This window comes from Emydura macquarii, unplaced genomic scaffold (assembly GCF_026122565.2).
Source record: "Emydura macquarii macquarii isolate MOO-44397 ecotype Brisbane River unplaced genomic scaffold, CSIRO-AGI_Emac_v2 contig_2205, whole genome shotgun sequence".
In the NCBI taxonomy this organism is placed as follows: domain Eukaryota; kingdom Metazoa; phylum Chordata; order Testudines; family Chelidae; genus Emydura; species Emydura macquarii.
The window spans coordinates 27,337,384-27,591,899 of record NW_027132342.1 but is presented as its reverse complement, the minus strand read 5'-3'; the positions used below and the strand labels follow the sequence as shown (position 1 = coordinate 27,591,899).

General features: G+C 41.8%; 1 protein-coding gene across 4 annotated transcripts; it reads right to left on the bottom strand.

Annotated features, from left to right (window-relative positions):
* Window positions 1–12,583: 12,583 nt before the first annotated feature.
* Window positions 12,584–152,443, bottom strand: EEA1 (early endosome antigen 1). 4 transcript variants are annotated; one of them, XM_067559831.1, is made up of 30 exons: window positions 151,660–152,443; window positions 137,237–137,329; window positions 133,362–133,487; window positions 116,584–116,711; window positions 108,930–108,984; window positions 108,765–108,824; window positions 107,782–107,821; window positions 106,791–106,898; window positions 106,581–106,702; window positions 99,371–99,526; window positions 92,003–92,119; window positions 74,557–74,895; window positions 67,775–67,924; window positions 66,237–66,356; window positions 65,772–65,975; window positions 63,307–63,507; window positions 61,464–61,577; window positions 59,973–60,128; window positions 51,476–51,615; window positions 49,952–50,282; window positions 47,604–47,705; window positions 46,675–46,869; window positions 45,505–45,687; window positions 36,301–36,486; window positions 35,720–35,851; window positions 33,047–33,232; window positions 32,204–32,442; window positions 22,921–23,041; window positions 22,455–22,553; window positions 12,584–20,690 (listed from the first exon to the last, which is right to left on the bottom strand). In XM_067559831.1, exons 1-30 carry the CDS (start codon window positions 151,681–151,683, stop codon window positions 20,568–20,570), a joined length of 4,350 nt encoding a protein of 1,449 aa, XP_067415932.1. In that variant the 5' UTR covers window positions 151,684–152,443; the 3' UTR covers window positions 12,584–20,567. The 4 variants fall into 4 exon arrangements, 3 of the variants coding, with proteins under 3 accessions (XP_067415932.1, XP_067415930.1, XP_067415931.1); XM_067559829.1 differs by lacking the exon at window positions 133,362–133,487; XM_067559830.1 differs by lacking the exons at window positions 108,765–108,824; window positions 133,362–133,487.
* Between the last annotated feature and the right edge of the window lie 102,073 nt (window positions 152,444–254,516).

Genomic DNA, 254,516 nt, shown 5'->3' with positions numbered 1-254,516 from the left:
AACAGAGTCCGTAGGGGGTGTACCCCAACTCTGCAATCCAAGGATCCAGGATGGCCAGAACAAGCAGCAACAATAAAGATGTGTTGGAGCGTGAACTTATTGATCTTGCCAAGGGACCGAATGTGTGGGAAGGTGAAACTTTTGGGGAGAAGCCATTAGATGAGTTTAGATCTCTGTGGGAAGCCTTTAGTGGGTCAAAATCTAGAAGATCTAAAAAAAGGGCGATGTTATATGGGTTGTATACTGTTGCACGGGAACTAGAGAGTAACAATCGAAGACTAGCTGCCCAAATGTGCACGGGAGCCACAGCCCTACAGGCTTGTGAGGCCCGAGTGCGGGAAATGGTGGTCGAGCGGGAAAATGTGGCTGCAGAACGTCGCAGAATAGAGGAAAACAACGCGGTGCGAGATATGGTGCAGGTAAAACAAATTGAAAGATTAGAGGGAAAAGTTGCAGAGATTAAAACTGCATTGAAGGAAAAAGACCGTAAGGTTCTTAAGGTGACTCAAGAACTAGAAGACTCCACAGCAGCAGTAAAAAAATTGGTTCGGGAGTTAAAGGAGGGAAAGAAAGGGGCAGATCATACAGGGTGCGAAAAAAAGCTTGCCCAGGTTCAGTTAGAGTTGCAGGAAGCCAGGGGGCTACTGCAGGGTAAAGCCAAAAGTAAATCACAAAATAGACGTAGCATTAGTAGGCCAAAGCGCGTCTATTTTAGCGAGGGAGAGGGGGTAAGCTCTGATGAATCAGATTTCGGGATGCCCGAATTGTGGGAGACAAAACCCGCAACTTATCCGTCGGCTCCAGGGGAGGAAAGCCCTTTACTCGCGGGGGGGGGGAGTTAGATCCTCGACCCCAATGAATCCTGATTGTATATGGATGCAGGAGGGGAATTGTAACTCTTTAAGTCCTGTATGTGCAGGGGAAGGTAGTGAAAAGTTTTCAAATAACTTAGGGTCTGTGGGGGGTGTACCCCAACCCTATGGGAACGAAATGGTAAATGTAAATGAAAATGTTAATGTTAATGTGAATGCAATGCAGGGTTCAATGTATCAACCCTCGGTTCCTGTAAATCCGGTAACAACAACTATTATAAGAAGACCTAATGTACCTAATGAAATAAGACAGGAGGTTAAAAGTTACACAACTGAACAGGCCAGGGCAATGGGGAAAACAATTGGCCCATTGAGCCGGGGTACTGTAATTGATTGGATTGCACGGGTGGGAGAAACAGCGTATCTTAAGGTGGATGATGTGGTGGCCCTGATTCGCGAGTGCATGTCAGCTGAGGAATTTTCAAGTTTGCCCAGTGACATCCAACTCGGTACTATTAGAGATCTAGAAGAAATGTTAAAAAGAGTCCTGCAATTTTATAGACCGGGTCAAAGTATAGTGGGGTTATATTACGGTGAAAAACAGCGTCCCCATGAGCGCCCTGAACCATATATGTTAAGAAAGAAAATATTATATAAAATGTCAGGGGCAAATATAGTGGACACACCTGGGTACAGGGAAGAAGTTATAAGGGGATTAACACCATTGTTAAAAATTGCTTTGGGACCAATTGACCCCCTAGATTACACCCTACCTGAAATAGAGGAGAAAATCAGGAATGTGTATGAGTTACATGCGGAGGCATATGGCTGTGCACGTACACAACCAGCAGGCCGTAATTGGCATACAGAGACATATGGCTCGGCAAGAACACAGCCAGCAGGCCGTAATTATGGTAGGGAGGAGCAGGATAAAAATAAGGAGGGGTTAGGAAAAAGAGCTTATGGTACTGATAGGAGACTAGACGACCCCTATCGTAGAAAGCCTGCGCGAGTATCAGTGATGCAAGAAGAGAGAGAGAGAGTAGAAAGGCCCTGCCAAAACTAGAATGGGTAGATGAGGAAGCACGCATGTTTAGAAATTCTATATGGAATAGATTGGTGCGCTATGAGAAAAGGGAAGATATTGATGGGTTACCAACTGAGGAGTTGCTTAGGCTGCTGACCAAACACCAAGGCTGGGATAGAATGGGGAAGGATTTGTATAATCGACCTAAACCACAATGATGGTGCCCAGTCCCCCTGGCGTCCCTAAAAGAAATAGCACCACTAAAACCCGACCAGTGGGGGCGCCCAGTCGTAATAGCTAGACTGGAGGGGCGATTTGGGGTATATACAAGTAAAATGCTGGTCGATACGGGGGCGGCTGTCTCAATAGTTAGTGATACGTATAAAGTGAAGCAAAAACTATGGCCTGTAAAAAGATGGGGAGAATTAGAAGCATTTACAAGGGATAAATGTTTAGTTCCTTTTACAAAAGATTTAAAGTGCCAAATAGGAGTTATAAATGTTGTGGCTTCATTTGGATTATTGCCTTTAGATGATGAAATAGGAATAATAGGAATGGATATACTAGGGAAACTGGGAGCAGTAGTGGATTTTGCCAATGCACAATTATGGGGACAAGAAGAAGAAGGAGCATTGCCTGTCAGTGTGCCTGCCTCACACCGGGTAGCTGCAATAAAAGCCCCAGATGATTTGCAAATTCCAAATTGGGAGCCTGCAGTAAAACAAGTCACCGAAAAACATCTTGCAGTCTTTGCCACTAACAAAGCGCAATGTGGTAAGACCCACACTGAAGTGGAGATTAAGGGACCTGATCCTAGGCCTCAGAGGCAATATAAATATCCCATACAAGCGGAGGAAAATTTACAGAAGACAATCACTGCACTTATGGACCAAGGGGTGTTAGTTGAAACACAAAGTCCGTGTAATGCACCCATATGGCCCGTTAAAAAGGCAGATGGAACCACCTGGAGGTTAACAGTGGACTATAGAGAATTGAACAGAGTCACCCCAAGAATGGCCCCAATTGTAGCAAAATACCCAGAAGTAATGGCCAAAATTGCAGGAGGAGCTAAGTGGTTTTCTGTATTAGATTTAAGTAATGCCTTTTTCAGTATACCTGTGAAAAAGGAAAGCTGGTATAAGTTAGCATTTACCTTTAACAACAGACAGCTAACTTTCTCAAGATTACCACAAGGTTATCATAATAGCCCAAGTATCTGCCATCAAGAGGTAGCTAAAATATGGAAGGAATCACCACATCAGGATAAAGTCATCTCTTATGTTGATGACATTTTACTGGCCACAGAAACAAAAGAACAAAACCTAAATATACTAGGACATGTACTGGAAAAGATTAAAGAGGCAGGATTTCTGATTAACCCTGTAAAGGCACAGCTATGCAAACAGGAGGTTGTATACCTGGGAGTGACATTGGGAACAGAGGGCAGGAGTCCCAATCAGCAAAGAATAGACTTAATATGCAAGCTTCCAGCACCACAGGATTTAAATGCGTTAAGATCCTTCTTGGGACTTACAGGCTTTTCAAGGGAGTTCATAGAAAGATATGCAGCACTGGCAAAACCTCTGTATAAATTGTTAAAGAAGGAAGAGTGGCAATGGGGAAGTGAGCAACAAGAAGCGTTTGTAGCTGTAAAGACTGCGTTAATGAAAGCTCCTGCTTTAGCATATCCACAGGAGGATAAACCATACCTACTTCAATTGGCTGCCACCAAAACAGATATTAGTGCCATATTGTCACAAAATCATGGCACAGGGGAAAAGATCATCGCCTATGGATCTAAAAGTTTGTCAGAGGTAGAGAAACAGTTTACATCCTGTGAAAAAGAGGTATTGGCTTTGGTTTGGGCTTTGAATCACTGGGAGTATCTAATTGGACTATCTCCTGTAATGCTAAGAACAAAGCATACACCAACTAAATATGTGCTTACAGGCAAGATTAATCAGGGACGAATATCTAACCCTCGTTTAGCAGGCTGGACGTTGGCATTAGTTAACAGAGACATTCATACAGAGCAGCCAACACAAAATGGTCTTGCACCCTATGCTTTAACCATTAAAGGACAAGATCACGAATGTCCCTTGCCTGAAGAACCCATATGTGAAATTAAGTCCCCATTTACCGTAGTGAAGGAAAAGGATGCGCCTTTGGAAAATGTTATAGTATGGGCAACAGATGGAAGCAGCTATTATAAAGAGGGAAAACCGGTAGCAGGGTATGCAGCAGCTAAAATGGGATCAGAGGATTGTATCCAAGGAATTGTAAGGCCAGCATCGGCGCAAGCAGCAGAAGTAATCGCTATAGCTGCTGTGTTGGAACAAACAGATAAGGATTTCCCTGTCATTATAATAACAGACTCTGGATGGACATTACAGGCTTTAATTGATTGGATGCCAGTATGGTTACAGCGTAACATGAGAACGGGAGATGGAAAGCTCGTTGCCCACCATCAACACTTAAAATATGCATGGGACTTAGCTATACAACGACAAGCTAAAACATGGTTATGTAAAGTAAAGGCACATACAAAATCAAAAACTCCTTTTTCCAGCCTCAATGAAAAAGCTGATAAATTGGCAAAAGAAGCTGCCCTTTTAGGAAATGAACATTTGTGGAAAAGGAAAATTCCTATTAATCCAGTTAAAACTAGAAATCAATGCAAAAGTGACATAGACTTACCTGATATACTCACTTTGCAGGAAAAGGATCCACAGGTACAAGAATTATTGCAGAAACAAAGTTGCAAAGAATGGACTATCTATACATCTCCAGAAGGTTTGATTATGGCAAAATCCTCTAAGCAAGAAATACCAGTGGTAGTTTTACCTCAGGGTCTTAGAAAAGAACTTGTACAGTTGGCACATAACCAAGGACATTTTGGGCCAGACAAGGTATTAGCTAGAGTTAGGGAAATAGCATGGTGGCCAGGGATGACTAAAGATATACAACAGGTTTCTGATAATTGTTTACAGTGCGTAGTGAATAATCCAGATCCCAAGGTACTGAAGGGTCCTCTAAAACACCAACCAATAGTAGGACCCTGGTATCGTATTCAAATAGATTATATTGGGCCATTACCAACTACCGGACGAGGTATGAAATATGCACTTGTGGTAATAGACAGCTTTAGTAAATGGATAGAGGTTTACCCCACTCGCAATAATACTGCTATAACCACAGCCAAAAAGTTATTAAATGAAGCATTCTCACGTTACGGGCTACCACACCAAATTGACTCTGATCAGGGCCCCCATTTTATCGGGGAAACCATTAAACACCTAAGTGCAGCACTGGGTATTAATTGGAAGTTGCATATTGCAGGCCATCCCCAATCCTCTGGGTTGGTCGAAAGAACCAATAGAACCCTGAAAGCCTCTTTAAGAAAGGTGGTGTGTAACTCAGGTAAAAATTGGGATGTTCAACTACCCTTGATATTAATGGCTTTTCGTTCCACTGTGGGAGCTCATGGGTTTACGTCCCACGAGGTCTTTACCGGACGGAAAATGCGAACTCCTGAGTTATGGTGGGTACAAGGAGGGGTACCACCTGATGAGTTTCAACCACATATAAAAATGAGTGATTGGGTCCAAAAGGTATTAAATAAAATTTATGAGGTACAACAAAGGGTTGCGCACCAATTGGGTAAGAATATTCAGGCAATGGATGGTAGATTGGGTTCCAAGTTAAAATGTATTGAATGGCAAGTTGGGGATAAAGTGGTGTATAGATGGTTCTCTGAGTTAGGTCATGGATTAAGCCCTAGGTGGGTTGGGCCAGTAAAAATCATTAACAAAGCTAGTCCTACGGTATATCAATTAAGAATCACAGATCACAAGGGAAGGTTATGGGACAAATGGTTTCACTCTAGTCAACTAAAAGAATGGAAAGGAAATATAGAAGACAAAACAGAAGGGGAAAAGTAATTGTATGTTTATTTTCAGACCCCATTCTGAAGGCTTATGGTTAACTCCACATCTAACCCATGGATCAAGCCAGAAAATTATTACGATTTAAACGTGATTCAAGGACAACTCCTCTATTGTTTAGGAGTACTTTTGGTTTTCATCTTAATAACATTATGGCGGCCAAAATTATAATAGGGATGTTATTACTGATTATACATAAGGCAGATGGATTCCAACTTGGAGTTGGAGAAGTGGCAGCATGTTACAATACAAGTGGGGACAGTAGTGCAGAGGCCATAGCGGCCAGAACCATTGAACTTTCGGTTACATATAATACAAATTGGCAATGCAGGTTATTTTGGACTTCCACAACAGGAACTCCACCGGCGGGCAATGCCACTGGGTTGACACAGGTGTTGGGACAAAAGATGGATTTAAGAAAAGACCAGCCATGCGTTTGGTATGCCTTAGAAATAATTAAATTCCATCTTCATGTTACGTGTAAGCTACTTAATCCACAACGGAATAAGTGTGGAAAAATAAGAGCTATTATTCCTAATGCAATCCCAGAAGGGCCCCTTAAAATTCCGGTGTCAGTATCCTTGACAGCTAGTAATGATCCCATATTAGTAACGTTATATACATATAAACAAACAATAAGAAAAGTTCTTTCATGTACACAAAGTTCTAATGCAGGCATGGAGACAGGAATGAAAAACGGTTACTGTCAGGGAGAGGAGGAAGCGTACAGGTGGAAGTGTGAAGGGATTATACAGGTAAATGCAACCGCAGCAGAAACTGGTGTATGGTCAGTGTATGGTTTGCTGGGACTTCGGTGGTATAAGGATGTAGAAGTTATGGGAAAACCTTGTGTTCATGATATAGGCCCTCTAACTTTAGGGCGCCAGCTAAGAAGAAAATTATTAATTAAGCCCAGGTATTCTTTAATACATTTGGATATGGACTTTCATATTCTGGTTCATCGAATGGTACCAATATGTACACCTTATACGAAAACCCTTGTTTTTGGATGGGGAGCTTGGATAAAATCAATAATGGGAGAAAATAGATCAAAAAGAAGCGTTATTGGAGAAGTATTAGGAGGGGTCGGTACGGGATTAGGAGTGCTTAACTCCATTGATCAAGAAATTGTAGGAGGAAAGATAGGACGGTTGGGAAGTGAATTAAGTAATCTCAATCATCCCTTAGGACAATCCCTAAACAAAATGTCACTTTTACAACATCGGGTAACTAATTTCCTCCCCAAATGGTGGGATACGACACACAAAGATTTTCAAACCCTACTAAAAGCTATGGGATCTCTCCAGGGTAATGTATCTATGGCCATGGCATGCCAACAAGCCCAAATATGGTCTCAAACCACAGCTCATTCCATAATTCAACTGGGTCTTAGTGGTGTAATAGCCCCAGAAATAAGAGAAATTTTAATACAAAAAGGGAGGAGTGCCTTTGAAATAGCCCATCAGGAATGGTGGAAGCTGGTTCACTTTAAAATACATCCCTTTGGGACCCAATTAGAAATGTTTATCTTAACTGTTAAAGAAGCCACTGAAGGGTGGATCTATCCGGTTATTCCTATGGGACTTCTAATAAATGATTCACTCATATGGCCTGTAGACATACCACGTTGGGTAACGTTTCACGAAAAGAAATGGCAAGCCGTTAATCTTCAGGCTTGTACTGGTGAAAAGGGATTAGGTTATACTTGTGAGGGAGAGTATAAAGATCCAGAATACTTGTGTTTTAATCCACAAATGGGAAAATGTCATCACAAAATTATGAAAGCACCCAATGTATCCCTGATTGTGTCTGTAAATGCTTCATGTCTTTGTATTCGAACACATTGTACCTCTCTTATTGTAAATAGTTTAACTACTGTGAATGTAAAAAAGGGTCACAATTTATGTATTTGTAATGTACACATGATTAAGGGATGTGATATTGATTATAAGGTGTCACGTGTAGAACGGGTCCACATCCATGCACACTATAAGCTATACTCAGAACGAAAACCAGTACAGTTGGGATTAAATGTGACTTTATTAGAGCAACTGGTATTCCATCCTGAATTAAGAGCCCACTTAGAAGTCTTAAAGAATGAAGGAAAAGAAGTAGATATAGCTGTACACCATTCTACAGCTCAAATCGAGCAAATTTTAAATAGAGTAAAAACAATTACGTCACATTCCTGGTGGACCAAGTTCCTTGCCCCCAATGCAGAAAATTTATCTATCTGGCAAATGATATTCCATCCTGTTATTATTTTGTGTCTTGTGCAAATTATAGTTATGGTGTTTTTGTTTAATTTGTATGTTAAGGTAAGAAAGTTAAAAGGTTTTGTATGGACTCATGCTCCCCGTATGCTAAGTGCAAAGTATAGAAGCAGAGGTGATGGGGAAGTGTCCCTTTGGGCCTCTCCCCATCAAGGAGGGGAACTGTAGGCCTATAACCACCCTAAGGTACATGTATGGTTGTGTATATAGTTTGGTATAGTTGATAGAGATCATTTAACAAAATGGAGTTTTACAAGGTTTTGTCCCCTGCTGTGCTAACTGTCACAAACTGTCACTTGGCACAAAGCCAAGTTCTCTATTCTGCCTAGTGACAGTTGGAAAAGAGCGGGAAACCCCTTTCTTAGTAGGTCCCTGTCCATCAAGGGGACCTAGGTGAAAAGGTCAGCTAAGACAGTTGGTCTAGTCTGCCCAGTAACATCTTTCTAGCCAACCGGAGGCCAGGGCTGGCTATGAAGTGCCGTGTGCATAAGCCTAAGATGCCGTGTGCACAAGCTTATGGTGCTGAGTGCAAAGGATAGTGCCGTGTGCACACCCTTTCAGAGCGGGAAAATCCCAGCCCTATGATTGGATCTCTAACCATCGGCCAAAAACTATATAGGTCTACAGCACCTAGTAACGGGTGCTGTCCATTCTAGTGACAGTCTGTGTGGGGATACTCGTTGTGGTTACTGTGGGTAGGCCTCTTCGGACCTGGAATCGAAGCAGACGACATCGGACCTGGGACTGAAGCAGACGTGACCAGATCGTACCATCAACGCCAGGAGGGGCGAAGAAATACCGTGAGCGTGTAACATCAAGCCACAAAAAGACTCTTGGGGCGGGGTTAAGTTGCCTTCGGGTTGTGTTTGGGTACTTGGGTCCGGGGTTCAACCCCTCTGTCTAGACCCTCGTGCTTTTGTTAAGTTGTCATTCGATAAATTACCCCATTTGTTTTGGAAGGACTATCTGCGTCTGTCGTTCATACGTATGCCGTTGATAGATGCGTCCAGAACAAAGATCCCTCACCCTAAATAACTGTTCACAGGGTTAACAACGGTGCAGATAATACTTAGTCCTGCCTAAGTGCAGGGGACTGGACTAGATGACCTGCCAAGGTCCCTTCCAATCCTACATTTCAATTATTTCTATGATCTCGACACCCCTGTGAATTTCAAATGTGAAAAACAATACAGGATCCGACAAGGAATTATGGCATCTGAGAGCCCTTCAGGATACACAGCATTTTGGAGCAAGCCCCCCAGCCCAGGTCAATAGACTCACACTAGCTGCTAAAACTAGCTGCGTAGTCAGCACTTTGAAGTTGCGGCTCGGGCTGGAGCTTGGATGCTGAATCCTAGGGCAGGGCTGGGCTTCAGAGCCTGAGCTTCAGCCCAGCCCAAGCCACAACTTCAAGACCTGTCTACACAGCCAATTTTAGAGCACTAGCATGAGCCCCGCTAACCCAAGTCTGTTGACCTGGGCTGGGGGGCTCGCTCCAAAATGCTGTATAGATAAACCCTTAGTAACTGTATAGTGGCGTTGCCTGGAACACCACAGGTTTACTCTAACACCAACCATTAAAACCATTCCATTTTGATTTTCCTTTTTAAAAGGTCTAGTTATTTTCTTATTTCAATTATAATCGATTCCACTCTGTTTTGATGAAAAATCATAAGAAACATATGAAAACATAAAATGATTTCTTTTAACAATCTTTGTTAGTTGCTGGTAACAATGGAACTTGACTGGTTGGGAGCTGGGCATGGTGCATCTTGGCAAAAGCGGAGCTAGAAATGAGAGAGACAAGGCAGAGGAATGGTGAGCTCAGTGGAACAACTGAATCACTCTTGGGTGCATTCTAGCTTCTCTCAGAGGAAGGCTCTGGCCACAGGGTTGTGCTGCTGTTATTCCACTGAGAGCAGGAGAGGGAAAATTATCTTGGAAATTATATGTCGAGCGGGGGAAAAGCAAGGACAATTATTTTCTGAGTTCACTCACTGTCCTAATAAATTCCAGTAGCACTGGGGCTTTAGGGAATCTTTTGACAAAGATCCTCATTTCTGGTTGGGTGACAGAAGATGGGTTTCCTTATCTAATACCTAGTCCACCAGAAAAAAAGAATGTTACGTGTGCTAATATTGTACTTGTAAGGGAAATTTTCAAAGGCGCAAATGGTGCCCAATTCCCACTGCGCCTTTGAAAGTCAAACCCGTAAATCTCACATTGACTGAGTGAACTGATAATGTTACAATACACATAGTCAGAATGAAATCACATTGCACGAAAGATCTTTTATATAAAGAAGGAATAAATATCAAGGTGTATCACTTTGACTAAATTGGTCAACAGACCTCACATGGATGATTATCCCAAAGGTAATATATTATTATTCCATAGTTGCCAGAGCTCTCATTCTACAATACTGGATCTCAGTCACGACTAGATTTTGAGGTTTGAATGGCTACTGCTTACCTTTCTTGGACAGCTCCATTTCACTTCAGACAGAAAGTATTTACTTTGGATTGAGACAGTTCAATGTGATTTAATACTTCAGTGGTCAAACCAAGCACTAAGGATATAACCAACATATCCACAGGTTACACAGGATCAGTTTCTTAAGATAAATGATTTGTTAGTCTTTAAAGTGCTACAGAACTCTCGTTGTTTTTGCTGTATACAGACTAACACGGCTACCCCTCTGGAACTAAGGTACATATAGGGTTTACATATATTCTGCAGCTGTTTGAAAGAGTGTATTTTAGTTTTACTCAGCACCAGATTACGAGACTCAGCATGAGCATGAGTAATGATTACAGGGCGAATCATACTAAAATTACAGCCCCGTGTTATTTTGTGTTTTACAAATGCAAAAGAACACAAAATAAAACATAAAACAACAACTAACAAAATCAAATGTCACTCACTCAAATTTGGCCTGATCGCCCCTCTGTCATCATGACGCCCGGGCAGCCGGGCCAAATATGAGTGCTGCTGCAACTGCAAGCACCCGGCTGCAACACCTGGAGCAGGAGCTAGGCCCAGCCTCGCGGGACAGGTGTGGGGAGAGTGCAGGGTAGGGGCCCCAGGAAGTGTGAGGGGAGAATGGATCAAACAAAGCAAGACAAAATTCCCCCAAAATAAAATAAAATTATACCAAGTAAAAAATAAATTCAAAGGGATCTCTTGATGACTCAGCATTCCATGATGACTGGGAGTGGGTTGAAGTATTTGAATATTCGACAACAGGATACAAATTTTTAAGTAGAAACCTTCATAGCGTTAGTGCTTGTCTTCACTGCAGTTAACTCAGGTGTTGCCCCTAACTGAGCTCCTGTCCACACACAAAACCCTCTCAACCAATGGGTGCTGGCTCTACACCTGGGCTAGCTGGCCTGTCTTGGATTACATGCTGACGTCCGAGTGCTGCTTACACCTGGGCTGGTAACCCATCCACTTTCCAATGAGGACTCAGGCTAGATCACTTGAGCGCTGATAGTCCTCCAGTGCATTCCCACAATTCCCCCCCTATGTCCCGGAAAGACAGATAAGTTCTCCCACAACTTGCTGGGAAAGACTCAGAGCTGCTCAGCTTAGTGCAGTACAAAGAACTAGAGGATATGATCCCAGAAGTCCTAGCACCTGACGTGGGTTTGTGCATTACCAATGAAGACATAGTAATTTGAGTTAGGCTTTGCAATGTGGCTGCTCACATCCAAAGTCAGATAACCCAGGTGTTTAGACCTGAGTGCCAATCACTCAGTTAACACTACAGTGAAGACAGACCCACAGAAGAGTGTTCAGGTGCTAAGTAAAATACCATTGTTAGACTGGGAAGCAGTCTCTGAGCCTCTCTCACTCATGCCAGAGCAATACAAACTAAATTGGACATAATATAAAGGTAACACTGTCAATGACAGAAGGGACTGACTGCTATACATTACTCTGCCAATGTCCAATATACACAATAGACTTCTCTAGTAACTGAGTGTGGAGACAGATTTTGGGACAGAGGGAAAAAACAAATCACTCTGAATGAAACTGATGAGGCTGAAATTGATTAAATAATGGCCCACAACACCTCCTTGCGACAATGAAAACTTTCTTGGCAGTTCCTCTAGGACAGTGTTTCTCAATTATATTTCACCGCGGCACCCTTGCGCGGCCATGCGATACCCTCCGCCGACAAGTCCAGGAAATCTTCCCCCTTTTCGGCAGCGCGCTCTGTAAGCAGTTTTCGGCGGCGCCATCAGCTGTTTGACGGCACGCTGCCAGCTGTTCGGCGGCGCGCGATTTGTGTTGATTTTGGCGGCGCAGTTCCACTTTTCCGCGGAAACTTTCAACTCAGCCCGCGGAGTTCTGCGGAACACTATTTGAGAAACACTGCTCTAGGAGCAAGAAAATGGAAAGTCAAGCCTGCAGTCCAGTTTCTGCTTCCTGACAATCAGTTTCTAAACTAATATAACACACAGTTCAAAATAATGTTGTTTAAAATGGGACAAGATAATTTGAAAAATCACAAAACTGGTCTATTAGAAAGATCTAATTTTATTATCATTCCTTTAACAGATTAGAAAACAAAAGTAACATTTCAACAAGCATCTATTCATCATACTTTATACAGAATTAAGTGATGCATGGTATCATTTTCTTGTCCACAACTAGTCACCATCCAATCGCAGAGTTTAGGAATTGCAGTGCATACTGGACTAAACTCTTTCACAATGTAAGGCACAACTACATGATCACAATTAGTAAACACAACACTGAAAGTAAGACTTAAAAATCAAACTGATGAAAAAATTTTCATGCAAAGTCTATCTACACTTACATAATCTTCGTATTATGCCCATTCTGAGTGTATGATCCAGGTTAAAAGAAATGCAGTGTTCTGTAGATAAAACTGCATCATAAGGCAAATGTCATACATTATCTCTAAATAGTGGGTTAGAAATGTAAAACTTTTCAATTCTATTTTGTACAACACGGAAAATCAGTAAATTTTATGCCCAATATTCACATCTGCAACGATAATAAACTGATCATTAAAATTCAGAAAAGAGGCAAACAAGGCAATATAATTTGTAGCACGCATCCATTACACAAATCCATTCATCAAGTTTATGTCTAGAGTACTGGGAAAAAAGGCTAAATTAACAGTGGATTAATTAGTGGATGATGCAATGGCAAAGGTCCCTATACAAACGTTGTAGCCCAACAGACCATAACTATGAAAGCTTGTGGTAGTGATTTATTTCCTGTTCAACAGCTAGAGTTTGTAGGATTAAAACTACAGAGGCAGAAAAGAAGAACTGAGTCTACAATAATTATAATCTACGGGATACTGTTTAAACACATAGTAAAAGACTAACTTTTTTTGGTGACAGACACTTGCAAATTTGGCAGTCACTATAACTGTTATGTAACACTACAATGAGGAAACCCTATTAAACTGGACTACTTGGTTGAATTATACACAGAGAGGTAGTTTAAATAAAATCTTATATATGGCATTGAGTGATGGGCTGGGTTTTTTTTATTTTATTTTATTTTCTTACAAAAGTGATAAATCCTATACAAGCAGCATTTTGGACACATTTCTATAAAAAGTTCCAGTATTTGCTAACCCAGTGAGACAGTCTTTTAATATCCCTTTGGTGCCAGGAGTTGGGATTTAACAAGGTGATACAATAAAGTACTTTGCAATAGAGCCAACAGCAGGAGCTCTGGACCGGCCAGCATTAGCCTGTTGACATATAAACAATGAACATACTCTCCACAAGCCACTCTCTTCACCCCTTTACCTCCCCCAAAAAAACAGGCAATAAAACCTGAGTTTTTATTTTTAATTTGGGAGAGGAGGGAGTAGGAAAGGAATCTTCACCAAATGTTTTGCTTCTAAAACAATACTGTTCTGACAGGGTTAATGTCAGAGAGTTTTCCCATTTAATATCTTCAAATGTGCTCTATTTAATCCAGTGAAAAGAAACTCATGAACCTGCTATATGATGAGTGCATAGTATAATATGGTGTGTTGTGGACAAAGACAGAAATGGTTAATGTTAACTACTAACAGTGTCTTTGTTTTCTTAAAACCTTAATTGAAGTGGTGTGTTACGCTTTCTCTCGCTAAAAATGCAGATTGCTTTATTTAGAGCCCCTGTGGGGGAGGGAGGGAATTGACAAAGGTGCATGTTTCTGTAGAAGAATTTTACTTTTCTGTTATTACTATTTCTGAAAAGCAGACCATTCAGTGACTTCTTGTGTAACTGTGTGCATATGTGTTATTTCAAACTTACCCTATAAGCTAAGATGAGTACAAGGGTTGTTACCTGGAGAATGAAAACTGATTGATTGGCATGGTTTTTTTAAATATGGAAAATTCATATATCATTTTAAATCTTAAGATACAGCTTTATAAACACAGCAGTGCTTTTTAAAGACCATGTGAATTCCTTTGTTATGTGTGTCCTTAGGTTATGCTCCACTAAGGTGCAGAGGAATTATGAGTGCAACTCCCCTTAACAACAAAGGGGAGTTATTTATATAATTCAGTGAGCAATCCAGCTAAGAATACTGTGGATTGGTTACTACATCTATGCATACAAAACTGCCATTCCATTTATTGTATATTATATTCAGTTATGCAAGAAAGAAAAAAGTGCATAGTGCAAGTGACAATGCTATTTCCTACTCCAGAGGTTCCAATGAAGTAATTCATCAGTTCTCAACCTCTTCAAACCATAGTGTCATTACAGAGCTTTCACTCGTCACTCTAGACAATGTTTATTTTTCTTCTGGTCTTAAACTCCAGCATTTTCCTTTCTAACTCCAGGTATTTGTCATCAATTTCAAATGTTGTAAGAAGCATTTATTCCCATATTGCATTAACAAACTAGAAAGTACTTGAGTTTCCTGGGGCCACTACTGCTCTTTGGAGAATATTCTGCTTTATGTGTCATTTCCTTTACAACAAGCAACAGTTGGGTCAATGGCAATCAATTGTTTTTGCAAGGATCTGAAAACATAACAAGGCTACTTCACATTTTTGTTCCCAAAAACCTTTTCCTGCTTCACTAAGAAAAGATTTTCCAATGAGATGATCTCAATAGTTTAAGTCACTCAAAGAGAGACAAAACATTACTCCCCCAATGAGCACCTGGTACTACAGGATACAATGCAACTGGGTTAGTCCTCATCTTCCAAGAACAGAGGGGCCTCTTTAAAACAAAAACAAAAAAACCTCCACCTCTCTTTAGCTTCACACACCAGTACCCACAGGTAGAGCTACTCAGAAAAGTGACTGCCTCTCTAACTCCTCCGTGTCTCAGATCAGCTCACAGAAGCAGACGAAGCTTCCTCCAAGGCTTTCTATCTCCAGGTTGGAGCTTTTTCTATTATAATTTTTTTTTCTCTCTCTCTTTGGGGTCCCATAGTAGACAGAGGATTTTTGAACAGGAGTCTGCAGGAAACCAGCACTGGTGGAGAAACATAGCAGCATAGCAGCTAAGATCAAAGGAGCTCCTGCTCATGACCCAGCTACACAATACTGTATTGCCCTCCACCCTGTACAATAATGTGGCATGCAATATATTAGCAGTTTGAGGCAGAACTGCAGCAACAGAAGCTGGCTCTGTAGGATCTCCAAGCCCGTGGTCCTGGGCTACTCATAACTCCAGGCCAAGATGCAACATACCAGCAAGGGCTGACTCCAACAGCAGAAATATGGCAGGCAAGTCTTAAACTATGTGGGGCAGAAATTCACCAGCAGGACCTGGCATTTGAAAGCTACAAATCGGAAGTTCTTGGCCATTCTTCTGCTCTAACTGGGGTGAAACATGGTGTTAAGGACCCTCTCCAGCCAGTAAGTCAGAGGGTTAGGAAAATCCCACAGAGTAGGACCTCCCACCACTTTCAGACTGCTTCGCCCAGTTGTTCCACAAAAGGCATTAGCCAGTTCTTGTTGTGTTTGGCATCCTGAACCTTTATCCCTCAACAGCTCTGTCAGCCCCCTCTCTCGGAGTGCCATTCTGATTCCTACAGATTCTGAAACCAAAAGCACAGTTAAAAAAAATCCCCATTCCAATGGCTCAGATTCACCATATTTATTACTAGTCACCACCATATCAGGTCAGCCTGGGGGTGCTGAGCATTGATTGCATTCCCCCTCTCAGCTCCTTCCCAGATGGTTTGTGCAGCATGGCCTCATCCACCATTTTCCCACTCTAGCCTATTCTGCTAACCTACCAGTGCCAGCAGACCTTCTCTTCCCGTCTGTCCTCCTTTTTTACCTTGCCTGCCTTTTTACTATACCAGCCAATTGCTTGGCTTACCACTGACAGCTGGAATCTACAGGTAGAGGTGTGATTAAAACTTTTCTCCTTCCATTTCCCTTCATGCGAGCCATATTGGCCTAGCCTAGCCTAGCAGCTTTCATCCAACCAACACTACTGAGAGCGTCCAGTTGCTCATACTACCAGCCTACCAGCTCAAACAAACATTTAAATGGCTGTGATCTTGCACTAAAATATCAGCATTAAGGGAGCAGAGTACACCATTTTGTTGTAAAACCACTTTAAACAAGTTTCAAAGCTCACAGAATATTACTGCATGAGCAAGGGGTTTCATGCATGAGTACGCATGCCCAACTCTACTCTTTCCCCCCTTAATACATGCCTCTATAAATATGCAGGTAGAGAGTTTCTTTGTTTGTTTTAAAATCATTCCCACGTCTTCAAGGGGCAGGTCACATAGATTGGGGCAGCTGCAAAAGCTGTTGCTGCAGAAGCAGAAGTAGCAGGGTCTTCACAACCATGAGGCTGGATAGCATAAACTGAGGGTTACTCTACCATTGCTGAGGTTGTTAATTCATGCCCTTGATAAAACGCCCTTAGGTAATATGACCAAATTTTAAAAAGCATCCCAAAAGGGTAAGGGGGAGAATAAAGGGAAAAGAATAAAGAGAAACAAAAAATACCCATAACCTTGGGCCTCCACCATTTTTCTTTTAGAACAGAGCTTTATCCAAAGTTTTCCACTATTCCAAATCCAATTAAAAAATCCACATCAGACAGATCTCTACTCTGAAGAGTTTACTACATAAAGCATCCAGTGATTAAAACCACTTATATTTGAGTAAGAGAGCAGATGCCAATTTGACTCATGACAGTGAGAACTAAAGTGAATACTTAATTCATAATCAAATTCCTACATATGCCAGGTCAGCATCCTTGAACGTGCAAGGCCAGGGGAAACTTCTATTCCAGGATCCTCTCCAATTTCCAGGCCTACAGCACCTGAGGTTTTCCATTCTAGAGCATAAGTATTCAGAAGAGCTTCCTACTCAAATCTAGAAACTCCAAAATCTGAGCGTTTCAAGAAATTAAGAGTCCCAGTCCATCTCACAACCAGGGATATATTGGAATTTCTTCTAGATGGGCTCTTGACTGAGCCTGAGTCATGGCTTTCTGAAGGTCTAAGTCTCAGTGTTAAGGAGCATTAGAAGATATTCCTTCCACTTTTAGCTCTTGTTTGTAGCACCCTCTCCTTTCCCGATTCGTTAAAGCCATGTATCTGTAGGGACACCAGCAGGAACTAGTACAATGATTCGATGCTTCAGGTAATCTCTGAACTTTCTTCTTTCAATATGTGGAGGAGTCTTTCCCATTCTTCCTATTAGAATGCTTTTCCTGTTAGCAGTTCCATTGGACAGGAGAATAAGTAATTTGGTGGCCTTATCTGGAATCCTTATGTGAAATTATTTCCTAGAAGAGGTAATTTTCAAGCCAGTACCAGAATTTTTTGTCCCCCAAAATTATGATTCTCTCTTGAACCAACCAATTTATTGGCTTTTGTATTCTAAACCATTCCACAACTAGGTGGAATCAGTGCACACATCAGATGGGGATGGCATATTCAAATTTTGTTTAGCCAAAACTACTCCTTGAAGAAAACGAGATGCAATTTCAGGATTAGAGGAGTAATTTAAGACAGAGTGCCGAGCATTCATATCACTATTGCCAGATAATGAAATTCAGGAGTTTGTCAGGCTTACAAACTCTTGATAAAAGACTCTCCCTGTTTCTGTGCGGGCTCATTCCACCAGGCGTATGCCATTTCCTGTACAGGTCAGCAGCGTGCATCATTCAAGTAATTCTGCTGTCTGGCTTTCTAGTCTTCAGTGCATTTCTTTATCTATCACACTTCAAAATAGATGGGTTGTCTTCATCTGATAGAACTTCCAGACAAAAGTTTTTTTTTCTTGGTTTTCTGTCGTTAAAACTCTTCATATGATGGGGGAAGGAAGAAGAAGAAAAGCAAGCAAGCAAACAAAAATATCCACCCTCACATAAGAGCTGGTTTTCCGCTTGATGTAATTTTGTTGTTGTTTTAAGTTTCCCTTTTGGAGAGATTGATTTTGCTGTTGGCTGCTTCCCAGTAGTAATATTCATAGAGCACCAGATGCCCACGTGGGAGAAAGGTAAAATTCCCTTACCTACACACAACTTTTTCTCCTCTGAAGTGAGCACCTGTGCTCCATGAGACCCCACTCATGGTATCACTTAATTCCCATTAAATTCCAGTTTTCCTTTTCCCCCAATACAGCATTCCTACAAAGAGAGGGAGAAATTATGGAATTTCCTCACATTGGGATATTACTGTGCTGTAAGTCTTCATTTTCATTTGTTTTGTACCACAAATGAATAAGTAGTCAAAAGTAAACTACACTGCCTGGAGATGGCTAATCTTCCATAATGTTTATGCATTAGGACTTACAGTTAGTCTTTTTACCTTCGGTAGTTACTGAGGGAGTTAAAGAGGCAATGAGTTATCTGAACAGTTTCACCTTCTGGCATTATGTTGTGAAACTGGAGGTGGGGGGGATTTTTTAAAAAGCCTCTGTCTGGAAGATGAGGAGGAATAACCCAGTTGTCATGGATCACCGAGGAGCAGGAGCCCACTTCAGAGAAGGAAAAATTACAGGTAAGTACATTTTCCTTTTTCTGCCAACACAAGGAAGAGAGGTATACGTATGCATCGCTTTTAAAAATTTCTCAAGCACAAGTAGAGAAGAAAATATGACAGTAACAGAGTCTAAAACTGTATCCTCCCCTCTTAATGAAGTCTGACTGTTTTGTATATAAATAAAACAGCAGGAGTCTCAACCACCATTCTGAGCAGGGCAAATCACGAAACTACTATTTCAAGAAAGACCCATGATTAAGAAAAACGCAAACATCACAGGTTCAGGAGAAGCAGTGGAAAGACCAATTCTGTTAAGGATATAATGATCTCAACCTTTTCCAGTTAATGTGGGGGACAAGAAGAAGAGATCATATAAAATGCTGGAGTCTCAGAAGATAGGTCATCAGTAGGAAACCTAGCTTAGGACAGTTGATGGGTGGTCCTCAAAGACCAACCAAGGACCTTCAAGGGCTTCCATTGTTACTGGGGAAAGAAAAAGAATAGAACTGAGGATAATTTTTTTATATGTGCACAGATAGGAAAAGCTATAAATCAATATGGGAGAGCTTTACGCAACATTCCTGAAACAGAAGCCAGACTTGCAATCCTGATTCTTACTTGTCTGTACAAATGCTAGTACCTTACAGTACATGTAAAGATATGTCAATATCCAAATGGTGTAGCTGGGCAATGACTTAGGCACTGATAAGAACATAAGAACAGCCATACTGGGTCAGACCAATGGTCCATCCAGCCCAGTATCCTGTCTTCCAACAGAGTCCAATGCCAGGTGCTTCAGAGGGAATGAACAGAACAAGTAATCATCAAGTGATCCATACCCCATCACCCATTCCCAGCTTGTGGCAAACAGGCTAGGGACACTTCAGAGCATGGTTTTGCATTGCAATAAGCTCTGTGTGGACACACCACTGTGCCCACAGAGATCCCCATACAGGTCAACAGGGTTCCATGTGGGTACAGGTGTTTGCCCCCTTTGCTGGATTGGACCTTTAGAAAGAAAAATTCAAGAGCAAGAGAAGAGAAAAACAACTCCTAAAGAAAGTACTAGAGGGTTATAAAGAATGTTAGTTATTCAATCAAATGCAACAATAAAAACGTGATTTTGCCACTGAAGCAGCAACAGTTGATACATAAATCCTTGCAAATTTTTCCAACTTACTGTTTTGAAAGAAACAAGATAAACTGCAATATCACATAAATGTTTCTTTTAAACACAAAAATTAAAGATTAAAAAAATACATTGTTACTTCTCTGTTTAAACTTTATTTACAAATAACTGGGTATTTCTAATCTAGACATAAAAGCTCTTTTTTGGGTAAATGGCAATAAGCTGAGGATGATCTGAGCTCATGTCTCACAAAAAATACAATAGTATTACTCGGTATCAATAAAACAGTTTAAAATATACTAAATTTTGCAAGTGTTACAATCATTGTCCAAACTGAACAGTAGTCTGAGTGCTGTACGAAGTGCATCAACAGAAATTCTAATTCTAGTGTAACGTTTAGGTGTCATTTGATATAACCAGTTATCCTTGTAAGTCGTTAAAACAAGTATCACAAACACGGACAGGCTTCTTAGAAGAAGGAGTTAAGGCATTCTTTGCTGAGCACTCAGCGCAAAAGATATTTCCACACTGTCTACAGTGATGCTGCGAAAGATGAAAACAACAAATAATGAATGTCAAATACAGTATAGTGGGCACAGTACATTAAAAGAAATGAATACATAAAGTATCAGATAAATTACATTTTTTAATTTCAGATGTGCATTTGAATTTTTAATACTGGGGGGCTAAGTGGCACTTTGGGTTTATACACAATTCCACTTCTAGAGGGCATAAAGGTAAAATTTTCAAAAGTGTTTAAGTGGCTAAGGAGCCTAAGCCCCATTGACTTTCAAGGAACCAGAGGCTCCCAAGTTACTTTTAATGGGACTTAGAGTTACTTGAAAGTTTTACCCTCAATCTTCTTGAGGTGCATGAGATACATGTTTCATGGACTTCACCAAATCCCTTCAAATGACTGAAAGCATCCTATAATTCAATACAATTGATAATTGTGACAGAAGGACAACAGCCTGTAACATACTGAACAAATCTTCTAGAATTAAGTTTACTGTTGTTGTGGCATGGTATGCACCTTCTCTAGTGGAGGGTGGGGGATGCTAATGAACTTTCTCCATTACGAGCCTTTGAAACCACCCTTCTGGGAGAAATGCATATACTAGTTCAAACTGGATTCTCCAGGGATCACAGAAAAGACTTTTGGACAAAAGCCTCGGTTTTAAATTGGCTTAGGGCCTTCTTCCTGATCCAGTCAAAAGACAGGATCCCTGGTCCACAGAGGGCCCCAATCATTGGAAGGACTTTGCCTGCTGAGACCTCAAGACTGGGTGCCTTTTCTGCGCTGAAGCTCTGATGAACTTGTATCCACAAAGATGCCCCTAAGATGGGGTATTATGCACTTGCCAGAGCCCATGTGAGAGCTGGGATGAATTCTGGCATGCTTATTAGCATGCATGTAGGTTCTTTTATTGTTATTAGTATGTTTTCTCTGTAACGTTTTTTACTTAAGAATAAAATGGACTTGCTTAGAAAGAACTGTGTGGTAACCTATATCTGTAGCAATTACACTGTTCTCTGTCTCTGAAGAGAAAGCAAGCTGGCATCTTAGTCTGGGAATAACACACTGAAGGCAGGGAACTGGCCAGCCTGAGAATGCTCCAGTTAGAAGGGAGAGTGATGAGTGTATTCACCCAAGAAAGACTGGGGAGCTGGAAACCAAGAGTGGATGCCCATGCTGAACCACTAAGCAGAAATACAGCTGCAGTTTCCCTGAACTGTGACTTAGGAAACACCAAAGGACTGTAAATAGTCAGGGTGGGGGGAGCGGAAGGGGAGGATTCAGGACAGGATTACATTAATGGAGCTGTGTGTGCATCTTGTATTTCTGTATCTAGTCAGTGCTTAAAAAGTAATTCAAAACCAAAATATCAGACCAAAGTCATGCCTGTTGTAAGCAAATATAACTACTGATTTCAACAGACTTACATTCACTTACATCAGACCTGAATTTAAATTTACAGAAATAAGCCATACTGATGTAAGTATCTTTATATTGGTAAAACTTGTGTCCACACTAGAGAGTTGTACCACTTTAACTATATCTAGTTCTACACAGATATAGTTAAAGCAGCATAAAACCTGTGTGTAAACAAAGCCTTAAGTAGTTTATTTATAATATCTGAAGTAATACAAACCATCTATGTTTCTGAGATGTAAGTTGTTTCTGAGATGTTTCTGAGATGTACAGAGGTTAGGAGAATTTTTCAAAGATATTCTAACATTGCTTCAACTACAAAACAGTTCAGAAAGAAAACAAGTTCTAAAGAAACCCCACAAAGGCACACATACCTTTCTGACTGTCACTGAGAAGACTTTCCCACAGGCCATACAGTTCTGTACGTCATTGTCTTCTGCCCACTTTCTGTTTAGGGCTTGTGTGTGTTTGATCTAGATGAATAAAACAAATACAGATTTTTTTAAATGCAAGTCCATTTCTTATTGAGGTCCTCTACTACATCACACATGCTGTACGCATCAAGATAAGGCACTGAGGATTATTCATGGTGATTCAGTAGTTACAATGCCAGCTCCGTTATTAAATGAAAAATAAATTGAAAAAAGCAGCTTTCTGAAGTCCAATCTATGGGCTAAATTCTGAATTTACATGAAGCTCCCACTAATATCAACTGCATCCTGAGGTGCACTGAGCAACATTTTAACCACTCTGGAGTGACAATACACAATTCAAGTCAAAATAGTTTTCATCACTACATACTGGTATTGGAATGCTTAGTCATCGCAACGTGATTTATACCTGTAGTGACTGGTTTTCTCGGCCTAGCTCCTGCATTGCTGCAGTTGTATTGTCCAGCTTTTTTTTCATTTCCAGGAGTTTGGCTTGAAGCTTTTCAATTTCTCCCTCACTTTTAATACACCTGAAGATGGATAGCAAGTAGTAAATTAAATGTATACAATGCAATTTCTATGCTATTTGGCAAAATGTCACAACTAAAAGGTTTGGCCATGCAGCCATAACAAATAAATGTATCGCTGTAATTGATCATTGTATTTCTTTGCTGGGAAATTGACATATTTTTTCTACAATTCATCTAAGAACACATGAGTGTCACTCTCACAGCCAGTACCAAATGGAAAAAATGGGGCCCAGGTTTCAGAGGGGGCTCCAGGACTGAATGCACTCCCGCCAGCTGGAGCGTGCTGTTCTGCAGAAGTGCAAAACAGAACAGTCTCAGTAAGCGGTAGCAGCAGTTCTGAATGGCCACTTTGCAGCAAATCAAACAGAAAGGAGGTGAGAGGAAAAAAATGAAGATTACTTGCCTGTAACCAAGATTTTTCAAGATGGACTCTACATATTCACAAATCTTGGGATGTGCACTGACCAGTACCATTGAATGATGCAACTTTCTACTAGCACTGCCTATCTGAATGTTCACACCCCCTCCATAACCTATGCTCACAGCATTTGAATATGTTCTGAGGACAGGGCTATAAAAGGCGGCATGGCAGAGGTTACTGCCTCAGTCATTTCCACTGCTAATGCAGAGCCAGAATAGTTAGGACTTTGCAGATGAAGGAAAGGAGGGCAGGGAGTGTGACTATATAGAGCCCATCTTGAAGAACCTCACTTACAGGCAACTAACCTTCATTTTTTCGAGTGTCCTCTGCACACTTCCACTCTTGGAACAGTTTAGCCAGCCGTATTAAAGGAATTTGGATGTTGGGTAAGAAAGGAGTACTAGCTAAACAAGGACTGAGGAACCGATCTACCAAACAAGCATCCAACTTAGTTGCAATATCTAATGCAGAATGATTAGCAAAGGTATACACTGAACTCCACGCGGTGTCTCTACAAATTTCAATTATTGGGACCTTTCTTAGACACACCATACACACCGCCATCGATCTAGTAGAGTGTGCTCTCAACATAGTTGTGAGGCACTCTTATAAGTTTCTATTATATAGAGTTTGACCCATCTAGACAACAATTGTGATGAAATGGGATTTCCTTCACAGTTACCTGTATATGAAATAAACAATTGGTGTGACAACCTGAGAAACAAGGTTACTTACCAGTAACTGATGTTCTTCGAGATGTCCATTCCATGCTCATGTCCATTCCACTATAGGTGAGTGCACGCCACCGTGCATGGTTCCCGGAACTTTTTTCCCCTTAGCAGACCCCATAGGGCCGGCTCTGGTGCCCCCTGGAGTCCCACGCACATGCCGCGGTATATGAGGTACTGCCAGCCCTACGCCCCTCAGTCCCTTCTTTCTGCCAACTCTGGCAGCGGGGACGGGGGGTGGGTTGTGGAATGGACATGAGCTACACATCTTGAAGAACATCAGTTACTGGTAAGTAACCTTGTTTTCTTCTTCGACTGATTGCTCATGTCCATTCCACTATAGGTGACTAACAAGCAATACCCTGGAGGTGGGTAGGAGTTACCAGTGAGCTGCCCTCAGCACTGCTCTGCCGAATCCCATGTCCTCTCTCACCTGCTGGACGATGGCGTAGTGGGACATGAAGGTGTGCACCGACGACCAGGTGGCAGCTCTGCAGATGTCCTGCAGGGGCACTCTCTCCAGAAAGGCTGTAGATGAGGCTTGAACTCTGGTTAAGTGCGCTGTGATGGTTCCCGGAAGTGGCACCCTCGCCTGCTCGTAGCAGAACCTCGTGCATGATGTAATCCCCGAGGAGATGCGTTGGGTGGAGACAGGTGAGCCTTCCATCCGGTCAGCCACTGCGACGAAGAGCTGCGTCGATTTCCGGAACAGCTTTGCACGCTTGAATTAGAAAGCCAGGGCTCGTCTCATGTCCAGCAAATGCCATCTCCTCTCCTCCTCTGAACCATGCGGTTTGGGAAAAAACACAGGGAGAAAAATATCTTGCTTACAATGAAATTGGGAAACTACCTTGGGCAGGAAGGCTGGATGCGGTCTTAACTGCACCTTATCTTTATAAAATACTGTATAAGGGGGCTCCAAGGTCAAGGCCCTAATCTTGGAGACCCTCCTAGCTGAGGTAATGGCCACCAGGAAGGCTACCTTCCATGAAAGCATGAGCAGAGGGCATGAAGTCATGAGTTCAAAGGGGGGCCCCATGAGTCTCGAGAGGACCAGGTTGAGATCCCAGGGAGGCACCGGGTCATGGACCCGCGGATAGAGCCTCTCCACATCCTTGTGGAGCGGCGCGGGGGCAGAGGTGGTGTAGGCAGGCCAACAAGCTCTTGCTGCCTGAAAAGTCTCTGGTGTTGACGGTGTCGGCAGGGGCACTCTCCCAGGACTCAGGGGAGGCTCCCTGCGTGGAGATGAAGGCACCGGAGAAGATTCGACGGGCCGAATTCGATGCATCTCCGCACTCGACCCCGCCCATACTGACAGTGCTGGGGAGTGTCCGCGCTCCGCATGCTGTCTCTTCTTCTTCAGCACCAGGGACGTTGCTCGGTGCCAAGTCGAGCCCGGTGCCAGCAGTGCACTCTGCACCGAGGTTACACTCAGTGCCGAGGTGGAGCGGGACACCAGGCGGAGCACTGCCTCCATGAGCAGGGCTTTTAACTGGATCTCTGGGTCCTTCGGAGTCTGCGGTTTAAAAGCTCTGCAGATCTTGCACTTATCTTTTCTGTGCTCTTCCCCCAAGCACTTAAGGCACTGATTGTGTGGGTCACTGAGCACACGGCTTAAATCCCAGCGACCGGGCATAGCCCGGCTACTCTAAGTCCCCGCAGAGACTTACTTATCTAACTACCTTTAATAACTACTTAAAGCTAACTAAACTACTTCAAATAACAAACAGTTCAAAGAAGGGGAAGAGAACTTGCAGAGAGCAAGGCTAGTTCCAGCAACCGTCTCGGGCGGAAAGAAGAAACTGAGGGGGTGTAGAGCCGGCAGTGCCTCATATACTGCGGCATGTGCGCGGGACTCCAGGGGGCACCAGAGTCAGCCCTACGGGATCTGCTAAGAGGAAAAAGGTTCCGGGAACCGTGCACAGTGGCGTGCACTCACCTATAGTGGAACGGACATAAGCAATCACTCGAAGAAGAACTCTTGGTTCCTTCTAAATAGAACACTCTTTGCATTCAAACAATGTAACGACTTTTCCCCTTTATTTGAATGTGATTTGGGAAAAAAACACTGGTAGAGTAATGGATTGTTTAACACTGGGTGAGGACAAAGAACTACTTCATCTTTATGAAAAACTGTAAATGGAGCCATGATGTTCATTAATCTGCCTAACTGATGTTATTGCTATAATAAAAGTAGCCTTAATTGAAAGAGGAAATAGAAAACAAGCAGATAATGGTTTGAAAGGCAGTGACATAAGCTGTGAAAGCACTACGTTTAAATTCCAAGCAGGAACAGGCTTTCTTGTAGGAGGAGAAAAAGTTAGTAAACTGTTTAGAAACCTTTTATCATATCATAAGCAAATACTGATTTTCCATTTATCGGTATATGAAACACTGCGATTGCAGCTGAATGTACCCTAAGTGAAACAACAAATAAACCTTTGTTCTTTAGAAACAACAATTAAACAAAAACTCTAAGATGGATTGTACAGGAGCAGTACCCTTATTAACAACCCATAATGAAAATCTTTTCCGTTTCAACACACAAAATTTTCTAGCTGAACATTTTCTCACATTTAGTAACACATGATGTACATCTACAGAGAAAGATTTATTTAATGCTGTCAAATGCCTATTGCCCATGCTGTCAGATTTAACGACAGTGGATATGGATGATACGCATTCCCTTGACTGTGACTGAAGGTCCAGTGACAAGGGTAGTTGTTTAAGGTTTCTTTTGAAAGAAAGAGTAAGTTCGTGTACCACAGCTGTCTCGGCTATACTGGGGTGATAAGTATCATCCTGTCTGAGTCCTGTCTGATCTTCTTCACAACTGTCAACATTAAAAGGAATTCTGGAAAAGCATACATCTAATGTATACCCCAACTGAGGAGGAAAGCATCAGTTAGACAGTGTGGGTCTGCTGCTGCACTTGAACTAAACAGACAACATTTGGTGCTGAACCTTGTGGCAAACAGATCTATATTTGGAGTAACCCCAGAGCAAAACTATCCCTAATTACAGTACTCTTTAAGGCCCATTTGTGCCTGTGGGAGGATTCTCTGTTCAGTTGGTCTACCAACTGCTACATGCAGAGCTACTGGATACACCTCATGAAGAATACACCACTTCCAAAACTTTATTACTTCCTTGCAAAGCTGTGAAGAGCGGACTTCTCCCTGTTTGTTTATATAATACATTGCTGTCATATTTTCTGTGGCTAGCTGAACAACACATCCTTTCATCTGAGGGAGGAAAAGTCTGAATGCCAACTGAAGTGCTTTTTACTCCAGAACACTGATATGAAGGTAAGACTTGTACTGCTTCCAGAGCCCTCTAGTTACACGGTTATTGAGATGTGCACCCCATCCTGTTTTCGAGGCATCTGTTGTAATTATCATGGAAGCTGAGGGAGATTTTAACCTCACTTCCTTCATTACATGATCCCGATCCATCCACCACAAGAGTTTTTTGGATTTTGTTTGGAACAGAAATTATTAGCTTCATGTCATCTACTCCAGATTTGAAGTTTCCTGCCGCCCAATGCTGAAGAGGTCTCATCTTTAGTTTCACATAAGATGTGATACATGTGATTCATGAGACCTAGTAGGAAGAGGAAGAACTTCACTTCCGAAAATGGATTCTGAAGTACAAACTGAATTGTACATTACATCTTCAGTAACTTGTCCTCCGGAAAGTAAAGCCCTCACTAGTCTGGAGTCTGGAATTGTTCCTATGAAAGGGATACTCTGTGAAGGCATTAGCAGTGATATCTTTTCATTGGAAGCTGCTTTTAGGAGACGATCATCTAGACACAGAAACACGAAAATCCCTTGTCTTCTCAGAAAAGCTGCCATTACTGACAGGCATTTTGTAAAGACTCTAAAAGGAAGGACCTTTATTGGAAATGGTTCTGTTCTTTGGTGAAAGGCAGGTACTTCCTGTGTGATGATCTTATTGATATATTAAAGGAAGCATCTTTTAGGCAAAAAGCAGCAAAATCCAGATAGCAAAGGGACACAATAAAGGAGCCCAAAATTAACATTCTTAAGTGAAACCTTCAAATATACCTGATTAGCTTCCCCAGATGCAGAACTGGGCAAAAACCTCCATTCTCCTTTGGATTAGGAAATAATGGGAGTAGAAACCCCGATTTCTGAAATTTACCGGAACCTCTTCTATCAGTCCCTCTGTGAATAGAAAGTTGATTTCTGATCTTAACACTGACTCATCAGAGGGGTCTCTGAATAGGGAGGAAGGGGGGAGGTTGGTTTGGAGGAAAGATTTTCCCCTTTACAGTGTCTAAAAACTACTTATCCATAGTGAACTTTTGCCACTCACTGTAAAGTTGGCATAAACACTCTCCAAATAACATGGGACGGAATTCAAAGTTGGTTTGCTGCTCTCTAATCCCATATCAAACTGAAGATCTATCTGTCAGTAAAGAAGTAGTGGAGGATGAATTCTTTTGTCTCAGCTTAGACTTAAATGGACATCTTCTGTACTGGTGTTTTAAAGATGACGACTGCTGTTATTGTTGTTGCTACTGGTAGTATTATCTATCTTTGTTGAAATAGGAAGACGAAAAACAATGAACATAATACTGTCTTTGATATCTGAAGGCAGGTGTAGGAACTCCTCTCTTAAAAAACTGTAAGAGACCTGGCTGCTATCCTAGTCTCTTTCATTTCTCCAACAACTCATCCATTTTTTAACTAAACAGATCATCCCTCTCGAAAGGAAGGTCTTCAATCTTCAACCCAGTTTCTTGGGGGCAGAGAAGAGGTGTATAGCCATGCATGCCTGTGGATAGTTACTGGTGCAGCTGATATCATCCTGTTTTTAGTGAGGCATGCAAAACATTAAAAAAAATCTCAATGCATGTTTAGCAACATTTTGACCCTCATAGTCTGCAGTGTTCCTCACAAAGATTCTTTGTAAAAAGAGAGATCTTGTCCCAGAGCTGAAATAGGTATCTAGCCATGACAGCTAGGTACTTAGCTATCAGCATGTTTAGAGAAGCTGAAGAAAATACCTTTCATTCCAAAGAACATAATTATTTCCCTTCTCTGTCATTGGAGTAGAATGTAAATGTCCTGTTCTTAAACGTTGCATTGTTGCAACTACCACAAGGGAGTTAGAGGGAAGATGCACATACAAGCAAGAAAACCTGTCATATGGGATTTCACACAACCAATCAGCTTTCTTAGCAATCAGCTGAAAAAAAGATGACATATTCCATGCTGATTTTGCTGGCTAGCAGAGACCTTCCCAAAGAGGCAGAGTCACTTTCTCAGTAGATGTATTCCCCAGTATCAAGAACAGGATGCAAAGTTTCCTAATGTGAAACCAAGGTAATTTTAATGTAAACACATTTCTGCTTACTGACTCTCAGAGTTCTATACCATCCTCAGATCGTGAGGGAGCTGAGGTTATTCTAACATTTTCCTCAGGGGAGGATTTGCCTGTGAGTTCTAGGTCTTGATGCACAATATCAGCTTGTGAAGACACGTCAACTTCTTCCTCATCACAGAAAATATCCTGAATTTTTTTAGGGGACCTATCTCTTGGTCTCAGATCCACAGGTGTAGGATCTGAAAGTCTTGGATCCAACACATTAGGATCTGCTGAAGTTTCCTTGCCTCACTGTGGAACCAAGGTCATCACAACTGAATGAGGTTGAAATGGAAACCCTGGAATTGGCCAGTATGGCCAATGTATCCAGGAAGATACTTGCCCCTCATGCCAATTTGTCCAGTTCTGTATCATCTCATAGTCATGAGGAAACATCAACATGCAATAATCTTTGCCACAAAAACAGCCGTGAGGTCAAGACTTCAGGCAGACTGATGTATCCACCTCCTCTTTTGAAAGTGATCCAAACCCAGATCTGACAAGGAACCAATACAACAGAGGAAGGGATCCATAATAGCAATACGGGTAAGAGAGTTTTTCTAGGTGAACCTGTAGGTGTTCGGGAAGGAGGTGGTAGCATCACAGAAGATCCATGTGTCAAGGAATCCACCCTGTGTTTTTTGTGAGAGGGAGAGCATTTTGTCGGATCCTTATCCAAATCTCACCCTTCTCCTGGAGAAGCATGAAATGGATCTGATAAATGCAGTTTCACAAGTACCTTAGTGGAAACCACCACTAAAAGGATCAGTGCTGATACAATAGAGAGATCTATAGATTTTTTAGGCCCTGACCGAATAGAGTGATCTCGGTGTCTGGTCTGTCTCACACCTGCACGTTTGCTATCTGAAGGAGCCAATGAGTTCCCTGAATAGAAGACAAAGCAAGACCCAGAAAGGTGTTTGGCCTTGAGCTTTCTTCTTCTTCTTCAGAACCCAAGGTCCTGGTTCCAAAGAGGCCTCAGGTGTGGAATGCATATTGTCTAAAGCCATTTCTATTACTATGTTCCTTTTTTGTAAGCAGGTCTGAGGTTTTTGTTGCTGATTGGTCAGTCTTCTTCGATTTTGTATGCTGAAGAAGGCTCACATCTGTCTGTGGTAGCGGTTGGAAGGATTTGAGGCTTCCATGCCCCATTCTATAGCCCCACCCTCAGAATATGCTCAAACACTGATGGATGGGCGATGCATGGAGGGGGCATGTGAATGTTCAGAATAGACACTGCTAGTAGATGTCTGCACCATTCAACGGCACCGGTCAGCAGATATCCCAAGAGTAGCAATATGCAGAGGGCATTCAAAAAAAGAACTTGGTTTACTGGGGACCCTCCCTAGCCCCGATTATTGCCCAAGTGCAAAATTTAGTTGGTTAAAGCCTAATTTCAAAACATTTTCATTTCTGGGTCTGTAATATTGCTGCAGAAAACTGGCTCTGATGAGTTTAGCACAGCACAATAAGGGATAGCTGGAGATTTAAGCAGCTATTAAAAAGAGTCTCTAGCCCTTTTTCCTTGCAGAGATAGAGCTCAGAACATAACCTGTTTGTTAAGGAAGTTTCATAATCAGAAAAAGAGTTTCTTCACAGAGAGCCTCATAAAGGGTTTCCTTCATCTCACAAGGGGAGGGGGGGGTTCCCCCTCATGAAGACATAAGGATGTCCTCCTATCTTGCAACCCCATTGCTCTCACTCAGTCCTCTCCTTATCTGCAGGCCTCCTGCAATCAGGAGAAAAGCCGCTCTGCTTCTGCAGCGTTTAGGAGATTTGTAGTAGGGGTAGCAGGAGGATCTTAAGAGGTCAGAAGCCTAGAATTGGAAACCAAGAGGTCTGAAGGAGAGGGGGATGTCTAGTGAGTCTGAGAGGAAGCACAGCTATCCCCTTCATGAGCTTTAGGAGGCTTGTATGGGGCCCAACCAGATGCTGAGTCACAGAAGGGTCACTGGTGGCCACATTCGAAAGCCCAGAAGCCTCTTTTGTATTATTGGGGGCTGACAAGTCTGTTCTAGATCACTGGGAAGTTGGTAAGCCTATTCTGACTCAGAGACAGAGGATCTTCAGAGGCAGGAGCCCTAAGGAACCTACTCAGACTATGGAAGCCTCCTCTGCCAGGCCTTCTAAGACTCATGGAAGCCACTGACCATCCCTCCTATAGCTTGCACGTGTGCAAGATGGATTTTGAGAGGCTCCAAAAGAGATTAATTAAGGACTTGCAGGGGGTGGACACAAGCCTCTTAAAGTCAACGTGGGCTGGAGCCCTAATAAGCATCTTGAGGAGACAACTCATGTATCTCCCAAGGTTTGCACCTCCCGGGATGCACCTCCTGAGGTTTGTAGGAGGTGGGCGCCCCATCAAGAAGACCACAGAGTATGGGACTCTTGGTTGGTTAGTTGGTTCACTGGTTGAACAGCCTACTAAGACTTGCTGGGGGCAAGGAGGGGAGCCTTCATTCTCTAGAAACCCCTATTTGGAGCATCAGGGGCAGTATAATACATACAAAAAGTACCTAGAATACTAGGAAAATTGAAACACTATTTTTCAAATTTTAATTTATCCCGTTCCTAATAAGCAACCAAAACCACACTCCCACATCACACTCACTAACTTACCTCTCCAGCAATGCTCTCCTCTCATCCTGATTATTTTGCACTGTTGCTTCTAATACTGCAATCTCCCCACGCAAATCATCCGTCTGTTTCTCTAGCTCACTGACCCTCCTTTGACTGCTCTGCCACTCTTTCTTCATTGTAGCCAAGTTTTCATTCAGAGCTGTGATCTGCATGGAGAGATTGGCCTCCATTTCCTCGTGTTTTCTATTTTCTTCTTCTTTCTCTTTTATCTCTGTGCGCTGAAAAAAAAAGGAAACACTGAACAATGAGCTATCAAATAACTCTGAGAAAGACAGAGTGCTGGGCAGAGTTTGTACCCAGGTTAGTGTGTTACCAATTGTAACATTAGAATTAAAATGATGGTAACACTTCTCTCTGGTACATCTTTTTGATATTTTACAGTTAGCAGGCAGTTATTCAGGCATCTGTTTCCAAAGAGTCACTTTTTCTAATGGAATAATGTTCCTTATAAGTGAAAGAAAACTAAATTCTGCCCTTCTGGTATTGTTCAACTAAGGCAAGGAAATGAAAAACTGTGTATTTACATTTTCAAAACTGAAGTTATTTTTAATCCATAAATGGCTATCATACAAAACAGAATGCCTTCTTATGATCCCACTTCGGGTTCATATCTATTTGTCAAAACACTACTTAGCCTACTGCACCTGAGTTTTCCTGCAATATAATCTGCCTCACACTGAAGGTTTATGGAAATATTTACAAATCATTGATTAAAAATGTAAAGAATATGAGATCAAAATTAACTCTGCCTCCCATCATCTTTGAAAAGATCCAGAGACGTGCTAAAGGCACGTAAATGCTATACATTCTGTACATGCTCACCAGTTTAGCTTCAATCTCAATACATTGCTTCTTCAGTTCTTCCTCTTTCTTTTTCAACTGATCTTTGATAACTTGCTGATTCTTCTTCTCCTGTTCAACAGCTAAATTCATGTTATCTACTTTGCCCTGCAGCTCTATTTTCTGTTGAATCAACAGGTGTTTGGCATCCTTTAAATTAGTCACTTCCTGTTAAAATACAAGTTTAAACTATCACACAGGGTCAAAAATAAAGTAGTAAAACTTCCCTGTGAACCAACTTCAGACCTACTATAACTATTTCCAGGGATATGAGAGCAAATACCTTTACCACACAAAACTTCAACTGATCATGACACTATCACATTTTTTAAAAACATTTTTAAGTTCCTTACCTAGGTTACAAATTACATCTTATATTATTACAAACAGAAACAAATAAATTTCTAATTTACTTTTCCACCAAAATAGTGGAAATTATGTTTCCTTACTTTCTGCATTTCTGTCAAGTTGTAAGTTTGTCAATTTCACTTTTCTTTAAGTTGGATTCTAATCATTTCACTGTCAGGTTTTCTGCACTAGGGAAGTATACAAGGTGCGAGTTACAAACCCTGTGGTGGCAAGGAGGGAATGTTTATTTATTTATTTTTAAATCCAGTGGAAACAATTATTGCATGGGAGTACTTTTACAGTCTTAAGTTCATAAATATTTACCTGTATATTGTACTGGAAATAGCTTAAAAATAGAGGGAATAACTTAACTTGACAGGAATCTTTCTTTCTTAAATCCACAGCCCAATATGCACGTATACTCTGGTGAATAAGGGGTGATAGTTTTTCATGGCTACATTTCACTGCAAGTCAAGACAAAACGTATCACAAGGATACAGCTCTTTTTCTCCTTTCAAACCATTGGATGGATGATATGGCCATACTTGATTTCGTAAGTGGAGATATTTTTGGTTTCAGTCTGGCTGCGACCACAGAGAACAAAAGATGAATATTAAGATGACATCCCAGTTTATGTGTGTTTTCAAATTCTCTGCAGCTCTATAAATTCCTTCTTTTTTTAGGATAGAGGTTTGAGGAAGTGTATGTCAATTGTAGTTAGCATTCTCAAAATCAAAAAGCATTGGGCACTGAATTCTCTGGAAGTAATGATCATTTTTAGACACTGGATCACAAAAGAACATCTGAAAGCCATAATTTTTTTGCATTTTCATAGAACTTATAAATATCTAGGCTATTTTAAAATTTATTTATTTTTTAGTCTAAGTTTTTTATGGGAGGAACTGTGTCTTCATTTATACTCACAAAACCACCAACAACATTGAGGAGGCCAGCAGAGGCAAATAAATTATTATTAATAAATATTATATGTAATACAATGTAGCCAGACTGCTTTTTAAAAGTATCAATTTTTAATAGAGACAGAAAAGATTTAGAGATGTAAAATGTAATGAGCACTTATAATACAAAGACTAAACAAAATTCCATTCAACACCCAATCCTCCAAATCTTTCTTTCAAAGTGAAGTATCCTTAACAAGTTTTCTAACATTTAGTCTTGTCTCAAGAGTGATTCTTAAAGAAGTTTCAACAAAATTGGTTTAGCTAATATTGGTTTGGTATTTTAATGTTATAAATAAATTACATGCACTTAAGAGTGACAGACAGGCATACTTTTATTTTTAATGAATGTACATATATTTTAATTAGGAGTGTTGCTTTTAAAAATTAGACTTCCGGTTGGATACAATTAAAAAAACAGCATACAATCCCCCCCCAAAACTTCACATTTTCGATGGCTTTCCTTATCAGTGAGAACATATACCTTAATAAACCTAAGATGTTGGTTTTGCTTTGGTTTTGGGTTTTTTTGTGTTTGTTTTTGTTGTTGTTGTTGTGTGGCTGGGAGAGGTTTTTTAATTTCTTCACTTCTCAGAATTTGGGGACACAAATTGAGAATTTTTCCTCTTGTCCATGTTTATTAAAACCTTGGGAGAAAGCCTAGATAGTTAATTGCTTAGGGTCATTTATATAAAAGGAGACAGCATGGTCTAGAGTTAGAGTACAGAACCTGAAGTCAGGAGGTCTGGATCATAACCAACTGAACCAGTTTTGCTGCATGAGCATGGGGAAATCACTTAAGCCAAATCCACAAAAGGATTTAGGGGTTGCAACTCCTAACTTTTAGGCACTTTGTCACCTCAGTGGAATCTACAAACCCTGAGTAAGATGCTTAGGCTTCCTACAGAATGCATGGCTAGAGATAGGCACCTCGGAATGGGATCCACAGAAGCTAGCATGCTAGGGACGGAGCCGCCTAAAATAGCCAAGATGCTGAGGAGAAAGGTGGGTCCTAGCCCTGCCCCTCTCAGGGGGTATGAAACTTTGGCAACTAGGGGACTTTTACAGCAAAAATGTAGGCACCTCCAGAGTTAGGTGGGAACTGACCAGGGGTTTTGAAGATCTCAGTGGTGCCTAAATTTTGGCTCGGGTGTCTGAAGTGGGAGTTAGGCTCCTAAATCCTTTTGCAGATATGGGCCTTAATCCCTCTGCGCCTCAGTTCCATATGTGTAAAATAGAGATAGTAATACCCATCATTGCAAAGCAATTTGAGATTCTCTGACTGAATGCGTTACATACATGAATATTCTTATTGCTACCTGGAGTTCCAATTTGTGTCTCAACATACCTTCTCAAATTCTTGCTTGCAGGTCCTAAGCTCTTCACTCAATTTATTACTGTCTTTTTCCAGCCTACTCTTTATTTCCTGGAGCTCTGTTGTTTTAGATTTTTCATTAGCCAAGTCTTTTTCTTTCAAAACCTTGGGGGGAAAAAAAAACAAAGAAAAAAATATATGCTCGAGGGACCTCAACCACACATAAGGTTACTAAAAACCTCTTGATTACAAAGATGGCTGATGAGAGAATGATTGTATCAGATGACCATCCGCAATTATGTCCTCTAATCTGAGAGAAAAGCTTATCATTTAGTTTTATCTTTAAAATCAATAATCTTTTTCTTTTCACATGAATTTTGTTCAGTATATGGCCCCATCGGGGATAATTAATTTATGATTAAATTGTTTTAAATTATTCCATCATTTCAACTATTTATTTAAAAATGTTTTATGCATCAGTGGTCCAATAAACTGCTGTAAGTGCAGATACAAACTGCATTAGCACAACACATTGAGAAATCCTGGCACATTTCTACATATGTGTAAATTAAACAAGAGGGAAGAAGAGAAAAGTAATAGGAAATGTAAGTTACCTTGTCTTTCTGGATTTCCTGTAAAATTTTGTCCTGTTCTTTCAGCTGCTGTTCTTTCTTTGACACATCCTGCTCCAGAGTAGACTTTATTGTCTTAAGTTCTTGCATCAACTGATTAAGGCTACCAATTTGATTTCTACTTGAAACTAATTCCTCCTGAGCCAGGGTAAGTTTCTCCTCTGTGGACTAATTACAAAAACAATTCTGAAAATCGTCTGTCGATGTCATTGCAACATCAGAGCTCCACGTTAGCCACAATAATTTAAACACTTATTATGCATGTGTATGGAAAGATCAGCATCTGGGGCATAGTACTTAGTTTTTAAATTTCAGTAGAACACAGTTGGGAGACTAACCTCTGGGGGGGGAAAAGCTTCTCCAATAATGGTTCCAATAACAGGAGTTGGAATTTATGCATTTCAAATGCATCAAGTAGTAAAGAAAGAAAGTACAACAGTAAAACAAACAAACAAAAACAAATTAACTTATTCTCTAGGCATTTGAATTGCCCTATGGTTACAGGTAGTTGTACCCATTAGAAATAGAGACAGCAGCCAGGTGAGATTTTTCAGAAGCATTCAGTGCTGTCTTAACTCTGTTCCTGTTGTGTTTTCCCATAGACTTCAATGGAAGCAGAGTTAGGCTGATCCTGAGTGCTTTTAAAAATCCCACCTGTCTTGTAGCATGTGAAATGCTAAAATCTAATTTAAATTTTGAGAATGAAAAGTTTCATGGTCTCAATCACATCAGGCATTTTAAAAACAGCACTTGAACTGTCATTCTATTTTACTGTTCTAATCTTAATTTAACTGACATCCAGCCATCCCTGTTATTCAACAAAAGAGCTCAGAGGAATCCCTATAAAGTGGATTTCAAAGCCTCCTGTAACATTCTGCACCTTGCCACCCAAGATCAATTATATCTGCATATAGTGAGTTCAAACCTCAGGTTTCACCAGGTATCTGACTTCATAAGAGATTTTTTTTTTTTGAACAATTAACCTGAAGCAGGGGCTGGTTCCATTTGTATAGCTGAAAGGCATTCTTTCAAGAAGCACTGAAGAAAAACACACTAAAGAGTTTTTATGTGAATCCTCAATGATCAAGCACAGTTAGAGGAACTGGGGCAAGGAAACCTGTTATTAAATGCATAGTATTCTTGAAAACATTGCAATAGGAAAAGAACAGGAATTTAGAAGGCACAAGAAGGCAGGGCCAGCTTAAAATTTTTTGGGGTCCTGTGCACTCTAGATAGAATTAATTGGCAACAATCATAGATGTGTAGGACTGGAAGGGACCTTGAGAAATCATCTAGTTCAGTTCCTGCACTCAAGGTAGGACTAGACCATCCCTGACAGGTGTTTGTCTTACCTGTTCTTAAAAACCTCCAATGACAAAGATTCCACAACCTCCCTCGGCAATTTCTTCCAGTGCTTAACTACCCTGACAGGAAGTTTTTCCTAATGTCCAACCTAAACTACCATTGCTACAATTTAAGCCCATTGTTTCTTGTCCTATCCTCAGAGGTTAACAAGAACAATTTTTCTCACTCCTCCTTGTAACAACCTTTTATGTACTTGAATATTGTTATCATGTCCCCCGTCAGTCTTTCCTTCTCCAGACTAAACAAACCCACTTTTTCAATCTTTCCTCATAGGTCATTTTTCTAGACCTTTAATCATTTTTGTTGCTTTCCTCTGGACTTTCTCCAATTTGTCCACATCTTTTGGCACCCAGAATTGGACACAATACTCCAGTTGAGGCCTTATCAGCACGGAGTATAGCGGAAGAATTACTTCCTGTGTCTTGCTTACAGTACTCCTGCTAATACATCCCATGTTTGCTTTTTTTGCCACAGTGTTACACTGGTGACTCATATTTAGCTTGTGATCCACTATAACCCCTAGATCCCTTTCTGCAGTATTCTTTCCTAGGCAGTCATTTCCCATTTTGTATGTGCGCAATTGACTGTTCTTTCTCAAATGGAGAACTTTGCATTTGTCCTTATTGAATTTCATCCTATATACTTCAGATAATTTCTCTAGTTTTTCCAGATCATTTTGAATAAGAGCACATGGTTGACTGTACTTTAACTTCCAAACTCCATATAATACAAGTAATTATGTCAAATTTATTGAATTACATTATTCAAAAATATTTACACAGCACAGCATAGGCTGACTCCTTCATTTTCTCTCACCAATGTTCAGAACTTCCTGGTCTGTGTATATGCACAATTAAAATTTAAATCATTGCAACCATCAATGGTAAATTTAAAGGAAAAATGTCTGATGCAGACAAGGCTTAATTAGAGTTCCAAAAAGGTTTTGCTCAGCACCAGTGATAACCACTTAATTTATGCCAGATAAGTTTCTTGTAGTGTCTTAAATTAAGTGTTACAAATAAAACTAAAGATTTTATTCCCCCATATGGATTTTTTGTTTTGATTTTGTAGTTTTTGTTAAATACTTCTCCTCACCTCTCACTCAAAGTAAAAGATGGTTACTATTATAGTATTCCAAACTCTTGTGATATTTTCAGAAGTCTCACAATATTTGGTGTTCTTATTAAAGCCCCAGTTTGCTGGAATCATGAGATTGCACGAGTATCTCAATTTTCATTAATAAAAAACCCTAGCTCTGATGGTTGTGGGAAAAAAAGCTTGAAAAATGGGAAGCAATGAACCCTAACAGCCCAGAAATCAGAAAGCAAATAAAAAGCCTCAATTTCTTTAGAGTTCATGATTTGTAAGCCAAGCTCATAAATTTTGAGCCCTTATGGTTGGTAATACTACTTTTGTAATAGCGGCATTTCAGCAGTGGTGTCTGAAAGCAGGGTTGGCTTCATCAATGGAAGGAACAAATGGTGACTCAAGACACTAGAATTAAGGAGTATCAGAAGAAAGACCTGTTTTTCAGTAAATTAATACATAAATAACTGAACAAGGCTGAAGATCAGATTATTGTTACCTCTTTGAACCACAAAGTTTTAGTAAAAGGATTATGTTGGGATTCAAGCACAGGGTGATAGTACCTTATAAAAAAGCATATTATCTTTATGAGACAAGCAGTAAGCATATCCCAAACCATATTCAAAGACAAGTAAAAAGGAAAAGCATGTAAGTCATTAAAACCTGTTTCAATATCTGGTAAGAAATAAAACAGAACAGAGCCCAACAGGAGAGCTATGTAAATATCTCCCAAGATATTTAAAGTGGACACAAAACCCTCTTCAAAACATGCAGTGCAAATCATGACCCCACTGATGTCAATGGGAAATGTACCCATTGGCAAAGGCCTCTATGAAGTGGGAGACTGCCAGAACCCAACAACAGGGACAGTAATCGGATTATGACATTTTAATATTGGATAAAAAACTGCCCAACTGAAATCAATGGGAGTTTTGCCCATTATGATTTCACCCATTACTTTTAACAGGCTAGTTTTAACATGCACATTACAATGTCTTCTCCTAACTAGTATCCTCTTCAATAGCAGTAATATTCTTTAAGTGAGCAGATAATCACTCCAATGTATAACACTGTGTGACTGTCTTTCTGTTTGAGTAGTACTATAGGACCCTCTACTAGATGGAATGTCAGACCGTCTTAAGTATTAGTGGTTCTCAACCTATTTATCATTGTGGGCCACATATGCAGCTCTCTATATGTTATGTGGGCCACATCCACACAATATATATACTACCTGCATGGCCCTGAGGATGTCACATGGGCCACAGCTGTGTGCTGACTGGGCCGCAATCAGGCTGTGGGTTGAGAACCACTGGTCCACACTGACATCTTAGATCCAATCTAGTTTACAGCTATAATACTGCCACACAAAATACGAATGCTTAACAGGTTAATACTAGTTTAATTTTAAATTCTTAAATAAGGAAAACAAAGTACAAATTAGGCAAGTTATGAGATCAATGGGATATTTATTAGAATGTTTTTAAACAGGGGAGGGGGAAAAGAGAGGAGGCAGCAGATAATAAAAAATATTTTAAGGACATAGTAGATACCAGGTGACAGTGGCTTAGGTGTACTAGCCTGTCCCATTCCTCCTGTTTTATTGCATGTGTAGTTTGAATTTGAGAGGGCTGAAGGGGAGGGGAGTTACTAGCAAATACATAGAGACGAAAGGTCCAATGACGAAATACCAGTCAGGAAGGCTATGCTATGAAGCAAGGTAATTCCCCCAAATACATCCTATTGCTGGCATTGTTTATGTAAGAGACCAGGACTAGATTAAAAAAGCTTCCAGGCCTAGAATGAGGTGCACAGTATCTATTTGCTTAATTCAATCAACTGATAACAGTTCCTCATTTCCATGAGCACTACACATTCACTTACAGAAAATGTAATTTTTAGGAAAAAAAGGCAATTTTTGTAAACAATACAAAGTCCCCCCAATATATATACATTAAGAGAATATAATTTATTTGAATTTGTAGGCTCAACCTCATCCATCCATTCTCCCCACCCCATCAATACAGTTAAAGAATTGCAGATTGGTTAACATCAACATCCTTATTTTTAAAAAGGAACATATTTCTAGAACTTTAACTTTAGCCAAAGTGAAATGGTTTGGTTCAATTTTTATGGTGGAGGCACAAGTAAATGTGTGTTAAATTGTATATGTATAGAGATATGTGTATTTTATATACAGACACACATATTTGTCATATTTTCTTTTTAATCTACATTAATGCAAATTTGACTTTTAAAATTTATTGTGTGTCTCTGTCCCACCGTCAGATTACACCAAACCTTTTCACCTTGGCTAAAGTGACGTAACATATGTTCCCTTATTGAAATAAAGGCTTTGATGTTAACCAGCCCTTCATTTCTTTAACTGTACTGATAGGTGGATAGGTTGAGGAGGAATTGAGCTCACCAGAGCAGTCGTCTGATCTAAGGTTAGCCCTCATGGAACACTGTCACCTAAATATCTCAGGCTACAAGATTTCCCTTAAACTCCCATGATCTGCTTTGCATCTGCTTCCACAGCAGACTGATTCCATTAGCAAGGAAGGTCAGAAAATAGCTCAGCAGTCTAACAATGATATTGCATTCTCATGCCAGCAGATGGTGCTATCAGTACAGCTCAACTCATGCCCTCCAATCCTACCCAGCTACTATACATGCCACCTCAGTTCATATCAACCATATGGCTCGAGGCCATCTATCTTCATATCTGTCTGAAACCTTGGTCTCCCAGAGTCTGTGTGCCAAGTTGTGTTAAACCATTTAGCCATTCCAAAGATATTTTTATTTAGCTGAAGTGAAGACTAGCAGTGAGGGTATCTCACTCTCAGACCTAATCAAATTTATTTAAACTTCTCTTTAACAAAACTGGTTTTGACACCATGTGGACTCATCACTGCTGTGCAGTGACTCCTTCCATGCTTCTTCAGTTCAAAGACCTGAAGTGACAAGAAAAGCATTCAAGATCATCTAGTTTGTATGTTTCAAAGATTTCTGTTCTACAAAACCACTCCAGATGTTTCAACATACTATGAATGAGATACTTCATTGTAGAGATGGGGCCAAACCAAAACCCTGAATCTGAATCCCCACACAAAATTAGGATACAGATGTGATCCAAACTTTGTGGTTCTGATCTAATTATTATTAATATTAAGCAAGGCTCATAGTTTAATGTCGTCTAGAAGTGGAAGATTTAGCATTTAAGATGATGAAATTCCTGACTAGTGATTCTATTACTTTCACATCTGAATATCAAAATATTACTTTTGTGTTACCTGTTTGTTTTAGATCACTGCCCCTGGAGAACACAAATTTTGTATTCGCTTTCTTAATCTAAAACACATGCTCTCTGACTATGCTGCAATAAAAGCTAAACAGCATGTCCAGGATTGAGGAGAGTATGCACATTTTTGTCCAATTTTTTTTTTTTAGCAAAAATAAGACACATTGATAATATTAATTAAAAATAGTTCTAAGATCAAACAGTCCTGCAGTACCAGCTTTGTTCCTCCTCTACTCTCATTTTCTAGCTTTGCTTTCAGCCCAAAAAGGGAACTTGCCCAAACTAAGGAAGAGCTACAGCTAGGCACCCTATTTCAAAGCTGATTATACTGAGTCAATACAGGGAAGTCTGGTAATAAAAATATGCGCTTTTTCTTCGCATTTCACCTTTATCAGATGATAAAACAAAACAAAAAGTGGTTAGAAACAGAATATGTATTGAGATTGTAACTATACAGTGTCATATGAAATTTGTGAAAATAACTAGCTTCTGGGATTTACCCTAAAATCTGAGCAATGGGTCACAGCTTTTCCCCTTTTTGTGGTGTCACAAATTCGATAAAACATTCAAGATTCTCTGCAACTTGAAGTCTTTAAGTCATGATTTAAGGACTTCAGTAGCTCAGACAAAGGTCATGGGTCTATTACAGGAGTGGTAGGCAAGGTTTTGTGGCCTGCAATGTGCAGGAGGTCAGACTAGATGATCATGATGGTCCCTTCTGACCTTAAAGCGTATAAGTCTATGAGCTTCCGAGCTGGAGTTTGGTCAGGACACAAGGGCTAACAGACATTTCTTTCCAAAAAGGGCCATAGAACCTTTAATGACTACATATAATCAGGGCCAACTGTTTTGCATGTCATCCGAAAGAGGACTCCTCTGGCACCACGATATTTCTGAACACTTGCTGGGGCACTGCTTCAATCCTTGGACACTGGTGCACCTCCATCACTCGTGTTATCTGCCTGCGGCACATAATGGTCTGATTTCCTGTGGGCTGTAATGCTTAGGTCTAGTTTTGGGTTTAAGTGTGTGGGAGCTGGATGGTGTTGGTGGCCTGTGATGTCAGATGTGATGTGATGTCAGATGAGATGAATTGGTGATCCCTGCTGGTCTTACCTCGATAACTCTGTGACTGTGAGTACTGACAAAGAGATAGAAGTACTAGCTACTGTCTCTCCAACACCACTTCCAGCAGCTCTTGGGCTTTATTGGAAGTCTCCCATCCAAGCACTGACAATGTCAGGCTCTGCTTAGATTTGACATCTGAGTCAAGATTGTATGGCTTCATTACTTTATATGTAAAATAGGTCCCACTGAGGGAGAAAGTCCTTTAAAATATATCTTGAATGGAAACAATATGTACATTGGCCAAAAGAATTGCATCACCTGTAGAATAATACAGACTGAATATGTCTGCTGCAGGAATGCAAGCTGAGGAGCACTGTCAAAGCCTGTCAAGTCCATACAAAGAAGCCAAAAAGTCACTAAACTGGGGGAGAGGGGGAGGTAACACCCTTGCGGCTACTCCCTTGTATGCGGGCAAAAATGGTTGCCAACGTCCCAAGCATGGGCGACCTGTGTGACATCGCGGTCATCACCCAGGCCTTCCGCCTGCTGACCTGCCCTGACGCCACCGTGAGCACCATCGCGTTGAAGGCCCTGGCAGAGGCGGTCAAGAAACGGATCCGCCGAGCGCCCTCCAGTGACGACATCGCCACCCACCTCAGCGGCTCCCTGGAAGGTGAGTTCGCACGGGATGGAGGCGACATCTCGTCCCTCTGGACCCGTGCTCGCAACGCCACGCATCGCCTGGGTAAGCGCATCAGCTGCCGCTGGACATGGTGCAAGGAGCGCCAGGAGCTGTCGGTCCTGGTGCCAAGGATCAGAGCCCCCGACCACACCATTGTCACCTCCTGCGCCCGGGGCATGCTGGAGAGGTGCCTGAAGGCGTCCGTCCACGCGCTGTATGTCGAGAGCCTGAAGAAGAAACCTGACCAGGGAAAGGCGTTCGAGGTGACCAGCAAGTGGGACTCCAGCAACCACTTCCTGGCGGGCAGCGGCTACATCTGATTTGTGGACTGGCGGTTCATCCACCGAGCCCGTCTCAACTGCCTCCCGCTGAACGGGGCCGTCCGCCATGGGAACCAGGACAAGCGCTGCAGGAGGTGCAGGTACGTCAACGAGACCCTGCCCCACGTCCTCTGCGGCTGCAAGCCCCACTCCCGAGCCTGGCAGCTGAGGCACAACGCCATCCAGGACCGTTTGGTGAAGGCCATCCCGGCCCACCGAGGCACGGTGACTGTCAACTCCGCCATCCACGGGACCGACAGCCAACTGAGACCCGACGTCGTCATCACCGACGAGGACCACAGGAAGATCGTCATAGTGGACGTCACGGTCCCCTTCGAGAACCGCAGCCCGGCCTTCCACGCCGCCCGAGCCCGCAAGGAGGAGAAATACTCCCCCTTGGCCGACACCCTGAGGGCTCAGGGCTACGAGGTCCAGATCCACGCCTTGATCGTTGGGGCCCGTGCTCTGGGCCTGTGATGTGGGTCGGCGCTACGCCAAGCTCATGCGTCACCTCATGGTCTCGGACTCCATCCGGTGGTCTCGAGACATCTACATCAAGCACATCACCGGCCACCGGCAGTACCACAAGGAGAGGGCCGGAGCGTCTCCACAGGACTCTTCTTCCGGACCTACGGACTCAACCCACCACCACCACGACGGACGCGACGAGGGACACACCAATGGACGAGGCAGGGGACACACCAACGGATTTAATGAGGGACACACCACTTTGTATGGACTTATTTACTCTCTTTGTTAAACACCCCCAAAAGTAACCCACAGACATACTTAGTAACGTTCCCCCATTCCCATATATCCCCTTGTATCCCTTAGCGCCCACACAATCACCCCCCATCCAGGATCCCACAGCTTATCCCTTGTTGTTCTCCCCTGACTTCCAATCACACCCCGTGCCCCTGATTACCTGCATATTGTCCCTGGATGTTTTATAACCTTGCCCCTTTAACTTTATGGGTTACCTGTTTGTTATTTTTTGAAACATTCACTCAATAAAAAACTTTATTTCTGTTTCCACAGGTTGGGAACTATTCAAGGCTAAGACGGGACAAGATTTTCAAGAAAGAAGCCAGTACTCCTGAATTGTCACTTTGTTCCCAGAGCTTAAACAACAGCACTGCTACAAAATACTTGTGAACTGGAAGGGCAATCAAGGTCTGCCAGGCAAAAATAATTGGCATTTAAATTAATTCCAACATATACTTTGTTCTGAGGAAAAGAACATAATAAAATTCTATACATAGCAAAGACATATTTCTTCACATGGATCTCACTTTGCTTCTTTGTCTTCATCCTGATGACAAACATCTATTAAGTTACTTATGACTAAAAAGACACTATACCTTAAGATCTTGCCTTGTTGCCAACAGCTCAGATTCTTTACCATAAAGGTCCAGCTGAAGTTCTTTCATATTCTCCTGATCTTTTTCATGGATCTTCTGGAGCTCTGCTAGTTTTCCTTTCTCTGCGTTAAGCTCCTGTGCTGATAATGTCACTTGCTGTTGCAGTTTATTCTCTAGATCTGCCTAAAACACACATATGAGTCCTGGATTTATACTTTACAGTACAAAGTAAATAAACCATATTTTACATTTTATCTTGCATGCTTGCTATCTCAATTTTATGAAACTAATTTTAAAGAAATGATAATTAAACAAACAATTATTTCAATAAATCTTTTCTCTTGATTCACTCTGCAGTTCTTAGAGCTATTACGTATCTCGGTTACCAAATTTGAGCAAGGTCATAATATTAAATCATATTATTTCTTACATTAATACACTGTGATTTGCTTGCCGTATAATAAAGAAAATAAATGATTAACACCAAGAAAATAATTAAAACACGGGGAGCCCAGTTTTCAAACATCTAAACAGTATTTCTAACCCCTTGCAGTTTCCCTGGACAGAACAATAGAAAATGACTGCAATACTTCAGATGATAAATGAGAGACTTAGTTCGGACATCATTTAATTGTACAGTACATGACACCAACATTCCTAAAGCTATATGGAGCTTGAACTTTTTCATCATAGTTCACAAGTTTCATATCACCTTTAAGACTCTCTATTCTCTTCTTACAATACAAAATGAGTTTGTTTCAAGCCACTACTGATGCTCTCAAATGCTGAGGATTCTTGTCTAAATAACTCTCATGAAACTGCATACTGCTATGCGACAAGATGGCAGCGCTTGCCATATTGCATACAGATACAGTAGAATGAACACAGCAGGTCTAGCTATTTTTATCAATCTGATGACAGGTGTACTACTTGCATAATCCATAATTCACTATTTGGGCCTTACATTGAACATTTTTATAGCTTCGACCTTGAGCAATATCTGATGGGCTCAATTCTGCATCCTGACCTTACGATTCCCAGCAGTGCATTTCAGCTACAGTAAATAGCTATTTTATCACCCAAGTAATGACATAAAACAGGAGCATGCATCAGAGGAGTTAATACTAATTTCCTCTGTAAGTAAGAGGAATGAAGAGAAGCCAGCACTACCTTTTCTAAAAGGGCACCTTTTAATTCAGCTTGCTGTGTTTCAGTTTGCCTTTTCTTCTGATCCAAAGATTCCTTCAGTTCTTTCAGCTTTCCCTGGAGTTGCTGCTCATTCTTTTCCTTATCTTTTATGACACCTTGAATCTCCAGTATTTGGCCGCGTGCTGAATCAAGCTCTATTGTCAGTTGCTTAGAAATCTATATTTAACAATATAAAAAACTGCATATCTTTACCTTAATCATTATTAGTTTGTGTTGTCATGCATCAAATACATGGATTTACAGTTAAAATCTTCTAATAACACAGTATTTTTTTTCCATGCAGGGGCTAAACTGGGCCAATCCACAGCTACTTGGCAGCAGTTACTTTATCATTGACATGGCTACCCTGTGCTCTAGAATGTAAGTTTTCATTTTTTATAGACTAGTCCTTATAGTTACAAAGAACTTCCTATGGAGAGATTTTCAAAAACACCTAAATCTCTTAAGGGTTTCTGAAAACTTTCTCCCAAACTGCAAACAGCATATGTGTAAAATGATACGTACAATGATATAGAGATGTCTAACTAAGCTTGAAACAACAGATCTGAGAGGCCTGAACTGTCACAATTCATTTAAAATAGATGTTAACTGAATGCTGAAGACAAGTTACATGGTAACATAATTAACTATTTCATGGCTGATAAAAACATATAAAAAAGCAGAGGGATGATGAGCATCTGTTGTCACTGTATGTATTGTGCAAAGAGCACAGCAAAAAGAGGGATGATTCTATTAGAATATTCACAATCTTCCGTGACTGTCAGCTTGTTTGGGCTTGGGAGAATATCACTACTTTTTTTCTTTCTTCCAATCTAATCTCTGCATATGTGATTGAAAAAGCTGTCATTCACATATTTTCATTTTTTGTAACTGAGAATTAGTAATCTTACCCCTTCCTGTTTTTCCAGCGAGTTTTTCAACTCATTCCGTTCCTTAGCTACAGACTCTGTCTGTACTTGAAGCTGATGTTTAGTTTCTTGGCAAGATTTTTCCTAAAAACAGATTACCTAGTGAACATTTTTTGTGAACTTTATAGAATGCATTTCAGCTATTATTACAAAAACTACAAAGTACTAAGAAATAACACTTCCATTCTCTTAAATCAGAATCTGTTTCCAGCACAGAAGTATTCTTGTAATGTACTATAAAGGATAACTGTTAAAAACCCTCAGTCCTAGTCATCCTTCCCAGGTCACCAAGGCCCAGATTCAGGAAAGCACTTCAGCATGTTCTTAAGACCCAGGGACTTAAATGCTATTTAAGTACATGCTTAACATGAACCATGTGTTGAAGTGTTTTCCTGAATACGGATGCTTTTCTGAATTGAGGCCTAGGTGGTAGTTCAGAAGTGGAGCCACAAGGATGGTAGTTTTAAGGCAGGGAAAGGTGACTCCCCTTAGGGTACCAATAATTACTGGGGCTCTTCCCCTTGTCAGGAAACAGTATAGGCTCAAAACACCATCTTTATTAATTGTGGAGCAAGATATTACTCAAAGTAAGTAAGGATGGCAGAATCGGAACCGTTGCTAGTAATGTGATCTAAAAATCTGTAACTTAGAGACACTCTCTCTCTTGCGCGCGCGCACACACACACTCACTGAAATCAATGGCAAAACTCCCATCGACTTCACTTTAAGTAGGATATGGACCCTTATTTTTAATAATCCGAATCGAAGACTAAAGCCTTCCAGTTATTAGAATAAATGTATACAGTTAAGCAGAAATAGCTAAGGCCTGGTCTACACTATAAACTTACATCAGTATAACTATGTCACTCAGAAATGTGAAAAATCCAGAGCCCTGAGCAATGCAGTTATACCACTCTAACCCCCAGTGTAGACAGCACTATGTTGACAGGAGGACTTCACCCCTCAAACCTACCTGCTGCCTCTCACAAAGGTGGATTAGCTACTCTGACTGAAGAAGCTCTCCTGTCAGCATAGTAACATCTTCACTGAAGCATGGCAGTGGCACTGCTGCAACGTTTTAAGTGTAAACCTGCCCCAAGTAAAACATTGCAATCATAGACATTTGTTAAAGAAGAAACAAAAGGGCTTTTTGTAAAAGGGATAGAAGGTGGGGAGAAATGTTATTTTTAACTGTAAATACAGATTACTTTTGAGTGGCAATAAAAATAACAATCACACATGGGGACTAAGAGATGGTCTGATGCAAAATAGGAAACGAAATTGGGAAAAATACCCCTATAATAAATGTTAAACATAGAAAATCCACAAGATACATATTGTCACTGTACTGGGTGATGATGTTATAGGCAGCCAAAGTTTAAAAAAAAGAAAAACAGGAATTATCATTTTAAACACAGTAACAGTAAGGATCACTTTTATTACAATAACGGACTCCTGGCCAAGCATTTTGCTGCCGTACTGCCACTTCTTAGGTCACTGGAATCACTTGACTTTCAGACCGGTCTTGCAATATGTTCAGGTGTGATTAATTCCCAAAATGACAGTCACTATTATTGTAGGCAGTGTTGTTGGAACCGTGTCAGTCCCAGAATATTAAAAGACACAAGGTGGGTGAGGTAATATCTTTTATTGGACCAACTTTTGTTGGTGAGAGACACAAGTTTTTGAGCTTACAGAGCTCTTCTTCAGGTCTGCAGACCTATGTAAGCTCAAAAGCGTGCATCTCTCACCAACAGAAGTTGGTCCAATAAAAGATATTACCTCATCCACCTTGTCTCTCCAGACATCATTATGCTTATTAGAGACAGCAATCTTCCATCACGCCCATAAGTGCACCAACCTGTTCTGCATAAAACAGATTACAAAACCAAAACTGTAATAGGTTAAGAAAAACTGTGACTTCATTCTTCTCAAATGTGGGTTGCTTTTTGGCAAAGTTTCACAACCTTGTTTTTTTATAGGGCTATCCAGTGTTCTTTCCACATTTTACATGTAATTGTTTCAATGCTCATCCCTGTCTGTGGTTTTCCTTGCCATATTAAAAAGCAACTAAAGGGGTCTGGTTTGAACCAATGTTTACCAGTAAAAATGTCCAGCCACAATTTAATTCTGGACTTACAATTGTATATTAGGAACAAATAAAAGCTCAGTTTTGTTTTTCTTAAGGCAATCATAATTTCCACAGCTGGTGCCATCATCTTTGCAATAATATGAGTAGTTTTCATACTAAAGCAAAGCAAGTTGACAATCATGAATGAGCAAATTGAAAAATACCCAATATTGGATGCCTGATTAAATCCACAACTAACCATTTCTGCCACAGCTGCTTTTCCTTTCTGTTTCTCCTTTTCCAATTCATCCTTTGTATCCTTCAAGAATTCAGCGGTTTTTGATAGTTTGTCTTTGGTAACTGTAAGGTCTTTCAATAAAGTATCTTTCTCCAACTTTATTTTCTGCAGTTCTGATGTTGCTGCTTTAATCTTGCCATCTAGTTCCTTATGTTGCTTATTTGCCTCTTGATTTAATTTCTCCAGCTCCTGCTTAAGGCTTGTTTTTTCTTCCCCTTGCTTTGATATTTGCTGTTTTGCTTGTTCAAGGGCATCAGATTTCTTTTGCAAATCCAATTTAGTACTAGACATACTGTGCAAATACAAAAGAAAACAGTGAAATACAAAACTTTAAGAAATTATCCATACGTTGTTTTGTGTAATTAAATCTACTCTCTATAATTAAAATACATTAATTGTTCTATTAATTTAAAACGTGTTTTTTCAGATGATGTATGGATGTTTCATTTCTACATTTAAATGAATGACACACTCAGAAGTTCCATATTCAGGCTGGTTCTTACTCCTTGAACATTACACCTATAAACTACCCCTGGCGACCTAACATGCAAATTGTAAATCAAGAAGTAAAACATCCAGAATTAAGGTTTTTTACTCAGCAGATTTCTGAATAGATTAATCTATTCAGATCCATCAACAGAACCCTTTGGTTCTATGAAAGGCAGTCTCACACATACCATTCCCATTTAGAGTTAAAAGTTGAAAGACTGACCTGCAACACAACAACATTACCAGAGACGTTGTGTGGTACTTTTTGCTCGTGTTGACTGCTGCAGAAATTGCATTTGCAGTTAAGACTCGCACACCAGCTTTAATACTATCTTGTATCCCCAGCAACTTCCCACCTGTTGGTTGGAACTCTCTTATCCATTTCACACACAAAATTTAAGTATGCTTAGTCAAGCGAATGAATTCCAATATGCTCATTAGTTCTATGATAATATAACCTGCTATTACTAACCAATATTAGATATAAGTGGTGGTGATGAATGTCTCATTTATATACATATTAGAGATCTGAGTCTCATGCTGGGAAGGACCCCCTAATTTTTCAGAGGGTGATATAACAACACAGTGCTGTTTGCTGATGACCAGCTTTCTGCTGCTGGTACAACAAGCAGGACCTAGACAGAGCGTACAAAAGAGATGGAGGAAGTACATTGAGTGCATCTCAATCCATTCAGGGTAAGTTACGGTACTTGGTGACTCATCTGAATGGTGAAGACTGGTGCTGAAGAACAAGTCATACAAGGCAACGCTTCTCTCCCCTGTGGGGGAAAAGATGCAGAAGCTCCCATTGAGGCGTAGGATTTTAGGTGTTAAGTGTTTTAGGTGAGTTCTGGGGATCATGAAGATGAATGACTGTGAATTTCAATTCCAGTCTAAGAGTGTAAACATGCATTTTGTCTGTCCTTATAGTACAATTCAAATTTGAAACTAAGTCTCCAGATCTGAAAAGTAGTGCGTTAAACAGGGTTAGCGTACACTTCTCTTTCTGCTTCAAGCTGTTTAGTCAGTTCTGTTGTTCTGAGGTCTAGCTCTGTACACTGCTGACGTTGTTGTTGTAGCTCCTGAAGAGCTTGTTCTTTGCTCGCTTTTACCTCAAGATTGTCAGATTCAAGTTTCTGGAAAAGAAAAAGCTACAGTTACCATAACACAACCATCAGAGTAAAAAAATCACTCAGTTTTTCATAAGCGTCCCAACATCCACAAAATATACCAAACTGCCTATACAGCCTCCACCAATTATTCTTCAGTGTTGAGATTTTGCTTTCAGTTACAGATTTAAGCATAATTTCAAAACCTTTTCCCAAAAGATTTCACTTGTGGGGGAGGAAGGGTATTGAAGGACTTAAATACTTAAGAGCCATTTATTGTAGGTAACAGCTGAAATTCTGAATATATGGCACTTCAAATAAATTAAGCAGAATATCTATACAAAAGAAATACATAGTGCTTACACTTTGAGCCAGAGCCTCAGTTGGTATAAAATATGGAGTCAAAAAAAGGAGTTTTGCCTATTTACACCAGATGAGGATCTGGCCATTATATTTTATGTAATAGTGAGATGAACTACAGTGCAAGTAGCTCTGAGTCACGTGTACATCTACCTCAGGTACTTACAAAATTCACTGGATATAAAGAATGTTAAAGGTTTCAGAAATCTTCACTTCCCAGAACATTTGATACGTTGGCAGATAGTAGTAGGCACTTTTGCTTTAACACACAGAGGCCTCAAGTGGACACGGGACTGTAGTAATCTCATGGTTTTATGATTTTTTCCCCCCCCAAAATACCATGCACCCAAGTGGAAGAAGCTCATAAAATTATTACTAGACAGTGTGATGGTATCAATATTTCTATATGGTACTGCATTCCTGGTGACTTGTGCAAAAGCTGCATGCAACTGAAGAGAAGTTAACAAACCTACTTTGTTCCAAACTGCTTCTGCTGCCAGTGCTATCAGGAAAGCAATATCATGCAGGCAAACAGTACGCAGCCACAGACTGGTCATTTTCTTCTGTTATATGGGACACTCCAGCAGGACAGGAGGGAAAGTTACAGAAACAAAAAAAATAGTGGGCAGGAAAAAGAAACATGCAGAAAAGGTGGAAGGGGAAAAATAATGAAAAGGAAAAGAGGGTGACAAAAAGCAACAACTATGGTATTTCAAATGTTTTGGCTTTTTATAGACAACTTTGTTTGGATGAATACTGGGGGAAAAGAGGTTACTTATCTCTTACTTACTTGCTAACCCTAATTAATGTGTTGGAGAATTTTCTAGTCACCTGTATCTATTTGGGCAGTGCATGCGCCCTTCTTCTCCTCAGGCGATCACAAAGGTATACAGGATAAAGCCATCTACACTCATTTCCTTCGCTGCTGCAAGAGCCCATGACATCCAGACTCCAAAGTAGTGAGGATAGTAGGTGTAATGTGGACTATGTATATGTATACATATGTACACATCTCAAAGAACATCCGTTACTGTACAGGTAAGTAACCTTTCCTTCTTCAAGTTCTAGTGCATATCATATTCCACAGCTCCCAAGCAAGGACCCTTACTCAGGGCAGGTGTGTGGAGTTTCTCTGTATATGGATTGTAGCACTGATCTCCCAAACCTTGCATCATCCAAGGCTGCTTGCACCACCGCGTAGTGCTTATTAAATGCATGTACTGACCACCAGGTTGCTGTCTTGCAAATGTCTGAAATAGGCAGGCTTGCTAGGGAGGCCACAAAGAGAGATCCTCTGTGCAGACACCACCTGACCCTTGGTTCTCTCTGTAGAAACAATCTGGGACATTGCTTGAAAGGTCTTGTCCTGTCCAGGTAAAACAATATCCAACATATGTAGTCTTTGCTCAGCCCTACCACCATGGGGTTTAGGGAAGAACTCCAACAGGTGGACGACCTTGCTGATGTGGAATTCAGACACCACCTTAGGGAGAAATCTGGGGTGTAGTCTCATGGGCACCTTGTCCTTGGGAAAGGTTGTTTACAGTGGGTCCACCATCACAGTCTGCAACCTCCTAACCTTTTGAATAATGTGCTTGCAAGGAGGAAGGCTGCCTTCAAGATGAGGAAGGGCAAGAAGCATGTAGACATAAGCTCAAAAGTGGCATCCATCAATTTCAAAAGCACCAATTTAATATCCCACATAGGGGCAGGGTCCCTGGCTGGTTGGTAAAACCTAGTCATGCTCTTCAGGAATCTCTTAGTCATGGGGTGAGAAGACCGAGGACTGGCCAACCAATGGGTACATCACGGAGCTGGGTTTGCCCCAGTGGGCTGCCAAATGGCTCTGTAGTGAACATTCTAGATGCAACAACTATTCCAGAATTTCCTGTATTCCGCCTGCATGGGGGGTATCTTGTTTTGCTGCACCCAAATCTGGAACCTCATCCACTTCAAGAGGTAAGTGGTTGTAGTGGAGTCCCTTCTGCTATTGACAAGGACCCACCAGAAGTCCTGAAAGTAGGCTGTCTCTGCTGGTGTCAACCAGCAAATACCCATGCCATCAAGTGGAAGGAAGCTCAGTCCTGGGTGCTGAGCTGAGCCACTATCCCGCAACAGGTGGTCAGGAATCAAATGTAGTGTGTTTGGTGGTACTATGGACAGGTCACAGAGATCCATGAATCATGTTTACCTTGGAGCTATTAGGATTACCCTGGTGGTGTCCCTTCTGACATTCCAGAGCACCTTAGGGATCAGGGGAACCAGAGACAAAGTACAGAAAAGACCATCCATCTATGGCAGGAGAAGAGAATCTCCCCATCCCCAAGATCGGAAATAGTGACACTTGTTCTCCACTGTCACAAGGGGTCCACATGTGGTACCCTCCATAGTCAGAAGATGGCTTGGAATACCTGCTGGAGTAATGAGCACTTGTGGTTGTCACAGAAGTGCCTGTTCATGCGTTCACCTCAACATTGTGCACCCCAAGGAGTTGGATCACTAACAGGGGGATGTGCTGGATGGTGAAGTCCTATATCTGGATGACATCTCTTGCTCCTCCCTGCCTGTTTAGATAGAGGACTGCCACTGTATTGTTGGACATCATCATGACTGCCTGGCTGCGTATGGTGGACAGGAAGGACACACGCTCCTCACAGACTTGAAGGTGAGAAGGAACCATAATGATCATCTAGTTTCACCTCCTGCACGTTGTTGGCCACAAAACCTCACCCATCCCCTGTTATAATAGACCCCTAACCTCTGGTTGAGTTACTGAAGTTCTCAAATCAAGATTTAAAGATTTCAACTTAGAGAGAATCCATCATTTACTCTAGTTTAAGCTTGCAAGTGACCCATGGCCCTGCTGCAGAGAAAGGCTTCCACCTCGAATTAGGGATGTAAAAATTAGTTTAATTTAAAATCCATTTAAACGTGCTAAAAATAGAATGTTTAAATGGTTAAATGCTGGGGGGGAGCATGCTGGGCAGTTCTCACTCTCGGGGATCTCACTCAAGCCAAGCCCAGCTGCAGTTCACCCCGCCGCTCGCAGGGAGCCGAGCCCAGGTGCGGCTCGCCCTCCCCCCAGCGCAGCACTCCAGGCCTCCCCCCTGCGCTTGCTGGGAGCCGAGCCCAGCTGTGGCTACCCCCCACGCTGGCTGGCCTCCATGTTTCCCCACCCGCGAGAGCTGCCCAGCTGCTCTTGCTGGTGAGGAGCCAGTCCAGCTGCCGCTCCCCCACTCCCTCCCAAGTTTAAACAGTAATCAGCTGTTTAAAACATTTAAACAGCTAATTACTATTTAAATGCTTAACTTTTTAAATCCCTACCTCGGATGTGGCAATTTTTACTTCCATATCCTCATTTTCATTAGCCACTCTTCTATTATCCTTAAACTCCTCATTACCCTTATTAAAAACTGAGACAAAGTATTGGTCTAGATGTTGAGCCATGCCTAGATTATCTTTAATCTCCATCTCATCATCAGTGCTCACTTCTTTCCTTGTTTTCTTTTTATTTATATGGCTACAGAACCTTTTATTATTGGTTTTAATTTCCTTTGCAAGATCCAACTCTGCCTGGCTTTTGGCAGTTCTCACCCTGGCAGACCTACTACCCTGTCTAAATGATGCTTCGTTGGGTGGTAGACCAAGGCTAGCCATGCCTGGAGCTGACAAAAGTAGAATCTTGCATGTGGTTATGAGACATGAATCTTGTAGACAGGATCAGAGGTCTCGCCGTTTTTGAAACCTGTCAAGTGGCAAATAAGCTGTTGCTGCCGCTACACTGAGGATGGCCCCTATTAACTCTATCCACTGTGTAGGTATTAATGTGAATTTTCTTTTGTTCACTAGCAGACAGAGTCATGAAAAGAGCTGGAGGAAGGACATGATGTTTGTTCGGATCTGAGATTCTGAATGGCTCCTGCCCAGCCCAGTCATCCAAGTATGGGAACACCTAGATGCCCATCCTTCTCAGATAGGCACCCACAGCCATGGGACATTTTGTGAATACATGAGGTGTTGAAGAGAGCCCAAAGGGCAGAACCTAGTATTGCTAGTTGTTCTCGTCCAACATAAACCTCAGGAAGCACCTATGTGCTGCGTGAATTGAAATGTGGAAGTATGCATCCTTGAGTCAAGGGTAGCATACCACTGAGAAATCATCTTGAACCTGAGCTTCCTGACACAAATGTTCAGTCCTCTGAGGTCCAGTACTGGTCGAAGCCCTTTTGTTTTACTGATAAGGAAGTAACATTATTAGAAACTTCTTCCCCTTGGGAGGTCAATTTCTGGTGGCCCTGGCAGGTTCTCTCCATTGCCACCATCGCCACCAGGGACCCTGGTGCCAGGACCTGGTATCACCTATCTGCTTGTTTTGACTTGGTGCCACAGCTGCCAGTCTGCCTAAGGACACCTGAATGTTCCAAAAGGCTCTCACCGATTGGGATTGCAATGCACCCCAAAACCAAGTGTAAAATGTTCAGAAGTTTGTGTGGCATGTCCCACCTTTCCTTCATAGGTATCTCCAAGGCTGCTGCCACTAGCCTCAGGTCCTGGATAATCTTATAGTCCCCAAAGGTGATGGTTAACTGGTCCAGAGACAGGGTATCACCTGGGGATGATGAAGTCATTGCCAGAAGGTTGCTCTCTACCGGCCGTGTGCACAAGTGTGCAGTAGGAACAGGTTTGGTGCCTGGCACAGGGGTGACATTCTGTGCCTTGAGAGCATGGAGAGATTGGGCCAGGATAAAACTGCGGTCCCCATAGGGCCCACATGCTCCAAATGCCGTAATCACATGGTGCCGGGGTCTATTGCTATGGGAACCACTGGTCTTAGTACCAGGATGAACTGGTGCTGTGCTCCATCCTTGGTCATGGGTAGATGCTCTTAGAGTCCTTCAGAGACCCCAAGGATGCCGAGCCCCGGGACCTGACCAGGAATGGCTGACCTCTCTCCCAGAAATCTGATGATCGGAGGACATGATCCTCTGGAAGGGGTGGTGCTCGCACTGTAGGTATATGGGGACTTGACCAAATGGTGGTAAGAAGGAAGCCTCTGGTCCAGCCATCTGGATGGCACTGGGGGTGACTAAAGAGCTAATGGCCTACAGGGCACTGGTTATGGTGATATAACTCAGTGGTGGGGTCCATGCCAGCTGATGTTGCAGAGACTCTACAGGGTCTGAGAGATGAACACCAACATTTTTTTTAAAATTAATAAAAGTTCCAGATCCTAAAACAAAAGCAAATATATATAGACAGACTCGAAGCATCAGGTTTGAGCAGGCAAAACACCCAAAACCTCTGCAATCACAGGTTCAAATCCCAGCAAGGCAGATTCAGACCTCATTCTTCCAAGGTAAATTTAATCCTTTCTAATTCACTGTCTTGTCAAATTTTGGCCAATGTTTTAAAAACAAGATCCTGTCTGCTTTTAAAGGTTAAGTGTTATGTTGATGATTCTAGTTATATTCCCATTATAAACATAAGTATACATCTCTCAAATTAGTAATAGCTTACTTAACAGCTTTTAAGAGTGCCCATTGTACATACATGCATACACTTGCACGGTTTGTCAAGTGTTTTGGGATAATTCAGTCTAAAAGATGCTGTGTAAACGTAAGATGCTACATATGTGTAGAACTGAAAATTACAAAATTATTTGCAATCTTAAATAAAATATTTGAAACAGCCTTAACTCATGTGTTTGCAAGTTAAAAGTTTTGCAGTTCATTAGTATATTTATTCTATTACTGACTTGGGATGTACAGCTGAATTTTATTTACTTTACAGAAAAGTTCTGCATTTCCCTTTTAGGCTCTAGAGTCAGTTTCTGCGCAGTGCCTCTAAGACATAGTTTCTCAACCTGTGGTACAGATATCCCTGGGGGTATGCGAGACACAGGCAGGGGGTAACCAGGGAAAAACAGAGTGAAGGGGAGGGCAGGCAGCAGCTACCAACTTCTGGGGAAGCCAGGCGGCAGCAGCACACTTCCCACCCAGTCCCAGTTCCCAGATGGGAGGTGTGTGGCAGCCCGCAGCTTCTGGGGAGGGCGGACGGCAGCCCCCTGCTTCCCGCCCAGTCACAGCTCCCAGTTGGGAGGCATACGGTAGCCGCCACAGTCCCAGGAAGCCGGGCTGCAGCCGCCTGCTTTCCGCCCTGTCCCAGTTCCCTGCTGGGAGGCGGGAGGCAGCTGCTAGCTTCTGGGGGGAGGCAGGCAGCAGCCCCCGCTTCCCAGCTCCGAGGTGGGAGACCAGTGGCAACCTCCTGCCTCTCGTAAGCTGGCCTCGCAGCTGGGTGGCAGCCACCTGTGCCCTGGCTCCCAGCTGAGGGACAGCCTCCAGCACCCCGGCTTGAAGACAGGCAGCAGCCGCCTGCCCACATCCCTGGGTCCCAGCCAGCGCAGAAGCCTCTTCTGCCCCAGTTCGGATTGGGTGGCAGTCTCCCACTTCCCGGGCTGGCAGCCAGGTGACAGCCGCCTGCAACTTGCCCAGGTGGCAGCCCCCATCCCTGGCTCTCAGCCCAGTGCCCAGAAAACTTGTCAATCTCACTGCTCTAGCTGAGCAGTGAAATTGACAACTACGACAGCCCCAGATTTCACCAGTTACCCTCTTTTCCTGTCTGTCTCTCACCCCTTCCTCCTCTCAAATCTATGGCATAAAATTTGGCATGGCACTTTATATTCCCCAGCATTGGCATACCGCTAAAAGCCTCCTAGCTTTGGCCAACATCACCTCTAGCCCAGGTACATACTTGAGTTGCGCACCCCTGCTGTAAAGGTGGTAAACCTACCCGCACTAGATCTGACATCTGTCATATCACAGCCTTGTATACTCAGCCCTTCTTCCAACGTATGGCTCACATTAGTCTGTAAATATGAAATCCCATGGAAAATTGAGTGTTGGGGTACTTATTAAAATTTTCAGAATTTAGGGGGTAGTTGCTACTTAAAAGGTTGAGAAACACTGCTCTAAGAGACAGAACTTGCAACCCAGGGGCAGAAAAGACAAGGTGGATTTATCTTTCCAAAACCAGACTGTTCCACAGGCTGGAGAGATCCCTAATGTAACTTCGATAGCTATCCTGGCAAAAGGCCTACCCCACAGTCATGACACCAAAAATCACTTTTGCCAGTACAGCTTAAACCAGTTTACTGAGTGAAATAAACTATAGTAGAAAAAGCACTGTTATCTTGCAGGGTCCCAGAGCCCAGGCTCCAGCCTGAACCAGAATAGCTACCCTGCAATTAAACAGCCCCTTAGCCCAAACCCCGTAAGACTGAGTCAACAGAAAAGGGCCATCTGCGGGTTTTTAATTGCAGTGTAGACATACCGTCAGGGTTTTTAGGGTCCCTTTATGCTATTCCAGCCCTTTTTACCAAGCATAAAAGGGCTAAAGCAGGGGTGAGGATCTCACCCTTAGTTTCTTACATACATTTAAAATTAAACATACATATATATTTGAATGGACTCAAATATCCATACGATACTTAAAATACTGTAATCTAAAAATAACCCAGTAATTTATAAATGGAACATATCCACCTCTGCGCAATTATATACACTTCTCATGTTACTGTAATCTGTCTTTTGCTTCCTGCTTCAAATGCAATACATTGAAGATATGTGTAGGGCCTGATCCTGCAAACACTTATGCACTTGAGTAAAGTTACTTGAGGTACATATAACCAAAAATATGAGAGCTCTGAATTTAGGAAGTGGTCTATGTCTCATCTCTAAATATTCTCCATTAATTATATTCAGGGTTGGAATTAGCGGGGGTGGAGGCTGGCAGCGTGGAGGCGGCAGCATGAAGGCAGTTATGGTATAACCCCATTTTCTCACTCATCAGCTGAAAAAGGAAACACTGGGAAAAAAGAATACTGTCAACACCACTTATTAAGTGGCTTACCATCCTGCCCCTGCAATTTCAGCACTGTTGTTACCATGCATCATCAGACAATTTTGTTGCTATACATGGTGAAAGCTAGTTTTATAAACTCAAGTTCTTCATTTCTGAATACAAACCTTAAGATGTCCCTCTAGTTCCTCCGTTTTCTGTTCTAAATAAAGATGTTTCTCTTTATACTCTTTAAGACTGGCTTCCAGCTGAGTACAATATTCTTGCTTGTCATGCAGCTTAGCCATAACCTGATCCAACTGAGTATTGACCTTATTTAACTCCTATGAAGTAAAATATAATTGAAAATGGTTACTTTTATTAAGGGATGAACATTTTTAAAATTAGTACAGAGTTCTCTAAACACATGACTAAATATTTACTAAAATGTTCAGATTAAATGAAAAAAGTATATATTTCATACATATTCAATTGCTTATTCTTTGCAAATTGCTTTTAAGGCAGAACTTTTTCATGCTGTGAATCACATCTTAATAGAGAGATTGTCTTAAAGGACAAGTTCTTTCCCATTCATAATCACATAATATTCTTGTGACAACTACAGCAATTGCATGCATGGGAAGTAATATTAATGTATTTGTAGCAGTCAATTAAATTCAGCAGGCACAAGGAAAGACAATACCATGTGACCAGTCAACTCTCCACCGACACCAATGGTTTACGGATCACAGCTTGAAAACTGCTGGTTCAGTGCAGAACAATATAACAATGGAACACAAAATGCTGGCAGTCATTAGGGGCAACTGTGATAGTCAAAGACCCATGCATTTTTATGGAGAGCTGGACCTAACTTCTGCAACACTCTGATGCAAGAGACTGAAAAATTGTCAGCAGTTTCATTTAAAATAAAATATGGTGCATTTTTAATTAATTAAATATGAAAATGAAAAATGCAATCACTGCTGAAGGCAGTGCAATTTATATTGATATTCAGTTCCCCACCAGAGAGGGCATAGGAGGTGAGGTTAGTTGTGGAAATGGTTTGGAACTGTGGATGTTTCTGCTGAAATAATCAGCAACAAAACAATTAAACATATTGACATTTAATTTGTTACCCTTCATTTTCAGTATTAACACCCAACGAGACATGCTGATTTAGGGATGGAGTACACACAGACTGGCACCAAAATAACTAAATTGGTTTTAATCCCTTTTTTATTTTGATGCAAGTGTGTGTGTGGACACTTATTTTGGAATAAAAGTATGTTTCTTGATTTAGCGGAAGTTTGTTTTTCTATCCTGAGTCTGCAGACTCCAGAAAAACAACAGTGCTTTATTTTACACTGAGTACATTTTGTAAAGTCTCTCTTCGTAACCATACAGGTTAGAAACAATTCTATTAAATATTAAAGCTTAAATTCTAGAGTACATTTCTGCAGTAAGGGTGGATTCCACAGTAAACTCCACAGATTACACTACACAGGGCCCTTCTTATAGCAAACAGGACAAAATATGTCACCTATTCAAATACTCTGAGTATTGTCTCCAACACAAATGTGAATCCACAAGGATTCTGATTTTTTTCCCCAAACCACATTGTCTTTTTGGTTTTGTAAGGAGGTTATCTTAGATCAGCTAATAGCATTAATTTCTCCTACCTGTTGTTTATCTTGCAATGCATTCTGGGCTGTGTCTAAATGATTCTGAAGATCTGCTCTTTGAGCAGCTTTTGATGCTTCTGCTGAAAGCAGTAATTCAGTCTTCGCTTTTATCTGAAAAGAAGAGTGTTACAATGCTTGTAATGTAACTAGCACTTTAATACTATAGATATTTATTGCTTATTATTAGTAATTCTGACATGACAAAATGTGGGACACAGAAATCAAATAAAACACAATTTATCAACAAAGTTTAGACAGTAGAAGACAGAATGGAACAGAATAAAATAAAGTTACAAGTAATTGTTCTTCTCTGAGTTATGGGGTCCAATCCAGCTCTCCTTTTAGTCAAGGGAAATCTCTTCAATGACTACAAGTTGGATTGGACCCAAGTTACTTCCACACATCCATACTCTATTTGTTGTGTGCTTTGAGGACCCAGAAAGTATTATATGCAGCTATCTTAGAAAACAACCACATGCTCTGTGACTGAGACTTCACAGATAGGTAAAATGAAAGCTCTCTTTCTCAATTCTTACTTGCTTGCCTGAAAAAACAGACTCCAAAGGGCAGACATGAAGAGCGTGTCAATGTGGATCTGTATGGGCAATATTCAGAGACCTCCAGCTACTAGTAAGTTAGCTATATTTTCTCCCTGATTATGGGTCCCATCCTGCTCCTACGGAAAGCAATGGCAAAACTCCCATTTGATTAAATGGGAGCAACATCAAGGCCTAATTGTTTCCACAGATTCTCGCTCTTATGGAGATCACTAACCCACATACATCTGGAACTAACAGAAGCACTGAAGAGTAATCAGCTGAAAAGTGACTAAAACATCTTACATAAAGAAGTTATCAGACTAAGCAGTAACAATGAGTGAAACCCAAATACCATTAGTAGCTGCTCCCCAGATTTCAGAAATGGACAAATCAAGGCAAGTCTTAGAGTAGCTGCCAAACCTCTGGTCAAATGTACCTTATTCCTTCTGGTACCTGAATATGAGCCTCCTTGTAGTAGGCTTCAATGCACTCAGGCCTGGTACATGCTAGGAAATGAGGTGGGTATTACTATGTCACTCAAGGGTGTGAGCACACCCTGGAGCAATGCAGTTAAACCAATCAAACCTCCAGTGTGGACAGGAAAATATCGCCTCTAAGGGAGGTGCAGTACCTATGCTGATGAGAGAAGCCTTCCCATCGGCATAGATGGCATCTTCACCGATGTGCTACAGTGGCACCGCTGTAGCATTTTAGTGTAGACAAGCCCTTAGTCTCTTTCTTAATTGTGATTAAGTCCCTGTTGGAACTTTTACTTGTTTGGCTTGACTGCTTTGGACAAAAATCTCAAAAGCAGTAAAATATAAAACCACTTCAAAAATCAGTACTTTACTAAAATTCTGGGTAGCGTCAGGTTCTTCATGACCCTGCTTTGACAGATTCTCATGATGGCATGTGGATTGTAGAATCATTAAAACAGTTTTCAGGTAGGCTTCTTAACCTTGATGCACACAGCAAGCCTTAGTCTTTCAAGGAGACACAACTTCTCCTTCCTCAATTCCTTGGTGGCGGTTGTGGTTTTTTTGGTGTATTGTTTTTTGGCTGCAATCCTTGAACCACTGATGTCTTGCTGGATTGTATCTTGCTTATTGCACTTTGAACATTTATTGCTCACAGAACAAATAATTTTTAGTAGAAACTTAGCCTACTAGCTATATATATATATATATATAGAGAGAGAGAGAGAGAGAGAGAGAGCGTGCGTGCGTGCACACACGCACCTTTTTCAATGATGAAATGCAAGTGGATTTTTTTCATTAGCATATAGTACAAAGGCAAATTACCTGTAAATCAAGCTGGGATACTTTCTCTTTGCTTTCATTTAGCTGACTATTTAGTTCATCGATGCTTGTTTCTAGGGAGAGCACACGGTCTTCAGCAGCTCTTAGATGGGCCTTCTGCTCCTGCACCTGCTCATGCAAATTTTCTTGGGCTTGTTTATGGCTTTCCGACTGATTCTTCAGTTTTTCTGTTAGCTGAGTTACCTACAATATAAATAAGATGCCAATTAAAAGTCCAAAGGCAACATTAAAAAACCCTAAAACTCAAAAGATGTTGTCTTGGTTACAAGGCCTCAATACTAACAACTTTAACACTTATTGATTCTACAAAGTTTCTCTTTCTGGATTATAACAATGCATTTATTTTTTATGTGCAATACATACCTCACCCTAACTTTTAAAAGCTTAACTATTCTGACAAGAAATTCATAGCCGGCAAGCATGATCACTCTCATATAATACTGTGTGTATGCATCCTGCCAATCAGTGATGGCTAGGTTGAAAGGCAGATGAGGATGGTTGACTCTTGCTTTATTTAGAAGAAAATAATATAAACACATCATGGAGGCACAATTGTGGCTCAAAAGTTAAGCTGAGTTGAAGTTTGCATTGAAGGCAGGGATATAACCCTTTGGTTATGTATTATTGACCCTTTTCCTCCAGAGCGGACACTTAGTTTGGGGCCCTGCAAATGCTCCAGCTGGAAGGAGAATTTGATGGTATTTTCTTTGATGCAGTCTTGTTTATTTAGAAGGAATGTACAAGTGATGTGCCTCTGAATACAAAGGGAACCAAGAACAAAAGGAGCTGTTTCTTAGCTTACAGCCCCCAAGCCACTTTAGCCAACACCAACATCCACGTCCCCTCTCTCCCCCCCAACCCTAGATTCTGGGCAGACACTACTAGGCTTTATTTTGAGCTTGGACCGTTAACTGTCTCTTACAACTATCTTAAATGAAGGACTTAACCCATCAGTCTGAATAAGGTTTTAACTCAACTCAACAATTTTCACCCAGCTCATAACAGTATAAAAATACATCATACAGCACTTGCTCCTTGAATATAGAATGTATTCGCCAAGAATTTACAAGTAAATCTGTTAACAGAAAATTATATACATTTGATTGTATCTCTCCCCCTCCACCTTTCACATTTCACCTGTCTTCTTAAGGCCTGACCCTGCAAACACTTATGCCCATGCTTAACTTTACACAACATGAGTAGTCCCACTGCCATGTGTATAAGAGTTCATTTGATCAGCACCTTGGATTATAAAACTCTTCAGGATAAGAGTATAAGCTCATTACCATTAACACTAATGTAAGTTACATGTGGCCATCCAGAAAATAACATATGCCTATAAATTTAATCTTTGTTACTTTCAAAACTCTATTTGTCTGCAACAAACATGAACTGAACTTCATTTAATCCATATCAGTAGTTTATATATTGTGTATATTTTATTATAACTTTACAGCAAGTATGACAAAAAATCCATTAATTACTCTAAAAAAATTGGCATGTGTTTGCTACCAAAATATTTTTCAAGTAGCTCATAAAAAACATAGATGTTCCTTCCATTACAAACAGGTAACAGGTGGTATTGGAAGCTGGTACATTACTATAATATTTGTACCAGCAGCATACACTAAGGACTATATGCCAAAGAACTTACATTAAGCTCTAACAACTAGTAATAGGTTGCACATGTGCTAGGAAAGGAGAACACAGTGTTCTAATAACCTTTGTTAGTAAGCATGCACAATATTACCATACGGGTCTTTTACACAATATACTAAAAAAATTCCTCTAAGTACAAAAATAGTCATTAACATATCATCAAATTACCTTTTGCAAAAATATGAAGTAAAAACTGTACGCACAAGAAGTACTGACTCCTGCATACTTTTTAAAATAAATAAAAAATACATACATAAATATACACACACACAGCTAAAATTACTTTAAAAATATCTTAAAATATCTAATAATGTACCTTTCATATGCTATATTGGAATTTCCAAAGAAATTTTCATTGTATACACACACACACACACACATATCTATATACACACAAAAATATTTAATGTACACTATGATTGTTCAAATATTTTATCCATTAGATTTCCATAGAGGTAAGAAACAATAATAAATCATTTTGATTCTATGTATACACGCCATCCTTCATATCCAAGTGCACAACTTGTGCACTTGGATGTGAAGCACCAAAACGTATTGCTATCAGAACGGAGGGGGATGAGGGGGAGAAGGAAGGAAGGAATCACAGCAATCTTTTTAATTTTATAAACAGATGCTAAAGCAATACAGTATCCAAGAAAGAGCAAAATACAGAGTAGGCTGAAGCTGCAGACTGGGAGATAGAAAAAAAGGAGATTCATCTTACACAAAATCTAATAATCAGCAAAGAATACTTTTTAAAGAGAACTGGAAGTTTTTGAATGTCTTACCTGTTCTTGCAAAGTATGATTTTTCTCTTGCAGCTGGTTAAGAACTGCAGTTTCACCTTCACCTGCTTGAATTTTCGCATACAAGTCCTCTCTTTCCTTTTCTAACAGGGAGATGTTCTCTTTACTCTTTTGTAGCAAGGCCTCAAGATTTTGAATTTTTTGGTCCTTATCTCCAATCTGACGTAGTACTTGTTCCAAATCATTCTAAAAATACATAAAATAGCTTATTTAAGTATAGGGACCTTAAAAGTTATTCCTGATGCATAAAAATGTTAGATATCAAATTTCACAAATTCTTACTGCATATTCTATTTTGAAATTATAAATTTCTTCAATGTTATTTAATTAAAAAAAGAAAATTTTTTACATTAGGAAATCATGCAACTTGTTTCCATGTTGCAATGCACCAGCAATATTAACTGCTGCAGTACACTAGTTTGAAAAGAAAGTAGGGTTTTTTTTTACCTGGGCTTCTCGCAGTTTTGCTGTAGTGCTTTGCTGAAGAGTCTGTTGCTCCTGATGCTGCTGTTTTGCTTTATCTAACTGATGCTGCAATTCAGTGCAATTTGCTGCTTTTTCCTTTAGCTTAAAAAAATAGTCACGGACTGTTGACTGAAAACTGACAAGCACAATTCAGTAGTTCAATAACATTTATCATTTACTCTGATACTGTAAGACTGTACATTAAAGAGTTGAACATTTTAAACAGATTTAAAAGTACTGTAGTAATTTGTCATATCAATTCTATAGCAAAGAACCAACACAGCACTGAAGTATTTCTCAATATTGACAATAGGCAAATTCTAAATAACAAAAATTATCTCAAGTGTCAGACATGCATTATTTTACATCTGTTAAAGGAAATTTAGGGGGTTTTTTTACTTATGGATAAGGTAGATTTTAAGTCATTAATATTTATTAAGTGCTAAGTATCATTAGTCGTTTTAGTACCAACTTAGGTCTGGGTCTACACTACAGACATACATCAGTATAACTACATCACTCAGGGGTGTGAAAAATCCACACCCGAGTGATGTAGTTATACAGACCTAACCCCCATGGTAGACAGTGCTATGTTGGCGAGAGATGTTCTCCCGTCAATAGAGCTACTACTTCTTGGGGAGGTGGATTAACAGCGCTGACTGGGCAGCTCTCTCCCATCGGCGTAGAGCATCTTCATTAAAGCACTGCAGCTGTGCCAATGTAGCGTTTTAAGCGTAGACCTGCCCTTATGCTTTACTTACCTTAACAGGCTTTCTGGAGTCAACGCACTGCATCATGTTGGCTGTATGACTCTCATTAAAGTCTAAGAGTGGTAAATTTTCAAAGTTTTACACTGCAGTTTAGAGGTGTCTGCTAAATTGCAGTGTAAAACTTGGAAAATTTACCACTATTAGATGTTTGGCAAATCTACCTATTGTTAATATAAACAGCTCAACAACAAATATTTGTTACTAAGGTAGTACTCCTATTGCAAAGAACTTGTCTATTAATATCATAGTAAAATCACTGTTTTCTGACACTAATTCCCTCCACCCACAATTTATTCACTATAATCACGTGTTATGTCTGTTATTTCAATTGGAGCCTGATCCCATAAAAATATATGCACATACACAAACTCTGCTATGTGTGGCATCAGGTTCTGTGCATGTGGATCTCTTTACATGCTCAGACCCTGAGCCACGAAGTTCTCAAGTACAGGGGCCACATCCTTTATTTATCTGTAAAGCACCTTGCACCCTTAAGCACTAAGTAAAGAAATAATTCTTTAGCCTTCTAAAAACAAAAAAGCAACAGTCAGACTATTTTGCAAAAAGAAAAATAGCAGATTTTTTAATGAGGATTTTTAGAAAACGAAATTAAGTTTTAACAAACTTAATCAAAGCTCTCAGGTGAACACAAACTCTGTAAACACCAACAACATGAGAAGGATGTGGAAAGTAGAATATACAAAACACCACAGAACAAAGGTGAAATTTGATCATGTGTATCACTCCTACCTGCTCTTCAGCCCGAGAGAGTTTTAACTGCAGATCAGCCACCTGCTGTTCCTTGTCCATCAGTTTTTCACTAGAGAGTTGTCTCTGTTCTTTAAGTCGACCATGTGCTTCCCCTAGCAGGCGTTCCGTCTCCAAAAGCTTACTGTGCAACTGGAAAAAAAATACTGGTCTCAGTTTTCCAGCCACTACTCTCTATTTAAGATTCATTATCCACATAATATAGTAACTTTCATCATGCTTTTAATCATGCAAGATTGGTGCCACTAAAACATCTTGGGAATTATTCTCTTAAACCTGAGGAGCACAAGCTCAAAAGCGGTGGTACATTCAGAAGGTGGGAAGTGAGTCTATGCAGAAGCATCCTCATCCCTTTGCAGAATCCCCTCTATATGATCTACATGGCCTTAGATAGAGCAGAGCCAGGATTCAACTCCATCCCACACAAAAAATGCATAAAATATTTATCATGTAAAATAATGATGGCTGGATTGATATCTTACATAGAGCTCAGAGTGAATCAGCATTCCCATGCTCTCCAGTGGCCTGTGCTCTGTGTTTTTACAGGCTACACTGGTTCCAGTACCATCGTGTTCTGCATTACCTGGGCCAGTGGGACTTGTGTTTTCAGCTCACTATGACAGCATGGCATTCCTCCACTACAAGGGAGGCTGCTGTATGGACTCTCCCTATAAGATATGCTAGATCTTTAGGAGCATTCTGTGATCACATGTTCTTTTGTAGCTTACTCCCAACTCCTCCCACAGGACCTGTAACCCCCCTCTCCTGCATTATGGGAAACTTCCCAGGAGAGTACAAAGTAAGGACTCTGTCATCAGCTAAAGGAGCTGAGGGTTTCTTTTACAGTTATTTGCTATAAACAGACACCCATTCAAACAAGTTTTTCTTTTCTCTGAAACCTCTAGCTGTTATTTTAGGCTTTTTCGTTACCTCCTGCCCACCCCTACACACTACTGAATCCCAACCAACAGACGTACACGTATGAACTTTCATTTGGTGGATTCAGAAGGAGGAACAGGTAACTACAGAGTATTAGAGAAGTATTTCAGTGCAAAACATTGACTGGGTCAGACCTTATAGTAGAAAAACTGCTTCCACCTGACTGGAGCACTTACATCAGTGGATAAAAATATCTGGAGCTAAGTTATTTTCCTTTATAAGTCCACACTATTAACCACTGTAAATTAAAAATCATTCCACTTGTATGTTATGTACTATTGGTACTTGTGCCATAGTAACACTAGTAATCTGTGCATGTGATTGGAGGTGAGAAGTTGTGGTAAATTGTTAATGTAATTTCCTTCTAAAAATATGCACGAGTTGAGCAAACTTGTGAAAGGTAGCCGTAACAACATAACCATTGGATGTCATTACTACACTGATGCTGGGAGAAAACACCAAAGTATGAAGAACGCTCCAGAAAAAAAAAAAAAAAATCAAATCAGCAGAAATACAACATTTTACGTTACAGAAATAAAGGTCATACTTTCTGTTACACACATGTTTATAAACAATGTATAAAGGGTCAATAAGTAATTAATAGGTTTTATAAGTATGTTGAAAACATGAGTAGCATGTGTTGTAGCTGGTTATAAATATGATAGAAGAAGGGGGTATAGATGGTTACAAGCCGTGGTTATATGCAACTTATTGACCTATTGTACTCTAACCATTTATTTAAAAAACACTATTAACCATTTATAAATGTTCCTTTAATGTAAAATGTGATCAATATGCATTTTATTTTTTCTGTAATATATTATTAAGAACAATACCTATTTCTGGTTTAATATCACAAAAAATGAGTCTATAGAAGCAAGAGACAGAGTATAGGGCCAAGAGCTCTTAAACCATTGACTTCTGTGGGGAATGGTGGGGCACAGTGTGCATACACGATGAACTTTAAGCTAGTAGGGCTGTATAGTCCAAGACATTAACATAACTAGTACAATATAATTATTACTGATTTTACCTATAAAGAAAAAATCATCTCTGGAGTTAAAAAGGTATGACCAATAAGTAGGCTAACAGGCTCAAAACTACATGATAAAAACAATATTTATCAGCAGCTATCACACTCGCTAGGGAAAGAGGGTTATATTTTCCTTTCTTTTCTCCCCTCCCACTGCACCCGTCCAGCCCCCACCCCTCAATTACTGTCTTGGAGCCTTCCTCATGCTGACAGCTATGTATGGAACATTCTTCTAATCCCTGTTTGCCTAACCGAACCATCTCTCTCTCTTCATTCAAATAACTCAGTGAAACCTATTTCTGCCATGTCACCTCAAAAATGTGCATTGTACAGATACACATTTAAACAATCCACAGAGATGTGCACATACCAAGAACTGGAAAACTGGATCATCTTTTTAACAAAACCCTTTTTTTTCCTCCCCCATCTCTCAACTATTTGTTACTCTCACTCACCACATCACATAAAACATTAAGTCCTGATCCTGCAATGAGCTGCATGCAAACACACAGGTCCACCCAACTCATTACAAGATCAGAGCCAGGACCAAGTTATATGTTTTTATATTCTCTGTAAAGCACACTTTTGGGTGCTCCATAAACAAGTGCAACCATCAACTGAACTGATACAGTCCTTTTCTAGTCACCATCAAGCAAAATGGAAACAAAATAGAGAAACTGTACTTTTTTAAACTACTGTATCAGACGTCTTAACGTTACTTAAGACAGCAAGTTTGCGAGTGATAAGAATTTCCTGTTGAAGACTAAGGGACAACCCTGTAATGTTCTGAGGTCTCCAACTGCTGGCTAGAATGGCAGTTGAAGGGGCCCAGTACTTTGCAAAAGTGCATGGAACTCTCCAGGATGTGGGCCTACAACTGTATGAGACCATTTTTTTTTAATATGAGAGGGCACACGAACTCTCTCCACTAATGAGTGAGGTGGGTTACTGTCTGATCCATGTTTTGCCAAACAGCAAACGGCAATTCATTATGTCATCACGAACAATATCACGTGGTAACATGTTAGGAACAATGGAAATGGCCTTAAACAGATCACCCACAAATTTTCCTTCAGCCCCCAATAAATGATTAACCCTACTGAACTGTGTGAGCTGTATTCCGTTTCTTATAATAATTTCATTCAATACATGTAAAGATACCTTTCAAAAATTCAATACTTTAAATACTATTTATTATGTTACCTTACTTTAATTTCATTTTAAGTTAAAAGAAACACTTCTGACTTTAGAACCAATAGGATATTAAAGCTTTCAACACACCAGTCATCTCAACTTCAGCTTCATCTGAGGTAAAAGCTCACACTTGAAAAAAAAAATATTCTGAGACTTTGAATCTTAACTGTTATCTGCAGAAACCAATAACTTTTTCCCCCTTTTCTCAAATGTCCTTCTAGTAAAAATTGACTCCAACACAGTATTAGTGTTTTCACTAGAGAGCAACATCTATTTGTTTGTGCTGCCCATAACACCTTATAACGTCTATACAAGTTAGTTAGGGGAAAGACAGTCTTAATAACCTGTCTATATTTTGGAGGGTACTATGTTATTTGAATACAGGGACCTCTAAGGGTGTGTCTACACGGCAATTAAAAACCCACAGCTGACCCATGCCAGCTGACTCAGGTTCGCAGGGCTCAGGCTAAGGGGCTGTTTTTCTGCAATGTAGACATTCGGGCTCAGGCTGGAGCTCAGGGTCTAGGACAGTGTTTCCCAACTGGGGTGCGGAGGCACACTGGTGTGCAGTCAGGCCTAAGCAAGTGTGCCACGGAATTTTTTGAAAAACTACTTGAAGAGCTCTGGATTGGCTCATGAATATTCATGAGTTCATTTGGAGACTACATGGTGGTGTGCCTCAAAATAATTAAAGGTATCAATGTGTGCCACTGCAAAGAAAAGTTACCCTGTGAGGTGGGAGGGTCCCAGAGCTCAGGCTCCTGCCTGAGCCCAAACACCTATACTGCAGTTAAACAGTCTCTTATGTGACACGCTGTACCCCGTGTACACCCATATAGTGTGATTTGTGCATCTTTCATGTTCACCCTTGCAGTGTAACTGTGTATTGTCTGATGCAAAGTATGGCATGTAAGGTGTTTTTGGAATGCTCATGACATCCTGAACATTATTGTTATGGTAGCATGTTTCCTGCAATGTCATACATATGTATGGATATGAAACTCTGCTATGTCATGCCCTCAAATTTGTCTCCCACATGGCTTGAATAGATGCAGACGAACACAAAGCTGTGTTTCCACATCCAGCAGAGGCATGCATACAGGAACAATGGACTGGCTAAGCACCTTTGAGCACTTTGGCTCAAGTGGAAGAAATCATGCCCATTGCCGGACATGGCCGATCACCTGACGCCAGAGGGTCGAGGAAATCTTTTAAAAGAAAGAGGCATCTTTGTCTCGTGGCTCTCCTCTAGAATCCATCTTCTAAGTGACATCAAGGACTGGCAACTATCCAGGCGGGGGGGTGGTAGCCTGGCTGCAGATTGACCCAGGAGTAGGTCATTCACACAGCAAAGCGGAGTAAGTCAGGGCCCAGTAGTGAAGAATTGGGGTGACACAGCTACACACCAGTCCAGATTGCAGGGAGGGGAATGTCACACCTTAATCCAAGCGCTGAGAGCCCAGACAGCTGGCATGGGCCAGCTGCAGGTATCTAACTGCAGTGTAGATGTATCCTAGTAGGCTAAACCCTTGCAATGATAATCTCTAATCCCAGGTAAAAGGGAAACAAAAAGATAGCTATAAATCTATTTTCAATATTCAAAACTATGAGCCAAGACTGCTAAATGAACAATATGAAAGATATGGGAACTGTACCAAGAGATTAGAGAAGAAACAGGAAAAAATAAGACAAGTCTCTCTTTCTCTGAGTGACCAGTCACTATATCATGAATAGACACAGAATCTCTCACACCACCCTGAAGTCCTCCTTCCACTATGTCTAAATACACAATCTGGGAATCTCACTGATCTCTCTTCAGGCAGATTTTCTTGGCTGGACTGAATACCCTGCTGATAGTATCACTGGAGGATTTGTGTCATTTACACTTTCTTTCCTAGAAATGTACTAGGCAATCCAAGTTTTTTCCATGGAAAATCCTTTCACCAATCCTACTGAGCTGGAGCATGCCCTCTTAGTCAGAAACCAGTTTCCAGCTGAACGCTGCCAACTGGTTGTGCTTCCGGAACTTGCATTCTTTGTGGTCTGGAAAGATGGCTGCAATGTCACCGATCAGGATTCCTAAGCATATGGATGAAACTTCAAACTACCTCATATCTCCAAGCATCAGCTGCTTTTTTTTTTTTTTTTTTTTTTAATTAAACTTGGATTCTCGCCAAGCCACAGGAGATTCCAGTAGAAAGTATGCATGCATAGGTTAAGACGTAATTTATTACAGGCTTTTGGGTGGGCATCAAGCCAACACACTTATTTTAAATTACTTTATGAAAACGGGAAAGCTGTAGAAGCACAGGCCTAAAGTAAAGTAAATCAAGCTGGAATGAGCCACAGATTTTAGGTTGAAGGACTGAGCATGATTCTTGAAATACAAATATCTCTTTGATCTCATATACTACACTCACAGACACACCCAACAAAACAAAGATCAATCAAAACTGCACCTCAAAAGACAACTTTCATCTAACATTGAATAACAGTGGGTCAATCCCACAGTTCTGTATAAATAACTCTCATTATACTCCACAGGATTTAGCATGTGAAAGAACTACAGGACTGTTCACTATATGCATTCCAATATCAAATCTCAACAAGAATCAGAAATTAGAAATTGAAAAAACTATTAGGGGTTCATGCAGAGTTCTTCTCTATAATACATTCACTGCTTAGTACATTCTTAAAGGAATCAAACGACGTGGCTTTCAAAACTTCTTTTAAACAATCTAACAATCTTTACAACTAGGAAACTTTTCACGATATCCAACCAAAACTGTCTTTTGCACACCTTCATTCCATTACAACTTACTATATTCTACTGAGCCAGAAGAAATAATATTAATTGCTCGTTATTTACAGTCTTGCAAAACTTTTAGACGCTCGAGGAAGGATTGACCACTCTCTTATCTGGCAAGAAAACCCAACAATCTAAGTAGAATTTTCAGTTGTCAATACTCCACACGTAGAGTCAGGAAATGAATGTGACCATTACAAAAAAATGGGAGTGGGGTCCAAACACAATGCAATGGTTAATTAACTATGAACCCCTGAGAGGAGAGGAATATCACAGATATGCCTCAAGATCCCATGTTATTTATTCATGGGTAAAAGCATGATGAATTTGGAAACTATTGATTTCTCTGAATTTCATGGCTTGTCCAGTCAGTGCCTTAGTCTACATCAGCAGGGGTGTAAATTTTAACACTAATTGGCCCGTGTGGACCCTGCAGGCGCATACTAAAAGTTCCTTATTGGATGTTAATTTAGTACTGTTTGAAACGGGAATATATTAACATGCATTAGGGAACTGTGCGCTAGCAGGGTCCTCATGGCTTGGGGTAGTTCCTGACCCAACAGCCAGGAAATACACATTTAGCAGCATGTTTGCTTTTTTCCCCTCCATTAAAGAAAGACACACACACACACACCACACACACACAGTACTGTAGTAGCTGGAGATTTTAAATGTATATATTACAGGCACACACAGGAACTCTATATTACAAGTATATAAATATATGGAGAAAAGTGTGGTATTAAGAAGAATAAAATGATTGAAAAAGTAATGACGTGGAAGGAACCGCACCTGATTGAGCTCACTTTGCAGTTGTAGGCTATGCTGTTCTTTTTCCTCCCTCTGCTGTTGTAGCTGTTTAAACTCTGCCTTGAGATGCTGATACTTTGTCTCTATTTCCGACAATTCTTCCTTAAGTTTGTGGCTTGCTTCCCCTTTCTCACTCAGTTCTGTCTGTAACCTCTGCAGTGAGACTTCAGATGCAGATAGCCTTGCTCGAAGCTGCTCCAGGTCCAGATCTTTTTGGTGAAGGCTTGCCTGCATGTTTTTTTTACTCACTGATTCCTCATAATGCCTTTCTTCTAACTGGGTGTAATCAAGTTCTTTCTTCAGCAGCTTTTCTGTCAGACTCTGTAACAGAAATTAAATGGAAATTAAAATACAATTCTGCTTATATCTGATCAACTGTTATTACTCACATTTCCTCACAAGAGTCTATCTAGAACAGTGAACAATTCTCTCACAATAAGAATCTTCAAAATAGAGTTAAGGAGACATGAAATAGGTCTGTCAATAATTCTACATTTTAATTTCTATTTCATATTATACCCGTCTATGCCAGAGTCCATATATCATACCATTTCAATTATAAATCGTTTTCAGGCTCCCTCACTCTCTATAATTTAAACTACGCTTAGAAAGTTGCTTTCTCGACTGAAACTAACACTTTTCCTTTACTCTTACATAAGCCCTTTTTTCATGCTGTGGTAGCTGACTCAGTTGCCACTGTTTCTGCATCTTTGTTTTACTGAGGCAACTGAGCTGTTATGCTACTGCAAGACCATGCATGTGTTTGACAAACTGCTTTGTGAGAGCCAAAACATTATCTGTATGTCAGAGATACCTCAACCTTCCATGCACTTCTCTGTACACTTAAATTTGTGAGTCAATGTCTCACTGTATTTCTGTATAAGGCATCAGGCCCTCACTTTTCCAACAAGTTTCCTCTCTTTGCCCTATCACACCTCAAGAGAAGTTCAACATCCCCAGGTATTCATGTTATGCACCTCTCTTGAACAGAGACTGCCAAAATTAATATAGTTTGTGACAGTAAAAAATTGGTAACAGCATGAGACCACCAAACTCATAACAATTCAGAATTTAGCCTGTTTTAACAGGTTAGTGCTCTGATAGCATATGCCATCTGAGGCTATGTCTACACTCTCACTTTTGCCAGTATAACCTATGTCGCTCAGGGGTGTGAAACAACACATTCCTGAGCAACATAAGTTACACTGACAGAAGCACCAGCATGGAGAGCACTATGTCAGCAGGAGAGCATCTGCCGTCATAGCTACCGCCACTCATTGGGGATGATGTTAATGTTGATGGGAGGGCTCTCTGCCATTAGCATAGAGCAGCTACACGAGAGATGTGAGAGTGGCGCAGCTGCATTGGTACAGCTGTGCCACTGTAAGCTCTCTAGTGTAGATATGGCCCTACTTCTTGGAGCCAGACTTTTCTGTTGGAAAATAAAACTCTGCAGACAAGTCAGCTCAGGAGGGTTGTTTGTTTTTAATGTGAACATATTTAGATTGGCCTTTTAGTGAAGAAGAGCTCTAGAGTCTCAAATTTTTCTCACCACACTTCAGCAAAATTAATTTTGTAGGCAGCAAGGCTTTACTGTGGAATCCACAGATTAAGATGAAGTTTGAAAAATATTTACAGAGGATATGCAGTCTTTTTACATTGGTTTTAATTAGAATTTTGGATTATCAAGTCTTATGATATAAGCAGAACCAAGTTTTGGCAGGAATTGGATGGAACAATTCAAGTTGCTGAGTAAAGTGGTGTAAATAACGTTAATCATTCAAATCCATGGCACTCTTGCCTCTGAATCAGTATTGATCAATGCCTCAGCAACACAGGCCATTTTCCTGCTGGTGATGCCATCTTAACCATTGTCCTTAAATAGCCAATGGCACTTTTTAAAATTTATTGGCTGTCTTCCTCGGTATCATAATAAAATTCCAGCTCAGGAAATTCATTCTGCCTCACTAAAATCCCTACATAGATGTAACTGAATTCTTAACTTCCTGTCCCAGTGTAACATCTTTGTGTTCCTCTCTTAGCTACCAATGTTCTCCCCAGAGTTTAACTGGATACTCTGTTTTTCAGCTCCTCTTTAAATAAAACATTTCTAAGAATTCAGCTGGCTGGCGGCTTGAAAAATGATAGCACTCACAAGTTTATGTTGAAAACATCAGATGGTGGTTTATGTTCTGCAATTTCAGGAATATATAGGTTTAAGAGAAGACACAGAAAGAGCTGTAATTCTAGTTATGTTGGGCATTTTTAAAGCACACTTCCTTCATAGCATCCAAGCATCAATCTCAGATTTATTTTGCTTTGGTTAGTTTCACAGAAAATTAAAACACTATTCAAGACTAATTTTGAGGGCACAGAGTTTACCAGCTGTTAAATTTGATTAAATTTAAAAGGGTAAAAAAAATATTTGTACACTAGTTTACTTGCTTTTTAATAAGTTGCGGGGGGAGAGGAGTTATTCCTCAGTACACCAGTTTTTAAGTTATGTTGCAGTCTGGCAAATGGCACTTCAGTAACAACTCACATTAGAACAAATATAATTATAGTCCTCACTGAGTTTCCATTATAAAATATGCTTTTTAAGGCTTACAACTTGGCCAAGAAAATTTGCTCTAGGCTGAAGTTTGAATGTGAATTCTAGCTGGGCAATAACATTAGTTACTTTTCCCACAACATTTCTAGAAAAAAAGCATTTTAGTTACATGATTATATTATAATGCATTATATATACACAACATATAATAATAAACAAATAATACAGAATGTCTGTTTTGAAGGTTATACAACTAGAATCCTGGCTCCCAATGAAGTCAGTGGTAAAACTCCCACTGACTTCAATGGCACCAGAATTTCACCCCAAGTTTACGGTATGAATTAGTACTTTTTAATCGTTACAGAAACAAACACTCTACCTAGCCTTATTAACACCAGTAAAACAGGTCCAGCACAGGATCACCAACACAGCACATCACCTTTTTCATAACTTGATTTTTAATTTGCACATTTATAACAACATTACAGCAGTTTCATACATAGATGATCACAATACCTTTGTAACCACTAAAAGGTATTTATTTTACTTGAATCAATGTAGAAGTGCTTCAAAGAACTAATGAGACACTGAACATTTTCATGCACCTTAAAGATGAATGACAGAATGTGAAAGAGAAATCCCTGGCATAGTTTAATTTTGAATTAACAGTAGGGAATGCACATAATAAAGTGTGCAGTGGTGTTGTAGCTGTGCTGGTCCCAGGATATTAGATATTGTTTCTACATAATAAAGTGGCATTTATAATGGTTTTATTGCAGTGTTTCCCAAACTTTTTCTCAGTTTCCCTTCAGAAAAATTAAACAAACCATGCCCCCTTCAACGCTCCAGACATTCTAACACCTAGCCAAAATGAGCAGTCACTCAGAGTAGATTGTGTACATCTGCTTAATATGATACCTCCTCTCACCGCTTCCACGCTGTGATGAACAGTGAAATAGTTAACAATTAGTTTATTTGAAATATTATGACTTGCACCTGAGGTTATGTCTAAACTTACAGCAGTGTGCAGAGTACATATACTGTATGCCCCCCCAAGCACGGGTATAAAGAACAGTGTAGATGGTGAGGCACTACTTAGGTGAATAGAGTAAAGATATTCCCTAAGGTTTTGGAGTGTACTCTACACAGCTCACTACAGGCCCAAGCAGCACCTCTGTCTACACTGCTATTTTTAGCACTGTAGTGTCCTGCTGCCTCCCCACTGCAGGAGCAGTTCCCCAGCAGGGAAGATCTCCGGCAGTAGGAAAGGCTCTCACAGACGGAAGGCAGCATGGAAAAGCTCTGGCAGTGGGGAAAGGCTCTGGCAGTTCCCCGATGCCAGACTTACCTCACTGCCTCTCCTCTGCCAGAGCCTTTCACTGATGCATGTAGTTACACCTTGCAAGAGGGACGCAGCCTGCTTTTCACTGCAACGTGTAGCTACATATACCCTAAACACCGTCGTCTGTATAGACAAGGCATTAGACAGCACCATTTAAGTGAACGGGGCAGTGCCTACCTCAACGCTATCATTTCAGGCTCGCGGCAAACTCATGCAGATAACGCTGTATCGTTTACACTTCAGTAACTCTCAAAATTTTCTTCATGATCGCACAGATTTTATTTTAAATTAAAGCTGAGGCTCTGGAGAACAACTGACAGTCCTGTCTGAACATTGCACTTAATTCTTCAGATCCCCACGCTAGCTCACACTTTGAGAAATGCTGCCTTATTGATTACATTTTATTTCATTGTAATAGCCTGGATGACTCACACTCAGGGAGCTAGAGTAAGTATTGGAAGCTTTACGATGGTGTTTCAGGTTTCCTCTTTTATAAGTTGTGCCCTCTCTCCATTATACTTTACAATACCTAATTTGTGTATTCACGCCTTGACACAGTCAGGTCTATGCCCCATCCTGTCACCACTCTCCTGGTGACCCCTTTTGTTTGTCACGCCTCAAGGACCCACACAGTTCCCCAGAGCAGACCCATGGGCTCCAAGACTGGGCCTTTGGCACCAGTGTCCCGTTTCTCTCCGTGGCTTCCTGCAGCATATCCAGCCAAGCCAATCTTCTGTGGGAGGCTCGTACCATAGCCCTTCAGACCACAATGCTCTCCGTGAACGTTTACAGCGACACAGGCAGCCTTTTCAATACAAAGTAACCATTTATTAGTCACCTGGCACACAGAAACTGGAAATCCTTAGGTTAGCACAGAGAAAAGAAGGTTAAACCATATGCCAAGTCCATTCTGGTTAGCCAGAGCCCCAGTGCAGCTGCAGCATACCTCATTGTTCAAGCACTGTGTCTCTCTCCATCTGACCTCACGGTTAGCAAGGAGAAGCAGAAGTTAAGTTATATCCCACTGTGGTCAAACCAGTGTCTGGATGGGCCAGCCAAGCTATAATGGCCCCCATCTCTGGCTCTCTTTCCCTCCATTTTTCCTCCCCTCACCTTTTTCTCCTGGTCCAGGCTTCTGGGCCCCACCAAAAGGGCTGCCCTTCTTCCAGTCACCTGACATCTTGTCCTCCTGCTCCATTCCCAAGTCCCACCTGCTGGGGTTTCCTGCTGTTAGGTGCTGCTTGTTCAGTCACTGGGGCGGCTCTTTGTCTAACTGCACTCTCTGCTGATTTGACTCAGTATGAACCAGTTAATTAAAGATGAATTTAATGACTCTATTATTTCATGACTCTATTCATTCCCGTCTCCTGCACTATTCCACAAGCCGTGTTAACTCTTTTGCACCCACTTGACAGCAATGCAACATACAGAGGGAAAATGAGGCATGCCTAAGATTCATACAAATATTACAGAAAATTCTGACTTTGTCATGCACCTGTATAAAAATAGGCTTTGGTAACATCTAGCATCAATGTGTTGTATAAGAGCTTAGCACAGCCTTAACGTTAGTAACTTGTTACAAGTTAAATTTCTTTTGGAGTTTTCCTTCCAGTTGGAAACACACAGCCTATGTGATCAGGACTCTATTGGGTATCAGTAAGCACAAGTGATTAGCCTAAATCAATGACAGATCTGAAAGCAATTCCTCCCGTAAGAGGTCAGGCACATGATGAGGAACCCTCAGACCAGAGAAAAAGGATTGGAACTAGGTATGGGATACATGACCATTGCACAGAAAACACTGAGTTGATCCTTTCTAGTACATTGTTGGGTATATACAAGAAATGAGTGAAATATATGTTCTGTAGTGATATTGATTAAGCAGGGAAGAAAGAAAAACATGCTGACTACAATGATAAGAGGCTGGTTATCTCAACCCTCCAGAGTGGGGTGGTTTTGGATGAAGCCCTTTTTGCATCAACACACCTTTCTTAGGAAAAGGGGCTAGATTTGCAGGGAAGCCTGAGCCATTCCAAGAGGCTCAGTGGTTTTCTTAGCATTAGGTTGTTCTGGGTAGTAGGCCATTATAGGTCTTGGGGGTAATGCAGGCTCTAAGGGGCTTTGGTTTTAGACAAGCAATTTGATCCCTGGAACTGTGATGCTCTGGATTTGAGCTACGAAAAGAGGGGGAGAAGCCATGTGACAAGCATAGAGCTCGCTGCTTTGCCTCATTCTTCACTGTGGTCAAGACAGGTTGCCCAGATAAATTATTCAGTTATAGGATTAATAGAGTTGCAGCCTCTTGGCCGAAATTCCAGATGTCTGTGTCCTTCCTCATTAGTTCCTACTATTCTCAAAGTTCGTTGTTTTATTTTAAAAATTAGAGGAAGTAGATTCCTCTCAAATGCGGAGGCCTGCACTTATGTATTCATCACCTGCTCATTGCAATGCTGTTGCTGGAAGATATCACTGTAAGAATAACATTCTTCTAAATTGGACTTTACATGATCTCAACATTTGGATGCATACACAGAGATTGTCCTGGGCTATGCTGGAATCTTAATGAACATACAAACTAAAACGCAATATATTCAACCTGCATTAATATCTATCTGTTTTACATCTTTTCCAAGAGTACATGTTTACAAGGAAATTACAAGTGATGTTTTCCCATTATTTAAGAAGCTCTTCATAACTTTTCTAGTTCTAGGGCCAGATCTTCAATGTAGGATAGTAAAAGGTATCTGGAAAGCTGCCCTATAGGGGCAGCTGATGATCCCATGTGCCCACCCCACCCTCTCTCCCCCCCAATATAGGGTTTACTGGAGTGAGAGCAAGTCAGGGGCACAGCCAAGGAGCACAGTACTCTAGCCAATACTTGGCTGGCAGTATGGTTTTAGGAGACTACTTCAGATGCTGTGGAGAACTGAGAGCAGTCTTAGGCTGCTATAAGTCACTTTGGGGGTCATTTCAGCTCTGACAGCCCCAGGACTCAGGGAGTAAAAAGATGGCTTGGAGCCACCCTTCCCACACCATCTCCTCAACTGCACTGAGCATGAATTTGACACCAGTGAGGACTTTTCCCTTAATTTCTGATTTATCTTCCTATTTTGACTACAGCTTTGTCATCTTATTTATCAATCTGCTGCCATTCCATTAAATATAGGGAATTAAATGTATTGTGGTGAGTACTTCAGATCAGTTTTGGTGCATTTTTATATACGATTGAACTCTGCTGATTTTGAGAGACATGGAATAATGTGCTAACTCTCACTATCTATCATTGTTCTGCCTCAGATCGTAAGAGCCAACAATCATTCTATCACAAGCAAAATGTAAAGATATTTTAAACTGCATCTTACTGTATTCCTTGGCAAATGTTATTTTTACATTAAACTACACGAAACTATAGTGTTTGGTCTCAGTCCCTGCCCCCTTCCCCGATATTTTATGCTCTATTTTCCTAAATATTAACATATGTCCTTTCCTGACACACTGTTTGGGCCATGTGCTAAATATTATAACTACTCTGCCAGCAACACACCAAGAACTATATGATTCATCCTTCTAAGGAAGTGTTCCATCACAACTGAATGCCAAATTTGGTCTTGCTTATCTCCACATACGGACACACGGACAAACATTGTGGGAGTACGTAACCAAGAAAAGCATCTGGGCAGCACAGGTCAATAGGTACATTCCCCCCCTTTTTCAGCTCTGTCCCAGCTGTCCCTACTTTTTCGCCAAGACTGGGCATTTGTCCCTGACCTGTGCAGGCAGCGCTGCATGCCGGCAGCAGCGGAGAAATAATCTACACTGCTGCTGGTAGGCTACCTTAAGAGCTGTCCCCCCAGGCAGCAGCCCCTGGCATGTGTCCACATAACTGTGTCCGTGGAAAGCCCTGTGATGGCAGAATAGAGGAGACCAAGGTCTGCCATAGTCACCATCTTTCTGTACAGAATAAGGATATGAGAGAAACAGCACTGAAATTGAGGGTTGAATGTGGCTGTGAGAGCCTTTATTTCATTCCTCATCTCCTCTTTCCCCACCATACACATCCCTGCCCTGAAGCTGAATGCAGATGCCTCTACAAGGTTCATCAATAGTACTGCTGACATTGCCTGGGGATGGGGAGCAGCCATTGGAAAACCCTTCTACTGCCACTGACTGGGAAAGTGAGGCAAGGCACCTCCAACCTGCCTAGCTATAGCCCATCACCTCAGCCGCCCAAGCGCTGACCAGAATCCTTAGAGTAAGGTACACAGTAAGCGGCTGCTTTGTGAATCAAAAGTAGCTATAAAGCCATGGGACACCGATGGCTCAGCAACCATGCATGTAGAGCCTCACTGTATTAGCAATGGAATTCTTCACACCTGGGAGCAAGGCACCTCTGTTAACACAGGACAGAGAGACATCAGTAGCGCCAGAGGGTTTCCTTTACATTCCCTTTACACTCCTTGGGTTTCCTCCTTCCCTTTGCTGCTAGTAGCAAACTTGTCCCCCATCTCATTTACAAGAACACAGAGCAGGCTAAGCAGTAGTGGAGTGCAGGCTGAATTCCTCTGAGAGCGACCCCTGTTTACCCACCGAAGAGGTGCAGCACACAGAATAGCAAGCCATTCCCTGACAACGCTGAAAAGGCCACCTCCACGGGAGCAATAGGGGTTCATACGTCATGTCCTCCTCAGTTCTTGAGATTTAGCCAGCTGCAAGGCTGAGCAGAGAAGTAAGGGCGGCAATACCACCAGGCTACCCTTCTTTCTGCACTGCTGCTAGTAGAAGGCGCTGTCTTCAGAGCTAGGCACCCCAGCAAGCATGGACGCTCTCCATTGCCAAGCTATGAAGGAAGTGCTGCCACCATCAATCATCACATGGTGTTGCCAGGTGATGCTTTTGATCCTTTTGTGGTGGTGGGGCTTGTGCATAGTGTCCTTAGTCAGTAGTTTGTGTGGTCTTTTTTTGCTATAAAAATGTCTCGGAAACATCTGTGTAATTTTAATGAAGACCTCCAAAAACAGTTCAAGTTTAAAAAAAAAAACCACTTCAACATTGGACAACAGCAAAATTGTATGCGAGACATGTGGAGCACATTTCTCCATTGCCCATGGCAGCCAAAATGACATTACCCAGCACCTTCAAAGAAAGAAACAGAGATGCTGATAAAAATAAGTGTTCAACACTAAGTGTTCTGTGATTTTTCCCGAGGCAAGACGTAGAAGCTGAAAAAGTTTTTGCCAGTGAGGGAGTGTTTGCTTATTGCTCAGTGCAGTACAGACACAGTTTCCAGTCTAATGACTGTACAGCACAATTAATTAGAAAAACTGTAATAACCTAAATTTTCATCTGCTTGCAGAAAATCTGAGGCAATCATTTGCAACATCTTAGCCCCTATCTCCATTGAAGTAGTGCAACTTGAGGTGGACAAGTATTCCTTTATTACGCTTAATGTGGATGCATCAAACAAAAAGAAGCAAAAACTATTTCCTGTTCTTATACGGTATTTTCTCTCACTGAGAGAAGTTGGCAAAAAAATTACTTAATTTTCATCTCTATCTGAAACATCAGATTTGCAGTGTGCATTCATCGAGCAAGTGATTGAGAAGTATTCTCTTAGTGACAAGATTGCTGGAATTTCTGCAGACAACATCAATGATAACTATGGGGGTGCCATACGTTGCAGAAAAAACAATTTGTGGTGAAAGCTCCAGGCTAACTTAGGAAAGCAGATCTTTGGTTTGGATGTGGTGCACATATTGTGCATAACTGCCTCCAAACTGCAGTCAACTGGCCTCCTTTAGATATGTAGAGCTTCGTTGTAAAGATTTACAAATACTTTCATATCTACATGGTGTGTGTTGAAGAGCTGACTTCTGTAGATTTGTCAAAATAGCGTATACCAAATTACTAGAGCACGGCAGCACACGATTCCTCTCACTGTGACCGCAACACACAGGATTTTGTTGATTTTCGACGGGCTTAAAGCGTATTTTCTTTCTCAAGATAAATGCCCTACACTGCTAAAGAAGCTCTCTGATGATCCTGCCACTCAATTGTGGCTTCTCTTTGCCAACAAACAAACTGCCATGTTCCAAAACATAACAGAGATGATAAAGAAAATGATTTGTCGGTGACAGAAGGTGCACTGCAAATACATTTCCTACACGTTAATTTATCAGAGAGGTTTGGAGAAAGATTTGTCACAACAGAAGTGAAGAACTTATTGCAAACTCTTGTTGAGTGCAGGCAAATGAAAGAAAAGGAGTTTTATGATGCAGTCAACTATTTTTACACAACATGCTTGTCCTACTTATGACCACTGGAGATCTGCCTTTGAGTGCACTGAAACGTTTGAGTGGCTCTGCTGAGGAATATGCTACAGCAGGAGCAAATTCAAGACAGCCTCGCTGCATGCCACACCAGAATTCCCACCTTAAATATGTTGGATGAGAATCGTCTCTTTCATGAGTGGTCTAGTGCAAAAATCCAGCTGTGTTTCAGACTGCAACCATCAGAGAACACCCATCGCTGAAAGGTGGCAGAAGATTTTGAGAGATAGACCATAATGCAGTACAATACACAGATCTAGTCAACGCTGTGGAAAGAACGGTTACTACCTTGTAACTGTTGTTCTTCGAGTTGTGTTGCTCATGTCCAGTCCCAATTTAGGTGTGTGTGTGAGTGCCATATGCACTGGTGCCGGAAAACTTTTTCCCCTAGTGAAATCCGTACAATCCGGAGGTAGCTGCCCTGCACATGCCCAGTATGGGGACATGTGCTTGGAAGGCCATAGATGATGCCTGTGCTCTCATTGAGTGGGCTGCCAAGGACACCGGAGGTGCAACTCCAGTTTGCTCATAGCAGGCTCGGATGCAGGCTGTGATCCACTTTGAGATCTGCTGTGAAGAACCTGGCAGCCCTCTCATCCCATCTGCAACCGCCACGAAGAGTTGCATTGAGCGGTGAAAAGGCTTGGTTCTCTCAATGTAAAACGCCAGGGCCTGTCTCACATCACGAGAGAGAGTGTAGACGCCTCTCTTCATTGGAGCTGTGAGGGTTGGGACAAAAGACTGGTAAGAAAATATCCTGGTTAAGGTGAAAATGAGAGACTACCTAAGGCAAAAAGGCCAGGTGCGGGTGTAGTTGGAGTTTGTTTTATAAAACATTGTGTAGGGTGGCTCTGATGTTAAACTCGCCTGCCAGTCATAATAGTCACCAAGAAGGCCACCCTCCAGGACAGGTATGTAAAGGAGCACAAAGCCATGGGTTTGAAGAGGGGCCCAGTGAGTCTGGAGAGGACCAAGTTCAAGTCCCACTGAGGAGAAGGCGCCCTTATTGGCCGGAAAAGCCGTTCTAATCCCTTAAGGAACCTGGCTGTCATTTCATGCAAAAAGACTGTTCTACCTTCCACCATGGGGTGGAAGGCAGAGATGGCTGTTCCATGGACCTTGATGGATGAGAAGGCCGACCTCCCTTTTTTCAAACAGAGTAGATACTCCAAAATTATTGGAATTGATGCTTCCATCAAGGAAATGCCGTGCTCAGTCGCCCAGCAGGTGAAGCGCTTCCACATAGCTCTATAGGCCGATCTGGTCAACGGCTTCCTGCTTTCCAAGGGCACACTGAACCTGGGATGAGCAAGCCTGCTTCTCCTGACTCAGCCATGAAGTATCCACACCGTCAGGTGTAAGGAGGCCAGATCCGGGTGGAGCAGGCGACCGTGGTCCTTGGACAGGAAGTTTGGTCGCAACGGCAGGGACCATTGCCTGGGCCCTGCCAGCTTCAGCAGCATCCCAAACCAGTGTTGTCGGATGAATGTCGTGAGTGATGCAAAGGTCTCATCAATATGATATCATCATCCTGGCTGCAGAGTCCGCTGTGTCGGAGGCTGCTTGCAGGGATGCCCTGGCCACTGATCGCCCCTCTTCTAAGATGGCCTCAAACTCCTGCTTGGAGAAGGGGGACAAGTCCGCGAACTTGTCCAGCAACTGCCAGATACTGAAGTGGTATCTACCTAGCAGCACCTATTGGTTCGCTACCCGTAGCTGCAGGCTAGCCGCGAAATATATTTTTCAACCAAATAAGTCGAGTCTCTTTGCATCTTTGTGCTTAGGGGTCGAGCTGACTTTCCCGAGTGGCTGTCCCTTTCGTTGGCGGCTGTGACCACCAGGGATCCTGGTGCAGGGTGGGTGTAAAGATATTCAAACCCCTTAGCCGGCACATAACATTTCCCCTCTGCCCTCTTAGAGGTGGGGGGCAGAGAGGCCAAGGTTTGTCACAGGGCATTAGCCAGTTTAACAACCCCCTCATAGACTGGGAGAGCCTCTCTACTAGGAGCTGCTGAGGCCAGTATTCCAAAGAGCTTGTCAACCGGCTCATCCAGCTCCTCTATCTTGAGGCCCAAGTTAGAGGCAAACATTTTCAATAGGTCTTGGTGCACCTTGAAGTCATCCATCGGCACCACAGCCAAGGGTTCCGCGCCCACCTCGTACGATGACAATGAGTATGAGGCCAGCACCTGAGCTGTGGGAGGGGCCTCCATTCTGGGTGTGGTGGTTCCCCCCGGGCCCAAAGCGCGTGAACCGTCCCAGTCAGAGACTGAGTCCAGGTGCAGTGCCAAACTCTGGGGGATGGAGGAGCACAGTGCCAATGCGCTCTCATGAAACCAGATTGTGGCATCCATGAGGGCAATCCCCACCAATAAGGCCACGGTCCAGTCATTGTCCCTGTGGCCACGCTCCCATTGGTGGCACCATCAGGAAACCAGGCATCGGGGCTGGGGCTTGCCTGGTATGAACAACCTTCTCACTGTCCAAGGAGAAGGCTCTATACGAAGGCCAGGTTGGTGCCGACTGATGCACTCGCTGATGCACCAGTGCTGGTAAGCAGTACGGAGAGCCCAAAAGATGGGCATGACAGGACGGGCTTTTGCCTTTCGGCATCTTATATGGGCTAGGCGAGCAGGGTCGCGGTGCCAGGGAAACATGCCATGAATCCAGCGACCTGCATCGATCTGCAGTTACATAGCAGTGTTCTGCTCTGTTCTGGTCCTCTGGAGACCGGGGGCAGGACCCCAGTCTGATGCTGTCCTGATTTAGATAGCGTGGTCTGGACTCTAAGGAGTGTCTGCACACGGGTGAACAGTGCCTCGAAGACAGGGACTGTTAGGCAGATCTGTCCCTCAATATGTTACCCACCGGTGCCAAGTCTTGGTGCGGCAGCCTGACGTCCCTTGGCGTCAGCAGCACGGGCAGCGCCAGAAGGTCCTTCATAGCCTAGAAGGCCTCCGGAGTCAACAGTACCACCAGGCAGTGAGGACCTCTACAGTTACCCGGAGTTGGTGGAGGACCCAGTGCAGGGGTCGACGCAAGCAGCAGCAAGGGACCTTCTGAGGCGAGGAGGATTGACAGCCCGACACTGGTCTCTCCTGGTCCCCCTTTGCCTTCTCAATGGGAGAGCAACCTTGCTCCATGAAAGTCTTCTTCGGCCTCTTTTTGGTACCGGAGATGGTGATTGGTGCCGAGAGCAAGAAGAGGGCACCAGAGGTGCGCTGCATGCCAAGGTCGTCATGCCGACTCCATCAGGATGGCCCTGAGACAAATATCTCCGACTTTCTTAGTCTGTGTGTGAAAACTTTTACAGATTTTGCACCTCTCATGGACATGCGCTTCCCCCAAACATTTTAGGCAACTCTAATGCGGGTCACTCCATGGCACAGGCTTCTTACATGAAGAACAGGGTTTAAATCCTGGGGAACTGGGCATGCCCTGACCCTAGGACTCTAACAACTAACCAACTAGTACCAACTACAATTAAACAACAAACTATGTACACTAGAACCAAGAATAAACCACTAGGCTTAGCTAGAGAACTTGCAAAGGCAAGAGATGTTCCAGCACCATCACTGGTGGCAAGAAGGAACTGAGAGGGAGAAGGAGCCGGTGGTGCCTATATGCAGGCACATGTGCGCGCCGCTGCAGGGGGCGCTAGAGCCAGCTTGTACGGGTACCACTAGGGGAAAATGTTTTCCGGCACCGGTGCATGTGGCGCACACACACACACCTAAATTGGGAATGGACATGAGGAAGCACTTGAAGAAGAATTTGTGCTGCATCTGCCTGGTACTACAGGGCCTGTTGTACATGTCTTTTAATTTATAAATGATGTGTGATCTCCTAAAAAATCATGTTTGAATGTCTCCACCAAGAAGGCTGTCTTGTATGTGCAAATTAACTTTTCTCTAGACTGTACTGCATTCTACGACAAGTTGCTGAAAGACCAGCAAATCCTCAGAAAAATAGCATCATCAAAGAAATACAATTAGTATCAAGCAGCTTCACACCCTGAAGAACAGCAAGACAAGGAACAATGCCAATAGCTATTGATTTTTAAGTAAAATATATGAAACTGCCTTATCTTTTTTGCATCCTGTAAGTAAACACCCCTGAGCACTGACCATCTCTTACCAGTGTCCTGTTTTCAGTATAGGGAAACATGGTTAGGTAGCATTCAGAGTTATGACGTGGGAGACTTTGGGGTAGAAGCCTACACGTTGTTTTATTGTCTCCAAGTTAATGTAAGGGTAGGAATATTGCATAGCCAGCTGCTTAACTTCCAAGTGAAGAGTTAACATCACTATGACTAACTTGACCTGAACATTTTCCATGTTGGTTTGTCCCAGTTTTGTTTTGGCAGAATAGTAGATAATACAATGAAGCATTATGCTTAACAGAGGGATTTTATTCATATGTTTTGGCAATGCCAAATTAGAAAAACAACTGTGAGGGAGGAAAATATGTAACATTTAAAAAAACTGAACTTAGAGAAAAAAGAAAATCCTGCCTTTCATGTGTTGAATGATATGCTAAATACAGTAAACAGGCCTTGGATTTATTCACAAGACATATATGAGCAGCATTACAATAGTGAAATAAATGCAGAGCAATGGACAAAACGCTTCACCTCCACAGAGAGGGAATAAATTACTTCACTCGTACCGGCTGCAGTTTATGAGAAAAAGGTATGTAAGCATTCAAAATAACAGAGACATTTAATGACCCACTGAAATGTTTCATTGGCTACATTGGCTAAATGTGAGTTGTGACTATACTAATACATAGGCGTTCTGATATCATGGTAATGTGCAAAGTATAAGCACTTGGATAAAATAATGTACAAACTATGAACAGAACAAACAATGTTGTGGTGTGGTATAAAGAGTTTATTAGCAGGAATTTGAGATGGGCACATCATTCATGAGAAAGTCTAAACATGTCCTGAGGAAAACATTACACCCTACCAACCCACCACGTTTTTTGTATATGCCACACAGGTTACAGAAAAACTTTTTTTAAAAAGCCTTTTTCTAGGACTTTTTTTTAAAGTGATAAATGAAAAGCCAGCAATGTACTTGCCATGAGTCCAACTGTACAGGAAAGCTTCAGAGTAAGCCACAAAGTACCCTATAAAAGTAACCTAAAAGAATTTTATCTAAAATCAATGGGACTTTGAAATTGGATAACTTGAGACCTTCCATAATTAGAATTAAATGCTGGCTCGATTGGGAAACTGGGATTCTCCTTGTTTCTGTGCTATAATGTTCCCATTTCCAGCTATGTGGAATTGCAACATATTGAGCTTTAAATATATTACATTCCAGGAGTACTGCTTGTAATTTTAGAGGGGAAATTCCACAACTTGAGGAAAGAAAAAAATTATTTATCTGGCAGATTAATATGGCTGTTTAAATTTATTTAATGATGAGGAAAATCAGAAATAAGCCCAAATGAGACGCATTAATGAGCAGAGTGCCAGTGAGACAGTCATGTTAATTGAGCACATTGCTAGGGCTACCACATATATAGTGTTCTCTACACATATACTCATAGACAGAAATACATACACATAGAGAGATACAAACATAGTAAGTAGAAGGAAGACCTTGAAAATAATAAGTTATAAGGCCAGAAGGAATAAAGTATGGAAAATGTCTTTCAAAGAATATCTAAGGGAAAGTTTCTTTAAAAAGGCCTCTGACCAATAGTGGTGACTGCAAATGATTTTAAATTAAGACAAAAATAATCTGTTTTAAAATAAGCCAGCATGGCCATTCCTAACCCACACATCAGTGTTAAAGCCTATGTGAACCCAGGTTCAATGGAAAAACTGTCAAGCAGTAAAAAGAAGGGGAGGAAAGGCCTCAGGAAGAAAGGAAGTTGTAAATCTTATCTGAATAAAGACTGGAAATAAGGGTGAACTGTCTCAAAATGGTTTTAGCTGAAGTCAGTAATTGGCAACAACAGCACTTGTTTGTTGAAGAGTATAAAAAAGTAAACTCTTAAAGGTTTCATTGCTAATACCAGCCTGACCACACTGTAGCCAACCAATATGGGTGTAAGCACCCCTGGATTTAGCCCTTGTGTAAGTATCTTGATCAAATGCTTATAAATGTTTTGTTACTATTTGGATGTAGTAAACTGCTTATTATTGTGGCTTTTTAGGCATGTTTAGACCAATTTTATAAATACCATTTGGCCTTTAGATTTAATAAAGGAATTTATTGTTAAATTAGAGTTTGGTGGTTTTCCCACATTAATATGAATAATTTCAAATATTATTAATAATTCCAGCAGATGAGAATTTTTTTTCACTACTGAGGCTGCTACTACATATATACACACACACACACACACACAATGCATACATAACAAATTATAATCGTATATAACAAATACATTCAAATGTTTTATATGTACACAAACATATGTTATAATGGGGAAACAACCAGAAAATTGTAGGAAATGTTCTCTGTTTTGTTTTCCTGTTTCCTCTTTCTCTTCTGTCTCCTTTTACTATTTTTCTCCACTTTTACCTTAGGAAATATGTGTATGTATTAATTTATATTTACATATGCAATGATGCCAATTCATGATGTTATCACACATCTTGCAATATTTAATGTTTTTCTTAAAGCCCAGCTCTTGGAGGTGAGAATCTCAGTTTTTATTATAACAAATAAATAAATAAGTTTCTAGCCTTCACGGTTGTGAAAAGCCTCAAAATGTGACCCAAATTGACCTAAAGGCTCAGGAATCAGAAGGCACAAAAAAGAACCCCCAAGAATACATACTTTCCTTTTAAATTTCATTATTTTCAATCTCATAATATTTTGGGGACTGAATAATGATTTTTGAATGCGTGGGTTGGCAATACCACACATGCACGTGTTCGCACACACAGTATAAACTGCAGTTATTAGAAAATTGCAATTGTATTATAACTGTAATGGACCGGATGATCTTTTAAAGTTATAATGTAAGACAAAATCCTTCAAATGTATTATTGTACATTTATTACCCTGCTCAGGCTAAGCAGGATAGTGAACAATCAGGAAACATTTAACTTTTGATGCCACACTGATGTATTTTGTTAAAATCTTCAGCTAACACTCTGAAATGCAGTTTGTGACACAAGAGCCAGATTGTATATTTTCACATAAATATAGGTTTTACAAATGTGAGTAACAATAAAACTCTTACCTGATTTTTCTGTGCTAATTCATTAACTGAACTTTGAAGTTTTTGTTGTTCCTGCACATACACAGCAACCTCTTGAGGGCCTTTTGCAAGCTCAGCTCTTAGCTGATTTATGGTGACCTTAATTTAAAAAAAATTAAAAAACAAACCGTTATGATTAATAATCATTTGCACTGATAGCCCAAATATAGACAGGAGATCTGGGGAGGGGAAGGAGGAGGGGGAATAAAAACCAGCTTGAAAACCAGAATATGTCTTTAATTAGCATGAACTATAGGTGCAAATTTGGCCCAGATCATCATTATCCATGGAAATACCAGGGAGGCCGGGGGAGGGGGGGGAGGGGGGGATTCCTTGCTAAGATCCATTCACATTATCCCATCAGGAAGATGGTTATTCACCCCTCTCCAGTGGAACAGACCAAGGAGCCCACCCTCGAACCTGGCAGATGCCAAAGGATCTGCATGGAAGCCTTGTATCTCCCAAGGCTCTGACTCTCAGTAGAACTGGGATCCCTCGGTGCCATTTCCGCTGCGTTGCCAAGATCTCTACCCAGCCAGGAAAGACAGTCTAATGGATAGGGCACTAGAGGCGACTTAAGGGTTCAGTTCCCAGCTCTGCCATGAACTTCCTGTGTGAGCTTGGGTAAGTCACTTAATCTACCCTATATCTCACTTCTCCATCTGTAAAGTGGAGATAACAGCACTTCTCTACCTCACAGGAGTGGTGTATGAATAACTACATTCATGACTGTGAGGTGTTCAGACACTACAATGATGAGGGCATAAGTACCTTTGATAGATAGCAATGGCTACCCTAGGCTGTCATATTTAAGGGCTAATTTCTGTGAGACGGATGCACAAGGTGTATCACCCTGCCCCATCTCCTCCCCTGGCAGAGATCCCAGACTGCAGAGACCCCTCGGCACGGCATACAGGAAATGGTGAGGGGGGGGAAGACAGGGTGAGGGAGGGAACAAGGTGATGTGGAAGGAAAGAGATAAATGTGCGGAGGATCCCCTCCATGCATGGATTTAGGGAGCATGATCTGGTCCTTAATATGGAAGACAAAGGTAACTGCTTTTAATACAGTGCAAGTGACTACTGAGCTTCCTAATTAAGAAGTGTCTGAAGCAAACCATCCAATGGATAACAAGTCCAAGTCACTTGCTTTTACTCTTTGTTTCAATCTTTCCACAACCAAGGAAGATACTGAGAAACATCAGCTTTCTGCATTTTAAAGATGAATGAGAAAAATAAAAGGCACTTGGGGTTCCCTTTGAAATACATAGTGTACAAATGTCATTATTTGTTATAACTGCTTTTCCTTCCCCTAAATTATTTTAGCCACAGATTTCTGGTCACAAGTGCAGGCGATAATGTGATCATTTCCTTTTTTAGAAAAAGAATAGCACGTCCCATGAAAGTTTACACTATTTTGTGCATGTAACAAAAGGTACCAGACAGAAGCAGTAGCCCATAATTAAAGACAAATTACTTACTTTGTCTTGTTCATAAAAAAGAATACATTTCTGGGAAGAGCAGAGAGAATGTATAAACACATTCATTGCAAGAACATATGTTGCTATTAATTCTGACTTTTCATAATGGCACACTTTATACTGCGATAGTTGTAGAGTTGTCGCTAAAAATATGGGATCTCTACTGTGCAAATACACTGTTCTGTGTGAATATCCAGAAAAGTACATGGACTTTTTGTAGAAGCGAAAGTGTAAACGCAAAAATGCATACAAGTTTGTCGAACACTATTGCAGTTGTTTTAACTAGAAACAGAACAAGAACTTACACAAAAAAGTTACTGTAAATATATTTCAAGATAATAGTTCTGCCAGCCATTGGTCAAAATAATCTCATGTTTAGTTATTAAACAGAAACAAACTGAGGTTGAATAATCATTTAAAATACTTGCTGGCTGATGTGTTTATTTTAATAAACCAATAAACTAACAGGAAAATATCAGTTTAACAAGGTCTTGGTGTTATCTTGAGACTACAGAATTAAAATGTAATGATAAAAAGCTTTTTCAAAAAAATTACCTCAAATTTAAGTGTCTCCATTAGAAAGCAGAAAAAAAATAAAATAAAGTGATGGATGAAAGGTGGAAACAAGCAGTGATAAACGTTTTAGGCACGATTCTTCAAAATCTGTAGTCAAACATTATCTTTGTACACCTTTATTTGGAGAGACAGTCTTGACTTTAACACAACAAAGGAACTTCATGCAGAAATACTCATATATTTACTCACGTTAATACCCCCTACTCATCTTAATTATTATGTGCACTGGAAATAACAATCTAGCGGTCTACACCTTGTGGCTAATGCCATGTAGGCAACTATCCCACATGTAAATAACAGAAATGGATAGGGATTCACACACATGCTAAACTTCACTGCAGTGAAACTATCCACAGTACATAAATTTATGCACAGTGTGGGAAGGTAAGCATATCTTTCCACTGATTTCAAAGGCTTTTGGATTAGGTCTTGCATGTTTTATGTTGCTGCATAGAAGATTTATTATGTGCGATTCATTATAGTGAGAAACTAAACATGGGATAATTCTGAGTATCCCAAAAGCAACACTAATCTAACTAAGACAACAACATGCCAGGCTTTCAAGTATAACTCCATAACAAGCACACCACAATATTCAATGAATAAGAAGGCAAAATGGTGAGTCGCAAAAGAAGAGCCCACAGTACAGCTGGATCAGTGACACTTACATTTTTAAATGTGAAAAATTAGAATTCTTTCAATATTTTTTAATTAGTTAATGCCAAAATGATAATTTAGTTCCATATGCTGCTCCTTACTTTTAATCCTTAGCAATGGAGGCCAAAAAACCACCCTAAGCATAAGATGACAAACACAAAGCCAACATTTAGAGCAGAAATGCCACAAATATGGAAATGGTAAATTCTTTCACCTCAAAACTACTTAGTTTCTTAGTATTTAAAGAATAAACATCCATAAAGAACAGAGATATTTTTTGTATTTATTCTTTCAATTCAGGCCATACAGTTCTCTTTTTTCAGAATTACATTCTCCGGAAACCAATACTATGGACATGAGAAGATATGATTTTAGTTTTTAATGCTATTTTAGTTAGACTCTCAATCTGCAGTCTCAGCCATCTAAGCAAAAAGACCAAGTGGCATAGTTACAGGATGAGCTGTGCTTCAGACCCCTTTTTATTTCTTATGAGTGCACCCGACTGGCAACAGGTTTTACTACCTTCACCCCTTCCGACCACCTTGGAATGGATCTCAGGCTGCAGCCCCGTTCACCAACCATGTTAACACGATGGGCACAACTGTGTTTAGCCACTGTAACCCCTTTTCCTTCAGGGCCAGTGACATGGGCAGATTAAAGCAACTCATAAACAGCTTCTTCAAAACAAAGGATCGTTTCTTCACCCAAAAGTGCACAGCAGATAAAATAATAAAAGGCCTATGGGCCTGGGTCTTACCTAAACTTTATTCTTTCCATGCAAGTTTTGTGTAAGTCCCACTTAGCCTAGCCACCCCTACTTCTCGGTTGGGAGAGACAGACAGCCCTTGCTATGTTCTCTCCATGTCTCATATTTCATTTTAAAACCCGGGCAGCAAGTCTCAAGGCCTGTGATTCGGGCTCACACTACAGCACTACAAACAGCTGTGTAGGCATCCAGGCTCAGGCTGGAGCTCAGGCTCTGAAGCCCATGTTAACATGATTGGTAAAAAGGGGGCTGCAGCCCACCTCTCTCCCCCGGCCTCAGAGCCCAAGCTACAGCTCAAGCCACAATGTCTACACTACTGTTTTAGCATAATAGTACAAATACATGTCTACAGACCCGGGCTTTGAGACTCGCTACCATGGGCTTTCAAACACAGTGGAGATGTACCCAGAGACTGGGTCTTCCATAGTTTAGTACTCCTTTGACCTTAGGCTTTGGCCTGGGAAAAATTAACCTGCTAGCCTGTTTGAAGCCAAACAGATGAGCATTTCCCAATTAATGGCTCCTTCATTGTTGCCTTTTGTATTCTCTCTGGAGGTATCTTATCTCTGTCACTGTTTCATTTCCCATTAGTGCCCCCCTACTGCTGCTGTTGATTTAACTCCATGCAATCAGGCAGCATCATATCCAGCAGGCAAACTGAGGTGCATGTGATAGTCATAGAAAATAATACAGGTAACTCCCTTATTCTCTACAGACTGAATAGTCAGAGACAGAATACTCTCTCAGCCCCAGAAGTGATCCCTCAAGAACAGGACTGAATCACAGTATGGGGAAGCTTCCACCGCCATTACTATATATATCCTATGGATAGAGGGCTTCCGTTTCCAGTGTTCTCAATCTAGCACTTTTCACAAGCATATTTTATCAGTTTTAAAAAGCTAAGTGAAATTCAGAGATTTCAGCGCTATGAATTCAGGCTACTGATTTTAAAATCGGTTAAATCTAATATCACTTCTCATAGATAGCAAAGTTTTATTTTTAATGTAGTTTACCCATGTCTCACATTACAGTCAGTGATATGTTAAAGGTTATAATGCAGAGGAGATAACATTCTATAAAAGAATGAATTATTGCTACTTACCTTAGTACTTAAATTCTACCGATTGTCTTTGGTTCACTTTACTGAGTACCTATCTAATTTTTCATAGATAGCTTATGTCACTAAAAACACTGTACTGGAAATTTAGTCAATAATTCCCTAGCGCACACCCCACCAACATTTCCCATAAGTATGCATGCTGCACTAATGCAATTTTCTGCCCTATATCTGCCAGTGCACCCAACGACACTGACAAAAAACATTAGCCTGATGTTTCTGCTAAGTGATAAGCAGTGAAATAGCCATTTTTACATGTAAATCCATCCATTAATATGAATAGTAGCTGTTCATATTTCTGCCAGAGCTAGTGTTTCAGGATTTCAGTTCTGCAAAATCTGGCAGATATCATTGTATCATTTTATGTTCAGTTTACACTTTAAGATTGTCTTTGAAGCCATACAGGCTAGAGAGCCAATATTTTTAAATGAAAGCTTAAATTCTGAAGCACAATTGTGGTACACTCAAAAAGAAAAGACAATGAGGCAGCAATTTACATGGCCAGGGCCATTATACTCAGGGCCCCAACTGTAATATTCCTTTCTTCACATACATGTTTGATCAAGTCTGTGGAAAGACTTCTTCTTAGCCAAAATATTTTAAAACTTGAATAAGAAAATACTAGACATTGTTGGGTATAATACTGTACTCTTTTACACAATTCATGTAGCCCCATGAATACCTCGTACAGTCTCTGCAGGGCAAGGAAAGAAGAGGAGATGACAGGAACCCTGAGGAGTTTAGAAATGATATAAGGCTGAGATAACCCATTACTCCACACATCTCTAAAGCTCTGCAGAGCAGAGCAAGGAAGGAGGAGTTGAAATCTGTAGAGCTCCAAAATTCCACAGAACAGATGAAAGCATAGGGTGCTGAGGGGCCAGTTATTCTGTACTATACAAAGGTCAATAGGGCAACATGAACTGGGAGTAACTTGCAAAACACCTAAACTTATCTGAGCTGTACAGGATAGGGAAATACACAATCATGGTGGAGTGGGGACCTTGCAGAGCTCCTGAGTTCCATATTGGCCCTATATTTAAAATAAGGAAATTACAGACAGATAACACAATTACTTTTAGCGCAGGCATCTCCTCGCCAAAATACATTGATCCACGCCAAAATTTATAGCAAGGTTGAAAGTGTTAAGAATGCTACCTCTTACTGAAGTGCAAACATATTCACACCAAAGATTGTTCCAGTTTAAGAAAGCCTAAGCATTTAAAAGTCTGGAAATGAACAGTTAAAGGAAGGCAGATAAATATTCAAGTACCTCACAGTTCAGACATTCTCTGAAATAAACATGCATGTGTAAAAATAAAATCACATTGCATAGTCCAAAAACAACCTTAACTCCCATTATCTACCCACCTAACATTTAACAGGAAATGCTTATTGGAACAACAACAGTTTAAGAATATTTGAAATCACTGGTTACAAATGAAAACACAAAATATCCTCCCAGTATATTTGACCCCATTTTTCTTCTTCCTAGGTAATTAGGTAATGTACTAGCTTCATTTAATCAAATGGGTATACTGAGATCTGTGCACTCCTGAGTACAGTAGAATTGGGTAAACATTGTTAAGTATTTTCATATCTCTCAACAGTGGTCTAACTCTGCCCCCATTGAGTTCAACAGATGCTAGTTACGTCAACGCTGAGCACTTTTGAAAAACCCACCCACAGTCTGTATCTCGTATGGAACGTGGAGTCTCTGACCCACACTGAAAGGATAAACAGGAAAAGAGGGCATGGAGAGATAGAGGCTATATATTTCCAGGACATATAATTAAGGTGGAAGTAACAGATTTGGTTTTCAACCTCAGAATGGAACAGTAGATGGAGGAAAACAGTAGTGTCTCTGGTCTGACCATGAAGATGAGACATGACATATTGGGGTCTCTTGGCCATAACAGGTAATTGGGACTGGCAATATCTGAGTTTCTGGTTTGTATATGGAGGATAATTTGTAAGATGTTGGTTTCTATGGCCAATAAAGAGCAGATGAACTGAAGGATATTTGTGAGTATGTGGGTGACTTTAAGGTTTATAGTTTATATGGAAAATATACATGTGATTAATGGTAAGTGTCAGAGGGCTTCTGATTAATAGGTTAATGCTGGATAGAGACATGGTGAAGAATTCACACTAATTTTAAAAAGTCACAATGCATATTCTACAAAAACATGTACAATTATTTAAGGGACTGTTTGAACTATGAGTTCGCTTGAATAGTTATTTACCTTGCATTAATGGTTCCTTTTCATACATTTACATACATGGGATATTTAAAACTGTAACCCTGTTTTGTAAACGTACGTTTCAACTTTAATGTTAAGCAGCAACATAACCTGAGGTAACAACTAGTTTCTGTCTCTGTATTACAGCACACAATTTAGGAAAGCTCAAAATAATTATTCTTTTTGAGTCAGAAATGTATTGCTCTGTGTTTCCCTGTCTCACTGGAGAGAGATCACAACATGTACCAGCAGAGGAACTTGCTTCTCCTCTATATGGCTGTACAAAACTAACAGTTAAAGATAAAAAGAGTTTTTTAAAAAAGTTTGTCGTCTGGATACCGATGCACAGATTGTATCAATCTACTCTAATCTAATAAAACACTCCCTGACAGGCTAGTTAGGAAAGAAAGCAAAGTTCTATTCAGTGCGATGGATTACCATTCATCATTATCATATGAAAATCATGGAAAAGCTAAAACACGTTGTAAGCCTTTTTGTTTGGCTTCATTACCTCTGAGTTAGCATACTCTGCCTGCAAATGCTTGCACTCATCTTTCAGTTTCTCTGATTCTCTTTCACGCTCCAAAGTCATCTTGTCCATCAATGTCTGAACTTGGACCAGCTCCTTCTTTAGAACAGCAACATCCTCCACTCCAGGCCTTTGCAGCTGAAAGGCAGAGTAGCAACAATTACTACCTATAAGGATTTCTAATATTGACAGATATGTTTGCAGTATGGCTTCATATTCATTCTCTGCAAAAGCTTCCAAATTCATGTCTTAAGATTTCCTGTTGAAACTATTCTGGAGTTTTTTCCAGACCCTTTATTTTTAAATACACTCTCATTTTCATCAAAACAGAGAGAACGATAGTTGACGTTATTTATCAGTGTTTTTATTATTTATATTGTAGTAGCATTCAAAATCCCCAATCAGGCATGGGGCACCAGGGCATTGGGCACTGTGTTCAAATGCAGAAGGACAGAGTCTCTGCACTGAAGAACTTACAATACAAAAGAATAACAGAACAGATGAGGAGTGGAAGGAAAAGATAAACCATAACAGGCAAAGCAGCCAGGGTGCTAATCACAGCCATACATTACAGCAATAAGGTGGGTGCGGTAATATCTTTTATTACACCAACTTCTGCTGATGAGACAGACAAGCTTTTGAGCTTACAAAGAGCACTCCTTCAGGTTTGGAAAATGTACTCACAGCATCACATCTAAATGCAAGGTGGAACAGATTGTTTAGCATAGGAACTAATGCATATTTCAAGAGACCATCCAAAGTGAAGTGGCCTGTTAACATCTCTCCAAGTCACGTGGGCAGTTGGAGGGGAGGGAAGCTGGGAGGAGGTGGGGTTCGTGGGTTATAGGTTATTGTAATAAACCATAAATCCAGTGTCTCTATTCAGTCCATGATTTTTAGTGCCTAGCAAAGTTATTAATTCAGTAATGAACTCAGAAATCCATGCCAAAGTACATCCCCAATCTCATCCATTTCATCCTCACCCATAACAATTTTACTGAAGAGGAAGTGGCCTGTCCCTCCCTGTCTGTCTCAGAGTGAGGTCACACCCCCTTGCGTGTAGACAAACTTTATACAGAGGATTGGCTCTTAAAATCATAGAATATTAGAGTTGGAAGGGGCCTCAGGAAGTCATCTAGTCCAACCCCCTGCGCAAAGCAGGACTAACCTCAGCTAAATCATCCCAGCCAGGGCTTTGTCAAGCCGCAGCTTAAAAACCTCTAAAGATGGAGATTCCACCACCTTCCTAGGTAACCCATTCCAGTGCTTCAACACCATCCTAGTGAAAAACGTTTTCTAATATCCAATTTAGACCTCCCCCACTGCAAATTGAGACCATTGCTCCTTATTCTGTCATCTACTACCATTGAAAACAGCCTAGCTTCATCCTCCCTGGACCCCGCTTTCAGGTAGTTAAAAGCCGCTATCAAATCCCCCCTCATTCTTCTCTTTTGCAGACTAAACAAGCCTAGTTCCTTCAGCCTCTCCTCATAAGTCTTGTGCTCCAGCCCCCTAATCATTTTTGTTGCCCTCCATTGGATTCTCTCCAACTTGTCCACATCCTTGTTGTAGTAGGGGGCCCGAAACTGGACACAATATTCCAAATGTGGCCTCATCAATGCCAAATAGAGGGGAATAATCCCTTCCCTCAATCTGCTGGCAATGCTCCTACTAATGCAACCTAATATGCTATTAGCCTTCTTGGCAACCAGGGCACATTGTTGACTCATATCCAGCTTCTCATCCACTGTAACCCCCAGGACCTTTTCTGAAAGAACTGCTGCCTAACCCGTCGGTTCCCAGTCTGTAGCTGTGCATAGGATTCTTCCATCTTAAGTGCAGGACTCTGCACTTGTCCTTGTTGAATCTCATCAGATTTCTTTCGGCCCAATCCTCCAATTTGTCTAGGTCACTCTATATCTTATCCCTACGTTCCAGAGTATCTTCCACTCCCCCTAGCTTAGTGTCATCTGCAGACTTCTTGAGGGTGCAATCTACTCCATCCTCCAGATCATTAATGAAGATGTTGAACAAAACCGGCCCCAGGACCGACCCCTGGGGCACTCCACTTGTTACTGGCTGCCAGCTAGGCATTGAGCCATTCATCACTACCTGTTGAGCCCTATACTCTAGCCAGCTCTCTATCCATTTTATAGTCCATTCATCCAACCCATATTTCTTTATCTTGCTGATAAGAATACTGTGTGAGACTATATCAAATGCTTTGCTGAAGTCAAGGTATATCATGTCCACCGCTTTCCCCACATCCACAGAGCCAGTCACCTCTTCATAGAAGGCAATCAGGTTGGTCAGGCATGACTTGCCCTTGGTGAATCCATGTTTACTGTTCCTGATCAGCTTCCTCTCTTCCAGGTGCCTTAAAATGGATTCCTTGAGGATCTGCTCCATGATTATTCCAGGGACTGAAGTGAGGCTGACTGTTCTGTAGTTCCCTGGATCCTCTTTCCTCCCTTTCTTGAAGATGGGCACTATATTTGCCTTTTTCCTATCATCTGGGACTGCCCCCAATTGCCCCGAGCTTTCAAAGATAATAGCCAATGGCTCTGAAATCACATCAGCCAACTCCCTCAACACCCTTGATGCATTGCATCTGACCCCATGGACTTGTGTATGTCCAATCTTTCTAAATAGTCCTGAATCTGTTCCTTCAGCATTGAGGGATGTTCACCTCCTCCCCATTCTGTGCTGCCCAGTGCAGTTGTCTGGGAGCTGACCTTGTCTGTGAAGACGAGGCAAAAAAGGCATTGAGTACCTCAGCTTTCTCCACAACCTTTGTCACTAGGTTGCCTCCCCCATTCTGTAAGGGGTCCACACTTTCCCTAATCTTCCTCTTGTTGGTAACATACCTGTAGAAACCCCTTTTTTTCCCCTTCACATCCCTTGCTAGCTGCAACTCCAGTTGCTCTCTTCACAGTCTGCGGCCCCAGCCCTCAAATAGGACTGGGCAAGCGAGCAGTCTATAGGCCGAGGCCCTCAGGCAGGCCCAGCCGTCTCTAGCCCAAGTCCAGGCGAGCCAACTGTCTATATGCTCTGGGCACTCTGGCAGGGCGGGGCCAGCAAAGCAGTCTCTAGCCCTAGGTAAGGCAAGCACACAGTCTAAAGTCAAGCCCTCCAGCAGGGCAAGGAGGCAAAGTAAATAGTTTATAGCCCTAGGCAGGGCAAGCCAAGCAACCAGTCTGAGGCTCAGGTGGCTGCACCGGCTGAGGGGCAATCACCCCAGGGTTGGGGTGGAAAGGGGAGAGAAGGACACAGACGCACCCGACTCCACTGTGTTCCAGCCCAGGGCCGTAGCCAGCAGGGCTCAAGCTGAATCTCGCTGGCTCGGTTGTAGGCCACAACACAGCCAGATGGGTATCTGGCTTCCCGGGGCTCCTTCCTTCCCCCACTTTTCCTGGAGTACCCGGCTCTTGGAGTCATTCTCTGTCTCTTCATAGTACTCAGCTAGGGGCAGGCTCCACAGCCCCTCAATGTCGTTGACTGGCAGTCAAGTACGGCAACTCCTCAGGGTCACAAGTGGATGACAGCTCCTCTAGGTCGCAGGGCCCAGGTAGTTCCTCAGGTTCACAGGGCTCAGGCAGCTCCTCTGCAGGGTAAAGGCCCAATAGCTCCCAGGGCCCAGGTAGCTCTGGCAGGGCCTCGGAACCCCAGTCGGTAGGCAGCCCGAGTAGCTTCTCCGCAAAGCAGTGGTCAAGTTCGGTCCCAGCACAGGGGAGAGATGTTCTTCTCTTTCAGCTACTCTCCCCCAACTGGGTTGGCCTGGGAGTCCCACACTTTATACTTCCTGTTCCTTCCGGCAGGGCAGGTGTGGCTTCGCTGGCTCCGCCCTCCTCGGGGATGAGGGGCTGTCCATCCGTCTGTCTCAGAGAGAGGCCACGCCCCCTTGCTACATTTACATTCAGCAAAAAACACTTTGCCCAAACCATGGGAACAGCCCTAGATACTAGGTTGGCTCCCCAACATGCCAACCTCTTCAGAGCCCACTTTGAAGAAGAATTTCTGAACAGATGCACCATGAAATCAATGATATACCTGAGATACATGGATGACATTTTCATCCTCTGGACAGACAAACTAAACTCCCACATAGATTTTCTCCACAACTTCAAAAACCACCACTCATCCATTAAACTCTCTCTAGAACACTACCACACTAGCAGCAACTTCTTGGATTCCATGATTAGCTTCAACAATGGAACCTACAGACAACTACATACAAGAAACACACAGATCACCACACCTACCTTCACAGATCGAGTAAACATCCCAAACATACCAACAAATCTGTTATGTACAGCCAGGCACTCCGATACCACAGAATATGCTCTGAGGAGAAAGTCTAGGATATATACCTTAACACACTAAAAACCACCTTCACCAAACAAGGAAATGCCACGAGAGAAGTAGTCATCAAGAAGAATAGCATCAAGAAACGGGCCATCCAAAAACACCAAAAGAACCTGCTTCAATACAGAAATAAAACCCACTTCGACCGCACAACAACTATTTTTCACCTACCACCCCACACTACCATATAGTGTATCAAACAGTTACAACTCATACTCAATGGAGATGACATCCTGAAAGAATTATTTCCTGAACCTCCTCTTTTGACCTTCAAACAATCCCCTAACCTCTCCAAGCTCATCATCAGAAGCAAGCTCCCCACAGACCAGGACCCATCAACTCAAAGCAGCATCAGACCCTGTAGAAACAGATGCAAAAATGTAGACATATCTGCATTTCTATGATGATCAGCACTCCCATAGCACTCCTTTCAAGGTCCATGGATCCTACACATGCTTCTTACAACATGTGGTGAACATCCTCCGATGCACTAAATGCTCCAATAACAACTATGTGGGTGAAATGAGACAATCACTACACTCTTGAATGAGCTCACACAGAAAAACAATAAAAGACAAAAACATGATATCACCTCTGAGTGAACGCTTTTCACAAAAGCATTCACTCTATATCTGACCTGTCAGGACCTATCCTGAAAGGAAACCTGCACAACACTTTCAAAAGATGAGCCTGGGAGCTTAAACTCATAACTTTGCTAGACACTAAAATCATAGACCGAATCGAGACATTGTATTTATGACTTATTACAACAATCTATAACCTACTAAACCCATCCCCCAGCTGCTCCTTCCCCATGACTGGAGAGATGTTAACAGGTCACTTTACCTTGAATGGTCCCTTGAAATATGTGTTAACTATTTATGCAAAACAATTTGTTTGTTCCACCTTGTATTTAGCTGTGACACTCTAGGTTGCCAACTTTCTAAAAGCTGAAAACCAAAGCCCTGCCCCAACTCTTTCCCCAAGCCCCGTCCTCTAACCCGCATCTCCTCCTGAGGCCCCGCCCCCATGCACTCCTTTCCTCTGCCCTCCGTCACTTGCTCTCCAGCCCCCACACCATCATTTGTTCTCCCTTCCCCTGGGACTTACCTACCACCTGCAGAGTGGGGCTGGGAGTTGCTGATGCAGAGCCCGCCTGCCTGCCCAACTGGAGCACAGAGGAGCATGGCAAGGGTCAGTCCCTGGAGTAAGACGCCAAGGTGGATAGGATCCGATTCCCTCCCCGCCCCAAATACCTAGTTTGGAGCTGGGTCTGGGAGCCATCCAATTCTCTCTATCAGTCGTCAGCAGCTAAGCAGAGTAGCTCCTCCAGGCTCCAGCAGCAACTGCTGCTCTTCTGACCCCCCAATGTAGGAGGCCAGTTACTACAAGTAACTGGACTTCTAGAGTGTTGATCGGACACGGCCAGGTTCCCTTTTCGACCAGACTTTCTGGTAAAAAACCTAACATTTGGCAACCCTCATGTACTCAAAATACATTTCCCAGACCTGAAGGAGACCACTTTGTAGTTCCAAAGCTTGTCTCTCTCACCAACAGAAGTTGTTCCGGTAAAAGATATTACCTTACCCTCCTCGTCTCTCTAATATCCTGGGACTAATACGGCTACACCACCACTACATACAGCCATACATCATGTTAATTGCATGGATTGAAGGGTTGTTTACATATTTGTTTTATACGTATTACCCAATAAAAATGTTTTAGGTGAGCTTTTGGAGGAGAAAATAGCAGGTGGAGCTGAAGTGAGTGGGGAAAAAGGGACTATTGGTGTCAGACAGGAAAGAAAACAAAAGATGAAACGGGAGGGAGAGAGGAAGGTGAGGAGGAAGGAGAGCAGCACAACAGCAGAGAGTGAGGCTGGGCAGCTGAAGGGTTGCAGTGGCAGGAAGGGGTGTATAGAGGCATGAAAAAGGGCCACTAATCAATAGCAATACAGCAAATGAAAAGAAAAATCCAGAGCCTAAGTTTCAGAGTTGAGTGAATGAAGATGACAGGAGGTTAAAAGTCTCCTCTTGGCTACTCTGCTGTTTCTTACATTGAAGAAAGGTCATTGGGTAATTTCCTCTGAGACCATGATTGTGGAAAAAGGTTACTATTCAAAGGTTAATATTCAACTATTCTTTGAGTATCTTGCCTCTGCGGAGCCACAGTCTTGGAATACATGTGCCCTGGGCAGCCAAGAGCAATAGTGATAACACCATTATAGACAAAGTGATGACGGCCACCAGCCTTTTAACCACCATGTCACCAAGGCCTGGGCAGAGCTGCTCTTATGAATGCAGTTGCCCGGTGGCAGTAACAGTAAAAAAACTTGAGGGGGAAAAGGCTAGCATAAAGACACCCATTAAAGACAACAACAATGGAACTATTCACGACTATGTTCTAATCAGCATCAGGAAGGGTTGCAAAATTAGGACTAAGTAAAACATGTATGAGAAATAATACTCTGTTTGTGAAATTCCTGGAGTGAGGGAAGCCACACAGAGGCCTCTGAGCAGTGCAGCAAACAAGCATCATGTCACACTTACCTAACAATAATGCATATCACTGAATATACAGAACAGGGAAAACATACATTTCTTGACTGGGAAGTTATTGGAAGTTTAGAGCAATGGAACAGATAATTTAGAAGAGGGAATTTTCTGAGCCCTTCTTTCTCTCCCAAATAAATCACTGTCCAAGTAAACAACGATAGTCTGTTTTAAGACTATGTTTAGAATGGGCAAACACCTGAAAACCCTCTCCTTCTAATTTGGGAAAGGCATAATAAATATAATTATACTAATCATCATGTGGTATGAATTACCAGTTCAGTCTTTAAATCTTCTAATATGGCTCTCTCTTTCTGTAGTTCTTGTGTCAGGTTTGTCACTCTTTGCTCTGCACTTTCTCGAAGACTCATTTCCTCATCATACTTTGCCTTAATATCTAGTTAAGAAAAAAGTTATAAAAAAGATCATTCATTCAAGTTTTAATTAAGAGGAGAACAGATTGCATAATAATTTTATGTACTTACCCACAATTTCAGTGGCCAGTTGTGCGGCCTTTTGCTCAAACAGGTCTTTCATCTGCTTAATATTAAAATTTTCTACTTGGGTCTCTTCCAGTTGCCGTTCTAGTGATTCTAGCTCAAAAACAGTAATATTTATTAAAAAAAACCCTAATATCAGAGAAAGGTTATACAGAAACTCATAATGATAACAGAGCATTACAAATGAGTAACTCACTTAACCTTCAATTCACTTCAATAGGATTGTTCATATAATTAAAGTTAAGAATGTGCTCAAGCGTTTTGCTTGAGCAGGCCAGTGAGCACAGCACTTTGCAGGACTGAGCCCATAATCTAGCTAGCCAATGGAAACTAATCCATTTGGTCATTTTTGTACACTACTAAATTCTGAGCCCTGAGATACAATTAGACGTTATTTAATAAGGATCAGCCGGAGATTTTGTGTGTACATAAGAAAGTTATTCCATGAGTGCCTCATGCAAATATAACATGGAACAAAAAAATTACAAACATGCAGATTTAAAAAAACATATTGTCTTTGGCAGCGAGCAGGGAAGACTGGCACTGAAGTCAACAATATGAGCATTGCCAATTGGTGTAATTCAAATGTCAACAATCACTCTGTCTTCCTCAGCATAACCTCTGTTTGGATATTTGAAATGGTTAAGAACTAGTTCAAAAATCAAAACCATGATCAGAGGTTCTTTTACGGTCACAATAATTTCACCTCCTTTATCCTAGAGATGATGGAACCAATCAACCTCTTTCTAATATTCCTTTGCTCTAAAAATGTACAAGGCAACCTTAAGTATCCCTATAAACTTACTGAAAAAAATGCATGCAAGTGAAGACATTACATAATTGCACCATTTTAACCTTTCAGTATAGGAAATATTATTTTTCATTGTCAGAAATTTCATTTAACTTGTTTTTCTAATACACAGTACTGTAGTATTTCAACGCAAAGTAAAAATTTCTCTATTAAAATGTTTCTTACCTATAGATGCAGCAGTTGTCACTCCATCAGGCTTAGATTCCTTAAGAAAAAAGGGAGAATAAACGTGTCACAAAACAGTAACGGTAATAACAAACGTTTTAATAACGGACTTTTCTTGAGCATTTGAAAGAATTCCATACTTGACGCCTCTAGAAAGGTTATGAAAATATACTTCTGTGTTTCAATGCTGCAAAACAATTTAGGACAGAAAAGTCCAAGACAACTTTCCATCCTCTTATATCACTTAGCTATCATGCTGATGCAGAACAACAAGACTCCAATGCTAATAAGCCTTCTGTTACACTAAAATCTGCCTCCATACCAATGTATGTTGTTATACGCACTACTATGTACAATGAGGAGCAGCAGCAAAGACAGGAAAAAACAGATTTTTCCAAAAGGTTCAAGCAATTTTGTTCTTGTAATCATTCACATAAAGTGAAATTTACTCCTAATGCCTATTTCTGGGATTTGTATAAATCACTACTGAAGTAACTATACATATGAAAATAAATTAGAGCTTCATTGTTTCAGGAGGAAGGTTTAATAGAGTACAAGAAGCTACAATTAACTTTGCTGTGGTGGATGTTTTTGCAGAAGATTTTGGATTTTTTTTAAGATTATATTGCCATTTTCAGTACTTTGGAAGCAATACCTCACTACAGCTTCTCAAATAGATGACTAATAATGAAGAGACAGGTAAACTGAACATGGTCTGAAAGAGCATCCTGCAAGGAAAAATCTGACTGGAAATTAAAGGGCATGTAGTATTGAACAACCATGCCACATTTAACATCCCTTTAACCTTATACGCAGTTATTTCAATGTATACACACAACTGATTTTTAGAACACTTCAGGAATCAAGTTATGGAACTAATTTAATCGGGCCATGTGCCTTACAATAAGGTATTAATCTTCAATGTCAAAGATGATAATAAACTGCTCATTGTAAACCTGCTTTAAGTATTTTAAAGCAATTACTTGCTGCCGCTGCACTTTTTCTAATTCTTTCTTCAGCTCTTCCGAGTACCATCTCTCCTCCTAGACATAGGGAGGGAAAGTGTATTACGAACTCACAATTTAAGCTGCTACCACACTTCATAATTTGAAACCATGAACTATATTCAAGTAAAATTCATTTCCAACCTTAAGTGAAGCTTGCAAGTCTTGGACTTCTTGTCGGAGTAGTGATATTTCATCGCTGAATAAAGATCCAGAAGTTGAAAAATGAAGAAACCATGGTTACATTTTGTTAATTGAACTCCCAGTACATGTAACAGTTTCTGTTCAGATTTATTATTAAATAAGCTGTACACGGAACATGTTTGCACTTTTTTTTTAATAAAGAAGATAAAAACCTCTTTATTGGGGGGACTGGGAGAACTCGGGGGAGGGGGCGAAGCCACCTGGATGCAACACCGCTGCCAGGGGATGGTAGGCACAGCGCTGCTCCCCCAAGTCACTTGGAGGCAGAGGTGCCGGCCAGCACTGAGTGGTTCCCTCAGCACCTCTCCCGCTCCTGTGGCAGCTGCTCCCAGTGGTAAATCAGCTGGTGGCCTCGGCTATCCCCGCCCCGTGCGGTCTTGACCTGCCCATGACTCATTGCCTCGCAGGGGCCTGGGAGCACGGAGAATGGAGGAGGTGGTTCTTCCCTCTCTCTCCCGCAGGGTGAGCTGCACTACCCACATGGACAGCCCTTCCTCGCTCCACAGCTCCATCCCCTCTCATGCAGAGGGGCCACCTCCACCCCAACTTCCCAGGTGAGAGGGGGGAGTTTCCTGGGACACCACCCCTCAACCGCCTGGAAACTAAGCCCAGGCAAGCCCCCGGCTACTGCTAGGGAGGGATCAGAGCTGCAGCTGGGGAATGGGCCAAAGCACCAGGCCGATCACTCAATCCAGTGGAAAACACGTTCCCATTGGCTGCCGGGCTGGGCAGCTAAGTGGAGCTGAGCAAGAACGAACCTGACACAGCTGGGACAAAGCACTGGCTCAGGGAGCAGACAAGGGGACAGAGGCATGAACGGGGAGTGAGAGGAAGGTGACCAAGCAGGAGCCAGGCCGGGGTGAAGCGTGGGCGGAACTTTGGGGGAGGGGCAGAGCAGGGGGGGGGGCAGCTGCCCAGCCTCCCCAAAGGCAAGAGTCACCTGCTGCCCATGTGCACATTAGTTTCCCCTCACTTACCATATAATGTCAAGGGGCAATGCTAGGAGACAACATGCTATCTTATTTCTTCTGAAATAGGCAGTTATATAAAATATTTCATCCAAAGAACAATTCAATGTGCCCAAGAGTTGCACCAATTTGAGGGCCTAAGTGCACTGGTGTTCAAAACCCTGGAGTGTGTAACTCTCAAATTTCACTCTGAAGCCTGATGAAGTCACTCAATGAAATGTGAGGGGAAAAGAGCTATTAATCAGTTTGCATAGCCCCTTTCTAAAATCTCAGTTCACCTTGATGAAATTATAAGACTATACACATAAGGATCACATTACATCACTGAAATGCAGCCACCCTTAATTGTGGAATGCAGGAGACATTACTAGTGCCAACACCACATTATTTCTTACTCTTATTATTGGTACTGCAGTCAGAGGCCCCAATCACAACCAGAGGATACAAAAAACACTACAAAACAATTCAGGGTCACAAAATAGAAAAGAAAGTCTTTGATAAATATTGCTACTGTCTCACTAGTTATGTCTATATTGTAAGTTATCTATTTAAAGCAACAATGAGATTTAGGCACTGTCTACATGGGAACATTTACCAGTTATACTGACATATTCATAGAGGTATAGTTATACCATTGCACATATCTGTGTGGACACACTTATTCTGTATTTGAATAAAAGTATTCACGGGAGGAGGGGGGTTATACCGATAATTATATCAGTTTAAATTCACACATTATCTTATATAGAAAAAACATGGCACTTTTCACAATACTGTGTTTTTTCTGGCCCAATTCCAATATAGTTAGCTATATCTCACCTCTCTACAGTCTTGTCTACACTACACAATTTTGTCAACAGAAGTCAGCTTTCATTGACAAAAGAGTGGAGATGTACACACTAAAATGCTCCTCCCACCAATGTAACTCTCCTGCTACACTAACATAATAAAAGCAGCATACAAGTTTTTTGCAAAGTAGTTAGAATGACACAGCGTCAGTGTAGACAGCGCACTTGGTTCTGTCGCTCTAATCGGTCTCCGGGAGGTGTCCCACAATGCCCACCCAGACCACTCTGGTCAGCAGTTTGAACTGTGCTGATCTAAAGGTACACAGGTATGCGTCCCTCCACTGTTTAAAGGCCCAGGAATTTTTGAAATTCCTCTTCATATTTGCTTGGTGTGCACAGTTCACACAGTATCTTCCCAGCTGACCATGCTGGCTTTACACAGCAGATGCTCTCCCGCGTGGAGTACACCGGAGCTGTTGGATCTACTGAGCCTATGGGGAGAGAAGGCTGTGCAGTCACAGCTTCGCACCAGCCATAGGAACTTTGATTGCTAGTGGCATGCAGGAGAAGAGGCACAAGAGGGACACTGAGCAGTGCCATGCTATGATCAAGGAGCTGAGGCAGGAGTACCAGAAGGCAAGGGAGGCCAACCATCACCCTGGTGCAGCGCCGAAGGCATGCCGCTTCTATAAGGAGCTGCACGCCATCCTCAGGGACGACCCCATCTCCACCACCAAGAGCTCCTTGGATGCTTCGGGGGGACCGGAGGCAGCAGCAAGTGGACTCAACCCCGATGATGAAGTGATGGACAAGGAAGTGGAGCTGGAAGATGATATGGAGCACACGACAGGTTGTCTGGCAGCACAGCAAATCAGGACCTCTCTTCCACTCCGGAGGGGTCTAGCCAGTCCCCAGATCACCATCTCTGGCACGCATGATGCTCTGGCATGCATGACGCAGGAGAGGAGAGCTCTGATAAGTGCTTGTTTTGCTTTGATACTGCATGGTGAGAGGAGATTGAACTCTTATTTACTATGTTATATGATAGAGGAGAGATAAGGGACAGAAATTAACAACAGAGCTGTGCATCTAGGTAGTGGAGCCATGGTGGAAAAGTTTGTTAATGTACATGGGGATGTCCCAGAAATCTTCCAGAGAGATCTCTAGGAAATTTTCCTGCAAGTATTCTGCAATCTTCTGACGAAGGTTCCTTGGCACAGCTGCCTTGTGTCCGTCCCCCCTGCTGTAGGAAACTTTGCTTTGCCACCCGACAATTATTTCTGCAGGGACCAGAGTGGCATTCAGAGCAGGACCCGGAGCAGCATACAGAGCCAGTCTGAAGCCGCATGCATGCAGGAGATGCACCCTTGCATCCTGGTTTACCCTTAGAAGTGAGATATTGGGTTCGATTATCTTAGCCTGTGGAAAAGGGTACCAATATTCAGAATAGTCTCCCTAGCCGCTCATAGTAATCCCCTTTGCAAACCACCCTTTCTCCCTTCTTGCCAATTCTCCTTTGCACCCCCCTTCCCAGGTGAACTCACCATATTTGGGACTCGCGCCAACCTGTGTGCTAGCCAAGAGATAATGAGAAAGAGGTGTGTGTAACTTTTGTGATTTATGGTTGTGAGCACACTCACAATACTGTCTCTGTTCATTGTTTCTTTGACTTCTGAAGATATGCCTTGAGGACCAACTCCTCCACACTGGCAGAGCGCCTCCATGAGATAAGGAGGCAAACCAGGACAAATAAGGAGGGTATGTTTCACGAAGTGCTGCAGTCAACAGATACAGCACAAAGCAAAACAAGAACATGGAGGGAGACAATTAATGAAAGATTGAGGCTGGATAGCCTGAAATGGACACACAGAGGCAGGAGCGGATGATAAATGGACAGGAACGGATGATAAAGCTCCTGGAGGGCCAGACAGAGATACTGAAGTCCCTCATTACCCTTCAATCTAAGCAAATCCGTGTCCAACTCCCCCTGCAGCCAATACAGAACTCTTCCCAAACTCCCCCTCAGCATTCCTCACATGTTCCCAGTCCCTCACAATACCCCATACACTCCATATCTAGGGACTGGTTTCCCAACGAAAGCTGGAGTTATACACAGCTGTGAGAGCCCTAACCATGAGACTGTTCCTCATTGCCACATCCCCTCTTTGACCAAACATTTGTGTTTTCTTCTGTTATTAAACTTGAGTCTTTGAAATAAAATGAGTCTTTATTTGTGTCATACACCTGTCAGTCAGTGCTAACATTTAAACACAGTGGCTATACGTAGGAATATTTGCTTAATACAATTAATGCTCAGGAAGCAAGGACTACAGAGGTAATTCATGGAGGCAAGTAAACAGTGCTTGGCCAAACGTATCACATGAAGACACACTACTGGGAATCATTGTCAAAATGCTCCTTCAAAGCCTCACCAACTCAAATAGTCTCCCATCATGTCCCTCTAATTGCCCTTGTATCTGGCTGCTCAAAATCTGCAGCCAGCCAACCAGCCTCAGAGGTCCACCCCGGGGAAAATTTTTCCCCTTTGATTTGCAAATATTATACAGAGTACAGCAGGCCGCAATGACCATCGAAATATTTTCCTCAATGAGGTCTAACTGACCTAAAAGACAGCACCAGCAACCTTTTAATCAGTCAAAGGCACATTCAAAAGTCATTCAGCATCTGCTGAGCCTGTTGTTGAAGTGCTCCTTGCTGCTCTCTAAGATTCCTGGTATAAGGCTTCATGAGCCACGTAAGCAAAGGGTAGACAGGGTCTCCAAGGATCACTATGGGCATTTCCATATCTCCCATTGGCACCTTCTAGTCTGGAAAGAAAGTCCAAGCGTGCAGCTATCTATATAGTCCAGTGTCCCAAAAGATAAGTGCATTCCCTGATCACCTGGCATTGATGTCGGTGAAATGGCCCCGGTAATCCACCAGCGCCCACAAAACCATGGAGATGTACTCTGTCACAAGATGGTGTGGGGCCAAAATTGGGATATGTGTTCCATCTATCGCCCCACTGCAGTTAGGGAATCCCACTGCCTTGAAGCCATCAATTATTTCCTGCACATTAGTGAGACTCACAGTCCTTCGTAGCAGAAGGCGATTAGCAGCCCTGCACACTTGCATCACTGCAACCCCCACGGTACAATTTCCAACTCCAAATTGATTCACGACTGACCAGCAGCAGTCTGGAGTTGCCAGTTTCTACATAGCGATCGCCACAGTGAGTGCAGCTCTCATTCTGGTGTCCTTGTGCCACAGTGCTGGGGCAAGTTCTGCACACAGTTCTAGGAAGGTGAATTTGCGCACTCAAAAGTTCTGCAGCCACTGCTCGTCATCCCATACATGCATCACGATGCAATCCCACCATTCAATGCTTGTTTCCTGAGCCCAGTATCAACGGCCCACCATGGCAAGGTGTTTCGTGAATGCCAGCAGTAATCTTGAATTATTTTTTTCCATGGCAGACAGAAGGGCAGGTATCACCAATTCAATCTCTGTTTCGCAGCTCAGGAAATACTGCAGGGCCAGCCATATTGTGTTCATAATGCTCATCACCAGACTGGTTAGCAGCTCAGGATCCATCCTGTCAAGCAGAGTTGTCAGGCGTAAGGGCTGTTGAAAAATGGCACGAAACGAAGTCAGAAGTCCATGGAATGATGGGACGGAAGGAACTGCATTATGGAACACCGAGCACATCCCCATGATGCACCACAATCTGTTCCCAGCAGCAGAGGGTGAAAGAGGGTGGCAAGTTGCACAGTGGTATAGTTACCCACGATGCAACATTCTCTTTGTCGATGCAAGAGCAACGACTGTGGATGCACTCCACCGACACAAAAAGCTTAGTGTGGACATGCACAACCGACTTTATTAAAGCGGCTTATGATCATCGACGTAACTTAAGTCAACTTAATTCTGTAGTATAGACATGGCCTAAGCCTTGTCTACATGGAAAAGTTTATTTGGTATAACTTGAGGCATGAATTAAACCAATATAGTTATACCAGTATAGCTCTCTGTGTGGACACCCTTATTCCAGTAATAGAGAGCCTTTTTCTTCATTTAAGCTTATGGTCATCCTGGAAAGAGGTTTATGCTAAACTGAAAAAGCCACTCTTAGGCCATCTCTAAACTACCACTTATGTCGGCAAATCTCATGTGGCTCAAGGGTGTGAAAAAACAACTCCTTGAGCGACACAACTTTCGCAGCATAAGTGGTAATGTGCATAGCTACCGCCACTCATGGAGGTGGTTTTATGATGTTGATGGGAGAGCTCTCTCCAGTTGGTATAGAGCAGCTACACAAGAGATCTTACAGTGGCGCAGCTGCATCGGTATAGCTGTGCCGCTGTAAACTCACTAGTGTAAACACGACCTAATTCTGCAATAAGAGAGTGTCCACACTGGGAATTATAATGGTATAACTGTATCGTTTTAAATACTGGTAAATCTTTCCTGTGTAGACATGACTTAACTCTTATTTCTTTGCTACCCTTGAGTTGTATGACTCCCTGTCCTCCACCCACTTCTTTTTTCAGGTCTTCTTCTATGCAACTCCCCCGACATCTGATATCTCATCCTTGACCCAGTTACCCTTTAAGTTCCTCTCTTATGTGATGTGTAAAAATAGCTTACTCAGCAAATTTGTTCCCAATATGTATTGAGGGTCACATCTACTCATTTTACTGAGCAAAGTACATTTGTACTGCTCTTTGTCTTTCCCCGCAAAACCAACAAAGCTAAGAATGAGTGAGCTATGGATTCAACTCATGTTGCACATCATCAACAGAATTATTTACTGCATTCCAGTCAGTTACACCCATGCAATCTCACTGAAGACAAGGTGCTAGTGAAGGCAGGATTTGATCTATCAGGGCTGGCACCTAGACCAAAAAAAAAGCACACAAAAGAACCTCTATCTTTTTACTTGTAAACTGAGCACATTTGATAAGCAGATGAAAATAAACCTGGAAACCTACAATGCCATTTCTACAGACTAATTTTTAAGAGTAGACCCACCTCTTAAAATACACTTCTTCCCAAAGGCCTAATCCCTAGCCTTTTCCCCTATGTTCACAAATCTTAACTAACACATGACTGTGGGGAGGGTATTTAATGTTAGTACTGCCTAATTCATTTTCATGCTACTTGTTACTTTCTTAAAAAAAAAATCCTAGCAAAATCATTTTTATCAGTTTATTTGAATTGCTGTTTCATCAATTTAAGCTGAAATAATTTGTTTTATATGTAATAAGAGAAACATGTTACAAAATATTTAAAAGCCTCAAATGTTTGTGTAGACCCTATCCTTTGCTGAGCTATAGAGAAAGGGTCTTGTCAGACTCTTGGACAGCTCACAACTACAGCTAGCGTATTTAATAGAATGATCATGCTCAGCTGAATGAAGTCATCAAGATCCCATGCCAGCTGAAGAACTGTCTGTGAGGGGAAGCCTCCAGATCCACATGTGAAAAGGTCTCCAATGACACTGGCTGCGAGTAATGGGGTTTTAATGAATGTCTTGCCTTGCCATTTTATGACCTGTTGCCCTGCTACAGATGTAAGAGTCCACACCACATCCTGATGAACAGCATTAAAGGCAAATAATGAAATTAACAATATCAATATGTAAACCCAATTTTCACCAATCACCAGTGCAGTATCAGGTAGCTTAGTATTAAACTAATATTTTAATTGGTTTCAGAAATGGGGCTTCAAGATTTAAATATCTGCATAGTTAACTGTTCAGATTAGTACATGCTTAAATGGAATTAGAAATACTTAACATTGACAGAAAACTAAATGCAAAAATTAATTCAGTTCTACCTTTTTGGTGAAGGATGCCCTTCTCCTCCATGACTTGAATCAATGCCAGATTCGTGAACTGCTTCATAGTGCTTGAAAAGTTCTTCAGCAGATCCATGAGATTTCATACACAAAGGACAAATAAAGCCCTATCATAAAAGAAAGAGAATTCAACAGTAGTTTTTGCCTTTTCATCATAATCAAGAGATTCATTAATACCATTTAACAGGAAAAATAAAATGAAAGCAAGTAGTTACCTTAAAAAATATCACTTATCAAATTCTGACATTTTAGAAAGTAGAGAAGACTAGAAAAGCATGAAATAAAAACCCTACTGCATTATGTAGTGCTGTTCTCAAGTAAAACTCTATCTACTGCTAAATTTCACTCCCAGAACTATACACAATTGTAATAAATTATAAGAACCAACATAGCATCACAAATAACTCAGCCACTATTTTAAATGTTTGAGGAAAAACTGTGTCAAAAAGGCACTTTCATAAAGTTTTTATTAAAAGAGGGTTCTGTTCCTTTCAAAGTTTTTCTTCGGATGGAGACCTTTCGAGAACCAAACTCATGGTAATGAGACTGAATAAAAACCTGCAGAGAAGAGCCTGCCAGAGACTCCAGCCAGCAGGGGCAGAAGCAGCCAAAGCTGGGGCTGCTGCACTGGGAGAGAGGGTAAAATGGGGCCCAGCAAAGCCATCCCTCCTGCCAGTAATCCTCTGGACAGAGAACTGGGCAAGAGAGATGCTCTCCACCCCCACCCCACACACCTCTTGGGGCACTAGGACGCAGGGGCTGCCTCCCCCTTATGTGGGCTTGGGAGAAAACTTCAGAGAAGAGCCAGCCAGATAACCCAGCCAGTGCAAGCAGAAGCCGCCAATGCAGGGACCTTGGGACATTCAGAGAACTTTCTACAATTTTGATGGGACTTTTTCTGCCCTGTGCTGATTGGCTGTTTGCTGCAACCCTTCCCTCCCCCAGTTTCAGCTCTTCACTTCAGCTCACTGACCCTCCCAATCTCTTCTCCCCTACCCCGTCCCTCTCGCCCTCGAGAAGTGTGGTCCCTCTCTGTATTCTGCTGTGTGTTATGCATACACACCCATGCACCTGGGGACAGAGAATTTGAAAATAGTGTCTGTTAGTCCACGCATCCACCCTGGCTCCCCTCATGCCTCTGACCAACGTGATAAAGGGTGGGACGGACAGACCAACCACCTCTCCATTTACTTCTTCACCACAAATCAGAGAGGATTCAAAGCAGAGGGGTGGAATAGAATAATGGAATAAAGATAGTGACCACACTTCTCAACAGAACCTCCCGCAGTTACAGATAAGTAACCTCCACTTCTTCTTCAAGTGATGGTCCCAACTGTGTTCACACTCTGGGCAACTGTCAAACAATACTTAAGTAGGAGGAGGGAGAGGATGTGGACAGTAGAGCTAAGCTGAGAACCACTGTCCGGGAAGAGCCATCAGCAGCTGAGTCCTGTATCAGAGAATAACGTCTTGCAAATATGTGAATGGAACTCCATGTAGCCATTTTACAGATGTGCAGAAGAGGTACTTCCTGAAGAGGTGCCATAGTTGTTGCATGCACTTTAATGGAATGAGCTCATACCCCCTTGGGGTTGGAGAGCTGATAGCAGAGTGGAATGCAGCCAGATAGCCATTTGGAGATCCTCTGGGTGTAGATGTCATGCCCTCTGACTCTCTGCTATGGTGACAAAGAGCCTTGGGAATTTCCTGATTGGTTTTGGTCTCTGCAGGTAAAAGGCCAAGGCTTGTCGAACATCGAGTGAGTGTAACCTTTGTTCTTCAGCAGAAGTGTGCAGTTTTTCAGGAAGAATACAAGTAAATAAATGGATTGGTTAAGGTGAAATTCCACAGCTACCTTTGGGATAAATTTGGGATGTAGATACAAAGAAACTTTATCGAATACAGTGTACGGAGGGTCTGCTATCATGGCTCCCAGTTCGCCACCGTTCTCGCTGACATGATAGCTACAAGAAAGGCAACTTTCATGGACAGGAGGGACATGGAGCAAGTACCTAAGGGCTCAAAAGGGGACTTTATTAGCACTGAAAGAACGAGATTCAGGTCCCATTAGGGTGGAACCTTCTGAGTAGCCAGGAAAGTCCTTAGTAAGCCTTTCCAAAATCTATTGGTTAGTGGGTATGAGGAAAAAAAAATTGAGTAGCCCTGAGCAGGTGGGATGATATGCACTGTTCGCCACTAAGTGCACTCATAGGAGCTGATGGACAGACCCAACGTCTTTCAAGATAGGACACAGTTAAGATGAGCAAAATATCCATAGTCTCTGGTAGGACATAGCCTCTTTGTTGCATCCAAGATAAGAAGTGTTTCCATTTAGCTAAGTAACATTTCCTAGTGAAGTCCTTTCTGCTATTAGAGAGGATGTCTCATACAGCTGAGGAGGCATGAACATTCGAGAAATGATGCCCACCCAAATACCATGATCTGAGGTGGAATAGTTGTGGACTGGGGTGTCTGATCTTTCCGCAGCACTGGGTCAGGAGCTTGAGGAATGTGGGGAGGATAATTGGTGGGCAAGATGACATGCACAATGGGCCAGAAAGGGGCGATCAAGATGACCCTCGCTCTGTCCTGTCAGATCCTGTGTGGGACTTGTGACAGGATTGGCAGTGAAGAGAAGGCATAATTGAACCAGTCTGACCAGGAAAGTAGCAAAGCATTGCCCTGGGAGCAATGCCCTATGGCTCCTCTGGAGCAATACGTGGTGCATTTGCTGTTTGTTTGAGAAGTGAATAGATCTCTGGCTGGGGCTCCCCATAGAATAAAAATGTTGTACAGCACCGTGTTGTGAAGTTCCCACTCGTGGTCAAGTGCAAAGTGTCTGCTGAGGGACTCTGAGGGCACATTTCGGATTTCCCAGAAGGTAGGCGGGTGATGGGATAATATGATTATTTATACACCAATTCCAGAGGTTGACTGCTTCTGCACACAGGGAGGCTGACCTTGCTCCCTCTTGCTTATTGAGATAGAAGAAGATCGTATTGTTGTCTGTCATAATAAGGATATGGTGAGAGTGGATGAATGGGACAAAGGACTCACACACCCTCTATACTGCTCATGGTTCCAGGATACTGATGTGCATCCTGGATTTTCAAGGTGCACATTCCCCTTGAGCTGCATAGCTGTTCATATGGGCTATACAATCTAGCAGGGATGTGTCTGTAATGATGGTTCTGTGAGGAGGGGAGAAAAGGAACCCCCACACATGTGATGGGAACTTGTCCACCATAGCAATGAAGACAGTACCTTGGGTCAGGACTGTCACTATGAGGTTCATAGAATGAAATTGCAGCTTGAGGAGTATCAGGACTGTCGCCAAGCTTGAAGGCACTGAAAGTGGAATCTTGCAAACGGGTGATGTAAGTGCAGGAGGCTATATTTCTACCAGTACCTGAAGGCTGCTTGTGATGAGACCTATGTTATCGCTGCTCATGGTCCAGAACCTCTTTGTTGGCAGGTATGTCCTTGCGGTGATAGAGTTCAAGGCTGCCCTGATAAAGCCTAGGGATTGGAGAAGAGGAAGAAGGGAGGAGACTGTTCTGTGTTTACACTGTCTCCTAGTGAAGAGAAGAGGCAGAGCATCATAAAGGTCAACGCATGGGCTTCCTGGAGAGATCTCGCAGCAAGGAGCCAATTGTCAAGGTATGGAAAGATAAGGAGGCCATGAAGTCTGACGTGAGCTGCTATGACCGAAAATACCTTGGTAAAGATTCTGGGGCCAGCCACTATGCTGAAAGGCAGTACTCTATATTGAAAATGGTCAGAGCCTACCGTAAATCCAAGAAAGCATCTGTGTGGAATGAATATCTACATGAAAGTAAGCATCCTTCATATCGAGAGCCGTGAACCACAGGCCCTTTTCTAGAGAGATCATTTATGCTGCCAACATGACCATGTGAAATCTGAATTTTCAAATGAAGCAGTTGAGATGGCGGAGGTCGAGTTCTGGTCTCCAACCACCTTTCTTTTTGGGTATTAGGAAGTAGATCAAACAGAATCCTTTCCCTTGATATTGTGAAGGAACACTTTCTATTGCTCCTCATTGCAGTAAGGATTTCACCTTTTGAGTGAAAATGCTATCGTGACAGTGGTTTTGGAGGAGGCAGCACTGCAAACTTGATCATATACCCAGAGTGGATGATGTTCATCACCCACTTTTGTCCATTGTTATCACACTCCAGCTGTTGAAAAAGAGTATGAGACAACCCCCGAATAGTGTGCTGGGATGACAAGCTATTGGGCTTAGTGATCTGCAGCTCTCAAGCTTCTGTGAAAAAATATCATCAAGCTGGAGGCTAAGATTGAGACACCAAGTCTGTGGTAGAGGGGGAAAGGAAGTGGGACTTCTGAACACTCTGCCTCTTACATGGTGGTTCATAGGGTTTCTGATGGAAGAACTGCTGAACTGCATACCTCGATTTGGAGGATGTGTGATGAAACTTCGTCTTTGGGGTAGACATATATATCCCTAGTAATCGAAGGGTAGTCCTGGAGTCCTTTGGGATGTGTTACGACTCATCCATCTTCTGACTGAAGAGGTGCAATTCATCAAAGGGGAGGTCTTCGATGGTTTTCTGGACCTACCCAGAGAACCCTGAGGCATGGAGCCATGACTCTCTGCGCAAAACAATAGTGGTAGCCATGGCTCTAGAGGAGGTGTTGGCAGCATCAACAGCAAATTGGAGGGTGGTCCTGGCTATTAGTTTGCCTTCATCTATCAGAGATTGGAAATGGGCTCTGACCTCTTGCAGAAGGTTGTTGGTAAACTCTTCGAACTTGGCATAGTTCAGGAAATCATATTTAGCCAGTAACACTTGGTAACAGGCTATCCTGAATTGGAAGTTGGACAATGAGAAGACCTTTCTTCCCAGCAGTTGCAAGCGTTTACCCTCTTTATCCATGGGAATAGATCTGGGATGGTGTTGTCTCAACCTTTGAGAAATTGCCTGGACCGCCAGTCAGCTGGGAGCTGGATAAGAGAACAAAAATTCTGCACCCTTAGCTTGCACATAACATTTCTCTGCCTCCTTGGGGTTAGGAGCATAGGTGGGAGGGTGCCAAAATGTCCGAGGGATGGTGAGGGTGTTCCAGCCTGGGTCCAATTGGGGTCTCATGGATTTCTCCATTAGGTGTTTATGGAGCTGAAATTCCCACACTTCTCGGGTGCGGCTGGGGAGCAAGCAGCAGCTACTGCACCTCGCCGCAATGTGAGCTTCCCCAAGGCAGCACAGGCAGCGTAGGTAGTCATCACTGACCAGGACTGTGCACAAGAGGTGCAGAGTTTGAAGCCCAGGGTTTGATGCTCAGGTGCAGAGTTTGAAGCCTGAACAGTTCAGTGTACCTCAACTCACTGTACTTATCTCTATCTAAAAGGCGTCATGTAATGTGTCATTGGAAAACTAGTAATTCACTGATCATTAATATTCTTGTGTGATGTACGTGCATGGTATGTATTAAGAGTTACGGTTATCTGTCGGAATGATGACTAAAATGTATTTAAGACAGGCATGTTGGGGGAGCTGGTAAATAGGTCTGCCCTAGACAAAGGAATGTGTTTTTGCTTCTCTGACGAGCCCCATCGTCAGACAGAGACAATGGAAGTCTGTTTACATATTAGGCAAACAAAGCTAGCAAGCTAACATGCAGGGGAGGAAACAGCTTTCAGAAGGGAAGAGAAAATTTATCTGGGCTATAAAAACCAGGGGTCTGAACCTCATGTGATGAGTAATGGAGTCAACTGAAGGTATACAATATTCCTGTATTATAAAAGCGAGTGAGGTGTTTTATTACAGCCTATAACACACTGGTGATCAATATCATTGTGAACGGTTTTAACACTACATAAGGAATTATGGATACTTATTAATATTATACTTTACGATCTGTGACCAAACAAAGGAAGAACAAGTCTCCCACACAAAGAGAAACGTCACAGCTATCTACCTGTATCCAAGAAATGCAGCAAGGTCTGATGAAAATAGATGGAAGCCCTATTTACATAAAAATCAGCAGGAGAATGGGAACAAGCAAAGAACAGCGTGAGGTCATCCTCCTTCTTAAAACCAGGTCATTGAATTTAGGAAGATATAAACAAGGACAGAAGCCATTCTGGCATCCATCACTAGACAAACACAAGGGGCCAGAGCTCACGTAAGCTGAGAAAGATTGGTCCTTCAAATCAAGGAGAGCTGAAGTTTCTGGGACCTGAATATAGGTGAGAAACCTGCTTAGGCAAAGGTATTTCCTGTAGGAAGACAAGGGAAGCCAGCATCTTTTACGTTGGTGGGAGATCCTGACTGAGGGAAAGTCAGCCATGACTGGGAAGGAATATCAGTGAGAAAAATCATCTTGATCAAAGCCTGTACCTTGCTAGATCAACTTTTAGACCTTCAGATGCAAGTTTTCACTTTTATTTGCTTGTTACCATCTCTACTTTTATTTCTTTTACTTGGCATCACTTAACCTATGTCCTTTATAAATGTTTTATAAATTGTTTATAAATGTGTTTTATTTTTACTATAAACCAACTCAGTGCTGTGTTTGAAGGGAAGCGGGTATCTACCCCAGTTGAGTTAATAAGCTGTAATGCACTTTTGTCTCTATAAAGTGACAAACATTATTATTTTTCTGAGTGGTCCAGGTGAGGACTGGACATTTCAGGGCACATGGTTTGGGGAAGATTCAGGACTGGCAGTGTGTTGGGGTCACCTTGCTGACTGTAACCATGACTGGTGGAAGACAGGGTGGAGCTGCAGACAGGCTGCTGGGGTCAGAGCAGATGAACCAGAGCCCTCTAGCAGTGTGACCTGCATGCTTATAAGCTGGCTGAGAGTGTCCCAGACTGGGAGCTACACCAGCAGGGCATTTCAGGCACCCAAAACGCCTCAATGTAACTGACAACCAATTAACTCAAGGTAAAAAACAACAGTATAGACAAGCCCTCTGTGTGTTTAGTAAGGGCTGGACTCTATTCTAGCTCTTTAGCCTTTTATATTTTCACTCTGAGCCTGATTCTCATTTACACTAATGTCCCTTTACACTATTCTAGCAGCATAAAGAGACTCTAAAGTGCAAGTAAGTGTAATTTAAACCCACTTTAAGGGCCTTTTACAACGTCAGAGCAATGCAAAAGGGCCTTTGTCTAAGTCAGTGGTTCACAACTTGTGGCCCAGGGGCCAAAAGTGGCCCGCAGGGGCTTTCAAAGTGGCCTGCGGTTCCCCTCCTGCTGGCCACGGAAAGGAGCAGCTGCCTAAGGACCCAGGCAGAGTGTGTTTTTGCAGGGCTACAAGACCAGTGCAGGCTCCTTGCTGCAGCCAAGGGGACGGGAGATCAGCACTTCCCTTTCCCTCACTGCAGCAGGGAGCAGAGCAAAGCACTCTTCCTAGGTCCATAGGCGCTGGGGTCCCTGCTGGAGTCAGAGGGAGGGGAGTTCAGCGCTCCCCTCCCCCAGCTCCAGCAGAAAGCAAAGCACTCTGCCTGGGTCCCTAGGCACTGGTGTCCCTGCTGGAGCCAGAAGCAGGGGAGCACTAATCTTCTGTCCCCCAGCTGTAGAAAGGAGCTACTTCCTAGGGACCCAGGTGGAGCGCACGGGGCTACAGGACGTGTGCAGTTTCCCTGTTGCAGCCAGGGGGATGGGAGGAGGGGCTGCCTCCTCACTCAACTCCTTCCATCTGGCTGCAGTAGGGGTGGGGGCTGCTGGCACAGACTGGTGGCCCTTCAGGATTGTAAAAATGTTATCTGTGGCCCTTGAGCCAAAAAGGTTGGGAACAACTTGGCTAAGTGAAATTAAAGCCCTCTGTCTTTTTTGTTCTCTATTCGCATGTGCTATATTTAAAATTACTTCAGATTGTGGATTCAGTAGTTGTGCTAAATGAGGCTTCAGATGAACAAGACTCTCCCTTTTTGTAATTATTCTCCTGAAAACAAACATTTACACCCAACTAGCACACTTACCAGGAAAACTTGATTTAAAAGATCAATTTTAATTGTTTTTTGTATTTGTACTTTTTAATAACTTTCCCAAAGACAAGTTGATTCTGATTGGGTGGTATCCATTCAAGTATGTTGATTTGCAACTAAATATAGCATTTACACTACATTTGGTGCTGCTCTTTTTTTTTTTCTTTTTGGTACTAACCAGAAGAATACACTATATGTATGCATTTAATTTGAGCAATTATATAGCTTACCATACATTTATTCAGATTCTTAAATTGTACATATTTTTATTATGTTAAAAATAGGGAATGATACATTTCTTATTTACTAGATGACAACTAATTTTTTTACTTGGAATTTGAATAAAGCTCTATTTGGATGGAAATTCAATTAAAATACACAAAACCAACATTTTAATTTTTTTAATTATTATTAAATCAAACTACCTTAAATGTGGTGGATACATAAGAAAACAGTTTGCCAAACCATTTTTTGCATTTAAAATAAACTGACTTATTAAAGAAAGGAAGTATGAACTGTAGCTAGTAAACTGAACTGATTGTTTCTGATCACCATGTCCTTCAAGATTTTAGATGCAACAGATCCCATCCTCTCACAATTTTTAGTCACAGACGAGAAAGGGGAAAACAAGATTTCTTGCTTTTTCAGCTTCTCATTTGTTTCTTGAGTCTGAATGAACTAGTCATTGAACTGCAATGAAGAAATATTCTCTCTGCATGCACCTGTACAAAAGGTTACTGCTGTCAAAAGCTGGTTTATAGAGCTTCAACAAACTCTGGTTCCAGGTGCTTAGTGAGTGACTTCCACCAGGTCAGTGGTGGTTTAATTTTCTTTAAAACGTGGTAGCAAGCATGTATTGCTTAATACTATTTTAATATTTAAATGATTTTAATAGATTATAATAAATTTAAGCCTTAAAATAAGGGTTCATTTCAAATTTTATTTTAATTTAAACTTTAAAAATCTGATTTTTTTTAAATTTTTGACTTTTACACATCCTGTTATTTGCTTTCTAAACTATTACAAATTCCCAGCATTCATCTCCCTGGCTCCAGTAGATTCAGCAGTTCACTTACGATTTTTTTTTTTTTTTTTTGAGCACGCACTGATATATAAAAGTTGTATGTATCTAATCTACAAACTGCCATGAAAGGTGCATCTAAAGTTGATATATTCTCTACTTACCTTCCTAACAATACTTTTACTCGTCTGTTACATTATAATTAGTAGATTACAGAATGTACTTTTCATTGCAGAGTGGAAGAATGAGAAAGAAATTTTGGAAAGCTCTCAACATAAGTCACTGACAAGAGGCTTGATCTCCTTATCAGAAGCAAAGGGGTTTTTCTTTTTCACTCAGCATAGACAGCAAGCAAATGTACTGTAACAGCATCACATTTTGGGCAGGTAAAATTTAAATACAAGGCATAAAGAGGATTTAGCTGTACAACTCCCATTGTGCAGTTAAATTCCCCACTTGTACATGTGCACATCCATGACAATTATAAGTCAGTCAATTATCACGGCAAATGGAATAACTAGGTGTCCTGCAGAACTGCTCGATGTCTTCCCCTCCCAGAAATATATATCACCCTAGTTAGATCAGAGGTATTTAAGTGCTGACCAAAATATAAATGCAGACTTCTGTGGCATCCAATTAATTAGATTTTTATTATATACATGTCACATGGCGGCACAATACAAAAGTTACTTCTTAGATATATAGACCCAGGGCCAGCTTCTCAAATGTTTTAAATTGGTATAGCTCCATTGAAGTCAGAGTTGACTTTTGATTAATAACTCACTCCATAAGGCTTAAAATCAGCAAATGCTATTTAAAAAAAAAAGCTCCCAAGCTGACACTTTGATCAGTAACTTGCAGATGAACTATGCCAATTTACACCATCTCAATATCTGGCTTCCTTTTTAGAGAGCTTTTCCAATAAAGCTTTTTATAAAGGGGTTTTAGTTTAACTGTAAAAACTCAACCTCTAATCAAGTTACTGAACAAAATATCAGCTTGGAAGTTACTTTTTAAAAAATATATCAAGACATTTTTTGCTTGCTTAAAACTAGAAGGCAGGGCAAGAAAGTTAAGGGTCTGAGACCCTTACATAAACATCATATACTAGATATAACAGAGGCTATGTATACACAGCAACATAAGTCTAGGGTTAGTGGGACTTGAATTAGCTGACGCATGTCAAGGAATCCTGGGCTTAGGTATCTACATTGCCTTTTAACCCTACGTTAAATTTTTTCTGGCCTGTGCTTGAACCTAAGGCTCTGACATCCACACTGCAGTGCACAGACCTGAATCAAGGTAACCATATCCTAGCTCTCCTTCCTCTCACCAGCTCTCCTCCCAGCTGCCTGGCTGGAGCAGTGGTTTTTATCAAGCCCCTGGCTGACCTTAATTAGTCTCAGGTGTTCCTACTTGACGTCTCCTCAGTTCAATGGGAACAAGGCCTGGATCATTCTAGAACTTATATACCTCCCTTCTATCACTCTCCAGCTGCCCCTTTGCTCTTCTGTCTCACAATATATTTAAAATGTATGCAATGATTTAACTTCCAAAAGACAACCCAGGAAAACGAATAGATTTAACACTTTTCATTCCATGTTTACACAGCCGACAAAGATTCCATTTGCCTTTAGGTATGCAATTGTGGGGCATGGCAACTCCTAAAAACTCCAATAATTGACCTTTCTACACAGCCTTGGACTTGCTCTTCGTGCAGAGGGAAAGGAATCCCAAAGAAGCTGAACAGGGCCGGGTGCTTCTAATGCCTAAACTTCACCAACAATTGTGATCCCCATGGAAACAGTACAGGCTACCTTATTGGCTTTGGAAGAGAAATCTTAGAACAAGATCTATATCAGAATGTCCTGCCTACATTTATAGCCAAATTTTTCAACAAATTAAGATTGAGACTTGGTTACCTATTTGAATTTCTGGTATCCTGTCATCCTCTCTCAACCAATACAAAAGCAGCTATCTGAAGTTAATTAAAATGTCAAATTCATCTTAAGGTAGCATTAATAGTCTCATGCATGTCAAATTCATCTTAAGGTAGCATTAATAGTCTCATGCATCATTGCAGTGACTGAGTATTCTTTGGGAAGTAAGCCAGTATACTAAAAGCTGTACTGGGCGGAAACTTCCTTGTAATCAATTACTCTCTCTCTCTCTCTCTCTCTCTCTCTCTCTCTATATATATATATATATATATATATCTCACTCACACACACACACTCACTCACACTCACACACACACACACAGTACCAATATTACTTGCAATGCAGAAACCTTACAAAAACTTCACAATCCCTCACACATATACAGACCCACAAACAGTTCCAGGGTACAGACTGAAACAAACATTGTACACAACCAGTGAGTGTTACTGGCAGAATGCTACTGTACAACCATTCCAAAGAATTATTTTAATGTTGATTTAGAAATAGTTTACATAGTATAAAAAATCCATTCATAGGACTGAATAGTCTCTGCTTTTTTTTCTGCTTATGTCTGGGTTTGGAGGGAAGGAGGAACTATGTATATAATACATTCAGTCTTTATAGAGGATCATCTCCTTATCTTTATATTGGAATTTCATGGTCACTTGCCACTCATCCCAGGCCAGACCTATGGTGAAGTTTTCCAGGGGCAAGCTCTTCCCCACTCTCTGTTAACAAAAAGCAAGCATGTTATTTCTACAGGGAGTGGAATGGACAAACAGATTGTTACCGTATTTTGGAGAACTAGTTTAGAGTGTGGATTTTGCTTGCTTCATTCTAGTTTCCACTTTGCGGCTTCTTAAAACTGAAACAATTTGGAACAAGTACATCTCTTCTCAAAGAAGAGATCTAGGGCTTTTGCAGGATGGAATTCAGGTGCACTGAGATGGTATATGGAACAGTGGTGATGGCTGCTGCTCCAACATCTTAGTTCAAAAATCACTCCAATTAAAGTCTCCCATTTTCATAAACACCGTATTTTAAAACAAAAGCAATTTCCATTCTCTATCCCCTCTGATATTACTCTAACAACCATAAGTGAACTGGCTTATTTTTTTAATATGCTGTAAAATTTGGCATTGGTTACCACAGCTACACAGAGCTTAGGAGTTATGCCAAATTACCAAATTTCAGACTGTGAACACTACAGATATTCTTATTCCCTAATACAAACAGCAATTTTTGTGACAAATCACAATTAGATGTAATGCACATTTTTGTTAGAACAGAAGAATGGCCATACTGGGTGAGACAAATGGTCCATGTAGCCCAGTATCCTGTCTTCCAACAGTGGTCAATGCCAGATGCTTCAAAGAGAACAAACAGAACAGGGCAATCATCAAATGATCCATCTCCTGTCATCCAGCCCCAGCACATGGCAGTCACAGGCTTAAGGACACCTAGAGCATGGGGTTGAATTCCCAACTATCTTGGCTAATAGCCACTGATGGACCTATCCTCCCTGAACTTATCCAATTCTTTTTTTGAATCCAGTTTTACTTTTGGCCTTCACAATATCCCAGGCAATGAGTTCCACAGGTTGACTACATGTTGTGTGAAGAAGTACTTCCTTCACTGGGTGACCCCAGGTTCATGTGTGATGTGAAAGGGTAAATAATTCCTTATTCACTTTCTCCCCACCATTCATGATTTTATAGACTTCTATCATATTCCCCCTCAGTCATCTCTTTTCTAAGCTAAACAGTCCCAGCCTTTTTCATCTCTCCTCATATGGAAGCTGTTCCATTGCCCTCATCATTTTGTTGTACCTTTTTTCCAATTCTAATATGCCTTTCTGGAGATGGGGCAACCACAACCGAATGCAGTGTTCAAGATTTCTATATTGGCATTATGATATTTTCTATCTTATTATCTATCCCTTTCCTAATGGTTCCTTACATTTTTAGCTTTTTTGACTGCTGCTGGACTTTGAGCAGATGTTTTCAGAGAACTATCCATAATGACTCCAAGATCTCTTTCTTGAATGGTAACAGCTAATTTAGAGCCCATCGTTTTATATTTATAGTTAGGATTATCTTTTCCAATGTGCAGTACTTTGCAGTTAACAATGAATTTCATCTGCCATTTTGTTAACCAGTCACCCAGTTTCGAGAGATCCCTTTGTAACAGCTTTGAACTTAACTATTTTGAGTAATTTTGTACCATCTACAAAGTTTGGCACCTCACTGTTTATCTCCATTTTCAGCTCATTTATAAATATGTTGCATACTGTTCCCAGAACAGATTCTTACCTCCCTCCACTGTGAAAACTGACCATTTATTCCTTCCCTTTGTTTCCTATTTTTAACCAATTACTGATCCATAGAAGGACCTTCCCTCTTATCCCATAACTGCTTACTTTGCTTAAGAGCCTTTGGTGAAGAACCTTGTCAAACGCTTTCTGAAAATTCAAGTACACTATATCAACTGGATCATCCTTGTCCCCATACTTGTTGACACTCTCAAACAACCCTACCAGAGTGGTGAAACATAATTTCCCTTCACAAAAGCCATGTTTACTCCTCCCCCAACATATCATATTCGTCTATGTAACTGATAATTCTGTTCTTTACTATAATCTCAACCAATTTGCCTGGTACTGAAGTTAGGCTTACTGGCCTGTAATTGTCAGGATCACCTCAAGAGCCTTTTTTCAAAAAACGGTGTTCCACTAGCTAGCCACCAGTCATCTGGTACAGAGGCTGATTTAAAATGATAGGTTACATACTACAGTTACTAGTGCAATTTTGTATTTGAGTGCCTTCAGAACTCTTGGGTGAATACCATCTGGCCCTGGTGACTGATTACAGTTTAATATATCAATTTGTTCCAAAACCTCCTCTATGGACACCTCAATCTGGGACAGTTCCTCAGATTTGTCACATAAAAAGAATGGCTCATGTGTGAAAATCTCCATCACATGCTTTGCAGTGAAGCAATGCAAAGAATTCATTTAAGCTTCTCTGCAACAGGCTTATTTTCTTGAGTGCTCCATTAGCACTTTCATCATCCAGTGGCCCCACTGACTAACTGGTAGGCTTCCTGCTTCTGATGTACTTACATTTTTTGCACCCTTTAGATCCATTTGTATTCTAAGGAGATAGAGGTATTCCAGACTTTACATGTTTGTGATCGGAGAAATCATTATGTAAAAATTACATACTTACTCAACAGATCTGCACTCTATTTTTGTTAAGCATCTCATCCATTTAATTTTCTAACAAAAAGTAGTTCCTATTACTTTTTACTCCTAGTAGCACATTAAAGTCAATGTACTTTCATAAGAAGGAGCTAGATTCTATACTGGCAAGCACATAAAAATATAATTGTTAACTAAGTTCTTCTTACAGAGTTTGTATTACTGGTGATAAGGCATGAGCCTGAAACAACAGGGTTTGAATGTCAAATGCCAGGTTGAGTGTGCAGGGCTTGTCATTTAAAAAAAATCATCCTTTTACTTGTCAGTGACTCACTATGAAGTAATTGACATAAAACATACAATGAATTCCATGAAACCATTTTTACAGTCACTTTTCAGAATATAACCACAAGTTAAGTAGGAAACCTACTAATTTCTGCATGTAGCTACATTGTTTAAGGTTCAGCCTACTGAAGTTCCAGGCTACTAAATTCAATCATCCAAGGTTTGGTTGCTTCAGAGGTGCCACAGGTAAGTGGTAATTTGCCAAGCATGCCTTATGGAAGACACTTCATTTTGACTGAAAAGAATGGTACACAGAGGCTGCAACTTTATTAAATATAATAATCTTCATCAACATGGGAAATAAAGAATAGTTCTCACAGCAAGGACAGCCAATCTCCTAATCAAAGGTAGCAACTTGTTCCAGCTGATAATTAGGGGTACCTTAGCTCTTCTCCTGCTGATCCAGGGACCAATGTGGCCATATGACTTACAAAAATTTGGCCAGCTCACTTCAACAATAAGACAACATACACATGATTCTTGTAAAGAGATCTAGAGTAATTCCAGGACAACCCCTGGAGCCCTAATTGATGGGTTTCACTGTCCTGAGACATCACAATCCCCAGACTCCCAATCACCAAAATAGGCAACAAAGATCACTTCCCCTAATTTAACTGCCATCTGGTTGTAAAGTTTCCTCTGCAAGGACTGCCCTATAAACACTCTATGTTGCAAAGTACCAATAGATAATAAAATAATTTAAATTACATTTCAACAACATTAACTTCCCAGTAGAGAAATAAAAATGCAAAAACATACAACTTCATATGGTTCACACTACTAAAACCATTGATCCCTTCACACCGAGGCAAAAGTGACACTGGGAGAAGGAAGGCAAAAGGATCCTCTCTCCCCTCCAACCTCATTTAATAAGTGGCAAGCAGCCCATCCCCAAAAGCCAATCTAGCTTAGACTCACAGAGGGACCAATGAGACAGCCTGACAAAGCCTGACTGTTATTTGATTGTGACTACATGCATCTGTTCCATTTCACTCAGGTAGCCCTGACAAAAACAATGTGAAACAGTGACAGGAACAGGTAAGACGGTTCCCTAGTTTGCACAGAAGTATTCCATCTGTGTGAAATACGGCTCACATGGCCACCACGATCTTCCTAGAACATAATGGAATTGGAGAAAAACACATTGGCTAGTCTAATCCCCGAAAAAGTAGTAATTTATCCTCAATGTCCACGAATACCAATATCTGCAGTCAAATGCTGTAATTTTCTTGTTGCTCCATGATGTAAATAGGTTCACCTGTGTATCAAACCACATGACCATCAGATGGCCAAAAATCTCCTATTCCCATTCGCATTCTCCCACAGCAATTGTTTTACCTGAATGGAAGTGATTTTTTTTTTAAACAGACATTCACCATTTTCCAGAAAGGGCACAACCTGGGTGGCTTGGTTTTTTTTTTTTTTGTTTAGGCACATGACTGTCATGCAACCAATCATTTCAGTACTTCATCTCCAGGGGTTTTGAGGGCAAATTATTTGATTTACCAGATGATTCATCAACATAAAATGAACAACACTCTAAAGGATGGAAGAAATATTAAATATACTTCTAAACACAAGAGGTACTTGAACAAAAAACTTTCACATTTGCTGGGAGATATAAAATAATTATTGTGTTCTCAATCTCAGTGAACTGTTTTATCAAAAGTGTTTTATTGTAATTTTGCCCATGTACTTGAAGCTCCTTAGTAAAATTGTTTAAAGGGAGAAAACTAATTTTTCTTAAAAGTTCCTATTGTCTCCACCCCAATATTATGGAATATTATTATAACTTTACCTCAAAACCAGACTCCCATTAAAAGTCTGTCTTAAGAGTAAAGTAGATAGCTAAACAGAAATTCTAAATCATTTAACTGTATACACTGTTTCCCAAATCTTATACTTAGGTTCATTATTGTGACTAATGCAGAAATAAAGTACATTAATTAGTACAAATATCTAATTCAAAGAGAAATCATGCAAAAACTCTTCCCAAAAAAAGTGAATGCAAATTTCTGATATTACAGAAATTCCAGATGAGAGACAGCTGCAAACCAGAAAGATAAGTAGCAAAAGAAGGCATCTCAAGAGATATCTTTTTATTCATGTTTAAAAGAAAGTAATTCAGACAAAAAGGTCAACTCATATTTCCTTACAGCAAGGAATCACAAGAAACAAAGTGAAAGAGGCTGGTACCCAAGCAACCAGAAAGTAAAGTCTTTTATTTTAAGCAACCCATTACCAAGCCACTGAAACAAAATTAACAAGACCCACAGTAACAGCGGGCAGGTCACGATGCTCCTGTCTTCTTGTCTCTGTCCCAATGTGTTCATTCTGGTAATGTTCAGACAGACCAGTGGCAGTTACATACATTTTCATACAGAGTGGACAGATGAAGCCCTGTGAAACAGTAACTTTTAGGTATGTACATTTAAAAAAACAACTAAGAATATAAACAGAAAGTGCACCCTTAATTGTCAAATCTGCTTTAAAATTCTTAAAAGGCATGCTACTGCCCATATGCAAGAAACAACACTGGTGCTTATTACGTAAGTTTTCATCTTAAGATGAAATTTTGCTAATCGTGAGTCTAAAACACAGAGAAGACAAATAGAATGTTGTTAAGTGAATGAAAATAAAACACATCTGAGATAGGATACTAGGTCAAAGCTCCGTACAAAGATCAGACATGATATTTTGTAATGTTGCTTTCAGATCTTTTATAAAATAGACTGTGGAAGGTGTGGAAGAGCAGGAATACAATACAAGAACAGGAATACAAGAACAAGCGGACTCACAATTCAACATTTACAGAACTGGAGTGAAAATTCAAACATTTTCTAGGGGGTCAGTCTAAGGTTTTCTGATAAATGATTGTACTACACATTTTTTTTCTCTCTCATTTCCTTCAGTTACAGTAATGTTAAATGTCCTTGTGAAAAACAGAAGGCAAACTATTGTCAAGGAAAAAAATTTTAAGGAAGTGTCTCTTTAAAAAGAAATCTGTTGAAGTGGAGATATACACAGTAAATCCAACTATTTTTCTACTGTTATTTCTTAAATGGTAATCAGTTTTTAAGGGCTTTTTAAATTTCTCTCAATACTGTTAGCAAAAGCACTCTTATGGATGGGTTCAGAATATGTGAAGCAACTGATATGCTTGTGGAAGTAAAATTTAAATTCTGAAGAAACTGTAAGCAAAGTATGAGCATGCTTTACATAAACTGTTAAAAATAAAACAAAAAATTTAAAAAACTAGCAACCTTTCTCTCTCTCACATTCAGAGCAGCTTTAACTGATTAGCAACATTTACAACATTTGTCACCCAAGATAGTCATTTACCTCAGTTTAAAGGATCATCTGTTCACTGCACTACTGTGTTCAACAACCTAATTTACAAAGTTCAATACAGAGAGCTATGAAACAATTCTACAACATTGGAAGTACCTTTCCTCTGGCTACTTGTCTGAAGTATGTGCTAGCAAGTCAATCAGAAGGAGTGAAATGCCTTAATACCTCTCTCTCACTGATGAAAGAGGAAAATAAGAGTAGAATCCAAGTCTCAAATTGCATTAGTTAAACCAATGGTTCCCAACCTTTTTAGCTCAAGGGCCACAAATATAATGTTTACAACCCTGAAGGGTCACCAGTCTCCGCCAGCAGCCTCCTCTACCCCCCACTGCAGCCAGAGGGAAGGAGTTCAGCGAGGAGAATCTCCCGTCCCCCTGGCTGCAGAAGTGAAATGGTTTGCTCCACCTCAGTACCTAGGCAACAGACCCTTCTACAGCCAGGTGGATGGGAGATCAGTGCTCCCCTCCCTCTGGCTCCAGCAAGGACCCCAGAGCCTAGGGACCCAGAAGGAGCACTTTGCCATGCTTCCTGTTACAACCAAGGGGAGGGGAGAGCTGATCTCCCATCCCCTTGGCTGCAGCAAGGAGCCTGCACTGGCAAGGCAATACGCTCCATCTGGGTACTTAGGCAGCAGCTCCCTTCTGCAGCCAGCGATAAGGGAGCCGCGGGCCATTCTGAAAGACCCTGTGGGCCACAGGCCACAAGTTGGGAACCACTGAGTTAAACCTACTTTTTGGTTTATTTTGCTTTATTACAGCCACTCTGGGTTTTTTGGTTTTTTTGGGTTTTTTGGTTTTTTTTAAGTTATTACGCAAGCTAACTTCTGGAGCTCAATTTTCAAAAATGTGCATGCCACCTGTTTATGGAAAATGCATGTACACATGGGCATTTGGATAGATGCATACAGAATCAAATGTCTCATTAGTTTTAAACCAGGGACATGTAAATGCACAGGTAGTGTTGCACAGCAGAAAGAGTGGGCTGGGCTACAATAAAACTGTACATCTGGAATTATCATTTAACACATAGGGTAGTTACAAAGGTGGACCTGTATTCTGGACAAGTTAATTACAAACTTGATACACTGATCTGATTTTCTCTGTTTAGGGTTTTCAAAGCACCATGTACCTAGCACGTGTGGAAAGAATAGAGAGGATTTACAAGGGTGTTTCCTTTTTGCAGGATTTAAAAAATTCTATACATGCAGCTCAGATTTACCATAGGAATAAGTTATTCAGATATACGGATTTGAAAACAGCTTCGTTTCTTACATAAATGGGTCATGACCTCTGCTGGGGTCACACTCTCAGCAGATGGGGTCGTGGAGATCCCTCCTGTGCGGAGGACATCATTGTGCTGGCAGAGCATGATGGTCACACTGCATAGAGGACACCATTTTGCCCTACTGACTGACATTCTCTGCATGGCATGAACTTGCACACACCATATGTATGAGGTCACACTCTGCAGAGGACACCATTTTGTAGAGCAAAATGGCATCCTCCATGAGCGGTGACCTCACATGTAAGGTGCATGCAAAGTCATAGTGTGTGAAGGATGACATATTGCTCTTCAAAATGGCATTCTCCATGATGTCTGGGGTCCTGTCAGGAAAGACTTCATTAAAACAGGGTCATGCGTGCAGAAAGTTTGGGAACCCCTGCTCTGACCCAAACTTCAAACCTACTCCTAACGCAAACAAGAAACTTTAAACTTTATGACTTTAAAGTCCATGTATCTGATTGCTTTGACCACTTAACAACTCTTCTTGTTTGTTTCTTTTCTTTTATAATAAACCTTTAGTTTTAGATACTAAAGGATTGGCTGGCAGTGTGGTATTTTGGGTAAGATCCAAACTAGTACTGATCTGGTAATGTGGCTGTCCCTTTGGGTATCAGAAAAACATTTTGTACAGTGAGCCGAGTTTTAAATAACTTCTCACCTTACTGGACCTATTTACTGACTTGGAGCCTGAGACTGAAATGCAATAAAGGGGGCTGTGTGATCTCCTTTTTTGGCTTCTTGATAACCAGTGTGGGGTGATCAGAAGCATCGTTTGTGACTGGTTGGTGAATCTAACTACAATGCTAGCTACCAGTTTTGGGGGAATCTGCTCTCCATTTTGCAGCCTGCCCCGACCTTGGTATTTTCAGTGTGGGCTACCCTAGGCACTAGTCACAATAGTCACGGCATTAGTCAATTTATTTAGGCATTTCTTAAGACAACTAGAGAGTAGTCTGAAAAAGCAAGCAATGCATGAGCTCTGTGTCTGAGTTCTTCAATTCTCAGAGCAACTGACTGCATAAAAATGCAGACACCACACAATTCTTTAACAATTCTTGATATATCAGAGGTATATTACACTAATATGAAGGTTCTTTGTGAAGTAAAATGTAGAATCACAGATGTCTCACCAAAATTCACAGGTCCTCAGCTTACTCAAAGTTCTGGGAAGAAATTCCATATAAGCCATATATTTTATATATTTCTTGTTCACACTTAACTGCATCTGAGCTGACATTATACTGTGCTGATATTTCCCTATGAAGCCTATTGAGACTATCTGCTCATTTTAAGCTAAACCTGAAAGTGCATGTAAACTTCAGATTTTTAATGCATGCATGCTATTGATATGAAATATTTGTTAATTTTCTAGTACAACACATTTGCACACATTTGTCCGTTTACATAGATTTTCTCTAATTAAGATCACTAAATCAACTCCCAACAATTTCAAAGAGAGGTGAATCAGGTTCCAAGTGTAGAACCTAGTCCTATATATTGTTATCCTATAGTACCTCTGAAGTGCTTTCATTATTCACATCCACTGCATTTCCTGGGGCTGCAGAGGAATCAGAATCCGAGCTCTGAGACCCAGCTCTGCCTGGAGTCTGAAACAGAAGAAATATAAACTTTATTAAACCGAGTCTGAAGTCTATGTTGCAAAAAGGAATCTTTTTTATAAATTTGTTTATAAATTTTACGATTTTTACAAAAATAGTAAATTGAACAAACTGACAAGCTCACTACATAAATTGTCAATGCAATAATGTACAATCAAAACCTACTGCCAAGACCCCACAACATCACTTGAGTGAGTATTTATTAGAAAGATCAATACTCACCAATTTAATATATAAGTATTTAATATATAAAGAACTAAGCCAAATTGCGCTTATTATTCAAATTATAGCTAAATACAGTGAAATGGTTATTCAACAGAAAAATCCTAGAAATATAAATTCAGCCTCTTAAACAAAACACTAAATGAATACTAACATACTACTCTGCAGACTGAAGGGTTTTGATAAACTAAAAAATGTTCTTTTATATTTGTCAGATTATTCAATAGAAAAGCTGACAAAAGTAGGCCCCATTGATATAGTATAGTAGTAAGTAAATACAAATGTATTACTTTACAAATCACAAAATTTCAATATAGAAGATAAGTAGAAAACTAAAGTTAAAATAGCTTTGTATATCAAACTTCCAATTAAATTAGACTAGATTATTCAGCAAGCAACCCTATAAAATTAAGTCATATATTTGAATTTGCTTTCAATATATACTACTTTGCAGAGTAGTTTCAAACCAGTAAACAAATTAAGTAAATATTACTTCATTCAAAGCCTGGTGAAATTGATTCAGGTTACTAATTCTCATCCAATTCATCCTACTTTTCAGCAAGAGATTCATTTTTCCTTCTCTTATCTACCTCAAAAGTTCCACTGCTTCATCAGAATCATAAAAGAAAGCTAGCATCCTTGACAAGGCAAACTTTAGCATGGAAAGTTACTGAAACAGCAAATCCACAAAAAAGAAAAATCTTCCTTAGCATAAAATCCTGTGTGGGTCCAGATCGTTCTGAAAAAACATGATTTTGTTTATTCTTATAGTGAATCTTTACTTTTGGTCTCTGAACCACTGACCATCAAATCACTTCCAATCTAGAGTCAAATCAAAGTTTATCTTAAGAATTCCGTTCAGGGGATTAGAACCAGAATGAAGTACTGATGCTGTAATTTTGTTGGTAATCTGGAAATATTTTTTATTTTATTTTATTTTATTTTAGTCCTGCTCTGAGCAGGGGGTTGGACTAGATGACCTCCTGAGGTCCCTTCCAACTCTATGATTCTATGAGGGATTCACAATTAATGCATACAGAATTTTAAAATAAAGAGATCGAACTATATGAATAAGTTTTGTCTACAAACTTCAGAAATACAAAAATCCTAACATTATTTATCTTGGAAAAATTTTGCAAAACCTTAAATTTTAAAGATATCAAAGAGCCCTTTATAAAGACACCTCCAAATGTAATCTTCTCCCTTAGTTTGAAATTGAAGTTGTGTTTATAAATAATATTCATTTCTTTTTTCCACCAGGATTACAGATTTGTATTAATAATTAAATATAATTTTAAATATATCTGATCAAATCTGTCATCTAATGACTGCATTGCTGCTAACATAAGTACATCTTAAAGACGTCTTTGAAGATCCAATGTATGAGGGGAGTGATTGTGAGAAAGGAAGATTAGCTGAATGAACTGCACCTAACAGAGGTGGGCAAAGGTTTGTCAGGAGACAGGAGAAGAGAGAGACTCTTTTTGTTGCATCCTCCCCCTTCAGTTGTTGCTGAAATGGTCACTGCTACAAGCTTATCCACTTTGTGTGCTTTGTTATTTTGTTGACTTGCTGGAAACATGAAAGAAGACAAAAAACCAACATGAGAGAACAATATAGCCTCATTCTAGTTTTAAAATTATTATTTAGAGTGCAAAGGTGTCAATAATGTGCTAGAAGATTTCTAACAACAGAAGATGATGACACAGCCCCACCTCCAAAAGTTTATAATCTAAAAGGCAAAAAAATGGATCAAGGGTGGAAGAAGGGAATATGACATATAAACATATGTGATATATATGTCAAGGTGATGCCTGGCATCTATAGTGGTACTTCTCATGACTTTTTTTTGTTTGTTTATTTGGGGTTTTTTACATATTGTATCAGCAACCATATATTGCTTTCTTACCAAGCACTTCATTTCCTATAGATTTCACAACAGAAGCAGATCTAAGACCTGATCTATACTAGAATTTTTGTTGACCAAAGTCAGCTTTTCGCACCAAAACAGTGGTGTACACACTGCAATCCTCCTCTCCTCCCACCGACCCAACTCCCGATTTTACAACAAAATCAAACCACCTCAACAAGAGGCGTAGAACTTTGTGCATCAAACTTTTAGCAACAAAGTGTCAGTGTAGACACCATACTTGGTTACGTAGCAGTAAATGGCCTCTAGGAAGTGTTCCACAATGCCCATCGTGACTGCTCCGGCCATCAGTTTGAACTCTTCTACCTGCAGGTATCCGCCTCTCCCCCTTTAAAGTCCCAGGAATTTTTCAAATTCCACTTCCTGCTTGGTCGGCATGGAGAGCTCACCTCTCATCTTCCCAGCTGACCACGCACCAAACGCTCTCCCTCTTGGAGCACACTGGAGCTTCTGTATCTGATCAGCATTTGGGGAGAGGAGACTGTGCAGTCCCAACTCCACTCCAGCTGAAGGAACTTTGTTATGTACAATCAAATTTCTCATTTAATGGTGGAGAAGGGCTATGAATGGGACATGCTGCAGTGCCATGCAAAAATCAAGGAGCTGTGGCAGGGGTACCAAAAGGCTAGGGAGTCAAACTATCGCTCTGATGCAAAGCCAAAGACCTACCGCTTCTATAAGGAACTGGAAGCCATCCTCAGCAGCCACCCCACTTCCACTGCCAAGAGACCCATGGATACCTCTGCAGGCCCGGAGACAGTGGGACACCGGACTCAATCCTGACAAAGAAGTCATGGATGAGAAGATGGAGTTGGAGGACAATGTGCAGCAGGGGACCAGATCATTTGCTGACATGGGGAGCCAGGATCTCTTCTCGACCCCAGAGGGTTCAAGACAGTCCTGTCCTATGGCTCTGACATAGAGGATGCAGAAGACGGGAGCTCAGGTAAGTGAGTTTTTGGAGCTGATGCTGCTCAGTTACATGAGGTACAGCTGTCCTTTGCTTTGTTGCATTATACAACTGATTGAAGGGATAGCAATGCACAAGGGTAGGCTGTATTTGCATGTGCTTCTCATTCCCCTGTTCAGCTAGGCAGTGCCACAGAAAAGTATTTTAATGCACACTGAGATTTCACAGGAAACCTCCAGAGAGATCTCTAGGAAACTTTCCTGGAGGTATTCGCCAATCCTCTGCCGGAGATTCCTTGGCTTAGCTGCTTGGTTTCTTCTCCCATTGTAGGAAACTTTCCCAAGCCAATCAGCAATCACTTGTGCAGGGACCAAAGCAGCACACAGGTGAGCAGCACTGGGACCTGATTTGAAGCTGCTGACATGAGGTGATATACCCTAGTATCCTTGCTTACTTTCAGGAGTGAGATGTCGGCTTCTATGGCCCCCACTTGTGGAAAATAGTGGCACAACTTGAAATTTTGTCCCTGTCTACCTGCATCAATCCCCCAAACAGTCACCCAGAACCTTTTCCCCAGCTTGAGTGCCCCCTCCCCCTGAGCACAACTCACCATGCCCTAGTTGATCACTGAGCTGTGCGCTTGCCAGTGGACAGACAGAAAGAGGGATATTTTACAATAATACATCAATGCAGTTATTGCACTCACAATAATGCTTCTGCTCATTGTTTATTGTGCTTCTACAGATGTGCCCTTAAGGGGAAACCCCCCACACCTGCAGCTGATAAGAAAACAACCATGGGGAAGTAAAGAGGAGATGTTGCAAGAACTCCAAGTCCTCTGAGGCAGAAGAAAAAAGGGCATGGAGACACAGTGTGTCTTAAAATCAAAAAATTGATAGGTCGGAGAGGAGGGAAAACCAGGAGCGAGTGATAGCAAGTCACGAGCACATGATAAAAGCCCTGGTGGAGCAAATGCAGCAGCTAAAGTCACTCATAACGCTGCAGACTGAATTCATGCGTGCTCACCCCCGCTTTGTAGCCAGTACAGAACTGCTATCTATGCTCTCCCCTAACTCTAACCGCACAATACTACCAAACTCCTTGCCTGTCTCGGTACCCAGTTCACTCCACCCCTTCAGACAATTTTCAGAATGATAGCTGTCATAGATCACGCTGCCCCTCACTGCTTTCTCCCCTCCAGCTCAGCTTTTCTTGTGTGTTCTGAACAATTGTTATTTAATAAAGACATCCTCTGTGAAGGATAACTACTCTTTATTTGTCTCTTGCACATGGTGGTGGTACCTCACATTGATACATAGTGCAAACTGGCTAGCAGACTTAGCATGGCACAGTGCTGCTTATAAAGAGCCCTTATTGGTGCTCATTGTCAAAATAGTTCCTCAGGCCTCCCTGATTCAAGGGGCAACTTGTTGTGCCCCTCTGATAGCCCTGACATCTAGTTGTTCATACTCAGCCACAAGGTGATCTGCCTCTGTGCTCCACCCAGAGGAAAACTTTTCACCCTTAGCTTCACAAATACTATGGAGTATACAGCAGGCAGCTATAATCATGGGAATATTTTCCTCATTTAGGTCTAATCTGCCATAAAGGCATCGCCAGCAATCTTTTAATCTGCCAAATGCACATTCAACCGTCATTCAGCACCTGCTCAACCTGTTGTTGAAGCGCTCCGGGCTGCTAGCCAGGTTGCCCATATAAGGCTTCATGAGCCATGACAGTAAGGGGTAAGCTGGTCTCTCAGCATTACTATGGGCATTTCAACATCCCCCGTTGTAATTTTGTGGTGTGGAAAGAAAGTCCCTGCTTGCAGCTTTCTGTATAGGCTAGTGTGCTCCTGAAGATGCATGCATCATGCACCTTCCCTGACCAAGCCGCGTTGATGTCAGCGAAACACCTACGGAGATCCACAAGTGCCTGCACTACCATAGAGAATTATCCCTTTTTACTGATGTACTGAGGCCAAAATTGGGATATGCATGTCATCTATCACCCCGCCATAGTTATGGAATCCCCTCGCTGCAAAGCCATCCTCTATTTCACACACACTTCCAAGACTCACGGTCCTTCATAGCAGAATGTGATTAATGGCTTTGAACACTTGCAATAACACAGCTCCAACATGGACTTCCCGATTCCAAACTAATAACGACCAACTGGTAGCAATCTGGAATTGCCAGCTTCCACATGGCGATCACCACACGCTTCCCCACTGAGAGGGCAGCTCTTATTCTGATGTCCTGGCATCACAGGGCAGTGGCGTGCTCCACACATAGTTCCATGAAGGTGGCTTTGTGAATTCAAAAGCCACTGCTCATCATCCCTGACCTGAATAACAATGTGATCCCACCACTTATTTCACACACCCAAAACTCAGCATAAACAAGAAAGGGCATTCTGTGGATAGGCAGTAGGATAGAAGAAAGTACAGAGGCTGTTGTAGGAGAGCAAGGTATCCAGGCTGACATCACTGGTGAAATGAAGGGGGCAGGGAGCAACACAAAAAAATAGGGAGGTCAGATAAGTAGAGGGGGGCGAAGGTGTCATGCAGGGCTTTGAAGGCAGTGATAAAAGCTTCATGTGGCAGATAGCCTGCACTCAAGAAGCTATTTGAAGATCATAACAACTTTTGTTGCACCTACAAGTTATGAACAATGTTACATAGCCCTCTGTGCCAGCAGACAGTGTTCTTTATATTAACTAATATATCCTTTATATAAAATTCTCCTACCATAGGGGAGATTCAGGGGAGGGATTCAAAGAGGGGAGCAATGTGATTTAAAAAACCCTTGCAATATTCTTAAGTAAATTACATTACAAAAGTAATTGGCAAAATACTCAAGGAGGGCTAAATTGCTGACATGCGTTTTCTAAAAAGCTATGAAATATCCAGCAGCAAAGGGAGCAGAGAAGTCTCCTGATACTCCTTGGGAGACATCCTGTGCATAGGGATATTAGCATAAGATTAAGTGATATAACATGTGAAGTAAGAACATTTGTGTATGTTGAAGACACTAATTATCTTTTCCTTTCTTGATAACAAATAGCTTTTAACTCACATCCACACCCTAAGAGCTACACCCTTCTACAGATAGTCAACAGTCAATCTTCAGGTCAAACTACTGCAATGCTCTTTAGTTTAAAAAATATGTCTACTACGTGAAAAGCTGGAAATTTGCTAATAAATTTTACTGAATGTCTCAGCAAAGCAGCAGCATTGACTCCACTGTAACAGAAAACCTTCTGATAGGGATTTCTGAATCCTGTCCAAATCTCATGTTGTGGTAATAAGTTCTAATACACCAATTGTCTAAGTATGAATATTCCTGAAGTTCTAGATGACAGAGGTGAGTAACCGCCACTGATAAATAATTGGTGAAAGAACAGGACCAACTTGTATAGGAAATGATTATTGCCTAACTTGAAGCTTAGGTATCTCATGGGCGTTAGCCTTCTAAATATGGTGAAGGATGCATTTTGAGAGTCAAACTCCAAAGCAATCTTAAGAAGAAGAGAAGGAATTATGTTACCGTATGAAATTTTGTTTTAATCAAACATATGTTGAGATCAGTATTGGACACAGATCCCCCTTTTCTTCATGGGAAGGAGAAAGCAATGAGACTAAAACCCTCTAATCTAAAACTAAAAGGTCCTGGCACCCACTCCATTATTCCTAGCTGGAAAAAGGGAGGACTTCTGCCCTCAATTTCACATGAGATGGATCTGAGTAGAAAAGGATTTAATTTTTTATCAGAAGTAGGGGCGGAACCATCTCCTGTAACCAAGAAGCCAATGGCCCATAGTAATAGCCCTTCAAACTGTAAAGGAGAACAAAATAGTCCTCAACAGCATGCATGAGGGGGGGTCAATGCAAAAGATTCTCTGTACTTGACCAGCAAAACTGCTACTTGGAAAATGTTCACAATGGGTCTGGTTCTCCATTCACACTGGCGTAAACAAGAAGTAGCTCTGCTGAAGTCAATGGAGTTATCCTTGTATAAGCAAAATAATAATCAGACCCAATGTCATCATAGGTGTTGAGCAAGATGAATATTGGCATCTCTTATGTTATTAAGCTCTCTGAGATTGACACCCATAAGGTCTGTAGGGTTTAATAGTCAGGATATGATTCTAAGTGAGACTAATGTGAAAAGGGGAAGGAGAGGGGTTTTCAAATGGGTATGTATGTGTGCATTCTTAAATGGCTAACATCCAAGGTATAGGCAATAATCCTTGGCTCCATTAATGTGCTCTACGTTTCATCTGTTTTTGAATTAATGAAATCAGGACTGTTATCCAGAGGGGGGAAGAAAATTCAATAGATTCCACTGGGAAGATAAAGGAAGTCTCTTCAATTATAATTATTAAGAATTTGTTTCCTATAATACACACAAAGTACTAGATCAGAGCTCGATAAACCTGGTGCGCCAGGTCACCATGGCGCCTAGGAATTTAATTCTGGCGCCTAGTATTTCTTCCAGTGAAGGACTGGGTCCCGGGGGGAGCAGCCGCCACACTCCGGCCAGGGGACCACTGCTCACGTTGTGGGAGAGAGGCGGGGGAGAAGGGGTGGGGCCAGGAAGGGGGGCAGAGAGAGAGAGAGAGAGAGAGAGAGGGAGTGTGTGTGTGGGGGGCTGCTGGGCCCATGTGGTGGGAGAGGGCGGGGGGAAAAGAGGCTGCCACAGCCAGCCCACCAGACTTGAATGAACACTGGAGAATTATCCTTGAAACCAGATGGGCAGACAATTATGAAAATGCAAAGTTTCAAGTATCTGAGTTTCAGAATCCAGGAAAATGGGGAAATGGAAGCTTAAATTAGAGATAGGATAATAAACTGCCCGATGGCCAAGTTCACCCACGCTCTCTCCTCCCTGACACAAAAAAATACAAATATGAATTGAGAGTTTCAGGTAGAAGTTATCAAGTACAATTCAGCAATAACACATTCCAATTACTGCTCATCTCCGGCAGCGCATCTGAGTGCTGAATTCTTTGTTTAGCCATCATTTGCGATCGTGTGTATCACAGTGTATGGTTGGTGGACATTTTGTTGGCACATGGCACAAAGCAAGGAGCACAGTGATTGGCTTGTGTGCTCATCCGTGTTAAATGCATAATAGACACGAGACAAATGATGCTTTGTAGTCTTGTGGTGTGTACAGGTGTACACATGTGTCTCGCCCATAACTTGTTTACCATTCAATGATGGAACGTGAAATTTTTTTGGTAGTCGTTAAAACATAAAACCCTGAAAGCTCCTGTCTGGCTCCTTAATTTTTGGGCTGGCTCCTAGATACAAAGCAAATCTGTCGAGCCCTGTACTAGATGTTGTACATAAAATAAAGGAAAGCATGGTCCCCTCCCCGAAGAGCTTACAGAACTAAAATGTTGCCAGTTCCTCCTCCTCCTATTGCAAAATTTCATCTCTAATGTGCACATATCCAGAAGAAGACTTATCTATCTTAGACAAGTGGGAAGTAGGAGGGATGGGAATACTGCATATTATGTTGTTACTCTCCTTTTCTTCACCTTGAAACTCTATGAATTTGAGGCAGAAGCACCTTGCCATACAGAACATAAGCTGTGTTCATGTTGAACAAAAGTTATGCCCAGAAGACCATCATTCTACTACCCCACGGCACCAAGGAGCCACAAAGGAGGGGCTCAGATACCACATTTTTCTTGTTTAATTTCTTATGAGAAGGGAATTTTTAGAATCAAGAGGGGCTCAATTCTGAGGATGATGGAGAGACTTTCCTACAGTCCCTAACTATGGAGAAACTTTAATTCTAGAAACCTCAGAGCCAACTATGTCCTCATCTGTTCAAATGTCTCCACTACACAATTTCTCTCATCTGGTAATAGACCTTTCTGATACAAAGGGAATGTCTGCATTAAGGGAATGTCTGCATTAAGGGATGCGCCTTTTCTGGAACCCTAGCAATGAAAGCAGATCTTTGGTTCCATCCTTCAGGACCTAAAATATAAAAAAAAAGCTCCTTCATGTACTTTAGCAGTGAAGCCTTAGAATAAAAAAAATGGAAGTACAGAAAAATGAGCAAACTTGCTAACCTTGGCAATGATACAAGGAGACTGTTCTGCAGCCCATCTACTTAGGAGGAAAGAAATGAATAGTGGGAGGGTGGACACTTCTAGACCCACACTTCTGGAACATTTGGATCTGTGCCAGAGATGTGTGCCTCCACAACAGAGAATGAGCCAATGTCTAGAGTAGGGATCTGCTGAAGCTATTAATGATGAAGAAAATGTTATTCTTCTCTTTCTGGTGTAAATTCTTGCATAATGTTACTGTGCATGGTTCAACAGCTGCCATGCTTCACCCCTGAGATGTCTGCATTTCAACATGAGTTATGCATATTAAGTATTGATAGCTTGTAAAACACAAATTATTTAAAGCATTTGGCCCCACAAATGCATGGTTATTGCAATGTTCAGGATGAAAAGTGCTATATACATGTAAAATATTATTACTGCTTGGTTGATAAAAGTTACTGCTTTATGAAACACCTTAGGGATGCTATAGTCAGATTGAAATGCAAGACATGTCTTATTGGTGGTGTTATGCAAACACTCGCCAAAGTTATTAAACAATACCTGGTAAAAATCTTTTTAACCTTTTGAAAGTAAAATGCTTACTCAAAGCACACATAATAGTTCTAGCCTACAACATAGGAAAAAGCATGCTATTAAGGGGTTTGTATGTGCTTTTTTAAAAAAAGCGTTAACCTTCAGAATCTGGAGAAATGCACAAAACGTGCATTAGGATTATAGTAGAGAAATTACTATCATGAAAAATTTAACGCAAATTTAGTAGGATATTATGAAGATGTTGAAGCCTCAAAATCAATTCACAGTACAACTTTAAAGGTTACACGGTATACATGTAATTATAAGTAAATTGGAGGAAGAATCTTTTTAAAATTGATCTTTGCATAATGAAATATATCTATAAATACACATATGTAGTTTAGGATTCAAGCATAAACACTGCTGTACCGTGCACTATGCACATCACAGTATATACGCATAGCTTTATAAGCATGGTCCATACTATATAAGCCAGGGAGGGGTGGAAGAAGGTTGATGCCCCTTTGGTTTTCTTGTTCGTTTGTCTTTTAATTATTCACTCCTGGATAAATTTCTGGGGTGTGGGTAGACAGGTGGGAAAAGTAATCTACATAAAAATACACAGAACTATTACAAATTTAAAATTCTGAAGCCTTCAAGTATGGTTAGCTTTGAAAAAATGATTATGTAAAATTAGCACCTTCTTATTCAACATATCTGCTTCCTGTATGCCTGAGTCATATTTACTTTACTTACAAGTATAAGTTTACTACTGCTAGCACGGCAGAGCCAATACAGCTGCTGAAAAACAAGCTGAACTGCACAGTATTCTTCATGTATCATCAAAACTGTAAGCTAACCAAATGCAGAATCACCACCAAAGAAAGCAAGAGGAAGAAAACAGTTTCCTTTTTGAAAACCAGGGGAAGTTTTTCTATTTATTTTACATTTGGAAACCTAGCAACTCTTATGGAATCACTGAGAGTATAAATATGGATCCCCAAAATGTCACTTTTGCATAGTCACTTCTCTGTGTATAGATAAAAACTAACTTATAGGTAGTGACTTTTTAAACATTTTTCAAATTAGATTTAACTCAACCTCTTCAAAAATAAACAAACAACACTATACAAGGCAACACAATTTTCCCAGCAGAGATTTACATACAGCATAAGGCTACTACTATTCAATCATTCTGAATTCATTAAGTAACAAATATTAAATGCAAGAATCAAAATATAGCTTTGTCCCCCTCTTTTACTAGTTGTGTGTGCTTTTATTTTTAAATTAGACGACAACAAACATTCACAAACTCATTGTTTCCCTCAGAATTTTAGTGAGAAAAGGTCTATTTTCAAGTTATTAAAAGGTATTTCACATTTTAAATTAACATTATATAAGATCATTCCAAGCCCTCAGTACATCACTTTTTATCCAGTGAAGCTGATTAGACTAAACTATTATTTAAACTAATTCACATGCTAGAAATACTGTGTACTGTATAATATTATTTACTTATTTTGAAGTGTGTCAGCTGCTTTACGGAAAAGTAAAATGAAACAGCTCCTGTCTCAAAGGACAAAATCTTCAGCCCTCATCTTGCAATCAGATCCACGCAGGCAAACCATCCACATGGAGACCCACTGAAGTCAATGGGGCTCCATATGAGTCCAAGGGTCCATCCATGCAAACCTGATTGCAGGTCAGGGGCCTAACAGACAATATATTAAAAAAAACAGGTAAGACATAGAATGCAACACACAACAGATGACTAAGCCATTCTATTCAACACATCATTTTGGTTAAAAAAGGAGGGGAATGAAAAAGAGACACACACCCTTTACTGGTTATGCCAACTTCAAAAACTAAAATGAGCTATGATCAATAGTAACCAGTATTCTATTCATCTTCTATTCTGAAAATACCATTGAAAGGGTACTTTTCAAAGACAAAAGTTACATTTGTGAATGAAATGAAAAGGTCACCAATGAATGGAAACAGTAGAAAAAGAAACAAGATTTGTGTTTAAGAAATGGCCTAAAATACAGTGGTTTTGCAGCTTCAACAGCTGCTCTTATTCATTGCTATGCAAATTGAAAGGTTACAAAGGTGAAGATTTCCCTATGCTACACACTTTCAGGATCCATGTTATATTGTCAGTTGTGACTACCTGATGGCTTAGGATGGAGAACATTAACCAAATTCAGGATATGGCCACAAAGAAAAAGAAATTATTACAAATAAACCTGTTTCAGTGATTGCAAAATGTATATAATTTTCTTCATTATTAATCAAATGTGTTCAAATATCACACACTTAAAAGGTATAGAAGAAACGCACACATGCTTTAAATTGGCAGTTTCGGAACATAATATCTTAGTTTTTAAAGTTTATATTCTTATGTATTCGTACAATCTAGGCACAAAATTAAGGGTAGTTAATAACTCCAGTGCAAGTCAGGAGTCTTCCTCATATTTTGTCAACACAATATCATATACCAGGAGCTGCTTCCAATTTTAACCCATTTTGTTTGTACACTTTTAACATAATTTTCTGTTAAAGGGACACTGTGAACTTAATTAGATGTTGTAACCAAACATTTCTTTATGTTACTAATAACTTAGATTATTGAAAAAGTTTTTTTTAAAGTTCAGATAGCCACTGTGCCTTTTGTTTATATTTTGTATTTCCTTCAGTTTGAACAATAAAATTCAATGAAAATCACTTTCATTCTTGCTCACAGTTCTAGTGTGAGTTTCAAAAACCACAGGGGAAAGTTCATTGGTTTAAAAACAACTGTCTTCTCTGAAATTTTAAAAATATGGAAACATTTATATTGGACTTAGATTTTATAAAAGATCATGTTAATTAAATTTATATTTTGGGTCACATTTCCAGTAAGCGTAAATTTTTCTAAACAGCGGTTCATTTCTCAGGATTAACAAAAACTAATTAATGTTAATACAGAAGATGATCAGCACCAGAAGCAAACTTTCCCTCTTTTTTTGCTGCTACCTTATTCTTTGGGAAGTCAAATTTCAGGCAGGAAACTGTTCCTTGTAAACAGCAACTTTCAAATAAGCAAAGAGCAAAACTCTGATTAGAAACCATGGCAGAAATAAAGTCTGAGGCACAAAATGATCAGTCATCGCAAGCTGAAAAGCACACCAATATGCCCACAGATATCCTTCCTTCCCCCACATAACAAGGATGTCCTCATTGTTGCAATACATGTTCCTTACATAGCCAGAGTGTGCCAAACTACAGTACTTTATTATTAGAACGAAAACTTCAAAAGCCTTCAGACCTTTCACAAATATGCTTATGAAAACAGGCAACTTTCAAAGCTGGTGTCAAATACCAAAGTTGGCTATTTTCACTGCTTATACATGACTAAGCTCTACATGACACTGACATTGCAAGAAAGCTATGCAGGAATTAGAGCACTCCCTTTCAGTTAGCTGAGTGACTCAACTCTATTCTGTACATCCCACCCCTGAACATTAAAGAAGAAGGCAGGCATTCCCTTTTCCTTTGAACCAGTTCACCAAAACTCCAATGGAAACCAAATGTTTTTGACAACCATGTATTTTGTCACCTATGTTTTGTTCCACATTAATATTGCATGGTCAACATCCATGTAAACCACAAGCCAACTATTAGAAGGACACAACAACACAGCAGCAAGAACCACTGAGATTTTTGGAGGGGGTGAGATCAGGAGAGCTAGGGTGCAGAATCAAATAGCACAAGTGGATTTTTTTTAACCTAGCTAAAGTTACACAGGAACCAATTCCTAAAATAAAGGAGACAGCTGGTTGGTAGTTTTTGGTATCCTGACTGGCATTTGTATGTTATTTGACTTTACAGTGTATTTATTAATCAGAGCCTAGTGAGGAGTGGGATGGAAATATATTACCCAGGGTCTGTAGGTCTGAGTGACAGTTATCTGTGAGACTTGAGTTTATTTTGATATTGTGAGTGAGTGCCTAATGGCTCCGAGAGCTCCAGAGGAAGATATAAGAAATGTATGTTTAAGAAACACAACAGACTTAGGAGACTGAGTAATGTCTCCCAACCCCAGCAGAGCCACCTCCCTGCCATTAACCCTCTCCTGACACTACGGCAGGCCTGTTCAGCACCCGGCGGACACCACCTACTGCCGCTGGAGTCAGGTGGAGAGGAGCCGGGTCGTGGGCCTGCCAAGGCTGCATCCCTCCGCTGGCTCTCTCCATTGTGTTCCCCGGCCTCGGCCTGGACCAGGCGGGGCAGAAACAAGCCCGGGCACACGACAGCGCCCTGCCCAGCCCCGACTACAAGCGAGTGTGTCGGGGAAGCGGGGCACTGCCTAGACCCTGCCAGGCAGCGAACACCGGGGAGCCAGGCACGGGCCCCGCGTCCCAGCCCGGCCTTGCAGCCAGCCCAGAGCGGGGGAGGGGAGGGGCCAGTCTAGCAGGGAACGTGCTTCCCGCACCCGCCTCCCCCACCGAGGCGGCCCGGCCGGCCTGGGGAGGCAGGCGCGGGGGGAGGACGGGTGCCAGGCTGCCATACGCGCCGCCTGTCCCCTGCCTCGTCGCCGCTGGCAGCAGGAAGCAGAGCAGCCTCCCCACGCGGCAGGTCGGGCCGGGCCGGCCGCTGTCACTCTCTTACCCGCTGCAAAATCCTCCTAAACATGGCTACAGCTGCCCCGCTCTCCGCGCCGCCCGCCCGGCACGGCCCGGCCCGGCCCGGCACGACCCGCGCGCTCGGTGACAGCGAGGGTTGCCCGCCGGGAGGAGGAGCCGCCGCCGCAGCCGAGAGGGGCGGGATGGCGGCGCCAGCCTCCGCGAGTGACGGGCAGCCGCTGGGCGGGGAGCCCGGGCCGGCTCCGGCCTGGAGGAGGGGCCTCTACGCCACAGAGCGCAGGCTGCCCTGGCCGCTCAGGCTCCAGTCCCCGCTCCCCGCCGCGAGCCGCAGCCTGCCGGGAGCCGGCGCCGCCGTCCGCTGGCTCCGGGGGAGCACCGGGATGCGCGGGGGTGGCTGTCCCCACGCGCACTGCTGGGGTTTGCCTCCCCGGGGCCTGTGCGTGGCCACCTCAGCCCCTATCGCCCCTGTCCCCTGCTGGGGCACTTGCTGTCAGCCCGCCCCGGGCAATTTAGCAACAGGTAGCTGCTGGGTGCCGGCACCAGGGGGGACACTGCACTTCCGTTTGCTGGGCTGGAGCAGTGCTGGGCTCAGCATCGGGGACAAGGTGGGCGAGGTCATAGCTTCTATTGAACCCACCCACGCCTGTGGGTGAGAGAGCCGGGCCAGGAGCGCTCTGTGACCCCTCCCACGGGTAGCTTTCTCACCGGCAGAAGTGGATCCCCTACAAGCAGGGCCCCCACCGGGTGAAGGATACACTTTACCCGGGCCCTGCCCAGGCTGCAACCCCCATTACAGGAGAGGGCTGTGTTAAAAGTTTATACTGGGCCTGAAAATATGCTTGGGCCTTGCATACAAGCTATTACCTCAGCCACCTTGGCTGGCTACTATGCTCAAGGACATCCAATAAGGGGGGAGAGAAGCAGGACAGGAGAGTAGGCCCTAGGGTGACCACATGTCCTGCTTTTATAGGGACAGTCCCAATATTCTGAGCTTTGCCTTATATAGATTCCTATTATCCCCCAACTTCCCCTGCTGATTTTTCTCCCCTGCTATCTGATCACCCTAGTGGCAGCTGCCCCAAGGCTACTCATTAAGCAGTTTGGGCTATTAATAAACTTCCTCTTTAGAACACCGGATACCTAGACCAAACCTAGTATAACCATTGCTGTAAGTGCTATAGACACACCAAAATAGTTACCCAAAACAATACTATGAGGACACTGAACTGTTGGAGAGACTAGTGAGACAATCAACCATCCCCACAACTGGAGAATGAGGAATGAATTTTCTCACTCAAACCCAGTTCAAAAAAGCATTTAAGCATGTATGTAAATCACTGCATTTTAAATTTGTGCTTAAGTGTTCAGTGACTAGGGATGTTTTTTCTGGGCCAAATCCTGGGTCTTATTGGATTCAATGGCAAACTACCACTGATCCCTCAAGAACCAGGATTTGGTTCTTAGAGCAGACATTCCACACCCTTAAGGGTAGAAAATACAGTTGTACTAGTCCAGAGAGAATGTGGAAGCAAAGACTACCATCTTTGAATCTGTCAGATTATAGGATTAATAGACCACCAGCTCCTAAAGAAAAATAAAGTTATGACTGTTTCATAGTATGAAAATTTAGTTAAGTAATTAGTATTTATTTATAATTGATAGGTGTTCTTCCCTCCCTGATTTTTCATTATTTTTAAACTTCTTCTTTAACATGGTTTAGTAATTACTTTTGAGAGATTGGTTCCTTATTTCCTTTGTTTTGTATTAATTACTATGTCTGTAAGTAGTCCAGATTTTTGGTGGAATTGCAAATAAATTTGGTGGTTGCTGTCTTTAATCTCAAACAGAAAATGGGGAAGGAGGAAATCTAATTCTAGTTTAAATTGCTTCCATACATACTGCTAGGCACTTCAGAGAGTTTGAGAAGTTACACCAGAATCCCTCAGTCGGTTATTCAAGAAAAGTGTTAATGTGGTGGCACATTCTATAGTTTGTAACTAATCTCTCTGAAATAAAATCTTTATTGCAGTTGGCTCATAGGCCTTTATTAAAGACAGTAAAAGCTCCAATGAAAGTTGAATTGCAGTCTTAACTATAAAACTTTTGATATTGCTGTAGTTACATCATTAATACTCTTGTCTTTTGCTCTGTATACAATAGTGCTGTTCTCCCAGGAGCTCTGCAATTGGTGAACATGCGGTAGCATTCCAGGATGTCACAGATGGGAGAGTAGGAGGAAAGTCTGGAATATTTTGTATCTAGCTCTTGTCATGTTCACTTCTCCTGTGGCCCAATCCTGTGTGATGCTGAACACTCAATTCCAGTTGACTTTAGAGGGAGCGGAGGATGTTGAGCTTTCAGAGGAAGGCTCCAGAATTTTGCAAGATCAGACTTCTACTTCTCAGGACAGTTTAGGTTTTTTCCTGTAGTATTGGTATCAAACTAAGAGTTCAGGAAATTGGGGGGGTGGGGGAGTACTCTCTCACCCAAATTCAGTCCTGGCCATAGAAGGGGGAAAAAAATCTAATTTAATTTATTTCTTATTTAGACACTTTTCAATTGTGTGTTATGGTTTTCCCTTTGATGCCGTCTTTCAGCTCAACCTTATAACCAAAGTCTCAAACTTGATCTTCAGATTTACTTCCTACCTGGGGTTTTCTGCATATATTACCTTGGCAGAGCCACAGTATAGAGAGTCACATGCCTGGGTTCCCAAGCCACCAAACCTTCACTAGTAGTTGGAGAGCTCTCGCTTCACCTACCTGTAAACACTATAGAAATTGAGCACATAAAAGGCCCTGCCTGCAAACAATCCTTCACACCCTCCCTTTCTTTTTCATTAATGAGATCTTTATTAAACCCATTAACTCAATTTAGTCCTATTTTTAGTTTCCTAAATGCAAATCTTGTGGTCTTTACTTAGGCAAATTGACTTCAGAGGAAGTTTTGGGTGCACCAAGAATGAAAGATCTGTCCCTAAAATATAGTGACAATTCTCTTTTACTTGTAGTGCTTTCTTCCCTATCTTTTCCTAATATTGCATACTTCTAATACTTTATTTGCTCTTCAAGGTACTTTTTTTTTTTCATCACAACTACTACAGGTCTGTGCACCTAGCCAGGAGGAGCAAATCACCTTTTGCCCCAGGGAATTGCCATCCTCACCTGTGTCTGATTGCGAACGATAAACGGACAGATCCCAATAGCCAATAGGCAGCTCTTTAGCCTGGGATAAGTTTCAAGAGGCCAAAAAAAACACTTATAGTTCTATGTGTGTTAGCACTTTTGCCTAATCATATCGGGGAGCAGAAGAAGGTAGGACTCCTCACAACCTTCTCCAAGCAAGTACTACATTTTACTTTGTGGCACCTCCTGTGGGAAATTTTCCCACGTCATGGATGAGACATACTGTACAAGAGAAAAAAAAATAAACTTAAGTAATTCCCTACTTTTGTTTTGTTAAATAAGAAAATGTTGGTGTGAAAGATAGCCAGGCTAACTTGTCAAAGGATTTTTTTAAACACATAAGGTACAGATGCTTGAGCAGTTGCATGCTCAAATAAAAATATTTTTGTATGAGTAATTTAACTAAAAACTAATACTATTGGAAATGGAAATTTGCATGAGCAATTGAATGCTTAAATGAAAATTCTACATTGCAAAATACCGTCAGATTTTCAAAACATTCAGAACAAGTTTTTTTTACTTGTTACACTTTGATTCTATCATTAACATACACAATACCTCTTTTTTATGTTTTTTCATAGATTTTTGAGGACAGAAGGGACAAATTATGATAATCTAGTCTGGCCTGTATAACATAGGCCACAGTTTGTGACATTTTCCCTTTCATTTGAATAATGGCCTCTAAGACCAAAAAGAGCAACAAATAGCAAGAAAGTGACTGTATTTACTAATGCTAAGACAAAACACACAGCAAAACATTTGTTGCTGGCAAGAGATCGGCTAAAATTGTAATGTAACACAGGATAAATCATTCAGCATAAACCAATTCTCTTATACATTCTAATGCTATCATTTTTTCATCTAGAACACAACATAAAAAGTAAATAAGCTACAGACCCAGAAACACTATATTTAACTAATAATTAGGTTGAGTATAATAAATATTTAATAACAAAAGCTAATTATTTAGGTGATCAGTGCTCATTTAAACCTGAAGTCACATACACTTTAAACCCCATTGCCAAATAGTTCAACAGGAACAAATGATTGAAAAACAGGTTTTGCCAGACCACATCAATAGTCCACCTCATAGTCAAGTATTCAAAGGAAGCTGCCAGAAACCCCATAATTGACAATTATGAACTAATCTGCCTGCAGATGAGGCAGATTTCCTAATTATTAATCATTATTTGTATTGCAGTAGCCCCTAGAAGTCCCAGTCATGGAGCAGAACCCCATTGTGCTAAGTGGTGTACAAAAAAATCAGTGGAAGTTGAGAGCCTAAATACCTTTGTGGATCTGGACTTAGTGTTTGGTTTATGCCCATGTAGGGAGTTTGTCATTTTTCATTTTTAGCCTGCCTCATATAACCATGGAGAACCTCATTATCTGTTGAAATGTCTAATACTTTGTTTTAATCCTACTAAGTTCTTGGCCTCAGTGTTTTATGGCAAGAAGTTCCACAGGTTAATTCTGAGTTGTTTAAAAAAAAGAAAAAAAACTTTTTTTTAAATCAGATATAAATGTGTTACCTTTCAGTTTCTTTGAATACCCCGTTGGTCTTGAATTATGAGAAAGGATAATCACATATGTGCAACTGACCTTCACTATACCATATAGTATTTTACATGTCTCTAAAATGTCCCCTCTTATTCATCTCTTTAAATTAAAGAGTGCTATTCCTTTCAATCTCTTGTCAGTGAAGTCTCTCCCTGCCTCTAATCAATTTCATTGTCTGATATATTTTTGAGTTGGCACCTGCACTGAGCACAATATTACACATGAGGGTATAAGGTTGATTTCTATAAAGCCAACATATTTTAGATTTTGTTTTCTAACCCTTTCTTTATAAACGCTCACATTTTCCTTGCAATTTTGACTGTCACTGTATATTTAGCTTGATGAAAAGAGCTACTGTTTTCAATGACATCTAGTTTCTTTTTCCTGATTGTTTACACCTAATTTAAAATCCCTGACTCTAAGTTGAAGAGAGAAGCCACTAGTTCAAATAGATTGCTCATTACAAAGGATAAAGAGGAGCAGATTTAAAACATAGTAAAAGTCTATCATACACAGCATGCAACAAAGGTCAAAAGAATGCAAGAGAGATTTTTTTTTTCCTCACACACTCACAAAAACAAAAAGAACTGCAATACAGGATTTCCATAAAGCAAGGAAACAGGTACATGAAATCAAGGTTTCTTTCTCAGTCCACATCTAAAATATAAGAAGTCAGACAATTTAGCATATGGAAGCTATTGACCCTATCAAGGCTTCTATCTCAGTATTAAAATTCTTCATGCTAATATCAGCATAGCCAAGACATTAGCTCTTATAAATGTTTATAACATGATTATATCAACAATTGTAGGTGTTTATGAAATACCAGCCAAAGGGCCAACATAGAGAAAAGCTTATGGATCAACACCTACAGTGAGCTCCTTATGGATTAAGAAACGCATCTTCTAGAAACTAGATTCTAAAAAAATAGATTGACACCATAGTAAAAGGCATTACCTAAACTACTCATTAGATGGCTTGGCAAATGAAAAATACATGATTGCCAAAATTAAACAAGCTCAAGTAGGTAAATTAAGGACTAGAAAAAGAAACAAGCTTTTGCAAATTAAAGATTCTAATCAGTAGTCATACAACACAAGGCAGAACAGCACTAAAATAAATAGAAAAGATTCCCAAGATGGGATTTTCAAAAGCACAAGTGATGTAGGAGTGGAAGTCCTAATGAAAGTCAATGGCACTTGTGCTCCTAAATCACTTAAGCACTTTGGAAGATCCCATCTCATGAGTTTTAATCATTTCTTCAATCTGGTATAAATCAGAAAGAACTAGATTGATACAAATTTAGGAAGGAAAAATCTGCCATGACTAAAGGCTTTTCAGCTCTACAACCTCTTTGTCACTAAATACATAATTTATCAGCCAATATATACAATGTAGAGTATAACTCAGGAGAATGTACTTTCATTTCACCAAGAAAATGAAACAGAAACTTGCCATTCTTGCAGATATCACTATTTCTGTTTTCATGATCCCAGAGTCTGGGGAGGCCAATGACAGAAATCAGTTCAATACAAGAAACTGAAATAATAGACATGACTGTGAAATTCCGAGGAAATAAGCATTAGTGGCTAGGGTATGATGATAAGACACACAGAACCTCAATAAAATAGCTTTAAATGAGAAACATAAAAGTGAAAAATCACAGAAAAGATGAACAAGATATCGGATTTCAGAAAATTCTAATTTTGTTTGTCACGACTTTTGTAGCCTTGTGAAGACAAGGGGCTTGTCTACACAACTCTAACTTTAGTTAGTGTACATTAAAATGATTTGTGTCCATATGTATACTAACATACCAGTATACTCACACCAGTTAATACAAAGTCAAAAAAGCACATTGTATGACACAACTCATAAGACTTGCAAAGTACATGCCATCCCACATTTGTACTAAATCCACAGTGGAAGAAAAAGAAAGGGGGAGGGGGGAGAGGAAAGCAAACAGGAAACTTCTCACATTAGTGTTAAAAGGAAAGGCTTTGCCAAAATACTTGCAGCAATATATTTTAAAATTTAACACAGGATCATTAATATTAGCCATTACAATGACAACATTTATCTTGCTTTTAGGTGAATCTGAATTCCCAATTTGAACTCCCAAAATTTCATTATTTTTCACTTTAACCTCTTTTTAGATTCAGTCCAGGGGAAACCACAAATGTTTGTAGCCTGCAACAAACTTGGAGAATGTTCAAACTCCTACTAGATGTATTTTTTCTGCAGTGGTTTAAGAGATGTGTATAGAACAGCCAGGAGTTTAGTAGGGCTAGCGGGTCAGAGAGCAATGACCCAAAAAAACCCAAAACCACAATTGCACCAGTTCATGTGAAAAATAAATCCAGATATTTATATCATAGGAGTTAGAGATGGAAAAGATCTATGGAGTGATTTAGCCCATCCTTTGCCATCAGGGCCCTCAAATTGGCGGGAAAAAGGGTACGCTTTACCAAGGCCTGGAGGCCCTGGGTGGTCCAGCCCAGGCTGAAACCCCCATTACCATCAGGAAAAAAAATTTCATGGCTCATGAGATTGTATGTATGGGATAAGGGATTGTGGTGTGTGTGTGTGGGAGGGGGCCCGTGTTACAAGTTTGTACTGGGCCCGATAAAATTATGCTTTGACCCTGCTGCCATGGCCTTCAGCCAATAGGTTCCTCTGCCTAAGGTTTAAAACCTACAGCAAGAAAATACATTCAAATTCCAATATGAAGAACAACCATAGATCCCACCTATCACATCACCACTCTAATCCCCACCTAAGAGTTGCCTTGTGCTAAAGAATCTTCATATGTACTCTAGCATAAATGGCACTAAAAAGGGCAAATGGAGAAAGAGTATTTGTAATATTCCACTACAGAACCAACTGCAGGCAGTTAAAAATAATTATATTTTATTTTCTTACCTGTTCACTTTCCCTCCATATAACTCTGTGTTTCAGGTCTTATAAAGGGTTCTTCCTTGTTCTTCACCTTCCACTCACTGTTTGGGCAATTCCAAAGATAATTCTGAAATTGCAGGTATCACCCAAACAGCTCACAAGAGATTGTTATAATTCCAGAAAGACAAGCAGGGGCCCCCTTATAATATACAATATATAAGCATCTTAGTGTCGTATGTACATACAATTGAATTCATATCACTTAGCCTTTTAGGCACTCTGAGTAACAATTCACAAAATAAGATACGTTTCAATATGGTGTGTGAGGATTTAATGGTATTGGAGTTCAGTGCATTTCTTTGAAAAGTCACCTTTGTGAGTAATTTTCAAAAGACAGGAGAGTCCTTGGATGTTTTCAATGCATATCTGAACAAATACATTTAGAAAGAGCTTCTTATTGTATGAAAGTCCACACGCCTGTGATTCAAACACTGTCTCCTCTCTCTATGAATATTAATGAATGTATTTCTTCATAGGTTGTGCGTGAGCAGACAAAATAAATGTTGGCTTTCTTGGTAGCGCTATCTACATGCGTTGCATTAATAATTCATTTGAATAGGATATAAATGGTCAGAATACAGGCCACTGTAAGTGATTAGAAGCACAAAACTATAACAAAAAATTGTTTGGTTTTTTTAAATTAAATCCTGATGTGTTTTATAGTCAATAAATATTCTTATAGCCAAAAGTTAATGACACTACAGCGAAGGTTGTCTGTTGTTATGAATTAAATCTCCTAAAATGTCCTCAGAGTTATACCTTAATATCTGAGATTTACTGAATCTAGGATCCAGGATTGTATTTCAAAGCTGCGCAGGCAAAACTAGCAGTTTAAAGGTCTGGACAAATACCTATAATGACCAACCCTTACCTTTCCTACAGTACTAGCCAAACCTGTCTATGTGGCTATAAGTAGAAATGATTTGGTGTGAGGAAGAAACCTAGGGGTTGAATGGAGGACTAAAATTCTCTCTCAACATGTATCTTTTCCAAAGTTCATCATTCTTTTCATATGGATATTTTAATAGAATTGGGATCCTTTAATCTAGGAGTTATCCTTTAGCCTTTCATGATATGCCACACATAAGTCAAATATGATCTATATTTTCATGTACTATAACTAGGGTTACCATATTTCAGTTTCCCAAAAAAGAGGACATTTGCCAGAGGAGGGTGGAGCTGGAGGGCGGTAGAGTGCAGAGAGCTAGAGGGGATGTACCTAAGGCAGGGGCACTCCCTGGAGGTGGGAGGCAGTGTTGCTCCCTGTCATGGTGGCAGGGCAGCTGGCGCAAACCCAGGACACAATGACAGCCGTCAGTCAGCACCTCCTTGCGGACTACCTCCTCAGGGCTGTACAAGGCCTGGGTGGGTGGGAACCAGCAGCTGTGGATTGACCAATCAGCAGCAGCTGCAAGGAAGGGACCAACTGGGGCTTTTTCTGAGTTGCAGCTTGTCTGCTCTGCAAAAACCCTGGACATTTCCTGTTATTTGAGAAATCCACCCAGACAAAGAAAGAAAGCTCAGAAAAGAGGCAGTGTCTGGGAAACCCCAGACACATGGTAACCCTAACTGTAACACTAAACGAAAATTATACAATTCACATACAAAATGCTAATTTACAAACCAAAAGTAAAATATGAATAGAGCCCTGCGTGGATACAAATATGTCCATCTGCATCCCAACTGCAATCTGCCCTCCCTTTTTACCCGCCTCTGCATCCCTGCATTAGCTGAGCCCTGCCACCCCAAACAGCTGATGAGCCCCGCTCCCTAACATCTGATCCACTGTTGAGTCCTGCCAGCAGCCTAACAGCTGATCAGCTATTCGCCCCAAACCCCTGGCTGGCAGCTGCTCCAGCCCTGCCCCAGAAGTCGGGACCTCTGTGACCATCCCACTACAATCTGCAAGAAATGGTCTGCGAATATCCGCATCCCCATCTACAGATGCAGTTATCCGCAGATATAAAGCGGATATATCCCAGGAGGCGAAGTGGTTCCACTTGGCTCGGTAGGAATACCTAGCGGACTCTTTCCCACTGCTTGAGAGGATGTTTTGCACTTCTGATGAACATGCCTGTTCTACAGAAGATGCCCATCCAAATAACACACTCTGAGGTGAAGTGTCTGCAAGTCTGGATATCTGATCTTGCCATTGTGTTGCATTAGTAGCTTGGGAAAAGTGGGATTGGGAAGTGGAGGATGAGCTGACATGACAGAGGGTTGGGAAACCAGAACTGTCTGGGCCAGAATGGGGTGATCAGGATGACCATTTCTCTCTCCCGCCTGATCTTGAGAAGAACTTGTGGCAGACGGGAGAAGGCATAGTTGATCTGGTCTGATCAGCTTAATAAAATGTCGTGGAGTTTCCACTCGTAATAGGTCATGAATCATCTGCTAAGCGAGTCTGCAATCACATTCCGAGTCCTCAGAAGATAGGCAGCAGATAACAGAATCTTGTAGCGATGCACCAATTCCACTGATTTACCACCTCCGCACACGGAGCGATTGACTTCGTGCACCCTTGCTTCTTGATGTAGTAAACAGTGTGGGTGTTGTCCGACATGATAAGAACATGATGAGAGCAAATGGATGGGAGAAATGCTTGGCATGCCTTCCTTACAGCCCTGAGTTCCAGAATGTTGATGTGCATCCTGGATTCCCGAGGTCACGGGTCGTCAGTAGGTGGACCATGGGCCAAATCCAGACCACCACAGACTTTTGAATGGACCCCAAAATCTTTTTATTTACTTATTATTATCATTATTATTTTTTATTATTTTCTCTGGAGTATGGACCTTTACTATACTTGACCAAGAAATTTGGATTTTGACAAAATATAGACTACCCCTACCCGAGATATCCATGTTTTCTGTTTTATGTGATTTATCCTGTGTGTTCCCCACCCTATGAGGAATGTGTCTGTGACAATAGTTCTCGTCTGGAAAGGATGAGAGGAAAAGGATACCTGCACAGACCTATCACAGGTCCATCCACTGCTGGAGGAAAGAGTACCTTGGGAGGAACTGTCAGCATCAGTTCCATGGCATGGCACGTCAGTGAGTAAGCTCTCTGGAGCCACATCTAGAGGCAGCGAAGTGAAGGCAATGATATACATACAATGACATACATGAGACCATGTGGCCAAAGAGGGAGAGGCAAGTCCTGGCCAGGACAGAAGGATTGTTGACTACTTGGACTGTAAGTTCCTGCAGAGACTGGAATCTGTCCCTTGTTAGGTACGTTTGTGCTGTGACTGGGTTGATGGAGGCTTCCATGAAGTCTAGGGACCATGTGGGGTCCAAAGTTGATATTTCAACTTGATGCTGACCCCAAGGGAGGAAAGGAGTCTGAGCAACATGGAGGTTGAAATCTGGGCTTCGTCTCTGGACAGTGCTGCTAGGAGTCAGTCATCGAAATATGGGGTCCTTGTATTTCCCTAATACCTGAGGGAGGCCACCACAACAGAAAACTTTGGTGAAGACCATGGGAGCTATGGTGAGTCCAAATGGCAGGACCCTGTATTGAAAGTACTGAGGTCCTACTGTGAACCTTAGGAGCTGTCTGTGGGCCGAATGGATGTTTATGTGAAAATATGTGTCCTGCATGCTGAAAGCCATAAAGCACATGCCTTCTTCTAATGATGGTATGATGGCTGCTAAGCTGACCATACGGGTTTGCAGATGGAGCAAATGAGATGACAGAGATCCAGGATTGGTCTCCACCTGATCATCTTTTTGGGTATCAGAAAGTAAGATGATTAGAACCCCGTCCCTTGATAGTCCGGAAGAACCTACTCTGTTGCCTTTCTTTGTAGTAAGGTGTCCATCTCCAGGGCAATGATCCTGTCATGAGTGGTCTCTAAGGAGAGATCGGGGAAGGGGTTGTGGATGAGATAGTGTAATGAACTCAATCGCATAGCCATAATGGATGATATTTAGTGCCCACTTGTCCATTGTTATTGGACTCCAAACTGGTAAAAAAAAAAAGAGAGCTAGATGATCCCAGAAGTGGGTGGGGTGAATGTATGGCAGCATACATTGTTGTTGACAGCTCTCTAGGATTCCTCAGAAATACATCTTCTGTGGGTATTGCATCTGAGAGGAGGAAGACTGAAAGGGTCGTCCTGGAGGATGAGATCTCTGAGTCCTTTGACACTTCTTTGGTGGTCCATAAGGCCGTTGATGGAAGAACTGGAAGTTCTGTAGCTCTCTGTGGGCAATAGAATGTGCATTTAAATGCTGATGCACAAATACCAAAGGAGTGTAGCTTTCAAATCCTTGAGGGCTGTGGAGGGATCTGTCCATTTTCTGGATGAAAAGATGGGATTCATCAAAAGGGAAATTTTTGATGGTATTTTGTATCTCTCTGGAAAAACCAGAGAAATGGTGCCATGACACCCTCCTCATGACGATGCCCATGGCCATTGAACGCGATAAGATATCTGCTGCATCTACCGCTGATTGGAGCGAGGTCCTCACTACCAGCTTCCTCTCCTCAATTATTGCCTGGAAGCAGGCCCAGTCCTGTGGTGGTAGTTTCCCAGCAAATTCCTCCAATTTGATCTACCTCAGGAAATCGTATTTGGCAAATAATGCCTGATTATTTGAAATCCTGAACTGAAGGCTGGATAAAGAGAAGACTTTGCGGCCTAAAAGGTCCAGTCACTTGCCCTCCCTGTCAGATGGGATGGAGCGTGACACGTAATGTCGCTGCCTGGACCACAAGTGAATTAGGAGAGGGATGTGAGAAGAGAAACTCAGACCCCTTGGCTGGTACATAGTATCTTTTCTGCCCCCTTTCGGGTAGGTTTACATGTGATCAGTGTATGCCAACTGTGTGAGCTAGTTCGAGGATGGCATTGTTGATTTGTAGACTGACTGCTTGGCACCGATGAGTGAAGTATATCCAGCAGCTTATGCTGAGTGTTTTGGATCTCCTCCAGTGGAGTTTGAATCTCTCCAGCCACTCTACTCAGGAGATCCTGTAATTGGTGGTAGTCACCAAGGGATGGGAGGGGGAATGTCGAAGCTACTGCCACATCAGGTGAGGACAATGGGAATCTCTCCTTTCCAGTGGTACTGTCAGAGCTGGACTGAGTGGCTCATCCTCCATTACCAGTTCCAAGCATCTACTCGAAGGCGCCAGAGATGGTGAAATAGGTGAAGCCTCCCTGATGTAATGGATGGCTTCCAAGGGAGGCTAGTGGAGCCAGGATCCCCAGTAGGGCCAGCATGATGGATGCAGAGGGTGCTGAGGAGGGCCCAACAGTGCAGGAAACCAGTGGCTCCATGGCAGTTGGAATGGAGGATACTGCCACGATGTAGAAGGCCTCTGTTAGTACTCGTAGTGGTAGGAAGAGATAGATGATCCCTGACCATCTTCCAAGTCCTGGGGAGTGCAACTCAAACTGCCAGCAAGGACGGCAGAGAGGCAGAAGAGGTTTTTAAAGATTTTGAGTGAAATTCCTGCCCCACTGAAGTCAATGGGAGTTTTGCCATTGGCCTCAATGGATCCAGGATTTCATACTTTGGGCTCATCTACATTACAAAACTTTATTGTGTTTGAATGAAACTGAACAACTGAACTAGGTGATTTGACACTGACCTCAACTTAGCTGACAGCATAGACCAGGACACATCATATTCAACATTATGTCAGCTCACCGTGATTAAACGCTTAACACAATTTGACTTGGGCTACACTAACCGTTAAGGTCTGGTTTACACTTACCTCGCGATTCAGCAGCAGTCGACGGGAGATACGCAAACTACACAAAGTAGTTTGCGTAACTCCCCTCGACTGCTCTGCTTCTCTTCTGCGCGCTGTTCACACTGCGCTGCGCCGACGGGAACAGCGTTCCCATCGATGCAGCACTACGCTTCTTGAGGGAGTGGATTTACTCAGTCGACTTCCTGATCAACTGAGCGGGTCTAAACTGACCGCTCAATCGATCCAGAAAGATCGATCTGGTGGCAGCCTAAGTGAGCTCAGCATTGTGTCATTTAATTCGTTTGTTCACAGTCTTGTTCAAATGCATTAAATTGTTGTAATATAGGCAAGCCCTTTCAATTATTGCAACACAAGCAACATTTGACTAGCAACTTTTCTATGCACTTCTACTCCTCCCCCACTAAACCTAAATCTATTTCTGTGGGGTTCATAGGGTTGTAAAAGGGCACATAGTGTCAGAAGTGGGGGAGCACTTTGGTAGAGGCACCTAGAAAGAGTGATGGTGCGGTAGGAAGGGAAGTTTGGGGAAAAACACTAGAAAATGTTACAAACAAGAAATGTATCTTTGACGCTTTGCTAATGTGTCTGTTCTTACACCAAGGGTTCCTATCTTCCTATGTGTTTGTATAGTATGTACCACATTGGAGTCCTGAGCCTGTCAAAACAAATAGTATGCAATAATATAAACAAACTAGATCATAATTCATACGCACAAAAGGACAATTAATGCTGCACAGGCAACTTTACTTCTGGTACTTCCTACCCTTTAGTGCTTGAACTTTCAACTTTAAACATCAAACATATGTATGTAGTTAATAATTATACTAGTAATTGAAAGCCCCTGCTGTTGCCCGGTGTACAGGCCAAGTAATCCACCTGTCCGGTCTGCCTCAACCAATGAAATTGTTGCATTAAAATTAGCTGTAGGGTAAGGATGGTGATTGGTTGAGTTACCAATGATATCAAAATGGTCTAAGACTCTTGGAATGTCATAGATTCCTGCTTACTGTAAATGAACGCCCTTGCTGTTGCACATCTGTAATTCATAAAGTCTAAATGGCTGAGAACTTACAAACTGCATGGTAACACACAGTGAATCCCAGGGATTGAACCTTGTGATATTCTGAACGAAAAGAGCTCTCAACCATGCTTGTAGCTGTTTCCATCTCTTCACATTGACTCAAGAGACATTCTAGACTTTAGAGTGGCACACAGTGACAATCCTGGAATCTTATTGTATAAACTCCCAGTTACTTATATCATCTACTTCTCCTTCATCCAGTGTTTTGTTGACACACACAAATAATTCTAGTAAATCAGAGCAGCAGCTGAATTTGTGGTGTTGGTAGCGCGCCCAACCCCAATGCAGAAATCAAGGAAGGTCCTCATGACTCTCAACACTCTAGAAGAGAAGTCTCCCTCCTGCTAAGCCAGCAGGAATTGTTTTACTCTATTCTCTGCTGGAAGTCACTCATCCAGTCATAGTTTTCTCCCCTTTGAGGCCATGTGCAGGAATTGGTCCCAGTTCAATTGCAAAATGATCATTTCCAGTTAAACACAAAGCCAAGAAATAAAAAAAAAACATTCTTCTTTACTGTAGGTCTGCTAGGAAGACACAGAGCAACAGCCAAAGGGTTCCTGTAACTAACTAAGGTCTAGATGTACCCATTCTGCCACAGTACAAGACCTGAGGCTGACTCATAACTGCTGAAGCTGACAGTTATTGCACTAAAAGGCAGAAGTGATCAATAGAATTGATCTCATTGGGTGATTAAAAAGGGTTTTAACTATGCAGTCATGCATGGTATGCACTAAAAAGAGGCAGCTCATTAGCTAGCTGACAACTGGGGAGACAAGACTTTTTAGTCATATTCCGGAGCCAAAAAAATTTGCCAATACCCTGCTACTGTTACTAATTTTCATGGAGAAAAATAGGAGAGGAAAGGTTAGCTACTTTTGTTGCTAGTCTCAAGCCTGTGGTGTTCTTCACTATAAGGCAAGTAGAACTTTAAATGTAATAATCAAATAATTTCATTCCATCCTTCACATAAATCGAACACCAGAGAAACCAGAGCCAGCTGTTAGCAGGAACTGTTCTGCTCTACAGTCACAGAATCCTGCATTCCAATATGGAGGGTGGCCTCTGCAGCCCCAGTATGCATCTTTTCTCTGTTTCTAGACAAAACATTAGCTGAAGGTTTGGCTTTATGTGCAAAACATTTTGCACAGTTCTAACTACAGCCTCATGTAATCATCTCCTAGACACATTGTGCTCCAGAAACTGGCAATAATTGGGGGTATTGAGACATGCAGCCGATTTCTGGCTTCATTATAAAGACATCCAGAACGAAACTATGTAAGTCTAGTTACAAGTACCCTTATACACAAAACACAACCACTTCACCCTATCCGTAAAAACATTCACTAGCTCCCTAGCCATTACTATAGCCACCAAAAAACTGCATCTCCCTTTCTCTGGCTACACTATCTACTCCATGCTGTGATCTCATCTGTCCCTATACTCCCACTCAGTCCTTCTGCTATGCTAATCCTGGCCTCCTCTCCTGTCATAGGTTGATCCTTTGCTGCCACAGCGTCAGCCATCTATAGAAAAATGACTCCCTCATCTTCCTCTGCCTCACCAATTCCCCACCTTTTCTTCAAACATGATTTAATCCGAAATCTTCCTACAACCTGGTGACTATTACCTGAATTCTTGTCTATTTCTCCTTGTCTATTGGAGGGGGCTGAGGGTTTCCTTCCCATAATGATGAAGGGGATGGAAAGGAGGCTCTATGTGTGTTTGCTGGCTGAGTTCCTGTTGAAGTTTGCTTTAGTACTGCTAGTATTTTATTTAAAAAATGTTAACATTAGGGCATCTTGAATAGGCATAATTTATTATTCGAAATAAATATCTCAGCTGGAGCTCATAGAAAGTGCCAGTTATGTTTCCACAGAAAATTTTTAAAGCTTGAATTTAAAAAAAAAAAATTCCCATTGAAAGTGTGTTTTGTCAGGGGAAAAAGGAGAGATTGTTTTTTACAAGCTGAGAACTTAATATTTTTATTGAAAACTGAAATTTTTTGCCAAAAATAGTTCAGGTTTTAGTTTTTAGGGGGGTGAGGGTTAAAAAAACAGACCACATTGAGCAAAATAAAAATGTTCTACAAAAATGTTAGTTTTGGTCAAAAAGCCATTTTCTGTTGAAAAAATATTTTGACAAAAAAACTAATCACCTTTAATCCCATCACCTGTATTGTAACATTTCCATTGCTGTAACAGGAGGGCACTGTGACAAAACTGTATGAATGAGATTGTACACAATTAACCTGTATGGTATTTCATGTAGTCACCCTTGCCCAATGTAACAGATGTCCAAAATCCTTAAAATGATGTATTTTCCCAATTCTAGTATTTAATTAATCCCATACATAATATGCAGTGTGCATCAGAAGCTAGACTTTATTGCCTGAGTAATACTGATTTAATGAGCAGTTTAGACCAAAATAAAAAATTGAACATATTATCAAATACATATGCAAGATATTATTGAAACTCACCTTGTTTCTTCTTACCCCACTGTTACCATAGCTTTAAAAGCTACATGTATCATCACAGTTATTTATCTGCTGCACTATCCCTTGGCACTCATGTTCGTCACCTTTGGCAGGGGTGTGTTTAAATTTAAGCAATTTATTTATATCTTCAACTTCATAATAACCCAAATTTTACTACAATAGAGCCCTGTAATGTGGAGCATGGAACAGACTCTCTCAGACATTGTAAAGAAAACAGAGAACATACTGACCATGCAATATAAATAATCAACAAAACATCAGTAAAAATTTTTTTTTAACATGGGCAAAACATTTTTTCCTCACCTTGTTCTTAGAAACAGCTGAACCATTTTAACTGAATTTTTCCCAGAAAATTCAGACTGAGGCAGACACCCAATATGGAAATATTAACCCAGTCATAAGTTTGACATAATTATAAGCAACTAAAACCAGGATCTTATAACAGAAAGTGTCAGGCAACCTTAGATACAAGTGTCTCTACCTGTGCTGCCTATAATAAAACAGTTATGACTAATCTGGATCAAATATCAGTGTCTAATGACACCCTGAAAAAACATTTAAGATTGTTAGTGCAAAATCTACCTTGAATAGCAATTTCTTATAAGTCCAAGTCACTATTGCCTATTACTTCCCGGAAGTGTTACTTTAGGTTAGGGGTTACAGACATACAGACTGATCCCCCCACTAACCTCCAAGTTAAAGTTAAGGTACATTGACAAACTGCTTATACAGTACCTATACTGTAGATAGAGGCCTTCAGTCTACAGGGTTGTCATTCTGGTTCCTTTTAAATTCAGACACACACAAAAGAGGAAAATATATTGATTTAAATGAAAATAATCCATAACACTAAAAAACAAAAATGGGTTTCATGTCTGATTTCTGGAGAAATAATAGCTACAAATATAAAATCTTTACAATTTAAAAACACTTTACAGTAGGATCATTACTTAGAAAAAATTTTCATGGCCTCCCAACCCTGCATATTGATTTAATTAAAGGTATTACTGCTAGTCAATTAACTGGAGCAATAAGCAGAAAAGCCTATAGAGGGCAGAAGTCCTCTTTTTTTCTTCCTGCATAACAAGAGGTTTCTGCCCTAAGTGACAGCACTGACAAAAATGAAAGCAGCAGTTAGAGAATGGAAATGTCATAGGAGGAGTTCTATGAGGTGCTAAGCTGCCACAGTGCTTACCACCTGAGCATTGGGGGCACTCAGCACCATGCAGAGTTACATTGCAGAATTAAGCTCTTCAGGGTTAGAACTTCTCAAAAGAACTTACTCATCCAAAATCATGACGTTACCTTGTGTGTGTGTGTGTGTATGTAATCACATGAACCTAAAAACTACACTAAAAACATTTAAGTTGCAAAGTCGTATGTTAGGAAATGCTACAATTAATATTGCCCGTGCAACTTTAATTCACCTCCCCTTGTGCATATTCGTTATGATAGTCTTTAGCTACATGATCACATACTGCTTTTTTTCACAGGACCCCTGCCTCATTCAGTGCACAGGAGGGATGGTGCTAAATTAATGAGCAGTTGTTCAATATTTTGTATCATCCTCATTGTTCAATGTGTGGCCCCAGTTTTATTTGCTGCACACTATTAAAAACCTGCTATGAAGGAATTATTGATTTCCTCATGCGCTTTCCAATGGTGCTCATCACTGTAATATCTAAATGCTTCACAAAGAAAATAATTTATCTTCAGAGGGGGATTAAGCAAGAATGCCCATTGTCTCCGTTACTTTTTTATTTGGCTCTTGGGTGCCTGACAATACCTATATGAGTTCATCCAGGTATCCAACACATACAACTCTGTTCCACAGAGTAAAATTGTGGTTATATGCAAATCACACTTCTTTGTATATGTCCAAGCCAGAAATCACAATTCCAGTCCTCTTATCCCAAATTCAAAAATTCAGATCAAGTTACAAAATAAATTGGGGAACATTGGAAATCTCTTGGTTGTCATGCAGTTGGGCTCTCTCTCAGTGGAATTTCTGTAGGCAAACTGATGCAATTCAGAACCGAGGTATAAAAGTACCAAGAAATGTTAACAAACTAGTGATGATAAATTTAGATTCTATACTCTCTCAAACAGATGATACAAATTTTCTCTCCCTGAGCCTGTGGGCAAGGGTTAACAATAAAAATGAATATTCTGCCTAAGCTCCTGTATATTCTAAGTGGCCTACCTCTATATATCCCTCTGTCTTATTTTAGAACATTTTATAGCAATAGTACAGCTTTCCTGGTCAACACCCATTACTATTCTTCAAAAAACTCGTTACCTAGAGAAAAGGTGGGGTTTGGGCTGTGAAACCTACAAAATTATTGTTATGCCTTTAACTTCTTGTAGACGTCAAATGGTTCCTGCATGCAACACCCTTACAACTACATGCGTGGAAACTGAATGGTATTGATGCATCCAATTTCCCCTGCTTACAATCTCCTGTGCTTAGTGGCCAAATATGCAAAATTATTATAGTACTTTTGCAATGTGAATAAATGTCCATCAAGTACTAAGCTGAAAGCATTCAATTCTTTATCCCTGTACAGCAAATTGTTCAGCAGTATGTATAGCTTTTACTTTGACTTAAGGGAGAAGAAAAATATTGCAAATTGATTATTCATACTATCCTGATACAAGGAATGTGTTCCCAGTTTCCATAAAGTTGCTGAGACACATCACTATGAAGAATATAGCCCTCATGCAACCTCTCTTTAAATGTAATGAAAAAGGCAAAGCAATGTATATCAAAGGGTGAAACATGTTATGTATTTTTCAGTAAGGAACAGCTATGTTCCATGTTGTTAATGCAATAATGCCTCGTCCTACAGTATCTAGAAATCAGAGGACAACGTGACTTTTGCTTTTAGTGCTGAATTGCTGGTTTCTTAATTGTTGCTGTTGCAACTATAAGATCTATTCCTGCTCCCCTGGAAGTCAATGATAAATCTCCCGTTCACAGACTTTACTGTAAGCAGAGAGGAGTGCCCTTAGCATAGTTTTTATGTGAAAATATGTCATTCCAATGTATTAGTTTTTGCAGAAATGTAAACCAGCTAGTGCACACTCTAGTAACCAGTGTTCATATGAGAAAATACATTCTGTTCAACAGTTTGACTAATTTCCTGCATGTCTACAAGTAAATTATACACTGATTTGGTAGAGGGCTAATTTGTTTATCAGAACATCAAATGATATTAAGTAAAGCACTTTACAGAAGTTATTAAATACAAACATTCACAACTCTTATTGAATTACATAATTTTACGATTTGTCAGAACTGCAAGACCAGACAATACTACATAGACAGAACATGTTAGGGTAGGGGTAACAGTAATAAAATAGGAGAAGATGTACATGAGGAGGAAACAAAAGGACTGGTATAAAGTCTGAGGTCTTGTTTTTCTGATTAAGCAGTAGCAGCCATATTAGAGACAGCAGCCATAAGCAAAGAAACATGTAGTCACATCTTCACATTCCTGAAATTACATCAAAACAATGTAATATCAGGCTATTAAAAAGGTGCTACTGTCTTAATAGTACCTATCACCACCAGATAAAGAGACAGATCTTAAGATGTTTAAAGAAAACTTTGTTTGATAGCATTCTGTCTGGCAAAGGATCATTTATCAGCAGTTATGGTCGTAAAATCTACACTTCTTTTTGTTTTGTCTTTATGGTACCCACTTCTCTATTGTTTATCTGAATGATTTCTGTCTGGTTCTTTGATTGTTTCTGTCTATTGCATAACTAAGTGTGCAATATTTAAATCAATTGAGGTGGTCAGGTATGATTATTTCGCAATATTTTAGGTTTGGTCAAAGAATTATTTCGTAATATTTTAGTAAAATGATTGGCTAAGGTATACCTAAGCAGGACTCAAGTTTCACCATAAAACTGGGGTCCAAGAGGGAGACCAGCTGGGTAACAAGAAGAATAATAAGAAGGAAAGACCTGAAAGAAGAAGAACTCACCTCCAAGACACAGCCGAAGATCAGAGCTGCTAGAACCCTCTGCATGACCATGACATGCAGCAACCAGAACCCAGGTGAGATTGGCCTTGCCTGGCCAACAGGGAAAATTCACCTGCCTGATCAGGATTGGTGAGCATAGCATTGTATGCTTAGCATGTGTTTTATGTTTGGTAATTGTTAATAAATAAATAGAAGTTAAGGATATCATTGTGTAAGGCTCTCTCACTGGTAAAAGGTCTTGCAAATCCACAGCAGAATACACTTGGAGCCCTACGAATTGGGAAAGGGTGTGGGTATTTAAATTAACCAGGTTAGTTTCACCCTGAGTGCTACAAATTGGACATGGGTGGCCCTGAGCTCTATGAAGGGTGGGTAAGGGTAGGTGTCTTTGGTCTGGAGCACTAGGGACTGAGAAAGGGTGGGGTGTGTGTAAATTAACTGGGTTATGAGTAAAGCCCTATGGACTGGGAAAAGGTGGGGTACCCTACTGTGTGTGGGTAACACTGGGGAGCAGAGGAAGAGAGAAAAGAGAAGGAGTTAGATGGAATGGAGGTCTGACTTTCTTTGGACCAACTCAACATTTTTATGGACCTAAAAGGACCTATTGCAGGATGATTGAAAAAGATGCTGCCATCATGGAGATAACGTAAAATATTTGACTCCATCATGCCCTGGACAGACAGCAGCAGCCATGTGAGGCAGAGGAGAGGGTTTAGAGAGCAGTATTGCTCACACTTAGTGGCATCTTTCTCACCTAGGAAGGCAGCCTCTGCTAATATACCCATCAGTGAGTGTAGCCTAGCTCCACAGGGATATAATGTGCTAGACAGATAGAGTAACCAGGGCCCAAGCATAATTTTTTCAGGCCCAGTACAAACTTGTAACACGGGCCCCCTCCCAAACACATAGCACAATTCCTCATCCCATACATACAATCTCATGAGCCATGAAAACAGTTTGAATTCTGAAATTACTGTTACATATTCTATGTTTTTGAAAAATGCCCCCCCCCCCCCACCTTTGCTATTTTTGTTTAACATAACATCCAGCCTGAGAGTCCTGCAAGTTTGCTGACGATTTTGTAACTTTTTGGTTATTATAAAGTTGGTATATCCTGTCAATGCCTTGATTTTTTTATTCTAATGGACCAATATGTTTGCAAACATTTTATAATTAGGCCAATTAATTTTAAAGCTTTTTTTTTGGGCCTTTTTCATTGCAAAATCATGAATGAGCCCCTCCCCCCCCCCCCCCCAACATCAATTTCTCTTGCAAGTTCACACTCAATAGACAAAATAGCTAGGTGGCTTAGCCGTTCTCGCCCTGTTGTAGAATGTCTGCAGTTTTTAATGAGTGCTAGCTTGCTGAAACTTCTTTCAGCCTTTGCCACAGTCACCGGCAGTATAAAAAATAATCCACAGGGCTATGCACACTTCACTGAAAATTAGTTGCAGTTTTATGTAAATCTCATTTAATAAGATAACTGGGGGTAGTTCATATTCTTTTCCAAAAGTAGACTTGAAGATTTTTTTCAAGTGCAACATTTCACAAAGAAAATTCTCAGAAAGCTCTGTAGGATACTTGTGAAGTAGACATTTAGAACTTCTTCCAGTTCCCCAGGCTCTAGCGTCACATATTTTAGGACTGAATGGAATGTCAAACAAATGTCAAACTACAAGTCCTAGTTTAACTGCACAAGCACACACTCTCTATTCTAGAGAAGGGCCTGGGCTGGGCCAGGAGGCCCAGCAACTCACTGTTCTGAATGTTGCTTGAGACTGCTCTAACACTGCTTCTGATTGGCTCCAGCAAATCTCACAAGAGCTGGACATTAGATACAAAGATACAGGGAGATTAGTTCCTATAAATATCCTCAAGCATGATCTACAATTTAGCCTCTGTTTTTTCCTCCTGGTAATGGGGGTTGCAGCCAGGGCCTCCCGGCGCCAGTAAAGTGTACCCTTTCCCCCCTCCCCTCCCCCCCCCCCCATGTGGGGGCCCTGAGAGTAACCAAACCCACATTCACTTAATACGTGTGCTGTGATGAGCCATAAGATAGCACACATTGCACACAATGCTCCTTTCTGAAGCAGCATTTAAGAATGACTAGCAGTATGTCCCCCACTGATAGACTTGACCCACCCTTCCCTGAGCCAGCAGGCCAGCTCTAGTTCCACATGCCAGCCAGCAGCAGCAGCCAGTGCTTTTAAGGGTAGGGATTTCACCCACTGTCTGTAAAGCACTTTGTAGATGAAAAGTGCTATGTCGATAATAGAGAGAGACAAGGTGGGACCAACTTCTGAGACTGACACTGATACATAGGCAGTGTTGTTATAAGAACTAGGCCTTATTGTTATTGGCAGAACTGTATGGGGAAGCTTGTCCAGAGAAACTGCCAGCTGACTGGCCATTAACCAGCATTTAGTCCTTCGCTCTTAGAAGCACTGAGACAGTCACCAAACGTATCCACATGTGCAAAAGTAGTAATCATTTTAACAATGTCTTACAATGACTAAGTGACTATCATTAAGTGGCGGGGCAGCATTTCCATAATGAACACTGTTATCAGGCATCTGTAAAATCAGCTGTAAAATTTTGCTCCAGGCTGATACTTGGCAAACAAGACCCAGCAAATGACAATTCTTTAAGCATATTATCCTATCGGGGTAATGTACAGACATATAACTCAAGAGAGGTTTATAAGTGTGGCCCTCTTGATTTCTCTAAAACTCACTGACTTCATTAGCTCTTTTCATCTGTCACCAGCTGTCTTTCCAGCAGTGCAGAGCGAGAGGTGGGCACTAGGGTAGCTGGGTCCTAAACAAATTTTGAAGCTCTTACTCAGGCAAATTTCCTATTAACTTCAAATAATGTGAACAGTTCAAACAACACTGAGGGGTAGTCAGAGGCATCAGGGTCAACACAGAGGCACAGGGACTCTATAGATGGTCCTGTCCTTAACACCTCTCAGGAACCCACTCGTGTGACACTGAACCCTTGCTTCAAAGTTCCCCCACAAGCCACCTCCTGGCCCGCTCCTAGTTTTTCTTTTGTTGCTTAGACTTTGACTGAAAGATCTTTTCACACAATTAAAGGAAAATTACACTTATTGCTATCTCAGGCCTGGTCTACACTGGCGACGGAGGTCGACGTAAAGTCACTTACATCAATTTCCGAACACCTGCGTCTACACTGGCACTGCAGTTAAGTTGATTTAAGTCACGGCAAAAGTCGATTTAATAAAACCATCTCTGCAGGTTGTGTAGCACCTAATTCGAATTTATTGCTTTGATTTAACGTCAGTGTAGACAGAACTTCACTTAAATCGACGTTATTGGTCTCTGGGAGGTATCCCACAATACCCCGTTGTGACCGCTCTGGACATTCGCGCTGCGCTGTACCGTGATCACACTACCCGGAAATGTCCCCTCCCCTCAAGCCCTGGGAAAATTTGAATTTTCATTTCCTGTTCAGCCACCGTGGAGAGAGCTTTCTCGCTGTACTCCTCATGGCTACTGCAAAGCACAAATGCGCTCCAGCATGGAGTCAACCAGAGGTCTTAGATCTCATCAGTCTGTGGGACGAGGAGTCCGTTATGGCTCAGCTCAGAGCCAGCAAAAGGAATCTGGACATTTATGGGAAGATATCCCAGAGCTTGCTGGGGAAGGGACACAAGAGGGACGTGCAGCAGTGCCGTGTGAAGATCAAGGAGCTGCGTCAGTCATATCAGAAAGCCACGGAAGCTAACAGCCGTTCTGGCTCCTCACCCAAAACATGCCACTTCTACGATGAGGTGCATGCAATTTTCGGCGGCGATCCCACCAGGGTGCTACCCCGCAACATCGATACCTCCGCTAGATCACAGTCCATGGACAATGATGAGGACTCCATGGATGAGGAGGAGGAAGAGCCTGAGGAGAGCAGGGTGTCCATTCTCCCAGAAAGTCAGGACCTATTCCTGACCCCAGAGCAGTCCAGCAGCACACAGGACAGCAATAATGATCTCGGGGAAGGCACATTTGGTGACTTTTTTTCTTCTTAGCAGTTCTGTTCTTTTACATTGGGGAGGGAGGGGCCGGAAGGGGATTTCAGGCGTTTATCAGCCTTTACTGGAGGGATTTGGAGGGTACAGATATCGATTGTGGGGCGGGGGGATGTTCACCAAAGGCAAACAACATACAGGAACAGAAATCAGTCCTGCATCTCATTGCAGAACCTCGTTTTCAAAGCTTCCCTAATGCAAAGCGCTCCGCAGTTAGCTCTCAGTGTATTGCTGGCATCTGGCTGCTCATAACTAGCTATCCATAGGGCCTTCTGAGTGTTGTTTTCTAGACCTGTGCTGAACATCCTCGGACAACTAAGGTGGTTAAACACAGGGGTGAGATTTAGCAAACAAACATTAACAGCATTTTATGTAGCTACGTTAAACTATTCAGGATTCATAGAGATACTTGACTCATTGATTTCATTATTGAAAGTCTGTTGCAGTTAGGTCTTCTTAAATGTTTAATCTCATTTCCAAATGCCCTCAGAAATAAACAGCCACAACAATAAAATTGGGAATCTGTTCCTGGGAACAAAATTAGAAAAACTGAGGCCTTCACTGTACTGGGAAAATGCAGTGTGAAAAAACATGTTTTAACTAACACAGTGGTCAAACTTATTTTGTCCTTAGGTCAGACAACAGTCACATATAACCAGCTAGAACATTATTAAACACAACTGTCCGTTTCCACACTAAGGACAAAATCAAGCTCATCACTGTTAGGTAACACATTTTCTAATCCAATGCATTTTCCCAGTATAGAAAAGTCGTAAGAGCACGAAGTTCTCTCTCTCTCTCTCTCTCTCTCTCTCTCTCTCTCTCTCACACACACACACACACACACACACACACACACACACACACACACACACACACACACACACACACACACACACACACACACACACACTTCCAATACTGGGGATTCGGTGACTAATAGTAAGTACAGGTGGTTTGCGCTTTGGCCATATTTACATAGCAGAACTGGATGGAGACCTAATGTGAACAATTGTTTGTGGCAACAATGCTGGAAGCCACCAGAGTTAGTTAAATCTGATTGTCATGGTGGCTAACACATCAGAAGCTGCCAGCGCCTTGTCTACAGTAGGGCACCCTCCAGTCCTGTTGTAGCACTGATGTGGTGTGGGGTTTTGTTTGTTTTGTTGTTGGTTTTTTGGTGAAATTCCCTCGTGTAGCTCAGCTTATTCCTTCAGCGTGTTGACACTGTCGTCTATTTCCTTATGTACACAAACGGTACTCATGGGCAGTACTGTTACAAGAAAAGTATTAGATAATGTCAACATCCAGAATACTCAGAACTGGAGTTGGCTGGAGGACAACAATTCTGTTTTGTGACAACTTTTCAGGTTTTGAAATTTGTTTTTGTTCCACGTTGGAATGAAAACAAAACCATTAGAATGTTTTTACAAAATGGAATTGTGTCAAATCATCTGTTTTCTAATAAAACAAATCTAGTTTTTGATTCAGGTCATACACACACACCAGAAATTACTAGGGAGTCTACCCTGAACCTCGGAAACTGTCCTGTTCTGAAATTTTGTTGAAATCATTTTGACTTTGACTAAAGAACCCTATGTTGAATGACAACTATACATTTTGGCGAAAATGTTCAGATCAGCTCCACTAAGTTCACTGCTCAATACTAATGAGTGATTTGTTTGCTACTCCAGGGTACTTTCTTAGTTTCTAGTCCATTATTTAGCAATATGACTTTTTTTGATTAGTTGTTTGTTTTGTTTTATAGTAAGACTAGGAGAATAATTTGTTCTAAATTGTATATTCAAAATCCAATCAGAGCCTTATTTTCATGGAATTCCATTCTTTAAAAGAGTATGAAGCAACCAGACAGATCAAATATACATGGGTTCCACAAGCTGTACTCCAGCAAGAATCTACATTTATGAGCTGGCTGTTTATCTTCATTTCAATCAAATGTGCTTATTGTTAAAGTTTTACAAAGCAACCCAATAGCAAGGTGAAAGATGAAGAGATTGAATAATAGATAAGTATATTTTTGGCCGGTTGGGAGGGAGGGAGGGAGGTTAAGGAGAGAAAAATAAATAAATAAAATAATTGGCCTATAGGAGAGCTCATATTTTTGAAACTCATTAAGGCCCAGGCTAAATTCCAACAAGAGCAAACCAAGTACAGGATTACTGATTAGAAGTTTTCCAATCATTCTTCTTCTAGAAGTGGGAGGGAGAATTCCACACCTTCTTTTCATTAATGGCTTCATAAGCTTAGCAAGCTGGTTCTTAAATATCAAGCATACAAGACAAATTAATTCCATAGGTCACAACTTCCAGTCAAGAGGCTCCTTACTCTTCCTACCAATCTGTCAAATTCAGGGACGACAAAGAGTGCAAAATACATGGAAGAGAAAAGGAGGCCTCACTCTCCTCCAGTGCAAGTGAGGAGAACCACAAGGTCTTCTGAGACTATCACCATTCTGTTTTTTACTCTTGGCAAAGCCACTGCAGCCCTTAACTGAGCTAGGATCGTTGCTAACTTGCCGTTAGTTTGATGAGAGGGCAATTTTTTCATTGTAAGAGCCTGTCCATCCCTGTTGTCTTTATCTTTACTGCGGATCACAGAGTAGTGGAATCTTTGAGCTCTCTGTGGATCTCTGAACAGCAGCTGAGGGAGAAACAGATGGGTAACAGCATTGGTTTCAAAGACAATATAGAGTGAAATGTTCACCACCACAGGAAGGTGTTCGTGAATAATGAAAAGTCACCTGGATTCAGACACTTCCAGGAAAGCATCCCATACCTGAGAATTTTTCTTGGGTTTGTCAGTTACGGTATATAATTCTTTTCAGTGCTTTTTTACTCTAATTCAGCAAAGCACTTCAGCACATGCTTAACTGTAAGCACATGATTTGCCCCATTGACTTAATTTGCTTACAGTTAGGCACATGCTGGAGTGCTTGGCTGGATCAGGATTTTCATCTTTAAGCACTTTCCAAACTGTAAATGTAGGTAAATAATACCATCCGCATGTTACAATGGGGAAGATAATTGTGATTCAGGCTCTCCCCTCTGACTCACCTGCAGAGGGACACTGACAATTTGGCTTAAAATCTTTTAACATTACGTACGAAGGACAAGTAGCACAGGCCACCCACAGGCCCTGCAGAATGTTTAAAAACACACATTAACAATGTGCACAGTCCAGCAAGCTCCTACCAGTTGCATGGATGTGAAAGAACATTCTGGAAAAGCAATTCAATGAGTTTCATTCTTTGGCCTAAATCATTCCCTCCCATAGAAAACTTCATAGCAAGAGGCTCTGAAGGAGGAAAACTTAATGAGCATGCATCCTCTCAGAGATTCTCCCCCACCCACATGACAGTTCTCAGGGAACCACCCTGTTCCCCCGCCCACGAGTAAGAGGGAGTCTTTCTTATGGTAGCGGGTGTGAGCTACCTGGCAAGACCAGCCTTTCAGCCACTCAAGAACTCTCCACTGGGCTATGCCAGGCCTACTTCACCTTGCAAGCTAACAAGCGGTGCATCCCAATCTCAAAGTCCCTTTAAATCATTCCCCTGTGATATCCAGTCCCAACACTGGCTATTCACAGAATTTTCAGATCCTCTGCACCCAACAGTGCAGTGTGCCCCAGTTTACCAGTTTTACCTAAAACCACTGTTCCTGTCAACCACACAGCACTGGTGAGCATTTATAATAAAACAAAAGTAGGTTTATTTAAGAATAAAGATTTAACTAGAAACGAGTCTCTGATGGAAACAAGTGGTGGCAGTACAGAATAAAACATGCAAACCTGAGCTTTTCCAGTATATTCTTCCCAAGCCATGCAACTGGCAGGAGTTTGCTGGTCAGTGCACATTTTTAATGTGTTTTTTCCTATACAATATAGATTTCCCCCCAAAAAGGTCAGTATTTTGCAGAGCTGGCTGGTTTCAGACAAACCAGCGTCCAAGCACTCATGAATGCTCCCTCTCTCTCCAAGGGGCTTCCTCGGTGAATGGATGCAGAGTCTCTCCTTCCCCTCACTGTTGTTCTGAAAACAGTCTTTTGTTTCTATTCATAGATAGGCCAACCCCTGGTCTGCTCATAAAGGTTCTGTCTTTTGTTTTGTTTTGTTTTGTTTTTTACTGTGAAGTGGTTTCAATTGTCATTCCCTCTGGGGGTTTCCCATTCGAACTTAGTATTGCACAAGGCTGAACAATTGAACCTTGCGTTGCATCACCAGCTGGACAGGGTGGGGTGACAACTCCCCCTTGGCCAAGTAGGCCATTACCAAGACATCCAGGTGACTGATCTTTACTTTTCACTCCAAGTCCATAAAGCGTATTTTAAATGTAAATACATTATTCCTTAAATATTACCCATCCATACATCTTGAAATGTATATGAATCTTGACAGCTTATGAGCTTTCTGTAGATACCTTACACATTCCTCTTTATGGATACATATCCTGCAAGACATGTGTTTGGTGTAATGAGTTTGTCATATCTGAAGTGAGAGTTGTTTGCAAAGAACAGGGGATCCTTTGTCCAGGGCTCTGCGTCAAACCCTCCTCCCCCTCCACACCCAGCCACCCATCATCTTGTTGGGGGTCCAGAGTTTCCAACCCCCAAAATAACCCATGGAACTTGCCCCCAAGCCTTGTCATTCCAAGGAGTCTAGTGTCATGTGCATGGAGGCCCTGTGCCACTGCACTGGGCTCTGGCACCTCCCACCATCCAGCTCCCAGCAGAGCTGAAATACCAAGAACTTCCCTGGCTGCAGCTGCTCCTGGGGGTGGTTCAGCAAAAATAAAATAATGTATCGCCTATGGATGTTTTCCAGGAAAAATCTCTACTAGCCAGTGTTGTCCACCCGCACCCATCTTCCTGCTGCCCCTTCTCACTCCATTTCTATCATTTCCCCCAGCATGGTCTTTAGGACCACAGAACACACTTGGAATAGTCAGGGGAGTGGGAACAATGGATGGTGCCATTAAAGCAGCTTAGCTCCCTTCTGCATGGAAGGTGGGGAGATCTGCTCTTTGCTTGGATTGGAGGGCATGCCCTGAGCCTCCAGGTTAGTATCCGTACACCTGACGCATAACTCTCTCACAAAAAAAGACAGACTTGGTGTCATCCCTTCAAAAGGCAGTCACCAGCACTTTTGCACTCTTCAACAACAAATAGTAGACCAATCTTCCTGATCTCACCTTCCCCCAACCCTGAAGCTTGATGAGACAGGATTCCTACTGGCCACTTGCTCTGCGTCCTCTAGTGCAGTGTTTCTCAACCTTTTTGATACCAGGGACCGGCTTGCTGCCTCCCTAAACTGTGTCAGGGAGTTCACAGGGACCAGTGCCGATCCACGGGCTGGGTGCCGAGAAACACTGCCCTAGTGCATCTTGGAGGAAAAAGCTTGGTTTATACTGTAAGGTTCTCATTCAGTTTCAGTGAAAAGCCTTCTGAAAATATCCTCTCACTAGACAAGGAAGTGCATTCTAGTGGACTGAGCACAGATCTAGGAGCCAGAAAGTCCCGACGACTGTTCCCTCATAACCTCTCTGTCTCAGTTTTGGTACACTGAGGATAATAACACACACTTAGCTACTTCTCAGGAGGGAGGTACGAATTAGCGCTCGTAAGGCACTTTGAAGATAAGTGCTAAACATTATTTTATTACTGCACATGGCTCCTGCCTCCATGTCCCCCACCCACCTCAAAAGAGAGTTAGAAGGGATTACTTTCTTCCTACTGGTTTGTGGTGCAAGATGGCAAGGATGTGGGGCAAGCTGATCCCAGGAGTGGGTGGACTGTCTATAGAGAAAAATCATCTCTTTTTCCCTGATTGTTTCCAGGAACTGTATAATTAACTTTAATTGTGGACATCATTTTGGCAATGAGTTTCACCTCTTCAAACTAAGAATATTGTCTGAGTGAACACTACAATTTTCTGAAGAAACTGCAAATCGGCCGTCTTCCCTAAAATCATATTCAACCATCTATCCTTTAGCTTTTAAGATGTGCTAAGACAGTGTGTCATCAGGTGCTGGGAGGCTTCCTTGGTGTAGTGTCTAACCTATGGTAAGCCTGAGGTAGGACACCTAAATGCACAACATTTAGGATGGACATATTTAGCTCGGTATGATTTGTCTAATAGAAGCTGGGATAATCTGTGCCCAGGCTATAAATCTAGGACCAAATCCTGCTCACCTTCATCACTTGGGTGGTTCCAGGCCTGTCAAGAGAAAGTCAAGAGGGTTTGGCCTGCATAATAAGTTATGGAATAAATCAGCAAACATTTTTAGATATTAAATAGAATGGGTATTATTGGAACTCCAAAGAATGTAAAATGTATTGCAGGATAGAAACCATGCAAAGTACTCAGGTATCCAGTTCTTGCATATCATTGTGAAAGTGTGCAAAATGCAGCCTGTAAGCTCATCTTCTTTGCCAGTCTATTTGCTCACTATAGGCTAAATTGCTCCTTTAAGAACAGTCCTGTGCAAGGGATGGTATGTAAACTACACTGCCCCAGAGGGCATTGTGAGTGTCTCAGAGATACTCCTCTGAAGCGGGGTTTATGACAGACTCTTAAATAGCTCTGATTCCATCCGCTAAAGAGAAGTAATGCACATATACAGTAATAAGTACATTACACTATTCATGATTGGCTGTGGCTGACCCAAATCACTGCAATGATAATGGATGACTTTGGAGAAAGATGTAAACTCCATCTCCTGGCAATAGCTTTCCTACAGTAATAATCCTAAAGACTCGTGAAGAATCACTTTACCTGAAGATGACCACTCATCTAATAAAATCTATGCACACTAGCAGAATAAAATTAGCAGAAGAAGGAAAATGACAGTTTTTTCAGAAGCTTTCTTTGTGTAATTTTGTGGATGCTTATCTACTATGGTGATGGGCCCAATATAAATAGGATTTTGTTTTCTCTTTAAAAAGATAAATAGGAGTACTATCTGACAAACTTCAAGAGTAGATCAGACAGCCATTCATTCTAGTGGTAATTCCAAAATTTCAGTATTCCAGGACAGGGAATGAATCCAGTGGTATATGCTGCAGAGCTCCTAGGACATTGTAGGTACAATGAATAAATAATCATAAAACTGCCTTGCATGTAGATAACAGCACAGCTTGATATTGAAATGTATGAAGTGCCATTTCCTACTATATAACTATTTGGAGTCTCCAACAACAAGGCCAAATCATCAAGCTTTGGTTTTGCAATTATGATGTGGCAGTGGCAAGAAACTTATTTCTAGCCTTCAAAATACCCCGCATCTGTACTCACTAGCCATGTAAGGCTAGTTCAATAAAATAAAGAGAATGACAGATCACACTTGGAAGTGAAATAAAAAGAATAATTATTTTCTAGTAATTAATAGGAGCAGTTGGATAATTTACATACAATTAACATTAGTTCCTTTCTCTTAATATAATATAGACAGTGAAATACCATATTATCCCCATAGTCTTCATATTGTTCATTTATTGGATCAATAAAAGGTCTCAAAATTGTCATTTTTTTCCTGAAGAGCAATGCGAGTTACCTTCTATACATGAAATGATTATTCTTCTGTTAGATCAACTTTTAAGCAGATTTTTAATAGGCAGATACAGATCATTGTTCCCGGGACAACTCTTTACAAAGCAGTGAGGGATGTGGCTAGTAATCGCTCCATGTAGGTTTTAAAGTTTAACCGATAAGATTTTAAGGGGCTTTTAGAGCATTTAGTGCCTCTCAGAGTACTTGTCCCCAAAGCAAAGTCTAGTCCCTTATGCAGGAACTTCAAGGAGCTACTGGCAGCAATAGCGGGTGGGAAGCAGGGAGCAGCAGAATGGCTGCCATTGTGAGGGAAGAGGAGCGGCACCACGACTGGTGGATTCTGGGACAGGATTAAGCACCCACCTCCAAAATCTTTTGTATCAATGGAGGAAGGCTCCTCAGAGACAAGAGGAACAGGACTTTTCCTCCTTTCCCACAGCGGTCTTCCTCACCCCAATGATTCTGCCATTACCTGCGAAGGAGAGAAGGGAGAGCAGCCGCCACAGGAACAACGTGAACTCTTTTCTCCGCTCCTTCAGCCAGGGCTTGGGTTCAGCCAGTCCAATGAACCAGCGCCTCTGTTGTGCTGCCTTCCTCGTCTGCAGGATCAGAGCCGTCGTTCGAAACCACAAATTAAAAAGTCTCTAGCTCTGGAGCAAAGTTTTCGAAAGCGCCTAAGCCCCACGTTCAGAAGTGACTTTGAGTTTCAATAATGAGCTTAAGTGACAATAAGACTTAGGCTACACTTAGGCCACACTAGAAGGCTTTGCCAGTCTAGCTAGACCTCACAGGCCTATACCTACCTATAGCTATACCAGCTCCCAGTGGGAACACAGCTTTACTAACAAAACCGTGCTTTTGCCAGTATAGCTCACTCCAGCTCCCCCAAGCGACATAAACCACACCAGCAAAAGCACAGAACCTGAAGCAATAGCTCTGAGAGCTATGATATGTCCAGTCATCTCAATGGGTGCTAACCAAGCCAGGTCTACTTTAGGGAAAATACTTACTAGAGCAGGCTGGGAATTTTCTGTCCCACTGATTTTCTCAGAGAAAATTCACTTTCTGCAAAGTCAACCTTTTCTGAAGGAAAATTTCAGTTTTGGCAGAAAGTTGTTCCCAGCTCTGCAGCTCCCCCATTCCTCAGCAGCATGCCTGGCAGGCCACTGGGGAGCCAGTGCTTCCAGGCTTCCTGGCTGCACAGCAGCCCTCCAGGTGGACTCCCCCTCCTAGCTGGGGTGCCTCTCCCAAGCTCCAGAGGCTGCTCCGCTCCCTGCTTGGGAGACTGCCATGACTTCAGGCAGTCTCTGAAATCTTGCAACATGGTCACAACAAGATGTCAGAATTCCCATTCTGCAAGAAATTCTGACATTTCACATTTTTGTTCCATTTCAGAACAATTTTTGTTATTTATTTTGTTCCATCTAATTTCAGAATTCTCTCTGGAACAGGAATTTAAGTTTCTGGCCAGCTCTGATAGGTATGTTTTTACAACGAGGTGGCTAGCACACAAGTTTTACCTTGATGTAACTGGTTAAGGTGAATCCTTTTCCATGAAGGACAAAGGTGCCGGGTACAGAGCCATAGCTGCTCCATTTTGGTTTCTCCTTGCTTTGAAGAGTGCCAGAACCTTGTTCCTCGAGCTGAATGCCTCCAAACTTTGGGAACATATGGAACCAGATCAGAACTTTGTGGCTCAGCTCATGTGTGCCAGACAGGCAAAGCAAAAAAAACAAACAGGATGTGCTGTCACAAGATAAACTCTGCCACTGTGGAAAAGAAAAAGTGAAAATTGAGCAGGTCTGGAAAGCAAGGGGGTGTACAGCATATTTTATGAGTGGAATGGGTGTTCAGCTTCCTTCCTTTCCCCCTTCCTTTCCATTTCATTGCTGACACTAGATTTAGGTTACTTCCTCTATTCCAGTAATTTCTATGATCTTTAACTTCCCATTCCAATGTTCTGCAGTTCTCTCTTCTTACTACCATTCAGTCCAGCCTATTTGCTGCTCTTCCCTTTCCAATTCAGCTCGATTTTCTAGATAACACTTTGCCAGGAATGCTTGTTTTACGCCTAAATCTTCTACTATTCAAGGCTCATGCTTTTGAGAGTTCAAACCAGCTTTCACCTCTTCTCCATCTCCACTAGAAACTAGACTGTTTTGAAAAAGAATCCGTTTTACCAGTCCTGTACCACTTCTAGCCTGTTAATAACTGTTGCAACGGACAGTGTTGTCTGGGGAGATAATCCCTAGGCAATATGTAAAGGGCAAACACACCATGTAACTTCATTAGAGAGACAGAACATTTGTTGTGCTGCAGTTAAAACTGTCATGATGCATCTTAGCTAACTGTAAAACAAAGGCTTCTGTCTCCAGCACTCCATTTGACCGTTATTGCTACAAGGAGGAATATATCATTCCCGGGAGAATAAATACTTTATTTAAGTTTACAGTTAATGTTAGCCTGATTAATCTATTAAGACTCTTTCTGCCCCATTCTTCTGCTGCTTTCTTCCAGGATTTTCCCACACCCAGGATGTTTTCGGGCTGGATAACAAGCATGTTTTGATCTTCAAAAGCAATAATTCTCTGTGCCTTTATTTTAAAAAAAGATGTATTCTCTATATTATATTAAGTTTAAAAAAAGTTCTGCAGGCATGCAACCCACACTGGCACTGAATTACAGCTGGAGTGGAAAGCTTCTGAAACTTCTTTTCCAATGTTGTTTTAAACTGGGAAGCATGAGTACAATGTTTTTCTTGGCATTACTTGTTGCCTCTGAAATACACAGGCTATCATTCTTGATGTGGGCATGTTTTCCTCATATTTTATTTTAACAGCATGCATCCTCTGGGGCTGTGTGGCAAGCCCCTTTCCACAGACACACTGTCACCCCAGCTAAGGTATCATTTAGCAGTGGGAGCTCTCCACTGGCAAGGTTCTGGAGTCCATGTTTACAAAGTGTTTGGCTAATTGAGGCCCAGAGTTTTTCATAGACATAAGTACCACAGACTTCGGAGCCAGATGTCAAATTTAGGGCTATAGAAAAGTATTAAAAATGGAGTTGTTTTGTTTCCGGAAGGAGGTTGCTAGTTTTAGAGCTGATTAAATAACGTGAACACTTTTTTGAAACAAAAGTCACTGAATTAGAAACCAGGTTTCAGTTGGCCTTTTTCATAACTACTTCTTCACTGTTAGCTGCTCACAAATATTCATGTGTCTTATGCTTTGTTCTTATGAAGTTTTGCAAAAACAGCAAATTTCAACTCTGTAGCCAAAATTAGTGGAGGGCTGAAAGTTGTAGTAGTTTATAAAAAAAAAGTCAGATAATCCAATAAGAGGACAGACAATATCACGTGACTTACATGGCCAATCACAAGTTCAAACCGAAAATTGATTACAGTCAAATGATCAGAGATGCCAACTCTCATGATTTGATCATACATCTCATGCTACTTGGTGTTTTTCTGAAATCCCAAGCTCCTGGAATCATGTTATTTTGTGAGAATCTCAACTCATTAAAAAAGTAGGGTTCTAGCCATCGTGGCTGCAGAGAATCTTGAAAATGTCCAAAAGTCTCTGAAAGCAGAGGACAAATTAAAACATTTTGAGTTTGTTTGTTAAAAAAGTTTTAATCATGATTTTGAAGAGCCTGACTCCAGATTTTTGAATGCTTGAGGTTCACAATACTGTAAAGTATATTTGTAAAAGCTATGTCTATTTCAAACATCTTAAATTTGTTTGCAAACACTTGCCAAACAGGAAAAATGGGGATATATTCATCAAATAAATTGTTCACACAACACAGTAGAACCATCTCTACTCAGATCCTTCCTGCTGTTTCTGTCAGTCAGATGGGAGGGGGATTGTGACCTTGCAAAATCGCAGGTGGGCACAGTGGGAGTTAGGTGTCCAAGAGCTCTGATGTCTTCATATCCTACGCAAAATCTGGGCCTATCTAGACAGGGACCTAGACAGGGGATCTGCATGGCGGTGCTGCAGCAGGTCAGTGCTTTACTGAGAACACATTAAAGATTTTACCTCTGATGGTCCTGACTATGCAGTACATACGAAGGCCCAAGTCCTGGCTCACTGGAGACTATAGATTTGGGCCTGTTGCAATAAAGGTTTTCTCCCAGGTTTCTCTATCCTGGTGAACAAACACAGCCATCCTCCCTGTCATCTTAGCTTCATCTTTGACCCCACACATTGAGGCCAGGTCTAAATCCTGCTGCTTCTTCACACACAACATCTCCAAGATCCAATAGTTTTGGGGTTTAAAAACCACTTTCTAGAGGGGAGTTTTCTGCCCTCTGCCCAAACTCCAGCATCAAAATTTAATATGGATAGCGCTTCTCTTTTTCTCCCCTCTCCCTTATTTAAATTGGCATTAGGAGTCAGAGTGACTTGAAGTGAAGGAAAAAGAGATGTGTGGCTTCTGTGCTGGAGAAACTCAGAAAAATTGGACCGCCTCCTGCATAAGATGTACATACGTTGCATTACATTTAGCATACAGAAAGGAAGTCTTTCAAACTCCTGGAGGTCTAATGCCATTGCTGCTTGTACATGAAACAAGATGACTGTTGTTGGTGGGAGGAAAAAAGGGATTGAATTACATCCAGTTGAAAACTCACTGCAGAAATATAGCCTAATGGCACAGCTACTCAGTGGAGATGGAGATATTTCAAATGGCCAGCTCTTCCCCTGGCGGTAGGTGGTATTATGGATAAACAGCAGCAGGAAGTATCAAGCAAACAGCAAAAGAAACATTTGGAAAAACTGTTTCCAAGTTTGATCAAAATGTTTTCCAGTCAGCTCCTGCTAGTCAGAAGGCTGCAGGTAATTTCTGTTCAAAAGCAATGTCCAATCACAGAAAAACCAATAGCATCTAGTCCAAGAGATCTGGAACATTCTCCTGGCTGTTGTGTGTATCTGACACCACTTCAGTGTTTACACACCTAATTTGCTACCTCAGAACTGGTCCTTGCTACTAGAAAAGCTGAAAAGGATGGGGAAAATGGGGTAGAAAGGTCACATTATGCCATCTTTGGATCTCCCCAATTCTGGATTCCCCCTACATACACCTTCCTTTTGCCCAGGAGATCATAGCATAACAGAAGATCATCCCTTGAAGATGCCTAAGGGGCCAAGATTGCTCACAGTTGCTTTGAGAAGCGCTGCTGAGTTCTGTAATCTTTTGTGCTTAGCTTAGGAATTGGAACTAGAATACAGTCTCATGTTCACGACCTCATCCTTATTTTTAAAGGCACTCAGTGGTTCAGAGCCAGGATAATATCCATGATCATCTACAGCTCCAGGACAAGGACTGCAGACCACTTTCTCTCCAGCTCTACTCCTCAGGCACAATAGAATTGTCCACATCCAGGGCAAAGCTCATCTGTGCAGGAGACAGTTTTTTCCTGGGGCCAGTCCAACAGTTTGCAATGAACTCCCACAGGAATCAAGCTCCACCTCAAATCTCAGCAACTTCCCCTCAAAATTGTAGGGCACATAAAAAGACAGAGCACAGTGTATACATATGTATTAATTTTTTTAAAATTGTATTTTAAAAATATAAAGAACATGAAATGTATCCTTGGGGAAAAAGAGGGAGGAAGAAAGAACCACATGAAACGGATACTAGTCACGTCACTTATGCACTCCGGAAAGTCACGCTTAGATGCCAGGAGATGGGATGTATAAGAACCTAAACAAAACCCACAGTGTTACATTAACAGTTTTCTGGGTGGAAGCACTGACTAATTCATATAAACAAACATGAAAAACTAATCTCTCATCCATACCTACAAAAATTACCCCATAAAAAGGGCCTCACTGCACTTAATTATAGCATGGCGTGTGCTTTTATACAGAGCTGCTGTGAAAAAACAGACAGTGAATATTTCATAATGTGAGATAGCTAGTGCTGGAGGGTGTGGGTTTTATTCGATGAAAGTTGGCCTTGTAAGGTAGCAATCTGACCACATGGAACTTATTCTTTATACCCCAGTGGAACTGAAGGCTAGCAGCACACAATTTTTGGCTATTATACAATACTAGAAAATATAGCTACACTTAGGAGATAACTAACTTTTGGTTTTGCTCCATGTCAGGCTGTAAACAGATTGTAAATCTTATGCCCCCACCAACAACTGCAGGTTAACATTTAAGATGCTATGGGAATAAGTCAATTACAGTACAGTGCTCAGAGTGTTATGGAATAAACCAAAAACCTAGAAACTACCTTTAAAAATGATGTGATGACATGCCAATGATCCTGTCTACTTGCCCAGAATGTTAAAAAAGGATGAAGGAGCCTTTTGCAGGGAACTTGGTAGTTTGCCTTGAAAGTATACATGATGCTAAACTTATTTTAACAAAAAATCCTTTGTCAGATCTCAGCGAGTTTGACAGGAATCCAGTGATCCAGAGTTCAGCACAGCAGTTTTCATCTCACATTTTTCCTCATGTGACAGTGATAGCTATGAAATATCCCAGATAACGTGAGCACAATCGGTAAGAGGAAAGAACTAAAGCAATCTCTATTTTTATTAGAATGCAAAATCCCCTCCCTTCAGCTCCTGCTACTCTTCTGTCTAATGTGGGTATTTATACTCTACTCAATCATTGTGGTATCCCAGCAACCCACTCAAAGGATTCTTCCAGGTTTGCATTTGCTCCATCTGAGCCTTTACCCCATATAAATGTTCTTCCTTGAATGTGGATGATCTGAATTCTTGATATTTCTTTCTTTCTGGACTTTGGAAAGAAATTTGGGAAGACTCTGAATCATACAGAGGAAACTGAGTAATAAGCCTCTGTCCATACTACAGCTTTGAGCTGTGATTGTGCATCTGGTAAAGGGAATAGTCTTCTTACACAATGACAGGCAACAAACACAGACCGCAGTTTTTTGGCCATTACAACCATATTTGTGCATCTGCACCTGCCATGCAGCCTGTGTTTGTATCAGTGCATTCTGGGAAAGCCTGGGTGGCTACACCACAGTGTCCCGGCAGAGGACAGAGTGCCCCAGATGATGGACACCCCCAGAGCAGCATCAGCAGCACACGGGATAGTGCACTCTGGGATGTCCTAGTGCACACAGCTGGAAAGAAAGAGGACAAGACGAACCATTTACACAAACATAAAGAGATGATCCTCCCATCCACACTTCAGGAAGAGAGTGTGCTGACCAGTAACCCAAAGGCTACCATGTGTCAGTCTAGGCCTCTGGCAAGAAGATCCCCCCCACCCCACATCGCTGTCACTGCCACCGGGAACAGGGCCGCAGACATCCCTCCTGCTACCGCCACCAGGAACAGACCTGCAGACCCTTCCCCCCTTCCCCGCCACCGCTGCGGCACTGGGAGAAGGGCGGGAGGAGAAGATTTTGCACGGCCCTTCCTGAAGGTTGCCAAGCCCTGTTGTAGGTTAACAGAGTGAAACACAACAGTAGCATCTGGACAAACACCTACCACTGCCGCGCATAGTCTGCACTTAGGGTGGCGGCAATGAAAATGTCTGCCCTAGAGAGGTGGATGATCAGGGATCTGGAATGGATGTGGACTGGGCAGGAAGGTACATGAGGACTGAAGAATCCTGAAAACGCGAGAAGATTCTGTACTGTGATGAAGGGTTGTCTTCAGAGAACAGACACTGCATTGCAAAGGCAATTGCTTGAACTTCTGAGAGATGGACCCAGACTGGGAGAAGGCACGTCAGAGGAGGCACAGCCATAGCATCCTGATCTATATCTCAGTATTACATACCTACAACCATGACATGAAAACAGCATTAAGACTGCAACAATCAAGCATTCAGATGTTTGGAAATTCCAGAATTAAGGTTGTCTGTGCAACCTTCATTTAGCTCCCTAGTGCAAATGCATGATGCAGTCTTTACTCACATGATTGCATACCGTTCTTCCACACAACCCCTCCTCATTTAGTGCACAGAATGCTCACTTAATAAGCAGCTATTCAATATTTTGTATTATACTACTCATTCAATGTGTGGCCCCAGGCACTATTTGCTGCACGCCATTCAAACCCTAAATTATGAATTTCCTCATGTGCTTTTCCATGATGTTCATCATGATAGTATTTGAATGTTTCACTAACATCAGTTATGTTATTTTCACAATACCTATGTGGAAATGCCTATGAGGAAGAATGATTTTATTATTCCATTTTACAGATGGGAAGTGGAGGCACAGAGATTAATATCAAGAGTACACCAATTTTGGGTGCTTAGGACCTGGTTTTTGCAGGGGACGGCTGTATGAGCAATCTTAATTCTGAAATTCCCCAACCTTTGAGTGTTTGACTTTGCAACCTTAATCTTCTTTGAATGTAGTTTTGTGTGCAATTTCCTAAGTTTTCAAAAAAAACCTGAAAAAGTAAAAATTCCATTGTGTAGAACCATACTTACATGGGCCACCAGCAGAGTTAGAACCTTTAGATTCACTGCCCTGACCTTTGCAACTTGAGATACTCTGGTAGCAATAGTAGGCTGACATCCTTTCTGCTCCAGTCTCTAGAGCAGGGGTTCCCAAGCTTTTTGCCTACGTGCCCCATTTTAGACTTACTGTTTCCTGTGACCTCAGACAGCAACAAAGCAACATAGTGACCAAGGAATTTACACACTAGATACATTATTTAATGCTCTCTAATGTGACACATAGGCTTTCATTTCGCATTACAGCTTCTTGAAGTCCAGCACCGTGGTAGAAACTTTACATCTAATCTCCCATGTGACAAACGGTACATCGATACAGAGACTTGGACACAAGTGCGCTGAATCCAGCTTCACACAAATATTTGCTTGCAAAGGGCACCATCAGTTTCAAGGCACATGCTGAGTGTAGGATATTCATTCCTGATAGTGAACAAGAACTCCAGGAGAGAAAGTTGGGCATGTGTTCCAAAAAAGAATGGATCACAGGAAATTTCGATGAGCTGTTTGATTTCAGCTGCTGGCAAATTCATGACATCAGGCTTGCACGGAAAGGGGTTTTGCCCCCAAATCATACTTTGTCATGTCCAAGTGGGGGGGAAGCATGCCAACTGTTCCTCCAGCTGACTAAGATGCCTAAGTAGGAGGCTGAATAATTTCATTGTCAGCCAGGAACTTGCAAACCTGTGAGAAGGATTCATAGTTTGTTTTCAACAGATTATTCTTCCAGAAAAACAATTTTCTTCATAAATCCTGTGATTCGATCACTCAGCAGAAGAATGTGGATGTTTTCTTTGCAGACCTGTATTCAATTCATTCAGTTTCCCAAATGTGTCTGACATGGGCAAGGCAGCACATCTTCCTTTGGTCACAGAGTGAATTCGTTGACTTTTTTTTTTTCCCTTCTGCCATCCATTGCATAGGCACGCAGCTAGTTGTAGTTCAGAAAATCATTCCAGCACTTTTCCTCTCGAGAGCCAACGAGCTTCAGCATGAAACGTGTCGCGATCAGACCCCATTTCTTCACACAGTTTTGCAAACAGATGTACAAAGCGGCTGAGATTTGATGTCTCTTGCAATAGATGAGACGTGCTGCAGACGTTCACCTAGCTCTGGACTCAGGACTTTAGAGACCAGTCCTCTGTGAATTATGCAGCGAGTCCACACAGCAGACAGAGCAACTTTCTTTACCGAGGCATTCACACCAGCTTCGTGGCCTGCCACAGACAGAGCTCCATCTGTGCAACAGCCCACCATGCGATCACACAGAACATTTGTTTTGCATGTAGCAAATCGAAATATTACTTGTGCTGCCTCACGTCCAGGAAGAGGGAGATGGAATAGAATTTCTTCAGGAACTGCACCCTTCCATGCGTATTGCACAACAGGCAAGAAATGTGCATCATGACCAACAGTGCTCACATCAATGTGAAGAGCAAAAGCATCCATGCTTTTCAGACACTCCACCAGTTTGTTTTCCTGATCTGCTGCTATCACTTCAAACCTTTGTTTCATGGTGGTGCTGGAGAGTGGTATGGCTCTGAGCTTGTTTGCCTCAACCCCCTTTTCTCCCCACACACCACAATCACCATATCAATTGCAGCAGACAAAAATCAAAGTCTCTCCAAGTGGGTGAGGCTTCTTGGCCTGTGCGATGCGGTAATGCACCTCAAATGACACCTCTTGGTTGGCCAGAAATAGATATGGCTCTCTTGAATTGCATTTATTGATGCGGAAGGTCTTCTTGAATTGGTGGCAGAGCAGCTTACATGGAAAAGTTTCATTTTTTTCTTTGGTATTGAACTAGATCAAAAAGTCCTAAACATGGTAGACAGGCTATCCAAAACTCTGCCAGGCTCAGATGTTTCAGCAATAGAAAGCCAACCTCTGATGACAATAAACACTTAATTCATTTCAGTCCACCCCACCAGATGAAAACTACAATGTATTCTGGGAGCAAATCCACCAGAAAAGTTTAAAGTTGGGGACAGTGAAAAGCCTGGGCTTCCAAGAAAGTGTAAAGTTCCCAAGAAAACACATACAGGAACAAGTGAACCCAGCTACCCAAATTCAGCAAAGTAATTTTAAAAGTACATCTACTTCAAGGTAATTGATTTTACCAGACTTTAATCAAGATTTGAACAGAAAGGCTACAAAGTGATTCAAAATCTTGAAACTTTCATAACATTTCCAAACATAACAGAAACGCAAGTTCAAGATGTGCTTTAAGTATATTAATCTGATTTCAAGCACAATCTGATCTACTGATTATTCAACTTCATCTGTTGCATGGCAATTGTCAGTTTGCAGAAAGATCAAGGAAGTCCATGCAGAAATATCTCAATTCATTCTGCTACACCAAACATCAGCTATTTTCCATAGTGCTGAGGTTAATAAAAATGATTTTGGTGGTACTGGCAACCAGTGCGGTAAATGAGCATAGTTTCAGTGCTCTATAGTGCAGGTTCTCAAACTAGGGGGTGGGCCCCCCTGGAGGGACAGCAAAATATATTCTGGGGAGGCATAAAATGCTTTTGTGGGTGGGGACTTACTGCACACATTTTACCCACAGCAATGAATAACTAGTAAAGCTGATTCCTCCAGACATATCAGGTCATCAGATGGTGCTGTGCATTTTGACGGATTTCTGTTAAGCTTGCATAGCATTATACAAAGTCGTTGCCATCTGTACGTTAATCTGTTTGCTACGAGGCGGGGTGCACATTTTATTTTAAGCATCGCAGTTTTGCTTTTGCTTTTATTACAATGGACCATTGGCTCATCCGTGCTACAGAAAAACAACTCAAGTGAAAAACAAAGACGACAAAGCTTATTCAAGTGAATCGCTGCTGCTGCATCTATCAGCATGTATGCTTGCAGCGGAAGAATAGGGGCATAAACTGTTAGAGACACAAAGAAGCAGGGAGCAATCAAATGAGTTAGAGAACCACTGCGCTATAGTATATTAAACCATGTCTTTGATCTGCAATGAGAAACACACCTCAACTGGTGTATGACTTTACATGTACGCAAAGACAAAACTGGGGATTTAGAGGTTACAGATGTTGCAGAAGAATTCATTTAAAGAAACCTAGGGTAAAGGTTACTGAAACTTTTTCAGATCTGTAAATGGTTCTTTTTACTCATGTTTCACAAAGTAAGCATAATAAATAGTTCTGTACCATGACTAAATGTGTCCACTTTAGTAAAGTGAGATAAAGGAGCTTCTGTTCCACATTCATTATCTCCATAACTGTTAATACAATCTCGAACTTTCCGGGGGAGGGGGAGTGCCCCCAAACCTCCAGCTGTCTTTGCCCATGAGTAGGGTCAGACAGTGGCTCTTCTCTTCTGGCCCTGATGTGAGTGTGGAATTTTCAGGAGAAACTTTTCCTTTTTTGCATTGTTACAGAGAGAATTGGTGAGCACCATTTTCTGCTACATGAAACAGTGTTATCTGTGAGATTCAGAGCACCTTCTGAAAGCAATGCATTTATCACTATGACATATAAGCCTTTGTAGTTTTACCATAAAATAGCTATAAAAGGTATTTCTTAATAAGCTGTTGCTTTTCTTAGATTCTGCCAGCCTGCTGTGAGGGATCCACATCGGTGTCCTTGATTTTGGCTGTAATGAGACACATCCACCACAGATCTCATCACGTGATTTTATTCAGATGTGGTGCACGTACCATTGTGATAGCTGGGCACTGAGCTGAAGTTAAAGTGGATGAACAACTGTGACCAACACTTGGCACAAATCACACCCACCCCTGTCTTTATCTTTCATGCATGTAGATGGGATAGAAATCCTCTAGTGATGAGGCTAAATTAAGAAATAGCCAGATTACACTAGAGCATCTCGCTACATGCTAAAACTCAAAGTTAGGCTTTGGGGGACTGTAGGATGAGGCAAATTCAGGCTCTAAAGATCTTCCATCAAAAAACCCTACCACCCATGCCATAGAGCTCTTCAGCAGAATGCACATGCAGAGCACAGTGTCGAAGACAGCGAGGACTGGGATGCATTCTTGAAAGAATGTGAAACTTAACGAAAATTCAGGTTTTGTTAAAAAATAAGGAGTCGAGATTTCAGACTTGTACTGTGTGTACTGAAATACAACCCACCCCACCCCTCATCCCGCCTTTTATCCAGAGAGTAACAATGTAATGGAAAGTTGGCAGTTGACCCTTTTATTAATAGTTTACTGGCTCTGATAGCATCCTCTATGTGGCTAAGCTTCTGGAGCACTAATGCTTGTTAGCAGTTCCCCCTTATTCTTCCCATGTCCATCTTTTCCTGTCAAGTTGTCTCATTTCATTTCTTCATTTTCTCCCGCTGTTCCTAGCTCTCGGCCCTTTAGAATATTCTGCTGCATTTCTTTCCCCCTTCCTATTGCTACCTACTCTCCTGAATAGTGGATTTGTCAACACCCTGTCTTTTTCCTCTCGAGTCATTGCCAACCTTCCTTCCTAATTCCGCCTGTGCACACATCAGCTTCCCTGGCTCTGAGTCTGTACTGCTCTGGTTTCTCTCTCCACTCTTCCTTTTCCTCCTCCCTCTAATGACTGCTTTCCCTAAACTCCAGTCATTAGAGCGGTCAGAAACAGACAGTATCAAACAAGTAAAACAATTCCCTGTGCTCCCACTCTGAAGATGATCCATGTTCTAACTGGTTAAATTCATTACCCAGTTCTGAACTGTTAACATGCTTTGGTCTAACATTAGGCAACTGTGTGTAAGAGCTTCAAATCGTGACGTATAATGAGACATAGTAAAAATTAGTCTGTTGTTACAGGCAGAGCTTGTAGTACTGCCTATTAATGTTGCATGACACTTCCCATTTGTAAGACCCTGTTTTCAGCTGCCTAAAACTTTGCCAGACTAATTGTTTTGGTTGAGATTTTCCATGCCAGATGTCTGCTTCAGGCTATCAGGGTTGTTGTTTTTTTGTTTGTTTCTTTCTTTCTTTCTTTGCTTTTTAAATTTTAGCCAAAATGGCTCAGCCATTTCCAAGAACGAGAGTAGGAAAAATACATTGTTTTGTGCCTCTTAAAAAAATTCTGCCAACCTTTTATTAGAAAAGCTCTAATGCTCCCATGCATTGGAACAGGGACGTGAAATTTGACAGGGATATGCTTTGTCTCATCCCTGTGAAAAGCTGCCCAAATCTGGACAAATTATAAGCCTCTGAAAAATAGCAGTTTGCACATGCTCATTAGATACTTGCTAGATTTCAACAGCTAAAATCTCCAGAGATTCTATCTGCGCTGTCCACACAACAGTCCAGCCCAGGGCTGCAGGGACTGAGCAGGACTTTCCTCTGCAATTGCTACTGCAGACCAGGCCAGGGCTGGGACACCAGAACTGACAGCAAGAAGCCCATTTCTTCTGTGCTCTCAATGCCCCATCATAAGACCAGAAGAACAGCCATAATAGGTCAGACCCAATGGACTATCTAGCTTAATATCCTGTCTTCTCACAGTGGCCGATAACAGATGCTTCAGAGGGAATGAACAAAGCAGAGCAATTTATGGAGGATTCTACCCCCGTCACCCAGTCCCAGCTTCTAGAAGTCAGAGGTTTAGGGACATCCAGAGCATGGGGTTGCATCCCTGACCGTCTTGGCTAATAGTCATTGAGGGACCTATCCACCTTGATCTTATCTAATGCTTTTCTGAAACCAGTTCTACTTTTGGCCTTCACAATATTTCCTGGCAATGAGTTCTACATGTTGACTGTGTGTTGTGTGAGATAGTGCTTCCTTTTGTTTCCTTTAAACTTGCTGCCCATTAAGATTTCATAGGGCGACCCCTGGTTCTTGTGTTATGTGAAGAGGTAAACAACACTTCCTTATTCACTTTCTCTACCCCATGCATGATTTTATAGACCTCTATCACATTCTCCCTTAGTCATCTCTTTTCCAAGCTGAACAGTCCCAGTCTTTTTAATCTCTCCTCTTGTGGAAGCTGGTGTAGACCCCTAACCATTTCTTCCCCTTCTCTTTACCTTTTCCAATTCTAATATATCTTTTTTGTGATGAGGCAACCAGACCTGCACTTAGTATTCAAGGTGTGGGCTTAAAATGGCTTTACAGAGTGGCATTATGATATTTTCTGTCTTATTATCTATCCCTTTCCTAATGGTTCCTAACATTCTGTTAGCTTTTTTGACAGCTGCTGCACATTCAGCAGATGTTTTCAGAGAGCTATCCATAACTCCAAAATCTCTTTCTTGAGTAGTAACAACTAATTTAGACCCCATTATTTTGTATGTACAGTATAGTTACTATTATGTTTTCCAATATGCATTACTGTCCATTTATCAACAATGAATTTCTCTACTATTTGTTGCCCAGTCACCCAATTTTGTGAGATCCCTTCATAACTCTTCACAATCTGCTTTGGACTTAACTGTCTTGAGTAGTTTTGTATCATCTGCAAATTTTGCCACCTCCTTGTTTACTCCTTTTTTCCAGATAATTTATGAATATGTTGACTAGCACCATTCCCAGTTCAGTTCCTTGGGGAACCCTGCTGTTTAACTCTCTCTACTGTGAAAACTGACCATTTGTTCCTACCCTTTGTTTCCTATCTTTTAATCAGTTACTGATCCATGACAGGACTTTCCCTTCTATCTCATGACTACTTATTTTTCTTAAGAGTCTTTGGTGAGGGATGTTATCAAAGGCTTTCTGAAAATCTAAGTACACTATATCCACTGGATCACCTTTGTCCCCATCCTCATTGATCCCCTCAAAGAATTCTAGTAGATTGGTGAGGCATGATTTCCCTTTACAAAAGCCATATTGACTCTTCTCCAATATATTGCGTTCATCTATATATCTGATAAGTCTGTTCTTTACTATCATTTCAACCAATTTGCCTGGTACTAAATTTAGTCCTCCTGGCCTGTAATTGCCTGGCTCACCTCTGGAGCCTTTTTAAAAAAATTGGTGTCACATTAGCTATCCTCCAGTCATCTGACACAGAAGCTGACTTAAGCTTTGGTTTACATACCACAATTAGTAGTTCTGCAATGTCACATCTGAGTTCCTTCAGAACTTTTGGGTGAATACCTGTCTCTCTCCTGATACCCAGGAAGCATGGAGAAGTAAGCTACTGGATATGAATGCAGAGGAGACAAAAGCTGGACTGGAAGGTGAGTAGGGGAAGTATATTAGGACAGAGCCTCAGCAGTGGGATACTGAGACCAGTGACTAGTAGGGAGAAGAGGAATACTGGGACTAGGAGTTAGGGTGGAAAAAATACTAGAACTAGTTGGGCATTTGAGTGATTGATTTTGCAACCTTAATAATGTTCTTTTAACTTAGTTTTCTGGGTATAATATTAACATAACTAGCTTTCTACTCTTTTTTCCATATCTCCACTGTTTTCATTTGCTTTTAATTAACTGATCACTTCCTCTTCCTCTATAGATATTAGGGTTGTGATGACTCATAAGCGAAATTAAATAAATTACACAGTGTGATACTGGCAGGCCAGATGCCAGCTCTTTCCAGGCTGTAGGCATTAGCTAAGAACTGACAGCCTTGTAGCTGGAAAACCACACCAGGTCACATGTATGTTAGGGCTGGTCTACACTAGAGAGTTTTGTCAACAAAAGTCAACTTTTGTCAACAAAACAGAGGTGGTGTACACACTACAATCACCCCTCTCCTGATAAAACTGGCCTGTTTTTTTGACAAAATAAAACCACCTTCACGAGTGGTGTAGGGCTTTTGTTGACATTCCCTTACATCAGTGGTGGGGTTTCATTCTTGTCAATTTCATGGCTCTGCTGGAGCCATGAAATTGACAAGAAGGCCCAAGCCTGAGCTGCTGCGAGCCTGGGCAGCTGGATTCCAGCTCCTGGCTGCAAGCTGGGATGGGAGAAGCCACAGGTGGCTGAATCCCAGCTGCAAGACAGGACGGAAGAAGCCGTGGGTAGCTTCTCTGCCTGCTCTCCACCAGAAGCAAGGAAGCCTTGTCAATTTTGGGAAGCAAGGGGGCGAGTAGCTGGGGCAGCTGGACCACACTCCCCAGTGCCAGGCTGCTTCCCCCTGGCAACAGGGAAGGGGGAAAGCTTCTGGCAGCTTTCCCCAGCTCCCAGTGGGGAATGGGGATGGGAGAAGCCCAGGGCTGGCTCCTGGAGGGGAACAGGAAGGGAAGACAGGCCACCAGAAGCCAGTCTGTGGGGCTTCCAGCAGGGAGCAGACAGAGCTGTCTCTCAACTCCCCACAAGGTTGGTGGAAGTGCTCCTGGTTTGGACGCACTCCACCAATCCAAGGAGGGTAGTGTGGACATCAGCCACTGCAGTAATTATTGTGGTGGCTGTAAGTCAACATATATTATGTCAACTTCTTTTTTGAGTTTAGACAAGGCCTTAGTTTTGCTCAAAAATAGGTATTAGTCTTATAAGAAGGTATTTAGACTCTTTGAAATGCTTGCAAATTGCTGCATGCATTAATCTCACTTGTAATGTCTGTATTCCATGCTATAAGAAAATATGGAAGTTTTGCTTTATAACTGAAAATCTTTACTCTGAACTTATGAACTCAGATACACCCATCCAGAAGGACTATCAAAATCAGGTGGGCCATCAAGGATCATTGCAATAGAAAGGACTGGTTAATCGTCCTATCACACTTGGGAAATGCTTTGTGCAAGGAAGCTCATCCTGTGAGCTTGGAAGCTAAATGAAGGAAATAAAACAAACCCACAGGAACATTTTCCATCTTTTTGGCTATTTGAACTCAGACAGGCTAAAGACTCTAAACTGAAGCCAGAGATCCCAAGAGGCTGCCTCCTGGGTCTGCCCTGAAAGAAACTTTGAACTGATAGATCACTACAACTCTGTCACTCTTAAGATTTAGCTGGTAACATATTTGCAGTATGTGTTTGTTTGCTTTAACCTGTAAATAACTTTCCTGTTCTTTTTTCCTAGTGAATAAACCTTTCAATAGTTTTTTTACAGGATTGGCTACAGGTATTGTCTTTGGTGGAAGATCTAGGGTACTAGTTGATCTGGGGGTAAGTAACTAGTCTCTTGGGACTGAAAGCAATCTGAATGTAGTGATGCTGTGGTGTAAGTGACCATTTATCAATATGTCCAGTTTGTCTGGGTAGCAAGATAGACTAGAGAATCTAAGGAGACTATTATGATGCATTTCAGATAAGCACCATGCCCAGAAAAGGTACATGACACCTCTCTGCTGTTGGACCAACCCCAGGAAACAATGGATTTTCTGCACAGGGACATGACTGTGGCAAAAGGAGAAAGACTGAACTGAAGGGGAGTTGCTACTCTGAGCAGGGGAACCATTCATCGCCACATGCAAGAGGACTGAGCTGAAGGAAAGAAGGCAGAAGGTAATCTGCCTACCCTGAAACACTGACAATGGACTCACAGAAGAGAGGAGAGCAGATCTGGGAAGCATCTCACGTCTTCTGTTATTTTGCAAAGATCTGTAACTCTCTACAGCTTTTTAAGAGTCAAGTGATTGTGGTTAAGTAATTCCTTTGCTAAGCTTATGCTCCTTGCCTTCCTCCCATGTTGTCCCTGAAGGAGTTAAAATAGAAGCCAGGTGGAATTCTGAGGAAGTATAAGCAAGTAGGGCTCAAGAGATGGAAGGCACTGCTTTCGTAGTCTGGGATGGCTGAACTGACCGCATCCCAAGAAAGAGCCCAGACAAGATGTCTGAGCCTGGGAATGTGCCCTAGTGACCCAGAGCTAAAAACAGAGACTAGTCTCAGCCCAGGCCCAGCTTACTTAGGCCTTGTCTTCTCTGCTTAAAAAAGTTTTGGGGTTTTTTTTTTTTTTTTTTTTTTTACAGTGAGATAACAGATGCATGCTAGTTTTCTTGCCACTAAAATCTTAAGTGGAGACAATATTTGTAGTGTTTACCATGAGGTAACCAGGCACGATCAGCACTATACTCCCACTTGGGATTTACCTCAAAGTAAACCTAAAGTGCTCATCCCACCATGTTTTTATAGCAGGATAGAGAACACACATTTACCCTAATGTTAAAAAAAAAAAAAAAATTGTCACTGAAGCCAAATCCTTAGAAGCAGACAGGACCCAGCATTGGGTTCACTTACAACAGATCGGTGACCATCCAGAAGGAGACTGAGCTAGGTTGGGACAAGCTGCCTCCAAAATTATCCCCCAAAGTTTCAGGTTAGATCTATAGTGCACAAATTGCACCTGCCATTGGAATGATTGGAACACTGGACACTTCCTTTTCCATTCTCTTTTCTGATCTGCCATTTCAGAAATGCTATTTATATCCAGTTATAATAACCTCGTAACTCAGTATCCAGTCAGATATATTTTCCAAGTTAATCTTTTGTATCACTTCCCTTTCTAAGAATATGAAGCACCATTAAAGTGCAAAATGCTCTGGCAAAGCCCCAGCTCCCTCCACCACAAAGGGTTTCAGAAACAGTATCTAAATTGGACCATAATACTTGTATAAAGCTCTAAGCGCCATCTGTCAATGAGTCCTTGGGAAGGCTATAAAACAGGGGCATTGACATCAAACGCACATCAAAACACAAAGCACACCAGGCTGAGCATTTAAAAAAATGCCAAGTTATGCAACTGCAGCAGCAATTCTCTATGGCCCCTTCACCTGCCCAGGGTTCCACATCAGCCTCTTATAGGAGCTGGCATTTGTTGTTCGCAAGCTCCCCTTCCTGTCAGTCAGTTGTTGATTAAGGCGGGCACTATCTGCTCCCTGCCAATTTTGACACCGGGATTAAATTGGCTCAGAAACCACTGAGAACCCAGAACCCTTAGGGTATGTCTACACATACAGTGCTGAGCTGCTGCAGCACGTCGGGTGAAGATGCTGTATGCGAACAAGAGAGAAAGCTCTCCCATCAGCATAATAAAACCACCTCCGCAAATGGCAGAAGCTATGTCAGCAGGAGAAGCTCTTCCACCAGCATAGCACTGTGCACACTTGTGCACTTATGCCAGTGTAATTTATGTCACTCAGGGAGGTGATTCATTCACCCCTCTGAGCGACAAATACTGACAAACTGTAGTGTAGATGTAGCCTAAAAGTGAAATAGTTTGAGCCAAGTGGAGCTGATGTTTGCCAGGGGGTTTAAAAAAAAAAAAAAGCATTCAAGACAAGCTCTAGGCAATAGAGTACAGAGTGCCTTTGAGAGACACTGCAGACAGGGCACTGGACTGAGAGTTAGGATACCTGCATTCTTTCTCCAACTCTGCTATTGACCTGCTATATGTGGCCTGGGGTAAGTCACCTCTCTGTACACCTGTTGCCCCGCCTTCTACCCTTCATCTGTCTTGTTTATTTAGATTATTGGAGCCTTCAGGCATCACTGTAATACAAGTAACAACAAAACACAATGGGTACAAGCTGGTAGCCAAATAATATTCTATATTTGGCCAATTCTGCTGCTATTCACAAAATCCGTTTCTGCAGTATTTGACTCTCTCTAAAAATCAGGCAAGTTCTCTCAGATACACCAATGAAAGCCCACTGAAGAGAAATCTAGTGAAAGGCTTGAGAGGGCAGAATGGAGCAGCAGGAAAGGGAGATCATCACGGAGGCAGCATTTTGCTTAGAGTGGTGAGGGAGATGTGTTGAAAGGGCAGAGAGAATAGCAGAATGGAGTAATCAAGACAAGCAATGATTGAATAGCTGGCAGTGAAATTAACTAATGATGTGGGCTGCAGAACTCATTTACAAAGATCCTGCAAGGTTGATTGTGTGCTTTTCAATTTTTAAGTAACCTTACACTGCATGGCTGAGATGGGGAAGGACTGCTTGTCCTTTCTGACTATAGAAAATAAGGACTTCACTTTAGTTAGAAATATAGCCCCTCTAATGAAGAGGCAAGAAAGGATTTAAGGAAGCAGAATAGCTGGAAAATCTACTTCTTTAAAAGTTGATAATCTACCCCACATCTTCAGCTATTTTCATAAGGAAATACATTGCTTTAGACACATTTTTAAGAGGCACAAAAATAGAAGTGGTTTGGACAGAGGAGTAACTGGAGGAATCCAGTTAGACGTGGTTCAGATCAGGGCCCTAGTTTAGTTGAACTTGCTATGTAGCATGTGGCTATTGTGATATTATTTGAATAAAAGATTTCAGTATTGCCCCAACTCTAGCCTTAATGATAGAATTAGAAGGGGCACACCATATTCAGTTGTGCTTGCAAGGCCCTCGAACTTCACAAGTCTGAAAGTTTGCTGATGACTAACCATTTCAATGTGGCTGATGTTCCAAGAGTTAGACTTGCTTTTATTAAGTAAACATACCAACACAGCTTATCGATGAGACTTTCAGAGACCACCAGTCAGTGGGAAGTCTGGTGGTCTTCTGAAATACCTAAGTTAGCTGAAGCCTGCTCTGCAGAACTATTAAAGACCCCATGGTATCTTTCATAAGATTAAGGGAGTTGTCCTGGTGTCTTTGGCCAATATTTCCCCTCTTTCCACTGCTGTACAGTGTCATGTGCCAAATGGCTGCCCCCCTCCCATGCCAGACACAGCAGCTTTTAGCATTGCTGCATTATGTATAAGCCAGAGTGGTCAGTATGTGTTACACAACCCCCTCTTTGTCTAATGCCCTGACAATAACAGTGTTACAGCTCTAGCTACAGAGCCTGGCTTTTTAGATCCAACTGTAGAGACTCATGTTTTAGTTCTAGAGGGCCCCAGTTCAATCCCCATTGTTGAACAAAATGGCGACCATCACATGAGTAGGCGATGCATAGAGGGAGGACACATGGGGTCACAGGTCCCCCAGATTTCCAGCAGGGTGGGAGTCAGGCTGAGGCGGACGTGCCTGGGAAAGACACTGACACTATGTGCTCCTGCTGAGCCCCACTAGGTGGAGCCCGGAGCAGGGACGAGAGAGCGGCTGGCAGCAGGCTCACCAGTGGAGCCTGCCCGGGTGTGTGTGAGGCTGCAGAAGGTAATTCAGGGCGAGAGGGAAAGGCCTGTGAATCTGCAGGTATCCACTTTGCATAGGGCGACCAAATGTCCTGTTTTGGCTAGGACAGTGCCTTTTACAGCCCTGACCCAGCCGTCCTGACTTTTTTTTTTGTTTTTTTTGGAGGGGGGGGTGGGAGGGGGGGCGGCAAAAGTGGCCGTTTGTCATGGTTGCTGTTGCCAACTTCATCAGTTGGCAAGAACAAACGGGAAAATGTCCACTTTTTTTTTTTAAGTGGGGTGGGGAGGAACGTTTGGGGGGGGTGAGCAGTGATGCCAGCCCCCCACAGCAAGAAAAGCAGGGCTCAGGCGAGCAGTGACACTAGCCCCAGCCTCGCGCAAGGGTCAGGCAGGGCTAGAGCAAGCGTCAATGCCAGCCCCAGGTGGGGAAGTGGGGGCAGGGCTTGGACCAGCCCTGCATGGTGTCCTGTTTCCCCTCTGGGAAATACAGTCACCCTAGCTTTGTATGCATGGATATCCACAGCCACGGAGGAGGATGCAGGTATCCACGGACCATGTTTGCAGATCACGGCTCTGATACGGATACAAATTTTGAATCTGCATGGGGTTACAGCAATGGGGGAAGGCAGCAGGACCCGGGGCAGTCTAGGAGCTGAGGAGTCTGAGGCAGGCAGCAGGGGCCAAGTGGGATGGGGAAATGAGTGTGGACCCCAGGGGAGATAGCAGGGGCCAAGTAGGATGGGGAAGTGGGTGGGGAACACAAGTTCAGTTCCCCTGACACTGTGACAGGTGATATTTTATGTCATTTTTTCCTAAAGGCCCCACCCAGCAGAGAATTTAAATGGGTTTAAATCCAAGCACTTGAGCAGTTCCGTTGATTTCAGTGGGACTAATCACCTGCTTATAACGGAGCACATGCTTAAGAGTTTGCTGGAATGGGGGCTTAATGTCACAATATATTATAAAAAATAATTAAAAACTGGAAAGTTGCACTCTTAAACGTCATAATGTTAATAGCAAAAGTGAGTCAGTGGTGAAGCTTCAATCCAAATGCAAGGTCCTAAACGTCAGATCCAAACCAGGCCACTTCACAAGAGTGTTGCGATTTGGAGTTCTGAATTGGCCCGTCTTAAAAATAAATCTCAGCTGTAAAGTTGAAATCTGGACCTAGAGCTGATCTTCCTCATGTTTCTGAGTGGTTTGGACTCTGTGTTCTAATTTTGGGTCAATCTCTAGTTAAAGGTGAACTGTAAAGAGAAAATGGAATTGTAGGCAAGCACAGAAACATGACCTGAACATCCCAGCTAACTGGGCTGGGCACAGGAGATTGAGTATAGAAATCAGTTTTAATTTACTTTCCAAAAATTATTTCAAACCACTAGCCTCCGACCCTCAAATCTATTTTTATAGGTTTGCTAATGATATCCCATATTCATCATTCTGTGATACTATAGAGACCGGAAGAGTCAGATGTCGGAGGAGACATCAGGAGGGTTAGCATGAGATTTCTGGTACTTGTGATGCCCAAGAGAGCCAAAGTCTCTCTGTAAACCTGAAGAAAGAGCGGATTCAAATGGAGAGGGAAAATAATGTTATAGGGTTAAATTAGAACTGATTCCTGACACTTATTGGGTGCTGATATTATCCCAAGAGCTCTAAAAGATCACATCAAAGGATCGGTTTGCAAATATCTTTGTTCTCCAAATTGATATAACACACCAGTGCAATCCAGAACTTCTCCATATGTAGCGCTCTTCTAGAAGAAGTCTTCCTCTGCTATTACATCATTTTGTAAAAAATCACATCAAAGTAACTCTAGAAACCAAAAGTCCTCTGTCTCTTGAGTACCTGCCTTGAACCGCGCAGCACACCACCAGAACCTTTCAATTGTCCCCCCGCTTCCCCCGCCCCAATATCAGCAGTTACCAGTCACCTCTGACACACATCTATAAGGCTAAGGTTTCTGCTTGTGTAACTCCACTGGGGTTATATAAGACAGGCAGACAATTTGCAGAGCTTGAAAAACTATGGCCCAGTTTCCTTTGGGATGGAAGCTGCTGAGCCAGGAGAAGCTAGATATTGGGCCCAATTCCCTCTCAGAAGCTAAACCAGTATAAAATTAGGAGACCTTCCATTGATGTACCTGATATCACAGGGGGAAACAAGTCTATTATTATCTAGACATATTTATATTCCAAGAAGTACCTTCCTAAATGACAATGAAAATAGTTAGGCGAGAAGCACTGACATAAGAGAATACCCATGGCTGTCAGCATGGAGGGGACAGACCCATCAGAAAACTCCCAGTCATGCTTGGTAGCAGAAGGAAAGAGATGAAGTAAATCCTAAGATCTATCTAGCCTCAGGCACAGGGGATGTTGAGCCTGAGACGTTATACCACACGGTACAAAGGAATAATTCAATTAGAAAAAACCCTACTGTGTTTTTTTTTATGCATTCAGAATATTTTCCTATAATTTTGTGTTTTTATTTTAAAGCTTTTCATCCCCAAAATATTACAACTTAAAACACCCACACAAACCTCGAGTATTTTAGAGCTTAGAAGCCTTGCAGCTTCTCCTATCTCTTTGATGAAACCATTTTAAAGCTGGGTCAGCAGCTGCTGTTTCTGGGGAGATAATATCAAAGTTACAGATAGCACAATAAAAATAACATTTCTCAGCCAAATTGCTTCTGGAGCACCAAAGGGAATGATCACGTTATTAATCTGAGTTGTGTTTGAGTCTGAAGTTGAGATGGCAACATTTTCTAAACAGGGTGGGTCAAGTAAATTTAAGATATTAACCTATATTAGTATAATGAAGAAATATCTCCAAAGTTCTATTTGTTATTTTATCTTCCTTTTCTAGATAAGTTTATCTGTGAACCAATACACTGTGCAAATGTTTCATAGTTTTCTCATCCAAGTTCATTTACATGACTAACCTCCACATAGAGCTACAAACCTACAGCCATTGCACATGCAGGTAGTCCCAGGCCAGTCTGAAGTCCCACTGAATTCACAGGATTGTTCACATGAGTACAAGTAGCAGAAACAGGCTCCTAAATCAGTTTCTTTCTTTCTTTCTTTTTAAAATTAATTTTTCTGGTTTTTCCCTCAGCTTCTGCATGGTCTCTCTCTCTCCTCAGCTATTTTTAGGGAACAAAAGACTGTAAACAAGAGTGGGCTTCTGCTGCCAGGCATGCTAGAGCAAATATCTATTAGGTTCAATGGGTGAGAAGTATATACTATTTAAAAAAAAAAAAAAGTACAGCAGCTTGAAGTTCAAACCTTCAAAGTATGGATCATGCCTGTCTAGAGTCGTGGTTAGATTTTAAGCTCCTCAGACGGCAAGTCTATCTTCCCTGGTGTTTGCAGAGTGTTGATCAGAAGCAATTCTATCTTCCCTGCTGATCACACTGTTTTTACACTCTAATAACAATAATGAGCTAGATCACCTGCCTCAGTTAATATTCACAGAAGTTGGGTGGTCTTGTTTTGCAGAGTTACTCCATGACTTCATCAGGGGATGTGGACAAGTTTTCCACATTGCAAGACCACCCCGAAGTACCACTGATTTGGGGGATATACAGGGCTCTGTACAGAGAAGCCCTGTGAATCTGGAGCCCCTCTATACTTCACATTCCCTCCTAATTTGGCTTTATTGGAACTACATTACCAGCATGTTCCCCTGAACCAGAAGTGCTGCCTCCCAGCAGAGGGCCACTCATGCTCATTGCACTAACCCAGCCCCACCCACTCTCCCATGCAGACCTGGAGAGAGTTCTGCACCGCCCAGGGAGGATGCTATAATACCCTGAACTGGAACCCCCATTCTATAGGGCAGAGGGAGATTCACACCTGGATAATGGCGTTCTGATTTGGCCCAAACAGAAGTTGCAGTTCTGTGGAGCAGCTTCTGTTTGTCTTCCTTACTCTACATTTGCCTGGTCTTTCTGCCTAGGGTGTGAGGAAATCCACACCCAGTCTCTACTTTGGCCTCAACCCTTGTCATTACAGCAGTTGCACCAACTAGCTTAATGATGGGTGGAAAAGACCACTCCTTAGTGACAACATTTTAATTCTTTAGAGGAGACAATTCACAGTGATTAACAAATCCTCACTCCACCTGCAAAGCTATTTAAGATACATTATCACTTCCCAAATGGCGTCTATAGATTAGGGGAGTTTTAGCTACTTGTACTTTTAGGTTCTTCCCCAACCTTTGCCCATGCCATGCTAAAGCAATTCAGTACAAGTGACTGCTTCAGCAACAAGTGTGGAGATACAAAGCAAGGAGTATCCAGCCTAAATTTGTAAGATACAAATTTCCAATGATAGAGCAATTCTACAAACTGCTTGTGCTAGTCACAAAGCAGAACCAACAATCATACCACAATACCTTAAATGAAAATGTAATGGGACATATAACAGCCAGAAGAGCTATTACGTGCCACCCCAAAAAGGGCAGGAAGGAGGCAGGCCAATGACCCTACTCCTTTTGCAAAAAGCAGTAAAACCAAGACAGTGTCTCCTGGTTCTCCTGATAGACTAAGTCCTATACATAATGAAGAAATAATCATGATACTGCATCACCAAGCACAAACAGTCCAAGGATGATTTTGTGATGAAAACTCTGGACTGCGAGTCAAAAGACATGGGTCTCGTTTCCACGTCTGATGCAGACTTGTGTGTGACCTAGGGCAAGTCTCTCAGTTTCACTGTAGGAGGATGTAATGAAATGATAATGTACTGCAAGTGAACCTGTTCAGCGGCTAGATCTCTCTATACCACCTGGAATTCCAGACAATGCCCTTGGTAAACAAAGAGGATCAAGCTGTAATTTGAGCTGTGTGGAAGCCTATCTGGAAGTCCCTAGTTATTTTCTTTAACAAATGCCTCCTGACTAAGGACGGCACATTAAGAAGGACTGCAATTCTATGTATCATGACACCTTGTACCTTGATTCCTCACCTGTAAACCAAGATTATTTCTCAATGTCACAGGCATTTCTAACGATGGGAGAAGTACCAGAGATGTTGCAAGGATAAATGGACATAACTTGGGAGGTGGTTCAATAATTACACAACCAGAGAAGTATCTTAATAGAAACATTGTCTCAACCAGTACACACTATCACAGTTATTACACTGGCAAGTCAATACAGTTGTTAAATTTGCTCTTCCTCTGCAATGTATCTTTGGGCAAAAATGTTTATACATTAATTGTACAGGTTCCCATGACAGCATTCCTGACCAGCAGTTTATCATTACTCAACCAAGATATCAAAAGTTGAAATTACATTTTGAAACAGCACTGGGTATATAACAGCTAGAGTCAGTGAATAATGATCCCTGCCCTATGACGTTTGTAACCCTGACTCATGTCATGTGAATAGGCCACAGATGAAAACTAGACTTTTACCAGCCCTCCTGTGTGTGTCACACTTTTATTACAGAAATAAAACATTACTGCTATATACCTGTAGTCAGAAATGATGCCAAAACAATTAAGACATTAATCTCCTACGGTCTCCCAACAAAAATACATGCACATTAAAATTTGTCACACTTTGCACACAGGTTTCACAATAATTTAGAGAACACAAGAGAAAGGAAAGGCTTGATCTTGATAGTGTTCTGTGCATAAAACTCTTTGAACAGCCCCCCAAAAGCTTTACTCTGAGACACTCACTTTAAAAACTATTTTGATTCATAATATCAGAAACTTTATTTTCAGTCATGCCAGATGTCCACTGTACATTAGAAGAAATATGGCACCATTGATAAAGTGACATCATTTGTCAATAGTATATATGTGACATTTATTGGGCTCATGGAAGGAGGGGTGAAAGTAATCCACTCTAACCTATTCCAGAAGTAGGTCACTGTATTACTATGAGCTAGCAAACTTACAATACTTGAGGCTGCTTTTAAGCAATAAATCTCCAGTTAGTTTTTTTCAGTTAATTGTATCCCATAGGATGGTGCTTGTAACTGCTCCCAGCACTGACACAGGGACAGATTTACACCTGCTGGCGGTGCGGTTTGCACTCTCCAAATTCAGGGAAGCAGCTGCACTGGAATGGGGATTATTCCCCATGGGACAGGGCCACCAGCACCAGACTTTCTGTGAGGCTTTCAATGTTGCTAACTTGGTATTTTTCTTGAAGACCCTACTCCTGGAATCCTAGTAGTTCCATGAAAATCTCAGTCTTTGTGTGTGTGTGTGTGTATACACACACACACACCCATCCATCCCCAAAAGCAAATTAGAAGAACCCATTGTGATGGGATTCACTCAGCAGAGTGGTGCCTCCTGCTTGCCATCTCAGGGATTAGCTCTCTCAGTCAGTGCAACCTCTCCTGGTAGTGCCTCTCCCAACATCATCTCCCCTTGCAGACCCACCTCAGTCCAAGACCCACAGCATCCATCTTCTTCATGACTCAGCCCTCCAGCATGCTACCAGCCATGTTTTCCCCCTTCCGGTGAGGGGAGGGGGACAGGGAAGAGAAGTGTCCTACAGTCCAGCCATTTCCCCAGTAGCAAGTGGAGAGGACCCAGTCCTGCCCACAGCTCTGGGCCCCGGTCCAGGCACCCTATAGATAGCAGCCTTCTGCTGACTTTCCTTAACTTCTATGACAATACTGCTTCAATTCCCTGGGCTGCCACCACCACCACCCTATAGCCCCAGCCCCAGCATCATCTTCTCAGGGCCTCCAGCACACAAGTCCCAGCAGCCAGCCAGGAGCTCCCTTGCTAGCATCTGATCTGGCTCTTTTGCAGCCCACTAGGAACCCAGTCCTCACTCCTTGAGCTCCCTGAAGCAACAAACTGACCCTAGTCTGTACTGAGTTTATCCTGCAGCTCCATTTTATGTGAACTTGCTGGGCCCCGATTGGCTGCTCCATTCAGACTCTCTCTGATTGGCTGCCTCCTGCACAGCCTCCCTAGGTTACTTTTAACCCCTTCCTTTCTGGTGTGGGATGAACACCCCATCACCACCCATTTAAATAAAAAAACATGATTTTCAAACTCTTGAGGTGAGCAATACTGGACAAAATTACTGAACTGCTCTATGCCTCAGTTTCCCTAGTAAAAGAATAAAAAACTACTACTACTACCACCATACCTCAGAAGGATATTGTGAGATTAAATTAATTGATCTTTGTAGAGTGATTTGAGATTATTGGATAGAAAGCATAAGAAAAGAGCAAAGTGTTATTTACACCAGATTTTTGAGTATTTTATTTAAGTAATGTCAATTAAAAGCAACTGTCTGACTGAATTACCTTTCACACTATTGTCATCCAAAAATAAGAGCTGTTCAAAACTGTCTTAACGTTAAATTGTAAACATAGTTTAACAAAAAACAATTTACTTTCGGAGATCTGATGGTGAGCATAAACCAGGAAATACATGAAGTATCTACTTCTAGAGCAGAAGTCTGCATACTGTGGGGCACGGAGGAATATTTGGGGGGTGAGGGGGCCACAGCCAGGCCAGCCCCCACAAGAGTGCAGGGAGGGAGTGCCACTCAGCCCCGCTCTGCCCCCAGCTCTGCTCCAGGCCCGGCTGCTGCCTCGGTTCCTGGCTTAGCCACGGTCACAGCACTGGGCCACAGCCCCCAGGGCCTCTGGACACCACAGCCCCATTCCCAGCCTTGGCCCCCAGCCTCGGCCACAGCCCCCCCACCATGGCATGCTCCCAGCCGCAGACCCCTGCCCCAACCATGGCCCCGCTCCAGTCCCAACGGGGGTTGGGGGGTGCAGACAGAGTTAAAGGGGGTGTGGGGTAGAAAATTTGGGGACCACTGCTCTAGAGCTACAGATTCAGTGAAAAGTCTGAATAAGTTTTATCCATGTTTAAAAGGAAAAGATGACTACCCATTCAGAAGGCAGCAACCTGTGATGTATGAAATGTGAAGACAAACATCAATGAAAATACAGTAGATCTGTATTTCTGAATGAAATCCACATGAATTGTTAAGTGGACCAGTCAGCTGGTGATAAAACAAAATCAAACCTAACATAAACCCCTTCAAAACAAACAGCAGTGAATCACATGCAGGTGATAAATTAGAACCATAAGCCATCTGAAGCAAATGGTGAGGGAAGCAAGATGCAAACTGCAAGAACACAATGCTCTGGATACCAGTTAGTAACATAATGGAGACACTATCTTATATTCCACTGTGTCAAATCCCAACAATTCCAATAAGATCAGAACAGAAGAAGACATCACAACAAGGTCACCATTTAGTTTAGATTTTCTACAAAAAGGGTGGACCTCTTCTGTGTGGGGAAACAGAACTTGTGTGTGTCAGAGACTATGGCATGAACTTTCCCAAGAACTAACCTCACCATCTTCAGTTTCAAGTATAAGGCACATTTTTTTGACCTAGCCTCCTCTAGCATACATATAGAGCAACAGGTTTATTTATTAAAAACCCAAAACAAAAAAATATCCAAATATCCAGCACACACTTCTCGGCCTGGGGAGAGGATGAGAGAACAAATAACATGTGAAAGGTATTAGTCACGTTGCTTACTGCTTACTGGAAGACACTGAGATGCTACAGTAATAAGTGCAGTATAAGAACCTATACAGAATAACTCTAGTCCCTGACTGAAGACAGTCTGTCTAAGGACCAAGGTGCATAGTAAAAGATCATCCGGAACAATATTTTCTTGCAGTTTGAGATTAAAGGGAGACGTTATTATACAATAAATACAGTAATTGATAAATATGAACTATTGTTGCTTGATACAAAGAATACCCTGAAGTCCTCTATATATCCCCAGAACAGGTCTGGCATGGATGGTACACAACTAGTGTGTTTCCACTCAGGTTTTGAGGACCCACCTCTGTGTGGGAGGATAGGTTAGTTTACATTGAATGCTTTGGCCTCTCATCTTCAGACTGCCAACAAAAGGTGTCAATTAGTGCCAATCATGGTGATTTTTGTCATGTGGAATGTCATCATTAAACTCATTTCAACATGACATGATAAGATCTTTTGACCATTGCCAAAATGGGCTAGATTTGAACTTCCACCCAAAAGGTGAGAGATGGTATCTTGCTATTTATCCCAATCACTACTGTTCCCTCCAGTGTCTCACCAACATCAGCTTCCTCAGCTTTATGTCTAACAAAAAAATGACAGGTTTTTCTGGGCCTCAGCAGGCCTGTCAGATTAATAACAACCTACCTCTTTATCTATCTGATCCTCCATGATTGTAGTATCTGAGCACAAATATTAATGAATATATCTTCACCACATCCTCTGTAAGATGAGGCGTATTGTCCCCTTTGTACAGATAGAGAGACTGAGGCACATATCTGAGCCCCATCTTCACTCTGTGCTAGCCCTGGGATAAGTAATCATGTGCTTGTCAATGTGTGGTAGCCTATCCTACTACTTCACAGCCACTGTCAATGTTAGCGTGCTGCTGTCATGCCCCGTGTCTGCACTGGCACTGTACATGGCTGTGACAAGCAATAGATTCATACCACCATGACTCATGGTAAAGCACTCTGATGAGGGCGCCAGTAATGGTCCAGAAGTGTGTTGCTATCGCCCTGTGGAGACTGGCAGCTCCAGACTGCTACAAATCCGTTGGCAATCAGTATGAGGCTGAAAAATCTACAGTTGGCACAATGGTCATTTAGGTTTGCAAGGCAACTAATGCCATCTTGTCCCCCAGGCCTTCTCAACATTGGAATTTTTCCTGACATATTTGCAGGGTTTGAACAAACAGGCTTCCCAAATGCTGCAGGTACAACTGATGGGATGCATAGATCCCGCCCATGCCTGCCATTTCAAGCAAGAGAGTATATTAGCAGGAACAGGTGCTACGCCATTGTTTAATAGGCCCTTGTGGATCTCCATAGCACATTCATGGACACTTACATCAGATATAATGGAAGGATGCATGATGTTCCTTGTGGTCTGTTTCAATGTGGGCAAACTGGTATGTTGTCCCTCATAACTTTCCTAACTGTCATCAATAGGGTACTCATGCCAGCTGTCATTTTAGGCAACCCAGTATACTTCTGCCATCTTGGTTGATGAAGCCTTACCCCAATGTGTGTCGACAGGACAAGAGATAGTGGAACTATAATCTGCACAGGTTCAGGATGGCAGTGGAATGTGACTTTGGCCAACTAAAAACAAGGTGTCACTCCATACTGATTCATTTAGACTGTAGTATCTTGAATGCCATACATGTGATTGGGGTACATTAAATGTTTTACGATATATGTGAGCTTAAAGGAGAGTACTTGGGGATGGACTGGATTATGCCTGGGTTATGATATTCAATTATGAATCAGGGGGTACATACAGACAACCACCAAAGGAACCTCTTACTGCCACAGGGGATGTTCTAGGAAAGGCCATAAAGCATGCCATTTGCACTTGCAGATGTGAGCTGCATGGCAAATCCACTGAGGCTGAATACAGAGGTTGCATGATAAATTTGACCTGCTGTACGGTGCACTGAAGCACTTGCCTTGTACTTGAATGTAGCATTTATGCAGGTGTTAAAGAAATAAAGATTCTTGTCTCTTTAACTTTATATTGAAATTCAACCCATGCTAAAAAAGTGGGCATCTCAGCTGCTCTAACCTGAAAGGATGTGCAAAGATAACACATAAGATGAAACCTTATCACTCATATGGACTGTACAAATCATTTGTTTATCTGTTCTATTTCTGGTGCACTGGCTCAGTGAATTACAGAGTGAAGCTGATACTGCTGATGAGTGAGGGTCTGTGGCTCATTGACTGGCTCCACCAAGAATTGTTCTGCATAGTTTGCAGTATATGGATCATTTCAAGGTAGTTCCATGAGGCCAATGATTCCTGAGGGTTCAGCCTCCTGGCTCATGACTTTGAATACTGTCTCAAATTTGTCCCTGTGAAAGTCTACGTCTTGCGCCCTCATCTCATGATTATGGTGGAGATACTCTGACAGTAACTCATCCTTCCTGCACTTTCCTCAGCCTCCGCCTCCTCCAATTCCATGTGCTTTTCTGACTGCCTGGAGTATTCTTTATGCAGCTCTATCATCAAGTCATGCCTGTTCCTCCGCTGCTTTGCCCTCACATTCAGAATTCTGTTACTGACAGTGAGTGGTTTGTTAGTTGCTGGGCCATGCTTTGGTGCATCAAATACTGTTGCAGTTGTTCCTGATAGAGGGGGAAAATTTGACAAGTGCCCTTGAATTCATACAATTTTATTCACTGAAGTCACAAGTGAAAAGTAACCATTTTTATCTCAAAAGAATGCTAGTCTGTTGGCTTACTCAATCTGCCATCGAACTTGTGCCTGCTGAAAACTTTTCTAAAGGAGTTATTTCAGATAAGAAATTGTCAGTTAATTTTACCTTCCCACTATCCAAAACATTTTCAGGGCAGGGTGGGAGGAGGAGGCTACTGGAAGATAGAGCAGCAGTGGTGACTATGTTGCACCCTTTTTTGGTCTGCTGCAGCCTCACAAGATGTTGTGCTACTTTAGACACCACAATGGAAGAAATACCAGTTATTCCAGGCATTGGAGATGAGACCCTCAATTTATATGAAGGAAATCTTTCACGTCTTATGATGAATAAACTGATAGCTGACTGGGCAGAGATTGCAAGTTACAACACTGGCAGATGGAGGCTTGCCTTCCTAAGGAATCTCAGAGACTGCCTGGAATTTTTACTGGGTGACAAATTCTATTTTATTACTCTCCAGGAATGGATCAAAATCAGATCAAGAATAAACTGGCTGCTGCATAAGTGGCAGGGTGCTTTAACATCCAGGTGGCTTGGGATGGTAATGAATGCCTTCAAACATAGTTTTATAGCAATTTACATTACAGCTGGGATATAGCCACAAAAGTTTTATAATTTTTATATTAACACTTTTTCATTAAGAAAAAGCTACTGCATTCATGGGCTATGAAAGGCCGGTTTGCATTTCTTCTCCCACCCCAATTTGCTTGCCATTTTGAACAGCATGATTGGGAGAGGGAAGACAGCAGAGGAAGGGGAGGCGGAAGGGGAGTGTAAATGCACTCCCTCAGCCCACAACTAAAACCATAGCTAGGATTATAGGCTACAAACATGCCCAAATATTTCATAATAACAAAGACAGTAGGCCCCATTTTACCAGCCTAAGATATCAAGACCTCTCTTGCTTTTTTGGTGTGGGAAACCTCCTCGACACTGTGATCTTTCTAAGCTGTATAAGGGAACAGCTCCTGTGAGTCAGAGCCAACCTTATCTCACAGACTAGGGCCATTCATCCCTGCCTCTGCTCTCCCTCTCCTTGCTGGCTGCCTTGGGTGGGCTGGGTCATGTCTTGACAGACATCCATGTTCTGAACTCACACCCATCCCAGCTCCATAAATGAGTCCATGCTGAAATGGGATCCATGATTGTGTGGCCGTTCGGAACATGGTCCATTTCATTATAAAATAGATAGGTTGTTGGGGCACCGCCATCTCTCTTATTCATATTCCTGGCCATCTGGTGGTTCATTCTGAGCCCCTTTATCTTCCCACTGCACTGTTGTCCAGTCCGCTCAATCCAGTGATCAGCCAGTAGCTGCTTAGATATACCTTTGGTACAGTTTCATGTGCCCCTTTGTACTGTTAAAGTTATGAGTTTGGCTCACTTCAGTCCAAAGGTGCACCAAGATTCTGATGTGTTCCTACAGCCAAGTGGTGACACACTGATACGTGGACTTCTTAGGGGCTATTGTTTTGCTGTATCAACCACCAGAGATGGGGGAATCTGAACAAACTGCAAGTAGAGCGGGACCGTAGATACTGAGCAGAAAGATATGAAGGTAGATTGTTTCCAATCAGGGATCAGAGCACAGCTATGGAGATTGGAGGACCATGAAATCTTGATTGTTGTGGGTGCCCATGGCTTCATGTTTTCAGGGCATTAACTTTATGGTCTGTCCTATAGCTCAGAACATGGTGGTTGCATTGCTGTGTGGCACTGATAGTGTGTGGCTGTGTCTGCATACCATGTTATGCAGGGAACCAGGGTTGAGCATGACGTTTGCATGTAATGAAGAAAAGGCCTGACTCTAGCATCCTTCCATTGTCACAAACTAATCCGCACTCACCTCACTAGCAGAATGGAAAAGCAGAACTGAATATTCTAGGTAAGGTGATAAGCTTAACTGAGAAAGTACAAAATCTTCCTGTCACACTGGGAATCACTGTATTATTTTCAGAGAGTGCATAATAATTGCCAACAGACTTGTACTTTCACAGCAGCTTCATAATCCACATCATGAGAAGTTTCTCAGTTTAGAGGCACACCAGTGCAAATCACTTTTTTATGCCACTGCATCTAAACTAGAAGTTGACATTACCAATATTGCCAAGCCTGATCGAGTGAGCATAAAAAGGGAAAATGTATCCATAGCCGGGTCAATGGCACTGTATTACAAACACAGTAAAGCTTACCCATCAAAGGAGATGTATCGTTTATGTAACAGTGATTCAGTCACGATTAAAGGTTCCCACATGAATAAAGGCTCCATTCATTTCTGTTGGAGTTTTTTCTTGGCAAAAAACACTGAATCTGCACTTCTTTAGCGATACATTTAGTAGGTCACTTACCTGACAATCCATGTACAAATGAAAATAAACACAAATAGGATTTTGGAAAATTAATGAAAACTAAGAATGTAGATTTCTTTCCATCCCCCCAAACAAACAAATAAAAAAGCAGACAATTTGTAGGCCACAACAAATAGTTTCATATTTGATTAGCTAAGGTCAGGTACATACAGTAGGAACATTCTTCAAAATAAAATGCTTGCCATAAAGTTATAGATATAATCCTATTTTTGAAAGATGATAGAGACCAAACAAGCAGAGCTTTCTGAAAATAATGAATGACTTCAGTGTATGACAAGCTTTGCGCAGCTCACACCAGTATATAGTTACACTGGAAATCTATTTTTCACAGATCAGTCTCATGGTAGGTAAGCGTAGGTTACACGATGGATCCGCATGTGATGGTGTCAATTTTAACTTCTATACCTTACAGGAACTCTGCTCAGCTGACCAGAATTATATAATTTGTGTAAATCAATCCCTCATACAGTGTATTGAATGACGGCTAGAAACAACTGACTCAGTGGGTAGCAAGTATAACACACAGGACAAGACTATAACCTCTTCACTGAAAATCCCAGTGGATTGTCAATGCTCCTGTATTTCCCTGACTGTTTCAACATTCTACACAGTTGCATAAATCGGTAAAATAGGTAATTTCAGGACAGAAACTAGGAATATCTTAACTGGTCAAGAAGCTAAAGCATGGTGCTGGGAACCAAGAAAGTTTTTAGTTCTATTCCCTCTTCTGCCACTGAGATTCTGTATGGCATTAAGTAAGACACTTCACCACACTGTGCTTCAGTTTCCCCATCTGTGAAACTGATAATAGATAATGGATTAGTTACTGCACAGAAGTATCAAAAGACTTAATTAGGATACTATTCTTTTTTCTAATCTTGATTCCATTATACCACTCTTCCTAAATGCGCAATGATCCTCGTAACATCAATGAGAGTTCTGATACATGTATGGAGAAAACCAATATTAGAACAGAACACAAATCAGATGGTATAAAATTCAGCCATTCCAGCCCATGGACAAAAGTCATAAAATAAATTATAGCAAATCTCATCAACTTCACTGAATGAGAGAAAGTGAAGAAAACAAGGAAAGGCCCTTCACCCAAAGCAAAGCAAAAGGAGTAAACAGGGATGAAGCAGATCTAGAAGAGAAAGCTAAAGGTAGCAAAGTGATTTCAAAATGAGGGGGTTATAAAACATAATTCCCAATCACATATTAATGAAGAGACTGAGAAAACATCTCACATCGAAAAAAATAAATCTCTACATTTCAAGAGATTAATTTACCCTAAGGAAGTACAAGTATTAGAAGGATATTTTCTTGGTTATTTTAACTAGTTTATTAAAGGAAGGGAAAAACCACCTCTTCAAGAACAGTATTTTTATGCGTACTCTTCAGTCATACACTGCTCAGTGTCCTAGGGGCATGCTATGTCATATCTCCATATAGATTGTTCTGTTTAGTGATCCTCCACTTTTTCAACAAGTACCTGTGGAAATGTATCACTTGAAGTCACTTGTTTATGACTAATTTGATCACTGTCAGCTAAGAAAACCAGATAATCTAAGCAGGATATCTGGAAGCACACATAAACAGATGGAATTTACATGAAGCCGGAGGGGAGGGGGCGGGGGGAGGCTTTCCTTCTTGTCTTTTTTATGCCCTAATTTGCCTCTAACGATTGACAGAAACCATCTTGAAAGAAATAAAGAAAGGAAAAATACTCCATGATACTGAGAGAAAAAAAAAGACCAAAGAATATCCTCACCCTTTAATCATCTTGAAAGGCAAAGCAGGGAGGATTGGCACAGCCACTGTGAGTGTTTTGTTGACAATCAGGCTATGTAGCCAATCCAAAAAGCAAACAAAGAGGCCAAAAAGTCATTAATAGACAGCTGTATCTCTTGTTAAGTGATGGGAAGGTGAAAATGTGAGGAGGCAACTTCCCATGAGCTCATAAAAGAAGTGGTTCACAAATGTATTGGGTTAGTGGGACAAATAGCAGTACTACCATGTGATGTAAAGGCAGTGGCTGGACATGGCACCGGGTGCTGGCAAAAATACTGCTGCCTGACTCAACACAGTTAGTTTGTTGGTAGATTTCTGCCCACCAAAATACATCTAAAGTTTTTACAGTAAACCTAGACAGGTCATTCTGCATCAGAAATTATGTAATTAGGGACCAAAAGAAATTGAAAGAGAATGATACTACTTCTCTGTGCAAACGCAGATGGGACTGACAGGCTACACCCTCTGTTGGTCAGACAGGCTTCCCAGACCTTGATGTTTGAAGGGTCAGAATCACCTTGCAGTTAACTACAAGGCCAATTAAACAGCATAGATGGCAGCTATGACCCATCCATGCCTAGGGTAGACCACCAGAAAATGCCAAGGTCAGGGTAGGCTGAAGAGGAGAGCAGATTCTCCTAGCACTGGTGGGTAACACTGAAGTTAGACTCCCCAACCAGCCACAAACAGTGTTTCTGATTCCCCACCCTGGTTATCAAGAAGCTAAAACAAAAAATACATAGTCCTCTTCACTGCATTTCAGTCTCTGGCTCACAATCAGCCACTAGGTCCAGTAAAGAGACCAGCTATTTAAAACTCTATGCTCTTTACCAAAAGGTTTCTCCTGACCCCAAAGGGTCAGCCACAGTACCAGATCAATATAAGTTTAGTTCTTACCCAAAATACCACACTGCCAGCCAATCCTCTAGTAACTAAAACTAAAGGTTTATTATAAAAGGAATGAAACAAACAGTCTGAGGTGTTAAATGATTAAAGCAATCAGATACATACAAATGATTTGAAAGTCCATATATATCAGGTTTTCAGAAGAATTGTGGAGCTTGCAGGCTTGTATAGTACCTCTAGTGTACATCCAGATTCTGGATGGGTCTCAGTCCTTTTTTCACAGCTTCAGTTGCAGACGAGTTTGTCCAGAGATAGGAAGCAGGCATGAAGACAACATGGGGTGGAAAAGCAGTCTTTTTTGTTCCTTTGCAATGCAGGCAGATGCACCTTGTGGAAATTCACAGAAATAAGATGGAGTCCAGAGTCACCTGGGCAAGTCCTGGTGACTCATAAGTTGTAACCCCTGGGTTCTTTCCCTGGGTTTAGTGTACCTTTGAGTCCCCTTAATGGGCCATTAAACAGACTTATTGCTGCTGCCAGCCATCCTGTCTGGGATATCACCCAGAAACACAGCACAAAGTGAAATACAAATATATCAAAAACATATCCATAACTTACTCTACAAATATGACACATACCCATAAACAATATCATCATACTTAGCAAATTACAACCTTTCTAACGGTGCCTGACATGGCCTATCCTGCATGAATTATTGTAATTTCAAAATATTTATGTTAAATAATATCATAAATGGTCACCCCTAATCCAGACAGTATCACAGCAGCCACTCTGATTGTAGAGTGGGAGATACTCTGGGAAAGGACATTGGGAAGGAAAAATAAAAGTTGCCCTAGTTCTCTAGGGGGACCCAGAACCCCTATTAAAGCCTATTAAAATACCTCAGGTTTCTTGACTGCAAACAGTGTGTGATGAACCTGCGAAGCAGGGGCCTATAACTTCCATCAGCCCCTTCCCTATTGCACATCCTCATCCTCCTGGCTAGGTAAGAGGAAGGCCCATGACCAGAAAGTGACTGAGTACTTTTAGGAAGCAGCAGCTGCATGGCTATCCAGGAGCTGCAGAGAAGCCACATGTAGAGAGCAACCCATAGGAACAGGTTGTAACTGCTGGACTTTGCAACTGGGGGCAGGCCTGTGTGAGATTTAAGGGAGCAGCCACCACTGGGCAGGGAACTAATGTAGATGGACCCTAGAGAGAGAGACACCACTAAGAGATCCTGGCCTGGAAACTTGCAAGCTCCTATTTGCTTGGATAGAGACTGGACAGGAGAGGGCACCCCAAGCACTAGGCCTGAAGAGTCCTGGCTCTTGATTGGATGACCTCAGGGACCCAAACAAGAACCACTATTGCTCACTTTGAACTGTAACTGTTTAAGTCTCGGTACCTAGGGTCTCTGTAAGCTTTCCCTTTCCTGCCAGCCCTAGTAAGGGCTGTGAGACCAGTGCCAGACCAGTGAGGGGCTATGTCGCTACCTGCCCTACAACCTTGGGTGACTCACAATGCTATGGTGCTGTAGCTCCCACCTGGGCCCTCACAAACAGCCTGCCAGCATGGCTGTAGCTGCAGCATGCCAGCAACACTTCAGTCATACTTTGGTTTCCACCAGCCTTGGTTTCTACTTGCAGGGTAACTCCCAATACTCCCAATCCTGAATTTCCTCCCAGAAAGGTGTGTTCTATATTGTCCAACCCTCTCCTGGTCAGGTCAGATATTTTAGGTCCATTGTCCCTGTAAGGGGTCAATGTATCACAGTTTGCAGCTTTAGTTGGAGTTACCAAATATTTCATTTTAAATACAACACTAGATTAGTTCTGATTAAAGTATAAAACTAATTTATTTAACTACAAAGAAATAGGTTTTTAATGAGTACAAGTATAAGGTATTGAAGTCAGAAATGGTTATAAGAGAAATAAAGATAAAATGCTTTCTAGTAACTTAAACAAGCTTGGTTCAAGGTAAAATCTCGACCCATGTTACCAGAGACAGGGCTGACCAAATTCTCAGGTCAGAACCCCTCTGAAAGAAAGAAAGAAAGAAAGAAAGAAAGAAAGAAAGAAAGAAAGAAAGAAAGTGGAATGTTTTTACCTTCCCTTTTATAGTCCAGTCACCCTTTGAAATGCATTTTCCTAAGGGTCCCCTAGATAAAGTTCCTTCCAATTGTGAGGATGGAGACATGGGATCTCGTGGTGAAAGAGGTTCCAGGTTGTTGTTTGTTAAAATGCAAATCAATCTGTTCCTGCCTTCCTTTGCTGCCCAAGAACAGTCACTTGACCGGTGATTGCCTATCAACTCTGAGGTTTCCGAACAAATAATACTAGTTGTTTCCTACCTAAATGTACAAAACTGAAAGGAAGTTACAACTTTAATGAGCATGTCTGGATTACAGAATATAACAAGACAACACTAAGAAAGTACAAATTCTTTGCTTCAGAGAAGTCTTAGAAAAATTCCACTAAGTAAAGGCTTCATCTTTACCACCAGCCATCAGAATTTTATTTTTCCATTGCTTTGATTTTGAATTTCAACTTATGGAAAATGTGTGTGCTCAGCCCCTCAGATAATCAGGCACCTAACTAAGGTGTTAGGTGCCTATGTATTACCAGGGTCCAAATTTGAGCTTTATGGCCATACTGTTTAAACCCCGTATATCCTGCAGTACAGATCAGGCCACAGACTACCTGTGACAATGCGCTTACCTCCAGGATGCAATATCGTCAGCCTCAAGAGATAAAAAGTAATGAATCAGATCTCCCAAAAAAACGTAAGATTAGTCCCAAAAAATTATGAGTTTTTCAAAAAGATTGTAGTGTGGTTTCGGTCTGTCTTTTGATTCTTGAACTCCCCCTGTCCATCACATGTGCATGCATGCATGGTTGCATATGGAAATGCTCACCACCACTACTGGCCATCAGAGGCGTGGCAGGTTGTCTTTTTTACTGTCCTGGGTGGTGTGTCCTTCCAGTGACTCAGCCCTCTAGTCAGGTCAGGTATACAAGTCTGCCTTTGCAGTTGTGTGTAAAGAGTCCAGCAATGCAAAAACCTTCAAGATTAAGCAGGGGCCTCAAGGTTCCCCCCCCTCTTGGGTCAAGATCTCACATCTCAGACTCTCTTATCTTATTTTGGCCCCTAGTGCAGGAGCTATCATACCGACATTTGCCCATCCCTGCCCAGCAATTAATTCTGTCTTCAACCTCCGTATCAATCCTGCCCTCCCAGTCCTGCATTATTTCTGCCTCCACATCAGTTCTGCCCAGTCCTGCATCCTCACATTTGTCCAGATCCCACCCACCCATCAGTTCTGCTCTTCCCCAGATCAATCTAGCCCCCACCCACATCAGTTCAGTTCCCACCCAGCCCTCATCCATTCAGCCTCACAGCCTCACCTCAGATCCTCCTGTGGTTCTTCACCTCTCTCAGGCCTGGACATCTGCAGTGGGGTCCCCTTCTCTCCTTTCCAGGCTCAGAGGGGGCAGCTTTAAAGCCTTTTCAACCCTCTCAGCTCCTTAAAGGGGAGGGGAGAGAAGCAGAGAGGAACCGCCATTGTTCACTGGAGGGAAGGGGAGAAGAGAGAGAAGGAGGCTAATCTGCCCTGTGCTGCTGGGCTCTTTCTGCTCCCTCTTTCCCCCTCCCCTCCTGTCACAATGGTCCCATGTTGTGGATGAGGGGGTAGGAAGAGAGAGAGCTCTTCCTGCAACAAGAGGACGGTTGCTCTGCACCAGGAGACAGGGAAGTGGGTCAGGCAGCCAATCAGAAGGTCATTCAGAGCCATCTAGCAGGTCATTTCCTCTGAGAAGTTGGCTTGGGCCTTCACCCCCATTTTACCAAAAACTCCAAACATTGTGGGAAAGCAAAAGGCCAAAATGACTAACACTGTCCAATGTAAACGAGTTAGTCATCCCTCAGTCTCCTCTGGGTCATTCATGGGGGTCTGTGTCTATTTGTACTGTGGCACAGGGTGGAGTTGAAGAGGAATTTCCCTATGTTCTGCAAGAAGCTCCAGCTTGGGTCTCTGGAAGGAAGAAGACGCCCTATCCAAGCCTCAGTCCCATGCTGCTCTTTAGCAAGGACTCTTCCTTCACCTTTCCCCGTTTCCACCCTCCTCTGGAGCTTCTAACAAACAACACAAGAAAGAAACCAATAAAGTCCCAAAATAGACCAACTTTCCCTTCTCTTGAGTTTTCTTCTACTCATTCATCCGGCTTTTCCCAATGCGTCCTCCACAGCCCTTTGGTGGAGAGACTCATGAGCAGCTCTTCCTCCCCCCATGTCTCTGCCTCACACTGGGTGTGGGGAGGGGGAGGTTTTCAATGTCTCCTGTTTCAATTTCCTTCAACCACTGGCTTCTTATATCACTACCCCACATTACCAGAATGCATTTGTCTGAGCCCTACTACTTCCATTAGTTCTTCATAGGCAGTCTGTTCTAAGAAGGAAAATCCTCTCATGGATCAGTAACTGATTAAAAGACAGGAGACAAAAGATAGGAATAAATGGTCAGTTTTCAGAATGGAGAAAGAAAAATAGCATGGTCCCCCATGGATCTGTATTGGGACCGGTGCTGTTAAACATATTAATAAGTGATCTTGAAAAAGGGGTGGCAAAGTTTGCAGACTATACAAAATTACTCAAGATAGTTAAGTTCAAAGCAGATTGTGAAGAGTTACAAATGGATTTCACAAAATTGCATGACTGGGAAACCAAATGGCAAATGAAATCCAGTGTTGATAAATGCAAAATAATGCACACTGGAAAATATAATCCCAATAACATACATACAAAATGATGGAGTCTAAATTAGCTGTTACCACTCAAGAAAGAGATCCTGGAGTTGTGGATAGTTCTCGGAAAGCATCCACTCAATGTGCAGCAGCAGTCAAAAAAGTGAACAAAATGTTAGGAACCATTAGGAAAGGGATAGATAATAAACAGTAAATTTTCTACTGCCACTACATAAATCCATAGTACACCCACACCCAGAATACTAGGTCCACTGCTGCTTGCCTTTTCTCAAAAAAGATATATTAGAACTGGAAAAGATGCAGAGAAGGGCAACAAAAGTGACTTCGGGATATGACAGCTTCCATATAAGGAGCATTTAAAAAGATTGGAACTGCTCAATTTGGGAAAGAGACAACTAAGGGGAGATAAAATCATGAATGGTGTGGCAAAAGTGAATGTTATTTACCCCTTTACATAACACAAGAATCAGGGGTCACCCTATGAAATTAATAGGCAGCATGTTTAAAGGAAACATAAGGACATACTTCTTCACACAATCCACAGTCAACCTGCAGAACTCATTGCCAGGGGATGTTGTGAAGACCGAAAGTAGAATTAGATTCAAAAAAAGAATTGGATAAGTTCATGGAGGATAGGTCCATCGATGGCTATTAGCCCAGATGGTCAGGGATGCAATCCTATGCCCTGGGTGTTCCTAAACCTCTGACTGCCAGATGCTGGGACTAGATGACTGGAGATGGATCAGCCGATAATTGCCCTGTTCTGTTCATTCCCTCTGAAGCATCCAGCATCGGCCAGTGTAGGAAGACATGAGACTGGGCTAGACTATTGGCCTGACCCAATATGGCCATTCTTACGTTCTTATACTACAACCACCAGAGTTCTTTGGTTCAGGGCTGCAACTGTAACTGGACCCTGGGTCAACCCTTAGAGAACTAGCAAACCCTGTTACCCTACTAGTTAGCCATGTGGCAGCTGAAGTGGTACCATGTATGCAAATAGCACTGTTTCCTTACACAGGGATTTTTTTTTTCTGAGAACTGTGGTATAGATTACTGTGGTAAAGATTGTCTCAAGGCTGTTGCTAGTTTGGCCTCTGCTGTAATGTGCAGAGTCTTAGGTAAACTTGGAAGGATTAGATTTTATCAGAAAGGTTGATTTCACTGTACAAGCAAACTGACAAAAAAAAATTCCATCAATAATAATGGAAATGTACAAATAGGTAAAGTAAAAAAAAATGCTGCTTGATTTAAGGATATTTATTCTGTATATTTTGACATGTGATGTTGACAGTTTGTGTTTTAACAGTTAAAAGCTTTAACTTTTTGAACTTCAACACCTATTGTCTTTAAATAATTATTGTCTGACCTCCCTCCATAATTCCCCATAACTGTGAAAATTTAAGTTGATAATATTTTTTTAAACTGCTTAAAATAAACATCAATATTTTTCCTCAAAATTATTAAAAAACAAAACAAATTCTGTCAAACCTACTCTTAGGCTACTACCATTTTTCCTGGCAAATAAATTTTGGAGTGAGATGTAGAGGTAACTGCAATAGTTTGACGATAATTAAGAAAGTGTATGCAAGCAAAATCTACTTAATTTAAAACACAGAATCAGTTGAAAGGATAAAGGATTTCAGGGCTGTGTGGAGTAAAATTAGACCTGTCAGCTTTGTTTTGGATGCCATGTATGCCTGCATGACATTATTGTTCCCCAATGAGTCTGTCATCTTATTTCTTCTGAGAAGCCAATACATTCACATTTGCTTCAGCCCTATTGTCTTGAGAATTTCAGCACTCCAGATCCCTGTGAGTTTGAATGCTTAGCCTCCTCATGCAAATGCAGGAGTCAGGTTCAAACAGACACCGTGTAACATAGATGTAGGTGGCCACAATCACACAGAAACCCACTGCTATTGATAGTCCTTGTGAGGTCATCTAGGAATATTGCTGGTTGAATAATATGCATGAATAGTTTATTCAATTATTTATCACTTGACAGAGAAAAAAGTTAGTTGTGAAGAAAGGATGTTGTCTTGTTTTGTTTTTCCTCATTCACCCAATTCTACAGCTGGTCAAAACACATTCATGAAATAAAATAATTCAAGTGCTTTTTGTAGGACAGCAAATATATTATATGAGAATAATCTTGTTCCATCATCTGATCAGCATTCCCCAGGAGGGTAACTAGGGATTAAAGATTATAGTTTCTATCTTTGTTTTCAAATGCTAGATTTCCACAGAGATCAGCATGATAAAGTAAGAATTTCCATTTTAAAATAATACGATTGAATCTATTAATCTCAAATTGTCCGTTTAAATAAAAAAAGCTCAAATTCTACTGCACTTTTTGGCAAGGACAGTCAATTAGCAAATAAATCAAACTCTTCTTGTGATTTATTTGACTTGTCAGAAGGGGAACTAAACTTTAAGCTGATCCTCCATATTCCTTTCTCCCTTCATTGCAGCTACTGAAACCCACTTTTTGTTATTCACCTCTACCATTAAACTAGCTTCTGTGTTTCCTACTCACAATCATTCCACCTTTGAACTTCCTAGCATATGTCTGAAAGATTAAACAGATTTCTTGTACAGGAAGACACCACCCACCTCACCTTTATGAATTTGTTTTCTCCTTAAGGCCTCATTACATTAAATTTTTAACTAGGTTCTTTTGTTTTTTGGGGATTTTTTTAAGTGAGCATTAACTTTCAAACGACCTTATCAGATTCTTTTTATGTGTTTGGTCTCATTAAAGCACACCCTTTTCCCAACCTGAACAAATAACATCCACAAGGACCTTGAGAGGATAAAGAACTACTTTCGCAACAGGCAGTAGACCTGAGTGGATCTGTGGGGGAGTCACATTTCAGTTTTAAATACTTGCCAGAAATCAAAAAGTTCTCATTGTGCTTTTTTCAATTCTGTTTATGACAAAGAAATTACAAGACAACAGGAACAAAGGAACAGTGCAGAGTGCGGCTTTTCATTGGAGTATACAACTGTCTGCTATAATGTATCAGGGCAGCCACCTTTTAAGCATCCCCTCATGGCCAGAGGTGGCTTTGCCGCACGCTGCTTCTTCTTCCCCTCCTCAGAGCCCCTATAAACTCTGCACAATCTTTCTTGTGGCTAATATCAGCCCTCACCTGGGACTGATTTAAGACAACAGTCCTCAAAGTCCCAAAATTAAAGTCCATCACCACAACCCAAAAGTTCATACTCAGCTCTGGCTCTTCTACCTACACAGAGCTCTTCTTCTGCACTGCGGTACACTTCTGGTGAAGATATTCTAAGCCGACAGGAGAGAGTTCTCCCATCAGCTTAATTACTCCACCTCCCACAAGAGGCAGTAGCTGTGTTGGTGGGAGAAGCTCTCCCGCCGACATAGCTCTGTCTATGCTGGCGCTTACGTCGGTATTAACTTATGTCGCTCAGGGGGTGTGGATTATTCACACCCCTGAGCGACATAAATTATACCGAAGTAGGTTATAATATAGACAAGGTCCTAGCTTTTCCTAACTGCAGCTCAGCTTGGCTCTGGCTTCCTTCTCCTGTCAGCATCGACTCTTTTCTGAGGGAGAAGACAACATATATATTGCCCTTCTTCAGGGATGTTCTCCCAGTTGGCCCAGTCTATGCTACAGGGCTTCTGATCCCAGGCCCTTGAAGGGACAGCGTCCTGGGTTTTTCCCATCAAACTACTCATTCCCGGGACCATGTCCTTTCTTCTACCTTCAGCTGTTTCCTACACCTTCAGTTGTTCCAGTGTTCCTGGAACCAGAGGTGTAGCCAGAACTGATTTTTTTGGCACGGCCTGTGGTTGACTTGGGTGGGCACAAGCCTTGTGTCCCAAGCAAAACACAGACTCATAAAAATGCAGGATGAATTGCTTAAAATCGGATTGGGTAGGCCTGCTTTCAAAGTGGCTGGGCCATGGCCCACTCAGGCCCATCCGTAGCTATGCCACTGTTTGGAACAGGGTCTTCTGGACCCCTTTAGGCTTGCAGGGTCCCTATATCCCATTGCACATGAAATTCAGAATTTGAGGCTCCATCAGATTTATCAGCATTAGTGATTCTATATATACCAGGGGTGGCCAAATTGTGGCTTGTGAGCTGCATGTGGCTCTTTTACAGTTAAAGTGCAGCTCATGTAGCCCTCTATGCCCTCCTTTCTCTGCCTACCAGACTGGGGTGGGGAACTCAAAGCATCTGTCCTGCGGCAGGGTGATGGGGCTAGAGGATTCTGCCCAGTGGGGAGGGGTTCTCAGAGGGGTCAGTAAATTTGGCCACCCCTGATATATACCATAGTAATCCCCCTCAGTCCTCCAATATCACCATTTGTGTAATGATGCTGATGAATGCACTGAAGAATTCTATTGTTAACAATAAAGTGGGATTAACAACCTTGAGGTCACGTTTTTCCTAGAGATCTTTACAAAATAAACTGATCTAAATCGGAAGTTTTAAATGCATATATTGCATGTCACAATCAGGCTAAAAAAAAGCTTGGTTTGAGTTATTGAAATGACAGGAGCAGTTTTATAAGGAACTAAACTGACCAGAAAAAAATTACTTTGGGGGAGATGGCAGGGGATACTTACTAAAAAACGCATTCAGCCCCAGGTTAGGATCTCCATGCCTGTTGTGTTATATAGAAAGTATGTTAAAATCATGATCTAGAGCTTTTAATTCTCAAGGGTTTTCCTGATCCTACTTGCAGACTGGGAGCGAGCTCTGTATGGAAGCATGCAGTCTGGGCTTTGCAACAGTCAGTTCTACAGACAGACAACCGACAGTAAGGTGGGTGAGCTGTGGTTCTCTTTTATAGGAAGCAGCTTGGTTTTTCTCTTTGTTTTGGGTTCTTGTGTGCTATCATTCTGAATTCTAAGAAATAATGAACTGTTACATTGCAACCTTTCATCAAGAGTATTTATGTTTTTTATCTAATTTCTCTGTGTGTAGGCCATAAACATAACACCTGTGACCAGGCAAAAGCTCCAGCACTGACTACTTGCACACTCTGCAAACCACAAAAATCCACTCTGAACTAAATAAGACATTGTTGGCCAAATTAAGAGACAATTCTCAGACTTAGCCTCAGCCTCCTTAAGGACTAGTCAATGCACAGATAATTGCACTGATGTACCTGAATCTGGTTCTAATCAGTTTAGTTAAATCAATGCACAGTGCCTTTGTTTGGGCACTCTCCATTAGTTTAAGAGTATCTTATATCAATTTAGCTTACTTCATCAATGAATTGATCACATCCTTCCAGTGTGGAAAGGGCGGTGGGGGAGAGGAGGATCAGTTGTCTCTACAGTAGCAGTACCCCCTTCTCTTCTACACGTTGAGCTCTCTATCAGTCTGTCTTCACTGAACAGTTAAGCCAGGTAACTGGCATCCAGGTCTGAGTACCTGGATTAGCCTAGCCCAGGTGCAAATGTCCCAGCTGTATAGCACTACTTGTGTTACTAGCTTCTCACTGTTTCTGCGCTTGCCCATGGCTGTGGGGGAGTATACCCCAGGGTTCTCTATGCTGAGGTGCTCTAGGATTCTTTTCTAGTCAGTTGCAGGAGAATTTGTTTTTTTCTTTGTGGGCAGGCCACTGGAGGCCTGTCAGGTGATTTAGCTTGTGTCCTCCTTACTGCCAAGTGGATGGGTTCCAGGCCAAGGTGAAGCAGAGTTCGAGCTCTCACCTATGCCCTAGCCAGGTAAATTAGCCTGGGCTGAAAGCACCTCCAAACCTGCATCAGAGGTTTTTCTGTGTGGAAGGTAGGGCTAAAACTCAGGTAAAAGCTGAGCTGACTGTGCAGTGCTGATATATCCTGTGAGTCTAGGGATTCCCAGGGTGGGGAGCCAGCTGGCTGAGAGAGAAGAAGGTGAACTGGTGTTGGCAGGAGCAGAAACCCATTGTGTCCCTGCCCCCCACTAGCTCCAGCGAAATACTCCCAACAAAGTTAGCTAGATCCAGGCCTTCCAAGCTGGTGAATCCAAGATTTAAAGAGAGGTATCAGAGGCAGCCACTGCCTGAGAAGCACTGTCATGGGTGTCAAAAGCTTTATCTAAACTATGATTTAAGGTGTTAGCTCTTAGGATGGAGATGGAGCTTACGTTTGAACTCTACTAGTTCAGCACATGCGAAAGGCAGTGTGCCTTGTTCACACTAGACTTTTTAAATGTTAGTTAGCTCGTGCTAACACCATAGCTTTTATCCCAGCCCAGACAAGGCTGACGGGGCCTCAGTCAGGCCCTTTAGCGGTGGTTCCCTGCATTGATATCCCTGGCCTCCTGTCTGTCCCTCAGGATTCATGAGGTTTGCAAGCTTGCTTTATGGCCTCTTCCGTGTGTGGTGGAGACATGAGAACAAATGTAGGAGGAACTTCTCAAAGATTTCCCTCTCCTGAGCCCTCCTCCCATGAGCTTTCCTGTAGGAGGGAGCAGTCAGGCCCTATTTTTCTGGCTTGAAAATAAAAAGATCATAAAAATGGAAAGAAGTGTGCAGTGAAGACAGACAGCTGAGGCTTTGAAATGCCTGGGACTTGAGAGGACTGGGTTCTCTTTCTCTAGGAGACCAAACTGATCCTGGATTCCCCAATGTTGCTCTAAATGCTGCAGAAAATAAGATTCTGCTACAAAGATTATGGATTAATATGCACCCTGCTCCTGTTGAACGTCAATGGGAATTGGGCACTTGACTGCCCCTTGTGCCTTTGGAAAAAAATCAACCCCTTATCTGATAAATAGAATGAATTGACACCAAGCTAGCATGAATATATTCACGGGACACAGTTTGAATGGAATCCAGGAAGGTTCATAGTTCTGACATGATGCTGACAGTACATAGAGCTATGCATATAAATTGGAGGACCAACAATCCAATCCAAGGTGACAAAATAATATAGTCTTTGTCACAGAAGGTTACTCTCCAGTCTGAAATTCTATGCATTGTTATCAATGAGATAATGAGATACTTATTTAAAATAATGACAATTTGAGAATAAAGAGATTAATCCGTAGCAGGTTTCTGCTAGTGACATGATATCACTAACTAAAAGTAAGGTGAAGACCAGCTTTCTGTTTAAAGATTGACTGTTCGAAGTGCTCTAAAATCTATACAGTTAATCGGATTGCCTTGAAATGTGGTTTGGGGTATGGTCACACATCCAAATTTGGGGCCATTTCACCATGGGGTTCTCAGGATACAACCCCTGGGGAAAAAATTGCTTTTCTTAAAGTTGACACAGTCTTGAAACTTTTTTTGCTCAGACAGAGATCAAACCAGGGTTCAAATCATCACACCAGGATCTCAAACACTTGAGGGTTATCCCAACAGAGTGCATAGCATCCACCAGCCCTTTGGGGAAAATCAAATTAAAACGTTATTTGAAAAAGCGTTTGCTTCTCCAGGTAGGCACTCTATGAGACTCACACGCCAATTCATATGCCTACTGGATTAGGCCTTGGCTACACTAGCCTTTATGCCGGCAAAATTTATGTCGCTCAGTGGGCAGCGCTATGTCAGCGAGAGATGCTCTCCCACCGACATTACTAACACTGCTCATTTAGGTGGTTTTATGATGTCCACATAATGTGATTACACAATCGCTCTTACAGTGGCACAGCTGTACTGCAAGTTTTAAGTGTAGATTAGCCCTTACACTGAGCACGTGCAGAGAGACAGCATAACTATCTGGAAAACTACATCACTGGCTCTGACAGTAAGTTATGGTCATTGAACCTCAGCTATGTCCCAGGTTTGAATCTCACCCAAGGCAGAAATCTGCAGTAGAAAAAAGCAGGTATATTGCTCCAATCTGTCTCTATCAAAGGGGGATTTTTGTTTTGGGGAAATGTTATCAAAGTACAGCAGAATATTCAGAAGGCTCTGAAATTATTTTTTGAACAGAAAATAAACGACACAAGCAAATACTGACTGGGAGGGGAGGGAAAGGTGATTGGGGTGGAAAAGTAGGTGGGAATAGGGAGAGATGGGTTGAGGGGGTCAGGTGAAGGGGGGGGTTATGGGAACTAGGTGGGGAAGGGGAGAAAGTGGGACACTAGGAAGGGCACTGGACTATGGGGGGAGGGACAGGAATACTGGGGGAGAATAGGGGCAGGAATGCCTACCAACCCCAGATTCTTCTCCTATTTGTGCCACAATCTGGCAGCACCAGCCCATATAGGAGGGTGTGGCAAACCTTTCCCTGTCCTCTCTCACATGAGCCACATTCTGGAGAGCACTTTCCTATCTGGGGAGGAGGGGGTCCAAGCCCCTCTCCCTACCTGTGCATGTGAGCTGGAGGGTGCCCCCCATGGATTACCTGAGCCCTACTCACTGTCCTTCTGTGGGTGCACTAGCATCAGGGGCACCTGCTTGTTTATGGGAGTCTGCCTCCCATGCCTGCCCACCCTCATCTGAGCCAGGAGGATCTGGGGAAGCCCTACCCCCTGTGGGTGTGGAGTTTAGAACAGGCATGCTCAAGGCACACACTAACGACACACTGCTGAGACTAGAGAGAGGAGCTCATAAGGGGCGTGCCTGACATATCAGAAACTCTCCAGCAGTGGGGTTGGGGAGGGGGAAAGGGAACACCCACAAATGTGAATGGAGAAGTTCACGTCTCAGGGCTATTGTTTCAGCTGAGAACATTTTATGGCGATGAACGGGCCACTTCACACCTCTCAGACCTCTCCACTCACACCACTGCTGGAGGTGTAGAGCCCCTCCCCTTCATTCTCCTTCTGTTTAACACTATTAGAGAATTCATCTTGGCAGGATTAGATTTTCCTTGGTAAACACTGATTGCACCTTACACACACAGGCAAAAATATTGACATTGATAATAATCAAAATATACAGAGAAGCAAAAAAAGAAAAAGCTGGCTGGGAACTTAGAGTTTAATTTAAGGATATTTACTTTGTATATATTTGATATTTTGAATCTCAATGTCTACTGTCACTAAATAATTATTGTCTGACCCCTCTATAATTCCCTGCAATTGTGAAAATTTAAATAGATAAATATAGACAAAAATGCTTTAAAATAAGCATTGATATCATCCATCAAAATTATACAAAGATAAAAACTGAATTCTGCCATGCCTAATTTTAACAGGGCAAGACTCTGTTCCACCAAAGGTTGGGAAACCCTTCCTATTTAAAGGATGACTCTTCCAAGGGCTCTAAAATCCACATGCTCACATGGATTGTTTTGAAATATGCTGTGCCTCGTGGGAATGTAGGATAGGGATAGTGATCCAAATCTGGGGTCATTTGAGCAAGGAGATCCTGAAATACTGCCCCCATGGGGAAAAAAGAGCGGCATTTCATTAAATTCACAGATTCCAGCAACTTTGAAACCCACTCTAGGCAGAAATCGGATAATGAATTGTAAACATTTGGGAAAAATCTGCCTCCGTCAAGGTTTAGTTTTTGTTTTTATTTTTGAAAAATATCATCTGAGTACAGCATAATTTTCAGAAGATGCTGAAACCATTTTGGAAAGAAAATAAATTACACATGTGACTTCTACTGGGTGGAAAGGGGTGATTAAGGGTTCAAGAACAGGTGGTTACGGGGAAGTGGGGTTTGGGTCTGCACCAAAGGATGGTGGTGTTATGGACAGAGGAATAAATGGGAATGGGAGGGAGGAGGGCTCAGGCAGGGGGGAGAGGAGAAGAAAAGAGAAGATAGGAAGGGTTGGAGAATGTGAGGGGTAGCGGAGTAAGTTGAGGGTTTAGGGATGGAGGATCTGTCAATCCTGAATTCTCCCCTTCTGCATGTGTGCTGGGATTTAGTAGAGCTTTCCCCCTCTGCAAGGGTCGGACCCCTCTCCCTGCCTGTTGTCTTCTAGAATCGGGGAGACCCTGCTCTTCTTGGGTGTCTGAGCCCCTTTCCCTACCCCTCAATCTTTGCAGAGGGAGGAGGGGAACTGAAGGTAAATTTTAACTATTTATTTTCAAGATTTCAGATGTTTAATACACATTGCCCTGGGGGCGGAGGGATGGTTGCTGGTCAGCGTGTGGTGGGAGGGGCCTGGTTTGGAGGAGGGATGAGTTGGGTGGACCTGGGGCATGGCTGGGGAAGCCTGGCTGGAGCAGGGGCAGGAGTCCCAGCTGGAGGCCGATAGTGGGAGTGAGGGGCCAGCACACCGTGAAGATCAGACTACATAATCAGGATAGGATGTGGCCCTCCAGTAAGCTGCTGCCTGTGATATATGTACACAGCAGGAGAGGAGGCAGCAAGGAACAACATGTTACAGGGGAATAACTTCTACAGTCCCAGCCAATCACTTAATGGAACAGGAAAGGGAGGGGAAGCTGGAAATGTTGAAAGGAAGGGCTACATATTGTGGGGAATGGCAGGGCAGAGGGTGAAAAAGGAGAGACACATCAGTTTCTCTCACACATTTAGAGTTACTGTAACAACCATGTAATAAAACTGTCAAGGGTTTGGGACTTATACCATGGATGACATGACAGGGCCACAGAGGGTGTGCAGTAGCAGCTGTGCCCGGGAAGGCTTAGCTTCTTATTCAGGTAAAAATAATTTATTATGTATGTAAGTTAGTGTTATTATTATTATTATCATCATATGTGTTTATAGGCATTATGTGTTTATAGTCTGGGAGGGGGTGAAGGGTGCATGTTTTGTCCAGTGGGCTTTCACTCAAAACAGTTGGGAGCCACGGCTCTACCTAGTAAAGAACAGGTCAGGACATTCTAGCACAATAGCCTAAAGATCTCCTCCATTATTCAGACTAACATACCCTTGTGTAAACTGCTCTTGAGGCATCCTCCTCCCTGGTCACCTTCAATTTACCTACAATTAGACCTGTTCCTAAATTCTTAACCTAAATGGAATCTATCAACCCTTAAATGCCAGGACTTGCAGTTTTCTTTTCTCCCCTTGACAGTTTCCTAAAAACAGCCTGAAGTGAGTTGGTTGCCCCCTTTGCTGCCCCCAGGCCTTTCTACCTTTTCACTCTTGCTTCTTCCTCCTTTATAGCTGGGCTTGTTTTCTTCATTTGTCACAGCTGTGGGTGCATATGTCTCCACCATTGGTAGTTCTGGCAGACGTGAGGAGTTGTGATTAGCCTGATTGCCTGTAAGTATTGAAGACTCTCCTCTCTGTTCTACCCATGCTCAGAATGGGGTTGGCATGTAAACCCCATTACACCTTCCTTTAAATACCACACAGATCTTACCAGGATTGAAGAGTAGCAGCCTGGAAGCCATTAAGCAGGAAACTGGGAGCCAGAACCATAAGTTTTAATTTTAGCTCTGCCAAAGACTTGTTTGTGTGGTCTTTCTGAAGCACTGAACTTCTCCGTGCCTCATCAGAAAAACAGAGGCAACAATCCTCCTATACTTCTACTGGGTTTGGGAGGCCTATCCTGTACAGCCTTTGGAAGTGTATTAGATCTGCTTAGTTTGCAAACTTCTGTTACTCATGATGATGCCTGGGATGGAAGGAACCCAGCTTGACTGTGAGATCCCAGTGTGAGTTTGTGGGTCTGCCAGCTAGGAAAAATAAAACCTAAACATCTTTGGCCAAGAAGAACAAGGCCTTACACACTTAAAACACTTCAACAGCACAGCTGTGCTGCTAGTGCTTCAGTGTAGAAACTACCTACAGTAAGGGAGGTGTTCTCCCATCAGCAACTGTAATCCACCTCCCCAAGAGGTGGAAGCTAGATCAGTGGAAGAATTCTTTTGGCAGCCTAGCACTGTCTACAGGGGGACGGAGGTCAGCTTAACTGGACTGCTCAGGAGTGTGGATTTTTCACACACACACACCCGTGTCAATGTAGTTATGCCCATGTAATTTTCTAGTGTAGAACAGACTACACTGAGCAAAATGGTATGTGTCTGTTTGCCTGTCTATAAGTAATGGGGTGCCTTTTTGCACACCCTATCTGATCAATTCCAACATTTCAAGGAATCTTCTAGGAATCAATCCCCAGCTTGATTTTGGTGAAAAATTGAAAACCAGAAGAGGGAAATGGGGGACACACAGAGTGCCTTACAGCAGACTCAGCAGCTTCAACCACTCTGTAGTTGTCTACAGACCTCAGAACCATAGGCAGCAGCCATTGACACCTTCCAGGATAACAATACCCCCACATCTCAGCTCTGCCCATCCTCCCAGTATAGTTTGACATGTCTAACATCTCTAGGACAGAAATAAAATAAATAAGCTAGGAGGTGGGGGTGGGACTGTGACTCGGACTCCACAGAGCCCCTGGCATGGAGGGAGAATGGGGGGACAATAGTATGTGGGAGGAGGCTCACAGAGCCCCATGGCATGTGGAAGTAGGGTTTGCAGGGAGTCCCAGAAATAGAGGGGATGGGAAGGTGACCCACTGGGAGCTTGTGGAGGGGAATGGAGAGATTCAAGGACCCTTGGTGTGCGCAATGAGCTCAGCTGACAGAAGCAAGGAAGTGTGCAACCCTCTTGTTTACTTGTATGTTAAATCAGAGCAAATAATATGGAAAAATCAGAAAGGCCCAATTAATGAGGCATTCCAAAATACCATCACTACAAAGACAGGCAAAGCTGTTCTTTAAGTCATGTGTGAAAATGACATGCTGGTCTCCCATCTGCATACATCACAAACCCATCACAGGATTGGCACTCTCCATTTGACAGACCTAGGAGTCAAACAGCAAGGGCGTACTGCAGCTCAGGACGGAGTGAGATGCACATGGTGGCAAAGCTGGACAGGGGAGCTTGTACTGCACTGTCCTGCATGGTTACACTCATCTGATGCTGGATCTATTAGTCTCTTGCCTAAATTCAATGTTGCCAGCTCTTGCAATTTTTTCCCAAGTCATGGGATTTCAACGAGAACAGGAGCCAGTTTGGTGATGAGACCCCGCTCCTCTCAGCCACCCAACACCATTCTTATGGGGGATGGAGCAGAAAATTGCCCAGCAGCTCAGTGTGGCTCCATTCCTACTTCCTCCCCTCCTCTCCTGTGTCAAACAGGATGAGTTCCTCCGCTCTGCCCTCCCCAACCCTACCCCTCTGTGCCTGGGAAGGGGCAGAGGAGAGGGAAGAGCCCCTGGAGCTGCTGCCCCCAGCCTGGAAGGGGCAGAGGTGATCCAGATGCAGTCATCCCAGGCCCGCAACAGGGGGTGAAAAGCCCCAGGAGCTGCAAAAGGAGTAGAGGCAAGGCTAAGGAGACAGAACTGATGGACTAGGGATGGGTAGACATGGGGGGTAAGAGCTCCTGCAGCAGGGGACCAAAATCAGCAGAATAAATTTGGGAACATCGGCAACACTATTCACACATGCACACAGACAGGGGGGGGGATAGGGGAAGTCAAAAACACAACATAGGTTTTTAATCTCATGATTTTAAAGGTCTGACTCATGATTTTTGAGCCTTAGAGGGTTGGTGGTACTACTTTCTTAAGCACTAAATTTACTTTAAACACATTAAAATCCATTTCCTTGTGTTTCGAAAATTCAGTAATCGATCACCACCACAAGAAAGGGTGAATTTTGAACACAGGGACAGAGGAGCCTCCAACAGCAAACAGTGAGTAGTAATTAATCACCTTTATCAGAGTCTGCAAACCCAGCAATAGTAAACAAAGACATGCATGCCAAGTAATAATGAAAAACAGTGCCCTTCCCAGTGACATTGGAGTAGGATAAGTCTCTCATGACTGTTAGACACACCAAAACGCAATTATTTCCTTAGGTCCAGGGTTGACTTTGTAGCACAATGGAATCATCTCCTAGCTGCCTTTATTGTCCATAAAAACAAGACAGCTGTTCAGATGTAAACGAGGAAGCCACTAAAGTAGCACATAGAAAGAGACTGACCAAGACTTGCTTTGGCAGGGAAGAAAACCCACCTTGAGAAGTAGGAGCAAAGATCAAAAAATGCTGGCTGAGTGTCAAATGATCAGGGGATCTGTCTAGCCAGCCAGGCTGAAAACCTAAGGGTTAATTGAAATGTAATATTCTAATGTTATTCCAGATCAAAACATTCTTGGGGTTTCTCCCAGTCCTGTTACCAACAGTCTTGAAAATACATGAACTCCAGCAACATGCTCCCCACTTCAGTTAACAAAAAGAATTCAGCTTTGCCAAAAGCTGCTGTGCGCAAGTGCTGCATTAATGAAAGCACTAATGGCACTAGGGCCCTTAATTACAGGGTGCTGGAGCCTCTCATTCAATTACAGCTCAAATTGTGCTCCCATCTCTACAGGATGGAAGTGAGATTCTACCCAGAAAATGAGGGACTCACATGAAGGGCGCCTGCACCCTTGTAAGCTCCTTATAGAGGTATAAGGAGTTCTGTTTTGCAGGGGCTCCCTGCACCCCTGTAAGAAAGGGATTGGAGGCAGGCCTCGAAAAAAGCAGGGTCAGGCAATGTGGATCTATCACTGCATGTCTTCCATCATTTCCTCCCTTCCCCTTTAAAGGATTAATGGGATATTGCAACTTGGAAGCCATGAATGGGTCTACTACCACTCTGCAGCCTGGAACAACGAGGCCTTTCCTTCCTCCATGTGCAAATGAGAAATCCAACCAGTCAGTCTGTGCACCAGGTCAACCATTAAACCCTACAGAATTACAGTAGCATCCCATGAACTCTTAGACATTGCACAGTGATGTTTAGGTGTCCTTAAATATCTGTGGTTCCAGGTACCTTAATGTAATCTCCCTTCATCAAAAACAGAAGGATTTTTTTTTAATGTGAGGGAATTTTATGTCACATCGTTAAGCAATTGTCATCAGCAATGGGCAAACCTCAGAAAGTTTCTGCTCATTTCCAATAAGCGCACAGAAGTGAGTTCAGAAGCTTATCTGAATCTTTTAAGAGAAAAAAATTGTACTGGAAATTTAAAAGGTCAGGCTTTCTAAAGAAGTTTACACTGTTCTTTGCTTCAAATCTGGCCAGAAACACTATAAGAAAAGCCACTCTCCTAGTACTTTGGCATTTTCACTTTGGGTTTGGGCCACATCCTGGCAGCACAGAGGCTCCTGAAAATGGGAAGAAAAAAAGTGGGAGGAAGAGAGTGGTGTTTTTATAATCTCTTCCCAAAAGGTTTAATTTTGAGTTCAGTTTAGGTTTTGGGCAAAGGGTTGAGAAGAGAAAAAGGAGTTCTTAATTTTTTCATACTGGTTCACGCATACCCAACTGTAATCATTTTATATTTTAAGACATTTCTCTAGAGCTACCGTGTCACAATTATATTGTCACCTACGGTTGTTATTAATTATTATTAAATATATCCTGACTTAGAGAATAAACATAAAGCTGTTTGTCTCAGACAGCCAGGATACTTAGACTTTGCTTCTTTCTGACTATTCACCAAAAGGATATTGGGAGTTCTGCTGTTCATCTTCCTGTTGATAGTCACAGCTGAAAGGTCTTATTTAGAACCATAAAGCCAGATTGGTTCTGTTAATTTTTAACTATCCACTCCACCCCAATAAATGCCTCCCTTCCTGCCTGAAGGCCACCCTTGTTAGAGTATTCCAGCAAGATCCGGTTACAGGTCAGCCCACAGTCTTAGCTATGCACTCACTTTACCTTCACCAAAGGGATTTTAAGATCCTTAACCTCCAGACAATCTGGAAAATCTAAGTTGATCATTTACTGCTATTTAACGTCACAAAAGATTCCACTGGGCTGATGTGCCGCAGGTATTTATAGAATTCACAAGCACAATTCTTGTGCCTCTGTATGGCTATAAACAGGGTGTAGCCAGCAATTTGAAATCATCATGTACAGTGCTGGATCCCTTGCCCCCACACTCCCCACCTTCACTTCTTTCTAAGGCAGACAAACCAACACAAACAATGGGTCTAATTCTTCACCCAGGCCAATGAGAACCAGAAGTTATCTCTGCATTTAGTGAATTTACACTGGTGTAAGCAAGGGCTGGTCTACAGTACAGAAAGGTTTTGCACCAAGTTAACTAAAACCAGGCATTAAATTGGTGCAAAAATCTGTATGTTGACCAGCCCTCAGAAGTGAAACAGGCCCATTATGTTCACTAACATAACAGGTGTAGTTTGCTGTAGTAATTCAGCAGTGCACTGAGAAAAGGCTGATGGAAAAACAAAATAAATCACCTCTTTAATCATAAGCGTTCTAGAGCCTAAGAAAACAAACATGGTTTGCCACACTGTTAACCTGCATATAGCTATGCATGTGGCCCAGGCAGATCTATTGAGAGGGAAATAGTATTGAGATAATGGCTAATTTCAAAGACCATATGCCAAGACCAAAGACCATGATGCTAGTACTTTAACCTGTCTATACACAGCCACCAATTAAGCTGTATAGAATGTAAAGTAGGAACACCAACAGGTCTGTCAGCCACTATCATCATCATCATTTTTTTACTTCATGTGAACAATTCTTTTCTGCCCTCTTCAGTTCGTCAGCCCCCAAGTGTTGGGTTGGATATTTCCAGCATCAGTTCAACTGACAGGCAGCTGGCTCCAATATGTTTTAAGATCCTTCTGATGCTCCAATAACTGCTGCTCCAACATGACCTCCCCAGCTGGTCTCTCTTTGCCTTAACAAAGAGTTAGAACAGCAGAGTGTTTCCAGGGTGCTTTCTCCCGACCCCTGTGAAAGAGAGCAAACCAGAGACAGAGAGGAAGGAGGATGGCCCATATGTGGAGATAAAACTGCAGGACAGGTTTTGCCTCCCTAAAGCTAGGGAAATGCCTGAATTTAACAGGACAGAGCACTTCAGATAGATACAAGGGAAGGTGCTACACCATTTATGGCCCCCCACCACCCTCCTTGCTCCATCTGAGGAGAGGGGAGGAGTGGCAACTTCTACCAACACAGCAGACAGATCAAGTGATCTAAATGGAGGGAAGCCATCCCTAGCAGTGGCCATGTCTTTCCTGTCCACCTGCCTCTTACCTGACAGAAACCTTCAATGCTGCTGAGGCACTAGCCAGGAACTCTAGCCTTCCTCTGTCACTGCCTCCACTAATGTGTCTCCTCTCTCGAGGACCCCTGCTCTGACGTGGCTGTCAGACCACCAGCCCTTGTTTCAGTTCCCTCTGGCCAGCTTTTCCAGGCTTCACACGCTTCCCTGTAGTTGCTGACAGGCCCTGTAGTGGGAAGTGGTGCTCTTATCATCAAAGTCAAGCAGTTCTCATTCCCGTACCTGAGCTGTAATATTACAGCTCCTTAAAAATTCCAATAGTTCTCACATTTCACAGTCCAGTCAGGGCAGAATAGAACGATTTGAACGAAGCAGGTTGTTACAACTTGTGAAAGTCAGGCAAAATTGGTTAAATAAAGCAAAAGCACCATTTGGTGAGAGGAGCCCAGCAGTTTGAAGCTAGTCTATTCAACCAGAACCAAACAATTAGCTTTATCTGATCATTGGAACTAGCTAAGCAAAGAAAAATGCTCTCCTCTCCTGTCAACACAATCAAGCAGACTTCACCACCTGGGCCAAGCTATTTGCTCACACAAATGCTTGAAATTCTTGCTAAAGTTGTATCCTCTTACAGCATTGAAGAGCTGTTAATGTCTGCATAAGGACGACAATATTTAGGAAAGGCTTACATGTCTCAGCTGCAGGCAGTGCTGCAACCTGGCATGTGCACTGAATGTGAAAAATGTTTGGTTAGGCCTCGAACCTTGAAAAAACAGGATTTCAGCCTCCTAACAGAACAATGGCTCCATTTGTTTCTAACCCCATTGTCATGGCGGCTTCCCCCCGGTCCAAAAACAAGGGAGGCTGATGGATATTTGGTGTGCTCACTGAGTGGAAGAAGGCAGGGACCCATGGTATGGTTTTAACTACGCCACAACTTTATTAGTCTAATTACATCCAAAGTTCCTGTCGGGAAACAATCCAGCGCAGTCATTCACACCCCATTGATCCCTTTGCCAATTCTTAGGGACTCGCACCACAGAGGGAACCAAACGTCACACTGAGAGGGTCTCTGGGCCCCTCCATTCACCTGCTAGCATCCCTCCCCTTTTCAGGGGTAGAGATGAGAGGGGACCTTGACCTCCAGAGAGCACCACTATAAAGTCCGTTGGCAGGGCGGTCTCCCCAGATAGCGCCCCATCCCCTGGTTCACATTAGCCCCCAGGGAGTTAGACATGATGCCCCCATCTCGTAAGGAGATGCCCTCAGAAGGCCCATTATGTTACCTTGGATCTGTAGCCTAAATTAGCGAGTTCCTGCACTGGGCCCCTGCCAAAAGGAGGCACCAGCCCCAGCTTGGCTGCCTTTATCCCCACCCCTCACAGGCTACGTAAAAGTTTGGCCAGCCCAATATCAAGATCATCCTGGAACAAAACGGCACCTGTAGCAGAGAGGTGCACTCTGTCCTCCCATTAAAGCTCAGCAGCACCCCGGGCTGACAACCAAGTCACCTTAGGACTTCAGCCATGCTCATGCTTTCCAGCTGACCTTCCTCTGGGCTCTCTCCACCTTTTCCATGGATGGCCTGAAGTCTGCCAAACCCTGCAGGCTAGTATCTCCAACCATGCCATCCCCATGCCAGGAAACATGTCCACCAACAGTCCAATATCCTGCTTTGCCTTCCAAATCAGTTGGAGACCTCCCAGGTTGTTCTCCCCTAGGTGGACAATAATGATGTCCAGCATCTCCTCACGGGGCACCAGCCCCATGAGCTGGTCCCAGCAAGTGCCCCGTCTGCTATGCCAAGAAAGACAAAATTCACATCCAACTCGAGGACCTGCTGCGAGCCCCTGGCTGAATTACATGCTCTCTTGTGAGATCAGTGCACAGTGCTGTGTCCACAAATCCATATCCCCAGCCATCGGCATGCGCCGATGCATTCTATAGGATAGACCCAGGAAACGAAGCAGACATGGTTAAAACCTGTGGTGCTTATGGCCTAGGTCCACTGTCTGTGTCGGCCTCCCCTCAGGCAGCCATGCATAGGACTTGTCGGACCTGGATCACTCACACCCTATAGCCTGGACCTCTGTTGTTCCCAGATCCAACTGAGTAGCAGCCTCCATATGGAAGGAGTGGGATCCATACTTTCCTGGAGGCAAGCCCAAGAATGACAGCCCCTTCCTAAACACTTCCACAAACTGGAATTTGGTTAGGAAGCAACAGTCCCCCATGCAGGAACAGGTGACCCTCACCAGATGGCCATTGAGCCACATATACCTGCAGTGTCCGTACAGGACACAAGTCCCCTCACCAGAGCGGTGCAGAGCAACAGTCTCACCCCTGCCCCTCAATTTTATCAGTGTTTTGATCTGTGGTCTTTGAGCTATAGAGTCACCTTCCCACTGCATGTCCTGTAGTTTGAAAGTTCGACCTGAAAAGTGTCCCTTGCTTGTAGGGAACAACTCACCAACCTAGAAAACCCCAAAAAACCCCAACAGAAAGGCTGCCTGGAAGAATAGAGTCTCATCCCCTGAATGGTAGACCCAAGGAAGAATGTTAACTGATTGCCTACAGACTTGCAAAGTCTCTAGCTTCCTAACGTTGCTCTGTCTTCCAACAGTCTGGGCCCAACCCTCCCACATCGTGCAGATCATGAATCTCCAATATGGTCCCTTCAGTAAAAGGCCACCCTAGATAACTGGTTTGCTCTAGTAAGACCATGAACCATCAGATTTGGGGTTATGGTATAGGCCAAGCCCTGGGTAGACCCTCAGCCCTCCCTTAAGCCCTCAAACACCATTGTGCAAGCTAAAAAGGTGTGCAGTGCAAGTGCTCCCTTGGGTGGATACTGCTTTTAGCAACAAAGATGCCATAGAGTTGGTGTGTGCTAGTGCACTCCAGTGCTAGCGCTCTGAATCTGTTGACCTGCAATCAAGAAAGCATCAGCTCTGCTGTTGTTAAGCCCTGACACATGCGTGGCAGTGAAGTGAATATTGCATGCCCATCTCTGTTTGGTAGTGTTAATTGGCTAGACTAAAGAGAGTGCTTTGAGAGCCTTAGTCGCATTAGGGATTCCACCGCCAGTGGAGTCACTCCTTCCCCTCCCTGTGAAGAGTTGCTGTGCCCCATGCTAGGAAGAGAAAGCTCTCTTCCCCAGGGCAGTGGGTGAAACATAAGACAGAATACGCCCTGGTGTCCTGCCCTGAAATCATTCCAGCCACAGTGAAGTTAAGTGCATTCCAGTTCCTGTCAGGGAGGACAGAGGAGACAGACGAGGCTTTGTGCAGAGAACGATGTTCACGTTTCACAAAGCATGGACCATTTGGGGCAAGTAGGACTTCATCCCATGGGTGGCCCTGCTCCTCTCAGCACCTGATCTGCATGCCGCATGCCCACTTGAGGGCACACAAGGCGAGAGATAGAAAATCGCAGGAGCCACCAAAACACACCACTTGCCAGGCTCAGGGCCCCCTTCTGGGAGGAAGAACTGAATTTATTGGCACTGCAATCAACCCCAGTGCTTTGTGTAAGGGTTGTCGGTTTAGACTTGCCTACATTAGAATAGCTTGCACCTTATTTTACAGCAGTACTGCAGCTGCAATAGTGCTAGCAATGGTTTAAGGGTTATTGTCACTAAAGCTCAATTTATTGCTGTTTTTCATACATATCCCATCATTCTTAAGTGTCAGAAAAAATCAATTAGTCTCTTAATTTTCCTCATCAGGACACACGCAAGGCCTATGTGCCACTTCAGTCTCACTTAAGCCAATAGTAGCTGCTCTGCATAGTTAGGAAACAGTAAATGAAGGAGGGTATGAACCAAATGGCACCATCCTGAAACAACATGCTCCCATTACAGCTATACCGAGGACTCGGGGATGTATTTACATTAGCACTTTTTGCAAGAGGGTATTCAGTATCTGGTCCACTTGCACAGTTCCTGAATCCCTAGGTTCAGCAGATACAAGGACTCCACAAGTTTTGCATAGCTGGTGGCATTAGATTCCCCAAAATGAGTCAGAGTGAACACTATATCCCTGCACAGACTGATGTCCAGGTCTTAAAATTATGGAGGGTCAGTAAGCCTTTCAAAAATGATGCAATGATTTTGCATCTCCATTGTCTGTGAATTGTTATTAAGCAGATTCCTGCAGATCCCTATGCCACCCTGATAATATCGTAGAATCGCATTGCCTTCAGCCAAACCATTTAGTATAGTGCAGAGAGTGGACTCCACAGTATAGCTTTTAAATCAATCAAGTGGTTAAAATCCTCCTTTCCACTATCTGCAAAATGAATCACAATGAAGGTCGTCTTCTCAGTGGGTCAAATTCGTAGGAAAATCTAAGTCAGCCCACAGAAAGGCTGCAAGTATAGCATCCCATGGTCATTAGATCCTCCTGGACCTGAATCCTGACCAGAAATGGAAAGTCAAGGCGTGCACAGAGATATAATAAAATACAAAGAGTAGGTAACTGACCTCCGGTCTATACTTAAACTTTAGATCAACCTAGCTGTGTAGCTCATAAGTGTGAAAAATTCACACCCCAGAATATCATAATTAAGCCAAGGTAACCTCCAGCATAGATGCAGCTAGGTCAATGGAAGAATTCTTCTGTCAACCTAGCTATGACTGCTCAGGGAAGTGGTTACCTGCATAGACAGAAAAACCCTTTACATCAGTGTAGAAAGTGTCTACCTTGCAGCACTTCAGCCGCACAGCTCAAGTCCTGCAGCTGTTCAGCCGTAGCACACGTAATGTAGTTATGTCCTGATATTTTCCAAGTCTGTCAAAAGTTTCAGGCCGTTCTGATTTTATCCAAACCAGCTCACTTGTCCTTAAAAATAATCGCATCTGAGCAGGCAGGGCCATGATTTCAATCACTGTGGCATTCCAGTTACTGTCAGGGTGGAAGTTCTGCTAGGGCCGAGCCTCTGTTGCTCATGCAGAGGCCCCAGTATGGCCAGGGAAGAGAAAAAACGTGAAGGGTTGCCAAGGCCATCGCTCCAGGAGCTGTGCCAGTTCCTGTCTGGCTCCTGGTTTGCTGTCAGTCTGTATTACCCCAGCAGACAGGTTATACTGTGCAACTGTGTGAGGTTTTGGGATATGAAATCAGACTCAGGAAGAATGTTTTCCCCAGTTTTTGGCAAATTATTTTCCAACATGATCCACACATGTCAGCAATGACGTTATTCAGAGTCGAGTACAAATCCTGTGTACTACACAATTTGTATACATTTAGTCCCATTCCACAATGCTGCTGCAGGTGCTAGGAAGTTCCAGATGTACGTCATTAAGAAGTCAGGCGGTTTAGGTATTTAGAATCTAAAATGACTGTCTGGGTACTGGGAAAAGAGGAAGCTAACAAAGTAACAAATATACTTTGGCTTCTCCCATGCACACTCACAGCCCCGGTTGGGGGAAAGTCAGAGTTCTGCCATTGTTTCATCGGCTAGCCTGACCTCCGCTCCTTCCTTCCTCCAGAGGCAGAAAAAGAAAAGACAAAACATTCCCTTTCTAACTTCATGTTTACAAAACATAAATGTATATGCTGCTCCTTCCCCCTTAGTCACAGCTGTGCCGCTGCAGCGTCCGTAGCATAGACCTGGCCTTAGCTGCTTCTCTATTTACACTTGTAACATAAGAAACAATGTGGAGATTTTATGTTTGTTTGATAACAGGCGGTGACCTCTGCTTCAGAATTGGTTGTCATGAACATTGCACTTTGTTTTGGGCTGCCTAGCCTGAGTTACTTTTGAAATCTAAGATTGAATGCCATCTCTTCAGGAGTTAGAGAAAAGAAAGCCAGGGGAACACATAACAGGAGCTAAGAACATTTACCTTATGACATGGAAGGTTGTGCAGCTAACAGCACTGCAATGCAAACCAGCCACCTTAATGCGGCAACTGTTTGTCTTTCCCAAATTTAAAGGGACAGCAGCCACAAAAGTATGCTAGCAGAGGTTCCTCTGAGAAAGTAAGTTCATATTAAAGAGTTCAGTGGTCACTAGACAATCACAGCAGAAATAGCTCCTGGGTAAATGGTTTAAATCCTACCTTCCTAAGGATCAGCGGGAGAGATATATTGGGGTTTCCAAACCTGGAGCCTGCTGTGTTGAAACAGTTCTGCCCTTTGTTTTCCTTTGGATAGGATTTTGTAATAGAAATCTAGGATTTTTGGGGTGTGTGCTACATACATCCTGTGCTTAAATCTTCTCATCAATGCATCCCAGTGCCCCAACCAAACCTCTGGGGGCAAATGCTCTGCAGGGGGTAAAAGCAACCTACAGCAAACAAAAGGGACTGGAGCCAAAGTGAGTGAGGTTAGAGACTACGTTAACAAAAACAACAAGACGAGTTCCAACTCAGATATCATGATGTGAAAGATGGACGTGCTAACAGTTGTATGGCAGAATTCCAACCCAGCTTAGAAATCTACACTCAGGTTTTTGTGCTCCTCATCTCCCTCCCTTTGATTTGCCCAAACCCCCCTTAATCACTCCCATATCCTCCTCCCATTCACCTTGGTGCCATCTTCCACTTTGGTCTTTCTGATGGAATAATCTTTTACTCTTCTTGTGTGTCTAAACTACTGTCCCTTCTTCATTCAAATCCCTCTTTAAAAATATATGTCTTCCATGAAGCCTTTCAATAATAAGCCATTTGTATTTTAAATATATATTTTTACAGCTCTGAAATTGGGACTTGCAATCCTTGGTCATCTACAGTATTGCATTGTTTTTACTATATAGATGCTCCTTGGGAGCAAGAATTGTCACCTATGTACTTTGCTGCACTGAATGTTGTTGGCCATTCTAAATTTAGAACCATTACCTCTCTAATTCTATATATACAATGCACGTTAAAAAGCCTTTGCTAATTTAAAAATAAATAGTGACATTTACAATTACATAATTGTAATTTCCTAATTATTCAAAATATTCAATTCAATATTCAAAAAATTCAAATATATCTCTTTAAAGTACAATCAGAGACAGAAAAGTTTCTATGGAAAATGACATATATTCCTAATTATTCATCTTATCTTCTCCCTGTGTACGTTTTTAGGCAATTTTTTAACTTAATTGACATTAACAAATTTTTGCTCCTGTTAGCATTGCAGAGACAATGCTGCTATGATATAGCAAACTGATTTCTCTCTGCTGCCTGCATCAACCACCCTGTTGCCAACAGAGTTCTGACTGCAGTATCTTTATTACTGCTGATGTTGTAAGAGGGAGAAAGAATTCAGCTTAATTTTTAGGACCCATGTTCAGTTTTGCCAGGCTAACAGTTAGGAAAATAGTCTTGACTTGATCAATTGAATGAATTTGGCAAGGAAGTAATTGAAGGAGCCTCGTTATGGAACTCCATGGTATCATTTGTAGTCACCTTTCTAATTATACCCGCATGTAAAAATACATTTGAAAATGAAAAACAGAGGCTCACATCATTGCTGTTTGTTTCTATCTTTCATCAGCCACAGGATGCACAGTTAGTGTGGGACACAACCAGAGTATTACCTGTTAAAACATGAAATATGATTTTCTAGGTACCTCATCTAGCAAGTTCCATGGGCAATAAAGTTCTCGGTGCAAAGCTGCTCTCAGGTTCTTACTTATCTAAGTTGTTCGGAGCTGCCTGTGAGTTTGTCTTTCTTCCTCTCCCACATCCTCCTTTTCAACTAGCTTGGTGTACCTTCCCTATTTATTAAATAAGTTATTTTGGTATTAGTATCAATTAGTGTTTGGTATCAGTATTAGTTCTAAAATTCTAAAATGCATCCAGAAATTACATTTCCTCCTCAAGTCAAGGTCGCTAGGACCATGTGATCTGAGTAAGCAGGTTCTGTGATTTACCAGACTGATAGATCAGAATGTCAAATCAAATACAGTACTCTGGAGGAAACACTGCATCAGACTTAAGGTCTTCAGGAAAGAAGCAACCAGTCTAATCAACAAGTGTCATACTCTGTTGGTTTGCAAGAACAATATGTAATAATTTGTACCATAATAACAAATCTTTCAACTGAACAGCTATCCCACAGGCATACGAATTAGAGATCAATACAAAACACAAAACAGAGATTTGGATTCTGGCCTGCAAAGCCTGGGGGTGCTCTAGTCTGAGATTCTTGTGCAGCCCATTAAAGAGACGATGACCAAATGCAAAATTCAGACAAGATCCAGGTTTAGGGACTCAATATCCCGAGGTCCATAGGTGTTCATTGCAGGTTTTGGTCCATCTGAACTACAAATATGTACATATGTTTGTGAATTTATTAGAACTGCATCAGTCACATTCACACCTCTGAGATGAAGTAATTATTCAGTCTATGCAAATGTACCTTCTAATCATTCTGTTTCATATTACACACAAAAAACTATCCTAAAAGAACATTACTAAGTTTGCAAAGTCAACCACTGAAAAGTTAGGAAATGCCAGAATTAAGGTTACTCATGCTACCTTGTCTCAGTGCCAGTGTGCAGCCCCTAACATGGATCAGCCATTTTGGGGGGGTCCCCTTAACCCTGGGCTGTCTGCTCAGTGGCTGTGTGGGGATGGTGCACACGCCGTCTGATCAGCACTAAGAACAATGGGAAACTAGGACATTCTAAGTAAGGACAGACTCTTCTAAGAAATTAGCTGCTAAAGCTAAAGAAGTCTCTACTGACCATGTGCAAATTGCAGTTTTTCAAAGGCTTATATCTTGGCCAAAATTGGGCGGATTTTCATAGAGGCAACAAAAGGTGCATCCCTGATACAAAGGTTACCCCCTGCCAAATTTCAAGTCCTTGTTCCAAAGTATAGGCCCACTAGAGCTTTTCAAAGAAAAGGTCTCAAGAATTTTTTGAACATGAGCAAAGCCTCATATTTTTCCCTAGCCTCGTTCTCAGAAATGGCTGCAATTTTGACTGTAATTTTTTAAAAAACAATTCAGCCTGAGACAGACCTTTGGCATGGAGAATTTGAGCCAAAACGATTAACGTTCAACAAAGGTATAATCAAATGAAAACAGTGTTTTATAATAGGAAGTGTCAGGCAACCTTAATAATAGGTGGTGCTACCAACCTGGGTATAACTTTATTTATGTATTTTTGTAGTGCTTTCTTTTGCATTAATACTCATGTATTGGTTTGGCTAAATATTCATTAGTTCCAGTAAGTTTAACTCTTCTTCAGTAAAAAAACATGAGCCATAGTTAAATATTGAGGTGCTCAGATTCAAACATACAGAGTTTGCTCAAATATATTAGCTTACTAAATATTCCATGCTTCCCCATGTGATAGTTAAGATCCAATTTGAACAAAGCAGCAGCCCATTTGTATCACGTTCTAAACCTTGAATATGTAATGCTGCATCAAGAATGCTGACAATCATACAATTAATTCCTCCAGTGCCAGTCATCCTCTGTACCTTCTGTACAGCCATTCTATCACCAACATCTTGTAGTAAATGGAATGTTAGAACATACCTGCATGTTCTTCTTGGAATATCAGTCAGCAGTCACATGGTTTATCATAGAAATTTACTCTAGCGCTTAAAAAAATTATATGATTTGAACTTTCCAAATATAGTATTTGTTGGTTCCCCTTTTAGTTTTGCTCTGGATTGTACTTTACAAAGAAGCCTCTGTTGTAGGAAGTTAAATATAGGGACCATATGTTTAGCCGTAAGAAGTGAGGGTTTAAAAATATATAGTATAGATGAAATGGTAAAGCAGTCACAAAGTTTTTTCCACTAAACAAAGATTACAAATTAAGAGTAAATGATCTTTACAGACTACACAAAGAGAATAAGTTTAAAAACTTCATTTTAAAAACCGAAACAAATAAACAAGTGCAGTTTCCCACAGAGATTTCTGAAAACAAGCATAATATATTATGCTTATGTCTGCTGCTTTTCCTTGAAATAGTGAATTACAGATAATTGAATGTATTAAAAAGCTCTTTTAAAAAACCACAATAGTTTCTGTATATGACTGAAATGAAAATCGTATCAGATGCAATATAGAAGGAAAAAATCACTGAGTTGAATAAAGGTTTTATGTTTTGAATACTAAAACAACTGAAAACCAAAAAATTTAATATGCCACTTTTTAGAACCAACTTTTAAAGAAAATGTTTCTCATACTCCATTTAATTTCTGCTTTAGTTAATTCATTCACTAAGGCTTCTAAAGATATACGAGTTGTTTTCCTTCAGATTTCAACAGGCTGGATATAGAGATTTTGCAAGTAGAGTGCCTAAGGTAGTGAATATATTTTCTAAATAAATGCATGAGCATGTACAATATGTAACCTATATGAGTTCATATTTACTCAGATAATGTTCTTACACCTGTTCATTCAGGCTTTAGACCAAAGCACTTGTGAAGCTAATGAATGACATCTGAACAGTACTTGATAAAAATAGAATGAACTGTTCTCGTAACATTATCAAAAGGATCTGACCTAATAGATGATGTCATCTTATTGGCTAAATTGTCTAAATTGGATGTTTCCTCATGTTCCGTGACTTGGTTAGTCTTATTCAGTATGCATAAAATAGTTGACCTCCACACTGGGGCACTGACCTCATTCAGTTACACTCATCATTCGTTGAGTCCTACACAGTTTATTTTTTATATCTATGATACTAACATTTGTGCCTTGTAATTATCACAATCTATTTCATCTCAGATCAGCTTGAAAGGTACAAAGTAATGCAAAATAAGTCATACCATATAATTTGATGGATGATAGATAATATTGATTTTAATGGACATATTTTTGCATGAACGCTGTATCTCTCTTTATATCTATCGTATGTAAGTATAGATACTTAATCTGTTCTTTAGTCTCTCTTTAAAATTGTAAGATTTAATAATGAAAGTGGACACATGAATAGAACAGTAGTTCCAAGTGGCAGATGAATGCACGTGCAATGTGTCTGAGCT

Coding starts and splice junctions, on each gene's coding strand:
- EEA1 (XM_067559831.1), bottom strand. CDS start 151,683: ATGTTTAGGAGGATTTTGCAGCGG. Junction 36,487..45,504: donor CAACAAGGCAAGATCTTAAG/GTATAGTGTCTT, acceptor TTTTGTAATTAG/TCCACAGAGGAGAAACTTAC. Junction 32,443..33,046: donor TTGAGATTGAAGCTAAACTG/GTGAGCATGTAC, acceptor TTTTTTTTTCAG/CGCACAGAGATAAAAGAGAA.